This window comes from Homo sapiens, chromosome X (genome assembly GCF_000001405.40).
Source record: "Homo sapiens chromosome X, GRCh38.p14 Primary Assembly".
NCBI classification, from domain to species: Eukaryota; Metazoa; Chordata; class Mammalia; order Primates; family Hominidae; genus Homo; species Homo sapiens.
This window is the reverse complement of record NC_000023.11, coordinates 154,116,425-154,384,552: the sequence shown is the minus strand read 5'-3', so window position 1 is coordinate 154,384,552 and position 268,128 is coordinate 154,116,425. Positions and strand designations below refer to the sequence as shown.

Genomic DNA, 268,128 nt, shown 5'->3' with positions numbered 1-268,128 from the left:
GACACTCTCCCAGCCCCCTCAGGTGGTTCTCCTCCCTGGTCTGGCAGGGCCTGGTGGTAGCGGAGGAAAAAAATCCAGTATCTTCTTGGACAGTGCCCAGAGTGGCCTCTCGCTTGGACCTTGGGCAGCTGCTGCCCCCTGCTGTATGTCTGAGCATGGCTGGAGCCCTGCGGGGGGCCCCAGATTCTTTGGGAACTTTGGAAAGTGGGGCCACAGTGGTCTCTCAGAGCTCTGGAGAACATGTAAGTGGAGGCCTGGAGGCTCTTGAGGCCCATGGAACCTTCCTAATCCTCTGGTTCCGGCTGGGGCACCCAGTGCACTTCGGTGTGTCCAGAATAGTCAGGATCCTTCATGGGGTTCGAAGCCCTGGGGGTTGGACAGATCACAGGATGGGGTTGGCAGAACCCTGAGGAGCCCTGAAACGGTGGGGGGAGTACTCCAAGGCCCATGGAGCCCTGGGGATTGGTGACCAAGCCCAAGTGGGAGGCCTCAGGAATCCAGAGGGAGCTCAGGGAGGTGGTGGGAGCAGAGCCCTGGGGAACGCCATGAGCCCTCAGGAGCAGGGAGTCTCGCAGCCCTTTTCATTCCCTGGGGAACTGGGGTGGGGACTCCGGGAGCCCTCTTCCATCCAATCTTGGGAGCTCTTTTGGAATGAATGAAAAGGGGCAAGCTACGTCAGGGGTGGCCGCTGTTCCTTCCTTCCCTCTCTTCCCTCACGCCAGACACCACAGTGGTTGCCAAGTACACCCAGCTACCTCCTCTTTACTCCCCACCTGGAACAGATCCAGGACCTGACCTAAGGCCTAGAAAGCACCATTTCGTCCCGATATCTGGATATCTTTTCCCTCCTTGGGATGCCCCAAGCCCAGCTCCACATCCCCCATCTCCCTGACACCAGCTATTACTCCAGAGCTTTGGGATGTCAACCTTGCCACCACCCCAGGTCCCATGTAGGTTCCTGCTAGGCCCCATCTGCCTCTGTCCAGCCACACTGGGCTGCAGTCCAGCCCCAATCCCAGGTAGTGAGTGCTTCCTGGGGGAACTGGACTGAGGTGAGTTCGGTTCTTCCTGTCAGTGTACTTGGTTTTTATCAGCTGCTGAAACAGGAGGCTCTGTCACTGCGTCCTTCTAGGGTCCTGGCAGTAGCAACCTGTTTGTTCTGCCCCCCATGTACAGGCTCATTAATGGGACCATTGAATCCCTAAGGTGGACCTGTGAGGAGGTGGCATCCCCTGCCCATGCCTACCACCCGCCATGGACCATCCAGGTCTCGCCTGCTGCAGGGCCAGCCATCAGTCTTTGCATTGGGCTTGGGATGGTGAGGGGCAGAGGGCAGGGGCTTGGGGAATCCACACAGCAAGTGGCTGGGCACTGCGGGGTGAGCCAGGTAAGAGGAGCTCATAGCAATGAAACAAGAAAGGCTGAAACTGTGAGTGGTAAGAAAATTAGAAGTGATTCACTCTTTTCTGCATGTTTGCAACACACAAGGACCATGTACTATTTTAGGACCAAAAATATACGTGAGGAGAGACGAGGATGCAGCCAAGATAAATGGTCAGGAGTAGCCAGGGAGGGTCCCAGCCCCAGCCCTGCCTCCACAAATGCATGTGCAGGCACTACATGGGAGCTGTGCCAAGTGTGGGAGGCTGGGCTGTCCCACTACCTGCAGCAAGGAGCCAAAGGCTTGGGTGACTAATGCCAGCACCCCACCCCTTGCTGGGCCTCTGCTTCCCACCTGCCCGTGTGCAGTGGACGGCAGCCCCTCTGTGCTCTCCCGCCCTCTGCCAGCAGCATAGAGCCAGGCATGCACAGCAACACGTGGCATTGTCTTGGGTTTTAGTACCCACTTTCCACTTAAAAACATATATGTAGACTGGGCACGGTGGCTCACACATGTAATCCCAGCACTTTGGGAGGCCAAAGTGGGTGGATCATGAGGTCAGGAGATGGAGACCATCCTGGCCAACATGGTGAAACCCTGTCTCTACTAAAATACAAAGCAATAGCCGTGCACGGTGGTGCACACCTGTAGTCCCAGCTACTCGGGAGGCTGAGGGAGGGGAATCGCTTGGACTCAGGAGGCAGAGGTTGCGATGAGCTGAGATTGCGCCACTGCACTCCAGCCTGGCGACAGTGAGACTGCATCTCAAAAAAATAAATAAATATATAATATATATAGTAAACTTCGGCTGGGCACGGTGGCTCATACTTGTAATCCCAGCACTTTGGGAGGCCAAGATGGGTGGATCACCTGAGGTCAGGAGTTTGAGACCAGCCTGACCAATACGGTGAAACCTCGTCTCTACTAAAAATACAAAAATTAGCCAGGTATGGTGGTGCGCGACTGTAGTCCCAGCTACTAGGGAGGCTGAGACAGAAGAATTGCTTGAACCCGGAGGCAGAGGTTGCAGTGAGCCAAGATTGTGCCATTGCACTCCAGCCTGGGTGACAGAGCATGACTCCGTCTCAAAAAAAAAAATTATATATATATATACTTTGAAGATTATGAAATACATACCCAGGGCAGAAAACCTGGGAGCTAAGTGAGAATATAGGCAGGTGAATTCAATCACCCAGGGATGATGGGGCATTTCAGCCTTTGGAGCTTTTCTCCCATGTTAAACAAGCAGCAGTTCCAGGAGCTGAGAATGATGTGCCAGAGACGCCTCATTTTCTTTCCATCCCCATGCCATTGGACACCGAGGTGGACTTCAGCTTTTTCCAGTTAAAACACCCGCAGACTGCTGGTAGCGTGCATGCAGCTTTGCCTGAATTTCCAAGTGGGTTCTCTGTATATACCTTGTTGTACCACGATTATATGTATAAGCAGTTACACGTGCTTTGGGGAATGAGTTAGGGAATAAAACTCCCAAACAAAACACAAACATCTCTGGGTAACATTTGATTCCTATCCCCAGACTAAAGCAAAAATGCGGACCCAACAAAGCCGGATTGCAATCCTGGAGCCCCAAGACGCAGAGGCCCTTGCCATGGGAGCCCAACCCTCTCCTCCAGGAAGAGCCAACGCATTACAAATAAACGGGGCTTTTATTGTGTGTCCACAAAAACAAAGTCAGGGTGGCCTTTGGTTAATCCCCTCCCCCCAACAAGATGACAAAAGGAGGAATGCATGTCAACAAAATGACAAAGAGGACCATGGAGGGCCTGAGTCTGCTGCCTCCCTGGTGGGACAAGGCAGGGGGAGCAAGCACTACTCTGGGCTAGGCCCAGCGCCCCCCAAGCAAAAACACATAAAGCCCCTGCCCCTGCCCCCACCCCCACCCCCACTGCTAAGGCAGTCAGCCAGGACTTCCCCAAAGACCTAGCTCTGAAGCCCAGACCCTCATGGCTCCCTCTAGAAGGGGTTGCCTTCTTCAGCCTGCATGAAGTGGTAAATGAAGAAGAGGACGATCACAAAGACCAGGAAAAGCAGCAGCTGGCCCCAGAGCGGGACCTGGCGATCCTGGCCCAGCCCAGCCCCAGGAGCACGGTTTTCAGGCCGGATGGCACGGCGGGTGAGCCATGAAGAGGAAGATGATGAGGAGGACATAAAAGAGGTGGAGGAGGAAGTAGGATAATAGGACAGGTCCAGGGAGCTCCTGGAGGCTGAAACAGGGCGGTAGTGCGTGATGCTCTGGTAGGCACTGTCCCGGCCGTACATGGGGCGTTCCCTGAGGCAAAAGAGGGGAGCAAGTGGGCCAGGAGCCTGGACCCAGAACCAGCCCGTCCCTGGGCTCCCCCACTACGCACCTATCCTTGCACTCCTCTTCAGAAGAAGACAAAAGATCGTCATCATGCACCTGCAGAAGAGAGTCAGGGCGAGGGGACTGGCTGGCAGGGCCACCATGGCCCTGTCATGTCCCTCAGTCCAAACTTCCCCAGCCAGTCCCCTCTGACCTTTGGTTAGAGGCCAGGAACCCACACCCTCCTGAATGGCTCTGGGTGTTCAGCCCTTTATCCATGGGGCCTTGCCACTTGTGCTCATGCCCCAGCATCCCCTTTTGCCCCCAGGACTCTCAGGAAGAGTCTGAGCCTAGATCCCAGACCAGGGTGCTCTAGTCACACAGAGTCTCCCCGGAGGCCCAAGAGCCACCATTTGTACCCAGTGCCCCCCTGGATTTATCCAAACACAGCCGCGATCCCCTAGGTTGTACCCAAGTACAGGACGCCTGCCAGCCAGCTCACCTGGTGATGGAAAGCGTCAGCATCTGGGAATGAAGTCACTGACTGGCGGACAGCCCTGGACGGGCCGGCAGACTCGGGCTCCCCATAAGTCCTGGTGGTGAAGTAGCTCTCTTCATAGTAGTCGTCATTGTAGCCTTGGGAAGGGGGGCAGCGGTAGCAGAGGGGGCATCGGTGTGCCCCGCCTGGCCTGATGGCCCTAATCTGAATCCCATTTCGGGACCTGTAACAGTTTCTCCCTCCTAAGGCTGCTGGAGTGGTTGGGACTGAGGTCTCAGGTCCTCCCTGTGAGCGGGGTCCCTGACGAAGTCGGGTGAAGGTGCCAGCGTGCCCACCCAACCCCTGCCTTACCCTTGCTCTGGTAGAGTAAAGCGTCCTCTTTCTTGGGAAGATCATACATATCTGCATCCCCTCTAGTCGAATTCAAGTCTGGATTGAAAGGAGGAGACAGAACTGTTTGCCCCCCCAGACTTCCCTCCCCTTTCTCCAGTGCCGCTCTCGACCGGCCCCCCTGCCACACCCTCGCGACCCCATCCTCCCCGCGTCCCAGGCTGTCCCCACAGGCGAGGCTCTCACCAGAGAAGCTATAAGAGGAGGCGGCGGACGAGCTGGGGGGCGAGAGCCGCCGCCTCTGGGTCTCGTACTCGAAGATCTTCTTCTCGTAAAGCCTACGAGTTGATCCTGGCCGGACACGGGGCGGTCAGGGCCGCGGGCCGGGGAAGGCGCGCGGGGAGGGCAGCGGGGAGGTCGCGAGGCGGAGCACGAGGAGGGGGCCCGGAAGGGGTCCCGCCCGCCGCCGCGTACCTACTACAGGCCCGTGCGGGATGTTGTACCGGCGCAGCAAGGTGGTCAGCTCGGTATCCGAAAGATCTGCGTAGTTGTCCATGGCGGGTGCGGGCTCAGGCGGAGGCCTGGCGGCGGCCCGGGCCTACCAAAACCGGCCGAGCAACGGCTGCCGAGGAGCACGGCGGGGGCGGCACGAGCGCATCGGGAGCGGCCGCGCTCGCGTCACAGCCGAATCGTTGTCGCGTCACAGCCGAATCGTTGTCGCGTCACGGCCGCTGGCTCCGCAGGCTGCGCGCGCTGCGCGGGGCGGGACCTAACCGCGGGAGCAGCCGGCACAGACCGGCCGTGCCCTGAGAGCTGGGAGGCTGGGGCCGCGAGCCCAAACGTCATCAACGCGAGGATTGGCTAGCGGCGGAGAGGGCGGGGCCCGCCCGGGAGTCAGGGCGGTGGGAACCGGTCTCGCGATGGGAGCGGGCGGGGCCGCAAGCCCATATGTCACAAGCACGGGGATTGGCTAGTGATGGAGGGGGCGGGGCCCGCGCGGGCGCGGAGCAAAAGGTCTCGCGGTGGGAGCGAGCGGGGCCGCGAGCCCATACGTCACAAAACGGGGATTGGCTAGCGATGGAGGGGGAGGGGCCCGCGCGGGCGCGGAGCAGAAGGTCTCGCGGTGGGAGCGAGCGGTACTGCGAGCCCGGACGCCACTAATGCATGGATTGGCTAGCGGCGTAGGGGGCGGGGCCCGCGCGGGAGTCAGGGCAATGCAAACCGGTATCGCTGTGGGAGCAGGCGGGGCTGCGGGCCCAAAAGTCACAAACGCACAGATTGGCTAGCGGCAGGGGGCGGGGCCCGCGCGGGAGTCAGGGCGATGCGGCTGGGAGCCCAGACGTCACCCTGTGGCGTGCGGCGGGGTGAGAGGGGCGGGGCCTGCGCGCGAGGGACCCGGGACGTGCGAGCGGGCGAAGTCGGCGCTTGGGGTGGCTCTGGTCCCTAAGTCGCTTGGGCTTCGCCCGATCCCTGCACATCCCTACTCCCCGCCGTCGTCCCCCTTCCCAGGGCCCCAGAGCCTAGGGTTCCCCGGCCGCATCCCGGTCGGCCGCCCCAGCAGCGGCGGGAAGGGCCCGGACCCTAAGAGAGCGCGGGCCCCGGGCCAGGCGCTGCCGAGGGCGCTTTGTGTGCGCATCGCCCGGGAAGCGGCTGCAGGGCAAGGCCCGCGCCTACGCGATCCCCGCAGACCCCCTGCCATGGGCCCGCCTTCCCAGTCTGCGGGGCTCTCGCCCGCGCACATGTGCCTGCTGCTTACCACCGCCTACCCCTCTGCTTCCCTTCCTCCTCCCTCGCTCCACCCGGGAGGAAATGGGGCACTGGGCCAGGAGGCCGCTGGCACTCCAGAAGCAAGCAGTCTTCGAAGGGGCCCGGGCATGCCGACGGGCACGCCAGTGGGCGCGGGCAGAGGGCGCCGTGCGATGCGTGCAGAGACGACGTGTGCCCGCCTAACCCTTCATGCCGTTCATTCACCCGGGGCACTGGGGGGAGCTGAAGTGGGGCGTCCTCTCCTGTCGGAATGGTCCCTGAGCGCAGCGTGGCTAGGCAGGGGGCAGACGTGGGTGGCGAGCTATGGATTCCCATTCCCAGGGCCTTGATCAGATATTGGCTGTCTCATGGAGAAGAGAAAGGAGGTGACATTCATCATTCATATTCTTTTTTTTTTTTTTTTTTTTTTGAGACAGTCTCGCTCTGTCACCCAGGCTGGAGTGCAGTGGTGCAATCTTGGCTCTCTGTAGCCTCCACCTCCCGGGTTCAAGTGATTCTCCTGTCTCAGCCTCCCGAGTAGCTGGGAGTACAGTCACATGCCACCATGCCTGGCTTTGTATTTTTAGTATTTAGTATTTGTATTTTTAGTAGAAACAGGATTTCACCATGTTGGCCAGGCTGGTCTCGAACTCCTGACCTCAAGTGATCAGTCCGGCTCGGCCTCCCAAAGTGCTGGGATTACAGGCATAAGCCACCGCGCCTGGCTGTGACATTCACATTCTAAACAAAGCCAGCTGAGGGTGTATGGAATCAACTAGTGTGCCCCTCACTGGGTAGGCCCCAAACTGGGAGCATGAAGAGGTGACATGCCATCTGTAGTTTCACAGTTGAGGGCTGGTGACAAGGGAAGAAGAGGGGAGGGCTCTGGTCATGTCCAGAATGGCTGGCCTGGCTGGTGAGGGTCACAGACCAGTCATCCATGGAGGTTTGCCCATGGGGTGGGAAGAGGTAGACACCTGGGGGAGTAATGAGGAGATGGGGCCCTGTTTTGACTACACGCAAAGATCCTAACAAAGAGGAATCACTGTTGGCAAGGCCCCACTGTGTCCCCAGCAATATGGAAGGAAGTGTGGGTCCATGAAGACAGTGCCTGGCAGTGTGCAGCAGGAGAGCCTTGGGTAGGGCAGGGGTTTGCACCTCATCTTTCAGAGCTGAGGGGACAGATGGCAGTTTGGACTCTGGGCTGCTCAGAGGCTGCCTTGTGGATTTTTTAGTTTTGACAAAATCAGATTCCCCAGCACCTCTGCAAGCCTTCTGCAATCCTGGCCCCTCTCCCAGAGGCCTCTGTGTACTAAGTGCTGCTCCATCCTCCCCCATGCCACCCCTCCCCATACGGATCCAAGCTGTTTCCTTATGAGGTCAAGGAATTCTAGATTTGCCTTCTCCCTAAGGAGCACCCCCCACCCGTTCTGTACCTGCCTCGACACTCTGCCTTTTATGTCCCACCCCTTTGCCCCACAATCAGGTCCCACCACAGATGGCACCAGGAAGCTGAACTGTGATGGTCCCCCTGCACCCACCCTGTGGGTACCTGGAGCCTAAGTCCAGCCCCATTGCAGTGCAGCTCCACTCCAGACCACTGGAAGCCAGGCAGGCTCCTGAGCAGCAGAGCCTCCATCTTATACAGGGAGAGTCAGGACCCTGCGATCAGGGGAGACTTGTCCAAGAGCCCTGAGTACAGCAATTAATTCATGGAACATTCCCCCACCAGTACCTGGTCCCTGGGGGTGATGACCTGGACAGCCTCAGAGAGTTTCCCGTCAAGGGTAGGGTGGGATTTGCAGTCATCAGAGGGTCTGGGAAGGGCGTGTGCAGGAAAATCTGAGGGCCTCAGGGGGTTCTTCCTGGGAAGTGCAGGCAGAGGAGACATCGGGATGCAACCAATTCTAAGTCAAGAATAAGAAAACTGAGTTGCTCCTTAAGGATGGAATGGCTTGCAAGCAGTATATGCTGTATAACTTACAATCCCAACATGATTGAGTTACGAGGAAAAAATATCAACATGGAAACATTCCTCAGTGTCTATGACAAGTAGATGATTGTTCACTGAGCTGTTAACGTTATTTTTTTATTTGTATTTTTATTTTTATATTTATTATTTTTTTCCAAGACACAGTCTAGCTCTATCACCCAGGCTGGAGTGCAGTGGCGCAATCTCAGCTCACTGCAACCTCCGCCTCCCAGGTTCACGCGATTCTCCTGTCTCAGCCTCCCGAGTAGCTGGGATTACAGGCGCCTGCCACCACGCCCAGCTAATTTTTGTATTTTTAGTAGAGACCGGGTTTCACTGTGTTGACCAGGCTGGTCTCAAACTCCTGACCTCGTGATCCACCTGCCTCAGCCTCCCAAAGTGCTGGGATCCACCACGCCCGGCCTTTTTTTTTTTTTTTTTTTTTTTTTTTGAGACGGAGTCTCTATCACCCAGGTTGGAGTGCAGTGACGTGATCTCGGCTCACTGCAACCTCTGCCGCCCGGGTTCACGCGATTTTCCCGCCTCAGCCTCCCGAGTAGCTGGGATTACAGGCGCCTGCCACTGCGCCCGGCTAGTTTTTATATTTTTAGTAGAGACGGGGTTTCACCATCTTGGCCAGGCTGTTCTTGAACTCCTGACCTCGTGATCCACCCACTTCGGCCTCCCAAAGTGCTGGGATTACAGGCATGAACCACCGCACCTGGCCTTTTTTTTTATGTTTAGTGACAGGGTTTCACTGTGTGACCCAGGCTGGAGTGTAGTGGTGAAATTATAGCTCACTGCAGCCTCAAACTCCCGGGCTTAAACGATCCTCCCATCTGTCTCCTGAGCAGCTGAGACTACCGGTGCACGTCACCACGCCCAGCTAATTTTTATATTTTTGGTAGAGATAGTGTCTTGCTGTGTTGCCCAGGTTGGTCTCAAACTCCCGGGCTCAATTAATCCACCTGCCTCAGCTTCCCACAGTGCTAGGATTATAGGCATGAGCCACCATGCCCGGCCAATGTTTTCTTTAAGATCAGAATCTTCTTAATACTAAACAAACTTAACTTTCTCGTCCCCCTGAGCGATCCTGTTTCTGCTGCCCACCCCAGGCCAGACCTGGCAGCGCCTGATCCATGGCAGTCAGGTTCATCCCAGGGCTCGGAGCCCTGCAGTCCCGTCCCGGGGCCCTGCCTGACGTAGGCGCCCAGCCAACACCTGCAACGACCTGTTGCCCCCACCCCAGGAAACAATCCCGGCTTGGGACAGACACCAGGGGCTGTGACTGTGGGTGGCTCCTTGGAGAAGGTGGCCTTGGGCCTCGGCCTTTCCACCTGGGGTGCGCTTGGCTCCCCCAGACTCAGACACGCAGGATCCTTGTGATTGGGCCTAGACACGAGCCCTGCAGTCCCTGTGGGCGCTGGAGGCGACTCCCCCACGAAGCCCTCCCTCCCCCAGGGCCTGGCGGCCCTCGCCGGCGGTGAGCTCATCTCGGGGGGCGGCGTCGCCCGGCGGCGGGTCGCTGGAGCTCACGGCGTGCCCCCGCACCCCCGCCCCCCACGCACCCGTCCCGGGCTCCTGGGCAATTTTACCAATTAAGGCTTTCTCGCCGGGCCGGGCCGGGCGCGGGGCGGGCGCGGGGCGGGGGTGCGGCCAACAAGAAGGCGGGCGGCGGCGGCCCATTCGCGTGGAGGCGCGTCGCGCGCAGCGGACGCCGACAGAATCCCCGAGGCGCCTGGCGCGGGCGCGGGCGCGAAGGCGATCCGGGCGCCACCCCGCGGTCATCGGTCACCGGTCGCTCTCAGGAACAGCAGGTGAGGTCTCCGCGGCCCGGCTTCGCGCCGTAGGGTCGCCGCGCTCCTCGTCGGCCGGGGGCGGGGTTGGAGAAGGCGGGCAGAGAGGCCGGAAAACGCAGGCGCCAGCTCGCGCCCAGGTCCGGGCCAGGTTCAGCTGGGATGCGTGAGCCGATGGAGGCTCCCCTGGCATCTGGGAGTGAGTGTCCAGAGAATAGCTTCCCTAGTTGACCCACGAGCCATGTCTGTGCCCACGAATGTGGGAGCCTGAGGCCATGGGGGGTCCCCGAGAGAGAGAGGGTGTCTGGGCACTTGCCCATGAACGGACCACTGCATGCCTGAGAGAGAAGGGCCCTGACACCAGGAACTTGTGTGGACTCAGGGCGAGTGGCCACCTGGAAGGACACTTCTCAGCCAGTGTGCCCACTGGGAGGGGGACAGCGTGTCCCTTGCTGGCTCGAGTCCACAGGGCACCAGCTGCTTTGGGCACAGGGGAGCTGGTTCTGGGGCTGCTCTACTCCATGGGGGCCATGGTGAGGATGAGACCAGGCCAGGTTCCTTGGTTGGGCCCTGGGCCCTATGCCAGGTTGGCTCTGAGTTGGATGCGCACTGCCAGCCAGGATATAACCAACAATGTCCCCAGATTCCCGTGCCACCTGGGGCCAGGCAAAATAGGTTAAAATCCACTGGCAGACCCATTTGTAAGTGCTCCGAGTGCACCGTCAAGGTGGGAGCTTGGGAATGGGCGACCTCACCTGCCGCACCTGGACTTGCCAGCACAGGTCTCTTCTCACCTTGCCAGTCTGCGGCTTCCTTCCCTCCTGCGCCCCCTGGCTACGCAGGCCTGGAAACAGCTCCTTAGGGATCCCAGCTGAACAGCTCCTGGGCTTGGGCTATACCTCCCAGTGGGAGGGTCTGGCCTGGGGTCTGAGGGCCAGGGGTGGTGTGGTGGGCGGGGTGTGCCTAACATCCAAGAATCTACTCCAAATAAGGGAAAATATGAAAGAGCTGGATTTTGGCTTCCCAGGACTGCCCGATCTGGTGGCTTTGGGATCGGGCGACATCTGGCGGTTGATACTATGTTCTAGGGACAAGAACCCTCTACACGCCCATTCCTTGTTTCCTCTAAATAGGGAAAAGCTAGGGCTGGAAGACACGGCACCCACCTCCTGACACTCTTTCTGCTGGAATTGACCACTGGTCACTCTGACTCAGTTTCCCTGAGCTCTGAAGATTAAGGAATGAACCCAGACAACCCAGCTCAATGGCCCTTAGTGGAGAGAGAGTCAATTATTGATGGAATTCCGTGCCTGGGAACTTGCTTTCCAGTGGGGCAGGGGGACCAGAAGGACAACTTCAAGCCCGTCTTGAATGGGGCCCGTGCAGGGAGGGGTCTGTATGGGTTCCCCCTTCCCAGCCCTCCCTCCCACCTCCACCCCAGCTCCCAGACGCCCAGGCGCACTTGGTGCAGGTGTGTCTCAAAGTGGTCAGGAGAGGGGACAATATACAGGGGTTGGCCTCAGTACTGGAAAATGCCATTTGCACCCCCTAACACCACTACTAGTGGGAAAAACCAGTGGGGCCACAGGCTGCCCCGAAGTGAATGTGCTGGGCGGATCACAGCCCCACCACGTGTCATGTAGACACCCAGGGCTACAGGAGAGTCAACCATATTTGGGCATGACGTGCTGGCCAACCCAGGGCCTCCATCTCTCACTGGTCTTTAGCAGATAAATTAATTATTACTAGAATTGAACAGGAGGGACAGATACCTGCCTTCCTAGAAAAAAAAAAAAAACACTCAGAGGAGGAAACATTCTGGAGAGGGGAGGTACCGAGGACTGAGAGGGAGGGGAGTGCACAATGGGGAGGAAGCCATAGGCAGGCTGGCTTCTGACTGAAGATAGTAGCAGTGAGCGTCCCCAGCCGTCCCCTGGTCCCAGTCTACATCTCGGCACAGCAGCCACTGCACCATCTCCAGAGTTATCTACCAGAAAATTTTGAGTGAAGAGCCCCCACAGCTCTGGGGACACAACCCCCCAGGCCCCTGATCCCTGTCCTCAGGCCTCCTCTGCACCTGCCACCACACCTGAAGCCCACCCAGACCCAGGTGCTCAGAGCCTGACAAGTCTTATGGGAACCTCTGAGCAGGCCCCTCTGGGTCTGGAATGCCACTCCCGTGTTTGCCCCCTGCCCTGGCCACGCTGGGCTGAGGGGACTTTCCGACAGGAGAGGACCCCCCGCTTCAGCTCCCCCCAGTGCCCCGGGTGAACTGGCATGAAGGGTTAGGCGGGCACACGTCTCTGCATGCATCGCACGGCGCCCTCTGCCCGCGCCCACTGGCGTGCCCGTGGGCATGCCCGGACCCCTTCGAAGGCTGCTTGCTCCTGGAGTGCCGGCGGCCTCCTGGCCCAGTGCCCCATATCCTCCCGGGTGGAGGGAAGCAGAGAGGGAGGCGGTGGGAAGCAGCGGGCACAGGTGCGCGGGCGAGGGCCCTACGGACTGGGAAGGCGGGCCCGTGGCAGGGGGTCTGCGGGGACCGCGTAGGCGCAGGCCTTGCCCTGCAGCCGCTTCCCAGGTGATGAGCACACAAAGCGCCCTCGGCAGTGCCTGGTCCGGGGCTGCCGCTCTCCAGGGGTTCGCTCTTAGGGTTGGCCCCTTCCCGCCGCTGCCGGGCCGGCGGACGGGGATGCCGCCGGGGAACCCTAGGCCCTGGGGGCCCGGGGAAGGGGGATGACGGCGGGGGGTAGGGATGTGCAGGGACGGGGCAGAGCCCAAGTGACTTAGGGAAGAGAGCCACCCCACCCCCCGCAGGGGCCCTGGGGAAGGAAAGTCCCTTGTAAGGCGCGCCGGCTGCAGGCCAAGCAGTCCCGCGCCAGACACTGCTCAGCCTTTCCTCGCTCTAGGGCGCGTTTCCTGCAGCGCCAACGCGAGGCTGCGGGGCTGGGAGCATCCTTGCCCACCCCACTGCCCAGCGACCCACCCTGGAGCCCGGGTTTCGCGTCTGATCAGCCGAACCCGGGGGCCTAGTGGGGGCATTCCAACGGGCGGGGCGGGGTGGGGCAGGCGCGCCCTCGAAGCCCCACCCCACGGCCCCTCCCCGCAGGAGGCCCGCCCTCTGGCCCCGCCCTCCTCCCGCATTTAAAGGGCTCGCTCTCTCCGCAGCGCAACCTCTGCTCCCTGCCTCGCCTCCCGCGCGCCTAGGTGCCTGCGACTTTAATTAAAGGGCCGTCCCCTCGCCGAGGCTGCAGCACCGCCCCCCCGGCTTCTCGCGCCTCAAAATGAGTAGCTCCCACTCTCGGGCGGGCCAGAGCGCAGCAGGCGCGGCTCCGGGCGGCGGCGTCGACACGCGGGACGCCGAGATGCCGGCCACCGAGAAGGACCTGGCGGAGGACGCGCCGTGGAAGAAGATCCAGCAGAACACTTTCACGCGCTGGTGCAACGAGCACCTGAAGTGCGTGAGCAAGCGCATCGCCAACCTGCAGACGGACCTGAGCGACGGGCTGCGGCTTATCGCGCTGTTGGAGGTGCTCAGCCAGAAGAAGATGCACCGCAAGCACAACCAGCGGCCCACTTTCCGCCAAATGCAGCTTGAGAACGTGTCGGTGGCGCTCGAGTTCCTGGACCGCGAGAGCATCAAACTGGTGTCCATCGGTGAGGGACGCCCCGAAGCGCCGGGCGGGCGGGGGCGGGGACTCCGTGCGTCCTTCCATCTCCCCGGGCGGACCCCTCCAAACCACCCCCTTCCGGGCCGCAGCGCAACTCCCGAGGCCTCCGGCTGCTCTGCTCCACGCGGGCCTGCAGAACAAAGGCGCGCGGGCTGGCTGGCTGGCCGGCCGGGCGTGCGAACCGCTACGCGCCCCCGCCCGCTGCGCCCCGGCTGGCCGGCGCCCAGGCTGAACTCACATCCTCCGCAGGCCGCGCCTCCGCGGCTGTGCTCGCGGTGGGAGTGGGCCTGGGGGGTCGGGCACTGGGCAGGCTCCTGGCCCTGCGCCCCGTCCCCGAGGAGGAGGAGGCCCGGGCTCTCCCCCCACAGCTGTTTAGAGAGGGCCCTCTGGCCTTCAGAGGCCCGTTGGTTCTGAAGTGTGGGTTGGAGCTCGTGCGTCCCATTGTCTGGGGCTCTGGGCTCTTTGTGTCCCTGGAGGATGGGTCGCCCATCGGAGATGGCTCCAACCACCAGTTTAGATCTACCCCCCCACACACACACAGGCAACCTGGGGGCCAGAAAGAAGCATAGTTAGCAAAACTGCACCCGGGGTGAGTTGGGCGTGGTTGACTGAGAGACCTGGCTTGTAGACTACTTGGACGCCAACTTTTCTCTTCATCTTGGGCCAAACTCTTGCTTCCATGTAGGCCTTGCTTTTCTGCGTGTAGCACGCAGGAGTTGGTTGGTAGATGCTCCAGCGTGCATTGTGCCAGCCCAGTGTCTGTGTCACTGGACTGGAGAGGCTGGCATTGACCAGGCCTGCTGCAGCAGCCCAATTCGTTCTCAAGATAGGGGCTGCATGAGAGGGCAGGCCCCAGAATGGGTGACTCGGGGGTGATGTGGAACAGGGAGAGGAGAGGGATGATGAGTCTTCTCTTCTTCAGAATTGAGAGGCCTTCCAGTTACCCTGCAGCCCTGGAATGGCCCTTGCTGAACCCAAGAAAGTGAGGGACCAAGACTTGGGTTCCCCCAGCCACTCAGAGGGCAGATCCCAAGAACCAAAGTTCTTTCTTTGGAATGCCAGTTGAGGCGAGGGGCAGGCCCACCCCCACAAGTCCCAGCCTCAGTCTAGCCAAGCTGAGTCATCTCAGTCCTGGATGGTAGGGGGGGCGACCGGATGTGGGGAGGCGGGCCACACCCCAGCTCTTTAGGGGGGGTCTCCTCCCTCCTCCCAGCTCCCCTCCTCCTTGTGAGCTGGCTGGAGCAGGCCTAGTTCCCAGAGCTTTGCCATATAAGGCAAAAAAATGTTGGAAAGCAGCAGTGATTAGGGGAGGGAGGGGTTGGCTGGCCCAGGGGCTGGGGAAAGGGGGGTGGGATGGGGCGGGGCCATCCAGCCAGACAGTCTCCCAGCCCTGGGCCCTGGTCCTTCCCTCTCTCTTTTGGGAGGGGGATGGGGACGGAGTAGGCTGGCCTAACATGGACCTGGTGGGCCTGGTTGCTCCCCGTGTGGGGGTCGTTGAGGGGTCTGAGGCTGGACTGGGGTGGGGGCCTGATGGGAAGCCCTGGCTGGCCTTGTTCCCTGGCCCTGCACCCTTGGTCCTCTCCGAGTCCCCCTCCCTGCTGCCATTTGGGGAGAGTGAAAGGCAGCCTCGTGGGGCCAGGACCAACCTGGGAACTGGGGAGGCCACTCTGAGCGGCTCACCTGGCCCTCCAGGTGCTGCCTGCTGGGCTGGGAAGCAGCTGCCATGGACAGCCCAGCCCCTCCTCATAGGCCCGCCCCCTAGTTGACTCACCAGAGAAGTATTTTGTCTGATTATGGGGGAGGCTGACAGGGCTTCTAAAGATGAGCCATCCTGCCTTGAGCCTGAGACCCAGAAGTAGCCTTGGGTGGGGCCCAGAGCCCAGCAGGGTTGCCATGGTGATGGGGGGTGTCAGGGACCCGCCCTAACCACTTCCCCTGTGGCGAGCCTGCCGAGGCCCAGAGGCCCGTTAGGTGGCAAGTGGGTCAGGCAGTGGGTGGCAAGGGGGTTCCCAGTGTCTCCTGCTGCCACCCCGGCATCTCCCGATGGGCCCCAGTGAGTCAGGGCCATGTGGCCCAACTGCTGGTTCCTTTGGGCTCTGGGCCCCTCCCCTGGCTAGGCCTGTGGCCTCCCAACTCCAAGCTTGAGTCTTCGAGGTGGTAGAGGAAGTGGGGGTGGTGGCGGGGGTCACAATCCCTCACCCAAAGGGCGTTTGCCCAACTCCCCCACTTCCCCTGCCTCACCCCACCCACCCTGGAACAACAGTTGTATTTCCCAACCACCCAGGGCCACCCACCTTCCTCTTCCTCAGCCCCAGCCCCACTCCAGGTCATGGGCCCTGGATTCTGGGCCAGCTGGAGTCAGCCTCCTCCTCCTGGTTCCCCATAGGCCCCTGAGGTGTGTGGCGGACCCCTGCTCTGGCAGCTGTGGACACTGTCCAGCTGTTCTCCAGAGCTGCCCATCTGCAGGCTGGGTCTGCCCTCTGCCCTTCCTCTGGGCCCAGGGCTTCTGGCAGTAATCATACCCTGCTGGCATCGTGTGTGTGTGTCTGTGTGTATCTGCCCTCACCCCAAAGTCTCCTTCACCTCTGAACACCCCCTGGGACCCTGGGCAGAGAGGGCCTCATCCACATCCTACCACTGGCCAAGAGGGGGTGTCTACCTCCTCCTTGGCCCCTGCTACCCCGTGCTGCCAGACCCTGACCCCAAAGCCTGGGATCGGCCCCTCCCGCACAGCCGTGTGCCCAGCGTGGCCACTCTTCTACTCACAGACAGCAAGGCCATCGTGGACGGGAACCTGAAGCTGATCCTGGGCCTCATCTGGACCCTGATCCTGCACTACTCCATCTCCATGCCCATGTGGGACGAGGAGGAGGATGAGGAGGCCAAGAAGCAGACCCCCAAGCAGAGGCTCCTGGGCTGGATCCAGAACAAGCTGCCGCAGCTGCCCATCACCAACTTCAGCCGGGACTGGCAGAGCGGCCGGGCCCTGGGCGCCCTGGTGGACAGCTGTGCCCCGGGTGAGGGGGCGCAGAGGCAGGAGAGACTGGGCTGGGGTCACCCATGGGTGGCCCTTGAGGGGGTTCTGCGGCCCCCAGACTCACAGCCTCCCTTGCGCCACAGGCCTGTGTCCTGACTGGGACTCTTGGGACGCCAGCAAGCCCGTTACCAATGCGCGAGAGGCCATGCAGCAGGCGGATGACTGGCTGGGCATCCCCCAGGTACACCCGCCCGGCCTGGCTACAGCTGTAGGGGACCGGATCGGCAGTTGGGAGAGACTCGGAGGCCCGATGGCTCCTGTTTTCTGCCTGTGACAGGTGATCACCCCCGAGGAGATTGTGGACCCCAACGTGGACGAGCACTCTGTCATGACCTACCTGTCCCAGTTCCCCAAGGCCAAGCTGAAGCCAGGGGCTCCCTTGCGGCCCAAACTGAACCCGAAGAAAGCCCGTGCCTACGGGCCAGGTGAGGGAGCCCCACCAGGGGTGCACCCGTGTGCCAACGTCTTCCCCATAAGACAGTGTCCCATCTAAACGTGGCGGTCCCCAGGGGTCTTGGGTTACATGGCGGCTAGGTGATCAAGCCACCCAAGAGTCAGACAAGAGTGGGTTTTTGGGACTAGTGAAAACGACAAGAGAATGCTAATAGGTTCCTCCAGTCACAGAAGCCTGCTGCGTGGGGTCCTCGGGGAGGTAGCATCCAGCGGTCTTTATTATAAATGGAGATGAACCAGGTCTCAGTAACAGGGACCTAAAACCCAGTCAAGGCTCACACAGGAACAAGGGCCCAGTGCGGTGAGAATGAATGTTCCAGAAAACAGGCTGGGCCTGTCCCAGCAGCGAGAGCACAGCTGGGTCCCGAGGCCAGGCTCTGTGCCACAGCTCACACTGAATGAACTTGCCCAGTTTGGAATGTGCCTGACTTAGGGGCCAGCAGGGAGGGCTGAAGGGTGGAGGGGTGAGGCTGTGGCCTTAACAGCTGGCCCGTGGTTGGCTCGCCTTCCCCTGCCAGGCATCGAGCCCACAGGCAACATGGTGAAGAAGCGGGCAGAGTTCACTGTGGAGACCAGAAGTGCTGGCCAGGGAGAGGTGCTGGTGTACGTGGAGGACCCGGCCGGACACCAGGAGGAGGTAGGGCCAGCTGCTGGCAGCAGAGGCCCCGCAGCGCTCCCTTTCAGTGGGGCTGCTCTTAGCAAAGGCTCACAGGCTCCTTCCCACTGCAGGCAAAAGTGACCGCCAATAACGACAAGAACCGCACCTTCTCCGTCTGGTACGTCCCCGAGGTGACGGGGACTCATAAGGTGAGCCCTTGGCCAGGGGGGAGGCTTGTGACCTCAGGCAGTGGCTGGAGGCCCCCAGCCCTACCCTCACGGCCCACCCTTCTGGGGACAGGTTACTGTGCTCTTTGCTGGCCAGCACATCGCCAAGAGCCCCTTCGAGGTGTACGTGGATAAGTCACAGGGTGACGCCAGCAAAGTGACAGCCCAAGGTCCCGGCCTGGAGCCCAGTGGCAACATCGCCAACAAGACCACCTACTTTGAGATCTTTACGGCAGGTGAGGGGAGGCTGCCAAGGCCCAGCTGGTCTGTGGGGAGAGCCGCACTGGGGCCTGGGAGCTGAGCAGGTGCCTCGTGGCAGGAGCTGGCACGGGCGAGGTCGAGGTTGTGATCCAGGACCCCATGGGACAGAAGGGCACGGTAGAGCCTCAGCTGGAGGCCCGGGGCGACAGCACATACCGCTGCAGCTACCAGCCCACCATGGAGGGCGTCCACACCGTGCACGTCACGTTTGCCGGCGTGCCCATCCCTCGCAGCCCCTACACTGTCACTGTTGGCCAAGGTAGGCCCGGCCCTGACTGCCCTCTGCTGTGGCACTGCAGTCTGGGCCTCCCACAGGAGGGGGACCCCCTGGGCCAGTCCCGCTGCAGCCCGCCCCGGGGCCCCTACTCTTTGAGCTTCTACTGTCTGGGCACATGCTGTTTTTCCTCCCCTGCTGGGGCCCTTCCTCCTCTCCTCTCCTCGCCCCTCTCCATCTCTCTCCTCACGCTTTCACCTTCGGAAGAGCTCGCTCCAGCTGTCTAGAAACCTGCTGCTCTCTGCTCTGCCCACAGGGTCAACGGTACTTGGATCTGTCTTCTTCTTGGAAGGGGGAGGGTGGGGGGCTCTGGGCTGGTGTGGAGCAGGTGGGAGGAGGCCTGCCATGTCCTGGCCCAGGCCACAGTTCCTGGGGTCACAGTCCCTTCCAGTTCTGTCTTGCATGTCCCCCTCCAGCCAAGCTCTGAGGGACCCACCAATCCTGACAGCCCGGCCCTGTGGGAGGCAAGGGAGGGGTCGCCCAGCCGAGCTGCTGGTGCTCAGCTGGCCCCTCTGCCTGCAGCCTGTAACCCGAGTGCCTGCCGGGCGGTTGGCCGGGGCCTCCAGCCCAAGGGTGTGCGGGTGAAGGAGACAGCTGACTTCAAGGTGTACACAAAGGGCGCTGGCAGTGGGGAGCTGAAGGTCACCGTGAAGGGCCCCAGTAAGTTGGCCTGGAGCCAGGCCAGGATGGGTGGCGGCAGCCCCCGGGTTCACTGCTGGGCAGGCCTGAGGCCCTCCTTGTCTTGGCAGAGGGAGAGGAGCGCGTGAAGCAGAAGGACCTGGGGGATGGCGTGTATGGCTTCGAGTATTACCCCATGGTCCCTGGAACCTATATCGTCACCATCACGTGGGGTGGTCAGAACATCGGGCGCAGGTGAGGCCCCCAGGCATCCCTCTCCCAGCTCTGCACACTCTGCCTCTTCTCTTCCTTCTGCCTCCCCACCTGATGATGAGGGGCCACATGGGCTCTTCCTGCCTGGCCGCCACAGTGGGGCCCACGCTGGCTCATGTGGTGATCCTCGGTGTTCCCTGTGTGGCTCTCGCATTTGCAGTCCCTTCGAAGTGAAGGTGGGCACCGAGTGTGGCAATCAGAAGGTACGGGCCTGGGGCCCTGGGCTGGAGGGCGGCGTCGTTGGCAAGTCAGCAGACTTTGTGGTGGAGGCTATCGGGGACGACGTGGGCACGCTGGGTAAGTTGGAGGCTGCAGCATGGGCACCTGGGGACAGACGATGGCAAGGACGGCCCACCCTGAGGCTCCAGGGCACTGAGGGGACTGGTGGCTGTTGTCAGGCTTCTCGGTGGAAGGGCCATCGCAGGCTAAGATCGAATGTGACGACAAGGGCGACGGCTCCTGTGATGTGCGCTACTGGCCGCAGGAGGCTGGCGAGTATGCCGTTCACGTGCTGTGCAACAGCGAAGACATCCGCCTCAGCCCCTTCATGGCTGACATCCGTGACGCGCCCCAGGACTTCCACCCAGACAGGGTAAAGAGCAGGCTGTGATGGCCTAAGTCTCGCCCTGCTGCTCCTGCTTGGGGTCTGGTGGGGATGGCACTCTGTGTCCCTGGCCACCCTGCCTGGGTTGTAGCTCTGGCAGCCTGGACCTGGCCCCCTGACAGCTGGGTGGTCTCCCGCTAGGTGAAGGCACGTGGGCCTGGATTGGAGAAGACAGGTGTGGCCGTCAACAAGCCAGCAGAGTTCACAGTGGATGCCAAGCACGGTGGCAAGGCCCCACTTCGGGTCCAAGTCCAGGTAGAGCACCCACGGGTGTTGGGGGCAGGGCAGGTGTGGGCACCCAGGCCTGGGCACTGACCAGCAGGCCACCTGCTCCTATCTGCCTGACAGGACAATGAAGGCTGCCCTGTGGAGGCGTTGGTCAAGGACAACGGCAATGGCACTTACAGCTGCTCCTACGTGCCCAGGAAGCCGGTGAAGCACACAGCCATGGTGTCCTGGGGAGGCGTCAGCATCCCCAACAGCCCCTTCAGGGTGAGCCAACCTCCACCGGCCTTTAGTCCATCTCGATAGCATTCACGTAGCACACGATTCGTCCATTTCAAGTGGTTGTGGCACACCATCCTGACTCCCCTGTCCCACAGCTCCTGGTGACCACTAACCTGCTTTCTGCTGTGGCTTTGCCTATCCTGGACATGTTCTATAGATGGAACTGTGTGCCATGTGGCCTTTTGTGTCTGGCTTCTTTCGCTCACCACGAAGTTTTCCGTGTTTTCGTTCATGTTTGGCATGTCTTGGCACTTTGTTCCTTTATAATTATTTTGTTTATTTATTTATTTATTTGAGATGGAGTCTCACACTGTCGCCCAGGCTGGAGTGCAATGGCGCGATCTCGGCTCACTGCAGGCTCTTTCTCCCAGGTTCACACCATTGTCTTGCCTCAGCCTCCCGGGTAGCTGGGACTACAGGCGCCCGCCACCCCCCCGGCTAATTTTTTGTATTTTTAGTAGAGACAAGGTTTCACTGTGTTAGCCAGGATGGTGTCGATCTCCTGACCTTGTGATCTGCCCACCTCGGCCTCCCAAAGTGCTGGGATGACAGGCATGAGCCACCGCGCCCATCCTGGTTTTTTTTTTTTGAGCCGGAGTTTTGCTCTTATTGCCAGGCTGGAGTGCAATGACGTGATCTCAGCTCACTGCAACCTCTGCCTGCCAGATTCAAGCAATTCTCTCCTGCCTCAGCCTCCTGAGTAGCTGGGATTGCAGGCATACGCCACCATTCCCAGCTAATTTTGTATTTTTAGTAGAGACGGGGTTTCTCCATGTTGGTCAGACTGGTCTCAACCGCCTGACCCCAGGTGGTCCGCCCACCTTGGCCTTCCAAAGTGCTGGGATTACAGGCATGAGCCACCACGTCCGGCCGCTTCATTTATTTTTATGGCCGCATAATACTCCATTGTGTGGCCAGACCACATTCCATTTTTCCGTTCACTTGCTAACAGATATTGAGGATGAGCTTGCCTTTGGTGATCATGAACAGTGCTGTTAACAGTGAGTCCAGGTGTTTGCGTGGACATTTGCTTTCATTTCTCTTGGGTAGTTGCCTCGGAGTGAACCGGAGCATCACACAGTCCCTCTGTGGTCAACTGAGGAACTGCCAGACTCTTCCCAAGGCAGCTGGACCATTTTGTGTGCCTGCCAGTGTAGCTGAGGGAGCTTCTGAGTCTCCTCCAGGCTGCTCATGCCCTTGCCCTTGCCCCTGTGCCCTGCAGGTGAATGTGGGAGCTGGCAGCCACCCCAACAAGGTCAAAGTATACGGCCCCGGAGTAGCCAAGACAGGGCTCAAGGCCCACGAGCCCACCTACTTCACTGTGGACTGCGCCGAGGCTGGCCAGGGTAAGGCCTGGCTGTGGGTGGGAGGGCAGGTGGCTGGGGTGTCCCTGCGAGGTCTCAGCCTCCGCTCCTCTCCCCGCCGCAGGGGACGTCAGCATCGGCATCAAGTGTGCCCCTGGAGTGGTAGGCCCCGCCGAAGCTGACATCGACTTCGACATCATCCGCAATGACAATGACACCTTCACGGTCAAGTACACGCCCCGGGGGGCTGGCAGCTACACCATTATGGTCCTCTTTGCTGACCAGGTGGGTGCTGCGCTCCTGGCCGCTAAGATGTCATTGCGGATGACGTCTGCCCTCCTCTAAGGCCTTCTCCTCCCACTGCCTGCAGGCCACGCCCACCAGCCCCATCCGAGTCAAGGTGGAGCCCTCTCATGACGCCAGTAAGGTGAAGGCCGAGGGCCCTGGCCTCAGTCGCACTGGTGAGGACAGGTACCCCATGGCAGGTTGCGGGGCATCAAGGGTAGGAGGGCTTGGGGCAGGGTGCCCCTACATGGTCCCTGTGTGTTCCTCAGGTGTCGAGCTTGGCAAGCCCACCCACTTCACAGTAAATGCCAAAGCTGCTGGCAAAGGCAAGCTGGACGTCCAGTTCTCAGGACTCACCAAGGGGGATGCAGTGCGAGATGTGGACATCATCGACCACCATGACAACACCTACACAGTCAAGTACACGCCTGTCCAGCAGGTAGCCACACCCTCCACTACAGTCACCGAGTCCCCAGCCTCCTCATGCAGCAGCCTAGGGGACAGCTCCGAGGGACTTTCTGCCCACTCTCATTCCTTACCTGGGAGAGGACAGGCATGGAGGTCCAGGAGGGGGTTGGGGAGCAATTCTGGTGTCTCTAAATACCCCCTTCCCTTCTGCACCCTTCCCAGGGTCCAGTAGGCGTCAATGTCACTTATGGAGGGGATCCCATCCCTAAGAGCCCTTTCTCAGTGGCAGTATCTCCAAGCCTGGACCTCAGCAAGATCAAGGTGTCTGGCCTGGGAGAGAGTAAGTAGTTGGGGCCCTTGTCGCAAAGGCCTTTGTCACATCCAGGGATTGGCTGAGCTGGGTGTCATGTCTCTCTCCTTCCTTTCATCGTTTCCACAGAGGTGGACGTTGGCAAAGACCAGGAGTTCACAGTCAAATCAAAGGGTGCTGGTGGTCAAGGCAAAGTGGCATCCAAGATTGTGGGCCCCTCGGGTGCAGCGGTGCCCTGCAAGGTGGAGCCAGGCCTGGGGGCTGACAACAGTGTGGTGCGCTTCCTGCCCCGTGAGGAAGGGCCCTATGAGGTGGAGGTGACCTATGACGGCGTGCCCGTGCCTGGCAGCCCCTTTCCTCTGGAAGCTGTGGCCCCCACCAAGCCTAGCAAGGTAATTGGGGTATGGGAGGCCCTAAGGGTAGAACCCACTGTGCTCTCTGAGGGCCCCAAAGGTACCCCATCTTCTCCAGACCTGCCCTAAATCCTTTTTTTTTTTTTTTTTTCCTGAGACAGACTGTCAACCTTGACCCTGTTTAAGTGAGAGTAAAGGGGAGGAGGGAAATAGAAACCCACAAAAAGTCATCAGGGTTGAAGAATTTCTTTTTTTTTTTTTTCTTTCTTTTTTTTTTTTTTTTTTTTTTTTTTTTTTTTTGAGAAAGAGTCTCACTCTGTCGCCCAGGCTGGAGTGCAGTGGCGCGATATTGGCTCACGGCACCCTCCGCCTCCTGGCTTCAAGCAATACTCCTGCCTCAGCCTCCCAAGTAGCTGGGATTACAGGTGCCCGCCACCATGCCCAGCTAATTTTGGTAATTTTAGTAGAGACGAGATTTCACCATGTTGGCCAGGCTGTTCTCAAACTCCTGACCTCAGGTGATCCACCCACCTTGGCCTCCCAAAGGGCTGAGATTACAGGCGTGAGTGACCGCGCCCTGCCCTCCTTTTTGTCCTTATGACTGATGGATGGCCCATCTGGCAGGCAGCCTGGGCCCGCCCGTGTCCCTGTTTGGTGAGGGCAGGAAGCCAGGGCAAGGGGAGGCAGGTGGAAAGTCAAGCAGGAGGTCTGGGATCGGGGCATAGTGTGGCCTTGGCTCCTGACCCCTTCTTCCCTCAGGTGAAGGCGTTTGGGCCGGGGCTGCAGGGAGGCAGTGCGGGCTCCCCCGCCCGCTTCACCATCGACACCAAGGGCGCCGGCACAGGTGGCCTGGGCCTGACGGTGGAGGGCCCCTGTGAGGCGCAGCTCGAGTGCTTGGACAATGGGGATGGCACATGTTCCGTGTCCTACGTGCCCACCGAGCCCGGGGACTACAACATCAACATCCTCTTCGCTGACACCCACATCCCTGGCTCCCCATTCAAGGCCCACGTGGTTCCCTGCTTTGACGCATCCAAAGTCAAGTGCTCAGGCCCCGGGCTGGAGCGGGCCACCGCTGGGGAGGTGGGCCAATTCCAAGTGGACTGCTCGAGCGCGGGCAGCGCGGAGCTGACCATTGAGATCTGCTCGGAGGCGGGGCTTCCGGCCGAGGTGTACATCCAGGACCACGGTGATGGCACGCACACCATTACCTACATTCCCCTCTGCCCCGGGGCCTACACCGTCACCATCAAGTACGGCGGCCAGCCCGTGCCCAACTTCCCCAGCAAGCTGCAGGTGGAACCTGCGGTGGACACTTCCGGTGTCCAGTGCTATGGGCCTGGTATTGAGGGCCAGGGTGAGTTGCCCTGCCGTGGGGTATGTGACGGGGGACAGGGACCAGAACCCCCGAGCCCCAAGCCTCCTCTCTGTGCCTTTGCAGGTGTCTTCCGTGAGGCCACCACTGAGTTCAGTGTGGACGCCCGGGCTCTGACACAGACCGGAGGGCCGCACGTCAAGGCCCGTGTGGCCAACCCCTCAGGCAACCTGACGGAGACCTACGTTCAGGACCGTGGCGATGGCATGTACAAAGTGGAGTACACGCCTTACGAGGAGGGTGCGTGCTGGGGACTCCCACAGGCTGGCAGACGGGGTGGGTGGGGTGGCCCGGGCTCCTCCTGACCTGGCCTGCACTCCTCCAGGACTGCACTCCGTGGACGTGACCTATGACGGCAGTCCCGTGCCCAGCAGCCCCTTCCAGGTGCCCGTGACCGAGGGCTGCGACCCCTCCCGGGTGCGTGTCCACGGGCCAGGCATCCAAAGTGGCACCACCAACAAGCCCAACAAGTTCACTGTGGAGACCAGGTAAGGGAGCCCCCAGGAGCCCGTGTGGCTGGTGGGCCTGGGAACCCCAGGAATGACCGGCTGTCTGTTTGGACCAGGGGAGCTGGCACGGGCGGCCTGGGCCTGGCTGTAGAGGGCCCCTCCGAGGCCAAGATGTCCTGCATGGATAACAAGGACGGCAGCTGCTCGGTCGAGTACATCCCTTATGAGGCTGGCACCTACAGCCTCAACGTCACCTATGGTGGCCATCAAGTGCCAGGTGAGGAGGTGGCGGCCAGGGCAGGGCTGGGACTGTCTGCTCGTCCCCACCCTGTCTCATACAGCCGCCATCCCTTTGCCCCAACCCTCAGGCAGTCCTTTCAAGGTCCCTGTGCATGATGTGACAGATGCGTCCAAGGTCAAGTGCTCTGGGCCCGGCCTGAGCCCAGGCATGGTTCGTGCCAACCTCCCTCAGTCCTTCCAGGTGGACACAAGCAAGGCTGGTGTGGCCCCATTGCAGGTCAAAGTGCAAGGGCCCAAAGGTGAGTGTTTGCATGCCTGGAGCCAGGGGTCAGGAGGGCAGTGTCCTGTTTGAGGGCCGGGAAAGGAAACTGGAGGCCCAAAGTGAGGACCAGAGTGCAGAGGTGGTGCAAGTGTGTAGGTGTTTTTGGAAGAGCCTCAGGTGACAGTGCAGCCAGGTGGGGGACTTGGAGGAGGTAGAGCAGATGGGACTGGTCACTGAGCAGATGTGGCAGGAAGGCAGGCAGGCAAGGGTCCCAGCTGGCACCCAGATGGGTGTCTTTCGTGCCAGAGGGGGTCAAGGCCATTCCCAGGGTCGGGTGGATGAGGATAAAGCGAGGTCTAGGCCTGGGGCTGGGTCCTGGCCGTCCAGTGTGGTGGGGTAGGAATGGAGGCCCAGGAGACTAGCTGATGCTCTGTCCCTGGGGCTGGGGCCAGGCCTGGTGGAGCCAGTGGACGTGGTAGACAACGCTGATGGCACCCAGACCGTCAATTATGTGCCCAGCCGAGAAGGGCCCTACAGCATCTCAGTACTGTATGGAGATGAAGAGGTACCCCGGAGGTAAGAGGCAGGGCCTGCTGCCTGTGGGGAGTGGCCCAGGCTGGATGCTGAGAACCTGTCTGACTGCTCACAACACCAATCCCTCACAGCCCCTTCAAGGTCAAGGTGCTGCCTACTCATGATGCCAGCAAGGTGAAGGCCAGTGGCCCCGGGCTCAACACCACTGGCGTGCCTGCCAGCCTGCCCGTGGAGTTCACCATCGATGCAAAGGACGCCGGGGAGGGCCTGCTGGCTGTCCAGATCACGGTGAGCTCCGGGCACAGGCAGGGGAGGCAGGGGGGCCTGGGCGGCTGGAGTGTGGGCTGCGGGTGGCTGGTGTCTGATCTCCCTGCGGAGCTGCACCAAGGAGGGCAGGGAAGGACAGGGCCCCTGTCTTTGGTTTGCTAAGGTTGTGACTACCTTAGGATGGTGGTGACAGGCACAGGCTTCCCCAGACGTGCACTTGCTGCTAACTTTGAGCACGTCACCAAAGCCTTCTGTGCCTCAGTTTCCCCACCTGTAATATTCTCATGGGGCAGGTATAGGATAGAAGCTTGAGATCACCCCGGTGAGCTCCTCCTAGTGCTGGCCAGGCCCTGGGGCTGAGGATGGGTGCCAAGCTGGCTGGCCGCGCCTGTTGTCATGTGGGAAGTGTGGGATGTTTTAGTCTCCATTCTGGACTCTGCCAGGTGCAGGCAGCCCTTTTGGGCCATAGCAGTTAAGATGCCTGAGGCCCAGAGACTGTCCCTGTAGCAGCAGCGCTGGGCACTCTGGGAGCGCCTGAGGCAGGCCCGGGGCTACTCGGGCTTGGGCCAACTGCCTCCCCTGCCTCTGCCACACAGGATCCCGAAGGCAAGCCGAAGAAGACACACATCCAAGACAACCATGACGGCACGTATACAGTGGCCTACGTGCCAGACGTGACAGGTCGCTACACCATCCTCATCAAGTACGGTGGTGACGAGATCCCCTTCTCCCCGTACCGCGTGCGTGCCGTGCCCACCGGGGACGCCAGCAAGTGCACTGTCACAGGTGAGCCCGCCCGCTGTTGGCCGCTGCGGCGCTCGGCACGGGGCTTGGGTTGTGCCTGTGTGCAAGGGCTCGCTGCTTGGGGCGGCGTGTGGGAGTGGGGGCCGCCCCCTTGAGTGACTCACCTGACCTTTCTCCTTGCTCTCTGCCCTCTCACCTCAGTGTCAATCGGAGGTCACGGGCTAGGTAAGCTGCTTGCTGGGGCCACTCCCAATGCCCCTCCTGCCCAGAGGGGCAGCTTCCTTTCCTCTTGGGGCCGATTCCCAGGACAGTTCCAGCTGCAGCTCTAGGCAGGGACAGAGTTGGGTGGGGTGCAGAAGATGAGGCCGTGGGCTGGAGGGCGAGGGCCCAGGGAGGCTTCCGGAGCTGAGCATGACCGCTCCAGCTCTTCCCCTCTCTGGGCCTTTATTTCCCCATCTGAGAACTCGGGTTGCAGCTGAGAGCTTTGGGGTGAGGTGCATCCTGAGAGGCACCCCACTGGGGACTTTGGGGTCTCGGGATCTTGGCACCCAGGGAGGCACAAGGGCTCCTGCGTGGGCTGAGGGAACAAGGGGTCTCCCCAACTCAATGGGAGCCCCAGCCCTGGCCAGATCCACAGACCCCCATCCCCACCTTCCAGGGGCCTCTGCGTCCCGGGCCGGGGGAGGTGCATGAGCGGGTGGGGCTGGCTGGTAGTGCAGTAGCGCCAGTGTCGACTGCTTGGGCGGCCAGCATGGCGGGGCCCGGCCCAGCCTCAGAGCCCCAAAGTGCATTCTGTGGCCCGTCTCCCTCCTTCCCCCTTCCCCTATCCCCCAGCAGTGACGTTATTCAGACATTCCCCAACAGGCATGGAGGGTCACCTGCCCCAGCCAGGGACACCCAGGGATGCTGATGAGAGGCTACAGGCCTGGCACTTGGGCGAGGTGGCTAAGGAAAGGGTGAGAGGGTGGCTAGAGTTTTGCGGCAGGAGCGAGATGGCTTTATAGAGCAGGCCGTAGGATCCGATGTGTGTGTGACAGGCGTGTGTGCGCAGGGCGGGGGAGGCTGGGGAGTACTGATTGCAGGGCCTTGGGGGCTTTGAGGGTGGGAGCAAGACTCAGTAACCTCAGTTTCCCTGGCTACTGTTTGCAGAATGGAGACAGGGAGCCCGGGGTGGGGAAGGGGGCGCTGAAGTTGCTCTCTGGCAAGCTTGACGGCCACGGGGCTTCAGTGAGAGCCAAATTAGGAGGCATACTTTGAGGATGGAGTGGCTGAGACCTGCGGTTGGCTGGGAGCCGGGCAGGGAAAGTGGGGGCAGTCGGGTACCTGTGAGGTTGGGGCCCAAGCCACTAACTAGATGGCATGGGGTGCACATGAGTGAAGCCTCCCAGGGCAGCGTGGGCAGCCGGCAGCCAGGTCTGGAGCCTGGGAGAGCTGCCTGGCCGCGGCAGGCCAGCATGGAGCCTAGTGCAGCAGGAGCCCTCGGCCGATAGTGGGACTTGGTGGCAGGGCCCCTCGAGCTTGGCCTTCAAGTAGGTTTCGTGCTCCTGGCTGCTTCCCTGGCAGGAGGCCAGGCTGCAGGGGGCACTCTCACTGCCAGGCCTCACAGCCCACAGCCCCCCAAGCCTCCACGGCGGAGACCCAGATCATAACGTCACTGTCTCTCCCCTTTCCTCGGGCACTCTGGGGCCCTGGAGCCTGCTCAGCTGCTCTGCCCTCGCAACCCAGCAGTGGTGGCTGTAGCTTGGGCCTCCTGTTCCCTGTCTCCCTGGGTGCTATCCCCGCTCTGCCAAGCCTGCTGCGCTGCGCTACTCGGGTGCTAACCCCGCTGCCTCCCGCTTCCCCGCTCCCACTCCTGTCTGCACCGGGCTGCTTTTCACCGCGAGCCTTCTCAGTTGTCAGGAAACTCCGGTTTCACCATCAGGCCTGGGGGGTGGGGAGGCAAGTGTCACATCCCCCCACGCTGCAGCAGGACTCCGCCTCACCGCGTCCACACACAGCAATGGGGGCCGGGGCCAGGCCAGAAGGGCGCAGGCAGCCGTGTGCCCAGCCAGATGCTGGCGTTCAGCAGTGTGGGCCATGGTGCTGGACGAGGCTGAGTAGGCAAGGGAGTGGCTGTCAACACTTAGGCTGGAGTGGGCCCTTCCTTTTCCTCCCAGGCACCTGGGTGCTACTGTCGGGCCTCTCCCACATGGGCACTTGAGGTGGTCAGGAGAAACCTTCCTGCCTTCTGAGAAACCACTCGCCATCCCAGCTTGGAGGGGCAGGGCGGGGCAGGAGGCCTGGCGGCCTGGCTGTGCTTGGTGGTGGCAATGAGAGGCCTGTGTGGGCGGCAGGCGGACGGGAACAACCTGAACCCGAGCTCACACGCTGGCCCCCCTTTGGGGACCCACCCTGCCCCACCAGGTGCTGGCATCGGCCCCACCATTCAGATTGGGGAGGAGACGGTGATCACTGTGGACACTAAGGCGGCAGGCAAAGGCAAAGTGACGTGCACCGTGTGCACGCCTGATGGCTCAGAGGTGGATGTGGACGTGGTGGAGAATGAGGACGGCACTTTCGACATCTTCTACACGGCCCCCCAGCCGGGCAAATACGTCATCTGTGTGCGCTTTGGTGGCGAGCACGTGCCCAACAGCCCCTTCCAAGTGACGGTGAGGAGGGGTGGGGGGTAGGTCAGCAGGGGTGTCTGGCAGGTCCCGGCCTGTTCCCCTGGGGCCCCTCTGTGACAACAGACTCTCCAGCAGCTCTCTGCTTTGCCCTGCAGGCTCTGGCTGGGGACCAGCCCTCGGTGCAGCCCCCTCTACGGTCTCAGCAGCTGGCCCCACAGTACACCTACGCCCAGGGCGGCCAGCAGACTTGGGTACGGCCTGGCCAGCTAGGGACACTGGGGCTAGCCAGCTGGGTGTTCTGTGAGCCCCTAGTTTACCATGTGTGAGGAGGGACCCCAGATCCTCCCACTGTCCCTCACCCATGCCCTGTGTCTCCACTGCAGGCCCCGGAGAGGCCCCTGGTGGGTGTCAATGGGCTGGATGTGACCAGCCTGAGGCCCTTTGACCTTGTCATCCCCTTCACCATCAAGAAGGGCGAGATCACAGGTGAGTGGGGACTTGGGAAGGAGCTCGGGAGCCAAGGAGGCCAGACTGTGCCAATGAGCTGCCCTGACCTCAGCCCCACTGCCCCACAGGGGAGGTTCGGATGCCCTCAGGCAAGGTGGCGCAGCCCACCATCACTGACAACAAAGACGGCACCGTGACCGTGCGGTATGCACCCAGCGAGGCTGGCCTGCACGAGATGGACATCCGCTATGACAACATGCACATCCCAGGTGGGCCTGCCCTGCCTCTGCCCACTCCACCGCCACCACCTCACAGAGAGATGGGGCTGGGGGACACACGAGGCTGCCATTCCACAAGGCCCTTCTTCCTGCCTCAGGAAGCCCCTTGCAGTTCTATGTGGATTACGTCAACTGTGGCCATGTCACTGCCTATGGGCCTGGCCTCACCCATGGAGTAGTGAACAAGCCTGCCACCTTCACCGTCAACACCAAGGATGCAGGAGAGGGTGAGCAATAGCTCTGGTCTTGACCTGCTCTGTGCCCGGGATGCCCTCACCGGGGTAAGGGCTGGACTCAGGAGATACTCCTGAATGGGGCTCCCTGCCCTGCTGCCCTGGCCATCGGAGCTCCTCAGTGCAGGCCAACTGGAGTGTCCCCAGCATAGTTCCCATGCTCACCCACGGCTCTCTCCAGGGGGCCTGTCTCTGGCCATTGAGGGCCCGTCCAAAGCAGAAATCAGCTGCACTGACAACCAGGATGGGACATGCAGCGTGTCCTACCTGCCTGTGCTGCCGGGGGACTACAGCATTCTAGTCAAGTACAATGAACAGCACGTCCCAGGCAGCCCCTTCACTGCTCGGGTCACAGGTGGGTGGCACTGGGAGCAGTGACAGAAACGGGTGGCAGGGTGGGCATGGTCTCCCATGGCTGGACGCACACTGATGGCTGGCCTGTCCCCACCAGGTGACGACTCCATGCGTATGTCCCACCTAAAGGTCGGCTCTGCTGCCGACATCCCCATCAACATCTCAGAGACGGATCTCAGCCTGCTGACGGCCACTGTGGTCCCGCCCTCGGGCCGGGAGGAGCCCTGTTTGCTGAAGCGGCTGCGTAATGGCCACGTGGGTAAGCGGCTGAAGGGTCCAGGGGGTTCAGAAAGGAGGCAGCCTGTGGGGAGCCATGCCCTCCCTGACTGACAGCCATGCCCTGTGTCCAGGGATTTCATTCGTGCCCAAGGAGACGGGGGAGCACCTGGTGCATGTGAAGAAAAATGGCCAGCACGTGGCCAGCAGCCCCATCCCGGTGGTGATCAGCCAGTCGGAAATTGGGGATGCCAGTCGTGTTCGGGTCTCTGGTCAGGGCCTTCACGAAGGCCACACCTTTGAGCCTGCAGAGTTTATCATTGATACCCGCGATGCAGGTAGGCAGTGGCTGCCCACCAGCTGGGGCGGGAGCACTGTGCATAGCACCGAGGCTCAGGGGTATCCATCCCCTAGGCTATGGTGGGCTCAGCCTGTCCATTGAGGGCCCCAGCAAGGTGGACATCAACACAGAGGACCTGGAGGACGGGACGTGCAGGGTCACCTACTGCCCCACAGAGCCAGGCAACTACATCATCAACATCAAGTTTGCCGACCAGCACGTGCCTGGTGAGTGCAGCAGTGCCTCGGCAGCCCCCCTCACTACACCAGGGCCCACAGGCAGTATGTGACTGGAGGGGCGTGGGCCGTGCTTTCTTCCTGCAGGCAGCCCCTTCTCTGTGAAGGTGACAGGCGAGGGCCGGGTGAAAGAGAGCATCACCCGCAGGCGTCGGGCTCCTTCAGTGGCCAACGTTGGTAGTCATTGTGACCTCAGCCTGAAAATCCCTGGTAGGGGCTGTGGGAAGCCTGGGGAGGGGTCCTGGGGCTCAAGCAGCCCCAAGAGGAGGGGTGGAGCCCAGGGCTGCTGCTCACTAGCCCATCCCCACCCTGCAGAAATTAGCATCCAGGATATGACAGCCCAGGTGACCAGCCCATCGGGCAAGACCCATGAGGCCGAGATCGTGGAAGGGGAGAACCACACCTACTGCATCCGCTTTGTTCCCGCTGAGATGGGCACACACACAGTCAGCGTGAAGTACAAGGGCCAGCACGTGCCTGGGAGCCCCTTCCAGTTCACCGTGGGGCCCCTAGGGGAAGGGGGAGCCCACAAGGTCCGAGCTGGGGGCCCTGGCCTGGAGAGAGCTGAAGCTGGAGTGCCAGGTAGGCCTGCTCACACCCCGAGTGCTCGCTCTCCTGCGTTGGCCAGGGTGGGGTTGGGGGTGGAGGAAAGAGCCGGCAGGCATGTCTACCTTGGCTATGCCTGGAGGGGGCCGAGGCTGGTGAAGCAGCCTTCAGTGAGGACAAACTGTTCTCCCACAGCCGAATTCAGTATCTGGACCCGGGAAGCTGGTGCTGGAGGCCTGGCCATTGCTGTCGAGGGCCCCAGCAAGGCTGAGATCTCTTTTGAGGACCGCAAGGACGGCTCCTGTGGTGTGGCTTATGTGGTCCAGGAGCCAGGTACTGGGAACCCGGCTGGGGTTGGAGGAGGTGGGGCCTGAGTGTGGGTATTGGACCCAGGGCTGGCACAGATAGCCCTGCCTGGCACTCACTCTTCACTTTGAGGTCACAGGGCCACCCAGGCTGTTCGTGGGAGGTGGGAGGCCCAAAGGCTGATGAGCCGGTCTTACACTCTTTCCCTGCCCAGGTGACTACGAAGTCTCAGTCAAGTTCAACGAGGAACACATTCCCGACAGCCCCTTCGTGGTGCCTGTGGCTTCTCCGTCTGGCGACGCCCGCCGCCTCACTGTTTCTAGCCTTCAGGTGAGGCACCGAGAGAAACCGCCCACCTGGGGCTCCTGGGCCCGGACAGACCAGAGCCACCGCAGAGACCAGGCCTTGGCCCTGTGTTCAGTGACCCCCCTGGCCCAGCTCTGGGTTCCAGGCCTCTGCTCTGGCCGGGTGCAGCCCACGCTTGGGGTCGGCAGGAAATATCCTGCCCACCACGTGGAGTTTTTCTCGTGTCTCAGGTCTAAAGGCTTTGAACAGAAGCCTGTGCCCCTTGAGCACCAGGGCTGCGGTTTAAAGAGGGACAGCCTGCCAAGGCTGGGTGCTGCCCACAGGGTGGGGCAGCCCTCCCTTCCTGCCACCTGGGTGTGTGCGACGGCAGAGTGTGGGGGCAGGGGCGGGGATGTGCGCCTGTGGCTTGCTGCCCCTTGCAAATCAGTGGCTCTCCCTCTTTAAACCAAGTTGGACGCCAGATGGGTAAGTGCGACCCGCGGGCCTCTTGCTCCTGGGGCCTTTCCGTCCTCCCTTGCCCTGGCTCAAGCACCCCCATCTAACCATGTCTGCTGTGCTTCCAGGAGTCAGGGCTAAAGGTCAACCAGCCAGCCTCTTTTGCAGTCAGCCTGAACGGGGCCAAGGGGGCGATCGATGCCAAGGTGCACAGCCCCTCAGGAGCCCTGGAGGAGTGCTATGTCACAGAAATTGACCAAGGTGAGGCCCTGTCCCTGCCCGGCCGCCCTGCCCTGCTGGCTGGAAGCAGGCTGAGAGTACAAAAGGAAGGTACCGCTTCTGTAAGCAGCCAAGACGGGGCCCCAACTCCTGGGCCCCCTAAGCCAGGCAACCCTTTCCCAATTGGTGACCCAAGCCGCTGGGGATGTGGCTCGCCACCCACAGCTATTAGGAAGGCCTTCTACCCTGCAGTACCATGCCATCTCCACAGGGAAAGACTCAAAGTCCAGCCTCAGTGCTGCCCGGCCCTTCAGCCACGGCCATGGTACTTGTGCACAGGCCTGGGGCAGCCTTGTGGGTAGGAGGAGCCCAGTGGGCTTCATTTCACGGCCTAGTCCTGCCCTTCCCAGCTGCATGACCTGAAGCAAGTTCCTGCCCGTCTCTGAGCCTGTTAACATGCAGGGGATATGGTGTTCACGGTAACCTTTCTTAGGAGGCAGCAAGGCCTGGGTTTGGCTTGTAAAAGATTTCCGTCCCAATGCACCCTGACGGTGGGCAGCTTGAGTGTCTAAACCTTCGGCCCTCAGGAGGTCTGCTGCGGGGTGCAGGTGCCCAGCGTGGCTGGGCTCACACTGATGGACCGGCAAAATGGGGAGGGCCAGGGTTGAGGCTGTTCCTCACAGACACCATCTGCTGGTTTGAGGAGGGGCCCCAGGCCCACAGCATGACTCCCTGCTCCTCAGATAAGTATGCTGTGCGCTTCATCCCTCGGGAGAATGGCGTTTACCTGATTGACGTCAAGTTCAACGGCACCCACATCCCTGGAAGCCCCTTCAAGATCCGAGTTGGGGAGCCTGGGCATGGAGGGGACCCAGGCTTGGTGTCTGCTTACGGAGCAGGTCTGGAAGGCGGTGTCACAGGTAAGTCTGTCGGTGCGGCTGCACGTGTGCACACAGCTGCTAGGCCCTTGCCTCCAAGCTCTTGGTGACAACAGGAGGCACCTGGAGGTGACAAGCCTGTGCTGGGTGGCCGAGGACAGGGAGGCAGGCCAGTCTGGCTCTGCCTGACCTCCTGTGCTCCCAGGGAACCCAGCTGAGTTCGTCGTGAACACGAGCAATGCGGGAGCTGGTGCCCTGTCGGTGACCATTGACGGCCCCTCCAAGGTGAAGATGGATTGCCAGGAGTGCCCTGAGGGCTACCGCGTCACCTATACCCCCATGGCACCTGGCAGCTACCTCATCTCCATCAAGTACGGCGGCCCCTACCACATTGGGGGCAGCCCCTTCAAGGCCAAAGTCACAGGTGAGCCTGGGGCCAAGCTATTGGCATCTGCCCAACGCCCGGCACCACAGCCACCTCTTAGCCCCACCCACTCTGCCTTGCAGGCCCCCGTCTCGTCAGCAACCACAGCCTCCACGAGACATCATCAGTGTTTGTAGACTCTCTGACCAAGGCCACCTGTGCCCCCCAGCATGGGGCCCCGGGTCCTGGGCCTGCTGACGCCAGCAAGGTGGTGGCCAAGGGCCTGGGGCTGAGCAAGGCCTACGTAGGCCAGAAGAGCAGCTTCACAGTAGACTGCAGCAAAGCAGGTGGGCAACCTGGGCCCCCGGCCCACCTTCCCACCAAAATGAGGCCAGAAATCACAGGATGGCCAGTGTCTGGGAGAGCAGGGACCGCCTTTGGGGCGTGGCTTTCACTTCTAGAGCCACCTCCCTGCCACCTCCTGGACCCCTCAAACAAAGACCAGGGAGGAGCTGGAATCTGCTAAGCTGGCCTGGGTTGGGGAGGTGCTGGCAGCTCTTTAGGAAGAGAGAACTGTCACCCCAGAACTGGCTTAGGGACAGGAGAGGAGAGCAGGACACCAGCGGGAGGAAGGGGGCTGGGACCTGGGACTGAGGACCCCTCTTGCCTCAGGCAACAACATGCTGCTGGTGGGGGTTCATGGCCCAAGGACCCCCTGCGAGGAGATCCTGGTGAAGCACGTGGGCAGCCGGCTCTACAGCGTGTCCTACCTGCTCAAGGACAAGGGGGAGTACACACTGGTGGTCAAATGGGGGGACGAGCACATCCCAGGCAGCCCCTACCGCGTTGTGGTGCCCTGAGTCTGGGGCCCGTGCCAGCCGGCAGCCCCCAAGCCTGCCCCGCTACCCAAGCAGCCCCGCCCTCTTCCCCTCAACCCCGGCCCAGGCCGCCCTGGCCGCCCGCCTGTCACTGCAGCCGCCCCTGCCCTGTGCCGTGCTGCGCTCACCTGCCTCCCCAGCCAGCCGCTGACCTCTCGGCTTTCACTTGGGCAGAGGGAGCCATTTGGTGGCGCTGCTTGTCTTCTTTGGTTCTGGGAGGGGTGAGGGATGGGGGTCCTGTACACAACCACCCACTAGTTCTCTTCTCCAGCCAAGAGGAATAAAGTTTTGCTTCCATTCTCCTTTGCGTGGCTGTAGCTTTGTTGGGGTTGGGGGACCAGTCAAGGCCAACCTGACAGGGGTGCCAATGAGCAGATCAAAGCATGGGCTGAGCACAGGTCACCTCCCTCCAGGGCTCCTGCTTCACCCCACCCTGACTCCAGAAGGCACCATCTATCTTTGCTTCCTCTGCCTCCCTGAGTTCAAGCCAACGTAAGGAGAGGAACATGTAGCAACCTGGAATGGAGCCCAGGCAGCAAGGAGGCAAAGAGCTGGGCAGGAGAGCCCATTACTGGGTAGGGTGGTGTCAGGAAGGCTCCCTGGTGGAGGTGGCCAGATAATCAACAGCAGGCCCGGCCGGGTGTGGTGGCTCACGCCTGTAATCCCAGCACTTCGGGAGGCCGAGGCAGGCAGATCACAAGGTCAGGAGATCAAGACCATCCTGGCTAACACGGTGAAACCCCGTCTCTACTAAAAATACAAAAAATTAGCCAGGTGTGGTGGCGGGCGCCTGTAGTCCCAGCTACTCGGGAGGCTGAGGCAGGAGAATGGTGCGAACCCAGGAGACAGAGCTTGCAGTGAGCCGAGATCGCGCCACTGCCCTCCAGCCTGGGCGACAGAGCGAGACTCTGTCTCAAAAAAAAAAAAAAAAAAAAATCACAGCAGGCCCTGGCCATCTGCCAGGTAACTTGAACATGCCACCATGCCACCATTCCCCCAAACAAGGGACTGGGATGAGGCCCCCTCCCCCAGGCTCTGGGCCTCAGGGCCCTTTAGTTAACAGGTGGCAGGAGGTGGATGCATTCAAGGTGCCAATCCCAGGTACCCTGGGCCCCCTGCTGAATATCCCCTCATTGGTACCCCTGCCGTGGATTCCCACACCAACCTATGTGTCTCCCACTGTAAAGATTGCCCCCAAACACATAACATCCCAAGTCGTCCTGGCTCCTGGTGCTGCCTGCATGCTATCGGGACATCCCAACTGCAGCACCCAAAGCTGCCTGCTCCCTGGGCCAAAGGCTTTGGCCCTCGATCAAACCCCTGACAAGGACACCACCACCTCAGACATCTGCAGACAAGGGCCAGGAAGCAAGGCTCTCGGGGGCAACGCTCAGCTTTCTCGCCACATCCTCCCTCAGCTCCACAGCGTCTGACACGACCAGGCCGTAGCCTGCAGCCATGGCACACGTCAAACCCAGACCTTCTGAGACCTCAACACCACGCGTACCCTCCTTGACCCCTGTTGAGAGGGCAAAGTAGAAAAGGCAGCGGCAGTTCAGGCAGGATGGCTACTTTTATTTCTCACTGGGGCTGGGCTGCTGGCCCCAGGCTCAGGGCGGCCACTCACTGGGAGACACGGGGCAAGCAAGACACAGAAAGGGGAAGTCCCACCCCCAGCCGCAGCCACTCTACTGCTCCCCCTGGGCCCAATGGCATAGAGGTAAAGGGGCCAAGCACACTCTGGAAGCCTCTAAAAGCCACCAGCTGAACGGGGCTGTGAGGCAGCAGAGCCAGGCCCAGAAAGATGCAGTGCCAGTTGGGAGGACGGGAGGTCCCCCTGAGGCTGCGACTTGTCCGCTCAGCCCACTGTGTGCCCAGGATTCTGAACCTCTGGGGCACTCCCTCCTGTCCCGAGTCACCCAGGGTCTCCTGCCCCCTCCCTGTGTCTGCTCCATCACATCCCCTCTCAAGCCCCATGCCTGGCAGGGCCACCGCCCTAGGGCTGGGCTAGGTGAACCAAGGGCACCGGTCCCCCAAACCTGCCGATCGTCCCCAGGCTGCAGGGAGGGACACATGTGGGGCGGCAAGGGCAGAAGATAAACTAGGGGGATCCGGGCCCCTGAGGACAGCCCTGGCGGGAGGCCACAGGCCTCACAGGGTGGTGAGCTGGAGGCCACCCAGGCAGGCAGGCAGGCAGCAGGGAAAGAGACTGGCACGGTCCTGGCCAGGGCCCCCCCCGGGAAGGGCGGGCAAGTAGGAGCAAAAACAAGAGCAGAGCACGGGCCCCCACCCTGCCGGGTCCTATGGCCTGGGGACTCACACACACTGAGGAAGACCCAGGAGGACCCGCCAGGCTACTAGGAGGAGATAAAGGGTGCACAGGCCTCCAACCCGCAGGTTGTGTCTGGACTGAGTCCAGGGAGGGCAGGGAGGGGCGGTAGCCCAGTTGACCTTCCCTCCCCCAAGCCACACCTCTGCACCCCAACCCTCCCTTCCGCCTCCCAACAGCCCCATCCCCGCTCTCCGAGGAAACTGGGAGGGGACCTGGAGAGGAAAGGGAAGCAACGGCCCCTCAGAGCGGGGTTCCCCAAAATCCATGGCCAGGGACTGAGGCCAGCACTCAGACACTGTTGGGAACACTGGCCAGGAGTCCCTCGGGGTGGACCTGGGAACCTGCTGCAGAAGCTTAGGGGACCGGGCCAGCTCAGGAAAGGGCTCAGGCTGGAAACCGAGCAGACAGGGCACCGCTGGACCTGGGGCCGAGGAGGACAGGAAGTAGGTGACTATGGAAAGACCCCCGCCGCCACCCACGCCCAACTCGGCACACAAAGGCCCAGAGAGGCCCCCAGACATGCCTGTGGGGGCAGGGGTGTTTGCAAACATTTGCAGAGGGACCGGGTGTCCCAGGCACATGGACAGCTTGCAGGGCCCGGCTGAGGCTAGGACAGCAGCAGGTGGCTGGCAGGAGGTGCCCCGCCAGGGTCCCCAACTGTGTGGGGGGCAGGCCCGAGGCAGGCGGCACCAGTCCCGGGCAGGATCTCTCGGAAGAGGGGCCGTACCCAGCCAGGGTTCCCAGAGACACGGGTGGTGGGGCCGAGTGCCCCCTCACCCTGTGCCTGGCCCCCAACAAAGGGTGAGCATGTATCCTTCCTGGACACGGTGTCCAGGGCAGGGCACTCCCGAACCAGGATGCCCCCTAGGCCACAGGACCCCTCAGCCCCAGCTGACAGCAGCCGGGGGGGATCTGGGGAGGCCCCCAGGAGGCAGGGCGGCAGCCAAGCAGAACACCATCCCTGGACCCACTCTCCAACTGCAACCAGGGCCCGCTCCCCCGAAGGCACCAGCTCTCCCTAGGGGCAGGACCTTGATCCAGAGCAGGAGTGGAGGCCCCCAACAGGGGACGGCTGGAGAGGCCCTGGGCTCACGAGCCAGGGAGCGGCGCCTCTGTGCCCGGAAGCCCCTGGGTCCTGCCTGGGCTGCTGGTAGCTGCTGCGGGCCGAGGGGTCCGGACGCCCCTAGGGTGCTCTGGGGCAGCTCCTTTGGGACCCTCAATGGAGCCAGTAAGTCCAGGAGGGCGCCGATCCGTCCAGGTGGGTGCATGGGCCGGGACAGGGTCTGGCTGCTGTCGTGGCTGTGCCCATCTGCCGAACAGGTCGCTAGGAGAGCACTCCCTGAGCGAGGGCGCCGGGCAGCCCGGGGAGGGAGGACACAGTCCCCGTCCAGGCCCCCGAGGCCCCCATAGCAGGGAGAGCCGGCCCTCCTCGCTGTTCTTCCCGCGGGATCGGGCCGGCACCTCGGCTCAGGGGAGAGAGGGTCACAGAGGACAGCCAGCAGGCAGGTGGCCCAGGAGTGTGGGGGGTCGGTGGGCCTGACCGTGTCCTGAAGCACCCCAGGACCCTGTACCCGACACCCTGGGGGAGGGGCTGTCCCCACTTGCCAGGAACACATTCCTCAGGGAAGGCCCGGCAACCTGCTCTCGTCGGGTTCAAGAAGGGCCAGGCGGCTTTGGAAGGGGCCAGGAGCTGTCACCAAGGGCCCCCGCATTGCCCAGAGGCGGCGCGGGCCAACAGGAAAAGCACTCACCGCCCACGGAACCTCTGTGACAAACTCAGAGCCACGGAGAGCGTCATCAGCAAGTCACTTGCCAGTCCCAGTGGGAAGGATGGGGCACGTCTCCAGGGAAACGAGACACCAAGGTCTTCCTGGGGCCCCAGTGGAAAGCTCCTTCCAGGACCCACCTGGCCCTCCACATCCCACCCTCCAGGCCAGGGACCGGAGCCCAGTATCCGGCAACCTGACACATCACGGAGAAAAGGAGCTGCTCTGCCTTCACCATGACGACGCGGCACACCCCCTCCCTGCCCCGGCCCCTCCCCTTCAGGGCTGCATGCGGGGAGGAGAGGCCTCCCCTGTCTGCAGAGAGAGGCTGCCCCACCTGGGGCAGAGAGGGGACAGGGGCAGGAATGAGCCCCTGGGAGGGGGGCATTGGAGGTGGGGGGCACATCCTGCCACCCGGGCTGGCGTGGGGCACTCATGCCATGCAGACCAGAACGGGCTTCCCACCGGCTCCTGGGGATGTTGGACCGGGGCTCCCCGACCAGGGCTGGGAAAGGCTTCCATGAAGAGCCAGAGAGCACACGGCGCAGACCCTGCGGGGCACACGGGGTCTCGGTGGCAGAGTCTCCCTTCTTGGGGTTCTCTGTGATGGGTTTTGCAACCCTTTCAGGATGTCAAAGCACGCCCCGCCCTCAGAAATGCAGGCCCCGGCCAGTGTCAGCCCCAGGAGGTGGCCTGCTGCTCCCGCTGACACCAAGGACATGTTCCTGAGGCGGCCCGCTCGGGATCTCCAGCAGCCGACGCAGGTCTACACGTGCAAGGGTGCTTCTGACTCGCAGCACTCAGGAACAGCCTCCACCCTGAGCGTGGCGCCCTCTCCAGCACGCGCCAGGGTGGACCTGTGAGACCAATAAAAACCACAGCGGAGGCGAGGCGAGTCACTTAGGAGACCAGGCCATGAAGAGACTGTGGCCGGGTCTGGGGCGCCCTCTCCTGCTGGTTCGACTGGATTGCAGGTCCGGGGGAAGCCCAGCAGCCCTGGGGAGGAGGCCCGGTGGGGAGGAACTGAGGCCTCCTGCCACAGCCTCCAGAGGGAGAGTCATCACGAGGGCTCCCCACCCAGTCAGATAGGATGGCTGGGCCCCAGTGGACACCTGACCGCAGCCTGAGAGGGACCCTGAGCCACAGTCCTGGCTCCCCGAGAGCCCTCCCAGAGCCTGTCCCTCAGAACCCTTGGGGGGGTGACACGAGTGCTGGGGGGGTGAGACGAGTGCTAGGTGGGGAAGGACCGAAACGTGAAGTCGTCTGTTACCCAGTAGTCGGAACTGGTGCCCAGCGTCCAGGGGGCAAGACACGGCGTGAGCCAGAAGGAAACAAACCGACAAGAACCCCCAGAAGCCATCAGGAAAGCCTGGAGATTCTGATGACACGAAAACTAAAATCCCCTCTGTGACCAAGCACAACCCGCAAACCACACAGTCAAGAGACAAGTGATAATAAGGGGAGAAAATAGTAGCAAGAGGTGACTAAGGGCTCGCGTCAGTCACACACACACAGAGCCGGACACACGGACAAGGCAAAGTGCAAGGACAAGAGAGCAAAAGGGGGCGGAGGAGAGGAAGGGAGAGGGAAGGAAGCGTCTTCTCCACCGGGATGCAATTCCTTGGGAGCCCGTCTGACCCCAGGGCAAAGAGATGCTGGGTCGCCAGAGCCGCCGCGGAGAAGTCCCGCCGGGCCTCAGAGCCCAGCAAAGAGGAACCAGGGCGGACGGGCCAAACCCAGCGGCCGGCTCCCGGGGGGGTGGGTGGTGGCGCTGCGGGGAGTCGCCTGAGCAGCATCACCAGCAGCTGGGAACCCTCCCGGTGCGGGAAGGTTGGCGGGTAAGGCGGGGCTTCCCCGGAAACACTGGGCTGGACCCAGCGGTCCCATGGGTGCTGGAACCAGCCCTGCGGGTGTTCCCAGGCACCCTCCCGCGGGAAGACCGGCTGGAGGGATGGCTCCTGTTGGCACCCACGTCGAGGGAAGCCACCGCCTTCTCTGCGGGGCTCGCCTTTCCTACCTCCCCCAGGAGACAGTCAGGCCAGGAAGCGCCCCAGCCCACGACCGCCCGCAGCAGAGCAGGATTCCCTCCCCGGCGGCCGCCGCTGTCAAGGGACGGGGAAGACTTTGTTACCCCACCGCGCGCCACCGCGGAATGGTGCACAGACACCTCCAGACGCCACTTCCCCCAAGACGGCCGCCCGCCCCGCTCTGCCCACCTCTCCCTGGACGCTGCCGGGTGGGCGCGGCCCTGCTTCCCCACGACCCCCCAGACGCGCCCCGAGGCACTTTCGCAGCACAGTGGAGTGGGAAGGGCGGGGCGGCCCCTCGACGGCGCCGAGGCGAGAGCGGCTCACGGGGCTTCCCGGGCCCTGATCTCAGGCGACGCCTGTCCGCCTCGTCCCCGGGGGAAGACAGTGACCACCGGTCTGCAAAGGAAGGGGACTCGGCGCATGCCCCGCAGGGCCGGCCCAGGACTCGCAGGCGCGGAAGGCGGTGCCGAGGCGGGGGCGGGGCGTGGAGGGACAGCCCTAGTCTCCGCCCGCCGGGGCCCACAGCTGCCTCGCTCCCCGCCTCCGCTTCGGTCGCTCCTGGTAAGCTCCAGGCGCCCACGGGAAGCCCCGCCCAGCCCCGCCTATCCGTCCTCCTCTTCGCCTGTCCTCGCCAATGACCATGCTCAGATTGCACGGAATTCCCGCCCCTCGCCCTTGACTGACGCTCCTGCTGCCCAGTGGACGACACCCCGTCGCGTGCGCGCCGCTGCGGCCCTGCCGGGTGTGGCGCGGCGCTCTCAGGCTCCTAGGCGTTCCCGGGGCGAGACCCAGGGCGCTGGCCGCAGAGTCGCCGGTGCACACGCAACAGTGCCGCCTTGTGTTTTGGGTGTGGACCTGCGCTTCTCTAAGCGTTCCATTCCCGAGAAGGGGCGACAAACGTCCAGAGGTCGTGGCACCTGCCCGCCGCTGCCGGGGCGTCGGCCGTGGGCGCAAGTGAAGCGCCCCGGGAGCGCGGCGCGACGTCCGTGCCTTCCGAGGGCGGCCCGGGTGTCGCCGCGGTGCGCGCGGGAGGGCGCGGCCGTGGGCATTTCCGCGCTTGCGCGGGTTCCTGTCCCGCCCCGGCCCCGGCCCCGGCCCCGGCCCCGGCCCCGGCCCCTCCCTCTCGTGGCCCCGCAGTAGACGCAGCCCCTCCCTCCCGCGGTGCAGCGCAGCCAGGGCTCTGCTCCGGGAGTCATGGAGTCCATCACCGCGGAGCGTTATCTCAGCGGACCCACGCGGTGTCCTCCGCTGGGGTGGGCCGAGTACCCTCCGCCTCCCGCCCGCGAGATCCATCCCAGCCCCTGGCGGGGGCCCGTGGTTCTTCCCGCTCATGGCCACGGAACGGTCCACGCTCGCGGAGCCGCAGGCTGAGCTTTTGCTGGTGAGGGACAAGGTCGTGGTTTCCCGTGGCTGGTGGCCCTCACGGAGGAGCCTGCTGGGAGCACGCCCGTGTAGGGTTTCCTGTCATCGGGTTGCCACGCCCATCTTGAACGCTCGAGTCCACGCAGAAGTGTAGAAGTGGATGTGTAGCTTTATTTGTAATTCTCTTTCTTTCTTCCTTTCTTTCCTTCTTTCTTTCCTTTTCTTTCTTTTTGAGTCAGGGTCTCACTCTGCGCCCAGTCTGGAGTGCAGTGGCGCGATGAGGGCTCACTACAGCCTTGACCTCTCCACCCCAGCGAGGGCTTCAACCTCCAGCCTCAGCCTTCCGTGTAGCTGGGACTACAGGCGCACGCCACCACCATGTCCGGCTAATTTTTTACTTTTTGTAGAGATGGGGTCTCGCTTTTTCGCCCAGGTTGGTCTGGGATTCCTGGGCTCAGGTGATCCACCCCAGCCTCACAAAGTGCTGGGATTCTGGGCACCGCGCACCGGCCGCCGCGCCCGGCTTGATGTGTAGTTTCAATAGAAACCACCAAGGTCTTCAGGGTGGCCTGTGCATCACTTTACACATACTCAAGCGAATCATTGAGAGGTGTTTGAGGCCGGGCGCGGTGGCTCACGCCTGTGATCCCAGCACTTCGGGAGGCCGAGGCGGGTGGATCGTTTGAGGTCAGGAGTTTGAGACCAGCCTGACCAACATAGTGAAACTCTGTCTCTAATAAAAATATAAAATTAGCCGGGCGTGGTGGCGCCCTCGCCTATAATCCCAACTACTCAGGAGGCTGAGGCAGGAGAATCGCTTGAACCCAGGAGGCAGAGGTTGCACTGAGCCGAGATCGCACCACGGCACTCCAGCCTGGGTGACAGAGCAAGATTCTGTCTCAAAAAAAAAAAAAAAAAAAACGTTTTTGAAACAACTTGAAGCAAGTTATCCCATGTATAAAAAAGCATGAAGTTATTTATACTATTTTTCTGTGCAATCACCCACATAATTAGCCAAGTTAAGACCCATTATGCGGCCGGGCGCGGTGGCTCACGCCTGTAATCCCAGCACTTTGGGAGGCTGAGGCGCGTGGATCACGAGGTCAGGAGTTCGAGACCAGCCTGGCTAATATGGTGAAACCTCGTTTCTACTAAAAATACAAAAATTAGCTGGGCGTGGTGGCGTGTGCCTGTAGTCCCAGCTACTCGGGAGGCTGAGGCAGAAGAATCGCTTGAACCCGGGAGGTGAAGGTTGCAGCAAGCCGAGATCGCACCACTGCACTCCAGCCTGGGTGACACAGTGAGACTCCGTCTGAAAAACAAAAACAAAAAAAAACCGTTATGCTACACGTTTTGTAGTGATTTTGTTTTGTTTGTTTTAGCTTTTTTATAATTTCAACTTTTTTGTTTTTGAGATAGAGTCTCACTCTTGTCGCCCAGGCTGAGTGCAATGGCACCATCTCGGCTCATTGCAACCTTTGCCTCCCAGGCTGAAGGGATCCTCTCACCTCTCACCTGGGTTGGTCAGGCTGGTCTCAAATTCCTGACCTCAGTGATGCACCAGCCTCGGCCTCCCAAAGTGCTGGGATTACAGGCATGAGCCACCGCGCCCGGCCTGATGTACTTTAAACTTTTTTTTTTCTTTTTTTGAGACAGAGAGTTTCACTCATGTTGCCCAGGCTGGAGTGCAATGGCGTGATCTCAGCTCACCACAACCTCCACCTCCTGGGCTCAAGTGATTCTCCTGCCTCAGCCTCCCGAGTACCTGGGATTACAGGCATGTGCCACTGCACCGGGCCTCCATTTGATGTACTTTTAAAGCATTATTATTTCTACCTTGCATTTACTATGAACACAGCCTTGAACGTGCATCCATCTCTCTCTAGAATAATTACCTGTAAGTGGAATTGCTGGGTCGAGATATATGTACATTAAAAAAAAAAATTTTTTTTTTTTGAGACAGGATCTCAGTCTGTCGCTCAGGCTGGAGTGGAGTGGCTCGATCACAGCTCACCACCGCCTCAACCTCCTGGGCTCAAGTGATCTTCCTGTTTCAGCCTCCTGAGCTGCTGGGACCACAAGTGTGTGCCACCATCCCTGGCTTTTTTAGAAAACTTCTTTTTGTACAGACAGGGTCTCACTGTGTTGCCCAGGCTGGTCTTGAACCCCTGGGCTCAAGTCCTCCCTCCTTGGCCTCTCAAAGTGCTGGTTTTACAGATGTGTCCCACCTTGTGTGGCCTGCATTTAAAATTGTAAGAGACACTAGGGAATTGCCTCCCCTAAAGACCCTACCTTTGATACTGTCCGTCCCTCGCATTGTACCCTCAGCGTTTACCCACAGCCTCACCAGCACCTTTTGGGCTAACAGCTTTTTAGGTAGCTGAAAATTAGATGGGAGAACTGTAGCTTTTCGCTTTTTCCTTCTTCCCTGTTTCCTAGTCCTGTTCCCCTCCCTCCCAAAGGGGTCATTTAAAATGTGGTGTCATTTGGAATGTGTTTGTTCAATTGTATTTTAGTTTTCTGAGACAGGGCCTCGCTTTGTCACCCAGGCTGGAGTGCAGTGGTGTGATCATAGCTCACGGCAGCCTTGATGTCCCAGACTCAAGTGATCCTCCCACCTCAGCTTCTGGAGTAACTAGGACTACAGGCATGTGCCACCACGCCAGCTAATTTTATTTTTTTGTAGAGACGAGGTCTCACCCTGTTGCCCAGGTTGGTCTCCTATTTCTGGCTTCAAGCGATCTGCCCGTCTCGGCCTCCCAAAGTGCTTGGATGACAGGCGTGAGCCACTGCCCTGCACCTGTGGATTTTTTGTGTGTATGGTTTTGCCCACCGTAACTGTCCCTGTGCTGCATTCCTATTCTGCTGACTGCTTCCGTCATTCAACAGGGTTTCTCAGCTCTTTGTCTGTGGCCCTGGAGACGTACAGTTGACTCCTGTGCTCCTGCAGAGGATTTCAGAGCTTGGATGCAACACATTTGATCATTCCCACCCTGAGTGATGCAACCCCAGGGCTTCAGCTCCTGGTGTGCCACAAACCATGCCACGAAGGCCATGGCACGGAATGTGGCCTTAGCGAGAAGGGAGAATTGCTCTTGCTGAGGTTATCAAGGGGTAGGATTGCTGGGTTCAAGAACACTGATGTTTCATTTTCTTATGTTTGTTCTGTTCTTTTTTTTTTTTTTTTTTTGAAAGAGTCTCACTCTGTCACCCAGGCTGGAGTGTAGTGGCGCGATCTCGGCTCACTGCAACATTCACCTCCTGGGTTTAAGCAATTCTCCCACCTCAGCCTACCGAGTAGCTGGGACTAAAGGCGCACGCCAGCATGCCTGGCTACTTTTTGTATTTTTAGTGGAGACGGGGTTTCACCGTGTTGGCCAAGCTGGTCCTGAACTCCTGACCTCAAGTGATCCCCCCGCCTCGGCCTCCCACAGTGCTGGGATGACAGGCGTGAGCCACCGCGCCTGGCTCCTTTCCCATTTTCTAAGGGACAGTCAGTCTCCTCCATACCATTTGTCACACAGCCTTTCCCCCATGATGGCACTGCCATACTCCTGCTAAATGCGCAGGCATCTGTGGTCTCCTCTGCACTTGTCCTTCCAGGGAACGATGCAGTGGGCTCCTTGCTTTGCATCTCGCCATACCTGGTGCACCTGCCAGCTCCCTTAGCAGGACCTTGCAGACAGTTTCAGTCATTCTTGGGCATTTTCTTCTCCATGTGAAGTTTCCCATCATCTTGTCCCGGACCATTAGACACCCACATCCCTGGCTTCCTGGGACTCTGGTGGCGTGATGGGAAGAGCCCACTTCTTAACATTGTTTTTTTTCAAGAGGATCTCATTCTTAGTCCAGGTGGCAGGAATGGTTTCCCCTGCTGGCCTCAGCTCTGTTGGCAAGGGATACCTGCAGTCTGGGGCCTGGAGTTGGAGCGCTCCAGACACGGTCCCTTCCTTCCGGGAGTTTCTTTCTCGTGGGTGAGCCAGAAGCAAACACCTCATCCCACAGTTCTGAGGGCCTGGGTGGGGCCATCGTCCTGGTCCAGGTAAGAGACCATGGAGTCTGGCCAAGCACGTTGGCTCCTGCCTGTAATCCCAGCACTTTGGGTTAGGGTTAGGGCAGGAGGATCACTTGGCTCCAGCAGTTTAAGACCAGTCTGGGCAACCTAACAAGGCCCCATCTCTACAAAAGAAAAAAAAAGTTATCCAGGCATGGTGGCGTGTGCCTGTAGTCCCAGCTGATTGGGAAGCTGAGGCAAGAGCATCTCTGGAGCCCAGGAGTTCGAGGCTGCAGTGAGTGTTGATCATGCCACTGCATTCCAGTCTGGGCAACAGAGCAAGAACCTGTCTCAATTAAAAAAAAAAAAAAGCCGGGCGTGGTGGCTCACACCTGTAATTCCAGCACATTGGGAGGCTGAGGCGGGCAGATCACCTGAAGTCAGGAGTTTGAGACCAGCCTGACCCACATGGAGAAACCCTGTCTCTACTAAAAATACAAAATAAGCCAGGCATGGTGGCACATGCCTGTGATCCCAGCTACTCGGGAGGCTGAGGCAGGAGAATCGCTCAAACCCGGGAGGCAGAGGTTGCGGTGGGCCAAGATTGTGCCATTGCACTCCAGCCTCGGCAATAAGAGCGAAACTCCATCTCAGAAAAAAAAAAAAAAAAGGACAGTGGAGTCCTAGATGGCGAGGGTAGCAATGGAGAAACCCACTTCAATTTCTTTGAGCCAACGGTTGGAAGGATTCCCGTGGGAAGGTCAGGAGGGAGAGGAGCCAACAGGTGGAACTCCGACAGTTCCCCCGTCCTCACCTTGTAGGGCTGCAAGATTCCTTGGTGCCTGTCTGGGCTCCAGGGCCCCCACCCACCCCTGCAGGCTTATGTGCGGATCAGCAAGAGGCACTCTGCTCTCGGGGCAGGTACTCGGCTGGAGGCGAGGACACGGGAGGGATTTCAGCCCTCTGGCTCCCCAGGAAGGTGTCCTTGTGCCGAGAACAGCCTGCACGACCTTCTAGGGCACCCAGGATTAGGCTGTATCCTCCCTCTGCCCAAACTGGCTACAGAAAGTTCATTTTAATGCCCACTAGAGAGTGAGGAGACTGTAGGTGCAATTTCTTTGTTGTTTTTCTTTTTTCTGAGACAGAAGAGTCTTGCTCTGTGGTCCCAGGCTGGAGTGCAGTGGTGTGATCTTGGCTCACTCAAACCTCCACCTCCCAGGTTCAAGCCAGATTCTCCTGCCTCAGCCCCCTGGGTAGCTGAGATTACAGGCACGTTCCACCATGCCCGGCTAATTTCTGTATTTTTAGTAGACGTGGTTTCACCATGTTGGCCAGGCTGGTCTCGAACTCCTGACCTCGTGATCTGCCCACCTTGGCCTCCCAAAGTCTTGGGATTACAGGCGTGAGCCACCTCACCCAGCTGTAGGTGAGATTTCTGAGTGCCCGTTACAAATTCCTGATTGACCCAAGCTGGGCAGGTCGCCCCGCCACCCCTGTCCAGCTATGGCCTGTGGTCTAGGTTACATGAGCCAGTGCTAACTAGGCTGGGATGAGCATCACACCTGTTAGACCCCATCGCCTGTCCTCCATGCATCCTTAGTGGAGTTTGGGAGAAGGCAAGGAAAGGAGCAATGATACAACTTGTAGTTGTGTCATTTCAAGCATACCTGGGCCACAGGTGAGTGAGGGCCGTCCCTGGGTGGAAACAAAGAGCAAATGAAAACACAGAGGGGTCGGGACTCGGTGGATCACACCTGTAATCCCAGAATTTTTGGAGGCTGAGGCAGGAGGATCACTGGAGACCAGCCTGGGCAACGAGGTGAGACCCCATCTCTAAATACAGAGAAAAAAATAGAAACAACCAAAAAAAAACAGGCCTAAGCAGGACCTGACGCTGGGGCCGTGCAGAAGCAGCTTGCTGCACTTGGTCTTGATGGCCTCTGGGTCAGGAGGCCTTGTGCCTTCAGGTGAGTGTGCCGAACGGAACCCCTCAGCTCAACCCAGTGTTTTTGCAAGGTTACTTCCGGGATAAAGGAAAGATGAGGTGAGCGCTGCCTCAGCACAGGGAGCTCAGGGATAGCAGGTCCATGTCAGCCTGGGTCTGCGTGAGCAGGTGAGAAGGAATCTGCCTGCCTCCCAGCAGGTGCCCTGAGCACCCTCCAGCACGGCCTGCCTGCCCACAGGCACGGGGAAAAGGCTCAGGTCTCTGTGAGCCCTGGCTGATAGATCACCTTGCCTCCTTAGTGCGGTCATACTGCTGGGATCCTGGCAGAGACAACCTACCTTCCATAGAGGGGACACGTCACCCCAGGATTCTGCCACAGGACTTTTGGAGGTAAAGCTGAAGTGGGGCCCACAGCCTCACGATGACAGCACTGGCCACCGTCATGGAGAGTAGAGTCAGTGGGCAGGTCAAAGAGTAAGGCTGGACCTGTCAGGGTTCCGGGGTGGAATCCTCAAAGATCCCCAATCACATCATTGTCAGCAATGGCTGGGAGCATCCACCCCCTCCTCACAGCAGCCCTAGGATGTCGGTGCCAGTGTTACCCCCATTTTCAGACAAAAACAGGAGGGAAATGTGACTCATGAAGTTGGGCTCCAGAGCCTGAGCCCTTTCTCGGCTTTGCTGCACTCCCTCCCACTCCTGCCCTTTGGAGATTCCCCGTGGTGTGTGGTGTGTGGTGTGTGGAGTGTGATGCATGTGGAAGGAAGGAGTCGGAGGCAAGTCTGGCTCAGTATCTCCCAGGCCTCGGGTCATCACGCGAAAAACAGAGGAGGGTAAAATGAGAACCGCTGTTCTCCTCTCGGGCCTGATCGGCTGAACTCTGCAAGCACAGACTGACCAGCTTAGAATTCTCAGCAGATCACAGAGCAGTTCTCATAGATGTTTGCATTATTGTGATGTAAAGCTACTGACTTCTCAGATCTCTAATAGTCTCTCTGACACAACAACCTAAGGGTAGAAAGAAAGAGATACAAAAGAGAAGAGTTAGAAATCCAGGGAGATTTGAAAAGCAGCACGTACATAAGCCTAGTCATTGCAATGAAAATCTCATCCAATGGACTCAACAGCAAATTGATGCCCCTGAACACAGAATGAGTGACCTGGAAGACGATGCCAAAGACACTTCCTCCTGCCCCGTTCTTAGCAGATGATGTGGCTTCCTCCTTCTGTGACGCACTGCAGCAGCCCCTCCTCGAGGTCCAGAGCCCTAGGCCTTCCATGCTCCCAGGCTCAGTACTAGACTCCTGGTCACCCCAACATCTTTATTTTTGCCTCCCTGCTCTGGGGGTTGTAGCTTCTTCCTTCACCAACTCTGTTACTTCAGTATCCCTTTTGCACTTTCAGCCCTCAAACCCCAAGTAAATACGCTTTCACTTCCCTTTCTTGAGATACTAGGTATGTATTTTTGTCTCCTAACTGGTTCCTGACTAATCCAGAACTGGCCCTGGGTAAGGTTCTGGAAGAAAAGGCCTATGCACATGGAATCTGGCGATTGGTCTGGTCCTGCCTTTGGGCTGGAGTGCAGGGTTGAGCATTTTCCCAGTGGGAAGTGGGGCATGAGCCATCCATGGCCTGCAGTGGCTTCACAATTAATCTAGCTGTCACTTCGGTTGCTTGGGATGATGGGCCAACTGAAACAAGCACCAGGGAGCTCAAGTCCTTGCTGCACCTGACTTGTCATGGTGGTCACGGATGGCTATGAGGGCTGTGGTATGGGATGATCCTTAGTGGCCCTGACTATGTACCATGAAGACACAATGGGCTCAGGCTCCCTAACTCTCAGCTCAAGCCACAGTAACAGAACCAGGGTGCTTCCAGGAAAGGCCTCAAAGTTCCCTTACTCCTTGTACTTGCAGGGCTGACAGTTCTGACAATCAAACACATTTTATTGTGCCAGTTACAGATTCCCAAAGTGATGAATTTCCAGCCTCGCCACATTTCACACGTGAATCGTGGGCAGTGATGTGGGAAGAATGGGACCCTGAAACCCGGAATGGGGCCATCTGGTTGGCCTTGGTTGAAGCTGAGACTCGAGAAGCCCCCAGTCCCTCTGCACCTCCCTTGGTAGTGGCGGCGGCTCGACCTCCCGTGTCTGGGGGACTGGTGTTTCTTTGCTGGAGAACTCTGTCACAAGTTTACCTGGGGAGGAGCCTTGCCAGTGGACACTCACTTGTATCATCCAGGAGACCCTCTACAACTAGACCTAGAACTAGACCTAGAACTAGAATGTTGCCGTTAGACCCAGAACTAGCGTCAGGTACACACTTAGGGAGGGAGGGTATCTCTCACGTGGGCCCTGATACCAGGTGCAGCCCAGGTCCTGCCCTGAGCGGTAACTCTGCGTGCTCGGCTTCCTCACCCAAGTACGGAATGACACATCAGATCATTCCAGCTCTCCCGAATCTAACGACCCAGCTTCTCTAACCCTGACCTCGGCCTGGCAGGGCGAGGAGGCCTCGTGAAGTGGTAGAACCTCTCCCGGCTGCCCGGGGAAGGCCGGGCTCCAAGGGTGAAGGCGAGTGCCCACGGGTAGGAGCCATGCCCTCCAGGTAGCGCCTGAAGCGTGGGGCCGACGGGGCGGGAGGGTGCGCGGGGCCGGCACGAGGCGGTGTTTGATGGTGGGTAGCAGGCGTCCAGGGAGGGCGGTGGGACAGCGGGGACAGGGGAGCAGCTCGGGTTGCACAGGGCTGCCTGGCCCAGAAGCGGGCAGGCGGGTTGGTTGCTGCCAGCCCCAACATAATCCCAGCAAGGCGGGGAAGGATCGTGCTGAGGGGCCGATGGGGCTGGCCAGCCGAGGGCGTGCTGGGGGTGCTGGGGAGTAGGAAGCTGCCAGGTATGCAGGGTGGGCCTGCATGGGTGTTTCGAAAAGATGGCACTAACATCCTGACCACAGCTTTGTGGGATACATGCTGTCCCCGTCATCAGCACCATCATCCCCTTCTACAGCTACCCAAGGCCCCACAGTCAAGAAGCAGATTTGGGGATTCAAGCCAGGTTTTGGGACACATGGTTCCCGAGTCCCTGCTGGCTGGCTTCTCCATGGGAAGTAATCAGAGCAATAAGATGTTAGGAGGACTCAAGGGCGAGGGGACTGGCCAGAGGCCAGGGTCCATGGCATCTTCCAGGGAGTATTCATTACCAGGTTCTTAACAGTTAACAAACACACGTGTTTACTCAGAAGCCACAGCCAGGCCAAGCTGGCAACAGGGCTCACTCCCCTCGCTGGGTGATCATGGCTCCTATGCTCTCATTCCTTTGATCTGCCCTACTGTTTCTGCCTAGAACCTTCTAGGGGACTGAAGTGAGGCTTTGGGGGCTCTTTCCTGTGTTTAGAAATTGCACATTTTAATCATGGAATCTGTTGCTCCATTTGTTGCCACCGTGCGCTTATGTGTCCTGTGGTCTCACCAAACCTGACATTTTGCACCTGAATACAAGCAAGCGTGGCTTGTCTGTTAGAATGCCTTCCTCTAAAGTAATGCTTTACAGCCACCTTCAGTGTCACTGCATCTACTCCTCACAAAACGGTATTTAAACACCACCCCCCACCACACTCTTGAAAGGGTACACAGAATTATCCTACGACACAGCAATTCAATTCCACTCCTAGTATACATGTCCATAAGAAGGGAAAATCTACATCTACACAAAATCTTTCACATATTTTGTGAAACCTACATCTTCACAAAATATGTGAATTGTCAGAACGCTATTCACAAGAGACAAAAGTGGAACTAATCCACATTCATCAACTGAATGGAAGAATAAAATGTGTTATCTCCATACAATAGAATAGTATGTGGCCATAAAAAGAATGAAAACCACTGAATTGTATACCTTAAATGAGTAAAATTGTCTGGAGTGTGAGAAGCTGTGATTACCTCGAAGTAGTGAGATAAGTGAGGTAAAACATTTTTGCCTCTTTGCATTTTCTAAATTTTCTGCAATCACCCTATAGAAACTATTTTTACAAAATAAATTTTGAAATCTTATGAAATAAGCAGAGCCATCATCATGCTCATTTTACAGGCCAGGAAACCAGCTCAGTGACTTACAAGGGCAGGAGTAGGAGGAGGTCCTGAGGACTCCAAGCCCCAGGCCAGTGCTTCCATCTCTATCCCGCACATTCTAGAACAATTCCTCAGTCACACTGGTCATGACTCCAAAGATCTCTGACCACTTAATTTGGGCAATAAAAATAAGGAATGGGCTGGGTATAGTGGCTCACGCCTGTAATTCTAACCCCAGCACCTTGGAAGGTCCAGGCGTGAGGATCACTTGAGGCCAGGAGTTTGAGACCAGCCTGGGCAACATAGTGAGACCCTGTCTCAAAACAAAACCAAAGCCAAAACAGGAATGTGACACAGCAGACACATCTAGTAGAATTTTAAATCTAGTTTTGAAGCTCAGGTTCATCTTTTTCTGGTTGACACTTTGATTCTAGATACATACTTCTTAAATTTTTTTTTGGAGGTAGAGTCTCGCTCTGTCTCCTAGGCTGGCGTACAATGGCAGGATCTCGGCTCACTGCAACCTCCGCTTCCTGGGTTCAAACAATTCTCCTGCCTCAGCCTCCCGAGTAGCTGGGATTGTAAGTGTGCACCACCATGTCTGGCTAATTTTTGTCTTTTTTAGTAGAGAGGGGGTTTCACCATGTTGTCCAGGCTGGTCTTGAACTCCTGACCTCAGGTGATCCACCTGCCTTGGCCTCCCAAAGTGCTGGGATTACAAGCGTGAGCCACAACGCCTGGCCTCTAGCCACATACTTTATGTGCTTATAGCTGACAGGAAGGCGTCAGCTCAGGGACAGCTTTTCAGGCCAGGTGCTGTCCTCGAGCGAGTGCTTCCTCTGCAGCCCATTATTCTTTCCCAGGTTTACTGGTGGGGGCCATGGCTCACTCTTTCTGGTTTGGATAAAAGCTCTTTCCTTATTTAGGAACTGACCACTGAGAAACTGATTCACACAGAAGGCACGTGCTGAATAAAGCAGCTGGTTTTGAAATGCTTTATTAACATTGACTTGAACAGTACAGTGTGGAGGCTCTCATCACAAGCAGCACAGGACATCCTAACAAGCTTTCGCTGCTGCCTGACAGCCTCTCAAACGTGGAGGGAGATGAAGGCAAACAGCGAAGGGAATTCCAGGGCAGCTGCAGGTGGGATGGCAGCACACAGAATCCCAAGGTGGGAACAGCAGTAGGCGTCATGGTGTTATCGTGCTGTGGAAACTAGGCTACTGGAATCTATACTTCAATCCACATTTTCTTTACTCATGAAGGAAATACATTGAAAAAACTATTACCTCTACCAGTTATTCACGAAGGAAACACTTCGGAAGAATTGATTACCTCTACCACTTATCTATAGTCTTATCAGAAAACTTACTATCAGGTGGTTGTTTTGTTACCTATTTTTTTCACTTAAAAGTTGTGTAACTCCCTTTAATGATCCAAAAATTAGAGCGGTACTTGCATATGCAGTGACAGTTTAAAGGGTAAGTAGTTAGCTTGAATTTCCGAACTAGGGATGAATGAAGGTGTTAGCTGGCTTTGCTTTTAAGAAACAAAATGTGACAGTAGAGATTTAAATGATGGTTTTGGAACAAACATAAACACAGGGTAAAGAGGCCAAAAGACCAAAGCTAACAGCTATTTTAGTTCAGCAACATGCATTTCACGGCCACTATGATATGTCTGGCACTAATTCCATACATATCCAGCAATTCCTCGGACTTCCCACTCTGGGGCACTCCCGACACTGCCAGCGAATGAACCTGAATGTCAGGATCCATGGAGACGGCTGCGCAGACAGCTTCCCCGATGCCACCTGGGGAAACAAGGATGTTAGGCCCTTTTGTGAAAGCAGCTCGTCAGCCTTAAAGCCTCACCACATAGAGGCCTTTGAATCTGCAGCTTCCCAGGGGAAAATCTGATTCATGTGAACAGCCACTCCGATGGGCCTGCGGAGTTCTCATTCTAAACTGCCAGTTTCCAAACTGCTCTGCCTCAACCTACAGTAAGGGCTGCCTGAGTGTGGGGGTCTGTGGCACTCTGATTCTCAAAGCTGTTGGGGACCTGAAAATGGTTAGAACTAATGAATTAACAGTGCAGAAAAGTGACTAGCTGGCTTGAGGCTGTTGGTTGGCAAGGTTAGCTCTTGGCTCGTGAAGGTTCCCTTGCTACTCTAACACTTTCCCCACTAGACAGGGCGGTCATGCACCTGGACTGTCTGTAGGAACAATGTGGTTGACATGAGCACCTGCTTTCCTGCTGGGAGCCAGGGATTTGGGTACCTGCCTGGCAGAGGGTGCCAACAGGACCTGCCCCCAGTACACACTTGAGGTGCCAAGTCTCTAGCAGGCATCCCTTAGGCAGGAACACAGCCTGCGTGGGAGGCACTTCTCAGTATGCCCCTTGTGGGGCCAAGGGGAGGCTGGGGCAGGACTTCTTTCAACTCCACCTGGCCCATGGTTCCTGCCCTGGTGGATCCCCCCCTGCACCCTTTCCCTGTCATCAACCTCAGGTGTGAGAGCAACTGTGTGCTGGGTCCCAGGAGTCCTTCGAGAGATCAGGCACCGCTTGTGCAGGCTCAGAGGGCCCCTGCCGCATGAACACTCAATGCTCCTTGTATCACATCATCTGTCCCACCTAACCTTTCCAGGCGCAAACACTGCCCAGCCCATTCTCCCTGACACACTGTTTTCTGCATTTGCTGTGTTCTCTGCTATACCTGCTTTCGTCGGGGCACACTTTTTTTTTTTTTTTTTTTTTTTTTTTTTTTTTTTTTTTTTTTTTTTGAGGCAGAGTCTCACTCTGTTTCCCAAGCTGGAGTGCAATGGTATGATCCTGGCTCACTGCAACCTCCACCTCCTGGGTTCAAGTGATTCTCCTGCCTCAACCTCCCAAGTAGCTGGGACTACAGGCATGCACCACCACACCCAGCTAATTTTTGTATTTTTAGTAGAGATGGGGTTTCACCATGTTGACCAGGCTGGTCTTGAGCTTCTGGCCTCAAGTGATCTCTACCTGCCTCGGCCTCCCAAAGTGCTGGGATGACAGGTGTAAGCCACCACGCCTGGCCTGGGGCATACTATTCATCATTCCAAACCCAAAGAAACTGCGATGCTTTTCATGACACCTCGCTTGCCTGCAATAGCCACTCCTCTGTGTTGCCACTGACCCGCCCTGGTGACTGGGCACTGTGCACTCTGTTGGGGACACACAGATGTGTATGAGTATGGCCCCACGCTTAGTGAACATCAAATAACAAAGCCATGCTGGGTGAGAGGTAGACTATAGGTGATGCCTGAGAGCATGCCATGTGGCCAATCAAGGAAACAAAAACACCAAAACCTTCCAAAGCATTCTCAATGCCCACACACACCTTGCGGGTAGTGATCCTCCACTGTAATGATCCGGCCCTCTGTGGCTTTTGCACTGGAGACGATGGTGGCGACATCCAGAGGTTTAATGGTAAACAGGTCGATGACACGGATAAAAATATCTGCAGAACAGCAAAAACCAGCTTGGTACAAGAAAGAGACTCAGAATAACATGCAGGGATAAAAATAAAAAGAGCACTCAGGGCACAGGAGGTAGCTGAAGTCCTACCTCTTCCCAGCTTGAACTTCAATGCTCATACTCAACCAACTGACCTTGTTTCGAAAGCTCATCAGCAGCTGCTAAGGCTTCATACACAGTAATTCCAGCTCCAATAACTGTGACCTTGTCACTGACACAGTGGCGGAGGACCTGGTATAGTGCCAGCAAAACAGAATGCCGTGGTTACTACACACAGAATGCATGTCAAAGTGGAAGGCACTTTGCTATGCCGCTATCCCCCAATTCTAACAATTTCACTCCTTAATAACTCACTACTAAAAAAATCAGATGCATTTACAAGCCAGGACACATACTTTTTGATAGGAAATTACACTGCTCCAGCTGTCCTGGAGCATGGATACGCCACATACCCATCAGGAGTCTGGTTTGAGAGCTCACTATGGCATGCAAAGATTGGACTCCAGTGACTAACATGTTAATGAGAACATTCTGGGCATTGGCAACACGCTGAGTGCTAAGATCTTGTGTGCCTGAACTCTGAGAACCCTCACAGCCTCCCTGTAAGATCTGTTCAGTGGCACAACCGTTCTGCAGCTGAGGAAAGCAAATCTCAGAGCAGGAGGAAGTGGCCCAGGGCAGGGCTGGGACCCACAGCCAGGCGGGGCTGACATCAAAGCCCTCGCTCTCGACAACGTACTATTCTGCAAGCAAAGACAGAGTTCCTGGGCTTCTTTCATAGATTGTTGCCTCCAAAGCTACCCATCGGAGGCATCTGGAATTATTCTCCACTTCCCCTCTGTATAGGTTTCCCTGTAGCTTAAGAACCATTGCTGATAGTACAGAAAGGGTTTCTGAGCCACCCCATTCTTTAAGGATGTCCTGGCCTCTTAAAATACTTATACACGCATGCACACATATCCATGTCCTCTTTTCAAAGCCCAGCCCTTTAACGATCCATGCCATGCATGTTATCACACACATTTATCTCACATCCTTTACTATCAGTAAATTTACTTGCTTTTGTCAGGACAGGAAAATTATTAGAAAAGAGACGACAGAAATAAGCAAGCTCTGCAAACCATGTGAATGTCAAGAGACCCTCCCCATAGAAACAGAACCTGTAGTTAACACCAAAGGTGAACACTAACTTTTCCATTTGGTGGCGTTTTCCAGCTACGTTATGGCACACAGTGGACAGTTCTGGAAACACCTGCTTTATGGCAGCACTCTGGCCATTCTGAGTACTTGCAACTGTGAATTCTGGAGCAGCCTAGTCCTTAGCAACCAAATTGGATGTTACCTGCTGCTCTTTCAAGAGTGGCTATGGGCAAACCTTTCTATTCAGTATGATCTCAACTGTGTAAAATATACATGTATGCCTAGAACAAAGACAGGAAGGAAGCATGCCAAAATGTCTACAAGCCCCACTCCCTAGGTGATGAGCAGAGTCACTTATTTTCTCCATAGACGTTTCTGCTTTTCTCTATGCATGGCCCTGACAGGCAGGCTGAGCAGGGGATGGTCAGCGTGGTGGGCAGACCTGGGGAGACTGGGCTCACTACTCAGGCCTGGATTCTGGTCTTGGTACTCACAAGCTGTAAACCCTTAAGTAAGACACTTACTTTCTCCAATCCTCATCTACAGATAGGACTGATAATCTGAACTTCTCAGGGCTTTTGTGAGAATACCAGAGATCATGTTCCCTTTTATTCCTGGCCTTAGATCTGTAAAATCTGAACCTAACAGATTATTCATTTCAAGTGATTTCTATTATTTTTTGTCTTGTTTTTAGAGATAGGGTCTTACTCTTGTCACCCAGGCTGGAGTACAGTGGTGTGATCCATCATAGCTCACTGCTGCCTTGAATTCCTGCGCTCCTCTATCCTCCTTCCTCAGCCTCCTGAGTAGCTGAGACCACAGGTGGATGCCACCACACCCGGCTAGTTTAAAAAATTTTTGTAAAGATGGGAATCTCGCTATGTTTCCCAGGCTGCTCTGGAATTCCTGGCCTCAAGCAATCTTCCCGCCTTGGCCTCCCAAAGCGCTGGCTTCTGTTTTGTTTAGCTTGCGGCCAAGATAAATTATAGCCACGACCGCTCAAGTGGCTTCATGTTACTATCTTTGAACTCAACAACAACAAAAGACTCCATTTGGAAAGCAGAAAAGTTCAGGCTAAGCTGAAATTCATAGAATGTTCCTTCCCAAGGAAAAGCAGGTAAAGGTCACAACTGTTTTTTAAAAAAATGAGAGCAAAGAAAGGATGATGTCTCAACTCTGAAGATAGCTGGTGATAGATTCAGAAGTGTTCTTTTTACAGGAGATGATACTGAATAACGCAGGAGCGCGTAAGCCCTTACCTTGGCCTGTCCGATCTCAAAGCGTTCTTGTGGGGTGTAAATAACCATAGTTTCTGGTCGGGTGGTCCGAATGAAGCACATCCCCTAGGGCATAAATGGAGCCATGGTTTAGAAAAGCAAACAATGAATTTCCAACAACAGACGTTGAAAGAAGTGAAGGAGGGGTGTGAAGAGGACAGCTCTTTCTACTAAAAACACAGGCTTTGGAGAAAGGGGTGAGCATCTACAACCAGTGGACGACAGGTCCCAGCAGGACCTTGGGGCTGCCCTGAAGGACAAGCTCCCCCATGCCATCACACCAATCCCCTTGGAAGATTCCCCAATACTCACTGACTTGTTCTGTGCAGACAGAACATTAACTCACGGCAGGAGCACTGACTCACATTGACTAGAAAGCCCGAATAGAATGTTAAAACATTAACTTTTGCCACAATAACTTGTAATGCTTCATCCTTAGAAAGACCATAAACATCTATCTGAATACAAGACGACTGGCCCCTTTCCCAATAAAATGTAAATACATTTTTATGACCAATTTGAGCACATAAACATTTACCAGTATAAATGAACACTTGTATGTCTAAAGTATTTGTTAATTTACATACATATTAATGGATGCATTATAAACGAATATAGCAAGAAACGTCGCTACTGTTCGTTCATACGCTATGATCCATCTTTATTCAGTGTCTTCACCGAGGCATAACTCAGCTGCAGTGAAATGCATACATCCTAAGTTCAGCCCTTCCTGAATGCTGCATCCGCCGTGGAGCCCTCATCCAAGCCCAGCAGCGCTTCCGCCAGCAGAGTTCCCTTGTGCCTCCTTCCAGTCAGTCTCCCCCCACTATGAAGCAACCTCTACTCTAATTTCTATCACCTAATCTTGTTTTGCGCCTCTCTTGACCTTTCTAGAAATGAAACCCTATAACGTGTGAAATCACAGAACAATCTCCAAGATAAACTAATTTTAAAAGTACACAATTGGCCAGGTGCGGTGGCTCATGCCTATAATCCCTGCACTTTGGGAGGCCAAGGTGGGTGGATCACTTGAGGCCAGGAGTTTTGCGACTAGCCTGGCCAACATGGCGAAACCCTGTCTCTCCCCAAAAATACAAAAATTAGCCGGCCGTGGTGGAGTGCACCTCTAGTCGCAGCTACTCAGGAGGCTGAGGCAGGAGAATCTGGGAGGCGGAGGCTGCAGTGAGCCGAGATTGTGCCACTGCACTCCAGCCTGGGCGACAGAGTGAGACTCTGTCTCCAAAGAAAAAAAACCCAAAAAACAAAACACAAAAACCACACAAAAAAGTACCTAATAATATGTAAAGCGGGAGCCCACTTATAAAAAAAAAAATCAAAGAAACGCCCATGAGTGCTTGGAAAGGGAACATACAGTCCCCATCCCGACTGTGCCAGGGGTTACCTGTGTGGCGCATGGGCGAGGTCCAGGGTGGCAAGGGAAACCTGCTGAACGTTAGTGGGAAAGGCTGGAAAGATCAAGACCACACTGCCTCGTCTCCCGTGCAGCTAGGTTCTGAACAGGAATTTGATTCTGTCCATCTGATGCCCTTGCATGAGGTCCCACACACTCTTGGCGCCCTAAGCTGTTCCAAAGGCAAGCCAGGGCCAGGGAACCCGGGTTCGTTTGTAGTGGTAGCCTACCACCCGCTCTCCAGCTTCCTGGATGTCAGGACACAGCAGGAGCTTCTTGGCCTCTGGCTGCAGCCACTGGAGACTAACACTATAGTCTGGGACTCTGCCTGAAGCTTGCTCCTGCGGCTTCTTAAGCACCCTTTGTTAAACACCTTCTCCTGTTTACAACACCCAGAATGGTCCCTGTTTCTTCTGCTAAACCCTGACTGAGACAGGCTGTCAGGTTTTGTTCAGTATCCTGTACTGTTGGACTCTTTTACAAGGCAAATGTGTTTGTGTGCATAATCTCCTGTTTTTTTTGTAAAGAATTCTATCACCAAATTTTCTATAATGAATATCACTTTTATGTTGAGAAAAAAAAGTCCAATCATCAGTATGAAACTAGCAGAGTCCAGAAGCATTTTCTGTCTGAAACTAGTGTCCCCTTAAAAATACCTTGGCATTGGCTGCCAGAGCAACAGCATGCTCCGTGGAGACGGCATCAGTTGGGTAGAAGATCGTGCACTTGGGAATGGTTCGGAACATGGCTATATCCTCCAGGGCCATCTGGGAAGCACCATCGTCACCTGAGAGAACCAGAGCCCGATGAAAACAGGAGCATAACCCCATTAGGAACCTGCCCTCCACCCACTTCTAGCTCTGAAGAAGCAATTATTCCTATTGCCACGGGGTGTCCCGAGCTGTAGCAGAGCCCCATAAATGGTCCCGCTGCATCCTCACAACTCATTTACATTGTGTTCTTGCACGCCTGTCTCCCTTGAGATCACACTGTGACACCTCGGGTTAGTCAACTGAAAAGTCTCAGCTGACTTTTCAGATGGATCACTCCAAGTTACTGTCCACGATGGCTGAGCATTGGTGGCCTGAGTTTGGCCTGCTAAGTCTCTGAACCCGTTCTCTTTAGGAAGGTCCTCAGGCTTTGTTCTCCCTTTTCTGCTCTATCTTTTCTATATCCAGAGACCGGGTTTTGCATACCAAAGTGGTCTTTTTCATTTCTCCAGGCCTTCCAAGTAGTTAACACACCTTCAAAGCATGCTGAGGGTGCTACAGGGTACTTTAGGGTGTATCTGGGAACGTAGTTTCTCACCAGAAATGTGAAAGAGAAATCTTAATGTGCACTGGGCAGCTTAGCTTTTCTCAGCTAGGAAGGGGATTGTCACCATGCACACTGCCTTGCCTAGGACCACTGTCTAACCTCAACAGCCCAGCTCTTTTTTTAAAAAAATTAACTATTATTATTTTGAGACAGAGTCTCGCTCTGTTGCCCAGGCTTGAGCGCACTAGGTCATCTTGGCTCACCGCAGCCTCTACCTCCCAGGTTCAAGCAATTCTCCTGCCTCAGCCTCCCAAGTAGCTGGGATTACAGTCATGTGCCAACATGTCTGGCTAAGTTTTGTATTTTTAGTAGAGATGGGGTTTCACCATATTGGTCAGGCTGGTCTCAAACTCCTGACCACAGATGATCCACCTGCCTCGGCCTCCCAAAATGCTGGGATTACAGGTGTGAGCCACCGCTCTGGCTTTTTTTTTTTTTTTTTTTTTTGACAAAGCCTCTCTCTGTCGCCAGGCTGGAGTGCAGTGGTGTGATCTTGGCTCACTGCAGCCTCTGCCTCCTGGGTTCAAGCAATTCTCCTGTCTCAGCGTCCTGAGTAGCTGGAATACAGGTGCGTGCCACCACACCTGGCTAATTTTTCTATTTTCAGTAGAGATGGGGTTTCACCAAGTGCTGGGATTACAGGCATGAGCCACTGCGCCCAGCCTTCCAGTTCTTCTTTGGATGGAACCTAGAGTCACTTTCTCCATGTGACTATTTCAAAACTGAAACTGAGCACAGCCACAGGTGGGCTCAAGGACCCTTTCCTAGGCCCCTCTGCCCCTGCAACACTGCCGCGCCTCCTCTCTCTGGCCACCACCTGTGCCTCCAGCTTCACCCAGACAGCCGTGACTCTAGCTCCATCTAGAGCCATCTCGTCCAGCCTCATTCTCCCAGGGAGTCCCTGAGATGGCTTTCCAGCGTGCATCTCTGGCATTCTAGAAGCAAGTGTGTGCAGCCACATCTAGTAAGCCCATCTGCCTGCCACAGGCACGCCAGCTGGCTCATCTTTCCCATGTCATTTCTGTCATTCACGAAAATGACTCTCTGACGTTTCCCAAGTGAGGAATCCCGGAGACTCGTGTGTTTTGCTCTTCACGCCATTGCAGAGTGCTCCATCTGTTAGGCACACTCACCTCTTTCTTCACTCTCAGGTCCCCCCCCACCCCCCTGGTTTTCTCCCCCACCACCTTGCACACCTTGTTTCAATCCCCTCTCTGGCTTCCCGTTTCCTGTGGTTTCCTTCTAGCCCACCTGCCAGGTGACTACTACTCTGAGAAGGGTGTGTTTGTAAGAGTTCCTGCCTCGTGTCACGCTCCAGGGTTCTCGCTGCCCCAGGCAGGAAGGTGGTGATGGTGGTCCCAGCCCCCCTCCCACCTGAGCAGGCTGTGCAGCCAGCCAGAATGCTCCTCGTCCTCTGTGATGCTGTTCACCCTCAGTTAGACTGCAACCACAGCGAGGGCAGAAAAGGCTCCATGACTCTGCCAGTCCTGTCCATAACCTGCACGCAGCTCAACACACAAGGGGCACTCGGGATAAGCAACTGTTTCTCACTGTCTGAAACAACAGTACCACCGAGAGATGCACTTCAAAAGTTGCCCTGAGAGTCTGACACTTTTAAAGTACAATATGGCTTTTTCAAGAAAAAGGCTTGAATAATCAAACTTCATGGAACCATAAGGAAATTCGTGGTTTAACCAATCACATGCTAATCTTTCTCTGTGAAGGAGGAAGGCTACCAAGATGATGGCATTTAGAACCCTTACCAACAGATACCCCACAGTGGGAACCAATAATGTTGATGTTGCTCTCAGCGAGGCCTCCTATCCGGATGTGATCAAATGCTCGAGTCAGAAAGGCAGCAAAGGTGCTAGCAAAAGCAATGGTCCGTCCACGGGAGGCACAGCCCAGAGCCACGCTCACCTGCAGCACAGAGAACATGAATCAGAACATCCCTGGGCATTGCCCCCACCGCCCCTTCTCCCACAGTCCCCATGATAACTCCCATTCTGCACCTGCTGAACTGCTCTGAAGTTCTAGCATGCGTCCTTCCCACACCCCTCTTTCCTCAAACCCTGGGCACCCGTCCGTCCCTCCTGCTCAGACGGCGCCCTCAACTCATAGCTCCTAGGGAGCAAGAGATGAGACTCTCTTGCCTGCCCTCCTGGTGTCCGCAGCTTTCCAGGGTCCATGCCCCGACAGGACATCCTGAATCTGTCCTGTTCCTGCTTTCTCACAGGGGTCTCCAGCCATGCAGCTCCTCCTCCCCTCTTGTGCTACTTCCCTTTCTCTTGGATCATTCTATTTCCATTCAGGTGTGCGCCAGCACCTTTTATCTTCACAGCCCCATCTCCGCCTTGTCCTGCTTTTACATCTGTGTTCTCCTTCGCAGCAAACTTCTCAAAACTTGCCTATAGTCATTGCCCCTGCTTTCTCATTTTCCACGCTCTTCCCAGCCTACTTCATCTAGGCCACCATCCCCACAAGGGACCTCGAAGCCACAAAACCAAGAGGCTGCCTGACCTTGGGTGGCCTGTGACTTGACTTGGCCCCTGATCTCAAGGCATTTCCTCCTCTCGGTTTCTGCAGTGTGGCAGTGGCCCACTGCTGTCGCCTCATGGGCGCTGCTGGGGCAAGTCCTCAGGGCCCTGTGCACCCTCGGGAAGTCGCATCTGGCCCAATGCTCCCCTGATGTGCATTCTGGTAATGATCCCCACTTTACATTGCCATTCCTTACCCCCCTTCCCCAGAAGTCCGGGCTCAAATACCCCAGAAGGCTTCAAACTAGAATACAAACCTCTCTGCGGATACACACAGGCTTTCCAAAGGGGATGTGGCTGTGGGTGTTACACTCAAGATCCCAAACTCCAGATCAACTCTGTCTACATTCATCTGCCAAAAGGAGGGTCTGTGCTCCCCTCATGGTCTTTTTTTTTTTTTTTAGACAGGGTCTTGCTCTGTTGCCCAGGCTGGGGTGCACTGGTGCAATCTTGGCTCACTGCAACCTCCACCTCCTGGGTTCAAGCGATTCTCCTGTCTCTGCCTCCCGAGTAGCTGGGATTACAGGCACCCGCCACCACGTCTGGCTAATTTTTGTATTTTTAGTAGGGACGAGGTTTCACCATATTGGTCAGGCTGGTCTCGAACTGACAGGTGATCCACCCACCTCGGCCGGCCTCCCAAAGTTCTGGGATTACGGGCGTGAGCCACTGCCCCTGGGTCTCCCACTGTCTCTTTTAACAATCACCTTCTAGCAACCTGATCCCCAAAGGGCATGCTCTCAGCCACCTGACTCTTACAGGGGGATCATCCTGGAGTGCAGAACCTCCAGACCCAAGTAAAGAGGACAATTTGAAATAACTATGCTGGTGGAGAGAAAGTGAAGAACTTAATTAATGAAACTGTCAACTCTGTAAATAACTTTTATAAACAACTTTACATGAAAGATCACTATGTGATTTTTTGACTTACAACTGGGAAGGAATTCAAAGAACTGAGTGACATTCCTCTAACAAAACTTCCCTTCCCATCTACTTATTCATGTAAGTAAGGTTTCATAGCACATCATGAAGATGAAAAACAGGAATAGAATCTGTTCTCAATGCTATCACATTCAAACTACAAGTATACTCATCCACTAACATACCAGCTAATAATAATCAAAATTCTATCTCAGTCCAGAAAAAAAAACCTAATGCTCAGAAGCCTATATTATAATTTTTTAAAAACCTATCAATTTATATGCATATTTTTGTTGCAGAGAAAAATGATAGGACAATCAATAAAAGGCTTTCATGCATAAAGATATATTGGGGAAATGAATGGAATGGAAATTGGAAATCAAGTAGAAAAAGGGTTTTAATTTCTGACAAAGAAAAGTGGCTTGGCATGAATTTTTTTTTTTTAATTACAGACCAGGTCTCACTATGTTGTTCAGGCTGGTCTTGAACTTTTTTTTTTTTTTTTTTTTTTGAGACGGAGGCTCGCTCTGTCGCCCAGGCTGGACTGCAGTGGCGCAATCTCAGCTCACTGCAAGCTCTGCCTCCCGGGTTCACGCCATTCTCCTGCCTCAGCCTCCCGAGTAGCTGGGACTACAGGCACCCACCACCACGCCCGGCTAATTTTTTTTTTTTTTTGTATTTTTAGTAGAGAAGGGGTTTCACCATGTTAGCCAGGATGGTCTCCATCTCCTGACCTCGTGATCCGTCCGCCTCGGCCTCCCAAAGTGCTGGGATTACAGGCGTGAGCCACCGCACCCGGCCTGGTCTCGAACTCTTGAACTCCAGCAATCCTCCAGCTTCAGCCTCCCAAAGTGCCGGGATTACAGGTGTGAGCCACTATGCCCAGCCAGTGTCATCATTAATGGCATGATTTGAGTATTAAAGTATCAAAAATGTCAATATATGAACAACTACATCCTTTGCAACGACTTAAATTTATGATTAAAAATGTAGATGTGGCCAAGCATGGCGGCTCCCAGCTCCTCAAGAGGCCGAGGCCAGAGGACCCCTTGAGCCCAGGAGTTTGAGGCTGCAGGGAGCCATGATTGTGCCACTGCATTCCAGCCTGGGTGACAGAGCAAGACTCCATCTCTACAAAAAATAAAAATAAAAAAAAGATGTTAGCTTAAAACTAGGCCAACGAATATGTAGTTTAGAAAACTGCATTTAGTGGTGTGGAGCGGCCACATGTGAAAATGACTGACTGATCTACTGCCCAGCCATCTGATACCACTGTCTCCCCTCTGTACATCTAACAGGTGCCCCAACCCCCCAGGCCCACACAGAGCTCCTGATGGTGCCCTCCAGTCCACTTCTCCCCCAGTCTTGTCAATCTCAAGAGGTGACACCACCTTCCCCCAGGTGCTGCCACCCACACTCAAGCACCAGCCTTGGGTCCTGTCCTGACACCTGCCGTTGGCATCCTGCTGGCTCTCCTGCCAAGGCAATATGTGACAAGTCTGCTTCCCTCCGACTCCACAGCTACTGCCCTGGTCCAAGTCACCCTCTCCTTCTCCTCCCTTTCCTACGTGAAGCCATTCTCCAGTCTTCAGAGTTTTGGAAAACGCAGGCTGTTGCTTTCCTGCTTAAAGCCCTCCAGTGGCTTCCCAGCAAACTGCAAGAGAACCAGAGATACTGAAAAGGGCGCCTATAAGACCCCGTATGACCTGGGCCCTGGAGAGTTTTCTGCGTTCACCATGCTCCTACCACTTGGCCCTTCCTCTGCTCTCCAAACATTCCAAGCCTGGGCCTGCCTACAGTTGGCCATGCCCCTTGCTTGAAATGCTGTCTCCCACATCTGCACACGGCTGACCCCTCGTCACCTGAGACTCAGCTTAAGTATCACCTTTTCTGAGAGGTTGTCCCTGACTGCCCCTGGTCAAGCTCTACATTGTAGCCACCTCTTTCAACATGGCACTAAATACCACCTGCTCGCCTTTTCTTTACAACTTTTTTCCAACTGTGAGAACATATCAGCAGGGACGGAGTAGACTACATGGCTGCGTGCTGAGGCAATCAGTGAGGTGGGGAGCAAAATTTTTGACAGGAGCATTAATCCAGAAAATTACGGATCGCATTGTTTTCTATTCAAAATGAAAACAGCTTAATGAGCCAGGCTCGGGGGCTCACACCTGTAATCCCAGCACTTTGGGAGGCTGAGGCAGGCAGATCACCTGAGGTCAGGAGTTGGAGACCAGCCTGACCAACATGGTGAAACCCTGTCTCCACTAAAAACACAAAAATTAGCCAGGCATGGTGGCGCATGTCTGTAATCCCAGCTACCTGCGAGGCTGAGGCAAGGGAATCGCTTGAACCTGGGAGGCAGAGGTTGCAGTGAGCTGTGATCGTGCCACTGCACTCCAGCCTCGGTGAGAGAGAGAGAGAGACTCCATCTCAAAAAAAAAAAACCCCCAAAAAAAAACCAAAAACCACAAAACAACAAAAAACCCAAATGGCCCAGCAGAGCATGGGGAGCTGTGGGGACACCCATCTCAACAGGGGTGCTGTTTGGCTTCAGTCAACTGGCGTCAGGAGGGAATGCCACCCTATGGTAGTAGTTCTTCCCATTTTTCAAAAGAATCCAGAAATATGTATTCTATATAAGACCTCCTGATTCTTTTTCTTTTTTGAGATGGGGTCTCGCTGTTTCACAGGCTGGAATGCAGTGGTACATTGCAGCGTTTAAGTCCTGGGATCAAGCATCCTCCTGCCTTAGAGTCCCGAGTAGCTGGGACTGCAGGCTGGTGCCACTACACCTATAATCTGATTTTTAAATGCTGGCAACTAATTTTTAAAAAATTTAAAATACTGGCTGGGCGCGGTGGCTCATGTCTGTAATCCCAGCACTTTGGGAGGCCGAGGCGGACGGATCACGAGGTCAGGAGATTGAGACCACTCTGGCTAACACAGTGAAACCCCGTCTCTACTAAAAAATACAAAAAATTAGCCGGGTGTGGTGGTGGGCACCTGTAGTCCTAGCTACTTGGGAGGCTGAGGCAGGAGAATGTCGTGAACCCAGGAGGCGGAGCTTGCAGTGAGCTGAGCACTCCACTCCAGCCTGGGCGACAGAGCGAGACTTCGTCTAAAAAAATTTTTTTTAAAAATACTACTTGTTATAAATAAAGTCACTGGTGGTCACATAAGACCTGCTGGCCTGTGGTTTTCTGGCCTAATGACAGGAGCTGGGCATCATCTTCTATGACGCGCAGAGCTTTAGAGTTCAAAGGGTTTACTGGCCATAACTCCTTCCTCTCCAGAGGGGTGCGCTTGTGTGCATGTGCTTGAGATACTCCCTGCATTAATATCACTCTGGGGAGAGACTGAGGCATAGATAAGCAGAATGGCTTTGCCTAAGGCACCAGCTCTAAGCATTGATATTCTTGTGATTGAAGTAAGTGCAACATTTGCATTTCTGTGCTATATTAGGCCCCTCTACAGTGGAGAGAAGGAAACTCTGCATTCCCTGTGACTCCTCAGCCAGTGTGCCTCTGGGTGGTTGCAGAATTGGGCAGAAGGAGCTACTAGGGAGCCTGGGATGCTTCAGGCCCAGAGCCCTGGGTTCAGATGGTTCGAGGCTCAGAGGACCCACTGTCTGTGGCCTTGGGCCTGCTGCCCTCAGCCAACTTGGAGACTCCAAGTGCCGAGTAGTCTATTACGGCCCTCCTAGCAGACCTAGAAGCCACCTCTCAGACTCCACCTGGCTACTTGCCTCCTGCTTCCCAGGAAATTTTTTTCCAGTCCTTTTGCTTTCATAAATGGAAAGAAAAACTAGCACAGGCTGGGCCTCCTGTGTCCAGTGGGCCATTGATTCTAAGAAGCCCTGAGAGACACTACACACTCACCATGTTTTGTTCAGCCATAAAGCACTCGATGAAGCGCTCAGGGTACTCCTTGTTGAATATCTCAGAGAAAGTAGAGTACCTGGTGTCACCATCCAGCACAACGACTCTGTTGTTCGCGTAGCCCAGCTTAGCCAGAGCCAGACCGCATGCTTTCCGAGTAGCTATCTAGAAGACAGAGACAATCAGGTGGTAGAGTTTCTTCAAATGCATTTAGAAGGAACGACTACAGAAGGAAGGTACCATATTGTAGAATGACAAATTATCATCTATCTTGAAGAAAGTAAATTCGTGACTCACCAAAAATTTCCTTTAATGTCATAAACATGGACTGCTAGCCAATCTTAAATCCATACTAAATGGCTGATGTGGCACCCAAGTTTTTCTCAAATTGTGCTCTTTTTAGTTAACATCCCCCGCTCCCCCAACCCCCACTTCCTAAGCAGGTAAACACTCCACAGCTCAAGAGTGAGATTTCCGACATTAATGGTTCTCATTATATTTTTCAAATTACTTGGCCAGGTGTGCTGGCTCACATCTGTAATCCCAGCATTTTGGGAGGCTGAGGCAGGTGGACCACCTGAGGTCAGGAGTTCGAGACCAGCCTGGCTAACAAGGTGAAACCCCGTCTCTACTAAAAATACAAAAATTAGCTGGGCATGATGGCGGGAGCCTGTAATCCTAGCTACTTGGGAGGCTGAGGCAGGAGAATCGCTTGAATCCGGGGGCAGAGGTTGCAGTGAGCCGAGATTGCACCACTGCACTCCAGCCTGGGTGACTGAGCGAGACTCCATCTCAAAAAAAAAATGTTGAGTTTTATGAATTGCTTTTGTTTAGTGTGTATGATGATGATCACACTTCCCTCCTTCCTTTAACCTAACACTAGAACACTGAATTCTATTCCTACATCTCCTGGCATGAGTCATCTGCATTACTAATTTGAGCTCACTGATTCATTTAATTTTTTTAATGTACTAATGAAGTTGAGATGGGCTAATGTTCTATTTAGAATTTTTATATTGGTATTCATAAAGAAAGTTGCTCTGCAGTTTTCTTTAGGCTAGCTTTGTCACATTTTCGCTTCATAAGTAAATCGGGATGACATTTTCATCTTCCTCCGTATTTGGAAAAATTTGAAACAGTTTAGAAATTACTCTTTTCATAAAGGTTAAAAATGAGTCAGTCTTATATAACCTGGTGAGCCTGGTGCTTTGGGGGTATAGCACTTGGATAATTTTCTCCATTTTTTTCTAGGGCTATTGATCCATTTAAGGTTTTTATACCTCTTTTAGTCAATTTTGATATTTTATGTATTCCTAAAAATGGTCCCCCCGCTTTTTACACATTTTCATACCAATTATGCAACTATGGAGTTATATAGTTTTCTCAAACTTTTTTTTTTTTTTTGAGACAGAGTCTCGCTCCGTTGCCCAGGCTGGAGTGCAGTGGCCCAATCATAGCTCACTATCCCCTCAAACTCCTGGACTCAGGTGATTCTCCTGCCTCAGCCTCCAGAGTACCTGGAACCATATTATGGCACCATGCCTGGATAATTTTTAAATTCTATGTAGAGATGGGGTCTCACTACTTTGCCCAGGCTAGTGTTGAACTCCTGGGCTCAAGTGGTCTTCCTGTCTTGGCCTCCTGATAGTGCTGGGATTACAGGAGTGAGCCACTGTGCCTGGCCCACCCTTTGTTGATATACCGTCTCCTTTCTTCTGGTTTTTGTCTTTTGATTTCTCAAGTATTCAAAATTCATTTATTTTTAACCCTCATTACCAGGCTAAGAAAACATGAGCAACACTCAAAATTTCTCCAAATAAAGAAGGATCAGAAAGTGTGTCCTTCCTCCCTAGGCTCGCCGCCTTACTTCCTCTAGGCCATAAAGAACTTGCCTATGTCAGGTCTGCTATGATATACCAGAAGGCAGGATGTAAAGGTGCTAAAAACCAAAAGGACTTGATACTCAAGAGTTTTGTGCATCATTTGATTCCTTTTTGAGGTTTCTGATGAATTGGCCTGCTCCTCTGTGTAATTCAGAGAGTAAGTTCAAAAGGTCAGCCCGCCTGGGGCCAGTCTTCTTAGCGGAGACACAGAGTCGTGGCAGTTTCATGCACAAACCAAAGTTAGGAAGCTAGAAAAAGGCACACCACACCAGGAGCTAATAAATAGCAATTGACCAATCAGAAAATTCAGACACACATGTGAAAGCCAAAAATAAAAATCAGACCTAATAAAAGAGAAGGGGAGCCAGGAGTGGTGAAAGATCAAGTACCTACTGGGTGCAATGTCCACTACTCCGATGCTGGGTGCACTGAAAGCCCAGACCTCACCACTACACAGTATCTATCCACGTGACACAGCTGCACTTTGGACCCCTAAATGTATTTTTTAAAAATGGCAAACCTCTCTTTATTGCCTACGAACTGTTAGTTACATGTCACTCTAGTAATTGGTTCGTCCATGGAGACCAGAATAAATGAAGAATCCTGTGTACATACGAACAACATTAGAGAACAAAGCAGTTGACGTATCTGATTTATTCAATTATCCACCTTTCTGCCTACCTTGTCACCAACTCTGTAATCAGGTGGAGAGGTCATCCTTACATCTGTGATGTTGACTTCAGGTGAGTCCTCAATGGGGGGCTGTGGGTCAAGATTCCTGCTGGTCTGTATCTGGCTCTCAATTAATTTGATAATGGCATCTGCTCTTTCTCTCGGCATTGGCTTTGCATGCCAACTTTCTGCATCCTCAATACCTGTAATGAAACAAACAAAAGACATCCATTCCATAAATATTTAGTGAGTGCCTATGAGGTCACCTGAAAAACAGACCCCGATGAAAAAGATGTCACCCTAGGACTCACAGGAGGAACACCTGGCACAGAGGGCCTGGGACGCTGCTGCAGCCAGAGAGAACAGCTTGGACAAAGGCCCTGAGGCTTTTTGTTTTGAGACAGGGGTCTCACGCTATGACTCCTCCCCAAGCTGGAGTGCAGTGGGTGATCATAACTCACCACAGCTTCCAACTCCTCGGGCTCGAGTGATCCTCCCGCCTCCGCCTCCTAAGTAGCTGGGATTACAGGTGCAAGCCATTGCACCTAGCTATGCCCCTGAGGGCCACTGGTGAGTGGAAGGGAGAATGAGAATAAGGCTGGAGAGACAGGTAGGGCAGACCATGGAGGGTGGGTCTTGTGGGTATGAGAAGTTTGAGTTTTATCCAAAGCAAGATTGGAAACCATTGAAGGGTTTGGAGTGGGGAAAGTGACTGATCAGATCCACTGTAGAAAGATCACTGTGGCAGCAGTGTAGAGACTGGTGTGGAGGGAGGCCAGCTGGAACTTTGGGAGAGATGATGGGTGTGGCAACAGTCATGGTAGTAGAGATGGGGAGGAGTGAATGGGTCCAAGATGTAATCTAGGGGACTGGGTCTATGTGTGGGCATATGAGGGGGAGGCAGAGGCAAGGACAACACCCAGGGTCCTGCCAGGAGCACACTGGTAAAATAATTTACTGAACGGAGGGTACCAGAGTAAAACTATATTTTCGGTAGGAGTCACAGAACAGTTTTATTCTAAAATGTCTATAGTCTTTTAAAAAAATCCAGGAGCCGCACTCTTTGTGATGAGTTAAACCTGAGATAAACAATTTCAGCTGTCAGCCTTGAAATGTGATAGTTGGTGATTCCAAGCTCCCGTCTTCCCCAATTCCCAGGGTTCTTCCAGAAGAGTGTGGGCCTAGGCACGTGTGTAGGTATGCACTCTTATTTCTTGCACCTGCTCATACACACAGCACGCTTTCTGATTCTACTAACCGTAGAGATTGTTCCCTGTCAGTCCTCCGATGGGCTGTACTCCTAGCCACTCCCTTGTGCAGGCAGCACATCACTGTTCACCTGCTAGGGCTTTTGATATCTCCTATCCTAAGCAGACACTAGCTAGTGAAAATAAGAGAGCAGGAGCCTCCAACATATACTCCAGGCAGAACTGCTATTCACTAAATGAGTCATCTGCCTAGGCCCCTCTAAGCCTCTCCCGCCTCTGCTGCTGAGCGGACAGATGCTTTTAACAACCAGGAGCAGGAGGAAAGTGCTTGCTTACTTGGGGTGCCCCGGCCCTTGAAGGTCTTGGCCACCACAGCAGTGGGCTTGTGCTTCACCTGAGAAGCCTGCCAGAATACCTGGCACAGTGCCTCCACGTCCCGGCCGTCCACCACATAAGTGTTCCACCTGCCAACAGAGGAGCAGGCTGGGTTACAAGAGATGAAGGGGGCAGGACAGAATGGAAATCAAGCACAAGAGAATACAGTTACCCAAAGGCTTCGCAGCGCCTCTGATAGATGTTTATGCAGTGCTCGGCGGGCAATGCACCACTGTGTCCCAGGCGGTTCACATCAAAGATTGCCACAAGATTGTCCAGACTGTAGTAGGAAGCAAAGGCCATTGCCTCCCAGACAGAGCCTTCTGAGGACTCGCCATCACTCATGAGGCAGAACACCCGGTAGCTGGAGCAAGACAAGAGAGGTTTAGGACCCTGTGGGGGATCATCTGGGCCAACCAAACAAATGCATTTCAGGAGGAGAAACGGACGCAACTGGAGCTGCTGCTCCAGACCATTCGCTTCCCACAATCTCCCTCATCAACTCTGCCCCAGCCCAGCAGCTAAGAAAGCCGAGCTTGAAAAGCCTGGGGGCTCACAAGCAGGCTTTACCTCTGGCTAGTTTTCTGTTCTAGCTGTAAAGCAACTTTTAGGTTCTTCTGCCACATTTCCTTATCAATAAGCAAACAGGGCCAGAGGGGAAGGGGAAGAAAGCAGCATCCTTAAGTTCCCCAAACATTTACACATTCATTTTTCTGGTAAGTTCCCTTTTAAAGCATTGCCACCTTCTAATTTTTTTGTTTGTTTGTTTGAGGCAGAGTTTCCATCACCCAGGCTGGAGTGCAGTGGCGTGATCTTGGCTCACTGCAACCTCCACCTCCCGGGTTCAAGCAATTCTCCTGCCTACAGGCCCACGCCACCATGCCCAGCTAGTTTTTGTATTTTTTAGTAGAGAGGCGGTTTCGCCATGTTGGCCAGGCTGGTCTCGAACTCCTGACCTCAGGCGATCCGCCCACCTCGGCCTCCCAAAGTGCTGGGATTACAGGCGTGAGCCACCGCCTCCCGCCGCCACCTGCTAGTTCTGTTCTTACAACTTATTTACAATAATCACAACAATCAAAACACCCCACCTTGGAAACGTGTTCTGCTGTGAAGTAAATTCCTCCACAACCAACGACGTGAGTGTTCGCATCAAGAAAACACATCTGGCCAGGCACAGTGGCTCACATCTGTAATCCCAGCACTTTGGGAGGCCAAGGCAGGTGGATCACCTGAGGTCAGGAGTTTGAAACCAGCCTGGCCAACATGGCGAAACCCCATCTCTACCAAAAATACAAAAATTAGCTGGGCATGGTGGTGCATGCCTGTAATCCCAGCTACTCAGGAGGCTGAGGCAGGAGAATCACTTGAAACTGGGAGGCAGAGGTTGCAGTGAGCCGAGATCATGCCACTGCACTCCAGCCTGGCCACAGAGTGAGACTCAGTCTCAAAAACAAACCACACATCCCAGACCCCACTAAAGTGCTGGAAGTTTTAAAAAAGCTATCAACCCTAGGATAAGAATGGAAAGGCAACAGCAGCTGAAACCTTTCAACAGACCTGTGGGAGAGAAAGTGGGGCAGCCGCCCGAGGTGGGGAAAAGGCACAGGGAAGGCCTTCCAGAGGGGTCACCACGGGATGTGATGGGGACTGGCCCTTCAGGGCTCTCCACATCACGGAGATAGGTGGCTGCCCCCCGAGACTCTAGGAAGGGGATGTAGATGTAGGGCAGTTAAATGGCTTCTGGGGAAGAACCTCACCTGGCCCTGTCGAAGTACTTGCCAGTATATGCCATTCCACATGCAACTCCCAGTCCTTGTCCGAGCCATCCTGTTGCCACATCCACAAACGACAGTCTCTGTAAGAGAAGGGACCCAGTGAGCCCAGACGCAGCTGCAGGACATGGTATCAGGTGGACTCACGCACTGAGTGCAGGCTGCTCCTGTCAGCTCTGTAGCAGCGTCCCATCCGAACAGCCCCTCCCGCCCTGCTGGGTGAATTCCTCTTCCCCACACCCATATGCACCCCAAGCTTCCGATCAACGTTACAAGTGGAAAATGGGTCAAGCCCAGGGCTCAGCCTGGGCTGGAAACTCAGGTGACTAAGGTGACGAAGACATCCACTGTCCCTGCCCAGGGAGTCATAGGTAATCCATACAGTATGGCAAGGGTGGCTGGAGCTTTGGGAATAGAGACGGGGAGCCCAAGTACAAAGCAGAAAACGTAAAGTATGATTCTTGACATTTTCCCATGGCCCTTCCCGGTCATGCACAAATCACATGTTCAATCCTATGGAGGATATGGATTCTTAAAACAGAAACCAGAAAGAGAATACTCTGGTTCCCTGGTTTATAAAACTCAGGTCAACTGAGATCTTACACGTGCTCATCTAGAAGTGCCCACGCTAGAAATGAATCCCTTTCTACTAGCATCTACCCCACCCCCAACATCCTGTTTGCAGGCACAGGGTCATCACTATCCCAAGCAGAAAATGTGGCCCTCTGTGGGCCACAAGGTCATGCCAAAGAGCTGCTGCACTGACTGGAGAGGCCCAACTTGCAAGCATACTGAATTTACCCAACAGCTTCTGCAGCCACCATTTCGACCTGGTCTTAAACATCCCTTGCCTCTGTCACTGCAGTGGCCTCCCAGCCTCCCCCACAGCCATTCTCAATCTAGCCACAAGGGGGAGCCTGTTAAAACTGAAGTTGACTGATCACATCGCTCAACTTTCTAAGGTCTTCCGACCTCCCACCAAGTAGAGCTCAACTGTTTGCACCTGTCTGCCCACCCCAGCCCCCATCACCTCCATTTCTCCCTTCCACTGCTCTGGCACCCTGGCCTCCTTGCTGCTCCTTGAACACAGTGGGCATACACCTGCCTCAGGGCCTTAGCACTCATGGCACCCACTACCGGAGTGCTTGTGCGTGGATGTGGGCACAGCTCACTCTCCTGCCTCTTCCAAATCCCTGCTCAAGCGTCAGCACTGAGGTCTTTCTGGACCACTCTTTTTCAACCAGTGCCTCCTACCTCCTCCACTTTTACTTGATTCCAGATGCTTGGCCCCACCTGACACTCCATCTATTGACTTAAAAGTTTGTTTCCTGCCTGTCACCCTCCTCTGCTCAAACGTCAGCGCCATTCGAGCAGAGATGAGCGAGGTCATCACTACTGTAGATGGATGGATGGTATTTACGATTCTCTGATCTCCTGCTTCTTGCTTCCTACCCTCTGCTACTCTCTGGTTGCTCTTGACCTTCCCCGGAATTCTCTGCATGCTTTGTGCCCCCCAGAGACTCCCTTTTGGTTCTGCATTTCCAGCCCAGCAGAACTGCCCCACTCAACTCAAGTCTCTTTTGACTATGCCTCTAGCCACATCTCCCTCCCTATGGCACCCACCACACTCACGTAACAAGCTCTGGCTCCCAGTCGCCTTGCATGCCCTTGGAAGTCCTATAACATAATGGACCGAGCCTGGGCTCAGCAGTCAGACCAACTCTGCTTCCCTCTGGCTGTGAAGTGTGAGGCCAGTGGGCCCATCTCAAAGACTTTATGGGTGCAATGGAGACCAGAGCCCCCTTAGGTGACAGGAGGTCAAGGATAAAGTGAGGATAGATTGAGAAAATGGTGAGGCATCAGTATGATGCCCGTTATGGCAGAAGTGCTCCCACATGGGTGCTGTCTTTCTCAAGAACCCTTATGCTGCGGGGCAGACGATTCAGGGAGGTGAAAGGCTAGAATAAAGATCTGCTCTGCCTGGAGTATAGCTGTTTACCCCGTTCCCAGGCAAACCACAATGGACTATGCTTCATGTGTTTTCTCTTTTGTTCCAATTTCATCAGCCAGCTAAATCTGATGAACACACAAATTCTGGCAGCCGAACAGGGCCTGGTGTGCTGCTGCCCGATAGAAAGCCTCTTCATCCCCTAAGGCCAATGGCTCTGATAGCAGCTGTTATATGACAGTCTAGATTTTTCTTTTTTTTTGAGACAGGGTCTTGCTCTATCTCCCAAGGCTCAAGTGATCCTCCCACCTTAGCCTCCTGAGTAGCTGCAGGCACGCACCACCACGCCCAGCTAATTTTCGTATTTTTTGTAGACACTGGGGTCTTGCTATGTTGCCCAGGCTGGTCTCAAGAGATCCTCCTGCTGGAGCCCCCAAAGCACTGGTGTGAGCCACTGTACCCAGCCTTTCCTTATTTTAAACCAGAAATCTAAACACCCATATTGCGTTTATATATCTATTTTTTTTTCAATTTTCATTGTAAAGAGGGCTGGAAGCGGTGGCTTGTTGCCTGTAATCCCAGCACTTTGGGAGGCAGAGGTGGGCGCTTGGGCCCAGGAGTTTGAGGCCAGCCTGGGCAACATAGTGAGACCATGTCTCTACAAAAAATACAAAAATTAGCCGGTCGTAGTGGCACATGCCTGTAATGCCATCTACTCAAGAGGCTGAAATGGGAAGATCGCTTGAGGCCAGGAGGTCAGGGGTGCATTGAGCTGAGACCGAGCCACTGCACTCAAGCCTGGGCAAGAGCGAGACTCTACCTCCCCAAAAAAAGAACAAAAAAAGATGTAAAAAAAGTTCAAGTTTATAGACATGTTTAAAGCCTAGCACAATGATTTCCTTCCTGTATACTGCTTACCTCCAATAACCAACTGAAAGCAATGGAAGGCATTTACTTCATCCCTCTCTCCACACATGCGCGTACACATGTAAATTCTATTTATTTTTTGCCAAACCATTTGATGTTATGGTTCAGACACCAAGACAAGGGTCACAATTATGACCTTTAGGCACTTACTTCAGCTATGCCCAGTTTTTGTCTTCACTTCCCACTGTGCTAATCTGGCATTTCTATTTGGACACAGTACTCTACCCAGCCAGATTTTTCTTTTGAGATGGAGTCTTGCTCTATCGCCCAGGCTGGAGTGCAGTGGCACGATCTCGGCTCACTGTAACCTCTGCCTCCCAGCTTCAAACAATTCTTGTGCCTCAGCCTCCCGAAAAGCTGGGATTAGAGGCATGTGCTACCATGCCTAGCTAATTTTTTTTTTTTTTAAGTGGAGACGGAGTTTTGCTATGTTGACCAGGCTGGTCTCGGACTCCTGGCCTCCAGTGATCCACCCACCTCAGTCTCCCAAAGTGCTGGGAGTACAGGCGTGAGCCACTGCACCCGGCCCCTAGCCAGGTTTTAATTTGCTTCGGGACACAGTGTACTTTGAGATGGCATCAAACCAGCCACACATTCTCAAACTGACCTTGTTTTTAAGGTTCTTTTTCTTTCCTATCACCCATGATACTTCATGAAGTGGCTGGTATTTTGCCCAATCTCATGAGAAGTGCCCATCAGTTTCAGGTCAGATGTGCAGAAACATAGAAGAGGAAGCTAACTGACAGGGGTGGGATGTCCCTCCCGGTTACACTCAAGTTCCCCCAGGCTCAGTGAGTGGGATTCACTGAGGCTGCCTGCCTCTCCTCAGGCAGCACAGAGGGTGGGAGCAGCATAACCCTGCCATGGGGGAAGCGTTCGTGCTAAGTGGGGCGAGGCAGGGTGTGACCAAAGGAAAGGAAGGACAGTCAGCTCTCCCAAGCCACCCTTCCTACCATGCCATCACAGGGCTCCAAGTGGCCCTCACTAGAACACTCGAGCTTTAAGATGCAAAGAAAGAAGAACCAAAATAATAAACGAGGCCCATTTCAGGCCTTGTTCCCACACGGTGGCTGTTCAAACTGGGCTTAACCAGCAGGCGCCACAGCAGCCCTGGGCTCCCCACCGGCATACCTTTGCGAGGACAAATCGGTCGTTGTCCGGATTCTCTGGATCTGACTGCTTGTACCTCATGATGTAGAAGAACAGCACAGACATGATCTCAGAAGAACTGCTACATGATGTAGGGTGGCTGAAAGACAGACATGACACTGGTCATTTCTCACAGCAACTGGCTTCCTAGCACACGACCTCGGCACATGGTCTCCTCATAGAAGCGGTCATTTCTCCCAGCCCGGGAAGAATCCAACCAAGGGTAAGGAATGCAGGGCTCACAGGTTGGAAGGGCGCTTTAAAGCCCGGTAAGCTCACCACCCCTCCCCCTGTGCACAGTGAGGCCAGCTCCTAACCGCAGAGCACCGTGGACTCGGGGCAAGTTTCCTTTGTGCCTCTGACATGAGTATTCTTTCACATGCTTAAATTCATCTGTGGCCTTTCCACATGCCGAGGAACTTTCAGGAGCATTGTGAATCAGAAATGCCATGAAGATCCCATTCTACCTTCTACAATGAATTTCTTTTAGGAAGTGAACGGTGACAGACTGAGAAATTTGTCATGGTAGAGTAACTGAGGCCCTTTCTGAATGCTGCCAAAGTAACTGCTGCTCTTAGAAAGCGGCCTGCATGTGAGTCCAGCCAGGCCCTAATTAATTAAAAAGGGGGAGGGGACAAGACAGCAGGGGACAAAACCAACTCCCTGGAGCTCTGCCCCAACTGCAAGTAAAAAAAGATGTTAGGCCCAGCTCATATTAATAATCTCTCATTTCAAATTTCACTAAGAAAGTCCCCATTAAGAAAATGGGGACTGTCCCTCCCCCATTTTCTTAATGGGGACCCGCGAAGGGATGGGCCCTCACTCTGTCACCCAGGCTGGAGTGCAGTGGCATGATCATAGCTCATTGCAGCCTCGACCTCCTGGGCTCAAGTGATTCTCCCGCCTCGGCCTCCCAAGGTGCTGGGATTACAGGCATGAGCCACGCACCCAGCCTGATAAAAAAAAAGCTTCAAAGGACACAAAAAGAGGGCTTTTGCACGTGCAATTGTCGAAGGTGACTGATGAATGGTTTTGGGGTGCTGATGGCAGAGCCCACCAGGCTGCAGGGCTGGCGTGGACATTCTCCTGCAGGGCTGGCGTGCACATTCTCCAGGACCCCTCGTTCACACTCACTGTCCTGGACATCTTCCCTGCATTGCTGGGATACCTTGTTCTTTATTCACTAAGCTCTTTCCTGGCTCAGTGAGAGAAAACTCAAGAGGCCCCGGCAGCAGAGGAGTAACAGGCTTCAGTGGAGAAGGGACCGAGAAGGAAGTAATTGGAAATCTCTTCTTCCTCTCAGGTTCCATCTCCTCTGCTCTCTCCCCACTGCTGAGGGTCGGTAGAAAGGGGGGTGACACACTCCCACCCCATCCTTGTCACACTGTGATCTCCCCCAACGCATCAGTGTCTGCACCTTTGAGGCTCCAAAAAGACGATGTGCCCTTTCTACTTTGGAAAATCACAATTCTCAGAAGACCAACAGAAATGCATGTAGAAAATGATGGAAGTTACTGGGTATCAGAGAACACGATGACCTGAATGAGCAAGAAGATGGTGGGGGGCGGGGGGTAGGGTGGAAGCCAGCTAGGACTCGGTAGTGACAAATGCATAACTATTTGCTTATTTTCAGTGCCTTTTGCTTCAAGTGAGAGGTTTCTGCTCTCCCATGGTGAAGTGTGAGGCATAAATCCTGCTTCATTATGGGGGACTTCCAGGGGGGTGGCACGCAGCCCAGGAGTCCCCCTGGCATGATGAGGGGGAAGTTGGGAAAGAGAAGCAGAAAAGAAAATGGAAGGGGGCCAAACGCAGGAGGTGTGAGGAGGAAAGCCAAGGAAGACGAGGGAAGAGGGAATGATAAAAAGGAGGGAGAGGCCAGGCGTGGGGGCTCACACCTGTAATCCCGGCTCTTCTGGAGGATGATGCAGGAGGATTGCTTGAGCCCAGGAGTTTGAGACCAGCATGGGCAACATGGTGAAACCTCGTCTTTCCAAAAAAAAAAAAAAAAAAAAAAAAAAAAAAAATTAGCTGGGCAGGGTGGCATGCACCTGCAGTTCAAGCTACTTGGGAGGCTGAGGTGGGAGGGTTGCTTAAGCCCAGGAGGTCAAGGCTGTAGTGAGCCATGATCACGCCACTGCACCTCTAGGCTGAGCAACAGAGTGAAACCCTGCCTCAAAATAAATAAATAAATAAATAAATAAATAAATAAATAAATAAATAAATAAAAATTTTAAAAAATGGGGAATGAGAGGTAGGGTCTAATAAGTAGAAGGCAAGGTAGGAGGCTGGCGCAGGAAACGAGTCAGGGTGTTATTTTGTGCGCTAATGCAATGGGTTAACGCATTCGTTTCCTAAGCCTGCCAGGGTGAGTTGCCACAAACGTGATGGCTCAAAACAGAAATCCAGAATCCAGGTGGCAGCAGGGCCACGCTCTCTCCCTAGGTCCTAGGGGAGGATCGCCCTCGCCCCTGCCTCTCCAGCTACTGCTGGCCCTAGGTGTTCTTCGTCTTGCAGCTGGGTCACTCCCGTCCCTGCCTCTCTGCCTTCACAGGACCTTTTCTCCTGCGTTTCTCCACGGTGTCTGTGTGTCTCCAATCTCTCTTTTCTTTCTCTTATAAGGACACTAGTCACTGGATTTAGGGTCCACCCTAAGTCCAGGATGATCTTATCTCAAGATCCTTAACTTAATTTCACCTACAAAACCCTATTTCCAAATAAGATCACATTCACAGGTACGGGAGGCCATGGACTGAATGTGTCCCCCCAGAATTCCTATGCTGAAATCCTAATGCCAGTGTGACAGTATTTGGAGGCAGGGCCTTTGGGAGGTGATTACGCTGTGAGAGTGGAGCCCTCATGAATGGGATCAGCGCCTTTATGAGAAGAGGCTGGAGACCGACCATGTGAGGATACGGGGGGGAAGGTAGTGCTCTTGAGCCCAGTAGCAGGTCCTCGCCAGAACTGACCATGCTAGCACCTTGATCTTGGATTTGTAGCCTCCAGACAGTGAGAGACGAATATCTGCTGTTTAAGCCACCCAGTCTTGGCATTTCTTATAACAGCCCTAAGTGATAACTGATTTGGGTGCCCCTATTCAACCCTTGTTTTGACTTAGATGACATTCTCTACAGGGAAAATTTCTTAGGACTATTGGACAAAATGTAAAGTTCTCTTCTTGCTTTTTGCTTTGTTTTGCAAAAAAAAAAGAAAGAGGAATGGGTCAACCAGAACATCTGGAAAGTCTGGAGTATCACTGAGGAAACACAGGGCGATTGAGAACCCGAAAGTGAATGGAAACCTACGATAGAAGTGAGATATGCTTTTCTGTTGTCACCTCATCGGACTGTGTGTGATGACACAAATGCCAATAGCCGGCAAACAGCGAGGAAACCAACATGATCCTGACAGTTTCAGGAGTGCCCACGCTGAATGATTTTTAAGTTGACTATCTGCCTAAAATAAATAATTGTCTCATTTAAAAAAAAAAAAGAAAAAAGAAAATGGGGACTTAGGCCGGGCACAGTGGCTCATGCCTGTAATCCCAGCATCTTGGGAGGCCGAGGTGGGCGGATCACCTGAGGTCGGGAGTTCGAAACCAGCCTGACCAACATGGAGAAACCCCGTCTCTACTAAAAAAAAAAAAAAAAAGAAAGAAAATGGGGACTAAAACCTCTTGCTTTGCAAATGTCCTGTAAGTGGATGATTTAGATTTAAAAGCCACACAGATCCCTTGAGAAAATGCAGCCATCTGTTACTAATTTTGAAGGTGAAGGGAACAAAATGAACATGTACAAAAAATTCAGACATATATGGTTCTTAACTGCATCCACACTGTCCTCTTACTATCTAGCCCAGGCTCTGGAGCAAGATTTATTTATTTATTTTTTGAGACACAGTCTCACTCTGTTGCCCAGGCTGGAGTACAGTGGCACTCTCTCGGCTCACTGCAACCTCCACCTTCCGGGTTCAAGTGATTTTCCTGCCTCGGCCTCCCAAGTATCTGGGATTACAGAGGTGCACCACCACGCCCGGCTAATTTTTGCATTTTTAGTAGAGACAGGGTTTCACCATGTTGGCCAAGCTGGTCTCAAACTCCTGACCTCAGGTGATCCACCCCACCTCAGCCTCCCAAAGTGCTGGGATTACAGGCATGAGCCACCGCGCCTGGCCAACAAGATTTAAAAAAACATATTGCACTAAGTATTTTCTCTAACCACAATGGGATGAGGTTAGAAATCAATAATAGATGGAAAACTGGAAAATTCACAAATTTGTGAAAATTAAGCAACACACTCTTACACAACCAAAAGCCAATGGCGAAATAAATAAAGGGCATCCAAATTGGAGAAGAGGAAGTCAAACTAGTGCTGTAACACTGATGATACGATCATACAGCTAGAAAACCCTAGGCCAGGCGCGGTTGGCTCACATCTGTAATTCCAGCACTTTGGGAGGCCGAGATGGGCAGATCACCTGAGGTTAGGAGTTCAAGACCAGCCTGGCCATGGTCTGGTGAAACTTTGTCTCTACCAAAAATACAAAAATTTGCCGGGTGCGGTGGCACACACCTGTAGTCCCAGCTACTCGGGTAAGGCAGGAGAATCGCTTGAACCCGGGAGGTGGAGGTTGCAGCGAGCCGAGATCATGCCACTGCACTCCAGCCTGGGTGACAGAAACTCCATCAAAAACAAGCAAACAAACAAACACAAACAAACAAAATCCTAAAGACTCATCCAAAAGACTCTTAGATCTGATGAACAAATTCAGTAGTCTCAGGTTACAAAATAAATGCACACAAATCAGTAGCACTACACCAACAACGACCAAGCTTGAGAATCAAGAACTCAATCCCTTTTACAACAGCTGTAAACAGCAAAAACAACAAATAAAACCCACCCTAGGAATATACTTAACCAAGGAGGTGAAAGACAGCTACAAGAAAAACTACAAAACACTACTGAAAGACATCACAGATGACACAAACAAAGATATCTCATGCTCATGGATAGGAAGAATCAATATTGTGAAAATGGCCATACTGCCCAAAGCAATCTACAGATTCAATGCAATTCCCATCAAAATACACCATCGGGCTGGGCACGGTGGCTCACGCCTGTAATCCCAGCACTTTGGGAGGCCAAGGCAGGCGATCACCAGGTCAAGAGACCGAGATCAGCCTGGCCAACATGGTGAAACCCCGTCTCTACTAAAAATACAAAAATTAGCTGGCAGTGGTGGCGTGTGCCTGTAGTCCCAGCTACTCGGGAGGCTAAGGCACGAGAATCGCTTGAACCCGGACAGCAGAGGTTGCAGTGAGCCAACATTGCGCCACTGCCCTCCAGCCTGGGCGACAGAGCAAGACTCCGTCTCAAGACAAAAAAAAAAAAAAAAAATACTAAAAGTAGTAGATTACCATCTATCTACCATTCAATCCAGAAATTCCACTACTGGCTATCTACCCAAAGGAAAAAAAGTCATTATATGAAAAAGGTACATGCACACACATGTTTATAGGCAGCACAATTCACAATTGCAAAGATAAGGAACCAACCTAAGTGTCCATCAACCAATGAGTGGATAAAGAAGGTGGTGTATATACAACATGGAATACTGCTCAGCCATAAAAAACAATGTATTTTGCAGCAACTTGGGTGGAGCTGGAGGTCATTATTTTAAGCGAAGTAACTCAGGAATAGAAAACCAAATACTGTATGTTTTCACTTGTAAGTGGAGCTAAGTTTTGGAGTGATATAACGGACTTTGGGGAGGAGAATGAAGGGGGAAGGTAGGAAGGAGGTGAGGGATAAAAGACTACATATTGGGGACAATGTACACTGCTTGGGTGATGGGTACACTAAAATCTCAGAATTCACCAATATAGAATTTATTCACATAAGCAAAAACAACTTATACCCCTAACACTATTAAAATTAAAAAAAGAAAATGAGAGGCTGGGTGCGGTGGCTCATGCCTGTAATCCCAGCACTTTGGGAAGCCGAGGTGGGCGGATCACCTGAGGTCGGGAGTTTGAGACCAGCCTGACCAACATGGAGAAACACCGTCTCTACTAAAAACACAAAATTAGCTGGGCGTGGAGGTGCATGCGTGTAATCCCAGCTACTTGGGAGGCCGAGGCAGGAGAATTGCTTGAACCTGGGAGGCAGAGGTTGTGGTAAGCCTAGATTGTGCCACTGCACTCCAGCCTGGGCAACAAAAGCAAAACTCCGTCTCAAAAAAAAAAAAAAAAAAAAAAAGAAAGAAAAAGAAAATGAAAAATCCCTTAGAGACAAATGAAAACAGAAGTACAAAATACCAAAACCTATGTGATGTAGCAAAAGCAGTGCCAAGTGGGACATTTCTAGCTGTAAACACATTTTTTAAAACCCCTCACATCTGGCCGGGTGCGGTGGCTCACACTTGTAATCCCAGCACTTTGGGAGCCGAAGCGGGCAGATCACTTGAGGCCAGGGGTCTGAAACCAACCTGGCCAACAAGGAGAAACCCCATCTCTAGCCTGGGCGACACAGCAAGACTCTGTCTCAAAAAATAATAATAAATAAATAACCCTTCAAATCAACAACCTAACTTTACAACGTAAGGACTAAACCCAAAGCTAGCAGGAGAAAGGAAATAAAAAAGATCAAAGCACAAATAAAACAGAGACTAAGAAAATAGAAAAAATTTAATGAAACCAATTTTTTTTTCTTTTTGAGACAGGGTCTCAGTTTGTCACCCAGGCTGGAGTGTAGGGCACAAACATGGCTCACTGCAGCCTCAAGCAATCCTTCCGCCTCAGCCTTCCGAGTAGCTGAGACTACAGGTGCTCGCCATGTCTAGCTAATTGTTGTATTTTTGGCAGAGACGGGGTTTCCCCATGTTGCCCAGGCTTGTCCTGAACTCTTGAGCTCAAGTGATCCAGCTGCCTCGGCCTCCTAAAGTGCTGAGGTTACAGGCGTGAGCCACCTCCCCTAGCCAAAGCTGGTTCTTTATAAAAGGTCAACAAAACTAGCTATTAATAGATGGGCAGGGCATGGTGGTGTGCACCTGTAGTTCCAGCTACTCAAGAGGCTGAGAGGAAGGAGAGTCGCTTGAGCCCACGAGAGTTCGAGGCTGCAGTGAACTATGATTGCACCACTGCACTCCAGCCTGGGTGAAAGAGCAAGACCCTGCTTAAAAAAAAAAAGTACAATCAAGTTAAAGTGGAGTCATTAATACCGCTTCTACAGAAATAAAAAGAGTGACAGTGTACTATGAATAACTGCATGCCAACAAATGGACTAACCTACAAGAAATGGATAAATTCCTAGAAACAGAAAGCCTCACAAAACTTAATCAGGACAAGAAAATCTGAATAGACCTACAACTAACTAGTAAGGAGACTAAAGCAGTAATAAAAAAAACGCCCAATAAATAAAAGCCTCATTCGTAATTACTGCCAAACATTTAAAGAAAAATTAACAACAGTCTTCTTCAAACTCCTCAAAAAAAAATTTTTTTTTCTCTACAAGGTCTCGCTTCCTCTGTTCCCCAGGCCGTAGTGGCACAATCTTAGTTCACTGCAAACTCTGTCCCCCGCGTAGCTGGGACTACAGGCACGTGCCACCACGCCCAGCTAATTTTTGTAACATTCTGCACAGGGGATTGCCATCTTGCCCAGGCTGATCTCGAACTTTCTAGGCTCACACGATCCGCCTGCTTTGGCCTCTCAAAGTCCTGGGATTACAGGTTGGAGCCACCACGCCCGACCTCTCCAAAAAATTTAAGGTGGAACACTTTGAAACTCATCCTATGAAGCCAGCATTACACTTTTGATACCAAAAGCAAATACTACAACAAAACTATAGACCAGGCCAGGCGCGGTGGCTCACGCCTGTAATCCCAGCACTTTGGGAGGCCGAGGCGGGCGGATCACGAGGTCAGGAGATCGAGACCATCCTGGCTAACACGGGGAAACCCCGTCTCCACTAAAAAACAGAAAAAATTAGCCAGGCGTGGTGGCGGGCGCCTGCAGTCCCAGCTACTCCGGAGGCTGAGGCAGGAGAATGGCGTGAACCCAGGAGGCGGAGCTTGTAGTGAGCCAAAATCGTGCCACTGCACTCCAGCCTGGGCGACAGTGATACTTCGTCTCAAAACAAAAAAAGAAAAAAAAAACAAAAAAAACCTGTAGACCAATATCCCTTATACTGATGCAAAAACCATCAACCGCATACTAGCAAATTCAACAGCTCATTTTTGTTCCAATTCGTACTCAATTCCCGGTTTCTTTTACTTTATTTTTTTAGAGACAGGGTCTCACTGTTTGCCAAGCTGAATGCGAACTCCTGGGCTCAAGCGATCCTCCCTCCTCAGGCCCCACGTACTGAGACTGCAGGCGTGAGCCACCGCCCTCAGCTGGGTTTAACTTTTTTTTCTTTGAGGCACGGTCTCGCTCTTGCCCAGGCTGGAGTGCGGTGGCGCAATCTCAGTTCACTGTAACCTGAGCCTCTCAGCCTCCCGCGTAGCTGGGACTACAGGCACGTGCCACCACGCCCAGCTAATTTTTGTAACATTTTGTACAGAGGTTCGCCATCTTGCCCAGGCTGATCTCGAACTAGTTTCTAGGCTCACACGATCCGTCTGCCTCGGCCTCCCAAAGTGCTTGGGATTACAGGTGGCAGCCACTACACCCAGCCACTCCAAAAAATTTAAGATGGAACACTTTGAAACATCCTATGAAGCCAGCATTACACTTTGATACCAAAACCAAATACTACAATACAACTAGAGACCAATATCCCTCAAACTGATGCAAAAACCATCAACTGCATACCAGCAAACCCAACAGCACAAGCAAGCCTCCCGAATAGCTGGGAGTGCAGGTGTGCGCCCCCATGCCCGACTCATTTTTTATTTTTATTTTTTGGTAAGAGACGGGGTTTCGCCATGTTGCCCAGGCTGGAATTTTAATTGCTTTTTATCCTCACATCCTGGGTTAGAGTCGCTCATTCACCCTCGGGGATCCAGTACAACTGCTTACCAGGGAAGCCCTGCTCCCCGCTAAAATGAAAACCACAGCTAGCCCAATCTGATCCCAGTGACATTCTCCCGCCACCTCAGTCCAGTCTGGATCCTTTGTCTCCCAACTGGAGATCTTGGCGACCTCCAGAACTTTGGCCGTGGGTAAATTGAGGGGCGGGCTCCAGAACCCGCGGCTGACCAACCAACCGACCGACCCTTGGGTTGGCGGGAATAGTGCCTCGCTGCCATCTAGGGTGCTCGACCGGGCCCCAACAGCCCAAGACAGGGCATTACGACACAGCCCATTGTGCCTCTGAAGGCTCTCCCTTCACCACACGGCCTCATGGCCACCAGGCCTGAAGCCACCGGGCCCGTGGCCCTGCATGACCCAGACTTCAATGAGGAGAACTTACCCGGAGCTCGTGGAGCATGTGGCCCTGATGGAATGGATTCGCAAGCGGCTGGCCATATCTTGCAACACCTGCAAGGTGCCCCTGTCAGGTCTGGCCTCCTCCGGGAACTCAGCCCTCGCCTCAGCATCCGCCATTAGTCCAACCCCTTTGGAGTCTGAAGACCCACTCCTACGTCTCCGGCGTCTGAAGAGCGAATGGCGCCTGCGAGCTGCCCAGTGCGTTTATGTGATGTCGGTGCAGCTCCCTCCGCATGCCTCGTGCCACTCCCTCCACCTGCCGCTCCCTCCGCCGGCCGCTCCCTCCGCAAGCAAGTCAAGGGATCTGGAATGTTTGTGACTTGCATGTGCACAGTTATTGAAAATAGTCCCATTCTCATCTTCTCTCCTGCAATCTCAAAAGGGCTCCCTCCGCGCGGGTGCAGGGTCTTCTTTCTCTGCACAAAAAGTTCCGGCACTAGCTGTGTGGTGCCGCACGTGTCAGGGGGTGGTGCCGCACGTGTCAGGGGGTGGTGCCGCACGTGTCAGGGGGTGGTGCCGCACGTGTCAGGGGGTGGTGCCGCACGTGTCAGGGGGTGGTGCTGCACGTGGGACGTGCAGCTGCAACCGTAAAGGTGGGGGAGGGAGGGAGCTGCTGTGGCGCAATTTTTTGTTTCGTGATAAATGGTCACCCCTCCCCCACAACAGCCCAGGCTATGGCGGGCAGGGTGGGGGTGGGGCAGTGCTCAGGGTTCTGAGACGGTTGGCGCCTGCGCCAGCCTCCTTTCCTTTTTTAAAACATTCTATGAGGCAAGCCCCGTGTGATTGTTGAGGAGGAGTTAGCCCATTGCCAGCCTGTGACGTGACTGACTCGAATGAACCCTGGTAACTAGGGAATGTGCTCGCCCTGTGTCTGAAATGCCCCATGTCCGGTGGTGCCAGCACTAGCCCCCATGTCGGTCTCAGAGAACCTTCTCCCCACCTCTGAGGTGACCTACCGACCCAGAACTCGCATGGCTCCCAACGGCGCCAGCTCCACAGCGCCGTGCCCAAGTCCAGACATTCCGGATCCCAAGTGCTGTCTCTTGGTTCAAAAATGCCGAATTTCTACGTGAGCTCAAGTCAGGCCGCCTGGTCGCGCCACAGGCTGAATGCCCTTGGGTTCCCATGTTCTGCTGGGTTAAAGGGAATGTGTGTTTACATTTTTTTTTTTTTTGAGACGGAGTCTCGCCCTGTCGCCCAAGCTGGAGTGCAGTGGCTCGAACTTAGCTCGTTGCAACCTCTGCCTCCTGGCTTCAAGCGATTCTCCTGCCTCAGCCTCCTGAATAGCTGGGATTACAGGCATCCGCCACCACACCTGGCTAATTTTTTGTATTTTTAGTAGAGACGGGTTTTCACCATGTTGGCCAGGTTGGTCTCGAACTCCTGACCTCAGGTGATCTGCCCACCTCGGCCTCCCAAAGTGTTGGGATTACAGGTGTGAGCCACCATGCCAGGCGGTGGTGGGCACCTGTAATCCCAGCTAATGGGAATCTGAGGCAGGAGAATCACTTGAATCCGGGAAGCGGAGGTTGCAGTGAGCTGAGATGGCGCCACTGTACTCCAGCCTGGGCGACAGAGCAAGACTCCGTCTAAAAAAAAAAAAAAAGTGGCTGGGCACAGTGGCACACGCTCCTGTAATCCCAGCACTTTGGGAGGCCAAGGTGGGTGGATCACCTGAGGTCAGGAGTTCCTGACCAGCCTAACATGGAGACACCCCGTTTCTACTAAATACAAAAAAATTAGCTGGGTGTAGTGGCACATACCTGTACTCCCAGCTACTTGGGAGGCTGAGACAGGAGAATCGCTTGTACCTGGGAGGTCGAGGTTGCGGTGAGCCAAGATCGAGCCATTGCACTCCAGCCTGGGCAACAAGAGCAAAACTCTGTCTCAAGAAAAAAAATTTAACAGGCCACCTAATTGCGATTAAAAAAAAACCAAAACCCTGAATCTGTTTAGATTCCCACTTGCAGGGTATGTGACATCACCTTCTGCCACATTCTCGCCAGCCCTGGACATTGTTAGGCTTTTTAATTTTTGGCGTTCTGGTGGATGAGAAAATAGTATTTAATTGTTGCTTTTCGCTTACTATTCCCGGATCACCTTGCAATTACATGTTTTATTATACGTTTACTGTCTTTTGTTTTTCGTCGTCTGAGATGTCCGTGGCTACCCTTTAATGTCTTTATATTGGGTTATTTGCTCTTAGTTTACTGATTTGCAGTTCTTTATATATTGTGTTGATTAGCCCTTTATCTATCAGATATGTTTCAAGCCTTTTTTTTTCTTGTTTGCTTTTATTTATTTATTTTTTGAGATGGGGTCTCAGTCTGCCACCCTGGCTGGAGGGCAGTGGTGCGATCATGGCAGCCTCGACATCCCCGGGATCAAGCGATCCTCCCGTCTCAGCGTCCTGGGTAGCTGGGACTACAGGTGTGCACCACCACTCCAGGATAATTGTTGTATTAATTTTTTTTTTAATAGAGACGGGGTTTCGCCATGTTGCCCAGGCTGGTCTTGACCTCCTGAGCTCAAGAGATCCACCCACCTTGGCTTCCAAAGTGCTGGGATTACAGGCATGAGCCAGCACACCCAGCCCTTGTTTTTTTTTCTCCCCCTTTCTTTCTTTCTTTTTTGTTTTTGTTTTGATTAATCAAGTCCCATTTTTTTCTCCTCTTGGTTATTTGGATGTTATGTACATATGTAGCTTCTTTTCTAGTGATTACTTTTTTTTTTTTTTTTGAGACAATCTCACTCTTGTCAGTCAGGCTGGAGTGCAGTGGCGCAGTCTCGGCTCACTGCAACCTCCGTCTCCCCGGCTCAAGCAATTCTCCTGCCTCAGCCTCCCCAGTAGCTGGGATTACAGGTGTGTGCCACCATGCCCGGCTAATTTTTGTATTTTTAGTAGGGACAGTGTTTCGCAGTGTTGACCATGATGGTCTCAAACTCCTGACCTCAAGTGATCCACCCGCCTTGGCTTCCCAAAGTGCTGGGATTACAGCTGTGAGCCACCACGCCCGGCCCGGCCCCCCCCCCCCGCTCTTTTTTTTTTGAGACAAGGTCTCACTCTGTCACCCAGGTTGGAGGGCAGTAGCACAGTCACAGGTCACTGCAGCCTCTACTTGCTGGGCACAAGTAATCCTCCTGCCTCAGCATCCTGAGTAGCTGGGACCACAGGTGCACACCACTGCCCTGGCAAGACTTGCTTTTTAAACAGTTGTTGAATTCTTACATTTGTCAGTGGTGTACTGAACTCCTTCATGTCTAAAAATGTCTTTAGTCTAACCCCACAGTTGACAGTTGGGGTGTAGAATTTTAGGCTGGGAAATCATTTTTCCCTCAGAATTTCGAAAGCAGCACTTCATTGTCTTTTTTTTTTTTTTTTTTTTTTTTTTTTTGGGACAGAGTCTTGCTCTGTCGCCCAGGCTGGAGTACAGGGGAGTGATCCTCGGCTCACTGCAACCTCTTGGGTTCAAGCGATTCTCTTGCCTCAGCCTCCCGAGTAGCTGGGATTACAGGCGCCCACCACAATGCTGGCTAATTTTTGTATTTTTAGTAGAGACAGAGTTTCCTCATGTTGGCCAGCCTGGTCTCAAACTCTTGACTTCAAGTGATCCGCCTGCCTGGGCTTCCCAGAGTGCTGAGATTACAGGTGTGAGCCACCGTGCCCGGCCAGCACTTCATTGTCTTCTAGTTCCCCATGCTGTTGCTGAAGTCTGAAGCCATTCTGACTTCTGATTCTTTGAATGTGACCTATTTTTTTCTCTCTGACAGTTATTCTCTCAGTGTATCGAAGATATCAGTCAACTATCTTCTGGATTGCATTGATGCTATTGAGAAGGCAGCCTGCAGTCTAAAAGTCATGGTTTTAAAGGTAATCAGCTTTTTTTCCTCTGGCTGCTTTTAACATCTTGTGTCGGCCGCGGGCGGTGGCTCATGCTTGTAATCCCAGCACTTTGGGAGGCCGAGGTGGGCGGATCATTTGAGGTCAGGAGTTCCAGACCAGCCTGGCCAACATGGTGAAACACTGTCTCTACTAAAAATACAAAAATTAGCTGGGCATGGTGGCGGGCGCCTGTAGTACCAGCTACTTGGGAGGCTGACGCAGGAGAATCGCTTGAACCCGGGAGGCAGAGGTTGCAGTGAGCCGAGATCACGCCACTGTACTCCAGCCTGGGCGACAAGAGCGAAACACTGTTTCAAAAAAAAAAAAAAAAAAAAAAATCTCGTGTCTAGGTGTGGACCTATTTCTGTCTTCCCTGCTTAGGATTTATTGGGCTTCTTGAATTTGTGAATTTGTGTCTTTCTTCAGTTCTGGAAAGTTCTTAGGGAGTTATCTCTTAAAATGTTGCTGCTGTGGCCGGTCGTAGTGGCTCATGCCTGTAATCCCAGCACTTTGGGAGGCCGAGGTGGGTGGGTCACCTGATGTTGAGAGTTCGAGAACAGTCTTGCCAACATGATGAAACCCCATCTCTACTAAAAATACAAAAGAATTAGCTAGCTGTGATGGCACGCGCCTGTAGTCCCAGCTACTCGGGAGGCTGAGGCACGAGAAGTGCTTGAACCCGGGCAGCAGAGGTCGGCCGTGAGCCGAGATTGTGCCACGGCACTCCGCCTAGGCAACAGAGTGTGACTCCATTTCAATTTAAAAAAAAAAGAAGAAAAATATGTATATATTGCTGCTGCTTCATTCTGTCTGTCTTCTCTCTCTGGTGTGACAATTGGATTTTTGTTAGACCTACTCATGCTACCTTCCATGTCTTCTATTTTTCAAGTTTTCTATTTTTTTGTGCCTCTGTGCTGCATTCTGGATACTTTTTTTTCTTTCTTTCTTTTCTCTTTCTCTCTCTCTCTCTCTCTCTCTCTCTCTCTTTCTTTCTTGGGATGGAGTTTTGCTCTTGTTGCCCAGGTTGGAGTGCAGTGGCGTGATCTCGGCTCACTGCAACCTCTGCCTCCTGGGTTCAAGCCATTCTCCTGCCTCAGCCTCCCAAGTAGCTGGGATTACAGGTGCCCACCACCATGCCCAGTTAATTTTTTGTATTTTTTAGTAGAGACAGGGTTTCACCATGTTGGTCAGGTTAGCCTCAAACTCCTGACGTCAGGTGATCCACCCGCCTTGGCCTCCCAAAATGCTGGGATTACAGGCGTGTGAGCCACCGCGCCCGGCCTGGATACTTTCTTTAGCTCCTCTGTACAATTTACCAACAGTCTCTCCAGCCATATCAAATCTGCCATTAAATCCATCAATTGAACATATTATTATTTATTATTTATTTATTTTTTGAGACGGAGTCTCACTCTACCACCCAGGCTGGAGTGCAGTGGCACGATCTCAGCTCACTGCAACTTCTGCACCCCGGGTTCAAGCGGTTCTCCTGCCTCAGCCTCCCGAGTAGCTGGGACTACAGGCGTGTGCCACCACGCCTGGCTAATTTTGTATTTCTAGTAGAGATGGGGTTTCTCTGTGTTGGTCAGGCTGGTCTTGAACTCCCGACCTCAGGTGATCCGCCCGCCTCGGCCTCCCAAAGTGCTGGAAGTACAGGTGTGAACCACTGTGCCAGGCATTTTTTTTTTTTTTTTTGTATTTTGTATAGACGGGGTTTCACCATGTTGGCCAGACTGGTCTTGACCTCCTGACCTCCGCCCGCCTCGGCCTCCCAAAGTGCTGGGATTACAGGCATGAGCCACCACACCTGGCCTATATTGAACATTTAAATAGTTTGAAAACTGTGAAATCTGGCATATGTATATAAAGGTGCAGAAAACATTGATGTATGTTTTAAGAAGTAACGATAAGGTGAACACACATTTAACCACTACTCAGGCCAGGCACCCCAGCCTCCACAGTCACCCCAGTCATAATCCCCTTCTCCCGCTCTAGTGGGAACCACCATCCTGGGGTTTCTGTTGCCAACATCCATGCTGCTCTTTAGCTTTCCTGCCTGTGTAGTCATCCCTACACAATATTGTTTAGTTTTGCCTGCTCTTGGAATTTATGTAAATGGAACCATATATAGTATGGATTTTCTGTCTGGTTTCTTTTGTTCAACATTATGCTTGTGAAATGCATTCATGTTTTTCAAGGCTGTAGTTCATTCTCATTGCTGTACAGTAGTATGTTGTTGCATATATTACAGTTTACTTACACTTTCTGGGCAGGTGGTTTGTTGCTAGTTGTTGGATATTGAGAACATCAGTGTACTTGCCTCCTGGGAATATCGCCTATGAATGCAGTTGCTGGATCATTTGGTAGGTATATCTTCAACTTTGTGATACTGTCAAGTGGTTTTCTAAGGTGGCTGTAGTACAAATTTGCTTCCCGCCAGTAATGATTGAGAGTTCCTGTTGCGCTATATCCTTGCCAACTCTTATTGTTGTTAGTCTGTCTGAGTTTGACCAATCTACTGGGTACATAGTGGTATCACTTTGCATTTTAAAAATTGAGGTATAGGCCAGATGCAGTGGCTCACACCGGTAATCCCAGCACTCTTTGGGAGGCCGAGGCGGGAGGATCACTTGAGGTCAGGAGTTGGAAACCAGCCTGGTCAACATGGTGAAACCCTGTCTCTACTAATAATACACGAATTAGCTGGGTGTGGTGATGCACACCTGTAATCCCAGCTACTCGGGAGGCTGAGCCATGAGAATTGCTTAAACCCGGGAGGCGAAGGTTGTAGTGAGCCGAGATTGCACCACTGCACTCCAGCCTGGGTGACAGAGTGAGACTCCGTCTCAAAAAACAAAAAAGTAGAAACGGAACAGAGGCTGCACCTGAGCTGCCCCCCACCTCCCTCTCCTAGCTCCTTGCTCTGGTGGGCTGGGTTCCAGCTATGCTGCTCTTGCCATCTTTATTTTAGAGGTAAGAAAACTGAGCCTCAGAGCAGTTTATTAACTTGCTCAAGGTCTCAGAGTGGTAGAGCCAGGATTTGAACTGGGCTCTTCGTCAAAGGCAATGTTAATCCCCTCACCATGTGAGAGACTCATTCTTTTGTGTTACAGTAGAATTTTCTGCCGTAGACTGTCAGCTGTATGAGATCAAGGAATGTATCTGGCTTCTGTACCACGTGGTAGGCACTCAGAGAAAGTATGTGTTGAATGAATGATTGGATGAATGAATGAACCTGTTAGGAGGCAAATCTCTCTGCCTAACCCTTCCTGTCTCCCTGGGAGTAGCAATACAGCAAGCTGTAAGAGTTGACGGAAATAAGCTTATTCCATACTTTACAAGAACAGTTCTTTATAAATGAGACCCACAATTGGTAATTTTTGGAAGAGAAAATAGGAGTGCAGTGCAAAAACAGGCAGATGTAGAAGGGAGTCTGGCCACCTGTGGGTCTTAGTGAGGCACACATGTAGAGCAAGGAGTCAGACGCTGAAAAGGAGGGGAGAGGGGCCCTGAAGATGAGCATCACCTCCTCAGTCTGTGTCGGGCCCATCTTGAATGCACAAATCTTGCGTGTGTAAGTATCCATGCATATGTGGAAGTGTTTTATGGAGTCATAACGTGTCCAATTCTCCCACACTTTGCGGCTCACAGAGCACCGTATTGTGATTTCTTGTTTCCCAACGTAGGCGGAACACACCAGGAGCCCCAGCGCAACCCTCCCCTCCAATGTGCCTTCATGCCGGTCCCTGTCATCCAGCGAAGACGGCCCCAGTGGCCCTTCCAGCCTCGCAGATGGAGGCCTAGCCCACAACTTACAGGATAGTGTCAGGCACCGCATCCTCTACCTCTCAGAGCAGCTGAGAGTGGAGAAGGCCAGTCGGGATGGCAACACTGTGAGCTACCTCAAGCTGGTATCCAAAGCAGACCGGCACCAGGTGCCGCACATCCAGCAGGCCTTTGAGAAGGTGAACCAGCGCGCCTCTGCCACCATCGCCCAGATCGAGCACAGGCTCCACCAGTGTCACCAGCAGCTCCAGGAGCTGGAGGAAGGCTGCAGGCCCGAGGGCTTACTGCTGATGGCAGAAAGCGACCCAGCCAACTGCGAGCCACCCAGTGAGAAGGCCCTGCTTTCAGAGCCCCCCGAGCCAGGTGGGGAAGACGGGCCGGTCAACCTGCCTCATGCCAGCAGGCCCTTCATCTTGGAGAGTCGCTTCCAGAGCTTACAGCAGGGGACGTGCTTAGAGACAGAGGATGTGGCCCAGCAACAAAACCTGCTGTTGCAGAAGGTAAAGGCAGAGCTGGAAGAAGCCAAGAGGTTCCACATCAGCCTCCAGGAGTCCTATCACAGCCTAAAGGAGAGGTCTCTGACTGACCTGCAGCTGTTGCTGGAGTCCCTTCAGGAGGAGAAGTGTAGGTGAGGCCTTGGCTCTGGGGACTGGAAGCAGAGGAGGAACCGCTCCCAGGAGCCACCTATGGGAGGGTGAAAGGGAGCCAGGACAGGAGCCTGGAGAGCCAGGGTGAGGGGCCAGTTGGAAGAGCAGGTCCATGCTTCTTTTAGCGACTGGGCCCTGCAGTGGGGCGAGCCAGCCCTCTCCCTGCAGTCCCACACCTGCCTTGACCCTTGCTAGCGAAAATGCTCCAGCTTGGCAGCCCCTGCCGGGTGGTTGCAGCGGCATAGCGGCTGGCCCTGACCCTGTGGTGGCAGGGGACAACATGGGGGTGGCAAGAGTCCGGTAGACACCTGGCACTAGTTAGGGAGGTGGCGTCCTTTGGTCCCAGTCGGCTGGGAAGGTGGGAGTCAGGACCGGAGTCGCCTCGCCAGCTCTGGTCTCTTCACATGTGCTCCTAGCTGAGCTGGGGCACAGGCCGGGTCTCAGATACTTATTTCAAAAATGACTGCCTTCTGGTGAATGCTTTCTCCGCACCGTGCAGTAGCTCGATTTTCTTTTTCTTTTTTTTCTTTTGAGATGGAGTCTCACTCTGTCGCCAGACTGGAGTGCAGTGGCACGATCTCGGCCCACTGCAACCTCCACCTCCCGGGTTCAAGCGATTCTCCTGCCTCAGCCTCCCGAGTAGCTGGGAATACAGGCGTGCACCAGCACATCCGGCTATTTTTTGTATTTTTAGTACAGGCGGGGTTTCACCATGTTGACCAGGATGGTCTCAATCTATTGACCTCGTGATCCGCCTGCCTCAGCCTCCCAGAGTGCCGGGATTACTGGTGTGAGCCACCTCACCCTGCCCTAGCTCGATTTTCTTTCCCTCTAAGATAAGGCTAGGGCCTACCAATTGGAGGAAAAAAAAAAAAAAAAAAAAAAAGGCAAACCCAATCTCTCAACGGATTCTCTCCATTCCTATTGGGACCGTTCTCTGGGTTTCCATGGGCCCTCAGGGGGTGCCACATTCTGTCCCCCTCGCTGCAGTCTGTGGCTAATTAACGCCAGTCCCTCCAGCGTCCTGGCTAGGGAGGCAGCGATTCCCTTAGGTGAGCCAAGATTCTCAGCATTTGCATGAAAAGAAGAACTCCGCAGTCCTTTTAGTGCCTGATGCAGGGGAAGCGGCGTGTGGGAATCATCCTCTTTAGTTTCCCCAGGGAAATCTTGCCAGCGTTTACATGGCCTAAGAATCTGTTAAAGGACAATCAAAGAATATTACAGGGCAACCACTGTCAATGAGATGACTAGTCAGAGTCACAGGCGTCTCTTGCAGATTATTTTCATAGGACATGGCAACCAAATCTAAAATCTTGGGAGCATCAAAGACCCTTTTGTGAAAATCACACTTACCCGGTCAGCTTTCTATTAAGCAACAGCAGAACTTGGTGGCAGTTACAAACTTCCCCGTATGTTTCCAAGCCACAGGGGCCAATGAGAATGCTGTGCTCAGGTAAACTCTTAACCCCTCTCAAATCCGAGTCTTTCGCCCGCTCTTGATACAGCGGTGACTACCGGGGAGCAGGGCAATACCTCTGTCTCTCCCCCTCTCAGACTTTTGCTGCAAATTCTAGAAGCCTGCACTTCTGACCCGGTACCCCCCATTGGACTGTGACATGGGATGTCTGGTTGTTTGCTGCAGCAGCGAGCCTACCCTTACTAATGTTCATCGTGAGCAGAAAAGCAGGTCTACAGGGCCCAAGCAGGTCTACAGGAGGAGAAAGGGCTGCTGATGATTTTTCACTGTTGTCACGGGCTCGTAACTGAGCTGGGGCACCAGGTTAAGCAGCCTTGTTCTTTGGCCCTCAGACGCCTACTTTATGGTTGGGGAAGCAGAGTCTCACGGAGGCACAAGCAGGCTACGTGGCTGCTAAGTGCGGACCTGAGAGCATTTCACCACACCCTGGCTGTGTGGCTAAGTTAGATGCAGGGGACACAGGAGTTCATGGCATTTTAAAAACATATACTTCCGTAAAATCTTCTTCAAAACTTTTACATGATCTGGACACAGAAGTGTTTCAACCAGCCAGGCTCCCTGTGACTGTTGCGTCCCCTCTGGTGCATCACAAACTGAGAATCCATACTGCAAGTCCTGTGCTGTTTATCACAGTTAAATCCGTTTGCTTTCAGGAGGGCTGTTGTGGTTTTTATCATTATGGTTTCTTTTTAATTTGGTCTCGGCATGTCTCTACTGAGAGTGGCCATAGCCGAGATACCCAGTTTCTAGGAGATCCCTGACCCGTGGGAAAGTTAGGTTCGGATGTGTGTGTCAGGGGAGCCACAGTGAGGAGGCAGACGAAAATGCATGAAACAGCAGAAATGGGCTGGGCGTGGGGGCTCACGCCTGTAATCCTAGCACTTTGGGAGGTTGAGGTGGGCAGACTGCTTGAGCTCAGGAGTTTGAGACCAGCCTGGGCAACATAGTGAGACCCGGTATCTACAAAAACATCAAAAAATTAGCTGGGCGTGATGGCGCGTGCCTGTAGTCACAGCTACTCAGGAGGCTGAGCGGGAGCGGGGATCCCTTGAGCCCGGGAGGTTGAGGCTGCAGTGAGTCATGATTGCACCACTGCACTCCATTCTGGGTGACAGAGCAAGACCCTGTGTCAAAAAAAAAAAAAAAAAAAAAGAAATGTATGACTCAGATCGAAGAGATGTTAGGTGTGCTGATGGGAGGCAGAGGGGAAGTCTGGAGGCAGCAGGGAGCTGATTGAGCTCATCAGCTGTGCAACAGCGAAGCCCAGAACGGAAGGGCGGGGAAGCTTCCGGGGCTGTGCCTGTATTAAGGTCACAGGGTGTGAAGTGATCCCACAGGCTTTCCTGCGGGGGTTGTGGATTGGCTGGTTTAAAGAAAACATGCACGAGGAGGAAACTGATTTACATGACTCTGGTGTTGAGCATTAGGTCTTATCGTGGTCAGCAGCCGTGGGATGTGTTGGGTTTTGGGTCAGTGAGGCGAGGACCACGTGGGCTATGTCGCAAACAATCACATGACAGGGAGGGAGGGGTGTTATCTAGGGCAAAGGTGACAGGGTACAACTGCTAAAGTTGGATGCTGAGGCAGCAACTGTATTAAACGCATTTATGACAAGGGCTTACTTAAAAAAATTGATGTAGAATTCACATAATTTCACGTAATGTGAAATTAACCATTTGGAAGCATGTAATTCAGTGCATTAAGTACATCTGCAGTGTGGTTCAACCATCACCTCTGTCCGGTTGTCTAACATTCTCATCACCCCAGAAGGAGACCTCCAGACTCACTACACGGTCACTCCTAGCCTCGGCTCCAGGCGTTCCCTAATCTGCTTTCTGTCTCCGTGGGTTTGCCTCTTCTGGACTTTTCATATAAATGGGACCATACGATATGTGGGCTTTTGTGTCTAGCTCCTTTCACTGTTTTCAAGGTTCACTAATGTTGTAGCACGTATCAGTACTTCATTCTCTTGACGGCTGACTAATATTCCAGTGCATGGGTAGACCACATTTTGTTTATCTGTCCATCAGTGGATGGAGATTTGAGTTGTTTCCACCTTTTGGCTATTGTGAGAAGCCCTGCGCTGAACACTCAGATACATGCCAGTTGTTTGAACACCAGTTTTCAATTCTTTGGGGTCTATAATCAGGAGTAGAATTGCTGGACCCCGTGGTGACTCCAGGTGTAGCGTTTAGAGGAGTCTTCCCACAGCAGCCGCGCAGCTCCATCTTCCCACCAGCAATGCAGAAGGCTTCCAGTTGCCTCACATCCTTGCCAACATTTGTTGTTATCCTTTTTTTTTTTTTCCAACAGATGTAACTGTGAAGTGGTATCTCATTATGAGGGCTGGCTTTCTTTTTTATTTTTCCTGAGTCTTTGGATAGGCAAAAGTTCTTTCTTTCTTTCTTTCTTTCTTCTTTTTCTTTTTCTCTCTTTCTTTCCATCTCTCTCTCTCTTTCTTTCTTTTTCTTTCTCTCTTTCTCTTTCTTCCTTTCTCTCTGTCTCTCTCTCTCTCTCTCTATCTCTCTTTCTTTCTTTCTTTTTCTTCAGGGTCTCTGTTGCCCAGGCTGCATGCAGTCATAGTTCACTACAGCCTTGAACTCCCGGGCTCAAGCGATCTTCCTGCCTCAGCCTCCCGAGTAGCTGGGAGTACAAAGCATGTGCCACCATGCCTGGCTAACTTTTTAAAAATTATTATTATTTGTAGAGATGGGATCTTGCTATGTTGCCCAGGCTGGTCTTGAACACCTGGCCACGGCCTCCCCAAGTACTGGGGTTACAGATGTGAGCCACTGTGCCTGGACAGTTCTTACTTTTTAATGCATTTTTTAATTGATTGTGGTAAAAAAAAAAAAACCCACAATATATTCTTTTTGATTCTGCGACGTGCAGGGTCTCTATCACAGCAACAATTAGACTCAGGAGGCTTGGGGCTGGCCCTGGGGTCTCCTCCTTCATGAGGTCTGGGTTTGTAGGTCCTTGCAGAGGACGTTCCTGGGTCCTGGAAGGACTGTGACTGCTTCCGCTGGAGTTGCTTGAGGCCCCTGGTAACTCTCCTCTCTGTGTGCTGAGGAGAAGCACGGGCGTCGCGAACTTGATGATTCTGGATGGAAGGGTCTTTGCCAAGCTTCCCTTTCTTTCTTGTGGAAATAGGAGGAGCTTCAGATCTCCGAGAAGATGCACAGTGAGCGGCCTACCTCCTCAGCACAAGCCAGTCTCCTGGGGGACCAGAAGGCCCCGGTCCCTCAGTTTCTTCGTGGGTCAGGAGGAAAGAAGGCTTGAGAAACTCAGAAAATGTTCATTGGTAGAAGAGATGGCACCCCAGGAAGGCATGGGGAGCCTTCAAGTAAAAGTCTCGACTGGCCAGGTCTCATCTGGGCACCTTGCATGCAGAGTTGCAGGAGGCCCCCTCTAGCCTCCTAATGAGCCAGGGGGCTCTGGGAGGGTCTTGGGGGTCCTTCCCCATCTCTTACAGGATGCGCAGCTGACTTCTGCTTGATGGTGAAAGGCAGTCAGGTTTCAGTCTTGGCCCCGTAGACAGGGCATGGACAAGTCCTGGAGTTGGGGGTATGGTGCCAGCAAAACCATCTTTACTCTCTGGGGTCCATAGCCAGTCCCAGCCTGCCCAGCCCCACCCTCCTCCTTCACCTTTGTAGCCCGAGTGGTCAATGCCTGGGGTAGATGGGTTGCTGGGACATCTTTGTTCTTTGTTGGATGAGTAAAATGGTCCTGGGAGAAAACCCGACTGTGAGGAGCACATTGCTTCTTTTTTTTGTCTTTTTTATGAGATGGAGTCTCACTCTGTCCCCCAGGCTGGAGTGCAGTGGCACGATCTCGGCCCACTGCAACCTCCACCTCCCGGGTTCAAGCGATTCTCCTGCCTCAGCCTCCCGAGTAGCTGGGATTACAGGCACACGCCAGCATGCCTGGCTACTTTTTGTATTTTTCAGTAGAGATGGGGTTTCGCCATGTTGACCAGGGGTCTCGAACTCCTGACCTGAAGCGATCCACCCGCCTCGGCCTCCCAAAGTGCTGGAGTTACAGGTGTGAGCCACCACACCTGGCTGGAGGACATTGCTTCTTGCCCCATTTCTAGTTCCCTAGACCTGCCTTGGCATCAACTCATTGAAGGCTCCACTTGGTGACAAGGAACCGGCTTATTTGGAAACAGGGTCGTTGCGGACGTGATGAGTTAGATCTGGATGAGGTCATTCTGCAGAGGGGTGGGCCCTAATGCAGTGTGACCTGTGTCCTGACAGAAAGGGGAGACGGAGACACGGACACACCCAGAGGGAGAGCGCCGTGTGGAGACAGAGGCTGAGGCCGACCTGCCGTGGCAGAAGCCAAGGAAGCCCGCAGGTGGGCAGCAGAGCAGAAGCTGGGACAGAGGCCCCGAGTGGAGGCGCCTTCTCGGTCCTCGGCAGGAGCCCGCCCAGCCTGGGCCTTCCTCTCGGACTGCTGGACCCCCAGCCAGGAGAGAGGCCATCTCTGCTGGGAAAGCCACTCAAAGTTTGTAACGCTTTGTGATGGCAGCCAGAGGAAACTCCCACACTCAGCTTGTCCTTTAGGCTCTGCTCTGATGTCCTCTCCTCAAAGGGACTTCCCAGGCTACCACGTTCAAATGGCCTCTTCTTTTATTCTTTTGGAAGCGGGGTTTTTTGAAGTAAAGTTTTTGTTTTTTTGTTTTTTTTAGATGGAGTTTTGCTCTTGTTGCCCAGACCGGAGTGCAATGGCGCAATCTCGGCTCACTGCAACCTCCGCCTCCTGAGTTCAAGCGATTCTCCTGCGTCAGCCTCCCGAGTAGCTGGGATTACAGGCAGGCACCACCACGCCTGGCTAATTTTGTAATTTTAGTAGAGATGGGGTTTCTCCATGTTGGTCAGGCTGGTCTCGAACTCCTGTCCTCAGGCGATCCACCTGCCTCGGCCTCCCAAAGTGCTGGGATTACAGGAGTGAGCCACCGCGCCTGGCCTTTTTGAGGTAAATTTTATGCAGTGAAATTGCATTTAAGTTTAGGCATACAGTTTAACGAGTTTTGACAAAGGTTTACACCTGGGCAGCTAAAATCCCAATAAAGAGCTTTGCCACCACCCCAGAAAGTACCCTCATACCCTCTTCCAGTGAATGCCCGTCTCCCATAATTGGCCACTGTTCCGGTTTCTGTCACTCTAGCTTCATCTCCTTTTGAACTTCACGTAAGTGGAATCGCACGGCACGCAGTGCTTTGTGTCTGGCGGCTTTCGCTCCGTGGAATTGTTTTGAGATCCACCCAAGCTGTGTGAAGTGAGTAGCTCATGGCTTCGTATTGCTTGGCAGCCTTCCATTGCATGGAGACGCCGCAGGTTGCTTATGCCCTGGTCCGCTGCCAGTTGGGGCGACTGAATAAAGCTGCTATGAACGTTCTCGCACAAGTCTTTCTGTGAACATATGCTTTCATATATGGAATTGCTAGATAACAGGGAAGTGTTATGTGTCTTAGTCCCACTTTCTGTTGCTGTAACAGAGTACCGCAGGCTGGGTGGTTTATAAAGAAAGGAAGTTCAATGTCAAGGCGCTGGCAGCTGGTGAGGACCTTTGTACGGCATCATCCTATGGCGGAAGGCAGAAGGGCAAGAGGGCGTGAGAGAGCGAGCGGGGGCCAAACTTTCATGATAACAATATTAATATTAATCGCCTCTTACCAGTCCCACCCCTTAACACCATCACATGGCCATTAAATTTCAACACGAGTTTTGGGGGGGACATGTACCCCATAGCAGTATGCTTAACTTTTTAAGAAAGAGGAAGGCCGGGCGCGGTGGCTCACCCCTGTAATCCCAGCACTTTGGGAGGCTGAGGCAGGCGGATCACCTGAGGTCGGGAGTTCGAGACCAGCCTGAACAACATGGAGTAAACCCTGTCTCTACTAAAAATACAAAATTAGCCCGGCGTGGTGGCACATGCCTGTAATCCCAGCTACTCGGGAGGCTGACGCAGGAGAATCGCTTGAACTCAGGAGGCGGAGGTTGCGGTGAGCCGAGATCGTGCCATTGCACTCCAGCCTGGGCAACGAGTGAAACTCCATCTCAAAAAAAAAAAAAAGAGGAACTGTTTTCCGACATGGCTATACCATTTTACAGTCCCGCTAGGAGTGTATAAGAGTTCCAGTTGCCAACGTTTGGCAAGATCAGTCTTTTAAATGTCAGCCTCTTAAGTTCAGCCACAACTTGGTGAAATTAGACTCCAAAATTTCATCACCCTAGCCCATGTTCTCTCGACCTTGGCACTGTCGACATTTTGGACCGAATGATTCTCTGTTGTGCGGGGCTGTCCTGTACATTCTAGGATGATGAGCAGCATCCCTGGTCTCCACTTACTTGATGCCAGTGGTGCCGTGAATTAATTGATGCTGCCGTGACAAATTGCCCCCAACTTCATGGCTTAAAATAATAGAAAGTTATTCTCTCGCAGTCCTGGAGGCTAGAAGGCCGAAATCCGTTTCACTGGGCTGAAATCAGGCGAGGAGGACACACACTCATTGGAGGCTCTAGGGGACAAACTGATCTTTGCCTCTTCCAGTTTCTGGTGGCTGCCAAATTCCTTAATTTTGTGGCCACATCATTCCTGTCCTGAAGGCCAGCATCTTCAAACCTGTGTTCTGTCTTCACATGACATTCTCGTCTGTGTGTGTCTAATGTCCTTCTGCCTCTCTCTCATACATGTGATTGCATTTAGGGCCACCAGGATAATCTAGGATAATCTTTGCATCTCAATACCCTTAAACTCACCACTTCTGGAAAGCCCCCTTTTTTGGTCATAGAAGGTAACATTCACAGTTTCCAAGGATTATGACACAGATATCTTTTGCGGAGGGGCTTTTTGTTTTTTTCTTTTTTAGACAGAGTCTCTCTCTGTCACCCAGGCTGGAGTGCAGTGGCACGATCTTGGCTCACTGCAACCTCCGCCTCCTGGGTTCAAGCAATTCTCCTGCCTCAGCCTCCCAAGTAGCTGGGACTACAAGCGCGTGCCACCACACCCAGCTAATTTTTTTGTATTTTTCATAGAGACGGGGTTTCACCCTGTTGCTCAGGGTGTTCTTGAACTCCTGAGCCCAGGTAATCTGCCCACCACAGCCTCACAAAGTGCTGGGGTTACAGATGTGAGCCACCGTGCCCAGCCTAGGGGGGCAATTTTAGCCTACCGTGCCCCACCTATTTGTAACAACCAGAAATGTCTGTCCAGAGATTGCCAAATGTCCCTTGTTTGGGGAGGGGGGGGCCGGCAAATTGCCCCTGGTTGAGAACCAGTATCCTAGCCCATGAGACTAGTGGGTGTGTGACCCTGCCTCTGACGATTAATGATGCTGAACCCCTTTTCATGTGCTTATCAGCCAATAAGTCTTTGGCTTGTTTTCAACTTGGATTGTCTTTTTATTGTTGAGTTGTCAGAGCTCTTTATATACTCCGGACCAGTCTTTGTCACTCCCCTACTTTTTCCTTTCTCGCAGCACTCACCGCCTAAACTGCTCTCCCTTGTGTAGGTATTCATTTGTGTTGTATTGTTCTCGTCAAAATATCAGCACATTCAGGTCGGCCACTGTGTCTGAGTGACTGCCCAAAGACATGTTGGCACATGATGGCTGTTCTGTGAGTACCTGTTTCATGGATCAGTCTGGATGCTGCTTTTCCTCCCTTCCTGAAGGGACCCAGCTCGCCCTCTGGGCTGCCTCCCTCCTCCATGTATGTCAGAACTCTATCTGCTGTGTCTTGGGAACATCAGGGCAGGGCCAGGAGGGCTGATTCTGGATTTAGGCCTGGCCCAGCCTCCTCTCTGCAAGGTATTTACTGAATGACCTTGGACGAGGTGCTTCAAGTTTGCAATCCTCAGTTTCCACATCTGTAACATGGAGGTAAAAATGATCCCACTATTGTTGGAACTGTTGTGAGAATTAATTAATACTTGTGTGTAAGCCCCAAGTAGATGCTGATGGAACTGAATTTACAATTCCTTTCTGCTTCCTATGTGCAAACTAAGTCCTTGAAAGATCGTAAAGAAAAATGGGGCCAGATGTGGTGGCTTATGGCTGTAATCCCAGTGCTTTGGGAGGTCGAGGCAGGAGGATTGCTTCAGCCCAGGAGTCTGAGACCAGCTTGGGTAACAAAGTGAGACCATATCTCTGCAAAAAATTTTAAAAGTGTTAACCGGACTTGGTGGCACATGCCTGTAGTCCCTGCTACATGGGAGGCTGAGACAGGAGGATCGCTTGAGCCCGAGAGTTTTATGTTGCAGTGAACTATGATTGTGCCACTGTGCTCCAGCCTGGGTGATAGAGGACAGAGTGAGAACTTGTCTCAAAAAAAAAAACAGAAAGAGAGAGAGAGAGAGAGGAGAGAGAGAGAGAGGAGAGAGAGAGAGAGAGAGAGAGAGAGAGGGAGAGAGAGAGAGAGAGAGAGAGAGAGAGAGAGAGAGAGAGAAAGAAAAAGAGAAAGAAAGAAAGAAAGAAAGAAAGAAAGAAAGAAAGTTGTTAATGGCTTTTTTTTTTTTTTGAGGTGGTGTCTTGCTCTGCTGCCCAGGCTGGAGGGAGTGCAGTGGCTTGATCTCAGCTCACTGCAACCTCTGCGTCCCGGATTCAAGTGATTCTCCTGTCTCAGCCTCCTGAGTAGCTGAGATTACAGGCATGCACCACCACGCCCAGCTAATTTTTGCATATTTTAGTAGAGACGGGGTTTCACCGTGTTGGCCAGGATGGTCTCGATCTCCTGACCTCGTGATCCGCCCGCCTCGGCCTCCCAAAGTGCTGGGATTACAGGCATGACTGCAGCCGGCCAATGTCTTGGAACTATTAATAGCCATGGTGGTTGCACAACACCACATGTGCTAAATGCCGCTGAATTGTTCACCTTAAAATAATTCATTTTATGTTACATGAAATTTACCTCAATAAAAATTGAATAAAAAAGAAGCTACTCAGGTGCCGAGTAGGCAAAACTTTCACTCTTGCTTTGTATTTCTGGCTGTATCCACAAGTGGGCAGTCGTGAAATTTTCTTATAGCCTCCTGTCATATTGAAAACGCCCGGAAGTGAATATGCCAGGTCTCCATGTTTTTCTTTCCCTCCTGGACACGAGGTCCTTGGGGGCATCCAGACCCTAGCTCCTCTGTCCCAAGACTGTTCTGGTATGTTTCGCTTTCAGACGAGGCTTGGAGATAACAGGCTATGGTTCCTAGAGGCTTCAGTGTTGCTCTGTGACCTCTCAGCCCCAGGGATCCAGCCTCGGGCTGACTTTCCTCAAGGTATCTGCTTAGGGCTTTGTTGCAGGCTGGGGTCGTGTTAACTTCCATTTTTTCCCCGACTTCTCCTCCATGTCACAGCATCCTGCATCTTGGGATCTCTGAGGAGGTCTGACCTAAGGTCTGATCTGCTCTCTGAACTGGTTCCTCTCATCCCTATTGCGTTGAAGCAAAGCACAGACATTATATCAGTTCATCTGTAAATATTTCAGTGTGAACCTGAAATATGGATCATTTTGTTAACATAGCCTAAATACCATACCAAAAATGTTTTAAAACAAGTCCACAATGTTAAATATGCAGTCACTGTCACCTTATTGCCTCACACATGCCATCATTCCTTTTTATTTCTGAAGGAATTCTTTTTTTTTTTTTTGTGAGACAGAGCCTCACCCTGTCACCCAGGTTGGAGTGCAATGGTGAGATCTCGGCTCGCTGCAACCTCTGCCTCCCAGGTTCAAGCGATTCCCCTGCCTCAGCCTCCTCAGTAGCTGGGATTACAGGCATGTGCCACCACGCCCGGCTAGTTTTTGTATTTTTAGTAGAGACGGGGTTTCACCATGTTGGCCAGGCTGGTCTTGAACTCCTGACCTCGTGATCTGCCTGCCTCGGCCTCCCAAAGTGCTGGGATTACAGGCGTGAGCCACCACACCCGGCCCTGAAGGATATTTTTTGCTGGACATAGAATTCTAAGTTGGCACTTAATTTTTGGAAATAATAAGCATTTTGAACAAATCATTCCCTTCTGACTTCCATGGTTTCTGTTGAAAAGGCAGCTGCCAGTCTTCTTGTTGCTCCTCGGATCACAGTTTTGTTTTCCTCAGGCTCCTTTTAAGATCTTTTGTTTTTCTTTGTTGTTTAGTGGTTTTGCTATGATGATGTTTGGCGTGATTTTCTTTCTCTCTTCTTTTTTGTGCCGCTGACTCTCCCCTTGGTGTGATTTTCTTTGCATTCATCCTGCTTGGGCTTCGCATTGCTACTTGGGTTTATGGCTTGATGTCTTTTGTCAGTTTTGGACGTTTTCAGCCATTATATTTTCAAATAGTGACTCTGCCCTAGTCTCTCATTTTTCCCCTTCTAAGGCCCCAGTTACATGTATGTTCAACCTTTCCACTGTATCCCTACATCCTCTGGGTTCCTGTGTGAGCCGTCCTGGCGAATTTCCTCCTGCTTTCGCTTCTGTTTTGTTGGCTCTTCCCCCAGCTCCCCAGGGCCCCTTGCTTTGGCACATTTGCTCAGAGTGAGCTCATCCATCCTGGCCACATGCACCGATTGCACCTGGGCTATTGACCCCTCCTACAGCTGTTTCTCCGTCTCAGACTTTTCCTCCAAGTTGTGGGCCATGATTAGGCTCTAGCTCAATTTGCCAAAAGCAAATTCTCAGAAATGACCAAGAATATACTCTTTCTGGCTGGGCCCAATGGCTCACACCTGTAATCCCAGCACTTTGGGAGGCCGAGGCAGGCGGGTCACCTGAGGTCAGGAGTTGGAGACCAGCCTGGCCAACATGGTGAAACCCTGTCTCTACTAAAAATACAAAAAATTAGCCCGGCATGATGGCGCATACCTGTAGTCCCAGCTACTCAGGAGGCCGAGGCAGGAAAATCACTTGAACCCGGGAGGCGGAGGTTGCAGCAAGCCAAGATCGTGCCACTGCACTCCAGCCTGGGCAAATAGAAGGAGATCCGTCTCAAAAAAAAAAAACAACAACACTATTTTGAAAAAAACAATAAAGTTTAGAACACTTTGTGTTGGAGAGGGTGGTCTTAACACCTTCGGTCTGTCTTGAGGGTGTCTGGGTTGACTGGTCATCGTTTTGTGTTCATAAGAGCATTCTCCAGAGTTGTCCATTTGCTTCTGTGACTGTAGGAGGTGGAGAGAGGGGGGTCCTTGACCAAGGAAGAGAAGGGAGCGCGGCTGCCAGAGGGCCAGGAGATGGGGGCCAGAGAGAAGGGGAGACTGAGAGAATATCCTTATGAAAATATTGTTTACTGACATCTGAAGAGACTCTTCAAGAATGCACTGAAGAATATCTTCATGTATCTTTACCAATACATTGATGAAGATTGACTTCATATTCCTGAGGACAGTTAAAATCTTGAATGTTCTCACAGCTAGATCATTCATGTAAATGGAAAGACAGTAATGAGGAATCTATTTTCGGGGTGACCATCCTGCCGACCCACTCCCCCTCTCTGTGAGCAGTGGCCTAGTCCATGTTGTCCACCGACTCTCTTCTTAACAGGGACCTGGGGCAGAGACAAATGGAATATTCCTTGAAATGCTGCGAGGAACCAGCTTTTGACAAATTGGCTTTCAACAAATGAGCTGTCAGCTTATTCAGTGCCCGGGGGATTTCTCCGTGTGGGTGTTGGTCAAGTCCTTGGAGTGGGACCGAATAGAAGTCGTCACTGTTTTCCCCGTCTCTGTCAGCACCACCGTTTAGACCTCCTGCACCTGAGGCCTGCCGCCACCCTCCTGGGCCTCCTGGGGCGGCAGCCCTGCCAGTCTATGGGTTCCATCACGCTCTGGTGCCTTCTCTCTTCTACGTAAGCGGTGGTGCCAGAGCCCCCTCACTGGCCCCCTGGCCTCTGTCCTTCTGGCCCGTTCTTTGTGGTGCCAAAAGGGGAACTTCATAGAAGTTTTTAAATTATGAAGTATTTCAAGCAAAGGGAAAATGTAAGGATAACATAATTAACAGCCCCAGCTTTCTGAAATCTTAACATTTGCCATATTCACTTCAAATCTTATTTTTTTAGGAAATAAAACTTTAAAATATTCTGTTGAAGCCCTCATTACCCCTTTCCAGCACCATCTCCCTTCCTTGCTATTCTGGCCTTGCTATACTGGCCTCACCATTCTCATTTGGGTGCTTATCTTTTCCATGCATGGTTTTATACTTTTACTACTTATATAATTATATACACAACAGGTAGTGATTGTTTTCTTTTAGAGATAGGGTCTCACTCTGCTGCCCAGGCTGGAGTGCAGTGGCGTGATGGCAGCTCACTGCAGCCTCGAACTCCCGGACTCAAGAGGTCCTCCTGCCTCAGCCTCCAGAGTAGCTGAGACTACAGGCACGTGCCACCACACCCAGATAATTAAAAATTTTTTTTGTAGAGACAGGGTCTCACTGTGTTGCCCAGGCTGGTGTTGAATTCCTCCTGGCCTCAAACAATCCCCTTGCCTTGGCCTCCCAAAGCGCTGGGATTGCAACTGTGAACCACTGCGCCTGGCCTGCTTGTGGTTTTTTAACAGCTCTATTGAGATATAATTTACATATTATAAAATGCACCATTTTAACTACATTTCAATGGTTTTTAGTAAATTTACTGAGTTGCGCAACTATTGCCATGATTCACTTTTCTCTTTTTGTTTAAATAACGGCTCTATTGAGATATAATTCACATCCCATAAAATTCACCAATTTAAAGTGTACAATTCACTGGTTTTTCGTATAGTCACAGAGTTGTTCAACCATCACCACTATCTAATTCCACAATATTCTCTTTTTTTTTTTTTTGAGACGGAGTCTCGCTCTGTCGCCCAGGCTGGAGTGCAGTGGTGTGAACTCTGCTCACCGCAAGCTCCGCCTCCCGGGTTCACGCCATTCTCCTGCCTCCGCCTCCCGAGTAGCTGGGACTACAGGCGTCCGCCACCACGCCCGGCTAATTTTTTTTGTATTTTTAGTACAGACGGGGTTTCACCGTGTCAGCCAGGATGGTCTCGATCTCCTGACCTCATGATCCGCCCGCCTTGGCCTCCCAAAGTGCTGGGATTACAGGCGTGAGCCACCGTGCCCGGTCCTACAATATTTTCACCAGCCCCAAAGCAACCCTGTACTCATTAGCAGCCACTGCCCATCCCCCACCCCCAGCCCCTGGCACCCACTAATCTGCTTTCTGTCTCTATGGATTTGCCTATTCTGGACATTTCGTAACTAATGGAATTGTACTGGAATCTGTGGTCTTTTGTGGCTTTTCAATCCTTATAGTCACCATGTTTCTATAGAGTAACTGCAGGCTAAACTGCAGGCTAGACTTCGTGCTCAACACTGGTCCTGGGGGATTTGCGGAACTGAAGAGCACACACAGATAGTTCACACTGTCATTTCTACAACTTCTAGTCTGTGGCTATTTTTGTAAAGCTGTTACAAAAGAGTAACTACATATAAAATATATATGAATATTGGTGTGCGTGTGGCTGGTGTGTGTTTGGGGTGTTCCCAGGCAGACCTGGAGTGGGAGGCAGGCTTTCCCTAGAGCCTGGGGAGCGGGGAGGAAGGCAGAAGCTGAACCCGAATCTAGTCTAGGTCAGGACCGCTCGCTGTTGGCATGAGCTCTGGATGAGGTACTGAAGGAATCTCACTTTCTCTTTTGCTCCCAAGGCAAGCATTGATGGAAGAACAGGTGAATGGTCGCCTGCAGGGACAGCTGAATGAGATTTACAACCTCAAACACAATCTGGCCTGCAGCGAAGAGAGAATGGCCTATCTATCCTATGAGAGAGCCAAGGAAATATGGGTGAGAACCTCCTGGGGGAGCCTTGCAAGAAGACTGGAGGGATGAGCGAATCTATTCTGATACCCCCAAACCAAAGCAAGACACGGGTCCTCGAGCTGCCCCCTCCTGAGGGTTCGATGGCCACACACATTTGTTTCAGAGCTAGCAGCATCTGATCTTTACACTCACGCTCCGCTTCCCACCATCTGGCTTAGCTGCTTTTGCCACTCTGGTGCTGCAGTGCTCACCCGTGAGCCTCTGACTCGGGAGATCTGGGGTGGAGCTGCTTCTGCTGCGGCTGCAGGTGTAGGGAGCGCCCTCTCAGAACCCCTCCTTAGACCTGGCTTCCCTCTCCTCACTTTTCCATTCCCATAGCGCCCACCCCCGTCCCTGGGTAGCTGTGTCTTGACCAGGTCCTCAGCTTCGGGAGACAGTGGATGGGGGAGTGCAGCCGGGTCAGATGAAGCTTTCCCTGTTGCTGGAGAGCCTGCGCCCTCCCCTCTGCCCTGAATGTGCTCTAGGCTCTCTGCTTCCCTCCTCGAATACCCACTCCACAGTGCTTTCTGCTCACCCCTAAGAACTCAATAAACGACCACAACTCTGTGCTGACTTCTGGTGCGTGCATTTTCGTCTCCTGCAGGAGATCACGGAGACCTTCAAGAGCCGAATATCCAAGCTGGAGATGCTACAGCAAGTCACCCAACTGGAGGCAGCGGAGCACCTCCAAAGCCGTCCCCCGCAGATGTTGTTCAAGTTCCTGAGTCCGCGCCTCTCACTGGCAACCGTCCTCTTGGTCTTTGTCTCCACCTTGTGTGCCTGCCCCTCGTCACTGATCAGCTCACGCCTGTGCACCTGCACCATGCTGATGCTGATCGGGCTTGGGGTCCTGGCCTGGCAGAGGTGGCGCGCCATCCCTGCCACAGACTGGCAGGAATGGGTCCCCTCCAGGTGTAGACTGTACTCCAAGGACTCTGGGCCTCCAGCAGATGGACCTTAAGGGGCCAGGAGGGCCACCTGCCTTAGCTTGCTAGCTCCCTCCCTCCTCCTGGGTGCTGAGGGCATCCAGCAAGCCCCTCCACAGCTCTTGCTTGCCGATTATGTAACCACCAGCCTGGTGAAATGGATATAGACGCCCACCTGCCTCACACTTCTGTTTTGCCAGGATCCTTTCACGCCATCGGTAGACATGAGGCTCGGGAAAACTTAAAGTCTATGAAGCGCTCTCTCCTCTTTATCCCCCTTGCACCCTCTCGAGACCCAGTGCCTGCACACGCAGAGGCTCAGGTGGTCCCACACTGCAGTGAAAGCCTCTGTGACTTTGTTGGTTTTGGCAAAGATAAATTACATTTATTTTACAGGGATGGAGAAGGAGGGGGAAAGGAGAGGTGGCCAAAGCCCCGGTGGGCGGGATGGGTAGGAGGCAGACCTCATGCAGGCGATACCGAGGACACAGATGAGACCTCCGTTTTGGAGGCGCTGGAGAGTTCAGAGCCATCGTCAACCTTCTTCCCGAAAAGCTGCAAGATGCAGTTTCGAAACTGGAAGGACAGAAAGCGTTATTGAGCAGAGCAGGGAAGGGTGGAGCACTGTGCTGAATGTACGTGCCCGAGCCTTCCCTTCACCCATTCCGAATCCCATGGGGGATGGAGGAAGGCTTGGATTATTTCTCCCTCACACGCGGGGATGTCATCTGACTTAGCAGTTGATGGTGACTACACTGGGTTGAAGTGGGTCCCCCAAAAGATGTGTTCAGGTTAAGATGAGGTCACACTGGAGCAGGGTGGGCCCTAATCGAATGACTGGTGTCCTGATAAGAAAAGGAACGCTTGGACACGGACACGCAGACAGAGGGAAGAAGGCCACGTGAAGATGAAGGCAGAGACTGGGGTGACACACCTTGGAGTCAAGGAACGCCAAAGACTGCCGGCAGCCCTGCAGCTGCTTCTCCCTCCCGGCCTCCATAGGGAACCTTTCCATTTGCCAACACCCTGATTTCAGACTCAAGATTTCCAGAACCCTGAGAGAATCCATTTCTGTGGTTTGAAGCCACTGAGTTTGTGGTAGTTTGTGACGGCAGCCCCATGACACTCATCCACAGTGACAGCTAAGGGGCAGTGGTGACCTGTCCCCAGACTGTCTGGTGAGCGGCTCGGAGGAATATTAATGAAAAGGCATGTGGTTGTCATGTTTTTTCCAGTCCATGGATCTGGGGCAAGGTGAGGCCTAGGTAATGACAATCTAGCCCCTACCTCATCTCTCCAGCCAAGCGTCTTCCGGTACCAGGAGGGGTCTGTCTTTGCTGCTTCACCCCAAAGAGATCTGGGCCATATGAATGTCTCAAATCATGTCCTGTGTCATCCCTGAAGTAACCACAATGCTTTGAGGACCCAGACCAAAGGCATTTTCTAAATATTTCAGGCCTACTCTTGACTAGCTCTAACTCCCTCTATCATCAAAACTCTCAAAAATAAAAAATATAATGGTTGAAATTAATAACATAAGAAACGGGACAAACAGCAGAATCAGCTCGGCTGAAGAGCTGGGAGATAGGGCTGAGGAATCCATTCAGCAGCTGCTGCTTGAGCACCCACTGTGTGCCAGACTCTGTCCTGAGCAAAATTTGCTGTCTTCATGGAACTGCGTTCCAGAAAATTCTCTCAGAATGTGGCAGGACAGGATAATTATGTGGAAAGGGTAAAAGCAAAGTTCGAGGCCTGGTGAGGTCCAGAAGTGCAGACATCTGTCTCCCCCTGTCCAGGGGGAGTTCTGGAAAGGAGAATGGAAATAATCCAGTAAAGACAGTACTTGGCAAGATAGTTTAGGATTCCAGAAACCTAAAAAAGATCCTCATGAAAGTCAGGAAACAGGGGTCAGGGATAGAACTACACTCTGGGCATCAGTGTGCTACAGCGAGTTCCCGGAAATCCACTGCAGGCCTGGTCCTACTTACTATTTAAAAGTTACCAGAGAGAATGAACCCTTAATGAACTCTGCAGACTTGGCTTGTGTGAGTCAAAGCTGAGCCAAAGGGGCTGGAGCCATTGAGTGGCTCTAAGATGGAGAAGCAAGGAAGAGCCCAGTGGAAGGGATGGACTGGGCCTGGTGAAATGGGAGGCCTCTGCACACCTTTCTGGCCACCATCAAGTCACATCACAGCTGCGCTTTAATGAAGCCTGTAACCTGCAGGAGGTGGGGGGATTTAGGTGTGTGAGCAGCTTGCTGCTGAGGCCCAATATGCCAGCTAAGGAGGCTGCCTCTGGGCAGGACCACAGCACGTCCCCCCTGAACTAACCCACAAACTCGTGAAAGCTCTTGAACTCTTGGTCAGTGTAGCCAAGGAGGGCCGGCTTTTGTTCTTATAGGAAGACAAATTCCAGAGGTTACGGTTTGAAAATGGAGAGATGAAGGTTGAGAAGGGTCGAGTCTGAACAGAAGAGGGGCACACCTAGGGTGGATGTACCTAGGGCTCACCAACTCCTAGAGCGTCTGAACGCCAGGAGAGCCCCTGAAGCTCGGCAGCCATAGTTCTAGGGCCACCGGAAGGGAAGAGCGCACGGCACACAGACGCTTTGGGAAATGCCACCCTCAGGCCGAGACTATAAAGGATTCCAGAGGGCACACCTAAGCCTTCTGCTAAGGGCCAGCCGGAGCTCTGGCTGGGGCTGGGTCACACGCTGAGCCTTTCCCGGTCATTTCCCTGGAGGGTCCCCCAGATGCTCCGCGGGCTTCTTATCAGAGACATGATTCCAGGTGGGGCCATCGCTGCACCCTTCTAGGGCACACGGTATTTTGAGTGGGATCTGCTGATGGTGTTGCTTACCTGCCGGTTCATAAAGACATAGATAACGGGGTTGTAGATAGTGGCACTTTTGGCAAAGAAGGCCGGCAGGGCAGCCATCAAAGGGTGGAAGGGGTAGCCAGGGTTGGCAGCAGCAAAGCATGCGAAGAAGGCGTAGGGTCCCCAGCAGAAGCAGAATGCCAGGACCATCACCACCACCATGCGCGTCACTTCCTTCTCTGCCTTCTGGGTGGATTCAGACTCTTTCTGCTGCTTTGCCACCTAAGGGAGACAGGGATAGTGAGTCGGGGGTTGGAGGGCAGCAAGAGGCAGGTGACCCAGGCATAGGGAGTTGTGGGGAGGAGGAGAGGAGCCCAGCAGCCATCTTCCAGCCCTGAGTGGAGCACAGCCGGCCCCAGGCAGACATGGCTGCCTCAGGCTGGCCCTGGGGGAGTTCTAGAATTGGAGGTGGCATGCAGCTAGGTGTGGCCTAAGATGACCCCAGAGCTGGATCTAACAAGCTCCTTTGCTTCACCTGATCCCTTAACAGACTGTCCTGTCCTGCGCTCAGGCCTGAGCATGGAGGCCTGATTTGATTGATGACTGGGCGTGGAGAATGAAGGAGTTAACAAGGTGGAGATGGCGGGGGAGGCAAAAGCAGTGGCTGGCGGGGTGCGCGATGGGAGTGTCAGAGCAATGCATACACTTCCCTCAGGCTTCCTAGGCTAGGTTGGCCACTCTGTGGACTAAATCCTGCCCTGGACTCACGGTGAGGCAGCTGAGGGCAGCTTTGGTGGGGTGGCTCCTTCATGCCTGCTGGGAGGAAGGAGACGAATGGCCTCCAGGCAGAGGCACTGTGGGGGAGGCCAGAGGCCAGCCACCACCTGCCAGGGATGAGGGACTGGCGGCAGGCAGATGAGTGGGGATGAGAGAGGGAGTGTGAGGGCTGGAATGCAGGGATGGCTGAGACAGCAGAGCCGGGGCCACATTGTGGAGCTGGGGCTCTACCATCCCAGACTAATACAGCCGAAGCCATGGTTGGGTACCTGTGGGAGCCTTCACCCCAAGGTGACGGGGTGAGGGGGCCTTTCACAGGCTCACAGACTCCTCTAGAGAGAGCTTGGCAGGCATGCCCATCCAATTGTGGGCACAGGCAGCTTCATATAGGAAAGCCAGCACCCTGAAAGGGCTCCCACTGCTAACAGAAAAGAACCAGCCTGGCTCTCCTCCCTTGCTCTGACTTCCTGAAGGGCTCCCAGTGGTAGCCTAGTCTAGGGGTGGGGGGTGACGGCTGTGGACAGGATCAGCTTCCCAGGGCAGAGGGCCAGACATGGAGGTGGAGAGTGGGTCAGGGGGGCAAATGGCACTCTCGGGTCCACTCCTTGGTCGGCCCCACAGCCTATGAAAAGGACAAGGGTACTCCGGTGGCAGCCTCATAAAAACACGCCTTGATTTGCAGGTGTCATTTGCTGATGTGGCTGCTCCACTCTACTCTGTGGGAAAGGCAGCCTTTCCACCCCGGGGAGAACTGTCCAGGGTCGGGGCAAGGCACACCTCTGTTCCCTTAGTGGACTCCTCCAGGGAGGGAGTGGCAGTGCTTTCCCGTCTCACAGAGCTGAGGACAACGGGGCTGGGGCTGAACCTGCAGCCACTGGTACAGTCCCAAAGGAATCACCTGATTCTCATCGCTGGATCTTAATATTTTCTTATAGGGGTAAAATCCTCTTCTCTAAGGATTTTTGGAAAAATAGTTTAGGAGTCTCAGTGGACTCATTTGAGGGCAGAGCAGCTTAGGGGCAGGAGGCGGGTGAGGCCAGGAGGAATCGGGGGGCTTACCGCTCGGATGGCCAGCCACACTTGGAGGTAGCAGAGCACGATGATGCTGAGTGGGGTGATGCAGCAGGTGACCATGAGGACAATCATGTAAGACTGCACCCCGGGGTACGAGCTGCCGCTGAACACGTCTGGGCCGCATGAAGTCTTCAGGCCGTGGGGCCAGTACCTGGAGAGAAGGGCCGGCAGCCAGTCCTGATGCAGGGTGGGGTGACCCAGGACCCCCGGCCCAGGCACGGTGCTAACTCGGGTGGGGTTTGTTTTTTTAAATTGAGGTGAAATTCATGTTGCATGAGATTACCCAATTTGAAGTGATCAATTCTGTGGCAGTCACCACCTCTGCTTCCAGAACATTTTCATCAACCCAAAACAAAACCGTTGGGTAGGATTTTGGTTAATCCTTGTCCATTTTTAGATGTCATGCCTTTCTTCTTTTTGAATTGTGGTAAAATACACATCACATAAAATGTACCATTATAGGCCAGGCACAATGGCTCACGCCTATAGTCCCAGCACATTTGGAGGCAGAGGTAGGAGGATTGCTCGAGCCCAGGAGTTCAAGACTAGCCTGGATCACATAGTGAGATCTTGTCTCTACAAAAAATAAAAAAAATTAGCTGGGTGAAGTGGTGCACCTGTAGGCCCAGCTCCTCAGGAGGCTGAGGTAGGAGGATCACTTGAGCCCAGGAGGTGGAGGCTGCAGTGAGCCATAATTACACCACTGCACTGTGCCAGCCTGAGTGACAGAGTGAGACCCTGTCTCAAAAAAAGAAAAAAGTACCATTGTGACCTTTGGTACATTCACAATGCTGTGCAACCATCTCCACTATCTGCTTCCAGGACATTTTCATCTTCCCAATCACTCCCCTTCTTTACAAAGGGATTGTGAGGTTCCTTCTTGCCCTGACCTTCTGAGAACACCCATGAAGAGCTGAGTCTTTTATCTGAGGTCAGCTAGGCCATGACTGAAATAAAGGGCCCTGCTCACTTAGTGGCCTGGAGGATTAAATGAGATAACCCGCGGGAGAGCCTCCACCAGGGTCAGCTCACCACACATGTTTGATAACGGGCAGCTGTGTGGGGCATGGCGGCATGAGGAGGGCGGGAGACAGAGACAGGCTTCCACAAGGTTTGTTTCCTAGAATTGTGGAACGTTCTCGAGGAAAGAACATTCCCTCTCCAAACACCACGAGAACTTATTCACGAGCTTGTCGATAAAACAGTGAAATGCTGTCCCACCCAGTCCACTCCAATCAAACATTTGAGCCACTTGCTTGGCCTGGCCAGGACATGTGCTCTGTAGGCCCAGGTGGATCTATGACCCAAGCAGCCTCTGAAAGGTGGGGGGCGTGGTGCGGCAGCGTGTGCAAGAAAGAGACCTGGAATGCAAACACGCTATGCGTTCACTGACAGCTGTGCTGATGGCCTGAGCTCCGTGTGCGCCTGTGACCTGATCGTGCTTGGGATAAATATGTTTCCAGAGGTTCGGGGACCACAGAGCCTTTCCTATGTTGCAGCCACATTCATACATTGATAGACATTGCACGCTCAGAGGGGCCCAGAGAAAGGAAGTGATTTGCCTTAAGGTCACAGAGTCTGACCCTGCCCACTCCATCTTGCGTCCTCGCACCCTTACCTGCTCCAACCAAAGATGGGCGGGGCTGTCCACACAGCAGCCCAGATCCAGGAGAAGGCAATGCCCACGATGGCCAGCTTGGCATCAAATCTCACATTGCCAAAGGGCTTGCAGACCACCATCCATCTCTCCCAGGAAATGATGGCCAGAGACCAGAGACCTGTGATCCCTATGGGGAGAGCAGACAGATGAGGGCTTTGAGCCAAAGCAAAGGTGGGAAGCAAAGCTTCCCACTGTCCTGCTTAGACCCCAAACGTCTGCACACAGAATTCAGGGCTCCACGGACTGAGGTGGAAAAAACGACATCTTTCTTTCCACCAACCTCGAACAGACACTGGAAATTTCCTTCCATTATGAACGTGGCAGTATTAGCAGTACCCGTGACTCGGTCAGCAAGAGAGGTCACAGATGTTTTCCTGTCAATTCATAGAGGTGGCAGAGAGTTCGAATACCACTTATGTTCATCACTACTCTGAAATAACAGTGGTTGTCAGGCGGGATCCTGTTACTTAATACCTTAATACTGAGTGGTGTCACTAATACGTTTAACACATGCTTTTATTTTTATTTACTTTTTGAGACAGAATCTCACTCTGTTGCCCAGGCTGAGTGCAGTGGTGCCATCATAGCTCACTGCAGCCTTGACCTCCAGAGCTCAAGCGATCCTCCCGCCTGAGCCTCCTGAGTAGCTGGGACTACTGGTGTGCCACCACGCCCAGCTGTTTTTATTTGTTGTAGAGAAGAGGTCTCACTATGTTGCCCAGGCTGGTCTCAAACTCTTGGAGGCAAGCAGTCCTCCCACCTCAGCCTCCCAAAGTGCTGGGATTACAGGTATGAGCCTGGCCAGTAAATGCTTTTAACTAAAGACTATGTTACTGATGAATGTTTAATACTTTGATAACTGTATTTCAGTATAATTTGCTGCCTTTGTAATCCTATGGGTCTCATTTTATGCGTTTGCAAAAATTCTCCTGAGATGGGGTCCACAGGCTTCCCAGATGGCCAAGGGCATCCGTGGACCAAAAGTGGTGGGGAAGTGCTGGCTGCTTGGCACCTGACTGACCCAAGAACAGACCATGAGCAGAGGCAAGGGTGAGCGGGAGACCATGGCAGAAACGGAGACAGACGTGGGCGGAGATGCAGGGGGGCACTCGGGAAGGGTCGTGTGACCACCGAGGCCATGCCTGCTGCAGAGAGCACTCGGACCTGGGGATGGACCTTCTCTGCCTGACCTTCCCTTGGCTCCCCTTCTACACTATCGGGGTAGTGCCGGGACTTGGACAAGCACCCTCTCTGGTCTGGGCCATCGTGGGTACAATTTGAGGCAGTTAACGGGGTGGGGTTGGGGAGGCTGCTAAGAGTGGTGGGGAGGCAAGAGCAGGAGCTGCTGCTGCTGGATGTGGGGTCTCCTCCTCCTGAAAGAAAGTCCCAGCTCCTGGGCATGACGTCTGAGGCCTCTGAGACCTGGGCCTGCCCACCTCGTGTCCAGCAGCCACGGCTGCTTGGTGGTACTCTATCCACTCGAACCACAAACTGCTCCCAGCCGCTCCTCCACCACCTGCCCCAGGCCCCTTCTTGTCTGAGAGGACTGATGATGGTACTGTGTGGTTGCCGTCTGGCTATAGGGCCCCCTCCTTAGCACAGAGCCTGGCACGCTAGTACCTCTCGGCCACTGTCTCCTGACCTGAGCGGAATAGTGGCCCACAGAGATATTAGTGATGGGGATGGGGAGAGGATCTGGGAATTGTGTCTCCTCCGGGAAAAGCAGATGCTGGCGAGCTGAAAGAGCAGGCATCCCTAATTGCAGGGGAGTTCTGTCCAGGGTGCCCAGAGTCCCCGCCCCCCTACTGTTCTGGGGTTGTCTAGCTCTGTATCTGTCTCCTCCCACACCAGCCCCACAGCTCCAAACTGGCTGTCCCCGGGCAGAGCCTGACTCAAGAGTAGGAACTCAGGGTATGTTTGACTCAAGGGAGCTGAATTTAATGTGAGTGTTCAGATGGAAGCCTCCAGAACCCTTCAGTATATGGATGTGAGGCGCAGATGTGGAGGGAGACAGGCCTACAGGAGCAGCTGGGCCCCGATCATCATGAGGTGGCCGGAGGGGCTTGCAGGGTGAATGAGTGGTTTCCGCTGAGCCTGGGCCCCGACTGGCTTACCACACAGGGAGACGGTGTAGCCCTCCAGGACACACATAGGGTGGCCCAGCACGAAGTAGCCATAGACCTGGTTCACAACGCTGATAGTGCTGGCGATGACGGTCTCTGCCAGGTCAGCGACCGCCAGGTTCACCAGGATCCAGTTCAGCGGGTGGCGCAGCTTCTTGAACTTCATGGTGGCCGCCAGCACAAGCCCATTTGTGAAGACGGATGCAATGACCACAAAGATCATCCAGACACTGGTGAGGTGGTACACCCATCTGGGAGCGATGTGGTAATTCGGGCCTTCGAAGGGGCCTGAGGGCAGGAGGCAGAGGAGAGAGAGGAGCTGGGCTGCAGCACCGCCTGTCTATACCAGTGCTGATCCCACCTCTCCCCTCCCCCTTCCGCCCTCCTGCCTTTGCAATTGGCTGTTTCCCTCCAGCTTTGTCCATCCTCAGACAGTCTCCCCTCCATCCTGTCCCTCAAGCCAGAGACCATCGCCCGCTGGTCACTGGCACTGGCATCTTGAACTTAACAGAACTCCTCATCGTCTCCTCCATCTGATTCCCCACTCCCAGTGTGCAGTCACCCCACTTCCCTGCTCCCCTCTTCCCTTTGCCCCAGCCCCACCTCCTACCTCCCACAGTCCTCTGCCCTTCCATAGAGAAACGCTTGCCTCCTGTAAAGCCCAGCTCATATGCATTTGCCTTCCAGAAGATTCCCCAGCTAGTGGCAACTCACCCCCTTGAGGGGAAGACCACTACCCACCTCTGTCACCTTCTGTCACACATAGGAGTTACTGTTCATGATGATCTGAATGTACGTGCCCCCCATAAATTTCTGTGTTGAAATCCCAACCCCCAAGGTGATGGTATTAGGAGGTGGGGCCTTTGGCAGGTCATTTAGGTCATGTGTGCAGAGTGAGTGGGGCCCTCATGAATGGGATTAGTGCCCTTATAAAAGAGGTCCTAGAAGCTGGGCATGGTGGCTCACGCCTGTAGCCCCAGCTACTCAGGAGGCCAACGTGGGAGGATCACTTGAGCCTTTGGGAACAGCCCAAATTAGCTGGGAATGGTGGCTCATGCCTGTAATCCCAGCACTTTGGGAGGCTGAGGCTGGAGGGTTGCTTGAGCCCAGGAGTTCAAATCCAACCTGGGCAACATGGCATGCCCATGTAAAAAAAATTTTTTTTTAATTAAAACAAACAAGAAAAAGAGTCCCTAGAGTGCTCTCTAGCTCTCTTTCTTCCATGTGAGGATACAATGAGTTGTTGGCAATCTGCAGTCAGGAAGAGGGTCCTCGCCAGAGCCCACCACGCTAGCACCCTGACTTCCAGCCTCCAGAGCTGTGAGAAATACATTTATCATTTAAAAGCCACCCAATCTATGGTAATTTCTCTTTTATTCTTTTCCTTTCTTTCTTTTCTTTTTTTTTTTTTTTTGGGACAAAGTCTTGCTCTGTCACCCAGGCTGGAGTATAGTGGCACAATCATAGCTCACTGCAACGTGGAACTCCTGGGCTCAAGCGATCCTCCTGGGCTCAAGCGATCCTCCTGCCTCAGCCTCTCGAGTACCTGGGACTACAAGCCGTGCATTACCACAATGGCAATTTTTTTTATTTCTGTAGAGATGGGGTCTGGCTATGTTGCCTAGGCTGGTCTCGAACTCCTGACTTCAAGTGATCCTCCCACCTTGGCCTCCCAAGTAGCTGGGACTACAAACGAATTATTTCTCCTTTTTCTTCTGTAGGAGTTTGCTAGGGCTCTACACCTTTTGTGTTGGAAGGACCTTCGTCATAACATTGTTTTTGGCAGATTACTTGAAGGGATTGCAAGCCACAGACCTGCTGCCATATAAGGCCTCATGGAGAGTCCCAAGGTTTATCAAGAGATTCTTTAGCTGTGTGTTAGAAAAGCCCAACTCAAGCTAGCTTAAGAAAAATGGGGATTTCCTGGCTATGGCCAGGAGAGACAGATAAATCTCACCCCTAGCACAGCTGGATCCCACAAGGCCTCTGCTGCCCTCTGTGCACGGGCCCCATATGTTCCTAACACAAGGAGCTTCTGGAAACCCACAGACAATGTCTGCAATCCCGATACCTGGCACTGGCTCCCCAGGAACCCCCAGTATGAGCAGCAGGGACAGACCATTGACAATTGAAGACCTGCATGGCGTCAGTCTCCGTGCAGAAGGAAGCAGAGGGGAGCAATGGGGTTGCTGATGGACCTAAGAACAGAGAACCCCCAAACTGTCGGCAGCTCTTCCCTGGGAAGTACCTTGGGTGAACTGGGGAAGAGCAGCTGAGACTGGGAGGGTTTGGGACACTCTGGCCTGCAGGCAAGTGCAAGGGGCTGGAGCAATCTAGGTGCTACGACCTCTGAAAACAAGGCAGCCAGTGCCCTTCCCTGGCAACCCTTGCGGTCCAAATTGGGCAGTGCAGGGACAAGGGGGCAAAGGAGAGAACAGGTCCCAGCAGCAGTGGGGGAGGGGACAGGAGCTGCCACCAGTGTAACTAGAGCTGGTGTCATGGCCTACCCCTCCCTCCTGAAAGTTCTGGAACTGAATTTCATGAAGCAATGAGCAAGAGAATCAAAGTCAGCTCCCAGGCAAAGTGATTCGAGGAAATACAGGCAGGTAGGGAAGGGGCGGTCGGTGGTGGCGCAGAGAAGCCAGACTTCTTCAAATACACCTTCTTTTCTAGATTTTAATTTGAGACTTTTAACTGTTTTATTACATAATTATAAAACAAAATTTAAGTGGCCGGGGGCGGTGGCTCACACCTGTAATCCCAGCACTTTGGGAAGCCGAGGTGGGCGGACGACTTGAGGTCAGCAGTTGGAGACCAGCCTGGCCAACATGGTGAAACCCTGTCTCTACTAAAAATAAAAAAAATTAGCTGGGCGTGGTGGCGGGCACCTGTAGTCCCAGCTCCTCGGGAGGCTGAGGCAGGAGAATCGCTCGAACCGAGGAGGCGGAAGTTGCAGTGAGCTGAGATCGCGCCACTGCACTCCAGCCTGGGCGACAGAGTAAGACTGTCTCGAAAAAATAAAATAAAGTAAAATAAAAGTTTAAATTTACAGAGCAATCTCTGAAAATCAGCAACAAAAGAAATGAAGCTAAATGCATATCCACTGAGTGGCATATCACTTAGAGAGGGACTATTCTAAGGGACTGGAAACACACCGGTTTACTACACAACCTAGTGGCATATACCCTCAGGGTAAGAAGACCTGTGAAGATGTTAAGGTTTTGGTCACCAATAGGTGAAGGCAGGGTAAGGTGTCCGAATGCCGTCATTTTCCATCCCCAGTGGTTTAATTGGTCTGGGCATTGAGTTTCAGTAGCTGCCAACACCCCAGAAAAGAGACACTCTCCTTGCCAAAACACACCAACAAATCCAACCTGCCTCTGGCCAGATCCTCAGATCAACTACCAATTTACAGAAAAATCATAATGAACAACGTCAGAGGGGCCTGTTAGGCTACGTCATGAACGACTTGCTTGCTTCCACAAATAAATTGCAGGGAGATAGAAAGGGAACCTCTAGATTCAAAGGTAGTCAAAAGGCATATCAGTCAATCTGAATGTGTGGACCTTATTTGAGCCCTGATTCAAGCAGACTGAAAATACGTATGACATTTTTTGAACACTACTAGGATATTTGAAGCTATTCAGGAAATATTGTTACACTTGTCGGTGTGATGATGACTTGTGGTTATGTATTGAGAAGAGCCCTTTTCTCCTAGAGGAACATAGTAAAGATTTACAGAGGGAAGGGTGTGATGTCTTGGATTTGCTTCCAAGAATCAGGAAGAAAGGGTAGTGGAGGGGTCACAGATGAAATGAGATGAAACCGTGGAAGCTGAGTGATGGGTACCGGAGTTCATTACACTCCTCCCTCTACTTTAGTAGATGCTTGAAGTTTTGTGGAAAAAAAAAAAAACCCACCCCGACATTTGAAAAGAGTGCACTGAAGCATCATGCATTGATGAAGTCTGGGGGCATCTAGGAAGAGACTGTTGACATTGCCACCAAGGAAATTCTGGGCACAGTCATGTTGAGGTCAACTGCAAGATCCTCATCCGGTTTGGTCTGGGCACTCTGTCACTAATTGGCACTCGGTCCTGGCCACCCCACAGCGGGATGTTTATTGGCAATCAAGGAGCTGGCGTGGCTTCTGGAAACCACAGCCTGCACGATGTTGTTGTTTTTTGTTTTGTTTTGTTTTGAGACAAGAGTCTCACTCTGTGGCCAGGCTGGAGCATAGTGGCGTGATCTCGGCTCACTGCAACCTCCACCTCCCGGGTTCAAGCGATTCTCCTGCCTCAGCCTCCTGAGTAGCTGGGACTACAGGCATGCGCCACCAAGCCCAGCTAATTTTTGCATTTTTAGTAGACATGAGGTTTCAGTATGTTGGCCAGGATGATCTCTATCTGTTGACCTCGTCATCTGCCCGCCTCTGCCTCCCAAAGTGCTGGGATTACAGGCGTGAGCCACTGTGCCCGGCCTGCACGATGTTCTTGAAGGCACCAAAGGAATTTGGTTTGGAGGAGGGACCTGGGGAGAGGGCCAGGAGTGGGGCGGTCACTGGTGTCCTCAGCTTCTTTGAGGGCCTGCGTGCAAAACTTTCGGATTGGGCAACTCCCAATGGCAGGACTCGGGCTGCCCTGATGAGAGCTTTCAGCTTTCTGTTGGGCCTGAGCCCTCTCTCCCAGGACGGCTCCGAATGGAAAGATGGCCCTGGGCGCCAATGCAGCCTCTTCCCCCAGAGGTGTGCAGCCAAAAGCCAAGTGGCCCCATCATGGAGTTTGACAAAATGACTGCTACAGGCTTTGCCGACCCTGAAGTTCTAGAAGTTTCTTGCCCTCTGCTGCTGTCTTCCCCACCCTCCCGCCTCCCTTGGGTGTGTCAGTATGTTGCCTCCTTTCGGCTTCAAATGTAAAGACAGACCCAGCTCTTCCCCAGGAAGCTGAGGGACTCCGTGGAATGAGAGGTCATTCGCTAGCAGTGAACACACTCATCTACGGGCCACAAAGAAAGAGCACATAAACTCTTCCCCGGCCTCGGATTCTCAAAGGGGCTGGGAAGCCTGTGTGGCTTGAGAATGCATATTCGATATTATGGTGTCCTTCTAGATTTGGAGAGGACCCCCCAATTCATGTCATCAGAAAAGCTATGGGAGAAAGCCTTCTCTGCTGGTGGGGACGTGCAGAAGAGAGATTCCCTTGGGCGGGGCAGGTGGGTGGCCGGTGGCCCCCAGTGCAGCCACCCAGCCTCCACGGGCCTGCTGGCTCACCTCTGGTGGAGTTGCTGTTGGTGTAGGTGAAGATGCTGGACTGGGTGCTGTCCTCATAGCTGTCCTGCGGATGGCGGCCTGCGAGCCTTTGGAGGCTCCACTGCTGGGCCATGGCTATGGAAAGCCCTGTCCCCGACGGCAGCCGGCCCTGGTGCGTCACCTGAGGGTCACGGTGCTTTATACCGGCCAGTGGGATCAGCCCGGGCCTCTTCACCTTAAAAGCTCCCAAATCCTACACCATCTGATCTCTTAATTGGGCCTGGGACTTAGACCTCCTCCTCCCACCCCTTGCTTCCTTGCTCCTGAGGCGAGCCCCCGGGGGCGGCTCAGAGGGATTTGCTGGAAACCTGTAATCCCAGCTACTGGGAGGTCGAGGCAGGAGAATCGCTTGAATCTGGGAGGCGGAGGTTGCAGTGAGCTGAGATGGCGCCACTGAACTCTAGCCTGGGCAACAGACCAAGACTCTGTCTAAAAAAAAGTGGCTGGGCACAGTGGCACACGCCTGTAATCCCAGCACTTTGGGAGGCCAAGGCGGGTAGATCTCCTGAGGTCAGGAGTTCCCGACCAGCCTGACTAACATGGTGAAACCCCGTTTCTACTAAATAAAAAACAATTAGCTGGGCTTAGTGGCAAATACCTGTACTCCCAGCTACTTGGGAGGCTGAGACAGGAGAATCGCTTGTACCTGGGAGGTCGAGGTTGCGGTGAGCCAAGATCGAGCCATTGCACTCCAGCCTGGGCAACAAGAGCAAAACTCTGTCTCAAGAAAAAAAATTTAACAGGCCACCTAATTGCGATTAAAAAAAAACAAAACCCTGAATCTGTTTAGATTCCCACTTGCAGGGTATGTGACATCACCTTCTGCCACATTCTCGCCAGCCCTGGACATTGTTAGGCTTTTTAATTTTTGGCGTTCTGGTGGATGAGAAAATAGTATTTAATTGTTGCTTTTCGCTTACTATTCCCGGATCACCTTGCAATTACATGTTTTATTATACGTTACTGTCTTTTGTTTTTAGTCGTCTGAGATGTCCGTGGCTACCCTTTAATGTCTTTATATTGGGTTATTTGCTCTTAGTTTACTGATTTGCAGTTCTTTATATATTGTGTTGATTAGCCCTTTATCTATCAGATATGTTTCAAGCCTTTTTTTTTCTTGTTTGCTTTTATTTATTTATTTTTTGAGATGGGGTCTCAGTCTGCCACCCTGGCTGGAGGGCAGTGGTGCGATCACGGCAGCCTCGACATCCCCGGGATCAAGCGATCCTCCCGTCTCAGCGTCCTGGGTAGCTGGGACTACAGGTGTGCACCACCACTCCAGGATAATTGTTGTATTAATTTTTTTTTAATAGAGACGGGGTTTCGCCATGTTGCCCAGGCTGGTCTTGACCTCCTGGGCTCAAGAGATCCACCCACCTTGGCTTCCAAAGTGCTGGGATTACAGGCATGAGCCAGCACACCCAGCCCTTGTTTTTTTTTTTTTCTCCCCCTTTCTTTCTTTCTTTTTTGTTTTTGTTTTGATTAATCAAGTCCCATTTTTTTCTCCTCTTGGTTATTTGGATGTTATGTACATATGTAGCTTCTTTTCTAGTGATTACTTTTTTTTTTTTTTTTGAGACAATCTCACTCTTGTCAGTCAGGCTGGAGTGCAGTGGCGCAGTCTCGGCTCACTGCAACCTCCGTCTCCCCGGCTCAAGCAATTCTCCTGCCTCAGCCTCCCCAGTAGCTGGGATTACAGGTGTGTGCCACCATGCCCGGCTAATTTTTGTATTTTTAGTAGGGACAGTGTTTCGCAGTGTTGACCATGATGGTCTCAAACTCCTGACCTCAAGTGATCCACCCGCCTTGGCTTCCCAAAGTGCTGGGATTACAGCTGTGAGCCACCACGCCCGGCCCCCCCACCCCCCGCTCTTTTTTTTTTGAGACAAGGTCTCACTCTGTCACCCAGGTTGGAGGGCAGTAGCACAGTCACAGGTCACTGCAGCCTCTACTTGCTGGGCACAAGTAATCCTCCTGCCTCAGCATCCTGAGTAGCTGGGACCACAGGTGCACACCACTGCCCTGGCAAGACTTGCTTTTTAAACAGTTGTTGAATTCTTACATTTGTCAGTGGTGTACTGAACTCCTTCATGTCTAAAAATGTCTTTAGTCTAACCCCACAGTTGACAGTTGGGGTGTAGAATTTTAGGCTGGGAAATCATTTTTCCCTCAGAATTTCGAAAGCAGCACTTCATTGTCTTTTTTTTTTTTTTTTTTTTTTTTTTTTTGGGACAGAGTCTTGCTCTGTCGCCCCAGGCTGGAGTACAGGGGAGTGATCCTCGGCTCACTGCAACCTCTTGGGTTCAAGCGATTCTCTTGCCTCAGCCTCCCGAGTAGCTGGGATTACAGGCGCCCACCACAATGCTGGCTAATTTTTGTATTTTTAGTAGAGACAGAGTTTCCTCATGTTGGCCAGCCTGGTCTCAAACTCTTGACTTCAAGTGATCCGCCTGCCTGGGCTTCCCAGAGTGCTGAGATTACAGGTGTGAGCCACCGTGCCCGGGCAGCACTTCATTGGCTTCTAGTTCCCCATGCTGTTGCTGAAGTCTGAAGCCATTCTGACTTCTGATTCTTTGAATGTGACCTATTTTTTTCTCTCTGACAGTTATTCTCTCAGTGTATCGAAAATATCAGTCAACTATCTTCTGGATTGCATTGATGCTATTGAGAAGGCAGCCTGCAGTCTAAAAGTCATGGTTTTAAAGGTAATCAGCTTTTTTTCCTCTGGCTGCTTTTAACATCTTGTGTCGGCCGCGGGCGGTGGCTCATGCTTGTAATCCCAGCACTTTGGGAGGCCCAGGTGGGCGGATCATTTGAGGTCAGGAGTTCCAGACCAGCCTGGCCAACATGGTGAAACACTGTCTCTACTAAAAATACAAAAATTAGCTGGGCTTGGTGGCGGGCGCCTGTAGTACCAGCTACTTGGGGGGCTGACGCAGGAGAATCGCTTGAACCCGGGAGGCAGAGGTTGCAGTGAGCCGAGATCACGCCACTGTACTCCAGCCTGGGCGACAAGAGCGAAACACTGTTTCAAAAAAAAAAAAAAAAAAAAAAATCTCGTGTCTAGGTGTGGACCTATTTCTGTCTTCCCTGCTTAGGATTTATTGGGCTTCTTGAATTTGTGAATTTGTGTCTTTCTTCAGTTCTGGAAAGTTCTTAGGGAGTTATCTCTTAAAATGTTGCTGCTGTGGCCGGTCGTAGTGGCTCATGCCTGTAATCCCAGCACTTTGGGAGGCCGAGGTGGGTGGGTCACCTGATGTTGAGAGTTCGAGAACAGTCTTGCCAACATGATGAAACCCCATCTCTACTAAAAATACAAAAGAATTAGCTAGCTGTGATGGCACGCGCCTGTAGTCCCAGCTACTCGGGAGGCTGAGGCACGAGAAGTGCTTGAACCCGGGCAGCAGAGGTCGGCCGTGAGCCGAGATTGTGCCACGGCACTCCGCCTAGGCAACAGAGTGTGACTCCATTTCAATTTAAAAAAAAAAGAAGAAAAATATGTATATATTGCTGCTGCTTCATTCTGTCTGTCTTCTCTCTCTGGTGTGACAATTGGATTTTTGTTAGACCTACTCATGCTACCTTCCATGTCTTCTATTTTTCAAGTTTTCTATTTTTTTGTGCCTCTGTGCTGCATTCTGGATACTTTTTTTTCTTTCTTTCTTTTCTCTTTCTCTCTCTCTCTCTCTCTCTCTCTCTCTCTTTCTTTCTTGGGATGGAGTTTTGCTCTTGTTGCCCAGGTTGGAGTGCAGTGGCGTGATCTCGGCTCACTGCAACCTCTGCCTCCTGGGTTCAAGCCATTCTCCTGCCTCAGCCTCCCAAGTAGCTGGGATTACAGGTGCCCACCACCATGCCCAGTTAATTTTTTGTATTTTTTAGTAGAGACAGGGTTTCACCATGTTGGTCAGGTTAGCCTCAAACTCCTGACGTCAGGTGATCCACCCGCCTTGGCCTCCCAAAATGCTGGGATTACAGGCGTGTGAGCCACCGCGCCCGGCCTGGATACTTTCTTTAGCTCCTCTGTACAATTTACCAACAGTCTCTCCAGCCATATCAAATCTGCCATTAAATCCATCAATTGAACATATTATTATTTATTATTTATTTATTTTTTGAGACGGAGTCTCACTCTACCACCCAGGCTGGAGTGCAGTGGCACGATCTCAGCTCACTGCAACTTCTGCACCCCGGGTTCAAGCGGTTCTCCTGCCTCAGCCTCCCGAGTAGCTGGGACTACAGGCGTGTGCCACCACGCCTGGCTAATTTTGTATTTCTAGTAGAGATGGGGTTTCTCTGTGTTGGTCAGGCTGGTCTTGAACTCCCGACCTCAGGTGATCCGCCCGCCTCGGCCTCCCAAAGTGCTGGAAGTACAGGTGTGAACCACTGTGCCAGGCATTTTTTTTTTTTTTTTTGTATTTTGTATAGACGGGGTTTCACCATGTTGGCCAGACTGGTCTTGACCTCCTGACCTCCGCCCGCCTCGGCCTCCCAAAGTGCTGGGATTACAGGCATGAGCCACCACACCTGGCCTATATTGAACATTTAAATAGTTTGAAAACTGTGAAATCTGGCATATGTATATAAAGGTGCAGAAAACATTGATGTATGTTTTAAGAAGTAACGATAAGGTGAACACACATTTAACCACTACTCAGGCCAGGCACCCCAGCCTCCACAGTCACCCCAGTCATAATCCCCTTCTCCCGCTCTAGTGGGAACCACCATCCTGGGGTTTCTGTTGCCAACATCCATGCTGCTCTTTAGCTTTCCTGCCTGTGTAGTCATCCCTACACAATATTGTTTAGTTTTGCCTGCTCTTGGAATTTATGTAAATGGAACCATATATAGTATGGATTTTCTGTCTGGTTTCTTTTGTTCAACATTATGCTTGTGAAATGCATTCATGTTTTTCAAGGCTGTAGTTCATTCTCATTGCTGTACAGTAGTATGTTGTTGCATATATTACAGTTTACTTACACTTTCTGGGCAGGTGGTTTGTTGCTAGTTGTTGGATATTGAGAACATCAGTGTACTTGCCTCCTGGGAATATCGCCTATGAATGCAGTTGCTGGATCATTTGGTAGGTATATCTTCAACTTTGTGATACTGTCAAGTGGTTTTCTAAGGTGGCTGTAGTACAAATTTGCTTCCCGCCAGTAATGATTGAGAGTTCCTGTTGCGCTATATCCTTGCCAACTCTTATTGTTGTTAGTCTGTCTGAGTTTGACCAATCTACTGGGTACATAGTGGTATCACTTTGCATTTTAAAAATTGAGGTATAGGCCAGATGCAGTGGCTCACACCGGTAATCCCAGCACTCTTTGGGAGGCCGAGGCGGGAGGATCACTTGAGGTCAGGAGTTGGAAACCAGCCTGGTCAACATGGTGAAACCCTGTCTCTACTAATAATACACGAATTAGCTGGGTGTGGTGATGCACACCTGTAATCCCAGCTACTCGGGAGGCTGAGCCATGAGAATTGCTTAAACCCGGGAGGCGAAGGTTGTAGTGAGCCGAGATTGCACCACTGCACTCCAGCCTGGGTGACAGAGTGAGACTCCGTCTCAAAAAACAAAAAAGTAGAAACGGAACAGAGGCTGCACCTGAGCTGCCCCCCACCTCCCTCTCCTAGCTCCTTGCTCTGGTGGGCTGGGTTCCAGCTATGCTGCTCTTGCCATCTTTATTTTAGAGGTAAGAAAACTGAGCCTCAGAGCAGTTTATTAACTTGCTCAAGGTCTCAGAGTGGTAGAGCCAGGATTTGAACTGGGCTCTTCGTCAAAGGCAATGTTAATCCCCTCACCATGTGAGAGACTCATTCTTTTGTGTTACAGTAGAATTTTCTGCCGTAGACTGTCAGCTGTATGAGATCAAGGAATGTATCTGGCTTCTGTACCACGTGGTAGGCACTCAGAGAAAGTATGTGTTGAATGAATGATTGGATGAATGAATGAACCTGTTAGGAGGCAAATCTCTCTGCCTAACCCTTCCTGTCTCCCTGGGAGTAGCAATACAGCAAGCTGTAAGAGTTGACGGAAATAAGCTTATTCCATACTTTACAAGAACAGTTCTTTATAAATGAGACCCACAATTGGTAATTTTTGGAAGAGAAAATAGGAGTGCAGTGCAAAAACAGGCAGATGTAGAAGGGAGTCTGGCCACCTGTGGGTCTTAGTGAGGCACACATGTAGAGCAAGGAGTCAGACGCTGAAAAGGAGGGGAGAGGGGCCCTGAAGATGAGCATCACCTCCTCAGTCTGTGTCGGGCCCATCTTGAATGCACAAATCTTGCGTGTGTAAGTATCCATGCATATGTGGAAGTGTTTTATGGAGTCATAACGTGTCCAATTCTCCCACACTTTGCGGCTCACAGAGCACCGTATTGTGATTTCTTGTTTCCCAACGTAGGCGGAACACACCAGGAGCCCCAGCGCAACCCTCCCCTCCAATGTGCCTTCATGCCGGTCCCTGTCATCCAGCGAAGACGGCCCCAGTGGCCCTTCCAGCCTCGCAGATGGAGGCCTAGCCCACAACTTACAGGATAGTGTCAGGCACCGCATCCTCTACCTCTCAGAGCAGCTGAGAGTGGAGAAGGCCAGTCGGGATGGCAACACTGTGAGCTACCTCAAGCTGGTATCCAAAGCAGACCGGCACCAGGTGCCGCACATCCAGCAGGCCTTTGAGAAGGTGAACCAGCGCGCCTCTGCCACCATCGCCCAGATCGAGCACAGGCTCCACCAGTGTCACCAGCAGCTCCAGGAGCTGGAGGAAGGCTGCAGGCCCGAGGGCTTACTGCTGATGGCAGAAAGCGACCCAGCCAACTGCGAGCCACCCAGTGAGAAGGCCCTGCTTTCAGAGCCCCCCGAGCCAGGTGGGGAAGACGGGCCGGTCAACCTGCCTCATGCCAGCAGGCCCTTCATCTTGGAGAGTCGCTTCCAGAGCTTACAGCAGGGGACGTGCTTAGAGACAGAGGATGTGGCCCAGCAACAAAACCTGCTGTTGCAGAAGGTAAAGGCAGAGCTGGAAGAAGCCAAGAGGTTCCACATCAGCCTCCAGGAGTCCTATCACAGCCTAAAGGAGAGGTCTCTGACTGACCTGCAGCTGTTGCTGGAGTCCCTTCAGGAGGAGAAGTGTAGGTGAGGCCTTGGCTCTGGGGACTGGAAGCAGAGGAGGAACCGCTCCCAGGAGCCACCTATGGGAGGGTGAAAGGGAGCCAGGACAGGAGCCTGGAGAGCCAGGGTGAGGGGCCAGTTGGAAGAGCAGGTCCATGCTTCTTTTAGCGACTGGGCCCTGCAGTGGGGCGAGCCAGCCCTCTCCCTGCAGTCCCACACCTGCCTTGACCCTTGCTAGCGAAAATGCTCCAGCTTGGCAGCCCCTGCCGGGTGGTTGCAGCGGCATAGCGGCTGGCCCTGACCCTGTGGTGGCAGGGGACAACATGGGGGTGGCAAGAGTCCGGTAGACACCTGGCACTAGTTAGGGAGGTGGCGTCCTTTGGTCCCAGTCGGCTGGGAAGGTGGGAGTCAGGACCGGAGTCGCCTCGCCAGCTCTGGTCTCTTCACATGTGCTCCTAGCTGAGCTGGGGCACAGGCCGGGTCTCAGATACTTATTTCAAAAATGACTGCCTTCTGGTGAATGCTTTCTCCGCACCGTGCAGTAGCTCGATTTTCTTTTTCTTTTTTTTCTTTTGAGATGGAGTCTCACTCTGTCGCCAGACTGGAGTGCAGTGGCACGATCTCGGCCCACTGCAACCTCCACCTCCCGGGTTCAAGCGATTCTCCTGCCTCAGCCTCCCGAGTAGCTGGGAATACAGGCGTGCACCAGCACATCCGGCTATTTTTTGTATTTTTAGTACAGGCGGGGTTTCACCATGTTGACCAGGATGGTCTCAATCTATTGACCTCGTGATCCGCCTGCCTCAGCCTCCCAGAGTGCCGGGATTACTGGTGTGAGCCACCTCACCCTGCCCTAGCTCGATTTTCTTTCCCTCTAAGATAAGGCTAGGGCCTACCAATTGGAGGAAAAAAAAAAAAAAAAAAAAAAAGGCAAACCCAATCTCTCAACGGATTCTCTCCATTCCTATTGGGACCGTTCTCTGGGTTTCCATGGGCCCTCAGGGGGTGCCACATTCTGTCCCCCTCGCTGCAGTCTGTGGCTAATTAACGCCAGTCCCTCCAGCGTCCTGGCTAGGGAGGCAGCGATTCCCTTAGGTGAGCCAAGATTCTCAGCATTTGCATGAAAAGAAGAACTCCGCAGTCCTTTTAGTGCCTGATGCAGGGGAAGCGGCGTGTGGGAATCATCCTCTTTAGTTTCCCCAGGGAAATCTTGCCAGCGTTTACATGGCCTAAGAATCTGTTAAAGGACAATCAAAGAATATTACAGGGCAACCACTGTCAATGAGATGACTAGTCAGAGTCACAGGCGTCTCTTGCAGATTATTTTCATAGGACATGGCAACCAAATCTAAAATCTTGGGAGCATCAAAGACCCTTTTGTGAAAATCACACTTACCCGGTCAGCTTTCTATTAAGCAACAGCAGAACTTGGTGGCAGTTACAAACTTCCCCGTATGTTTCCAAGCCACAGGGGCCAATGAGAATGCTGTGCTCAGGTAAACTCTTAACCCCTCTCAAATCCGAGTCTTTCGCCCGCTCTTGATACAGCGGTGACTACCGGGGAGCAGGGCAATACCTCTGTCTCTCCCCCTCTCAGACTTTTGCTGCAAATTCTAGAAGCCTGCACTTCTGACCCGGTACCCCCCATTGGACTGTGACATGGGATGTCTGGTTGTTTGCTGCAGCAGCGAGCCTACCCTTACTAATGTTCATCGTGAGCAGAAAAGCAGGTCTACAGGGCCCAAGCAGGTCTACAGGAGGAGAAAGGGCTGCTGATGATTTTTCACTGTTGTCACGGGCTCGTAACTGAGCTGGGGCACCAGGTTAAGCAGCCTTGTTCTTTGGCCCTCAGACGCCTACTTTATGGTTGGGGAAGCAGAGTCTCACAGAGGCACAAGCAGGCTACGTGGCTGCTAAGTGCGGACCTGAGAGCATTTCACCACACCCTGGCTGTGTGGCTAAGTTAGATGCAGGGGACACAGGAGTTCATGGCATTTTAAAAACATATACTTCCGTAAAATCTTCTTCAAAACTTTTACATGATCTGGACACAGAAGTGTTTCAACCAGCCAGGCTCCCTGTGACTGTTGCGTCCCCTCTGGTGCATCACAAACTGAGAATCCATACTGCAAGTCCTGTGCTGTTTATCACAGTTAAATCCGTTTGCTTTCAGGAGGGCTGTTGTGGTTTTTATCATTATGGTTTCTTTTTAATTTGGTCTCGGCATGTCTCTACTGAGAGTGGCCATAGCCGAGATACCCAGTTTCTAGGAGATCCCTGACCCGTGGGAAAGTTAGGTTCGGATGTGTGTGTCAGGGGAGCCACAGTGAGGAGGCAGACGAAAATGCATGAAACAGCAGAAATGGGCTGGGCGTGGGGGCTCACGCCTGTAATCCTAGCACTTTGGGAGGTTGAGGTGGGCAGACTGCTTGAGCTCAGGAGTTTGAGACCAGCCTGGGCAACATAGTGAGACCCGGTATCTACAAAAACATCAAAAAATTAGCTGGGCGTGATGGCGCGTGCCTGTAGTCACAGCTACTCAGGAGGCTGAGCGGGAGCGGGGATCCCTTGAGCCCGGGAGGTTGAGGCTGCAGTGAGTCATGATTGCACCACTGCACTCCATTCTGGGTGACAGAGCAAGACCCTGTGTCAAAAAAAAAAAAAAAAAAAGAAATGTATGACTCAGATCGAAGAGATGTTAGGTGTGCTGATGGGAGGCAGAGGGGAAGTCTGGAGGCAGCAGGGAGCTGATTGAGCTCATCAGCTGTGCAACAGCGAAGCCCAGAACGGAAGGGCGGGGAAGCTTCCGGGGCTGTGCCTGTATTAAGGTCACAGGGTGTGAAGTGATCCCACAGGCTTTCCTGCGGGGGTTGTGGATTGGCTGGTTTAAAGAAAACATGCACGAGGAGGAAACTGATTTACATGACTCTGGTGTTGAGCATTAGGTCTTATCGTGGTCAGCAGCCGTGGGATGTGTTGGGTTTTGGGTCAGTGAGGCGAGGACCACGTGGGCTATGTCGCAAACAATCACATGACAGGGAGGGAGGGGTGTTATCTAGGGCAAAGGTGACAGGGTACAACTGCTAAAGTTGGATGCTGAGGCAGCAACTGTATTAAACGCATTTATGACAAGGGCTTACTTAAAAAAATTGATGTAGAATTCACATAATTTCACGTAATGTGAAATTAACCATTTGGAAGCATGTAATTCAGTGCATTAAGTACATCTGCAGTGTGGTTCAACCATCACCTCTGTCCGGTTGTCTAACATTCTCATCACCCCAGAAGGAGACCTCCAGACTCACTACACGGTCACTCCTAGCCTCGGCTCCAGGCGTTCCCTAATCTGCTTTCTGTCTCCGTGGGTTTGCCTCTTCTGGACTTTTCATATAAATGGGACCATACGATATGTGGGCTTTTGTGTCTAGCTCCTTTCACTGTTTTCAAGGTTCACTAATGTTGTAGCACGTATCAGTACTTCATTCTCTTGACGGCTGACTAATATTCCAGTGCATGGGTAGACCACATTTTGTTTATCTGTCCATCAGTGGATGGAGATTTGAGTTGTTTCCACCTTTTGGCTATTGTGAGAAGCCCTGCGCTGAACACTCAGATACATGCCAGTTGTTTGAACACCAGTTTTCAATTCTTTGGGGTCTATAATCAGGAGTAGAATTGCTGGACCCCGTGGTGACTCCAGGTGTAGCGTTTAGAGGAGTCTTCCCACAGCAGCCGCGCAGCTCCATCTTCCCACCAGCAATGCAGAAGGCTTCCAGTTGCCTCACATCCTTGCCAACATTTGTTGTTATCCTTTTTTTTTTTTTCCAACAGATGTAACTGTGAAGTGGTATCTCATTATGAGGGCTGGCTTTCTTTTTTATTTTTCCTGAGTCTTTGGATAGGCAAAAGTTCTTTCTTTCTTTCTTTCTTTCTTTCTTCTTTTTCTTTTTCTCTCTTTCTTTCCATCTCTCTCTCTCTCTTTCTTTCTTTTTCTTTCTCTCTTTCTCTTTCTTCCTTTCTCTCTGTCTCTCTCTCTCTCTCTCTATCTCTCTTTCTTTCTTTCTTTTTCTTCAGGGTCTCTGTTGCCCAGGCTGCATGCAGTCATAGTTCACTACAGCCTTGAACTCCTGGGCTCAAGCGATCTTCCTGCCTCAGCCTCCCGAGTAGCTGGGAGTACAAAGCATGTGCCACCATGCCTGGCTAACTTTTTAAAAATTATTATTATTTGTAGAGATGGGATCTTGCTATGTTGCCCAGGCTGGTCTTGAACACCTGGCCACGGCCTCCCCAAGTACTGGGGTTACAGATGTGAGCCACTGTGCCTGGACAGTTCTTACTTTTTAATGCATTTTTTAATTGATTGTGGTAAAAACAAAAAACCCACAATATATTCTTTTTGATTCTGCGAAGTGCAGGGTCTCTATCACAGCAACAATTAGACTCAGGAGGCTTGGGGCTGGCCCTGGGGTCTCCTCCTTCATGAGGTCTGGGTTTGTAGGTCCTTGCAGAGGACGTTCCTGGGTCCTGGAAGGACTGTGACTGCTTCCGCTGGAGTTGCTTGAGGCCCCTGGTAACTCTCCTCTCTGTGTGCTGAGGAGAAGCACGGGCGTCGCGAACTTGATGATTCTGGATGGAAGGGTCTTTGCCAAGCTTCCCTTTCTTTCTTGTGGAAATAGGAGGAGCTTCAGATCTCCGAGAAGATGCACAGTGAGCGGCCGACCTCCTCAGCACAAGCCAGTCTCCTGGGGGACCAGAAGGCCCCGGTCCCTCAGTTTCTTCGTGGGTCAGGAGGAAAGAAGGCTTGAGAAACTCAGAAAACGTTCATTGGTAGAAGAGATGGCACCCAAGGAAGGCATGGGGAGCCTTCAAGTAAAAGTCTCGACTGGCCAGGTCTCATCTGGGCACCTTGCATGCAGAGTTGCAGGAGGCCCCCTCTAGCCTCCTAATGAGCCAGGGGGCTCTGGGAGGGTCTTGGGGGTCCTTCCCCATCTCTTACAGGATGCGCAGCTGACTTCTGCTTGATGGTGAAAGGCAGTCAGGTTTCAGTCTTGGCCCCGTAGACAGGGCATGGACAAGTCCTGGAGTTGGGGGTATGGTGCCAGCAAAACCATCTTTACTCTCTGGGGTCCATAGCCAGTCCCAGCCTGCCCAGCCCCACCCTCCTCCTTCACCTTTGTAGCCCGAGTGGTCAATGCCTGGGGTAGATGGGTTGCTGGGACATCTTTGTTCTTTGTTGGATGAGTAAAATGGTCCTGGGAGAAAACCCGACTGTGAGGAGCACATTGCTTCTTTTTTTTGTCTTTTTTATGAGATGGAGTCTCACTCTGTCCCCCAGGCTGGAGTGCAGTGGCACGATCTCGGCCCACTGCAACCTCCACCTCCCCGGTTCAAGCGATTCTCCTGCCTCAGCCTCCCGAGTAGCTGGGATTACAGGCACACGCCAGCATGCCTGGCTACTTTTTGTATTTTTCAGTAGAGATGGGGTTTCGCCATGTTGACCAGGGGTCTCGAACTCCTGACCTGAAGCGATCCACCCGCCTCGGCCTCCCAAAGTGCTGGAGTTACAGGTGTGAGCCACCACACCTGGCTGGAGGACATTGCTTCTTGCCCCATTTCTAGTTCCCTAGACCTGCCTTGGCATCAACTCATTGAAGGCTCCACTTGGTGACAAGGAACCGGCTTATTTGGAAACAGGGTCGTTGCGGACGTGATGAGTTAGATCTGGATGAGGTCATTCTGCAGAGGGGTGGGCCCTAATGCAGTGTGACCTGTGTCCTGACAGAAAGGGGAGACGGAGACACGGACACACCCAGAGGGAGAGCGCCGTGTGGAGACAGAGGCTGAGGCCGACCTGCCGTGGCAGAAGCCAAGGAAGCCCGCAGGTGGGCAGCAGAGCAGAAGCTGGGACAGAGGCCCCGAGTGGAGGCGCCTTCTCGGTCCTCGGCAGGAGCCCGCCCAGCCTGGGCCTTCCTCTCGGACTGCTGGACCCCCAGCCAGGAGAGAGGCCATCTCTGCTGGGAAAGCCACTCAAAGTTTGTAACGCTTTGTGATGGCAGCCAGAGGAAACTCCCACACTCAGCTTGTCCTTTAGGCTCTGCTCTGATGTCCTCTCCTCAAAGGGACTTCCCAGGCTACCACGTTCAAATGGCCTCTTCTTTTATTCTTTTGGAAGCGGGGTTTTTTGAAGTAAAGTTTTTGTTTTTTTGTTTTTTTTAGATGGAGTTTTGCTCTTGTTGCCCAGACCGGAGTGCAATGGCGCAATCTCGGCTCACTGCAACCTCCGCCTCCTGAGTTCAAGCGATTCTCCTGCGTCAGCCTCCCGAGTAGCTGGGATTACAGGCAGGCACCACCACGCCTGGCTAATTTTGTAATTTTAGTAGAGATGGGGTTTCTCCATGTTGGTCAGGCTGGTCTCGAACTCCTGTCCTCAGGCGATCCACCTGCCTCGGCCTCCCAAAGTGCTGGGATTACAGGAGTGAGCCACCGCGCCTGGCCTTTTTGAGGTAAATTTTATGCAGTGAAATTGCATTTAAGTTTAGGCATACAGTTTAACGAGTTTTGACAAAGGTTTACACCTGGGCAGCTAAAATCCCAATAAAGAGCTTTGCCACCACCCCAGAAAGTACCCTCATACCCTCTTCCAGTGAATGCCCGTCTCCCATAATTGGCCACTGTTCCGGTTTCTGTCACTCTAGCTTCATCTCCTTTTGAACTTCACGTAAGTGGAATCGCACGGCACGCAGTGCTTTGTGTCTGGCGGCTTTCGCTCCGTGGAATTGTTTTGAGATCCACCCAAGCTGTGTGAAGTGAGTAGCTCATGGCTTCGTATTGCTTGGCAGCCTTCCATTGCATGGAGACGCCGCAGGTTGCTTATGCCCTGGTCCGCTGCCAGTTGGGGCGACTGAATAAAGCTGCTATGAACGTTCTCGCACAAGTCTTTCTGTGAACATATGCTTTCATATATGGAATTGCTAGATAACAGGGAAGTGTTATGTGTCTTAGTCCCACTTTCTGTTGCTGTAACAGAGTACCGCAGGCTGGGTGGTTTATAAAGAAAGGAAGTTCAATGTCAAGGCGCTGGCAGCTGGTGAGGACCTTTGTACGGCATCATCCTATGGCGGAAGGCAGAAGGGCAAGAGGGCGTGAGAGAGCGAGCGGGGGCCAAACTTTCATGATAACAATATTAATATTAATCGCCTCTTACCAGTCCCACCCCTTAACACCATCACATGGCCATTAAATTTCAACACGAGTTTTGGGGGGGACATGTACACCATAGCAGTATGCTTAACTTTTTAAGAAAGAGGAAGGCCGGGCGCGGTGGCTCACCCCTGTAATCCCAGCACTTTGGGAGGCTGAGGCAGGCGGATCACCTGAGGTCGGGAGTTCGAGACCAGCCTGAACAACATGGAGTAAACCCTGTCTCTACTAAAAATACAAAATTAGCCCGGCGTGGTGGCACATGCCTGTAATCCCAGCTACTCGGGAGGCTGACGCAGGAGAATCGCTTGAACTCAGGAGGCGGAGGTTGCGGTGAGCCGAGATCGTGCCATTGCACTCCAGCCTGGGCAACGAGTGAAACTCCATCTCAAAAAAAAAAAAAAGAGGAACTGTTTTCCGACATGGCTATACCATTTTACAGTCCCGCTAGGAGTGTATAAGAGTTCCAGTTGCCAACGTTTGGCAAGATCAGTCTTTTAAATGTCAGCCTCTTAAGTTCAGCCACAACTTGGTGAAATTAGACTCCAAAATTTCATCACCCTAGCCCATGTTCTCTCGACCTTGGCACTGTCGACATTTTGGACCAAATGATTCTCTGTTGTGCGGGGCTGTCCTGTACATTCTAGGATGATGAGCAGCATCCCTGGTCTCCACTTACTTGATGCCAGTGGTGCCGTGAATTAATTGATGCTGCCGTGACAAATTGCCCCCAACTTCATGGCTTAAAATAATAGAAAGTTATTCTCTCGCAGTCCTGGAGGCTAGAAGGCCGAAATCCGTTTCACTGGGCTGAAATCAGGCGAGGAGGACACACACTCATTGGAGGCTCTAGGGGACAAACTGATCTTTGCCTCTTCCAGTTTCTGGTGGCTGCCAAATTCCTTAATTTTGTGGCCACATCATTCCTGTCCTGAAGGCCAGCATCTTCAAACCTGTGTTCTGTCTTCACATGACATTCTCGTCTGTGTGTGTCTAATGTCCTTCTGCCTCTCTCTCATACATGTGATTGCATTTAGGGCCACCAGGATAATCTAGGATAATCTTTGCATCTCAATACCCTTAAACTCACCACTTCTGGAAAGCCCCCTTTTTTGGTCATAGAAGGTAACATTCACAGTTTCCAAGGATTATGACACAGATATCTTTTGCGGAGGGGCTTTTTGTTTTTTTCTTTTTTAGACAGAGTCTCTCTCTGTCACCCAGGCTGGAGTGCAGTGGCACGATCTTGGCTCACTGCAACCTCCGCCTCCTGGGTTCAAGCAATTCTCCTGCCTCAGCCTCCCAAGTAGCTGGGACTACAAGCGCGTGCCACCACACCCAGCTAATTTTTTTGTATTTTTCATAGAGACGGGGTTTCACCCTGTTGCTCAGGGTGTTCTTGAACTCCTGAGCCCAGGTAATCTGCCCACCACAGCCTCACAAAGTGCTGGGGTTACAGATGTGAGCCACCGTGCCCAGCCTAGGGGGGCAATTTTAGCCTACCGTGCCCCACCTATTTGTAACAACCAGAAATGTCTGTCCAGAGATTGCCAAATGTCCCTTGTTTGGGGAGGGGGGGGCCGGCAAATTGCCCCTGGTTGAGAACCAGTATCCTAGCCCATGAGACTAGTGGGTGTGTGACCCTGCCTCTGACAATTAATGATGCTGAACCCCTTTTCATGTGCTTATCAGCCAATAAGTCTTTGGCTTGTTTTCAACTTGGATTGTCTTTTTATTGTTGAGTTGTCAGAGCTCTTTATATACTCCGGACCAGTCTTTGTCACTCCCCTACTTTTTCCTTTCTCGCAGCACTCACCGCCTAAACTGCTCTCCCTTGTGTAGGTATTCATTTGTGTTGTATTGTTCTCGTCAAAATATCAGCACATTCAGGTCGGCCACTGTGTCTGAGTGACTGCCCAAAGACATGTTGGCACATGATGGCTGTTCTGTGAGTACCTGTTTCATGGATCAGTCTGGATGCTGCTTTTCCTCCCTTCCTGAAGGGACCCAGCTCGCCCTCTGGGCTGCCTCCCTCCTCCATGTATGTCAGAACTCTATCTGCTGTGTCTTGGGAACATCAGGGCAGGGCCAGGAGGGCTGATTCTGGATTTAGGCCTGGCCCAGCCTCCTCTCTGCAAGGTATTTACTGAATGACCTTGGACGAGGTGCTTCAAGTTTGCAATCCTCAGTTTCCACATCTGTAACATGGAGGTAAAAATGATCCCACTATTGTTGGAACTGTTGTGAGAATTAATTAATACTTGTGTGTAAGCCCCAAGTAGATGCTGATGGAACTGAATTTACAATTCCTTTCTGCTTCCTATGTGCAAACTAAGTCCTTGAAAGATCGTAAAGAAAAATGGGGCCAGATGTGGTGGCTTATGGCTGTAATCCCAGTGCTTTGGGAGGTCGAGGCAGGAGGATTGCTTCAGCCCAGGAGTCTGAGACCAGCTTGGGTAACAAAGTGAGACCATATCTCTGCAAAAAATTTTAAAAGTATTAACCGGACTTGGTGGCACATGCCTGTAGTCCCTGCTACATGGGAGGCTGAGACAGGAGGATCGCTTGAGCCCGAGAGTTTTATGTTGCAGTGAACTATGATTGTGCCACTGTGCTCCAGCCTGGGTGATAGAGGACAGAGTGAGAACTTGTCTCAAAAAAAAAACAGAAAGAGAGAGAGAGAGAGAGGAGAGAGAGAGAGAGGAGAGAGAGAGAGAGAGAGAGGGAGAGAGAGAGAGAGAGAGAGAGAGAAAGAAAGAGAAAGAAAGAAAGAAAGAAAGAAAGAAAGTTGTTAATGGCTTTTTTTTTTTTTTGAGGTGGTGTCTTGCTCTGCTGCCCAGGCTGGAGGGAGTGCAGTGGCTTGATCTCAGCTCACTGCAACCTCTGCGTCCCGGATTCAAGTGATTCTCCTGTCTCAGCCTCCTGAGTAGCTGAGATTACAGGCATGCACCACCACGCCCAGCTAATTTTTGCATATTTTAGTAGAGACGGGGTTTCATCATGTTGGCCAGGCTGGTCTCCAACTCCTAATCTCAAATGATCCACCTGCCTTGGCCTCCCAAAGTGCTGTGATTACAGGCGTGAGCCACCACTCCCGGCCAATGACTCTTGATAAATTCATCAATGGAGCACCCTAGGTTGATGAGCTCAGGGATTTGGCCAAGATCTCGACCTGACCCTGCCTTCCTCTTCTTTCCCTGAGTCAATGCCTCCTGGGTTTGTCATTCCTGCTGCCCTCTCCTCTCCACAGCATTACAGTGCTCCACTACCCCTTACTCTGGTTGTCTGTCACTTTCTAGCAGCTTCTCTAGGACCGTCTCCACATACCTGATGGTCTTGTCCATCTCTCATTCATAAATTGCTGGTAGAGGTTCAGAGATAAGAAGCTACTCAAGTCAGAAAGCAGATTGGTGGTTACCAGGGACTGGGGTGATGGGGAATGGGGAGTGACTGCTAAATAGTATTTTTTCGAGGCAGTGATGAAAATGTTTTGGAACAATTTTTTTTTTTTTTTTGAGACGGAGTCTCGTTCTGTCACCCAGGCTGGAGTGCAGTGGCGTGATCTCGGCTCACTGCAAGCTCCGCCTCCCGGGTTCACGCCATTCTCCTGCCTCAGCCTCCCGAGTAGCTGGGACTACAGGCGCGCACCACCACGCCCGGCTAATTTTTGTATTTTTAGTAGAGACGGGGTTTCACCGTGTTGGCCAGGATGGTCTCGATCTCCTGACCTCGTGATCCGCCCGCCTCGGCCTCCCAAAGTGCTGGGATTACAGGCATGACTGCAGCCGGCCAATGTCTTGGAACTATTAATAGCCATGGTGGTTGCACAACACCACATGTGCTAAATGCCACTGAATTGTTCACCTTAAAATAATTCATTTTATGTTACATGAAATTTACCTCAATAAAAATTGAATAAAAAAGAAGCTACTCAGGTGCCGAGTAGGCAAAACTTTCACTCTTGCTTTGTATTTCTGGCTGTATCCACAAGTGGGCAGTCGTGAAATTTTCTTATAGCCTCCTGTCATATTGAAAACGCCCGGAAGTGAATATGCCAGGTCTCCATGTTTTTCTTTCCCTTCTGGACACGAGGTCCTTGGGGGCATCCAGACCCTAGCTCCTCTGTCCCAAGACTGTTCTGGTATGTTTCGCTTTCAGACGAGGCTTGGAGATAACAGGCTATGGTTCCTAGAGGCTTCAGTGTTGCTCTGTGACCTCTCAGCCCCAGGGATCCAGTCTCGGGCTGACTTTCCTCAAGGTATCTGCTTAGGGCTTTGTTGCAGGCTGGGGTCGTGTTAACTTGAAGGCACAAGAACTTCCATTTTTTCCCCGACTTCTCCTCCATGTCACAGCATCCTGCATCTTGGGATCTCTGAGGAGGTCTGACCTAAGGTCTGATCTGCTCTCTGAACTGGTTCCTCTCATCCCTATTGCGTTGAAGCAAAGCACAGACATTATATCAGTTCATCTGTAAATATTTCAGTGTGAACCTGAAATATGGATCATTTTGTTAACATAGCCTAAATACCATACCAAAAATGTTTTAAAACAAGTCCACAATGTTAAATATGCAGTCACTGTCACCTTATTGCCTCACACATGCCATCATTCCTTTTTATTTCTGAAGGAATTCTTTTTTTTTTTTTTTTTTGTGAGACAGAGCCTCACCCTGTCACCCAGGTTGGAGTGCAATGGTGAGATCTCGGCTCGCTGCAACCTCTGCCTCCCAGGTTCAAGCGATTCCCCTGCCTCAGCCTCCTCAGTAGCTGGGATTACAGGCATGTGCCACCACGCCCGGCTAGTTTTTGTATTTTTAGTAGAGACGGGGTTTCACCATGTTGGCCAGGCCGGTCTTGAACTCCTGACCTCGTGATCCGCCTGCCTCGGCCTCCCAAAGTGCTGGGATTACAGGCGTGAGCCACCACACCCGGCCCTGAAGGATATTTTTTGCTGGACATAGAATTCTAAGTTGGCACTTAATTTTTGGAAATAATAAGCATTTTGAACAAATCATTCCCTTCTGACTTCCATGGTTTCTGTTGAAAAGGCAGCTGCCAGTCTTCTTGTTGCTCCTCGGATCACAGTTTTGTTTTCCTCAGGCTCCTTTTAAGATCTTTTGTTTTTCTTTGTTGTTTAGTGGTTTTGCTATGATGATGTTTGGCGTGATTTTCTTTCTCTCTTCTTTTTTGTGCCGCTGACTCTCCCCTTGGTGTGATTTTCTTTGCATTCATCCTGCTTGGGCTTCGCATTGCTACTTGGGGTTATGGCTTGATGTCTTTTGTCAGTTTTGGACGTTTTCAGCCATTATATTTTCAAATAGTGACTCTGCCCTAGTCTCTCATTTTTCCCCTTCTAAGGCCCCAGTTACATGTATGTTCAACCTTTCCACTGTATCCCTACATCCTCTGGGTTCCTGTGTGAGCCGTCCTGGCGAATTTCCTCCTGCTTTCGCTTCTGTTTTGTTGGCTCTTCCCCCAGCTCCCCAGGGCCCCTTGCTTTGGCACATTTGCTCAGAGTGAGCTCATCCATCCTGGCCACATGCACCGATTGCACCTGGGCTATTGACCCCTCCTACAGCTGTTTCTCCGTCTCAGACTTTTCCTCCAAGTTGTGGGCCATGATTAGGCTCTAGCTCAATTTGCCAAAAGCAAATTCTCAGAAATGACCAAGAATATACTCTTTCCGGCTGGGCCCAATGGCTCACACCTGTAATCCCAGCACTTTGGGAGGCCGAGGCAGGCGGGTCACCTGAGGTCAGGAGTTGGAGACCAGCCTGGCCAACATGGTGAAACCCTGTCTCTACTAAAAATACAAAAAATTAGCCCGGCATGATGGCGCATACCTGTAGTCCCAGCTACTCAGGAGGCCGAGGCAGGAAAATCACTTGAACCCGGGAGGCGGAGGTTGCAGCAAGCCAAGATCGTGCCACTGCACTCCAGCCTGGGCAAACAGAAGGAGATCCGTCTCAAAAAAAAAAAACAACAACACTATTTTGAAAAAAACAATAAAGTTTAGAACACTTTGTGTTGGAGAGGGTGGTCTTAACACCTTCGGTCTGTCTTGAGGGTGTCTGGGTTGACTGGTCATCGTTTTGTGTTCATAAGAGCATTCTCCAGAGTTGTCCATTTGCTTTTGTGACTGTAGGAGGTGGAGAGAGGGGGGTCCTTGACCAAGGAAGAGAAGGGAGCGCGGCTGCCAGAGGGCCAGGAGATGGGGGCCAGAGAGAAGGGGAGACTGAGAGAATATCCTTATGAAAATATTGTTTACTGACATCTGAATAGACTCTTCAAGAATGCACTGAAGAATATCTTCATGTATCTTTACCAATACATTGATGAAGATTGACTTCATATTCCTGAGGACAGTTAAAATCTTGAATGTTCTCACAGCTAGATCATTCATGTAAATGGAAAGACAGTAATGAGGAATCTATTTTCGGGGTGACCATCCTGCCGACCCACTCCCCCTCTCTGTGAGCAGTGGCCTAGTCCATGTTGTCCACCGACTCTCTTCTTAACAGGGACCTGGGGCAGAGACAAATGGAATATTCCTTGAAATGCTGCGAGGAACCAGCTTTTGACAAATTGGCTTTCAACAAATGAGCTGTCAGCTTATTCAGTGCCCGGGGGATTTCTCCGTGTGGGTGTTGGTCAAGTCCTTGGAGTGGGACCGAATAGAAGTCGTCACTGTTTTCCCCGTCTCTGTCAGCACCACCGTTTAGACCTCCTGCACCTGAGGCCTGCCGCCACCCTCCTGGGCCTCCTGGGGCGGCAGCCCTGCCAGTCTATGGGTTCCATCACGCTCTGGTGCCTTCTCTCTTCTACGTAAGCGGTGGTGCCAGAGCCCCCTCACTGGCCCCCTGGCCTCTGTCCTTCTGGCCCGTTCTTTGTGGTGCCAAAAGGGGAACTTCATAGAAGTTTTTAAATTATGAAGTATTTCAAGCAAAGGGAAAATGTAAGGATAACATAATTAACAGCCCCAGCTTTCTGAAATCTTAACATTTGCCATATTCACTTCAAATCTTATTTTTTTAGGAAATAAAACTTTAAAATATTCTGTTGAAGCCCTCATTACCCCTTTCCAGCACCATCTCCCTTCCTTGCTATTCTGGCCTTGCTATACTGGCCTCACCATTCTCATTTGGGTGCTTATCTTTTCCATGCATGGTTTTATACTTTTACTACTTATATAATTATATACACAACAGGTAGTGATTGTTTTCTTTTAGAGATAGGGTCTCACTCTGCTGCCCAGGCTGGAGTGCAGTGGCGTGATGGCAGCTCACTGCAGCCTCGAACTCCCGGACTCAAGAGGTCCTCCTGCCTCAGCCTCCAGAGTAGCTGAGACTACAGGCGCGTGCCACCACACCCAGATAATTAAAAATTTTTTTTGTAGAGACAGGGTCTCACTGTGTTGCCCAGGCTGGTGTTGAATTCCTCCTGGCCTCAAACAATCCCCTTGCCTTGGCCTCCCAAAGCGCTGGGATTGCAACTGTGAACCACTGCGCCTGGCCTGCTTGTGGTTTTTTAACAGCTCTATTGAGATATAATTTACATATTATAAAATGCACCATTTTAACTACATTTCAATGGTTTTTAGTAAATTTACTGAGTTGCGCAACTATTGCCATGATTCACTTTTCTCTTTTTGTTTAAATAACGGCTCTATTGAGATATAATTCACATCCCATAAAATTCACCAATTTAAAGTGTACAATTCACTGGTTTTTCGTATAGTCACAGAGTTGTTCAACCATCACCACTATCTAATTCCACAATATTCTCTTTTTTTTTTTTTTGAGACGGAGTCTCGCTCTGTCGCCCAGGCTGGAGTGCAGTGGTGTGAACTCTGCTCACCGCAAGCTCCGCCTCCCGGGTTCACGCCATTCTCCTGCCTCAGCCTCCCGAGTAGCTGGGACTACAGGCGTCCGCCACCACGCCCGGCTAATTTTTTTTTGTATTTTTAGTACAGACGGGGTTTCACCGTGTCAGCCAGGATGGTCTCGATCTCCTGACCTCATGATCCGCCCGCCTTGGCCTCCCAAAGTGCTGGGATTACAGGCGTGAGCCACCGTGCCCGGTCCTACAATATTTTCACCAGCCCCAAAGCAACCCTGTACTCATTAGCAGCCACTGCCCATCCCCCACCCCCAGCCCCTGGCACCCACTAATCTGCTTTCTGTCTCTATGGATTTGCCTATTCTGGACATTTCGTAACTAATGGAATTGTACTGGAATCTGTGGTCTTTTGTGGCTTTTCAATCCTTATAGTCACCATGTTTCTATAGAGTAACTGCAGGCTAAACTGCAGGCTAGACTTCGTGCTCAACACTGGTCCTGGGGGATTTGCGGAACTGAAGAGCACACACAGATAGTTCACACTGTCATTTCTACAACTTCTAGTCTGTGGCTATTTTTGTAAAGCTGTTACAAAAGAGTAACTACATATAAAATATATATGAATATTGGTGTGCGTGTGGCTGGTGTGTGTTTGGGGTGTTCCCAGGCAGACCTGGAGTGGGAGGCAGGCTTTCCCTAGAGCCTGGGGAGCGGGGAGGAAGGCAGAAGCTGAACCCGAATCTAGTCTAGGTCAGGACCGCTCGCTGTTGGCATGAGCTCTGGATGAGGTACTGAAGGAATCTCACTTTCTCTTTTGCTCCCAAGGCAAGCATTGATGGAAGAACAGGTGAATGGTCGCCTGCAGGGACAGCTGAATGAGATTTACAACCTCAAACACAATCTGGCCTGCAGCGAAGAGAGAATGGCCTATCTATCCTATGAGAGAGCCAAGGAAATATGGGTGAGAACCTCCTGGGGGAGCCTTGCAAGAAGACTGGAGGGATGAGCGAATCTATTCTGATACCCCCAAACCAAAGCAAGACACGGGTCCTCGAGCTGCCCCCTCCTGAGGGTTCGATGGCCACACACATTTGTTTCAGAGCTAGCAGCATCTGATCTTTACACTCACGCTCCGCTTCCCACCATCTGGCTTAGCTGCTTTTGCCACTCTGGTGCTGCAGTGCTCACCCGTGAGCCTCTGACTCGGGAGATCTGGGGTGGAGCTGCTTCTGCTGCGGCTGCAGGTGTAGGGAGCGCCCTCTCAGAACCCCTCCTTAGACCTGGCTTCCCTCTCCTCACTTTTCCATTCCCATAGCGCCCACCCCCGTCCCTGGGTAGCTGTGTCTTGACCAGGTCCTCAGCTTCGGGAGACAGTGGATGGGGGAGTGCAGCCGGGTCAGATGAAGCTTTCCCTGTTGCTGGAGAGCCTGCGCCCTCCCCTCTGCCCTGAATGTGCTCTAGGCTCTCTGCTTCCCTCCTCGAATACCCACTCCACAGTGCTTTCTGCTCACCCCTAAGAACTCAATAAACGACCACAACTCTGTGCTGACTTCTGGTGCGTGCATTTTCGTCTCCTGCAGGAGATCACGGAGACCTTCAAGAGCCGAATATCCAAGCTGGAGATGCTACAGCAAGTCACCCAACTGGAGGCAGCGGAGCACCTCCAAAGCCGTCCCCCGCAGATGTTGTTCAAGTTCCTGAGTCCGCGCCTCTCACTGGCAACCGTCCTCTTGGTCTTTGTCTCCACCTTGTGTGCCTGCCCCTCGTCACTGATCAGCTCACGCCTGTGCACCTGCACCATGCTGATGCTGATCGGGCTTGGGGTCCTGGCCTGGCAGAGGTGGCGCGCCATCCCTGCCACAGACTGGCAGGAATGGGTCCCCTCCAGGTGTAGACTGTACTCCAAGGACTCTGGGCCTCCAGCAGATGGACCTTAAGGGGCCAGGAGGGCCACCTGCCTTAGCTTGCTAGCTCCCTCCCTCCTCCTGGGTGCTGAGGGCATCCAGCAAGCCCCTCCACAGCTCTTGCTTGCCGATTATGTAACCACCAGCCTGGTGAAATGGATATAGACGCCCACCTGCCTCACACTTCTGTTTTGCCAGGATCCTTTCACGCCATCGGTAGACATGAGGCTCGGGAAAACTTAAAGTCTATGAAGCGCTCTCTCCTCTTTATCCCCCTTGCACCCTCTCGAGACCCAGTGCCTGCACACGCAGAGGCTCAGGTGGTCCCACACTGCAGTGAAAGCCTCTGTGACTTTGTTGGTTTTGGCAAAGATAAATTACATTTATTTTACAGGGATGGAGAAGGAGGGGGAAAGGAGAGGTGGCCAAAGCCCCGGTGGGCGGGATGGGTAGGAGGCAGACCTCATGCAGGCGATACCGAGGACACAGATGAGACCTCCGTTTTGGAGGCGCTGGAGAGTTCAGAGCCATCGTCAACCTTCTTCCCGAAAAGCTGCAAGATGCAGTTTCGAAACTGGAAGGACAGAAAGCGTTATTGAGCAGAGCAGGGAAGGGTGGAGCACTGTGCTGAATGTACGTGCCCGAGCCTTCCCTTCACCCATTCCGAATCCCATGGGGGATGGAGGAAGGCTTGGATTATTTCTCCCTCACACGCGGGGATGTCATCTGACTTAGCAGTTGATGGTGACTACACTGGGTTGAAGTGGGTCCCCCAAAAGATGTGTTCAGGTTAAGATGAGGTCACACTGGAGCAGGGTGGGCCCTAATCGAATGACTGGTGTCCTGATAAGAAAAGGAACGCTTGGACACGGACACGCAGACAGAGGGAAGAAGGCCACGTGAAGATGAAGGCAGAGACTGGGGTGACACACCTTGGAGTCAAGGAACGCCAAAGACTGCCGGCAGCCCTGCAGCTGCTTCTCCCTCCCGGCCTCCATAGGGAACCTTTCCATTTGCCAACACCCTGATTTCAGACTCAAGATTTCCAGAACCCTGAGAGAATCCATTTCTGTGGTTTGAAGCCACTGAGTTTGTGGTAGTTTGTGACGGCAGCCCCATGACACTCATCCACAGTGACAGCTAAGGGGCAGTGGTGACCTGTCCCCAGACTGTCTGGTGAGCGGCTCGGAGGAATATTAATGAAAAGGCATGTGGTTGTCATGTTTTTTCCAGTCCATGGATCTGGGGCAAGGTGAGGCCTAGGTAATGACAATCTAGCCCCTACCTCATCTCTCCAGCCAAGCGTCTTCCGGTACCAGGAGGGGTCTGTCTTTGCTGCTTCACCCCAAAGAGATCTGGGCCATATGAATGTCTCAAATCATGTCCTGTGTCATCCCTGAAGTAACCACAATGCTTTGAGGACCCAGACCAAAGGCATTTTCTAAATATTTCAGGCCTACTCTTGACTAGCTCTAACTCCCTCTATCATCAAAACTCTCAAAAATAAAAAATATAATGGTTGAAATTAATAACATAAGAAACGGGACAAACAGCAGAATCAGCTCGGCTGAAGAGCTGGGAGATAGGGCTGAGGAATCCATTCAGCAGCTGCTGCTTGAGCACCCACTGTGTGCCAGACTCTGTCCTGAGCAAAATTTGCTGTCTTCATGGAACTGCGTTCCAGAAAATTCTCTCAGAATGTGGCAGGACAGGATAATTATGTGGAAAGGGTAAAAGCAAAGTTCGAGGCCTGGTGAGGTCCAGAAGTGCAGACATCTGTCTCCCCCTGTCCAGGGGGAGTTCTGGAAAGGAGAATGGAAATAATCCAGTAAAGACAGTACTTGGCAAGATAGTTTAGGATTCCAGAAACCTAAAAAAGATCCTCATGAAAGTCAGGAAACAGGGGTCAGGGATAGAACTACACTCTGGGCATCAGTGTGCTACAGCGAGTTCCCGGAAATCCACTGCAGGCCTGGTCCTACTTACTATTTAAAAGTTACCAGAGAGAATGAACCCTTAATGAACTCTGCAGACTTGGCTTGTGTGAGTCAAAGCTGAGCCAAAGGGGCTGGAGCCATTGAGTGGCTCTAAGATGGAGAAGCAAGGAAGAGCCCAGTGGAAGGGATGGACTGGGCCTGGTGAAATGGGAGGCCTCTGCACACCTTTCTGGCCACCATCAAGTCACATCACAGCTGCGCTTTAATGAAGCCTGTAACCTGCAGGAGGTGGGGGGATTTAGGTGTGTGAGCAGCTTGCTGCTGAGGCCCAATATGCCAGCTAAGGAGGCTGCCTCTGGGCAGGACCACAGCACGTCCCCCCTGAACTAACCCACAAACTCGTGAAAGCTCTTGAACTCTTGGTCAGTGTAGCCAAGGAGGGCCGGCTTTTGTTCTTATAGGAAGACAAATTCCAGAGGTTACGGTTTGAAAATGGAGAGATGAAGGTTGAGAAGGGTCGAGTCTGAACAGAAGAGGGGCACACCTAGGGTGGATGTACCTAGGGCTCACCAACTCCTAGAGCGTCTGAACGCCAGGAGAGCCCCTGAAGCTCGGCAGCCATAGTTCTAGGGCCACCGGAAGGGAAGAGCGCACGGCACACAGACGCTTTGGGAAATGCCACCCTCAGGCCGAGACTATAAAGGATTCCAGAGGGCACACCTAAGCCTTCTGCTAAGGGCCAGCCGGAGCTCTGGCTGGGGCTGGGTCACACGCTGAGCCTTTCCCGGTCATTTCCCTGGAGGGTCCCCCAGATGCTCCGCGGGCTTCTTATCAGAGACATGATTCCAGGTGGGGCCATCGCTGCACCCTTCTAGGGCACACGGTATTTTGAGTGGGATCTGCTGATGGTGTTGCTTACCTGCCGGTTCATAAAGACATAGATAACGGGGTTGTAGATAGTGGCACTTTTGGCAAAGAAGGCCGGCAGGGCAGCCATCAAAGGGTGGAAGGGGTAGCCAGGGTTGGCAGCAGCAAAGCATGCGAAGAAGGCGTAGGGTCCCCAGCAGAAGCAGAATGCCAGGACCATCACCACCACCATGCGCGTCACTTCCTTCTCTGCCTTCTGGGTGGATTCAGACTCTTTCTGCTGCTTTGCCACCTAAGGGAGACAGGGATAGTGAGTCGGGGGTTGGAGGGCAGCAAGAGGCAGGTGACCCAGGCATAGGGAGTTGTGGGGAGGAGGAGAGGAGCCCAGCAGCCATCTTCCAGCCCTGAGTGGAGCACAGCCGGCCCCAGGCAGACATGGCTGCCTCAGGCTGGCCCTGGGGGAGTTCTAGAATTGGAGGTGGCATGCAGCTAGGTGTGGCCTAAGATGACCCCAGAGCTGGATCTAACAAGCTCCTTTGCTTCACCTGATCCCTTAACAGACTGTCCTGTCCTGCGCTCAGGCCTGAGCATGGAGGCCTGATTTGATTGATGACTGGGCGTGGAGAATGAAGGAGTTAACAAGGTGGAGATGGCGGGGGAGGCAAAAGCAGTGGCTGGCGGGGTGCGCGATGGGAGTGTCAGAGCAATGCATACACTTCCCTCAGGCTTCCTAGGCTAGGTTGGCCACTCTGTGGACTAAATCCTGCCCTGGACTCACGGTGAGGCAGCTGAGGGCAGCTTTGGTGGGGTGGCTCCTTCATGCCTGCTGGGAGGAAGGAGACGAATGGCCTCCAGGCAGAGGCACTGTGGGGGAGGCCAGAGGCCAGCCACCACCTGCCAGGGATGAGGGACTGGCGGCAGGCAGATGAGTGGGGATGAGAGAGGGAGTGTGAGGGCTGGAATGCAGGGATGGCTGAGACAGCAGAGCCGGGGCCACATTGTGGAGCTGGGGCTCTACCATCCCAGACTAATACAGCCGAAGCCATGGTTGGGTACCTGTGGGAGCCTTCACCCCAAGGTGACGGGGTGAGGGGGCCTTTCACAGGCTCACAGACTCCTCTAGAGAGAGCTTGGCAGGCATGCCCATCCAATTGTGGGCACAGGCAGCTTCATATAGGAAAGCCAGCACCCTGAAAGGGCTCCCACTGCTAACAGAAAAGAACCAGCCTGGCTCTCCTCCCTTGCTCTGACTTCCTGAAGGGCTCCCAGTGGTAGCCTAGTCTAGGGGTGGGGGGTGACGGCTGTGGACAGGATCAGCTTCCCAGGGCAGAGGGCCAGACATGGAGGTGGAGAGTGGGTCAGGGGGGCAAATGGCACTCTCGGGTCCACTCCTTGGTCGGCCCCACAGCCTATGAAAAGGACAAGGGTACTCCGGTGGCAGCCTCATAAAAACACGCCTTGATTTGCAGGTGTCATTTGCTGATGTGGCTGCTCCACTCTACTCTGTGGGAAAGGCAGCCTTTCCACCCCGGGGAGAACTGTCCAGGGTCGGGGCAAGGCACACCTCTGTTCCCTTAGTGGACTCCTCCAGGGAGGGAGTGGCAGTGCTTTCCCGTCTCACAGAGCTGAGGACAACGGGGCTGGGGCTGAACCTGCAGCCACTGGTACAGTCCCAAAGGAATCACCTGATTCTCATCGCTGGATCTTAATATTTTCTTATAGGGGTAAAATCCTCTTCTCTAAGGATTTTTGGAAAAATAGTTTAGGAGTCTCAGTGGACTCATTTGAGGGCAGAGCAGCTTAGGGGCAGGAGGCGGGTGAGGCCAGGAGGAATCGGGGGGCTTACCGCTCGGATGGCCAGCCACACTTGGAGGTAGCAGAGCACGATGATGCTGAGTGGGGTGATGCAGCAGGTGACCATGAGGACAATCATGTAAGACTGCACCCCGGGGTACGAGCTGCCGCTGAACACGTCTGGGCCGCATGAAGTCTTCAGGCCGTGGGGCCAGTACCTGGAGAGAAGGGCCGGCAGCCAGTCCTGATGCAGGGTGGGGTGACCCAGGACCCCCGGCCCAGGCACGGTGCTAACTCGGGTGGGGTTTGTTTTTTTAAATTGAGGTGAAATTCATGTTGCATGAGATTACCCAATTTGAAGTGATCAATTCTGTGGCAGTCACCACCTCTGCTTCCAGAACATTTTCATCAACCCAAAACAAAACCGTTGGGTAGGATTTTGGTTAATCCTTGTCCATTTTTAGATGTCATGCCTTTCTTCTTTTTGAATTGTGGTAAAATACACATCACATAAAATGTACCATTATAGGCCAGGCACAATGGCTCACGCCTATAGTCCCAGCACATTTGGAGGCAGAGGTAGGAGGATTGCTCGAGCCCAGGAGTTCAAGACTAGCCTGGATCACATAGTGAGATCTTGTCTCTACAAAAAATAAAAAAAATTAGCTGGGTGAAGTGGTGCACCTGTAGGCCCAGCTCCTCAGGAGGCTGAGGTAGGAGGATCACTTGAGCCCAGGAGGTGGAGGCTGCAGTGAGCCATAATTACACCACTGCACTGTGCCAGCCTGAGTGACAGAGTGAGACCCTGTCTCAAAAAAAGAAAAAAGTACCATTGTGACCTTTGGTACATTCACAATGCTGTGCAACCATCTCCACTATCTGCTTCCAGGACATTTTCATCTTCCCAATCACTCCCCTTCTTTACAAAGGGATTGTGAGGTTCCTTCTTGCCCTGACCTTCTGAGAACACCCATGAAGAGCTGAGTCTTTTATCTGAGGTCAGCTAGGCCATGACTGAAATAAAGGGCCCTGCTCACTTAGTGGCCTGGAGGATTAAATGAGATAACCCGCGGGAGAGCCTCCACCAGGGTCAGCTCACCACACATGTTTGATAACGGGCAGCTGTGTGGGGCATGGCGGCATGAGGAGGGCGGGAGACAGAGACAGGCTTCCACAAGGTTTGTTTCCTAGAATTGTGGAACGTTCTCGAGGAAAGAACATTCCCTCTCCAAACACCACGAGAACTTATTCACGAGCTTGTCGATAAAACAGTGAAATGCTGTCCCACCCAGTCCACTCCAATCAAACATTTGAGCCACTTGCTTGGCCTGGCCAGGACATGTGCTCTGTAGGCCCAGGTGGATCTATGACCCAAGCAGCCTCTGAAAGGTGGGGGGCGTGGTGCGGCAGCGTGTGCAAGAAAGAGACCTGGAATGCAAACACGCTATGCGTTCACTGACAGCTGTGCTGATGGCCTGAGCTCCGTGTGCGCCTGTGACCTGATCGTGCTTGGGATAAATATGTTTCCAGAGGTTCGGGGACCACAGAGCCTTTCCTATGTTGCAGCCACATTCATACATTGATAGACATTGCACGCTCAGAGGGGCCCAGAGAAAGGAAGTGATTTGCCTTAAGGTCACAGAGTCTGACCCTGCCCACTCCATCTTGCGTCCTCGCACCCTTACCTGCTCCAACCAAAGATGGGCGGGGCTGTCCACACAGCAGCCCAGATCCAGGAGAAGGCAATGCCCACGATGGCCAGCTTGGCATCAAATCTCACATTGCCAAAGGGCTTGCAGACCACCATCCATCTCTCCCAGGAAATGATGGCCAGAGACCAGAGACCTGTGATCCCTATGGGGAGAGCAGACAGATGAGGGCTTTGAGCCAAAGCAAAGGTGGGAAGCAAAGCTTCCCACTGTCCTGCTTAGACCCCAAACGTCTGCACACAGAATTCAGGGCTCCACGGACTGAGGTGGAAAAAACGACATCTTTCTTTCCACCAACCTCGAACAGACACTGGAAATTTCCTTCCATTATGAACGTGGCAGTATTAGCAGTACCCGTGACTCGGTCAGCAAGAGAGGTCACAGATGTTTTCCTGTCAATTCATAGAGGTGGCAGAGAGTTCGAATACCACTTATGTTCATCACTACTCTGAAATAACAGTGGTTGTCAGGCGGGATCCTGTTACTTAATACCTTAATACTGAGTGGTGTCACTAATACGTTTAACACATGCTTTTATTTTTATTTACTTTTTGAGACAGAATCTCACTCTGTTGCCCAGGCTGAGTGCAGTGGTGCCATCATAGCTCACTGCAGCCTTGACCTCCAGAGCTCAAGCGATCCTCCCGCCTGAGCCTCCTGAGTAGCTGGGACTACTGGTGTGCCACCACGCCCAGCTGTTTTTATTTGTTGTAGAGAAGAGGTCTCACTATGTTGCCCAGGCTGGTCTCAAACTCTTGGAGGCAAGCAGTCCTCCCACCTCAGCCTCCCAAAGTGCTGGGATTACAGGTATGAGCCTGGCCAGTAAATGCTTTTAACTAAAGACTATGTTACTGATGAATGTTTAATACTTTGATAACTGTATTTCAGTATAATTTGCTGCCTTTGTAATCCTATGGGTCTCATTTTATGCGTTTGCAAAAATTCTCCTGAGATGGGGTCCACAGGCTTCCCAGATGGCCAAGGGCATCCGTGGACCAAAAGTGGTGGGGAAGTGCTGGCTGCTTGGCACCTGACTGACCCAAGAACAGACCATGAGCAGAGGCAAGGGTGAGCGGGAGACCATGGCAGAAACGGAGACAGACGTGGGCGGAGATGCAGGGGGGCACTCGGGAAGGGTCGTGTGACCACCGAGGCCATGCCTGCTGCAGAGAGCACTCGGACCTGGGGATGGACCTTCTCTGCCTGACCTTCCCTTGGCTCCCCTTCTACACTATCGGGGTAGTGCCGGGACTTGGACAAGCACCCTCTCTGGTCTGGGCCATCGTGGGTACAATTTGAGGCAGTTAACGGGGTGGGGTTGGGGAGGCTGCTAAGAGTGGTGGGGAGGCAAGAGCAGGAGCTGCTGCTGCTGGATGTGGGGTCTCCTCCTCCTGAAAGAAAGTCCCAGCTCCTGGGCATGACGTCTGAGGCCTCTGAGACCTGGGCCTGCCCACCTCGTGTCCAGCAGCCACGGCTGCTTGGTGGTACTCTATCCACTCGAACCACAAACTGCTCCCAGCCGCTCCTCCACCACCTGCCCCAGGCCCCTTCTTGTCTGAGAGGACTGATGATGGTACTGTGTGGTTGCCGTCTGGCTATAGGGCCCCCTCCTTAGCACAGAGCCTGGCACGCTAGTACCTCTCGGCCACTGTCTCCTGACCTGAGCGGAATAGTGGCCCACAGAGATATTAGTGATGGGGATGGGGAGAGGATCTGGGAATTGTGTCTCCTCCGGGAAAAGCAGATGCTGGCGAGCTGAAAGAGCAGGCATCCCTAATTGCAGGGGAGTTCTGTCCAGGGTGCCCAGAGTCCCCGCCCCCCTACTGTTCTGGGGTTGTCTAGCTCTGTATCTGTCTCCTCCCACACCAGCCCCACAGCTCCAAACTGGCTGTCCCCGGGCAGAGCCTGACTCAAGAGTAGGAACTCAGGGTATGTTTGACTCAAGGGAGCTGAATTTAATGTGAGTGTTCAGATGGAAGCCTCCAGAACCCTTCAGTATATGGATGTGAGGCGCAGATGTGGAGGGAGACAGGCCTACAGGAGCAGCTGGGCCCCGATCATCATGAGGTGGCCGGAGGGGCTTGCAGGGTGAATGAGTGGTTTCCGCTGAGCCTGGGCCCCGACTGGCTTACCACACAGGGAGACGGTGTAGCCCTCCAGGACACACATAGGGTGGCCCAGCACGAAGTAGCCATAGACCTGGTTCACAACGCTGATAGTGCTGGCGATGACGGTCTCTGCCAGGTCAGCGACCGCCAGGTTCACCAGGATCCAGTTCAGCGGGTGGCGCAGCTTCTTGAACTTCATGGTGGCCGCCAGCACAAGCCCATTTGTGAAGACGGATGCAATGACCACAAAGATCATCCAGACACTGGTGAGGTGGTACACCCATCTGGGAGCGATGTGGTAATTCGGGCCTTCGAAGGGGCCTGAGGGCAGGAGGCAGAGGAGAGAGAGGAGCTGGGCTGCAGCACCGCCTGTCTATACCAGTGCTGATCCCACCTCTCCCCTCCCCCTTCCGCCCTCCTGCCTTTGCAATTGGCTGTTTCCCTCCAGCTTTGTCCATCCTCAGACAGTCTCCCCTCCATCCTGTCCCTCAAGCCAGAGACCATCGCCCGCTGGTCACTGGCACTGGCATCTTGAACTTAACAGAACTCCTCATCGTCTCCTCCATCTGATTCCCCACTCCCAGTGTGCAGTCACCCCACTTCCCTGCTCCCCTCTTCCCTTTGCCCCAGCCCCACCTCCTACCTCCCACAGTCCTCTGCCCTTCCATAGAGAAACGCTTGCCTCCTGTAAAGCCCAGCTCATATGCATTTGCCTTCCAGAAGATTCCCCAGCTAGTGGCAACTCACCCCCTTGAGGGGAAGACCACTACCCACCTCTGTCACCTTCTGTCACACATAGGAGTTACTGTTCATGATGATCTGAATGTACGTGCCCCCCATAAATTTCTGTGTTGAAATCCCAACCCCCAAGGTGATGGTATTAGGAGGTGGGGCCTTTGGCAGGTCATTTAGGTCATGTGTGCAGAGTGAGTGGGGCCCTCATGAATGGGATTAGTGCCCTTATAAAAGAGGTCCTAGAAGCTGGGCATGGTGGCTCACGCCTGTAGCCCCAGCTACTCAGGAGGCCAACGTGGGAGGATCACTTGAGCCTTTGGGAACAGCCCAAATTAGCTGGGAATGGTGGCTCATGCCTGTAATCCCAGCACTTTGGGAGGCTGAGGCTGGAGGGTTGCTTGAGCCCAGGAGTTCAAATCCAACCTGGGCAACATGGCATGCCCATGTAAAAAAAATTTTTTTTTAATTAAAACAAACAAGAAAAAGAGTCCCTAGAGTGCTCTCTAGCTCTCTTTCTTCCATGTGAGGATACAATGAGTTGTTGGCAATCTGCAGTCAGGAAGAGGGTCCTCGCCAGAGCCCACCACGCTAGCACCCTGACTTCCAGCCTCCAGAGCTGTGAGAAATACATTTATCATTTAAAAGCCACCCAATCTATGGTAATTTCTCTTTTATTCTTTTCCTTTCTTTCTTTTCTTTTTTTTTTTTTTTTGGGACAAAGTCTTGCTCTGTCACCCAGGCTGGAGTATAGTGGCACAATCATAGCTCACTGCAACGTGGAACTCCTGGGCTCAAGCGATCCTCCTGGGCTCAAGCGATCCTCCTGCCTCAGCCTCTCGAGTACCTGGGACTACAAGCCGTGCATTACCACAATGGCAATTTTTTTTATTTCTGTAGAGATGGGGTCTGGCTATGTTGCCTAGGCTGGTCTCGAACTCCTGACTTCAAGTGATCCTCCCACCTTGGCCTCCCAAGTAGCTGGGACTACAAACGAATTATTTCTCCTTTTTCTTCTGTAGGAGTTTGCTAGGGCTCTACACCTTTTGTGTTGGAAGGACCTTCGTCATAACATTGTTTTTGGCAGATTACTTGAAGGGATTGCAAGCCACAGACCTGCTGCCATATAAGGCCTCATGGAGAGTCCCAAGGTTTATCAAGAGATTCTTTAGCTGTGTGTTAGAAAAGCCCAACTCAAGCTAGCTTAAGAAAAATGGGGATTTCCTGGCTATGGCCAGGAGAGACAGATAAATCTCACCCCTAGCACAGCTGGATCCCACAAGGCCTCTGCTGCCCTCTGTGCACGGGCCCCATATGTTCCTAACACAAGGAGCTTCTGGAAACCCACAGACAATGTCTGCAATCCCGATACCTGGCACTGGCTCCCCAGGAACCCCCAGTATGAGCAGCAGGGACAGACCATTGACAATTGAAGACCTGCATGGCGTCAGTCTCCGTGCAGAAGGAAGCAGAGGGGAGCAATGGGGTTGCTGATGGACCTAAGAACAGAGAACCCCCAAACTGTCGGCAGCTCTTCCCTGGGAAGTACCTTGGGTGAACTGGGGAAGAGCAGCTGAGACTGGGAGGGTTTGGGACACTCTGGCCTGCAGGCAAGTGCAAGGGGCTGGAGCAATCTAGGTGCTACGACCTCTGAAAACAAGGCAGCCAGTGCCCTTCCCTGGCAACCCTTGCGGTCCAAATTGGGCAGTGCAGGGACAAGGGGGCAAAGGAGAGAACAGGTCCCAGCAGCAGTGGGGGAGGGGACAGGAGCTGCCACCAGTGTAACTAGAGCTGGTGTCATGGCCTACCCCTCCCTCCTGAAAGTTCTGGAACTGAATTTCATGAAGCAATGAGCAAGAGAATCAAAGTCAGCTCCCAGGCAAAGTGATTCGAGGAAATACAGGCAGGTAGGGAAGGGGCGGTCGGTGGTGGCGCAGAGAAGCCAGACTTCTTCAAATACACCTTCTTTTCTAGATTTTAATTTGAGACTTTTAACTGTTTTATTACATAATTATAAAACAAAATTTAAGTGGCCGGGGGCGGTGGCTCACACCTGTAATCCCAGCACTTTGGGAAGCCGAGGTGGGCGGACGACTTGAGGTCAGCAGTTGGAGACCAGCCTGGCCAACATGGTGAAACCCTGTCTCTACTAAAAATAAAAAAAATTAGCTGGGCGTGGTGGCGGGCACCTGTAGTCCCAGCTCCTCGGGAGGCTGAGGCAGGAGAATCGCTCGAACCGAGGAGGCGGAAGTTGCAGTGAGCTGAGATCGCGCCACTGCACTCCAGCCTGGGCGACAGAGTAAGACTGTCTCGAAAAAATAAAATAAAGTAAAATAAAAGTTTAAATTTACAGAGCAATCTCTGAAAATCAGCAACAAAAGAAATGAAGCTAAATGCATATCCACTGAGTGGCATATCACTTAGAGAGGGACTATTCTAAGGGACTGGAAACACACCGGTTTACTACACAACCTAGTGGCATATACCCTCAGGGTAAGAAGACCTGTGAAGATGTTAAGGTTTTGGTCACCAATAGGTGAAGGCAGGGTAAGGTGTCCGAATGCCGTCATTTTCCATCCCCAGTGGTTTAATTGGTCTGGGCATTGAGTTTCAGTAGCTGCCAACACCCCAGAAAAGAGACACTCTCCTTGCCAAAACACACCAACAAATCCAACCTGCCTCTGGCCAGATCCTCAGATCAACTACCAATTTACAGAAAAATCATAATGAACAACGTCAGAGGGGCCTGTTAGGCTACGTCATGAACGACTTGCTTGCTTCCACAAATAAATTGCAGGGAGATAGAAAGGGAACCTCTAGATTCAAAGGTAGTCAAAAGGCATATCAGTCAATCTGAATGTGTGGACCTTATTTGAGCCCTGATTCAAGCAGACTGAAAATACGTATGACATTTTTTGAACACTACTAGGATATTTGAAGCTATTCAGGAAATATTGTTACACTTGTCGGTGTGATGATGACTTGTGGTTATGTATTGAGAAGAGCCCTTTTCTCCTAGAGGAACATAGTAAAGATTTACAGAGGGAAGGGTGTGATGTCTTGGATTTGCTTCCAAGAATCAGGAAGAAAGGGTAGTGGAGGGGTCACAGATGAAATGAGATGAAACCGTGGAAGCTGAGTGATGGGTACCGGAGTTCATTACACTCCTCCCTCTACTTTAGTAGATGCTTGAAGTTTTGTGGAAAAAAAAAAAAACCCACCCCGACATTTGAAAAGAGTGCACTGAAGCATCATGCATTGATGAAGTCTGGGGGCATCTAGGAAGAGACTGTTGACATTGCCACCAAGGAAATTCTGGGCACAGTCATGTTGAGGTCAACTGCAAGATCCTCATCCGGTTTGGTCTGGGCACTCTGTCACTAATTGGCACTCGGTCCTGGCCACCCCACAGCGGGATGTTTATTGGCAATCAAGGAGCTGGCGTGGCTTCTGGAAACCACAGCCTGCACGATGTTGTTGTTTTTTGTTTTGTTTTGTTTTGAGACAAGAGTCTCACTCTGTGGCCAGGCTGGAGCATAGTGGCGTGATCTCGGCTCACTGCAACCTCCACCTCCCGGGTTCAAGCGATTCTCCTGCCTCAGCCTCCTGAGTAGCTGGGACTACAGGCATGCGCCACCAAGCCCAGCTAATTTTTGCATTTTTAGTAGACATGAGGTTTCAGTATGTTGGCCAGGATGATCTCTATCTGTTGACCTCGTCATCTGCCCGCCTCTGCCTCCCAAAGTGCTGGGATTACAGGCGTGAGCCACTGTGCCCGGCCTGCACGATGTTCTTGAAGGCACCAAAGGAATTTGGTTTGGAGGAGGGACCTGGGGAGAGGGCCAGGAGTGGGGCGGTCACTGGTGTCCTCAGCTTCTTTGAGGGCCTGCGTGCAAAACTTTCGGATTGGGCAACTCCCAATGGCAGGACTCGGGCTGCCCTGATGAGAGCTTTCAGCTTTCTGTTGGGCCTGAGCCCTCTCTCCCAGGACGGCTCCGAATGGAAAGATGGCCCTGGGCGCCAATGCAGCCTCTTCCCCCAGAGGTGTGCAGCCAAAAGCCAAGTGGCCCCATCATGGAGTTTGACAAAATGACTGCTACAGGCTTTGCCGACCCTGAAGTTCTAGAAGTTTCTTGCCCTCTGCTGCTGTCTTCCCCACCCTCCCGCCTCCCTTGGGTGTGTCAGTATGTTGCCTCCTTTCGGCTTCAAATGTAAAGACAGACCCAGCTCTTCCCCAGGAAGCTGAGGGACTCCGTGGAATGAGAGGTCATTCGCTAGCAGTGAACACACTCATCTACGGGCCACAAAGAAAGAGCACATAAACTCTTCCCCGGCCTCGGATTCTCAAAGGGGCTGGGAAGCCTGTGTGGCTTGAGAATGCATATTCGATATTATGGTGTCCTTCTAGATTTGGAGAGGACCCCCCAATTCATGTCATCAGAAAAGCTATGGGAGAAAGCCTTCTCTGCTGGTGGGGACGTGCAGAAGAGAGATTCCCTTGGGCGGGGCAGGTGGGTGGCCGGTGGCCCCCAGTGCAGCCACCCAGCCTCCACGGGCCTGCTGGCTCACCTCTGGTGGAGTTGCTGTTGGTGTAGGTGAAGATGCTGGACTGGGTGCTGTCCTCATAGCTGTCCTGCGGATGGCGGCCTGCGAGCCTTTGGAGGCTCCACTGCTGGGCCATGGCTATGGAAAGCCCTGTCCCCGACGGCAGCCGGCCCTGGTGCGTCACCTGAGGGTCACGGTGCTTTATACCGGCCAGTGGGATCAGCCCGGGCCTCTTCACCTTAAAAGCTCCCAAATCCTACACCATCTGATCTCTTAATTGGGCCTGGGACTTAGACCTCCTCCTCCCACCCCTTGCTTCCTTGCTCCTGAGGCGAGCCCCCGGGGGCGGCTCAGAGGGATTTGCTGGAAACCTGTAATCCCAGCTACTGGGAGGTCGAGGCAGGAGAATCGCTTGAATCTGGGAGGCGGAGGTTGCAGTGAGCTGAGATGGCGCCACTGAACTCTAGCCTGGGCAACAGACCAAGACTCTGTCTAAAAAAAAGTGGCTGGGCACAGTGGCACACGCCTGTAATCCCAGCACTTTGGGAGGCCAAGGCGGGTAGATCTCCTGAGGTCAGGAGTTCCCGACCAGCCTGACTAACATGGTGAAACCCCGTTTCTACTAAATAAAAAACAATTAGCTGGGCTTAGTGGCAAATACCTGTACTCCCAGCTACTTGGGAGGCTGAGACAGGAGAATCGCTTGTACCTGGGAGGTCGAGGTTGCGGTGAGCCAAGATCGAGCCATTGCACTCCAGCCTGGGCAACAAGAGCAAAACTCTGTCTCAAGAAAAAAAATTTAACAGGCCACCTAATTGCGATTAAAAAAAAACAAAACCCTGAATCTGTTTAGATTCCCACTTGCAGGGTATGTGACATCACCTTCTGCCACATTCTCGCCAGCCCTGGACATTGTTAGGCTTTTTAATTTTTGGCGTTCTGGTGGATGAGAAAATAGTATTTAATTGTTGCTTTTCGCTTACTATTCCCGGATCACCTTGCAATTACATGTTTTATTATACGTTACTGTCTTTTGTTTTTAGTCGTCTGAGATGTCCGTGGCTACCCTTTAATGTCTTTATATTGGGTTATTTGCTCTTAGTTTACTGATTTGCAGTTCTTTATATATTGTGTTGATTAGCCCTTTATCTATCAGATATGTTTCAAGCCTTTTTTTTTCTTGTTTGCTTTTATTTATTTATTTTTTGAGATGGGGTCTCAGTCTGCCACCCTGGCTGGAGGGCAGTGGTGCGATCACGGCAGCCTCGACATCCCCGGGATCAAGCGATCCTCCCGTCTCAGCGTCCTGGGTAGCTGGGACTACAGGTGTGCACCACCACTCCAGGATAATTGTTGTATTAATTTTTTTTTAATAGAGACGGGGTTTCGCCATGTTGCCCAGGCTGGTCTTGACCTCCTGGGCTCAAGAGATCCACCCACCTTGGCTTCCAAAGTGCTGGGATTACAGGCATGAGCCAGCACACCCAGCCCTTGTTTTTTTTTTTTTCTCCCCCTTTCTTTCTTTCTTTTTTGTTTTTGTTTTGATTAATCAAGTCCCATTTTTTTCTCCTCTTGGTTATTTGGATGTTATGTACATATGTAGCTTCTTTTCTAGTGATTACTTTTTTTTTTTTTTTTGAGACAATCTCACTCTTGTCAGTCAGGCTGGAGTGCAGTGGCGCAGTCTCGGCTCACTGCAACCTCCGTCTCCCCGGCTCAAGCAATTCTCCTGCCTCAGCCTCCCCAGTAGCTGGGATTACAGGTGTGTGCCACCATGCCCGGCTAATTTTTGTATTTTTAGTAGGGACAGTGTTTCGCAGTGTTGACCATGATGGTCTCAAACTCCTGACCTCAAGTGATCCACCCGCCTTGGCTTCCCAAAGTGCTGGGATTACAGCTGTGAGCCACCACGCCCGGCCCCCCCACCCCCCGCTCTTTTTTTTTTGAGACAAGGTCTCACTCTGTCACCCAGGTTGGAGGGCAGTAGCACAGTCACAGGTCACTGCAGCCTCTACTTGCTGGGCACAAGTAATCCTCCTGCCTCAGCATCCTGAGTAGCTGGGACCACAGGTGCACACCACTGCCCTGGCAAGACTTGCTTTTTAAACAGTTGTTGAATTCTTACATTTGTCAGTGGTGTACTGAACTCCTTCATGTCTAAAAATGTCTTTAGTCTAACCCCACAGTTGACAGTTGGGGTGTAGAATTTTAGGCTGGGAAATCATTTTTCCCTCAGAATTTCGAAAGCAGCACTTCATTGTCTTTTTTTTTTTTTTTTTTTTTTTTTTTGGGACAGAGTCTTGCTCTGTCGCCCAGGCTGGAGTACAGGGGAGTGATCCTCGGCTCACTGCAACCTCTTGGGTTCAAGCGATTCTCTTGCCTCAGCCTCCCGAGTAGCTGGGATTACAGGCGCCCACCACAATGCTGGCTAATTTTTGTATTTTTAGTAGAGACAGAGTTTCCTCATGTTGGCCAGCCTGGTCTCAAACTCTTGACTTCAAGTGATCCGCCTGCCTGGGCTTCCCAGAGTGCTGAGATTACAGGTGTGAGCCACCGTGCCCGGCCAGCACTTCATTGTCTTCTAGTTCCCCATGCTGTTGCTGAAGTCTGAAGCCATTCTGACTTCTGATTCTTTGAATGTGACCTATTTTTTTCTCTCTGACAGTTATTCTCTCAGTGTATCGAAGATATCAGTCAACTATCTTCTGGATTGCATTGATGCTATTGAGAAGGCAGCCTGCAGTCTAAAAGTCATGGTTTTAAAGGTAATCAGCTTTTTTTCCTCTGGCTGCTTTTAACATCTTGTGTCGGCCGCGGGCGGTGGCTCATGCTTGTAATCCCAGCACTTTGGGAGGCCCAGGTGGGCGGATCATTTGAGGTCAGGAGTTCCAGACCAGCCTGGCCAACATGGTGAAACACTGTCTCTACTAAAAATACAAAAATTAGCTGGGCATGGTGGCGGGCGCCTGTAGTACCAGCTACTTGGGAGGCTGACGCAGGAGAATCGCTTGAACCCGGGAGGCAGAGGTTGCAGTGAGCCGAGATCACGCCACTGTACTCCAGCCTGGGCGACAAGAGCGAAACACTGTTTCAAAAAAAAAAAAAAAAAAAAAAAATCTCGTGTCTAGGTGTGGACCTATTTCTGTCTTCCCTGCTTAGGATTTATTGGGCTTCTTGAATTTGTGAATTTGTGTCTTTCTTCAGTTCTGGAAAGTTCTTAGGGAGTTATCTCTTAAAATGTTGCTGCTGTGGCCGGTCGTAGTGGCTCATGCCTGTAATCCCAGCACTTTGGGAGGCCGAGGTGGGTGGGTCACCTGATGTTGAGAGTTCGAGAACAGTCTTGCCAACATGATGAAACCCCATCTCTACTAAAAATACAAAAGAATTAGCTAGCTGTGATGGCACGCGCCTGTAGTCCCAGCTACTCGGGAGGCTGAGGCACGAGAAGTGCTTGAACCCGGGCAGCAGAGGTCGGCCGTGAGCCGAGATTGTGCCACGGCACTCCGCCTAGGCAACAGAGTGTGACTCCATTTCAATTTAAAAAAAAAAGAAGAAAAATATGTATATATTGCTGCTGCTTCATTCTGTCTGTCTTCTCTCTCTGGTGTGACAATTGGATTTTTGTTAGACCTACTCATGCTACCTTCCATGTCTTCTATTTTTCAAGTTTTCTATTTTTTTGTGCCTCTGTGCTGCATTCTGGATACTTTTTTTTCTTTCTTTCTTTTCTCTTTCTCTCTCTCTCTCTCTCTCTCTCTCTCTCTTTCTTTCTTGGGATGGAGTTTTGCTCTTGTTGCCCAGGTTGGAGTGCAGTGGCGTGATCTCGGCTCACTGCAACCTCTGCCTCCTGGGTTCAAGCCATTCTCCTGCCTCAGCCTCCCAAGTAGCTGGGATTACAGGTGCCCACCACCATGCCCAGTTAATTTTTTGTATTTTTTAGTAGAGACAGGGTTTCACCATGTTGGTCAGGTTAGCCTCAAACTCCTGACGTCAGGTGATCCACCCGCCTTGGCCTCCCAAAATGCTGGGATTACAGGCGTGTGAGCCACCGCGCCCGGCCTGGATACTTTCTTTAGCTCCTCTGTACAATTTACCAACAGTCTCTCCAGCCATATCAAATCTGCCATTAAATCCATCAATTGAACATATTATTATTTATTATTTATTTATTTTTTGAGACGGAGTCTCACTCTACCACCCAGGCTGGAGTGCAGTGGCACGATCTCAGCTCACTGCAACTTCTGCACCCCGGGTTCAAGCGGTTCTCCTGCCTCAGCCTCCCGAGTAGCTGGGACTACAGGCGTGTGCCACCACGCCTGGCTAATTTTGTATTTCTAGTAGAGATGGGGTTTCTCTGTGTTGGTCAGGCTGGTCTTGAACTCCCGACCTCAGGTGATCCGCCCGCCTCGGCCTCCCAAAGTGCTGGAAGTACAGGTGTGAACCACTGTGCCAGGCATTTTTTTTTTTTTTTTTGTATTTTGTATAGACGGGGTTTCACCATGTTGGCCAGACTGGTCTTGACCTCCTGACCTCCGCCCGCCTCGGCCTCCCAAAGTGCTGGGATTACAGGCATGAGCCACCACACCTGGCCTATATTGAACATTTAAATAGTTTGAAAACTGTGAAATCTGGCATATGTATATAAAGGTGCAGAAAACATTGATGTATGTTTTAAGAAGTAACGATAAGGTGAACACACATTTAACCACTACTCAGGCCAGGCACCCCAGCCTCCACAGTCACCCCAGTCATAATCCCCTTCTCCCGCTCTAGTGGGAACCACCATCCTGGGGTTTCTGTTGCCAACATCCATGCTGCTCTTTAGCTTTCCTGCCTGTGTAGTCATCCCTACACAATATTGTTTAGTTTTGCCTGCTCTTGGAATTTATGTAAATGGAACCATATATAGTATGGATTTTCTGTCTGGTTTCTTTTGTTCAACATTATGCTTGTGAAATGCATTCATGTTTTTCAAGGCTGTAGTTCATTCTCATTGCTGTACAGTAGTATGTTGTTGCATATATTACAGTTTACTTACACTTTCTGGGCAGGTGGTTTGTTGCTAGTTGTTGGATATTGAGAACATCAGTGTACTTGCCTCCTGGGAATATCGCCTATGAATGCAGTTGCTGGATCATTTGGTAGGTATATCTTCAACTTTGTGATACTGTCAAGTGGTTTTCTAAGGTGGCTGTAGTACAAATTTGCTTCCCGCCAGTAATGATTGAGAGTTCCTGTTGCGCTATATCCTTGCCAACTCTTATTGTTGTTAGTCTGTCTGAGTTTGACCAATCTACTGGGTACATAGTGGTATCACTTTGCATTTTAAAAATTGAGGTATAGGCCAGATGCAGTGGCTCACACCGGTAATCCCAGCACTCTTTGGGAGGCCGAGGCGGGAGGATCACTTGAGGTCAGGAGTTGGAAACCAGCCTGGTCAACATGGTGAAACCCTGTCTCTACTAATAATACACGAATTAGCTGGGTGTGGTGATGCACACCTGTAATCCCAGCTACTCGGGAGGCTGAGCCATGAGAATTGCTTAAACCCGGGAGGCGAAGGTTGTAGTGAGCCGAGATTGCACCACTGCACTCCAGCCTGGGTGACAGAGTGAGACTCCGTCTCAAAAAACAAAAAAGTAGAAACGGAACAGAGGCTGCACCTGAGCTGCCCCCCACCTCCCTCTCCTAGCTCCTTGCTCTGGTGGGCTGGGTTCCAGCTATGCTGCTCTTGCCATCTTTATTTTAGAGGTAAGAAAACTGAGCCTCAGAGCAGTTTATTAACTTGCTCAAGGTCTCAGAGTGGTAGAGCCAGGATTTGAACTGGGCTCTTCGTCAAAGGCAATGTTAATCCCCTCACCATGTGAGAGACTCATTCTTTTGTGTTACAGTAGAATTTTCTGCCGTAGACTGTCAGCTGTATGAGATCAAGGAATGTATCTGGCTTCTGTACCACGTGGTAGGCACTCAGAGAAAGTATGTGTTGAATGAATGATTGGATGAATGAATGAACCTGTTAGGAGGCAAATCTCTCTGCCTAACCCTTCCTGTCTCCCTGGGAGTAGCAATACAGCAAGCTGTAAGAGTTGACGGAAATAAGCTTATTCCATACTTTACAAGAACAGTTCTTTATAAATGAGACCCACAATTGGTAATTTTTGGAAGAGAAAATAGGAGTGCAGTGCAAAAACAGGCAGATGTAGAAGGGAGTCTGGCCACCTGTGGGTCTTAGTGAGGCACACATGTAGAGCAAGGAGTCAGACGCTGAAAAGGAGGGGAGAGGGGCCCTGAAGATGAGCATCACCTCCTCAGTCTGTGTCGGGCCCATCTTGAATGCACAAATCTTGCGTGTGTAAGTATCCATGCATATGTGGAAGTGTTTTATGGAGTCATAACGTGTCCAATTCTCCCACACTTTGCGGCTCACAGAGCACCGTATTGTGATTTCTTGTTTCCCAACGTAGGCGGAACACACCAGGAGCCCCAGCGCAACCCTCCCCTCCAATGTGCCTTCATGCCGGTCCCTGTCATCCAGCGAAGACGGCCCCAGTGGCCCTTCCAGCCTCGCAGATGGAGGCCTAGCCCACAACTTACAGGATAGTGTCAGGCACCGCATCCTCTACCTCTCAGAGCAGCTGAGAGTGGAGAAGGCCAGTCGGGATGGCAACACTGTGAGCTACCTCAAGCTGGTATCCAAAGCAGACCGGCACCAGGTGCCGCACATCCAGCAGGCCTTTGAGAAGGTGAACCAGCGCGCCTCTGCCACCATCGCCCAGATCGAGCACAGGCTCCACCAGTGTCACCAGCAGCTCCAGGAGCTGGAGGAAGGCTGCAGGCCCGAGGGCTTACTGCTGATGGCAGAAAGCGACCCAGCCAACTGCGAGCCACCCAGTGAGAAGGCCCTGCTTTCAGAGCCCCCCGAGCCAGGTGGGGAAGACGGGCCGGTCAACCTGCCTCATGCCAGCAGGCCCTTCATCTTGGAGAGTCGCTTCCAGAGCTTACAGCAGGGGACGTGCTTAGAGACAGAGGATGTGGCCCAGCAACAAAACCTGCTGTTGCAGAAGGTAAAGGCAGAGCTGGAAGAAGCCAAGAGGTTCCACATCAGCCTCCAGGAGTCCTATCACAGCCTAAAGGAGAGGTCTCTGACTGACCTGCAGCTGTTGCTGGAGTCCCTTCAGGAGGAGAAGTGTAGGTGAGGCCTTGGCTCTGGGGACTGGAAGCAGAGGAGGAACCGCTCCCAGGAGCCACCTATGGGAGGGTGAAAGGGAGCCAGGACAGGAGCCTGGAGAGCCAGGGTGAGGGGCCAGTTGGAAGAGCAGGTCCATGCTTCTTTTAGCGACTGGGCCCTGCAGTGGGGCGAGCCAGCCCTCTCCCTGCAGTCCCACACCTGCCTTGACCCTTGCTAGCGAAAATGCTCCAGCTTGGCAGCCCCTGCCGGGTGGTTGCAGCGGCATAGCGGCTGGCCCTGACCCTGTGGTGGCAGGGGACAACATGGGGGTGGCAAGAGTCCGGTAGACACCTGGCACTAGTTAGGGAGGTGGCGTCCTTTGGTCCCAGTCGGCTGGGAAGGTGGGAGTCAGGACCGGAGTCGCCTCGCCAGCTCTGGTCTCTTCACATGTGCTCCTAGCTGAGCTGGGGCACAGGCCGGGTCTCAGATACTTATTTCAAAAATGACTGCCTTCTGGTGAATGCTTTCTCCGCACCGTGCAGTAGCTCGATTTTCTTTTTCTTTTTTTTCTTTTGAGATGGAGTCTCACTCTGTCGCCAGACTGGAGTGCAGTGGCACGATCTCGGCCCACTGCAACCTCCACCTCCCGGGTTCAAGCGATTCTCCTGCCTCAGCCTCCCGAGTAGCTGGGAATACAGGCGTGCACCAGCACATCCGGCTATTTTTTGTATTTTTAGTACAGGCGGGGTTTCACCATGTTGACCAGGATGGTCTCAATCTATTGACCTCGTGATCCGCCTGCCTCAGCCTCCCAGAGTGCCGGGATTACTGGTGTGAGCCACCTCACCCTGCCCTAGCTCGATTTTCTTTCCCTCTAAGATAAGGCTAGGGCCTACCAATTGGAGGAAAAAAAAAAAAAAAAAAAAAAAGGCAAACCCAATCTCTCAACGGATTCTCTCCATTCCTATTGGGACCGTTCTCTGGGTTTCCATGGGCCCTCAGGGGGTGCCACATTCTGTCCCCCTCGCTGCAGTCTGTGGCTAATTAACGCCAGTCCCTCCAGCGTCCTGGCTAGGGAGGCAGCGATTCCCTTAGGTGAGCCAAGATTCTCAGCATTTGCATGAAAAGAAGAACTCCGCAGTCCTTTTAGTGCCTGATGCAGGGGAAGCGGCGTGTGGGAATCATCCTCTTTAGTTTCCCCAGGGAAATCTTGCCAGCGTTTACATGGCCTAAGAATCTGTTAAAGGACAATCAAAGAATATTACAGGGCAACCACTGTCAATGAGATGACTAGTCAGAGTCACAGGCGTCTCTTGCAGATTATTTTCATAGGACATGGCAACCAAATCTAAAATCTTGGGAGCATCAAAGACCCTTTTGTGAAAATCACACTTACCCGGTCAGCTTTCTATTAAGCAACAGCAGAACTTGGTGGCAGTTACAAACTTCCCCGTATGTTTCCAAGCCACAGGGGCCAATGAGAATGCTGTGCTCAGGTAAACTCTTAACCCCTGTCAAATCCGAGTCTTTCGCCCCCTCTTGATACAGCGGTGACTACCGGGGAGCAGGGCAATACCTCTGTCTCTCCCCCTCTCAGACTTTTGCTGCAAATTCTAGAAGCCTGCACTTCTGACCCGGTACCCCCCATTGGACTGTGACATGGGATGTCTGGTTGTTTGCTGCAGCAGCGAGCCTACCCTTACTAATGTTCATCGTGAGCAGAAAAGCAGGTCTACAGGGCCCAAGCAGGTCTACAGGAGGAGAAAGGGCTGCTGATGATTTTTCACTGTTGTCACGGGCTCGTAACTGAGCTGGGGCACCAGGTTAAGCAGCCTTGTTCTTTGGCCCTCAGACGCCTACTTTATGGTTGGGGAAGCAGAGTCTCACAGAGGCACAAGCAGGCTACGTGGCTGCTAAGTGCGGACCTGAGAGCATTTCACCACACCCTGGCTGTGTGGCTAAGTTAGATGCAGGGGACACAGGAGTTCATGGCATTTTAAAAACATATACTTCCGTAAAATCTTCTTCAAAACTTTTACATGATCTGGACACAGAAGTGTTTCAACCAGCCAGGCTCCCTGTGACTGTTGCGTCCCCTCTGGTGCATCACAAACTGAGAATCCATACTGCAAGTCCTGTGCTGTTTATCACAGTTAAATCCGTTTGCTTTCAGGAGGGCTGTTGTGGTTTTTATCATTATGGTTTCTTTTTAATTTGGTCTCGGCATGTCTCTACTGAGAGTGGCCATAGCCGAGATACCCAGTTTCTAGGAGATCCCTGACCCGTGGGAAAGTTAGGTTCGGATGTGTGTGTCAGGGGAGCCACAGTGAGGAGGCAGACGAAAATGCATGAAACAGCAGAAATGGGCTGGGCGTGGGGGCTCACGCCTGTAATCCTAGCACTTTGGGAGGTTGAGGTGGGCAGACTGCTTGAGCTCAGGAGTTTGAGACCAGCCTGGGCAACATAGTGAGACCCGGTATCTACAAAAACATCAAAAAATTAGCTGGGCGTGATGGCGCGTGCCTGTAGTCACAGCTACTCAGGAGGCTGAGCGGGAGCGGGGATCCCTTGAGCCCGGGAGGTTGAGGCTGCAGTGAGTCATGATTGCACCACTGCACTCCATTCTGGGTGACAGAGCAAGACCCTGTGTCAAAAAAAAAAAAAAAAAAAAAAAAAAGAAATGTATGACTCAGATCGAAGAGATGTTAGGTGTGCTGATGGGAGGCAGAGGGGAAGTCTGGAGGCAGCAGGGAGCTGATTGAGCTCATCAGCTGTGCAACAGCGAAGCCCAGAACGGAAGGGCGGGGAAGCTTCCGGGGCTGTGCCTGTATTAAGGTCACAGGGTGTGAAGTGATCCCACAGGCTTTCCTGCGGGGGTTGTGGATTGGCTGGTTTAAAGAAAACATGCACGAGGAGGAAACTGATTTACATGACTCTGGTGTTGAGCATTAGGTCTTATCGTGGTCAGCAGCCGTGGGATGTGTTGGGTTTTGGGTCAGTGAGGCGAGGACCACGTGGGCTATGTCGCAAACAATCACATGACAGGGAGGGAGGGGTGTTATCTAGGGCAAAGGTGACAGGGTACAACTGCTAAAGTTGGATGCTGAGGCAGCAACTGTATTAAACGCATTTATGACAAGGGCTTACTTAAAAAAATTGATGTAGAATTCACATAATTTCACGTAATGTGAAATTAACCATTTGGAAGCATGTAATTCAGTGCATTAAGTACATCTGCAGTGTGGTTCAACCATCACCTCTGTCCGGTTGTCTAACATTCTCATCACCCCAGAAGGAGACCTCCAGACTCACTACACGGTCACTCCTAGCCTCGGCTCCAGGCGTTCCCTAATCTGCTTTCTGTCTCCGTGGGTTTGCCTCTTCTGGACTTTTCATATAAATGGGACCATACGATATGTGGGCTTTTGTGTCTAGCTCCTTTCACTGTTTTCAAGGTTCACTAATGTTGTAGCACGTATCAGTACTTCATTCTCTTGACGGCTGACTAATATTCCAGTGCATGGGTAGACCACATTTTGTTTATCTGTCCATCAGCGGATGGAGATTTGAGTTGTTTCCACCTTTTGGCTATTGTGAGAAGCCCTGCGCTGAACACTCAGATACATGCCAGTTGTTTGAACACCAGTTTTCAATTCTTTGGGGTCTATAATCAGGAGTAGAATTGCTGGACCCCGTGGTGACTCCAGGTGTAGCGTTTAGAGGAGTCTTCCCACAGCAGCCGCGCAGCTCCATCTTCCCACCAGCAATGCAGAAGGCTTCCAGTTGCCTCACATCCTTGCCAACATTTGTTGTTATCCTTTTTTTTTTTTTCCAACAGATGTAACTGTGAAGTGGTATCTCATTATGAGGGCTGGCTTTCTTTTTTATTTTTCCTGAGTCTTTGGATAGGCAAAAGTTCTTTCTTTCTTTCTTTCTTTCTTTCTTCTTTTTCTTTTTCTCTCTTTCTTTCCATCTCTCTCTCTCTCTTTCTTTCTTTTTCTTTCTCTCTTTCTCTTTCTTCCTTTCTCTCTGTCTCTCTCTCTCTCTCTCTATCTCTCTTTCTTTCTTTCTTTTTCTTCAGGGTCTCTGTTGCCCAGGCTGCATGCAGTCATAGTTCACTACAGCCTTGAACTCCTGGGCTCAAGCGATCTTCCTGCCTCAGCCTCCCGAGTAGCTGGGAGTACAAAGCATGTGCCACCATGCCTGGCTAACTTTTTAAAAATTATTATTATTTGTAGAGATGGGATCTTGCTATGTTGCCCAGGCTGGTCTTGAACACCTGGCCACGGCCTCCCCAAGTACTGGGGTTACAGATGTGAGCCACTGTGCCTGGACAGTTCTTACTTTTTAATGCATTTTTTAATTGATTGTGGTAAAAACAAAAAACCCACAATATATTCTTTTTGATTCTGCGAAGTGCAGGGTCTCTATCACAGCAACAATTAGACTCAGGAGGCTTGGGGCTGGCCCTGGGGTCTCCTCCTTCATGAGGTCTGGGTTTGTAGGTCCTTGCAGAGGACGTTCCTGGGTCCTGGAAGGACTGTGACTGCTTCCGCTGGAGTTGCTTGAGGCCCCTGGTAACTCTCCTCTCTGTGTGCTGAGGAGAAGCACGGGCGTCGCGAACTTGATGATTCTGGATGGAAGGGTCTTTGCCAAGCTTCCCTTTCTTTCTTGTGGAAATAGGAGGAGCTTCAGATCTCCGAGAAGATGCACAGTGAGCGGCCGACCTCCTCAGCACAAGCCAGTCTCCTGGGGGACCAGAAGGCCCCGGTCCCTCAGTTTCTTCGTGGGTCAGGAGGAAAGAAGGCTTGAGAAACTCAGAAAACGTTCATTGGTAGAAGAGATGGCACCCAAGGAAGGCATGGGGAGCCTTCAAGTAAAAGTCTCGACTGGCCAGGTCTCATCTGGGCACCTTGCATGCAGAGTTGCAGGAGGCCCCCTCTAGCCTCCTAATGAGCCAGGGGGCTCTGGGAGGGTCTTGGGGGTCCTTCCCCATCTCTTACAGGATGCGCAGCTGACTTCTGCTTGATGGTGAAAGGCAGTCAGGTTTCAGTCTTGGCCCCGTAGACAGGGCATGGACAAGTCCTGGAGTTGGGGGTATGGTGCCAGCAAAACCATCTTTACTCTCTGGGGTCCATAGCCAGTCCCAGCCTGCCCAGCCCCACCCTCCTCCTTCACCTTTGTAGCCCGAGTGGTCAATGCCTGGGGTAGATGGGTTGCTGGGACATCTTTGTTCTTTGTTGGATGAGTAAAATGGTCCTGGGAGAAAACCCGACTGTGAGGAGCACATTGCTTCTTTTTTTTGTCTTTTTTATGAGATGGAGTCTCACTCTGTCCCCCAGGCTGGAGTGCAGTGGCACGATCTCGGCCCACTGCAACCTCCACCTCCCCGGTTCAAGCGATTCTCCTGCCTCAGCCTCCCGAGTAGCTGGGATTACAGGCACACGCCAGCATGCCTGGCTACTTTTTGTATTTTTCAGTAGAGATGGGGTTTCGCCATGTTGACCAGGGGTCTCGAACTCCTGACCTGAAGCGATCCACCCACCTCGGCCTCCCAAAGTGCTGGAGTTACAGGTGTGAGCCACCACACCTGGCTGGAGGACATTGCTTCTTGCCCCATTTCTAGTTCCCTAGACCTGCCTTGGCATCAACTCATTGAAGGCTCCACTTGGTGACAAGGAACCGGCTTATTTGGAAACAGGGTCGTTGCGGACGTGATGAGTTAGATCTGGATGAGGTCATTCTGCAGAGGGGTGGGCCCTAATGCAGTGTGACCTGTGTCCTGACAGAAAGGGGAGACGGAGACACGGACACACCCAGAGGGAGAGCGCCGTGTGGAGACAGAGGCTGAGGCCGACCTGCCGTGGCAGAAGCCAAGGAAGCCCGCAGGTGGGCAGCAGAGCAGAAGCTGGGACAGAGGCCCCGAGTGGAGGCGCCTTCTCGGTCCTCGGCAGGAGCCCGCCCAGCCTGGGCCTTCCTCTCGGACTGCTGGACCCCCAGCCAGGAGAGAGGCCATCTCTGCTGGGAAAGCCACTCAAAGTTTGTAACGCTTTGTGATGGCAGCCAGAGGAAACTCCCACACTCAGCTTGTCCTTTAGGCTCTGCTCTGATGTCCTCTCCTCAAAGGGACTTCCCAGGCTACCACGTTCAAATGGCCTCTTCTTTTATTCTTTTGGAAGCGGGGTTTTTTGAAGTAAAGTTTTTGTTTTTTTGTTTTTTTTAGATGGAGTTTTGCTCTTGTTGCCCAGACCGGAGTGCAATGGCGCAATCTCGGCTCACTGCAACCTCCGCCTCCTGAGTTCAAGCGATTCTCCTGCGTCAGCCTCCCGAGTAGCTGGGATTACAGGCAGGCACCACCACGCCTGGCTAATTTTGTAATTTTAGTAGAGATGGGGTTTCTCCATGTTGGTCAGGCTGGTCTCGAACTCCTGTCCTCAGGCGATCCACCTGCCTCGGCCTCCCAAAGTGCTGGGATTACAGGAGTGAGCCACCGCGCCTGGCCTTTTTGAGGTAAATTTTATGCAGTGAAATTGCATTTAAGTTTAGGCATACAGTTTAACGAGTTTTGACAAAGGTTTACACCTGGGCAGCTAAAATCCCAATAAAGAGCTTTGCCACCACCCCAGAAAGTACCCTCATACCCTCTTCCAGTGAATGCCCGTCTCCCATAATTGGCCACTGTTCCGGTTTCTGTCACTCTAGCTTCATCTCCTTTTGAACTTCACGTAAGTGGAATCGCACGGCACGCAGTGCTTTGTGTCTGGCGGCTTTCGCTCCGTGGAATTGTTTTGAGATCCACCCAAGCTGTGTGAAGTGAGTAGCTCATGGCTTCGTATTGCTTGGCAGCCTTCCATTGCATGGAGACGCCGCAGGTTGCTTATGCCCTGGTCCGCTGCCAGTTGGGGCGACTGAATAAAGCTGCTATGAACGTTCTCGCACAAGTCTTTCTGTGAACATATGCTTTCATATATGGAATTGCTAGATAACAGGGAAGTGTTATGTGTCTTAGTCCCACTTTCTGTTGCTGTAACAGAGTACCGCAGGCTGGGTGGTTTATAAAGAAAGGAAGTTCAATGTCAAGGCGCTGGCAGCTGGTGAGGACCTTTGTACGGCATCATCCTATGGCGGAAGGCAGAAGGGCAAGAGGGCGTGAGAGAGCGAGCGGGGGCCAAACTTTCATGATAACAATATTAATATTAATCGCCTCTTACCAGTCCCACCCCTTAACACCATCACATGGCCATTAAATTTCAACACGAGTTTTGGGGGGGACATGTACCCCATAGCAGTATGCTTAACTTTTTAAGAAAGAGGAAGGCCGGGCGCGGTGGCTCACCCCTGTAATCCCAGCACTTTGGGAGGCTGAGGCAGGCGGATCACCTGAGGTCGGGAGTTCGAGACCAGCCTGAACAACATGGAGTAAACCCTGTCTCTACTAAAAATACAAAATTAGCCCGGCGTGGTGGCACATGCCTGTAATCCCAGCTACTCGGGAGGCTGACGCAGGAGAATCGCTTGAACTCAGGAGGCGGAGGTTGCGGTGAGCCGAGATCGTGCCATTGCACTCCAGCCTGGGCAACGAGTGAAACTCCATCTCAAAAAAAAAAAAAAGAGGAACTGTTTTCCGACATGGCTATACCATTTTACAGTCCCGCTAGGAGTGTATAAGAGTTCCAGTTGCCAACGTTTGGCAAGATCAGTCTTTTAAATGTCAGCCTCTTAAGTTCAGCCACAACTTGGTGAAATTAGACTCCAAAATTTCATCACCCTAGCCCATGTTCTCTCGACCTTGGCACTGTCGACATTTTGGACCAAATGATTCTCTGTTGTGCGGGGCTGTCCTGTACATTCTAGGATGATGAGCAGCATCCCTGGTCTCCACTTACTTGATGCCAGTGGTGCCGTGAATTAATTGATGCTGCCGTGACAAATTGCCCCCAACTTCATGGCTTAAAATAATAGAAAGTTATTCTCTCGCAGTCCTGGAGGCTAGAAGGCCGAAATCCGTTTCACTGGGCTGAAATCAGGCGAGGAGGACACACACTCATTGGAGGCTCTAGGGGACAAACTGATCTTTGCCTCTTCCAGTTTCTGGTGGCTGCCAAATTCCTTAATTTTGTGGCCACATCATTCCTGTCCTGAAGGCCAGCATCTTCAAACCTGTGTTCTGTCTTCACATGACATTCTCGTCTGTGTGTGTCTAATGTCCTTCTGCCTCTCTCTCATACATGTGATTGCATTTAGGGCCACCAGGATAATCTAGGATAATCTTTGCATCTCAATACCCTTAAACTCACCACTTCTGGAAAGCCCCCTTTTTTGGTCATAGAAGGTAACATTCACAGTTTCCAAGGATTATGACACAGATATCTTTTGCGGAGGGGCTTTTTGTTTTTTTCTTTTTTAGACAGAGTCTCTCTCTGTCACCCAGGCTGGAGTGCAGTGGCACGATCTTGGCTCACTGCAACCTCCGCCTCCTGGGTTCAAGCAATTCTCCTGCCTCAGCCTCCCAAGTAGCTGGGACTACAAGCGCGTGCCACCACACCCAGCTAATTTTTTTGTATTTTTCATAGAGACGGGGTTTCACCCTGTTGCTCAGGGTGTTCTTGAACTCCTGAGCCCAGGTAATCTGCCCACCACAGCCTCACAAAGTGCTGGGGTTACAGATGTGAGCCACCGTGCCCAGCCTAGGGGGGCAATTTTAGCCTACCGTGCCCCACCTATTTGTAACAACCAGAAATGTCTGTCCAGAGATTGCCAAATGTCCCTTGTTTGGGGAGGGGGGGGCCGGCAAATTGCCCCTGGTTGAGAACCAGTATCCTAGCCCATGAGACTAGTGGGTGTGTGACCCTGCCTCTGACGATTAATGATGCTGAACCCCTTTTCATGTGCTTATCAGCCAATAAGTCTTTGGCTTGTTTTCAACTTGGATTGTCTTTTTATTGTTGAGTTGTCAGAGCTCTTTATATACTCCGGACCAGTCTTTGTCACTCCCCTACTTTTTCCTTTCTCGCAGCACTCACCGCCTAAACTGCTCTCCCTTGTGTAGGTATTCATTTGTGTTGTATTGTTCTCGTCAAAATATCAGCACATTCAGGTCGGCCACTGTGTCTGAGTGACTGCCCAAAGACATGTTGGCACATGATGGCTGTTCTGTGAGTACCTGTTTCATGGATCAGTCTGGATGCTGCTTTTCCTCCCTTCCTGAAGGGACCCAGCTCGCCCTCTGGGCTGCCTCCCTCCTCCATGTATGTCAGAACTCTATCTGCTGTGTCTTGGGAACATCAGGGCAGGGCCAGGAGGGCTGATTCTGGATTTAGGCCTGGCCCAGCCTCCTCTCTGCAAGGTATTTACTGAATGACCTTGGACGAGGTGCTTCAAGTTTGCAATCCTCAGTTTCCACATCTGTAACATGGAGGTAAAAATGATCCCACTATTGTTGGAACTGTTGTGAGAATTAATTAATACTTGTGTGTAAGCCCCAAGTAGATGCTGATGGAACTGAATTTACAATTCCTTTCTGCTTCCTATGTGCAAACTAAGTCCTTGAAAGATCGTAAAGAAAAATGGGGCCAGATGTGGTGGCTTATGGCTGTAATCCCAGTGCTTTGGGAGGTCGAGGCAGGAGGATTGCTTCAGCCCAGGAGTCTGAGACCAGCTTGGGTAACAAAGTGAGACCATATCTCTGCAAAAAATTTTAAAAGTGTTAACCGGACTTGGTGGCACATGCCTGTAGTCCCTGCTACATGGGAGGCTGAGACAGGAGGATCGCTTGAGCCCGAGAGTTTTATGTTGCAGTGAACTATGATTGTGCCACTGTGCTCCAGCCTGGGTGATAGAGGACAGAGTGAGAACTTGTCTCAAAAAAAAAAACAGAAAGAGAGAGAGAGAGAGAGGAGAGAGAGAGAGAGGAGAGAGAGAGAGAGAGAGAGAGAGAGAGGGAGAGAGAGAGAGAGAGAGAGAGAGAGAGAGAGAGAGAGAGAGAGAGAAAGAAAAAGAGAAAGAAAGAAAGAAAGAAAGAAAGAAAGAAAGAAAGAAAGAAAGTTGTTAATGGCTTTTTTTTTTTTTTGAGGTGGTGTCTTGCTCTGCTGCCCAGGCTGGAGGGAGTGCAGTGGCTTGATCTCAGCTCACTGCAACCTCTGCGTCCCGGATTCAAGTGATTCTCCTGTCTCAGCCTCCTGAGTAGCTGAGATTACAGGCATGCACCACCACGCCCAGCTAATTTTTGCATATTTTAGTAGAGACGGGGTTTCACCATGTTGGCCAGGATGGTCTCGATCTCCTGACCTCGTGATCCGCCCGCCTCGGCCTCCCAAAGTGCTGGGATTACAGGCATGACTGCAGCCGGCCAATGTCTTGGAACTATTAATAGCCATGGTGGTTGCACAACACCACATGTGCTAAATGCCGCTGAATTGTTCACCTTAAAATAATTCATTTTATGTTACATGAAATTTACCTCAATAAAAATTGAATAAAAAAGAAGCTACTCAGGTGCCGAGTAGGCAAAACTTTCACTCTTGCTTTGTATTTCTGGCTGTATCCACAAGTGGGCAGTCGTGAAATTTTCTTATAGCCTCCTGTCATATTGAAAACGCCCGGAAGTGAATATGCCAGGTCTCCATGTTTTTCTTTCCCTCCTGGACACGAGGTCCTTGGGGGCATCCAGACCCTAGCTCCTCTGTCCCAAGACTGTTCTGGTATGTTTCGCTTTCAGACGAGGCTTGGAGATAACAGGCTATGGTTCCTAGAGGCTTCAGTGTTGCTCTGTGACCTCTCAGCCCCAGGGATCCAGCCTCGGGCTGACTTTCCTCAAGGTATCTGCTTAGGGCTTTGTTGCAGGCTGGGGTCGTGTTAACTTCCATTTTTTCCCCGACTTCTCCTCCATGTCACAGCATCCTGCATCTTGGGATCTCTGAGGAGGTCTGACCTAAGGTCTGATCTGCTCTCTGAACTGGTTCCTCTCATCCCTATTGCGTTGAAGCAAAGCACAGACATTATATCAGTTCATCTGTAAATATTTCAGTGTGAACCTGAAATATGGATCATTTTGTTAACATAGCCTAAATACCATACCAAAAATGTTTTAAAACAAGTCCACAATGTTAAATATGCAGTCACTGTCACCTTATTGCCTCACACATGCCATCATTCCTTTTTATTTCTGAAGGAATTCTTTTTTTTTTTTTTGTGAGACAGAGCCTCACCCTGTCACCCAGGTTGGAGTGCAATGGTGAGATCTCGGCTCGCTGCAACCTCTGCCTCCCAGGTTCAAGCGATTCCCCTGCCTCAGCCTCCTCAGTAGCTGGGATTACAGGCATGTGCCACCACGCCCGGCTAGTTTTTGTATTTTTAGTAGAGACGGGGTTTCACCATGTTGGCCAGGCTGGTCTTGAACTCCTGACCTCGTGATCTGCCTGCCTCGGCCTCCCAAAGTGCTGGGATTACAGGCGTGAGCCACCACACCCGGCCCTGAAGGATATTTTTTGCTGGACATAGAATTCTAAGTTGGCACTTAATTTTTGGAAATAATAAGCATTTTGAACAAATCATTCCCTTCTGACTTCCATGGTTTCTGTTGAAAAGGCAGCTGCCAGTCTTCTTGTTGCTCCTCGGATCACAGTTTTGTTTTCCTCAGGCTCCTTTTAAGATCTTTTGTTTTTCTTTGTTGTTTAGTGGTTTTGCTATGATGATGTTTGGCGTGATTTTCTTTCTCTCTTCTTTTTTGTGCCGCTGACTCTCCCCTTGGTGTGATTTTCTTTGCATTCATCCTGCTTGGGCTTCGCATTGCTACTTGGGTTTATGGCTTGATGTCTTTTGTCAGTTTTGGACGTTTTCAGCCATTATATTTTCAAATAGTGACTCTGCCCTAGTCTCTCATTTTTCCCCTTCTAAGGCCCCAGTTACATGTATGTTCAACCTTTCCACTGTATCCCTACATCCTCTGGGTTCCTGTGTGAGCCGTCCTGGCGAATTTCCTCCTGCTTTCGCTTCTGTTTTGTTGGCTCTTCCCCCAGCTCCCCAGGGCCCCTTGCTTTGGCACATTTGCTCAGAGTGAGCTCATCCATCCTGGCCACATGCACCGATTGCACCTGGGCTATTGACCCCTCCTACAGCTGTTTCTCCGTCTCAGACTTTTCCTCCAAGTTGTGGGCCATGATTAGGCTCTAGCTCAATTTGCCAAAAGCAAATTCTCAGAAATGACCAAGAATATACTCTTTCTGGCTGGGCCCAATGGCTCACACCTGTAATCCCAGCACTTTGGGAGGCCGAGGCAGGCGGGTCACCTGAGGTCAGGAGTTGGAGACCAGCCTGGCCAACATGGTGAAACCCTGTCTCTACTAAAAATACAAAAAATTAGCCCGGCATGATGGCGCATACCTGTAGTCCCAGCTACTCAGGAGGCCGAGGCAGGAAAATCACTTGAACCCGGGAGGCGGAGGTTGCAGCAAGCCAAGATCGTGCCACTGCACTCCAGCCTGGGCAAATAGAAGGAGATCCGTCTCAAAAAAAAAAAACAACAACACTATTTTGAAAAAAACAATAAAGTTTAGAACACTTTGTGTTGGAGAGGGTGGTCTTAACACCTTCGGTCTGTCTTGAGGGTGTCTGGGTTGACTGGTCATCGTTTTGTGTTCATAAGAGCATTCTCCAGAGTTGTCCATTTGCTTCTGTGACTGTAGGAGGTGGAGAGAGGGGGGTCCTTGACCAAGGAAGAGAAGGGAGCGCGGCTGCCAGAGGGCCAGGAGATGGGGGCCAGAGAGAAGGGGAGACTGAGAGAATATCCTTATGAAAATATTGTTTACTGACATCTGAAGAGACTCTTCAAGAATGCACTGAAGAATATCTTCATGTATCTTTACCAATACATTGATGAAGATTGACTTCATATTCCTGAGGACAGTTAAAATCTTGAATGTTCTCACAGCTAGATCATTCATGTAAATGGAAAGACAGTAATGAGGAATCTATTTTCGGGGTGACCATCCTGCCGACCCACTCCCCCTCTCTGTGAGCAGTGGCCTAGTCCATGTTGTCCACCGACTCTCTTCTTAACAGGGACCTGGGGCAGAGACAAATGGAATATTCCTTGAAATGCTGCGAGGAACCAGCTTTTGACAAATTGGCTTTCAACAAATGAGCTGTCAGCTTATTCAGTGCCCGGGGGATTTCTCCGTGTGGGTGTTGGTCAAGTCCTTGGAGTGGGACCGAATAGAAGTCGTCACTGTTTTCCCCGTCTCTGTCAGCACCACCGTTTAGACCTCCTGCACCTGAGGCCTGCCGCCACCCTCCTGGGCCTCCTGGGGCGGCAGCCCTGCCAGTCTATGGGTTCCATCACGCTCTGGTGCCTTCTCTCTTCTACGTAAGCGGTGGTGCCAGAGCCCCCTCACTGGCCCCCTGGCCTCTGTCCTTCTGGCCCGTTCTTTGTGGTGCCAAAAGGGGAACTTCATAGAAGTTTTTAAATTATGAAGTATTTCAAGCAAAGGGAAAATGTAAGGATAACATAATTAACAGCCCCAGCTTTCTGAAATCTTAACATTTGCCATATTCACTTCAAATCTTATTTTTTTAGGAAATAAAACTTTAAAATATTCTGTTGAAGCCCTCATTACCCCTTTCCAGCACCATCTCCCTTCCTTGCTATTCTGGCCTTGCTATACTGGCCTCACCATTCTCATTTGGGTGCTTATCTTTTCCATGCATGGTTTTATACTTTTACTACTTATATAATTATATACACAACAGGTAGTGATTGTTTTCTTTTAGAGATAGGGTCTCACTCTGCTGCCCAGGCTGGAGTGCAGTGGCGTGATGGCAGCTCACTGCAGCCTCGAACTCCCGGACTCAAGAGGTCCTCCTGCCTCAGCCTCCAGAGTAGCTGAGACTACAGGCGCGTGCCACCACACCCAGATAATTAAAAATTTTTTTTGTAGAGACAGGGTCTCACTGTGTTGCCCAGGCTGGTGTTGAATTCCTCCTGGCCTCAAACAATCCCCTTGCCTTGGCCTCCCAAAGCGCTGGGATTGCAACTGTGAACCACTGCGCCTGGCCTGCTTGTGGTTTTTTAACAGCTCTATTGAGATATAATTTACATATTATAAAATGCACCATTTTAACTACATTTCAATGGTTTTTAGTAAATTTACTGAGTTGCGCAACTATTGCCATGATTCACTTTTCTCTTTTTGTTTAAATAACGGCTCTATTGAGATATAATTCACATCCCATAAAATTCACCAATTTAAAGTGTACAATTCACTGGTTTTTCGTATAGTCACAGAGTTGTTCAACCATCACCACTATCTAATTCCACAATATTCTCTTTTTTTTTTTTTTGAGACGGAGTCTCGCTCTGTCGCCCAGGCTGGAGTGCAGTGGTGTGAACTCTGCTCACCGCAAGCTCCGCCTCCCGGGTTCACGCCATTCTCCTGCCTCCGCCTCCCGAGTAGCTGGGACTACAGGCGTCCGCCACCACGCCCGGCTAATTTTTTTTGTATTTTTAGTACAGACGGGGTTTCACCGTGTCAGCCAGGATGGTCTCGATCTCCTGACCTCATGATCCGCCCGCCTTGGCCTCCCAAAGTGCTGGGATTACAGGCGTGAGCCACCGTGCCCGGTCCTACAATATTTTCACCAGCCCCAAAGCAACCCTGTACTCATTAGCAGCCACTGCCCATCCCCCACCCCCAGCCCCTGGCACCCACTAATCTGCTTTCTGTCTCTATGGATTTGCCTATTCTGGACATTTCGTAACTAATGGAATTGTACTGGAATCTGTGGTCTTTTGTGGCTTTTCAATCCTTATAGTCACCATGTTTCTATAGAGTAACTGCAGGCTAAACTGCAGGCTAGACTTCGTGCTCAACACTGGTCCTGGGGGATTTGCGGAACTGAAGAGCACACACAGATAGTTCACACTGTCATTTCTACAACTTCTAGTCTGTGGCTATTTTTGTAAAGCTGTTACAAAAGAGTAACTACATATAAAATATATATGAATATTGGTGTGCGTGTGGCTGGTGTGTGTTTGGGGTGTTCCCAGGCAGACCTGGAGTGGGAGGCAGGCTTTCCCTAGAGCCTGGGGAGCGGGGAGGAAGGCAGAAGCTGAACCCGAATCTAGTCTAGGTCAGGACCGCTCGCTGTTGGCATGAGCTCTGGATGAGGTACTGAAGGAATCTCACTTTCTCTTTTGCTCCCAAGGCAAGCATTGATGGAAGAACAGGTGAATGGTCGCCTGCAGGGACAGCTGAATGAGATTTACAACCTCAAACACAATCTGGCCTGCAGCGAAGAGAGAATGGCCTATCTATCCTATGAGAGAGCCAAGGAAATATGGGTGAGAACCTCCTGGGGGAGCCTTGCAAGAAGACTGGAGGGATGAGCGAATCTATTCTGATACCCCCAAACCAAAGCAAGACACGGGTCCTCGAGCTGCCCCCTCCTGAGGGTTCGATGGCCACACACATTTGTTTCAGAGCTAGCAGCATCTGATCTTTACACTCACGCTCCGCTTCCCACCATCTGGCTTAGCTGCTTTTGCCACTCTGGTGCTGCAGTGCTCACCCGTGAGCCTCTGACTCGGGAGATCTGGGGTGGAGCTGCTTCTGCTGCGGCTGCAGGTGTAGGGAGCGCCCTCTCAGAACCCCTCCTTAGACCTGGCTTCCCTCTCCTCACTTTTCCATTCCCATAGCGCCCACCCCCGTCCCTGGGTAGCTGTGTCTTGACCAGGTCCTCAGCTTCGGGAGACAGTGGATGGGGGAGTGCAGCCGGGTCAGATGAAGCTTTCCCTGTTGCTGGAGAGCCTGCGCCCTCCCCTCTGCCCTGAATGTGCTCTAGGCTCTCTGCTTCCCTCCTCGAATACCCACTCCACAGTGCTTTCTGCTCACCCCTAAGAACTCAATAAACGACCACAACTCTGTGCTGACTTCTGGTGCGTGCATTTTCGTCTCCTGCAGGAGATCACGGAGACCTTCAAGAGCCGAATATCCAAGCTGGAGATGCTACAGCAAGTCACCCAACTGGAGGCAGCGGAGCACCTCCAAAGCCGTCCCCCGCAGATGTTGTTCAAGTTCCTGAGTCCGCGCCTCTCACTGGCAACCGTCCTCTTGGTCTTTGTCTCCACCTTGTGTGCCTGCCCCTCGTCACTGATCAGCTCACGCCTGTGCACCTGCACCATGCTGATGCTGATCGGGCTTGGGGTCCTGGCCTGGCAGAGGTGGCGCGCCATCCCTGCCACAGACTGGCAGGAATGGGTCCCCTCCAGGTGTAGACTGTACTCCAAGGACTCTGGGCCTCCAGCAGATGGACCTTAAGGGGCCAGGAGGGCCACCTGCCTTAGCTTGCTAGCTCCCTCCCTCCTCCTGGGTGCTGAGGGCATCCAGCAAGCCCCTCCACAGCTCTTGCTTGCCGATTATGTAACCACCAGCCTGGTGAAATGGATATAGACGCCCACCTGCCTCACACTTCTGTTTTGCCAGGATCCTTTCACGCCATCGGTAGACATGAGGCTCGGGAAAACTTAAAGTCTATGAAGCGCTCTCTCCTCTTTATCCCCCTTGCACCCTCTCGAGACCCAGTGCCTGCACACGCAGAGGCTCAGGTGGTCCCACACTGCAGTGAAAGCCTCTGTGACTTTGTTGGTTTTGGCAAAGATAAATTACATTTATTTTACAGGGATGGAGAAGGAGGGGGAAAGGAGAGGTGGCCAAAGCCCCGGTGGGCGGGATGGGTAGGAGGCAGACCTCATGCAGGCGATACCGAGGACACAGATGAGACCTCCGTTTTGGAGGCGCTGGAGAGTTCAGAGCCATCGTCAACCTTCTTCCCGAAAAGCTGCAAGATGCAGTTTCGAAACTGGAAGGACAGAAAGCGTTATTGAGCAGAGCAGGGAAGGGTGGAGCACTGTGCTGAATGTACGTGCCCGAGCCTTCCCTTCACCCATTCCGAATCCCATGGGGGATGGAGGAAGGCTTGGATTATTTCTCCCTCACACGCGGGGATGTCATCTGACTTAGCAGTTGATGGTGACTACACTGGGTTGAAGTGGGTCCCCCAAAAGATGTGTTCAGGTTAAGATGAGGTCACACTGGAGCAGGGTGGGCCCTAATCGAATGACTGGTGTCCTGATAAGAAAAGGAACGCTTGGACACGGACACGCAGACAGAGGGAAGAAGGCCACGTGAAGATGAAGGCAGAGACTGGGGTGACACACCTTGGAGTCAAGGAACGCCAAAGACTGCCGGCAGCCCTGCAGCTGCTTCTCCCTCCCGGCCTCCATAGGGAACCTTTCCATTTGCCAACACCCTGATTTCAGACTCAAGATTTCCAGAACCCTGAGAGAATCCATTTCTGTGGTTTGAAGCCACTGAGTTTGTGGTAGTTTGTGACGGCAGCCCCATGACACTCATCCACAGTGACAGCTAAGGGGCAGTGGTGACCTGTCCCCAGACTGTCTGGTGAGCGGCTCGGAGGAATATTAATGAAAAGGCATGTGGTTGTCATGTTTTTTCCAGTCCATGGATCTGGGGCAAGGTGAGGCCTAGGTAATGACAATCTAGCCCCTACCTCATCTCTCCAGCCAAGCGTCTTCCGGTACCAGGAGGGGTCTGTCTTTGCTGCTTCACCCCAAAGAGATCTGGGCCATATGAATGTCTCAAATCATGTCCTGTGTCATCCCTGAAGTAACCACAATGCTTTGAGGACCCAGACCAAAGGCATTTTCTAAATATTTCAGGCCTACTCTTGACTAGCTCTAACTCCCTCTATCATCAAAACTCTCAAAAATAAAAAATATAATGGTTGAAATTAATAACATAAGAAACGGGACAAACAGCAGAATCAGCTCGGCTGAAGAGCTGGGAGATAGGGCTGAGGAATCCATTCAGCAGCTGCTGCTTGAGCACCCACTGTGTGCCAGACTCTGTCCTGAGCAAAATTTGCTGTCTTCATGGAACTGCGTTCCAGAAAATTCTCTCAGAATGTGGCAGGACAGGATAATTATGTGGAAAGGGTAAAAGCAAAGTTCGAGGCCTGGTGAGGTCCAGAAGTGCAGACATCTGTCTCCCCCTGTCCAGGGGGAGTTCTGGAAAGGAGAATGGAAATAATCCAGTAAAGACAGTACTTGGCAAGATAGTTTAGGATTCCAGAAACCTAAAAAAGATCCTCATGAAAGTCAGGAAACAGGGGTCAGGGATAGAACTACACTCTGGGCATCAGTGTGCTACAGCGAGTTCCCGGAAATCCACTGCAGGCCTGGTCCTACTTACTGTTTAAAAGTTACCAGAGAGAATGAACCCTTAATGAACTCTGCAGACTTGGCTTGTGTGAGTCAAAGCTGAGCCAAAGGGGCTGGAGCCATTGAGTGGCTCTAAGATGGAGAAGCAAGGAAGAGCCCAGTGGAAGGGATGGACTGGGCCTGGTGAAATGGGAGGCCTCTGCACACCTTTCTGGCCACCATCAAGTCACATCACAGCTGCGCTTTAATGAAGCCTGTAACCTGCAGGAGGTGGGGGGATTTAGGTGTGTGAGCAGCTTGCTGCTGAGGCCCAATATGCCAGCTAAGGAGGCTGCCTCTGGGCAGGACCACAGCACGTCCCCCCTGAACTAACCCACGAACTCGTGAAAGCTCTTGAACTCTTGGTCAGTGTAGCCAAGGAGGGCCGGCTTTTGTTCTTATAGGAAGACAAATTCCAGAGGTTACGGTTTGAAAATGGAGAGATGAAGGTTGAGAAGGGTCGAGTCTGAACAGAAGAGGGGCACACCTAGGGTGGATGTACCTAGGGCTCACCAACTCCTAGAGCGTCTGAACGCCAGGAGAGCCCCTGAAGCTCGGCAGCCATAGTTCTAGGGCCACCGGAAGGGAAGAGCACACGGCACACAGACGCTTTGGGAAATGCCACCCTCAGGCCGAGACTATAAAGGATTCCAGAGGGCACACCTAAGCCTTCTGCTAAGGGCCAGCCGGAGCTCTGGCTGGGGCTGGGTCACACGCTGAGCCTTTCCCGGTCATTTCCCTGGAGGGTCCCCCAGATGCTCCGCGGGCTTCTTATCAGAGACATGATTCCAGGTGGGGCCATCACTGCACCCTTCTAGGGCACACGGTATTTTGAGTGGGATCTGCTGATGGTGTTGCTTACCTGCCGGTTCATAAAGACATAGATAACGGGGTTGTAGATAGTGGCACTTTTGGCAAAGAAGGCCGGCAGGGCAGCCATCAAAGGGTGGAAGGGGTAGCCAGGGTTGGCAGCAGCAAAGCATGCGAAGAAGGCGTATGGTCCCCAGCAGAAGCAGAATGCCAGGACCATCACCACCACCATGCGCGTCACTTCCTTCTCTGCCTTCTGGGTGGATTCAGACTCTTTCTGCTGCTTTGCCACCTAAGGGAGACAGGGATAGTGAGTCGGGGGTTGGAGGGCAGCAAGAGGCAGGTGACCCAGGCATAGGGAGTTGTGGGGAGGAGGAGAGGAGCCCAGCAGCCATCTTCCAGCCCTGAGTGGAGCACAGCCGGCCCCAGGCAGACATGGCTGCCTCAGGCTGGCCCTGGGGGAGTTCTAGAATTGGAGGTGGCATGCAGCTAGGTGTGGCCTAAGATGACCCCAGAGCTGGATCTAACAAGCTCCTTTGCTTCACCTGATCCCTTAACAGACTGTCCTGTCCTGCGCTCAGGCCTGAGCATGGAGGCCTGATTTGATTGATGACTGGGCGTGGAGAATGAAGGAGTTAACAAGGTGGAGATGGCGGGGGAGGCAAAAGCAGTGGCTGGCGGGGTGCGCGATGGGAGTGTCAGAGCAATGCATACACTTCCCTCAGGCTTCCTAGGCCAGGTTGGCCACTCTGTGGACTAAATCCTGCCCTGGACTCACGGTGAGGCAGCTGAGGGCAGCTTTGGTGGGGTGGCTCCTTCATGCCTGCTGGGAGGAAGGAGACGAATGGCCTCCAGGCAGAGGCACTGTGGGGGAGGCCAGAGGCCAGCCACCACCTGCCAGGGATGAGGGACTGGCGGCAGGCAGATGAGTGGGGATGAGAGAGGGAGTGTGAGGGCTGGAATGCAGGGATGGCTGAGACAGCAGAGCTGGGGCCACATTGTGGAGCTGGGGCTCTACCATCCCAGACTAATACAGCCGAAGCCATGGTTGGGTACCTGTGGGAGCCTTCACCCCAAGGTGACGGGGTGAGGGGGCCTTTCACAGGCTCACAGACTCCTCTAGAGAGAGCTTGGCAGGCATGCCCATCCAATTGTGGGCACAGGCAGCTTCATATAGGAAAGCCAGCACCCTGAAAGGGCTCCCACTGCTAACAGAAAAGAACCAGCCTGGCTCTCCTCCCTTGCTCTGACTTCCTGAAGGGCTCCCAGTGGTAGCCTAGTCTAGGGGTGGGGGGTGACGGCTGTGGACAGGATCAGCTTCCCAGGGCAGAGGGCCAGACATGGAGGTGGAGAGTGGGTCAGGGGGGCAAATGGCACTCTCGGGTCCACTCCTTGGTCGGCCCCACAGCCTATGAAAAGGACAAGGGTACTCCGGTGGCAGCCTCATAAAAACACGCCTTGATTTGCAGGTGTCATTTGCTGATGTGGCTGCTCCACTCTACTCTGTGGGAAAGGCAGCCTTTCCACCCCGGGGAGAACTGTCCAGGGTCGGGGCAAGGCACACCTCTGTTCCCTTAGTGGACTCCTCCAGGGAGGGAGTGGCAGTGCTTTCCCGTCTCACAGAGCTGAGGACAACGGGGCTGGGGCTGAACCTGCAGCCACTGGTACAGTCCCAAAGGAATCACCTGATTCTCATCGCTGGATCTTAATATTTTCTTATAGGGGTAAAATCCTCTTCTCTAAGGATTTTTGGAAAAATAGTTTAGGAGTCTCAGTGGACTCATTTGAGGGCAGAGCAGCTTAGGGGCAGGAGGCGGGTGAGGCCAGGAGGAATCGGGGGGCTTACCGCTCGGATGGCCAGCCACACTTGGAGGTAGCAGAGCACGATGATGCTGAGTGGGGTGATGCAGCAGGTGACCATGAGGACAATCATGTAAGACTGCACCCCGGGGTACGAGCTGCCGCTGAACACGTCTGGGCCGCATGAAGTCTTCAGGCCGTGGGGCCAGTACCTGGAGAGAAGGGCCGGCAGCCAGTCCTGATGCAGGGTGGGGTGACCCAGGACCCCCGGCCCAGGCACGGTGCTAACTCGGGTGGGGTTTGTTTTTTTAAATTGAGGTGAAATTCATGTTGCATGAGATTACCCAATTTGAAGTGATCAATTCTGTGGCAGTCACCACCTCTGCTTCCAGAACATTTTCATCAACCCAAAACAAAACCGTTGGGTAGGATTTTGGTTAATCCTTGTCCATTTTTAGATGTCATGCCTTTCTTCTTTTTGAATTGTGGTAAAATACACATCACATAAAATGTACCATTATAGGCCAGGCACAATGGCTCACGCCTATAGTCCCAGCACATTTGGAGGCAGAGGTAGGAGGATTGCTCGAGCCCAGGAGTTCAAGACTAGCCTGGAACACAGTGAGATCTTGTCTCTACAAAAAATAAAAAAAATTAGCTGGGTGAAGTGGTGCACCTGTAGGCCCAGCTCCTCAGGAGGCTGAGGTAGGAGGATCACTTGAGCCCAGGAGGTGGAGGCTGCAGTGAGCCATAATTACACCACTGCACTGTGCCAGCCTGAGTGACAGAGTGAGACCCTGTCTCAAAAAAAGAAAAAAGTACCATTGTGACCTTTGGTACATTCACAATGCTGTGCAACCATCTCCACTATCTGCTTCCAGGACATTTTCATCTTCCCAATCACTCCCCTTCTTTACAAAGGGATTGTGAGGTTCCTTCTTGCCCTGACCTTCTGAGAACACCCATGAAGAGCTGAGTCTTTTATCTGAGGTCAGCTAGGCCATGACTGAAATAAAGGGCCCTGCTCACTTAGTGGCCTGGAGGATTAAATGAGATAACCCGCGGGAGAGCCTCCACCAGGGTCAGCTCACCACACATGTTTGATAACGGGCAGCTGTGTGGGGCATGGCGGCATGAGGAGGGCGGGAGACAGAGACAGGCTTCCACAAGGTTTGTTTCCTAGAATTGTGGAACGTTCTCGAGGAAAGAACATTCCCTCTCCAAACACCACGAGAACTTATTCACGAGCTTGTCGATAAAACAGTGAAATGCTGTCCCACCCAGTCCACTCCAATCAAACATTTGAGCCACTTGCTTGGCCTGGCCAGGACATGTGCTCTGTAGGCCCAGGTGGATCTATGACCCAAGCAGCCTCTGAAAGGTGGGGGGCGTGGTGCGGCAGCGTGTGCAAGAAAGAGACCTGGAATGCAAACACGCTATGCGTTCACTGACAGCTGTGCTGATGGCCTGAGCTCCGTGTGCGCCTGTGACCTGATCGTGCTTGGGATAAATATGTTTCCAGAGGTTCGGGGACCACAGAGCCTTTCCTATGTTGCAGCCACATTCATACATTGATAGACATTGCACGCTCAGAGGGGCCCAGAGAAAGGAAGTGATTTGCCTTAAGGTCACAGAGTCTGACCCTGCCCACTCCATCTTGCGTCCTCGCACCCTTACCTGCTCCAACCAAAGATGGGCGGGGCTGTCCACACAGCAGCCCAGATCCAGGAGAAGGCAATGCCCACGATGGCCAGCTTGGCATCAAATCTCACATTGCCAAAGGGCTTGCAGACCACCATCCATCTCTCCCAGGAAATGATGGCCAGAGACCAGAGACCTGTGATCCCTATGGGGAGAGCAGACAGATGAGGGCTTTGAGCCAAAGCAAAGGTGGGAAGCAAAGCTTCCCACTGTCCTGCTTAGACCCCAAACGTCTGCACACAGAATTCAGGGCTCCACGGACTGAGGTGGAAAAAACGACATCTTTCTTTCCACCAACCTCGAACAGACACTGGGCATTTCCTTCCATTATGAACGTGGCAGTATTAGCAGTACCCGTGACTCGGTCAGCAAGAGAGGTCACAGATGTTTTCCTGTCAATTCATAGAGGTGGCAGAGAGTTCGAATACCACTTATGTTCATCACTACTCTGAAATAACAGTGGTTGTCAGGCGGGATCCTGTTATTTAATACCTTAATACTGAGTGGTGTCACTAATACGTTTAACACATGCTTTTATTTTTATTTACTTTTTGAGACAGAATCTCACTCTGTTGCCCAGGCTGAGTGCAGTGGTGCCATCATAGCTCACTGCAGCCTTGACCTCCAGAGCTCAAGCGATCCTCCCGCCTGAGCCTCCTGAGTAGCTGGGACTACTGGTGTGCCACCACGCCCAGCTGTTTTTATTTGTTGTAGAGAAGAGGTCTCACTATGTTGCCCAGGCTGGTCTCAAACTCTTGGAGGCAAGCAGTCCTCCCACCTCAGCCTCCCAAAGTGCTGGGATTACAGGTATGAGCCTGGCCAGTAAATGCTTTTAACTAAAGACTATGTTACTGATGAATGTTTAATACTTTGATAACTGTATTTCAGTATAATTTGCTGCCTTTGTAATCCTATGGGTCTCATTTTATGCGTTTGCAAAAATTCTCCTGAGATGGGGTCCACAGGCTTCCCAGATGGCCAAGGGCATCCGTGGACCAAAAGTGGTGGGGAAGTGCTGGCTGCTTGGCACCTGACTGACCCAAGAACAGACCATGAGCAGAGGCAAGGGTGAGCGGGAGACCATGGCAGAAACGGAGACAGACGTGGGCGGAGATGCAGGGGGGCACTCGGGAAGGGTCGTGTGACCACCGAGGCCATGCCTGCTGCAGAGAGCACTCGGACCCGGGGATGGACCTTCTCTGCCTGACCTTCCCTTGGCTCCCCTTCTACACTATCGGGGTAGTGCCGGGACTTGGACAAGCACCCTCTCTGGTCTGGGCCATCGTGGGTACAATTTGAGGCAGTTAACGGGGTGGGGTTGGGGAGGCTGCTAAGAGTGGTGGGGAGGCAAGAGCAGGAGCTGCTGCTGCTGGATGTGGGGTCTCCTCCTCCTGAAAGAAAGTCCCAGCTCCTGGGCATGACGTCTGAGGCCTCTGAGACCTGGGCCTGCCCACCTCGTGTCCAGCAGCCACGGCTGCTTGGTGGTACTCTATCCACTCGAACCACAAACTGCTCCCAGCCGCTCCTCCACCACCTGCCCCAGGCCCCTTCTTGTCTGAGAGGACTGATGATGGTACTGTGTGGTTGCCGTCTGGCTATAGGGCCCCCTCCTTAGCACAGAGCCTGGCACGCTAGTACCTCTCCGCCACTGTCTCCTGACCTGAGCGGAATAGTGGCCCACAGAGATATTAGTGATGGGGATGGGGAGAGGATCTGGGAATTGTGTCTCCTCCGGGAAAAGCAGATGCTGGCGAGCTGAAAGAGCAGGCATCCCTAATTGCAGGGGAGTTCTGTCCAGGGTGCCCAGAGTCCCCGCCCCCCTACTGTTCTGGGGTTGTCTAGCTCTGTATCTGTCTCCTCCCACACCAGCCCCACAGCTCCAAACTGGCTGTCCCCGGGCAGAGCCTGACTCAAGAGTAGGAACTCAGGGTATGTTTGACTCAAGGGAGCTGAATTTAATGTGAGTGTTCAGATGGAAGCCTCCAGAACCCTTCAGTATATGGATGTGAGGCGCAGATGTGGAGGGAGACAGGCCTACAGGAGCAGCTGGGCCCCGATCATCATGAGGTGGCCGGAGGGGCTTGCAGGGTGAATGAGTGGTTTCCGCCGAGCCTGGGCCCCGACTGGCTTACCACACAGGGAGACGGTGTAGCCCTCCAGGACACACATAGGGTGGCCCAGCACGAAGTAGCCATAGACCTGGTTCACAACGCTGATAGTGCTGGCGATGACGGTCTCTGCCAGGTCAGCGACCGCCAGGTTCACCAGGATCCAGTTCAGCGGGTGGCGCAGCTTCTTGAACTTCATGGTGGCCGCCAGCACAAGCCCATTTGTGAAGACGGATGCAATGACCACAAAGATCATCCAGACACTGGTGAGGTGGTACACCCATCTGGGAGCGATGTGGTAATTCGGGCCTTCGAAGGGGCCTGAGGGCAGGAGGCAGAGGAGAGAGAGGAGCTGGGCTGCAGCACCGCCTGTCTATACCAGTGCTGATCCCACCTCTCCCCTCCCCCTTCCGCCCTCCTGCCTTTGCAATTGGCTGTTTCCCTCCAGCTTTGTCCATCCTCAGACAGTCTCCCCTCCATCCTGTCCCTCAAGCCAGAGACCATCGCCCGCTGGTCACTGGCACTGGCATCTTGAACTTAACAGAACTCCTCATCGTCTCCTCCATCTGATTCCCCACTCCCAGTGTGCAGTCACCCCACTTCCCTGCTCCCCTCTTCCCTTTGCCCCAGCCCCACCTCCTACCTCCCACAGTCCTCTGCCCTTCCATAGAGAAACGCTTGCCTCCTGTAAAGCCCAGCTCATATGCATTTGCCTTCCAGAAGATTCCCCAGCTAGTGGCAACTCACCCCCTTGAGGGGAAGACCACTACCCACCTCTGTCACCTTCTGTCACACATAGGAGTTACTGTTCATGATGATCTGAATGTACGTGCCCCCCATAAATTTCTGTGTTGAAATCCCAACCCCCAAGGTGATGGTATTAGGAGGTGGGGCCTTTGGCAGGTCATTTAGGTCATGTGTGCAGAGTGAGTGGGGCCCTCATGAATGGGATTAGTGCCCTTATAAAAGAGGTCCTAGAAGCTGGGCATGGTGGCTCACGCCTGTAGCCCCAGCTACTCAGGAGGCCAACGTGGGAGGATCACTTGAGCCTTTGGGAACAGCCCAAATTAGCTGGGAATGGTGGCTCATGCCTGTAATCCCAGCACTTTGGGAGGCTGAGGCTGGAGGGTTGCTTGAGCCCAGGAGTTCAAATCCAACCTGGGCAACATGGCATGCCCATGTAAAAAAAATTTTTTTTTAATTAAAACAAACAAGAAAAAGAGTCCCTAGAGTGCTCTCTAGCTCTCTTTCTTCCATGTGAGGATACAATGAGTTGTTGGCAATCTGCAGTCAGGAAGAGGGTCCTCGCCAGAGCCCACCACGCTAGCACCCTGACTTCCAGCCTCCAGAGCTGTGAGAAATAAATTTATCATTTAAAAGCCACCCAATCTATGGTAATTTCTCTTTTATTCTTTTCCTTTCTTTCTTTTCTTTTTTTTTTTTTTTTGGGACAAAGTCTTGCTCTGTCACCCAGGCTGGAGTACAGTGGCACAATCATAGCTCACTGCAACGTGGAACTCCTGGGCTCAAGCGATCCTCCTGGGCTCAAGCGATCCTCCTGCCTCAGCCTCTCGAGTACCTGGGACTACAAGCCGTGCATTACCACAATGGCAATTTTTTTTATTTCTGTAGAGATGGGGTCTGGCTATCTTGCCTAGGCTGGTCTCGAACTCCTGACTTCAAGTGATCCTCCCACCTTGGCCTCCCAAGTAGCTGGGACTACAAACGAATTATTTCTCCTTTTTCTTCTGTAGGAGTTTGCTAGGGCTCTACACCTTTTGTGTTGGAAGGACCTTCGTCATAACATTGTTTTTGGCAGATTACTTGAAGGGATTGCAAGCCACAGACCTGCTGCCATATAAGGCCTCATGGAGAGTCCCAAGGTTTATCAAGAGATTCTTTAGCTGTGTGTTAGAAAAGCCCAACTCAAGCTAGCTTAAGAAAAATGGGGATTTCCTGGCTATGGCCAGGAGAGACAGATAAATCTCACCCCTAGCACAGCTGGATCCCACAAGGCCTCTGCTGCCCTCTGTGCACGGGCCCCATATGTTCCTAACACAAGGAGCTTCTGGAAACCCACAGACAATGTCTGCAATCCCGATACCTGGCACTGGCTCCCCAGGAACCCCCAGTATGAGCAGCAGGGACAGACCATTGACAATTGAAGACCTGCATGGCGTCAGTCTCCGTGCAGAAGGAAGCAGAGGGGAGCAATGGGGTTGCTGATGGACCTAAGAACAGAGAACCCCCAAACTGTCGGCAGCTCTTCCCTGGGAAGTACCTTGGGTGAACTGGGGAAGAGCAGCTGAGACTGGGAGGGTTTGGGACACTCTGGCCTGCAGGCAAGTGCAAGGGGCTGGAGCAATCTAGGTGCTACGACCTCTGAAAACAAGGCAGCCAGTGCCCTTCCCTGGCAACCCTTGCGGTCCAAATTGGGCAGTGCAGGGACAAGGGGGCAAAGGAGAGAACAGGTCCCAGCAGCAGTGGGGGAGGGGACAGGAGCTGCCACCAGTGTAACTAGAGCTGGTGTCATGGCCTACCCCTCCCTCCTGAAAGTTCTGGAACTGAATTTCATGAAGCAATGAGCAAGAGAATCAAAGTCAGCTCCCAGGCAAAGTGATTCGAGGAAATACAGGCAGGTAGGGAAGGGGCGGTCGGTGGTGGCGCAGAGAAGCCAGACTTCTTCAAATACACCTTCTTTTCTAGATTTTAATTTGAGACTTTTAACTGTTTTATTACATAATTATAAAACAAAATTTAAGTGGCCGGGGGCGGTGGCTCACACCTGTAATCCCAGCACTTTGGGAAGCCGAGGTGGGCGGACGACTTGAGGTCAGCAGTTGGAGACCAGCCTGGCCAACATGGTGAAACCCTGTCTCTACTAAAAATAAAAAAAATTAGCTGGGCGTGGTGGCGGGCACCTGTAGTCCCAGCTCCTCGGGAGGCTGAGGCAGGAGAATCGCTCGAACCGAGGAGGCGGAAGTTGCAGTGAGCTGAGATCGCGCCACTGCACTCCAGCCTGGGCGACAGAGTAAGACTGTCTCGAAAAAATAAAATAAAGTAAAATAAAAGTTTAAATTTACAGAGCAATCTCTGAAAATCAGCAACAAAAGAAATGAAGCTAAATGCATATCCACTGAGTGGCATATCACTTAGAGAGGGACTATTCTAAGGGACTGGAAACACACCGGTTTACTACACAACCTAGTGGCATATACCCTCAGGGTAAGAAGACCTGTGAAGATGTTAAGGTTTTGGTCACCAATAGGTGAAGGCAGGGTAAGGTGTCCGAATGCCGTCATTTTCCATCCCCAGTGGTTTAATTGGTCTGGGCATTGAGTTTCAGTAGCTGCCAACACCCCAGAAAAGAGACACTCTCCTTGCCAAAACACACCAACAAATCCAACCTGCCTCTGGCCAGATCCTCAGATCAACTACCAATTTACAGAAAAATCATAATGAACAACGTCAGAGGGGCCTGTTAGGCTACGTCATGAACGACTTGCTTGCTTCCACAAATAAATTGCAGGGAGATAGAAAGGGAACCTCTAGATTCAAAGGTAGTCAAAAGGCATATCAGTCAATCTGAATGTGTGGACCTTATTTGAGCCCTGATTCAAGCAGACTGAAAATACGTATGACATTTTTTGAACACTACTAGGATATTTGAAGCTATTCAGGAAATACTGTTACACTTGTCGGTGTGATGATGACTTGTGGTTATGTATTGAGAAGAGCCCTTTTCTCCTAGAGGAACATAGTAAAGATTTACAGAGGGAAGGGTGTGATGTCTTGGATTTGCTTCCAAGAATCAGGAAGAAAGGGTAGTGGAGGGGTCACAGATGAAATGAGATGAAACCGTGGAAGCTGAGTGATGGGTACCGGAGTTCATTACACTCCTCCCTCTACTTTAGTAGATGCTTGAAGTTTTGTGGAAAAAAAAAAAAACCCACCCCGACATTTGAAAAGAGTGCACTGAAGCATCATGCATTGATGAAGTCTGGGGGCATCTAGGAAGAGACTGTTGACATTGCCACCAAGGAAATTCTGGGCACAGTCATGTTGAGGTCAACTGCAAGATCCTCATCCGGTTTGGTCTGGGCACTCTGTCACTAATTGGCACTCGGTCCTGGCCACCCCACAGCGGGATGTTTATTGGCAATCAAGGAGCTGGCGTGGCTTCTGGAAACCACAGCCTGCACGATGTTGTTGTTTTTTGTTTTGTTTTGTTTTGAGACAAGAGTCTCACTCTGTGGCCAGGCTGGAGCATAGTGGCGTGATCTCGGCTCACTGCAACCTCCACCTCCCGGGTTCAAGCGATTCTCCTGCCTCAGCCTCCTGAGTAGCTGGGACTACAGGCATGCGCCACCAAGCCCAGCTAATTTTTGCATTTTTAGTAGACATGAGGTTTCAGTATGTTGGCCAGGATGATCTCTATCTGTTGACCTCGTCATCTGCCCGCCTCTGCCTCCCAAAGTGCTGGGATTACAGGCGTGAGCCACTGTGCCCGGCCTGCACGATGTTCTTGAAGGCACCAAAGGAATTTGGTTTGGAGGAGGGACCTGGGGAGAGGGCCAGGAGTGGGGCGGTCACTGGTGTCCTCAGCTTCTTTGAGGGCCTGCGTGCAAAACTTTCGGATTGGGCAACTCCCAATGGCAGGACTCGGGCTGCCCTGATGAGAGCTTTCAGCTTTCTGTTGGGCCTGAGCCCTCTCTCCCAGGACGGCTCCGAATGGAAAGATGGCCCTGGGCGCCAATGCAGCCTCTTCCCCCAGAGGTGTGCAGCCAAAAGCCAAGTGGCCCCATCATGGAGTTTGACAAAATGACTGCTACAGGCTTTGCCGACCCTGAAGTTCTAGAAGTTTCTTGCCCTCTGCTGCTGTCTTCCCCACCCTCCCGCCTCCCTTGGGTGTGTCAGTATGTTGCCTCCTTTCGGCTTCAAATGTAAAGACAGACCCAGCTCTTCCCCAGGAAGCTGAGGGACTCCGTGGAATGAGAGGTCATTCGCTAGCAGTGAACACACTCATCTACGGGCCACAAAGAAAGAGCACATAAACTCTTCCCCGGCCTCGGATTCTCAAAGGGGCTGGGAAGCCTGTGTGGCTTGAGAATGCATATTCGATATTATGGTGTCCTTCTAGATTTGGAGAGGACCCCCCAATTCATGTCATCAGAAAAGCTATGGGAGAAAGCCTTCTCTGCTGGTGGGGACGTGCAGAAGAGAGATTCCCTTGGGCGGGGCAGGTGGGTGGCCGGTGGCCCCCAGTGCAGCCACCCAGCCTCCACGGGCCTGCTGGCTCACCTCTGGTGGAGTTGCTGTTGGTGTAGGTGAAGATGCTGGACTGGGTGCTGTCCTCATAGCTGTCCTGCGGATGGCGGCCTGCGAGCCTTTGGAGGCTCCACTGCTGGGCCATGGCTATGGAAAGCCCTGTCCCCGACGGCAGCCGGCCCTGGTGCGTCACCTGAGGGTCACGGTGCTTTATACCGGCCAGTGGGATCAGCCCGGGCCTCTTCACCTTAAAAGCTCCCAAATCCTACACCATCTGATCTCTTAATTGGGCCTGGGACTTAGACCTCCTCCTCCCACCCCTTGCTTCCTTGCTCCTGAGGCGAGCCCCCGGGGGCGGCTCAGAGGGATTTGCTGGAAACCTGTAATCCCAGCTACTGGGAGGTCGAGGCAGGAGAATCGCTTGAATCTGGGAGGCGGAGGTTGCAGTGAGCTGAGATGGCGCCACTGAACTCTAGCCTGGGCAACAGACCAAGACTCTGTCTAAAAAAAAGTGGCTGGGCACAGTGGCACACGCCTGTAATCCCAGCACTTTGGGAGGCCAAGGCGGGTAGATCTCCTGAGGTCAGGAGTTCCCGACCAGCCTGACTAACATGGTGAAACCCCGTTTCTACTAAATAAAAAACAATTAGCTGGGCTTAGTGGCAAATACCTGTACTCCCAGCTACTTGGGAGGCTGAGACAGGAGAATCGCTTGTACCTGGGAGGTCGAGGTTGCGGTGAGCCAAGATCGAGCCATTGCACTCCAGCCTGGGCAACAAGAGCAAAACTCTGTCTCAAGAAAAAAAATTTAACAGGCCACCTAATTGCGATTAAAAAAAAACCAAAACCCTGAATCTGTTTAGATTCCCACTTGCAGGGTATGTGACATCACCTTCTGCCACATTCTCGCCAGCCCTGGACATTGTTAGGCTTTTTAATTTTTGGCGTTCTGGTGGATGAGAAAATAGTATTTAATTGTTGCTTTTCGCTTACTATTCCCGGATCACCTTGCAATTACATGTTTTATTATACGTTTACTGTCTTTTGTTTTTCGTCGTCTGAGATGTCCGTGGCTACCCTTTAATGTCTTTATATTGGGTTATTTGCTCTTAGTTTACTGATTTGCAGTTCTTTATATATTGTGTTGATTAGCCCTTTATCTATCAGATATGTTTCAAGCCTTTTTTTTTCTTGTTTGCTTTTATTTATTTATTTTTTGAGATGGGGTCTCAGTCTGCCACCCTGGCTGGAGGGCAGTGGTGCGATCACGGCAGCCTCGACATCCCCGGGATCAAGCGATCCTCCCGTCTCAGCGTCCTGGGTAGCTGGGACTACAGGTGTGCACCACCACTCCAGGATAATTGTTGTATTAATTTTTTTTTTAATAGAGACGGGGTTTCGCCATGTTGCCCAGGCTGGTCTTGACCTCCTGAGCTCAAGAGATCCACCCACCTTGGCTTCCAAAGTGCTGGGATTACAGGCATGAGCCAGCACACCCAGCCCTTGTTTTATTTTCTCCCCCTTTCTTTCTTTCTTTTTTGTTTTTGTTTTGATTAATCAAGTCCCATTTTTTTCTCCTCTTGGTTATTTGGATGTTATGTACATATGTAGCTTCTTTTCTAGTGATTACTTTTTTTTTTTTTTTGAGACAATCTCACTCTTGTCAGTCAGGCTGGAGTGCAGTGGCGCAGTCTCGGCTCACTGCAACCTCCGTCTCCCCGGCTCAAGCAATTCTCCTGCCTCAGCCTCCCCAGTAGCTGGGATTACAGGTGTGTGCCACCATGCCCGGCTAATTTTTGTATTTTTAGTAGGGACAGTGTTTCGCAGTGTTGACCATGATGGTCTCAAACTCCTGACCTCAAGTGATCCACCCGCCTTGGCTTCCCAAAGTGCTGGGATTACAGCTGTGAGCCACCACGCCCGGCCCGGCCCCCCCCCCCCGCTCTTTTTTTTTTGAGACAAGGTCTCACTCTGTCACCCAGGTTGGAGGGCAGTAGCACAGTCACAGGTCACTGCAGCCTCTACTTGCTGGGCACAAGTAATCCTCCTGCCTCAGCATCCTGAGTAGCTGGGACCACAGGTGCACACCACTGCCCTGGCAAGACTTGCTTTTTAAACAGTTGTTGAATTCTTACATTTGTCAGTGGTGTACTGAACTCCTTCATGTCTAAAAATGTCTTTAGTCTAACCCCACAGTTGACAGTTGGGGTGTAGAATTTTAGGCTGGGAAATCATTTTTCCCTCAGAATTTCGAAAGCAGCACTTCATTGTCTTTTTTTTTTTTTTTTTTTTTTTTTTTTGGGACAGAGTCTTGCTCTGTCGCCCAGGCTGGAGTACAGGGGAGTGATCCTCGGCTCACTGCAACCTCTTGGGTTCAAGCGATTCTCTTGCCTCAGCCTCCCGAGTAGCTGGGATTACAGGCGCCCACCACAATGCTGGCTAATTTTTGTATTTTTAGTAGAGACAGAGTTTCCTCATGTTGGCCAGCCTGGTCTCAAACTCTTGACTTCAAGTGATCCGCCTGCCTGGGCTTCCCAGAGTGCTGAGATTACAGGTGTGAGCCACCGTGCCCGGCCAGCACTTCATTGTCTTCTAGTTCCCCATGCTGTTGCTGAAGTCTGAAGCCATTCTGACTTCTGATTCTTTGAATGTGACCTATTTTTTTCTCTCTGACAGTTATTCTCTCAGTGTATCGAAGATATCAGTCAACTATCTTCTGGATTGCATTGATGCTATTGAGAAGGCAGCCTGCAGTCTAAAAGTCATGGTTTTAAAGGTAATCAGCTTTTTTTCCTCTGGCTGCTTTTAACATCTTGTGTCGGCCGCGGGCGGTGGCTCATGCTTGTAATCCCAGCACTTTGGGAGGCCGAGGTGGGCGGATCATTTGAGGTCAGGAGTTCCAGACCAGCCTGGCCAACATGGTGAAACACTGTCTCTACTAAAAATACAAAAATTAGCTGGGCATGGTGGCGGGCGCCTGTAGTACCAGCTACTTGGGAGGCTGACGCAGGAGAATCGCTTGAACCCGGGAGGCAGAGGTTGCAGTGAGCCGAGATCACGCCACTGTACTCCAGCCTGGGCGACAAGAGCGAAACACTGTTTCAAAAAAAAAAAAAAAAAAAAAATCTCGTGTCTAGGTGTGGACCTATTTCTGTCTTCCCTGCTTAGGATTTATTGGGCTTCTTGAATTTGTGAATTTGTGTCTTTCTTCAGTTCTGGAAAGTTCTTAGGGAGTTATCTCTTAAAATGTTGCTGCTGTGGCCGGTCGTAGTGGCTCATGCCTGTAATCCCAGCACTTTGGGAGGCCGAGGTGGGTGGGTCACCTGATGTTGAGAGTTCGAGAACAGTCTTGCCAACATGATGAAACCCCATCTCTACTAAAAATACAAAAGAATTAGCTAGCTGTGATGGCACGCGCCTGTAGTCCCAGCTACTCGGGAGGCTGAGGCACGAGAAGTGCTTGAACCCGGGCAGCAGAGGTCGGCCGTGAGCCGAGATTGTGCCACGGCACTCCGCCTAGGCAACAGAGTGTGACTCCATTTCAATTTAAAAAAAAAAGAAGAAAAATATGTATATATTGCTGCTGCTTCATTCTGTCTGTCTTCTCTCTCTGGTGTGACAATTGGATTTTTGTTAGACCTACTCATGCTACCTTCCATGTCTTCTATTTTTCAAGTTTTCTATTTTTTTGTGCCTCTGTGCTGCATTCTGGATACTTTTTTTTCTTTCTTTCTTTTCTCTTTCTCTCTCTCTCTCTCTCTCTCTCTCTCTCTTTCTTTCTTGGGATGGAGTTTTGCTCTTGTTGCCCAGGTTGGAGTGCAGTGGCGTGATCTCGGCTCACTGCAACCTCTGCCTCCTGGGTTCAAGCCATTCTCCTGCCTCAGCCTCCCAAGTAGCTGGGATTACAGGTGCCCACCACCATGCCCAGTTAATTTTTTGTATTTTTTAGTAGAGACAGGGTTTCACCATGTTGGTCAGGTTAGCCTCAAACTCCTGACGTCAGGTGATCCACCCGCCTTGGCCTCCCAAAATGCTGGGATTACAGGCGTGTGAGCCACCGCGCCCGGCCTGGATACTTTCTTTAGCTCCTCTGTACAATTTACCAACAGTCTCTCCAGCCATATCAAATCTGCCATTAAATCCATCAATTGAACATATTATTATTTATTATTTATTTATTTTTTGAGACGGAGTCTCACTCTACCACCCAGGCTGGAGTGCAGTGGCACGATCTCAGCTCACTGCAACTTCTGCACCCCGGGTTCAAGCGGTTCTCCTGCCTCAGCCTCCCGAGTAGCTGGGACTACAGGCGTGTGCCACCACGCCTGGCTAATTTTGTATTTCTAGTAGAGATGGGGTTTCTCTGTGTTGGTCAGGCTGGTCTTGAACTCCCGACCTCAGGTGATCCGCCCGCCTCGGCCTCCCAAAGTGCTGGAAGTACAGGTGTGAACCACTGTGCCAGGCATTTTTTTTTTTTTTTTTGTATTTTGTATAGACGGGGTTTCACCATGTTGGCCAGACTGGTCTTGACCTCCTGACCTCCGCCCGCCTCGGCCTCCCAAAGTGCTGGGATTACAGGCATGAGCCACCACACCTGGCCTATATTGAACATTTAAATAGTTTGAAAACTGTGAAATCTGGCATATGTATATAAAGGTGCAGAAAACATTGATGTATGTTTTAAGAAGTAACGATAAGGTGAACACACATTTAACCACTACTCAGGCCAGGCACCCCAGCCTCCACAGTCACCCCAGTCATAATCCCCTTCTCCCGCTCTAGTGGGAACCACCATCCTGGGGTTTCTGTTGCCAACATCCATGCTGCTCTTTAGCTTTCCTGCCTGTGTAGTCATCCCTACACAATATTGTTTAGTTTTGCCTGCTCTTGGAATTTATGTAAATGGAACCATATATAGTATGGATTTTCTGTCTGGTTTCTTTTGTTCAACATTATGCTTGTGAAATGCATTCATGTTTTTCAAGGCTGTAGTTCATTCTCATTGCTGTACAGTAGTATGTTGTTGCATATATTACAGTTTACTTACACTTTCTGGGCAGGTGGTTTGTTGCTAGTTGTTGGATATTGAGAACATCAGTGTACTTGCCTCCTGGGAATATCGCCTATGAATGCAGTTGCTGGATCATTTGGTAGGTATATCTTCAACTTTGTGATACTGTCAAGTGGTTTTCTAAGGTGGCTGTAGTACAAATTTGCTTCCCGCCAGTAATGATTGAGAGTTCCTGTTGCGCTATATCCTTGCCAACTCTTATTGTTGTTAGTCTGTCTGAGTTTGACCAATCTACTGGGTACATAGTGGTATCACTTTGCATTTTAAAAATTGAGGTATAGGCCAGATGCAGTGGCTCACACCGGTAATCCCAGCACTCTTTGGGAGGCCGAGGCGGGAGGATCACTTGAGGTCAGGAGTTGGAAACCAGCCTGGTCAACATGGTGAAACCCTGTCTCTACTAATAATACACGAATTAGCTGGGTGTGGTGATGCACACCTGTAATCCCAGCTACTCGGGAGGCTGAGCCATGAGAATTGCTTAAACCCGGGAGGCGAAGGTTGTAGTGAGCCGAGATTGCACCACTGCACTCCAGCCTGGGTGACAGAGTGAGACTCCGTCTCAAAAAACAAAAAAGTAGAAACGGAACAGAGGCTGCACCTGAGCTGCCCCCCACCTCCCTCTCCTAGCTCCTTGCTCTGGTGGGCTGGGTTCCAGCTATGCTGCTCTTGCCATCTTTATTTTAGAGGTAAGAAAACTGAGCCTCAGAGCAGTTTATTAACTTGCTCAAGGTCTCAGAGTGGTAGAGCCAGGATTTGAACTGGGCTCTTCGTCAAAGGCAATGTTAATCCCCTCACCATGTGAGAGACTCATTCTTTTGTGTTACAGTAGAATTTTCTGCCGTAGACTGTCAGCTGTATGAGATCAAGGAATGTATCTGGCTTCTGTACCACGTGGTAGGCACTCAGAGAAAGTATGTGTTGAATGAATGATTGGATGAATGAATGAACCTGTTAGGAGGCAAATCTCTCTGCCTAACCCTTCCTGTCTCCCTGGGAGTAGCAATACAGCAAGCTGTAAGAGTTGACGGAAATAAGCTTATTCCATACTTTACAAGAACAGTTCTTTATAAATGAGACCCACAATTGGTAATTTTTGGAAGAGAAAATAGGAGTGCAGTGCAAAAACAGGCAGATGTAGAAGGGAGTCTGGCCACCTGTGGGTCTTAGTGAGGCACACATGTAGAGCAAGGAGTCAGACGCTGAAAAGGAGGGGAGAGGGGCCCTGAAGATGAGCATCACCTCCTCAGTCTGTGTCGGGCCCATCTTGAATGCACAAATCTTGCGTGTGTAAGTATCCATGCATATGTGGAAGTGTTTTATGGAGTCATAACGTGTCCAATTCTCCCACACTTTGCGGCTCACAGAGCACCGTATTGTGATTTCTTGTTTCCCAACGTAGGCGGAACACACCAGGAGCCCCAGCGCAACCCTCCCCTCCAATGTGCCTTCATGCCGGTCCCTGTCATCCAGCGAAGACGGCCCCAGTGGCCCTTCCAGCCTCGCAGATGGAGGCCTAGCCCACAACTTACAGGATAGTGTCAGGCACCGCATCCTCTACCTCTCAGAGCAGCTGAGAGTGGAGAAGGCCAGTCGGGATGGCAACACTGTGAGCTACCTCAAGCTGGTATCCAAAGCAGACCGGCACCAGGTGCCGCACATCCAGCAGGCCTTTGAGAAGGTGAACCAGCGCGCCTCTGCCACCATCGCCCAGATCGAGCACAGGCTCCACCAGTGTCACCAGCAGCTCCAGGAGCTGGAGGAAGGCTGCAGGCCCGAGGGCTTACTGCTGATGGCAGAAAGCGACCCAGCCAACTGCGAGCCACCCAGTGAGAAGGCCCTGCTTTCAGAGCCCCCCGAGCCAGGTGGGGAAGACGGGCCGGTCAACCTGCCTCATGCCAGCAGGCCCTTCATCTTGGAGAGTCGCTTCCAGAGCTTACAGCAGGGGACGTGCTTAGAGACAGAGGATGTGGCCCAGCAACAAAACCTGCTGTTGCAGAAGGTAAAGGCAGAGCTGGAAGAAGCCAAGAGGTTCCACATCAGCCTCCAGGAGTCCTATCACAGCCTAAAGGAGAGGTCTCTGACTGACCTGCAGCTGTTGCTGGAGTCCCTTCAGGAGGAGAAGTGTAGGTGAGGCCTTGGCTCTGGGGACTGGAAGCAGAGGAGGAACCGCTCCCAGGAGCCACCTATGGGAGGGTGAAAGGGAGCCAGGACAGGAGCCTGGAGAGCCAGGGTGAGGGGCCAGTTGGAAGAGCAGGTCCATGCTTCTTTTAGCGACTGGGCCCTGCAGTGGGGCGAGCCAGCCCTCTCCCTGCAGTCCCACACCTGCCTTGACCCTTGCTAGCGAAAATGCTCCAGCTTGGCAGCCCCTGCCGGGTGGTTGCAGCGGCATAGCGGCTGGCCCTGACCCTGTGGTGGCAGGGGACAACATGGGGGTGGCAAGAGTCCGGTAGACACCTGGCACTAGTTAGGGAGGTGGCGTCCTTTGGTCCCAGTCGGCTGGGAAGGTGGGAGTCAGGACCGGAGTCGCCTCGCCAGCTCTGGTCTCTTCACATGTGCTCCTAGCTGAGCTGGGGCACAGGCCGGGTCTCAGATACTTATTTCAAAAATGACTGCCTTCTGGTGAATGCTTTCTCCGCACCGTGCAGTAGCTCGATTTTCTTTTTCTTTTTTTTCTTTTGAGATGGAGTCTCACTCTGTCGCCAGACTGGAGTGCAGTGGCACGATCTCGGCCCACTGCAACCTCCACCTCCCGGGTTCAAGCGATTCTCCTGCCTCAGCCTCCCGAGTAGCTGGGAATACAGGCGTGCACCAGCACATCCGGCTATTTTTTGTATTTTTAGTACAGGCGGGGTTTCACCATGTTGACCAGGATGGTCTCAATCTATTGACCTCGTGATCCGCCTGCCTCAGCCTCCCAGAGTGCCGGGATTACTGGTGTGAGCCACCTCACCCTGCCCTAGCTCGATTTTCTTTCCCTCTAAGATAAGGCTAGGGCCTACCAATTGGAGGAAAAAAAAAAAAAAAAAAAAAAAGGCAAACCCAATCTCTCAACGGATTCTCTCCATTCCTATTGGGACCGTTCTCTGGGTTTCCATGGGCCCTCAGGGGGTGCCACATTCTGTCCCCCTCGCTGCAGTCTGTGGCTAATTAACGCCAGTCCCTCCAGCGTCCTGGCTAGGGAGGCAGCGATTCCCTTAGGTGAGCCAAGATTCTCAGCATTTGCATGAAAAGAAGAACTCCGCAGTCCTTTTAGTGCCTGATGCAGGGGAAGCGGCGTGTGGGAATCATCCTCTTTAGTTTCCCCAGGGAAATCTTGCCAGCGTTTACATGGCCTAAGAATCTGTTAAAGGACAATCAAAGAATATTACAGGGCAACCACTGTCAATGAGATGACTAGTCAGAGTCACAGGCGTCTCTTGCAGATTATTTTCATAGGACATGGCAACCAAATCTAAAATCTTGGGAGCATCAAAGACCCTTTTGTGAAAATCACACTTACCCGGTCAGCTTTCTATTAAGCAACAGCAGAACTTGGTGGCAGTTACAAACTTCCCCGTATGTTTCCAAGCCACAGGGGCCAATGAGAATGCTGTGCTCAGGTAAACTCTTAACCCCTCTCAAATCCGAGTCTTTCGCCCGCTCTTGATACAGCGGTGACTACCGGGGAGCAGGGCAATACCTCTGTCTCTCCCCCTCTCAGACTTTTGCTGCAAATTCTAGAAGCCTGCACTTCTGACCCGGTACCCCCCATTGGACTGTGACATGGGATGTCTGGTTGTTTGCTGCAGCAGCGAGCCTACCCTTACTAATGTTCATCGTGAGCAGAAAAGCAGGTCTACAGGGCCCAAGCAGGTCTACAGGAGGAGAAAGGGCTGCTGATGATTTTTCACTGTTGTCACGGGCTCGTAACTGAGCTGGGGCACCAGGTTAAGCAGCCTTGTTCTTTGGCCCTCAGACGCCTACTTTATGGTTGGGGAAGCAGAGTCTCACGGAGGCACAAGCAGGCTACGTGGCTGCTAAGTGCGGACCTGAGAGCATTTCACCACACCCTGGCTGTGTGGCTAAGTTAGATGCAGGGGACACAGGAGTTCATGGCATTTTAAAAACATATACTTCCGTAAAATCTTCTTCAAAACTTTTACATGATCTGGACACAGAAGTGTTTCAACCAGCCAGGCTCCCTGTGACTGTTGCGTCCCCTCTGGTGCATCACAAACTGAGAATCCATACTGCAAGTCCTGTGCTGTTTATCACAGTTAAATCCGTTTGCTTTCAGGAGGGCTGTTGTGGTTTTTATCATTATGGTTTCTTTTTAATTTGGTCTCGGCATGTCTCTACTGAGAGTGGCCATAGCCGAGATACCCAGTTTCTAGGAGATCCCTGACCCGTGGGAAAGTTAGGTTCGGATGTGTGTGTCAGGGGAGCCACAGTGAGGAGGCAGACGAAAATGCATGAAACAGCAGAAATGGGCTGGGCGTGGGGGCTCACGCCTGTAATCCTAGCACTTTGGGAGGTTGAGGTGGGCAGACTGCTTGAGCTCAGGAGTTTGAGACCAGCCTGGGCAACATAGTGAGACCCGGTATCTACAAAAACATCAAAAAATTAGCTGGGCGTGATGGCGCGTGCCTGTAGTCACAGCTACTCAGGAGGCTGAGCGGGAGCGGGGATCCCTTGAGCCCGGGAGGTTGAGGCTGCAGTGAGTCATGATTGCACCACTGCACTCCATTCTGGGTGACAGAGCAAGACCCTGTGTCAAAAAAAAAAAAAAAAAAAAAGAAATGTATGACTCAGATCGAAGAGATGTTAGGTGTGCTGATGGGAGGCAGAGGGGAAGTCTGGAGGCAGCAGGGAGCTGATTGAGCTCATCAGCTGTGCAACAGCGAAGCCCAGAACGGAAGGGCGGGGAAGCTTCCGGGGCTGTGCCTGTATTAAGGTCACAGGGTGTGAAGTGATCCCACAGGCTTTCCTGCGGGGGTTGTGGATTGGCTGGTTTAAAGAAAACATGCACGAGGAGGAAACTGATTTACATGACTCTGGTGTTGAGCATTAGGTCTTATCGTGGTCAGCAGCCGTGGGATGTGTTGGGTTTTGGGTCAGTGAGGCGAGGACCACGTGGGCTATGTCGCAAACAATCACATGACAGGGAGGGAGGGGTGTTATCTAGGGCAAAGGTGACAGGGTACAACTGCTAAAGTTGGATGCTGAGGCAGCAACTGTATTAAACGCATTTATGACAAGGGCTTACTTAAAAAAATTGATGTAGAATTCACATAATTTCACGTAATGTGAAATTAACCATTTGGAAGCATGTAATTCAGTGCATTAAGTACATCTGCAGTGTGGTTCAACCATCACCTCTGTCCGGTTGTCTAACATTCTCATCACCCCAGAAGGAGACCTCCAGACTCACTACACGGTCACTCCTAGCCTCGGCTCCAGGCGTTCCCTAATCTGCTTTCTGTCTCCGTGGGTTTGCCTCTTCTGGACTTTTCATATAAATGGGACCATACGATATGTGGGCTTTTGTGTCTAGCTCCTTTCACTGTTTTCAAGGTTCACTAATGTTGTAGCACGTATCAGTACTTCATTCTCTTGACGGCTGACTAATATTCCAGTGCATGGGTAGACCACATTTTGTTTATCTGTCCATCAGTGGATGGAGATTTGAGTTGTTTCCACCTTTTGGCTATTGTGAGAAGCCCTGCGCTGAACACTCAGATACATGCCAGTTGTTTGAACACCAGTTTTCAATTCTTTGGGGTCTATAATCAGGAGTAGAATTGCTGGACCCCGTGGTGACTCCAGGTGTAGCGTTTAGAGGAGTCTTCCCACAGCAGCCGCGCAGCTCCATCTTCCCACCAGCAATGCAGAAGGCTTCCAGTTGCCTCACATCCTTGCCAACATTTGTTGTTATCCTTTTTTTTTTTTTCCAACAGATGTAACTGTGAAGTGGTATCTCATTATGAGGGCTGGCTTTCTTTTTTATTTTTCCTGAGTCTTTGGATAGGCAAAAGTTCTTTCTTTCTTTCTTTCTTTCTTCTTTTTCTTTTTCTCTCTTTCTTTCCATCTCTCTCTCTCTTTCTTTCTTTTTCTTTCTCTCTTTCTCTTTCTTCCTTTCTCTCTGTCTCTCTCTCTCTCTCTCTATCTCTCTTTCTTTCTTTCTTTTTCTTCAGGGTCTCTGTTGCCCAGGCTGCATGCAGTCATAGTTCACTACAGCCTTGAACTCCCGGGCTCAAGCGATCTTCCTGCCTCAGCCTCCCGAGTAGCTGGGAGTACAAAGCATGTGCCACCATGCCTGGCTAACTTTTTAAAAATTATTATTATTTGTAGAGATGGGATCTTGCTATGTTGCCCAGGCTGGTCTTGAACACCTGGCCACGGCCTCCCCAAGTACTGGGGTTACAGATGTGAGCCACTGTGCCTGGACAGTTCTTACTTTTTAATGCATTTTTTAATTGATTGTGGTAAAAAAAAAAAAACCCACAATATATTCTTTTTGATTCTGCGACGTGCAGGGTCTCTATCACAGCAACAATTAGACTCAGGAGGCTTGGGGCTGGCCCTGGGGTCTCCTCCTTCATGAGGTCTGGGTTTGTAGGTCCTTGCAGAGGACGTTCCTGGGTCCTGGAAGGACTGTGACTGCTTCCGCTGGAGTTGCTTGAGGCCCCTGGTAACTCTCCTCTCTGTGTGCTGAGGAGAAGCACGGGCGTCGCGAACTTGATGATTCTGGATGGAAGGGTCTTTGCCAAGCTTCCCTTTCTTTCTTGTGGAAATAGGAGGAGCTTCAGATCTCCGAGAAGATGCACAGTGAGCGGCCTACCTCCTCAGCACAAGCCAGTCTCCTGGGGGACCAGAAGGCCCCGGTCCCTCAGTTTCTTCGTGGGTCAGGAGGAAAGAAGGCTTGAGAAACTCAGAAAATGTTCATTGGTAGAAGAGATGGCACCCCAGGAAGGCATGGGGAGCCTTCAAGTAAAAGTCTCGACTGGCCAGGTCTCATCTGGGCACCTTGCATGCAGAGTTGCAGGAGGCCCCCTCTAGCCTCCTAATGAGCCAGGGGGCTCTGGGAGGGTCTTGGGGGTCCTTCCCCATCTCTTACAGGATGCGCAGCTGACTTCTGCTTGATGGTGAAAGGCAGTCAGGTTTCAGTCTTGGCCCCGTAGACAGGGCATGGACAAGTCCTGGAGTTGGGGGTATGGTGCCAGCAAAACCATCTTTACTCTCTGGGGTCCATAGCCAGTCCCAGCCTGCCCAGCCCCACCCTCCTCCTTCACCTTTGTAGCCCGAGTGGTCAATGCCTGGGGTAGATGGGTTGCTGGGACATCTTTGTTCTTTGTTGGATGAGTAAAATGGTCCTGGGAGAAAACCCGACTGTGAGGAGCACATTGCTTCTTTTTTTTGTCTTTTTTATGAGATGGAGTCTCACTCTGTCCCCCAGGCTGGAGTGCAGTGGCACGATCTCGGCCCACTGCAACCTCCACCTCCCGGGTTCAAGCGATTCTCCTGCCTCAGCCTCCCGAGTAGCTGGGATTACAGGCACACGCCAGCATGCCTGGCTACTTTTTGTATTTTTCAGTAGAGATGGGGTTTCGCCATGTTGACCAGGGGTCTCGAACTCCTGACCTGAAGCGATCCACCCGCCTCGGCCTCCCAAAGTGCTGGAGTTACAGGTGTGAGCCACCACACCTGGCTGGAGGACATTGCTTCTTGCCCCATTTCTAGTTCCCTAGACCTGCCTTGGCATCAACTCATTGAAGGCTCCACTTGGTGACAAGGAACCGGCTTATTTGGAAACAGGGTCGTTGCGGACGTGATGAGTTAGATCTGGATGAGGTCATTCTGCAGAGGGGTGGGCCCTAATGCAGTGTGACCTGTGTCCTGACAGAAAGGGGAGACGGAGACACGGACACACCCAGAGGGAGAGCGCCGTGTGGAGACAGAGGCTGAGGCCGACCTGCCGTGGCAGAAGCCAAGGAAGCCCGCAGGTGGGCAGCAGAGCAGAAGCTGGGACAGAGGCCCCGAGTGGAGGCGCCTTCTCGGTCCTCGGCAGGAGCCCGCCCAGCCTGGGCCTTCCTCTCGGACTGCTGGACCCCCAGCCAGGAGAGAGGCCATCTCTGCTGGGAAAGCCACTCAAAGTTTGTAACGCTTTGTGATGGCAGCCAGAGGAAACTCCCACACTCAGCTTGTCCTTTAGGCTCTGCTCTGATGTCCTCTCCTCAAAGGGACTTCCCAGGCTACCACGTTCAAATGGCCTCTTCTTTTATTCTTTTGGAAGCGGGGTTTTTTGAAGTAAAGTTTTTGTTTTTTTGTTTTTTTTAGATGGAGTTTTGCTCTTGTTGCCCAGACCGGAGTGCAATGGCGCAATCTCGGCTCACTGCAACCTCCGCCTCCTGAGTTCAAGCGATTCTCCTGCGTCAGCCTCCCGAGTAGCTGGGATTACAGGCAGGCACCACCACGCCTGGCTAATTTTGTAATTTTAGTAGAGATGGGGTTTCTCCATGTTGGTCAGGCTGGTCTCGAACTCCTGTCCTCAGGCGATCCACCTGCCTCGGCCTCCCAAAGTGCTGGGATTACAGGAGTGAGCCACCGCGCCTGGCCTTTTTGAGGTAAATTTTATGCAGTGAAATTGCATTTAAGTTTAGGCATACAGTTTAACGAGTTTTGACAAAGGTTTACACCTGGGCAGCTAAAATCCCAATAAAGAGCTTTGCCACCACCCCAGAAAGTACCCTCATACCCTCTTCCAGTGAATGCCCGTCTCCCATAATTGGCCACTGTTCCGGTTTCTGTCACTCTAGCTTCATCTCCTTTTGAACTTCACGTAAGTGGAATCGCACGGCACGCAGTGCTTTGTGTCTGGCGGCTTTCGCTCCGTGGAATTGTTTTGAGATCCACCCAAGCTGTGTGAAGTGAGTAGCTCATGGCTTCGTATTGCTTGGCAGCCTTCCATTGCATGGAGACGCCGCAGGTTGCTTATGCCCTGGTCCGCTGCCAGTTGGGGCGACTGAATAAAGCTGCTATGAACGTTCTCGCACAAGTCTTTCTGTGAACATATGCTTTCATATATGGAATTGCTAGATAACAGGGAAGTGTTATGTGTCTTAGTCCCACTTTCTGTTGCTGTAACAGAGTACCGCAGGCTGGGTGGTTTATAAAGAAAGGAAGTTCAATGTCAAGGCGCTGGCAGCTGGTGAGGACCTTTGTACGGCATCATCCTATGGCGGAAGGCAGAAGGGCAAGAGGGCGTGAGAGAGCGAGCGGGGGCCAAACTTTCATGATAACAATATTAATATTAATCGCCTCTTACCAGTCCCACCCCTTAACACCATCACATGGCCATTAAATTTCAACACGAGTTTTGGGGGGGACATGTACCCCATAGCAGTATGCTTAACTTTTTAAGAAAGAGGAAGGCCGGGCGCGGTGGCTCACCCCTGTAATCCCAGCACTTTGGGAGGCTGAGGCAGGCGGATCACCTGAGGTCGGGAGTTCGAGACCAGCCTGAACAACATGGAGTAAACCCTGTCTCTACTAAAAATACAAAATTAGCCCGGCGTGGTGGCACATGCCTGTAATCCCAGCTACTCGGGAGGCTGACGCAGGAGAATCGCTTGAACTCAGGAGGCGGAGGTTGCGGTGAGCCGAGATCGTGCCATTGCACTCCAGCCTGGGCAACGAGTGAAACTCCATCTCAAAAAAAAAAAAAAGAGGAACTGTTTTCCGACATGGCTATACCATTTTACAGTCCCGCTAGGAGTGTATAAGAGTTCCAGTTGCCAACGTTTGGCAAGATCAGTCTTTTAAATGTCAGCCTCTTAAGTTCAGCCACAACTTGGTGAAATTAGACTCCAAAATTTCATCACCCTAGCCCATGTTCTCTCGACCTTGGCACTGTCGACATTTTGGACCGAATGATTCTCTGTTGTGCGGGGCTGTCCTGTACATTCTAGGATGATGAGCAGCATCCCTGGTCTCCACTTACTTGATGCCAGTGGTGCCGTGAATTAATTGATGCTGCCGTGACAAATTGCCCCCAACTTCATGGCTTAAAATAATAGAAAGTTATTCTCTCGCAGTCCTGGAGGCTAGAAGGCCGAAATCCGTTTCACTGGGCTGAAATCAGGCGAGGAGGACACACACTCATTGGAGGCTCTAGGGGACAAACTGATCTTTGCCTCTTCCAGTTTCTGGTGGCTGCCAAATTCCTTAATTTTGTGGCCACATCATTCCTGTCCTGAAGGCCAGCATCTTCAAACCTGTGTTCTGTCTTCACATGACATTCTCGTCTGTGTGTGTCTAATGTCCTTCTGCCTCTCTCTCATACATGTGATTGCATTTAGGGCCACCAGGATAATCTAGGATAATCTTTGCATCTCAATACCCTTAAACTCACCACTTCTGGAAAGCCCCCTTTTTTGGTCATAGAAGGTAACATTCACAGTTTCCAAGGATTATGACACAGATATCTTTTGCGGAGGGGCTTTTTGTTTTTTTCTTTTTTAGACAGAGTCTCTCTCTGTCACCCAGGCTGGAGTGCAGTGGCACGATCTTGGCTCACTGCAACCTCCGCCTCCTGGGTTCAAGCAATTCTCCTGCCTCAGCCTCCCAAGTAGCTGGGACTACAAGCGCGTGCCACCACACCCAGCTAATTTTTTTGTATTTTTCATAGAGACGGGGTTTCACCCTGTTGCTCAGGGTGTTCTTGAACTCCTGAGCCCAGGTAATCTGCCCACCACAGCCTCACAAAGTGCTGGGGTTACAGATGTGAGCCACCGTGCCCAGCCTAGGGGGGCAATTTTAGCCTACCGTGCCCCACCTATTTGTAACAACCAGAAATGTCTGTCCAGAGATTGCCAAATGTCCCTTGTTTGGGGAGGGGGGGGCCGGCAAATTGCCCCTGGTTGAGAACCAGTATCCTAGCCCATGAGACTAGTGGGTGTGTGACCCTGCCTCTGACGATTAATGATGCTGAACCCCTTTTCATGTGCTTATCAGCCAATAAGTCTTTGGCTTGTTTTCAACTTGGATTGTCTTTTTATTGTTGAGTTGTCAGAGCTCTTTATATACTCCGGACCAGTCTTTGTCACTCCCCTACTTTTTCCTTTCTCGCAGCACTCACCGCCTAAACTGCTCTCCCTTGTGTAGGTATTCATTTGTGTTGTATTGTTCTCGTCAAAATATCAGCACATTCAGGTCGGCCACTGTGTCTGAGTGACTGCCCAAAGACATGTTGGCACATGATGGCTGTTCTGTGAGTACCTGTTTCATGGATCAGTCTGGATGCTGCTTTTCCTCCCTTCCTGAAGGGACCCAGCTCGCCCTCTGGGCTGCCTCCCTCCTCCATGTATGTCAGAACTCTATCTGCTGTGTCTTGGGAACATCAGGGCAGGGCCAGGAGGGCTGATTCTGGATTTAGGCCTGGCCCAGCCTCCTCTCTGCAAGGTATTTACTGAATGACCTTGGACGAGGTGCTTCAAGTTTGCAATCCTCAGTTTCCACATCTGTAACATGGAGGTAAAAATGATCCCACTATTGTTGGAACTGTTGTGAGAATTAATTAATACTTGTGTGTAAGCCCCAAGTAGATGCTGATGGAACTGAATTTACAATTCCTTTCTGCTTCCTATGTGCAAACTAAGTCCTTGAAAGATCGTAAAGAAAAATGGGGCCAGATGTGGTGGCTTATGGCTGTAATCCCAGTGCTTTGGGAGGTCGAGGCAGGAGGATTGCTTCAGCCCAGGAGTCTGAGACCAGCTTGGGTAACAAAGTGAGACCATATCTCTGCAAAAAATTTTAAAAGTGTTAACCGGACTTGGTGGCACATGCCTGTAGTCCCTGCTACATGGGAGGCTGAGACAGGAGGATCGCTTGAGCCCGAGAGTTTTATGTTGCAGTGAACTATGATTGTGCCACTGTGCTCCAGCCTGGGTGATAGAGGACAGAGTGAGAACTTGTCTCAAAAAAAAAAACAGAAAGAGAGAGAGAGAGAGAGGAGAGAGAGAGAGAGGAGAGAGAGAGAGAGAGAGAGAGAGAGAGGGAGAGAGAGAGAGAGAGAGAGAGAGAGAGAGAGAGAGAGAGAAAGAAAAAGAGAAAGAAAGAAAGAAAGAAAGAAAGAAAGAAAGAAAGTTGTTAATGGCTTTTTTTTTTTTTTGAGGTGGTGTCTTGCTCTGCTGCCCAGGCTGGAGGGAGTGCAGTGGCTTGATCTCAGCTCACTGCAACCTCTGCGTCCCGGATTCAAGTGATTCTCCTGTCTCAGCCTCCTGAGTAGCTGAGATTACAGGCATGCACCACCACGCCCAGCTAATTTTTGCATATTTTAGTAGAGACGGGGTTTCACCGTGTTGGCCAGGATGGTCTCGATCTCCTGACCTCGTGATCCGCCCGCCTCGGCCTCCCAAAGTGCTGGGATTACAGGCATGACTGCAGCCGGCCAATGTCTTGGAACTATTAATAGCCATGGTGGTTGCACAACACCACATGTGCTAAATGCCGCTGAATTGTTCACCTTAAAATAATTCATTTTATGTTACATGAAATTTACCTCAATAAAAATTGAATAAAAAAGAAGCTACTCAGGTGCCGAGTAGGCAAAACTTTCACTCTTGCTTTGTATTTCTGGCTGTATCCACAAGTGGGCAGTCGTGAAATTTTCTTATAGCCTCCTGTCATATTGAAAACGCCCGGAAGTGAATATGCCAGGTCTCCATGTTTTTCTTTCCCTCCTGGACACGAGGTCCTTGGGGGCATCCAGACCCTAGCTCCTCTGTCCCAAGACTGTTCTGGTATGTTTCGCTTTCAGACGAGGCTTGGAGATAACAGGCTATGGTTCCTAGAGGCTTCAGTGTTGCTCTGTGACCTCTCAGCCCCAGGGATCCAGCCTCGGGCTGACTTTCCTCAAGGTATCTGCTTAGGGCTTTGTTGCAGGCTGGGGTCGTGTTAACTTCCATTTTTTCCCCGACTTCTCCTCCATGTCACAGCATCCTGCATCTTGGGATCTCTGAGGAGGTCTGACCTAAGGTCTGATCTGCTCTCTGAACTGGTTCCTCTCATCCCTATTGCGTTGAAGCAAAGCACAGACATTATATCAGTTCATCTGTAAATATTTCAGTGTGAACCTGAAATATGGATCATTTTGTTAACATAGCCTAAATACCATACCAAAAATGTTTTAAAACAAGTCCACAATGTTAAATATGCAGTCACTGTCACCTTATTGCCTCACACATGCCATCATTCCTTTTTATTTCTGAAGGAATTCTTTTTTTTTTTTTTGTGAGACAGAGCCTCACCCTGTCACCCAGGTTGGAGTGCAATGGTGAGATCTCGGCTCGCTGCAACCTCTGCCTCCCAGGTTCAAGCGATTCCCCTGCCTCAGCCTCCTCAGTAGCTGGGATTACAGGCATGTGCCACCACGCCCGGCTAGTTTTTGTATTTTTAGTAGAGACGGGGTTTCACCATGTTGGCCAGGCTGGTCTTGAACTCCTGACCTCGTGATCTGCCTGCCTCGGCCTCCCAAAGTGCTGGGATTACAGGCGTGAGCCACCACACCCGGCCCTGAAGGATATTTTTTGCTGGACATAGAATTCTAAGTTGGCACTTAATTTTTGGAAATAATAAGCATTTTGAACAAATCATTCCCTTCTGACTTCCATGGTTTCTGTTGAAAAGGCAGCTGCCAGTCTTCTTGTTGCTCCTCGGATCACAGTTTTGTTTTCCTCAGGCTCCTTTTAAGATCTTTTGTTTTTCTTTGTTGTTTAGTGGTTTTGCTATGATGATGTTTGGCGTGATTTTCTTTCTCTCTTCTTTTTTGTGCCGCTGACTCTCCCCTTGGTGTGATTTTCTTTGCATTCATCCTGCTTGGGCTTCGCATTGCTACTTGGGTTTATGGCTTGATGTCTTTTGTCAGTTTTGGACGTTTTCAGCCATTATATTTTCAAATAGTGACTCTGCCCTAGTCTCTCATTTTTCCCCTTCTAAGGCCCCAGTTACATGTATGTTCAACCTTTCCACTGTATCCCTACATCCTCTGGGTTCCTGTGTGAGCCGTCCTGGCGAATTTCCTCCTGCTTTCGCTTCTGTTTTGTTGGCTCTTCCCCCAGCTCCCCAGGGCCCCTTGCTTTGGCACATTTGCTCAGAGTGAGCTCATCCATCCTGGCCACATGCACCGATTGCACCTGGGCTATTGACCCCTCCTACAGCTGTTTCTCCGTCTCAGACTTTTCCTCCAAGTTGTGGGCCATGATTAGGCTCTAGCTCAATTTGCCAAAAGCAAATTCTCAGAAATGACCAAGAATATACTCTTTCTGGCTGGGCCCAATGGCTCACACCTGTAATCCCAGCACTTTGGGAGGCCGAGGCAGGCGGGTCACCTGAGGTCAGGAGTTGGAGACCAGCCTGGCCAACATGGTGAAACCCTGTCTCTACTAAAAATACAAAAAATTAGCCCGGCATGATGGCGCATACCTGTAGTCCCAGCTACTCAGGAGGCCGAGGCAGGAAAATCACTTGAACCCGGGAGGCGGAGGTTGCAGCAAGCCAAGATCGTGCCACTGCACTCCAGCCTGGGCAAATAGAAGGAGATCCGTCTCAAAAAAAAAAAACAACAACACTATTTTGAAAAAAACAATAAAGTTTAGAACACTTTGTGTTGGAGAGGGTGGTCTTAACACCTTCGGTCTGTCTTGAGGGTGTCTGGGTTGACTGGTCATCGTTTTGTGTTCATAAGAGCATTCTCCAGAGTTGTCCATTTGCTTCTGTGACTGTAGGAGGTGGAGAGAGGGGGGTCCTTGACCAAGGAAGAGAAGGGAGCGCGGCTGCCAGAGGGCCAGGAGATGGGGGCCAGAGAGAAGGGGAGACTGAGAGAATATCCTTATGAAAATATTGTTTACTGACATCTGAAGAGACTCTTCAAGAATGCACTGAAGAATATCTTCATGTATCTTTACCAATACATTGATGAAGATTGACTTCATATTCCTGAGGACAGTTAAAATCTTGAATGTTCTCACAGCTAGATCATTCATGTAAATGGAAAGACAGTAATGAGGAATCTATTTTCGGGGTGACCATCCTGCCGACCCACTCCCCCTCTCTGTGAGCAGTGGCCTAGTCCATGTTGTCCACCGACTCTCTTCTTAACAGGGACCTGGGGCAGAGACAAATGGAATATTCCTTGAAATGCTGCGAGGAACCAGCTTTTGACAAATTGGCTTTCAACAAATGAGCTGTCAGCTTATTCAGTGCCCGGGGGATTTCTCCGTGTGGGTGTTGGTCAAGTCCTTGGAGTGGGACCGAATAGAAGTCGTCACTGTTTTCCCCGTCTCTGTCAGCACCACCGTTTAGACCTCCTGCACCTGAGGCCTGCCGCCACCCTCCTGGGCCTCCTGGGGCGGCAGCCCTGCCAGTCTATGGGTTCCATCACGCTCTGGTGCCTTCTCTCTTCTACGTAAGCGGTGGTGCCAGAGCCCCCTCACTGGCCCCCTGGCCTCTGTCCTTCTGGCCCGTTCTTTGTGGTGCCAAAAGGGGAACTTCATAGAAGTTTTTAAATTATGAAGTATTTCAAGCAAAGGGAAAATGTAAGGATAACATAATTAACAGCCCCAGCTTTCTGAAATCTTAACATTTGCCATATTCACTTCAAATCTTATTTTTTTAGGAAATAAAACTTTAAAATATTCTGTTGAAGCCCTCATTACCCCTTTCCAGCACCATCTCCCTTCCTTGCTATTCTGGCCTTGCTATACTGGCCTCACCATTCTCATTTGGGTGCTTATCTTTTCCATGCATGGTTTTATACTTTTACTACTTATATAATTATATACACAACAGGTAGTGATTGTTTTCTTTTAGAGATAGGGTCTCACTCTGCTGCCCAGGCTGGAGTGCAGTGGCGTGATGGCAGCTCACTGCAGCCTCGAACTCCCGGACTCAAGAGGTCCTCCTGCCTCAGCCTCCAGAGTAGCTGAGACTACAGGCACGTGCCACCACACCCAGATAATTAAAAATTTTTTTTGTAGAGACAGGGTCTCACTGTGTTGCCCAGGCTGGTGTTGAATTCCTCCTGGCCTCAAACAATCCCCTTGCCTTGGCCTCCCAAAGCGCTGGGATTGCAACTGTGAACCACTGCGCCTGGCCTGCTTGTGGTTTTTTAACAGCTCTATTGAGATATAATTTACATATTATAAAATGCACCATTTTAACTACATTTCAATGGTTTTTAGTAAATTTACTGAGTTGCGCAACTATTGCCATGATTCACTTTTCTCTTTTTGTTTAAATAACGGCTCTATTGAGATATAATTCACATCCCATAAAATTCACCAATTTAAAGTGTACAATTCACTGGTTTTTCGTATAGTCACAGAGTTGTTCAACCATCACCACTATCTAATTCCACAATATTCTCTTTTTTTTTTTTTTGAGACGGAGTCTCGCTCTGTCGCCCAGGCTGGAGTGCAGTGGTGTGAACTCTGCTCACCGCAAGCTCCGCCTCCCGGGTTCACGCCATTCTCCTGCCTCCGCCTCCCGAGTAGCTGGGACTACAGGCGTCCGCCACCACGCCCGGCTAATTTTTTTTGTATTTTTAGTACAGACGGGGTTTCACCGTGTCAGCCAGGATGGTCTCGATCTCCTGACCTCATGATCCGCCCGCCTTGGCCTCCCAAAGTGCTGGGATTACAGGCGTGAGCCACCGTGCCCGGTCCTACAATATTTTCACCAGCCCCAAAGCAACCCTGTACTCATTAGCAGCCACTGCCCATCCCCCACCCCCAGCCCCTGGCACCCACTAATCTGCTTTCTGTCTCTATGGATTTGCCTATTCTGGACATTTCGTAACTAATGGAATTGTACTGGAATCTGTGGTCTTTTGTGGCTTTTCAATCCTTATAGTCACCATGTTTCTATAGAGTAACTGCAGGCTAAACTGCAGGCTAGACTTCGTGCTCAACACTGGTCCTGGGGGATTTGCGGAACTGAAGAGCACACACAGATAGTTCACACTGTCATTTCTACAACTTCTAGTCTGTGGCTATTTTTGTAAAGCTGTTACAAAAGAGTAACTACATATAAAATATATATGAATATTGGTGTGCGTGTGGCTGGTGTGTGTTTGGGGTGTTCCCAGGCAGACCTGGAGTGGGAGGCAGGCTTTCCCTAGAGCCTGGGGAGCGGGGAGGAAGGCAGAAGCTGAACCCGAATCTAGTCTAGGTCAGGACCGCTCGCTGTTGGCATGAGCTCTGGATGAGGTACTGAAGGAATCTCACTTTCTCTTTTGCTCCCAAGGCAAGCATTGATGGAAGAACAGGTGAATGGTCGCCTGCAGGGACAGCTGAATGAGATTTACAACCTCAAACACAATCTGGCCTGCAGCGAAGAGAGAATGGCCTATCTATCCTATGAGAGAGCCAAGGAAATATGGGTGAGAACCTCCTGGGGGAGCCTTGCAAGAAGACTGGAGGGATGAGCGAATCTATTCTGATACCCCCAAACCAAAGCAAGACACGGGTCCTCGAGCTGCCCCCTCCTGAGGGTTCGATGGCCACACACATTTGTTTCAGAGCTAGCAGCATCTGATCTTTACACTCACGCTCCGCTTCCCACCATCTGGCTTAGCTGCTTTTGCCACTCTGGTGCTGCAGTGCTCACCCGTGAGCCTCTGACTCGGGAGATCTGGGGTGGAGCTGCTTCTGCTGCGGCTGCAGGTGTAGGGAGCGCCCTCTCAGAACCCCTCCTTAGACCTGGCTTCCCTCTCCTCACTTTTCCATTCCCATAGCGCCCACCCCCGTCCCTGGGTAGCTGTGTCTTGACCAGGTCCTCAGCTTCGGGAGACAGTGGATGGGGGAGTGCAGCCGGGTCAGATGAAGCTTTCCCTGTTGCTGGAGAGCCTGCGCCCTCCCCTCTGCCCTGAATGTGCTCTAGGCTCTCTGCTTCCCTCCTCGAATACCCACTCCACAGTGCTTTCTGCTCACCCCTAAGAACTCAATAAACGACCACAACTCTGTGCTGACTTCTGGTGCGTGCATTTTCGTCTCCTGCAGGAGATCACGGAGACCTTCAAGAGCCGAATATCCAAGCTGGAGATGCTACAGCAAGTCACCCAACTGGAGGCAGCGGAGCACCTCCAAAGCCGTCCCCCGCAGATGTTGTTCAAGTTCCTGAGTCCGCGCCTCTCACTGGCAACCGTCCTCTTGGTCTTTGTCTCCACCTTGTGTGCCTGCCCCTCGTCACTGATCAGCTCACGCCTGTGCACCTGCACCATGCTGATGCTGATCGGGCTTGGGGTCCTGGCCTGGCAGAGGTGGCGCGCCATCCCTGCCACAGACTGGCAGGAATGGGTCCCCTCCAGGTGTAGACTGTACTCCAAGGACTCTGGGCCTCCAGCAGATGGACCTTAAGGGGCCAGGAGGGCCACCTGCCTTAGCTTGCTAGCTCCCTCCCTCCTCCTGGGTGCTGAGGGCATCCAGCAAGCCCCTCCACAGCTCTTGCTTGCCGATTATGTAACCACCAGCCTGGTGAAATGGATATAGACGCCCACCTGCCTCACACTTCTGTTTTGCCAGGATCCTTTCACGCCATCGGTAGACATGAGGCTCGGGAAAACTTAAAGTCTATGAAGCGCTCTCTCCTCTTTATCCCCCTTGCACCCTCTCGAGACCCAGTGCCTGCACACGCAGAGGCTCAGGTGGTCCCACACTGCAGTGAAAGCCTCTGTGACTTTGTTGGTTTTGGCAAAGATAAATTACATTTATTTTACAGGGATGGAGAAGGAGGGGGAAAGGAGAGGTGGCCAAAGCCCCGGTGGGCGGGATGGGTAGGAGGCAGACCTCATGCAGGCGATACCGAGGACACAGATGAGACCTCCGTTTTGGAGGCGCTGGAGAGTTCAGAGCCATCGTCAACCTTCTTCCCGAAAAGCTGCAAGATGCAGTTTCGAAACTGGAAGGACAGAAAGCGTTATTGAGCAGAGCAGGGAAGGGTGGAGCACTGTGCTGAATGTACGTGCCCGAGCCTTCCCTTCACCCATTCCGAATCCCATGGGGGATGGAGGAAGGCTTGGATTATTTCTCCCTCACACGCGGGGATGTCATCTGACTTAGCAGTTGATGGTGACTACACTGGGTTGAAGTGGGTCCCCCAAAAGATGTGTTCAGGTTAAGATGAGGTCACACTGGAGCAGGGTGGGCCCTAATCGAATGACTGGTGTCCTGATAAGAAAAGGAACGCTTGGACACGGACACGCAGACAGAGGGAAGAAGGCCACGTGAAGATGAAGGCAGAGACTGGGGTGACACACCTTGGAGTCAAGGAACGCCAAAGACTGCCGGCAGCCCTGCAGCTGCTTCTCCCTCCCGGCCTCCATAGGGAACCTTTCCATTTGCCAACACCCTGATTTCAGACTCAAGATTTCCAGAACCCTGAGAGAATCCATTTCTGTGGTTTGAAGCCACTGAGTTTGTGGTAGTTTGTGACGGCAGCCCCATGACACTCATCCACAGTGACAGCTAAGGGGCAGTGGTGACCTGTCCCCAGACTGTCTGGTGAGCGGCTCGGAGGAATATTAATGAAAAGGCATGTGGTTGTCATGTTTTTTCCAGTCCATGGATCTGGGGCAAGGTGAGGCCTAGGTAATGACAATCTAGCCCCTACCTCATCTCTCCAGCCAAGCGTCTTCCGGTACCAGGAGGGGTCTGTCTTTGCTGCTTCACCCCAAAGAGATCTGGGCCATATGAATGTCTCAAATCATGTCCTGTGTCATCCCTGAAGTAACCACAATGCTTTGAGGACCCAGACCAAAGGCATTTTCTAAATATTTCAGGCCTACTCTTGACTAGCTCTAACTCCCTCTATCATCAAAACTCTCAAAAATAAAAAATATAATGGTTGAAATTAATAACATAAGAAACGGGACAAACAGCAGAATCAGCTCGGCTGAAGAGCTGGGAGATAGGGCTGAGGAATCCATTCAGCAGCTGCTGCTTGAGCACCCACTGTGTGCCAGACTCTGTCCTGAGCAAAATTTGCTGTCTTCATGGAACTGCGTTCCAGAAAATTCTCTCAGAATGTGGCAGGACAGGATAATTATGTGGAAAGGGTAAAAGCAAAGTTCGAGGCCTGGTGAGGTCCAGAAGTGCAGACATCTGTCTCCCCCTGTCCAGGGGGAGTTCTGGAAAGGAGAATGGAAATAATCCAGTAAAGACAGTACTTGGCAAGATAGTTTAGGATTCCAGAAACCTAAAAAAGATCCTCATGAAAGTCAGGAAACAGGGGTCAGGGATAGAACTACACTCTGGGCATCAGTGTGCTACAGCGAGTTCCCGGAAATCCACTGCAGGCCTGGTCCTACTTACTGTTTAAAAGTTACCAGAGAGAATGAACCCTTAATGAACTCTGCAGACTTGGCTTGTGTGAGTCAAAGCTGAGCCAAAGGGGCTGGAGCCATTGAGTGGCTCTAAGATGGAGAAGCAAGGAAGAGCCCAGTGGAAGGGATGGACTGGGCCTGGTGAAATGGGAGGCCTCTGCACACCTTTCTGGCCACCATCAAGTCACATCACAGCTGCGCTTTAATGAAGCCTGTAACCTGCAGGAGGTGGGGGGATTTAGGTGTGTGAGCAGCTTGCTGCTGAGGCCCAATATGCCAGCTAAGGAGGCTGCCTCTGGGCAGGACCACAGCACGTCCCCCCTGAACTAACCCACGAACTCGTGAAAGCTCTTGAACTCTTGGTCAGTGTAGCCAAGGAGGGCCGGCTTTTGTTCTTATAGGAAGACAAATTCCAGAGGTTACGGTTTGAAAATGGAGAGATGAAGGTTGAGAAGGGTCGAGTCTGAACAGAAGAGGGGCACACCTAGGGTGGATGTACCTAGGGCTCACCAACTCCTAGAGCGTCTGAACGCCAGGAGAGCCCCTGAAGCTCGGCAGCCATAGTTCTAGGGCCACCGGAAGGGAAGAGCGCACGGCACACAGACGCTTTGGGAAATGCCACCCTCAGGCCGAGACTATAAAGGATTCCAGAGGGCACACCTAAGCCTTCTGCTAAGGGCCAGCTGGAGCTCTGGCTGGGGCTGGGTCACACGCTGAGCCTTTCCCGGTCATTTCCCTGGAGGGTCCCCCAGATGCTCCGCGGGCTTCTTATCAGAGACATGATTCCAGGTGGGGCCATCACTGCACCCTTCTAGGGCACACGGTATTTTGAGTGGGATCTGCTGATGGTGTTGCTTACCTGCCGGTTCATAAAGACATAGATAACGGGGTTGTAGATAGTGGCACTTTTGGCAAAGTAGGCCGGCAGGGCAGCCATCAAAGGGTGGAAGGCGTAACCAGGGTTGGCAGCAGCAAAGCATGCGAAGAAGGTGTAGGGTCCCCAGCAGACGCAGTACGCAAAGATCATCACCACCACCATGCGCGTCACTTCCTTCTCTGCCTTCTGGGTGGATTCAGACTCTTTCTGCTGCTTTGCCACCTAAGGGAGACAGGGATAGTGAGTCGGGGGTTGGAGGGCAGCAAGAGGCAGGTGACCCAGGCATAGGGAGTTGTGGGGAGGAGGAGAGGAGCCCAGCAGCCATCTTCCAGCCCTGAGTGGAGCACAGCCGGCCCCAGGCAGACATGGCTGCCTCAGGCTGGCCCTGGGGGAGTTCTAGAATTGGAGGTGGCATGCAGCTAGGTGTGGCCTAAGATGACCCCAGAGCTGGATCTAACAAGCTCCTTTGCTTCACCTGATCCCTTAACAGACTGTCCTGTCCTGCGCTCAGGCCTGAGCATGGAGGCCTGATTTGATTGATGACTGGGCGTGGAGAATGAAGGAGTTAACAAGGTGGAGATGGCGGGGGAGGCAAAAGCAGTGGCTGGCGGGGTGCGCGATGGGAGTGTCAGAGCAATGCATACACTTCCCTCAGGCTTCCTAGGCCAGGTTGGCCACTCTGTGGACTAAATCCTGCCCTGGACTCACGGTGAGGCAGCTGAGGGCAGCTTTGGTGGGGTGGCTCCTTCATGCCTGCTGGGAGGAAGGAGACGAATGGCCTCCAGGCAGAGGCACTGTGGGGGAGGCCAGAGGCCAGCCACCACCTGCCAGGGATGAGGGACTGGCGGCAGGCAGATGAGTGGGGATGAGAGAGGGAGTGTGAGGGCTGGAATGCAGGGATGGCTGAGACAGCAGAGCTGGGGCCACATTGTGGAGCTGGGGCTCTACCATCCCAGACTAATACAGCCGAAGCCATGGTTGGGTACCTGTGGGAGCCTTCACCCCAAGGTGACGGGGTGAGGGGGCCTTTCACAGGCTCACAGACTCCTCTAGAGAGAGCTTGGCAGGCATGCCCATCCAATTGTGGGCACAGGCAGCTTCATATAGGAAAGCCAGCACCCTGAAAGGGCTCCCACTGCTAACAGAAAAGAACCAGCCTGGCTCTCCTCCCTTGCTCTGACTTCCTGAAGGGCTCCCAGTGGTAGCCTAGTCTAGGGGTGGGGGGTGACGGCTGTGGACAGGATCAGCTTCCCAGGGCAGAGGGCCAGACATGGAGGTGGAGAGTGGGTCAGGGGGGCAAATGGCACTCTCGGGTCCACTCCTTGGTCGGCCCCACAGCCTATGAAAAGGACAAGGGTACTCCGGTGGCAGCCTCATAAAAACACGCCTTGATTTGCAGGTGTCATTTGCTGATGTGGCTGCTCCACTCTACTCTGTGGGAAAGGCAGCCTTTCCACCCCGGGGAGAACTGTCCAGGGTCGGGGCAAGGCACACCTCTGTTCCCTTAGTGGACTCCTCCAGGGAGGGAGTGGCAGTGCTTTCCCGTCTCACAGAGCTGAGGACAACGGGGCTGGGGCTGAACCTGCAGCCACTGGTACAGTCCCAAAGGAATCACCTGATTCTCATCGCTGGATCTTAATATTTTCTTATAGGGGTAAAATCCTCTTCTCTAAGGATTTTTGGAAAAATAGTTTAGGAGTCTCAGTGGACTCATTTGAGGGCAGAGCAGCTTAGGGGCAGGAGGCGGGTGAGGCCAGGAGGAATCGGGGGGCTTACCGCTCGGATGGCCAGCCACACTTGGAGGTAGCAGAGCATGATGATAGCGAGTGGGATGATGCAGCAGGTGACCATGAGGACAATCATGTAAGACTGCACCCCGGGGTACGAGCTGCCGCTGAACACGTCTGGGCCGCATGAAGTCTTCAGGCCGTGGGGCCAGTACCTGGAGAGAAGGGCCGGCAGCCAGTCCTGATGCAGGGTGGGGTGACCCAGGACCCCCGGCCCAGGCACGGTGCTAACTCGGGTGGGGTTTGTTTTTTTAAATTGAGGTGAAATTCATGTTGCATGAGATTACCCAATTTGAAGTGATCAATTCTGTGGCAGTCACCACCTCTGCTTCCAGAACATTTTCATCAACCCAAAACAAAACCGTTGGGTAGGATTTTGGTTAATCCTTGTCCATTTTTAGATGTCATGCCTTTCTTCTTTTTGAATTGTGGTAAAATACACATAACATAAAATGTACCATTATAGGCCAGGCACAATGGCTCACGCCTATAGTCCCAGCACATTTGGAGGCAGAGGTAGGAGGATTGCTCGAGCCCAGGAGTTCAAGACTAGCCTGGAACACAGTGAGATCTTGTCTCTACAAAAAATAAAAAAAATTAGCTAGGTGAAGTGGTGCATCTGTAGGCCCAGCTCCTCAGGAGGCTGAGGTAGGAGGATCACTTGAGCCCAGGAGGTGGAGGCTGCAGTGAGCCATAATTACACCACTGCACTGTGCCAGCCTGAGTGACAGAGTGAGACCCTGTCTCAAAAAAAGAAAAAAGTACCATTGTGACCTTTGGTACATTCACAATGCTGTGCAACCATCTCCACTATCTGCTTCCAGGACATTTTCATCTTCCCAATCACTCCCCTTCTTTACAAAGGGATTGTGAGGTTCCTTCTTGCCCTGACCTTCTGAGAACACCCATGAAGAGCTGAGTCTTTTATCTGAGGTCAGCTAGGCCATGACTGAAATAAAGGGCCCTGCTCACTTAGTGGCCTGGAGGATTAAATGAGATAACCCGCGGGAGAGCCTCCACCAGGGTCAGCTCACCACACATGTTTGATAACGGGCAGCTGTGTGGGGCATGGCGGCATGAGGAGGGCGGGAGACAGAGACAGGCTTCCACAAGGTTTGTTTCCTAGAATTGTGGAACGTTCTCGAGGAAAGAACATTCCCTCTCCAAACACCACGAGAACTTATTCACGAGCTTGTCGATAAAACAGTGAAATGCTGTCCCACCCAGTCCACTCCAATCAAACATTTGAGCCACTTGCTTGGCCTGGCCAGGACATGTGCTCTGTAGGCCCAGGTGGATCTATGACCCAAGCAGCCTCTGAAAGGTGGGGGGCGTGGTGCGGCAGCGTGTGCAAGAAAGAGACCTGGAATGCAAACACGCTATGCGTTCACTGACAGCTGTGCTGATGGCCTGAGCTCCGTGTGCGCCTGTGACCTGATCGTGCTTGGGATAAATATGTTTCCAGAGGTTCGGGGACCACAGAGCCTTTCCTATGTTGCAGCCACATTCATACATTGATAGACATTGCACGCTCAGAGGGGCCCAGAGAAAGGAAGTGATTTGCCTTAAGGTCACAGAGTCTGACCCTGCCCACTCCATCTTGCGTCCTCGCACCCTTACCTGCTCCAACCAAAGATGGGCGGGGCTGTCCACACAGCAGCCCAGATCCAGGAGAAGGCAATGCCCACGATGGCCAGCTTGGCATCAAATCTCACATTGCCAAAGGGCTTGCAGACCACCATCCATCTCTCCCAGGAAATGATGGCCAGAGACCAGAGACCTGTGATCCCTATGGGGAGAGCAGACAGATGAGGGCTTTGAGCCAAAGCAAAGGTGGGAAGCAAAGCTTCCCACTGTCCTGCTTAGACCCCAAACGTCTGCACACAGAATTCAGGGCTCCACGGACTGAGGTGGAAAAAACGACATCTTTCTTTCCACCAACCTCGAACAGACACTGGGCATTTCCTTCCATTATGAACGTGGCAGTATTAGCAGTACCCGTGACTCGGTCAGCAAGAGAGGTCACAGATGTTTTCCTGTCAATTCATAGAGGTGGCAGAGAGTTCGAATACCACTTATGTTCATCACTACTCTGAAATAACAGTGGTTGTCAGGCGGGATCCTGTTATTTAATACCTTAATACTGAGTGGTGTCACTAATACGTTTAACACATGCTTTTATTTTTATTTACTTTTTGAGACAGAATCTCACTCTGTTGCCCAGGCTGAGTGCAGTGGTGCCATCATAGCTCACTGCAGCCTTGACCTCCAGAGCTCAAGCGATCCTCCCGCCTGAGCCTCCTGAGTAGCTGGGACTACTGGTGTGCCACCACGCCCAGCTGTTTTTATTTGTTGTAGAGAAGAGGTCTCACTATGTTGCCCAGGCTGGTCTCAAACTCTTGGAGGCAAGCAGTCCTCCCACCTCAGCCTCCCAAAGTGCTGGGATTACAGGTATGAGCCTGGCCAGTAAATGCTTTTAACTAAAGACTATGTTACTGATGAATGTTTAATACTTTGATAACTGTATTTCAGTATAATTTGCTGCCTTTGTAATCCTATGGGTCTCATTTTATGCGTTTGCAAAAATTCTCCTGAGATGGGGTCCACAGGCTTCCCAGATGGCCAAGGGCATCCGTGGACCAAAAGTGGTGGGGAAGTGCTGGCTGCTTGGCACCTGACTGACCCAAGAACAGACCATGAGCAGAGGCAAGGGTGAGCGGGAGACCATGGCAGAAACGGAGACAGACGTGGGCGGAGATGCAGGGGGGCACTCGGGAAGGGTCGTGTGACCACCGAGGCCATGCCTGCTGCAGAGAGCACTCGGACCTGGGGATGGACCTTCTCTGCCTGACCTTCCCTTGGCTCCCCTTCTACACTATCGGGGTAGTGCCGGGACTTGGACAAGCACCCTCTCTGGTCTGGGCCATCGTGGGTACAATTTGAGGCAGTTAACGGGGTGGGGTTGGGGAGGCTGCTAAGAGTGGTGGGGAGGCAAGAGCAGGAGCTGCTGCTGCTGGATGTGGGGTCTCCTCCTCCTGAAAGAAAGTCCCAGCTCCTGGGCATGACGTCTGAGGCCTCTGAGACCTGGGCCTGCCCACCTCGTGTCCAGCAGCCACGGCTGCTTGGTGGTACTCTATCCACTCGAACCACAAACTGCTCCCAGCCGCTCCTCCACCACCTGCCCCAGGCCCCTTCTTGTCTGAGAGGACTGATGATGGTACTGTGTGGTTGCCGTCTGGCTATAGGGCCCCCTCCTTAGCACAGAGCCTGGCACGCTAGTACCTCTCGGCCACTGTCTCCTGACCTGAGCGGAATAGTGGCCCACAGAGATATTAGTGATGGGGATGGGGAGAGGATCTGGGAATTGTGTCTCCTCCGGGAAAAGCAGATGCTGGCGAGCTGAAAGAGCAGGCATCCCTAATTGCAGGGGAGTTCTGTCCAGGGTGCCCAGAGTCCCCGCCCCCCTACTGTTCTGGGGTTGTCTAGCTCTGTATCTGTCTCCTCCCACACCAGCCCCACAGCTCCAAACTGGCTGTCCCCGGGCAGAGCCTGACTCAAGAGTAGGAACTCAGGGTATGTTTGACTCAAGGGAGCTGAATTTAATGTGAGTGTTCAGATGGAAGCCTCCAGAACCCTTCAGTATATGGATGTGAGGCGCAGATGGGGAGGGAGACAGGCCTACAGGAGCAGCTGGGCCCCGATCATCATGAGGTGGCTGGAGGAGCTTGCAGGGTGAATGAGTGGTTTCCGCCGAGCCTGGGCCCCGACTGGCTTACCACACAGGGAGACGGTGTAGCCCTCCAGGACACACATAGGGTGGCCCAGCACGAAGTAGCCAGAGACCTGGTTCACAATGCTGATAGTGCTGGCGATGACGGTCTCTGCTAGGTCAGCGACCGCCAGGTTCACCAGGATCCAGTTCAGCGGGTGGCGCAGCTTCTTGAACTTCATGGTGGCCGCCAGCACAAGCCCATTTGTGAAGACGGATGCAGTGACCACAAAGATCATCCAGACACTGGTGAGGTGGTACACCCATCTGGGAGCGATGTGGTAATTCGGGCCTTCGAAGGGGCCTGAGGGCAGGAGGCAGAGGAGAGAGAGGAGCTGGGCTGCAGCACCGCCTGTCTATACCAGTGCTGATCCCACCTCTCCCCTCCCCCTTCCGCCCTCCTGCCTTTGCAATTGGCTGTTTCCCTCCAGCTTTGTCCATCCTCAGACAGTCTCCCCTCCATCCTGTCCCTCAAGCCAGAGACCATCGCCCGCTGGTCACTGGCACTGGCATCTTGAACTTAACAGAACTCCTCATCGTCTCCTCCATCTGATTCCCCACTCCCAGTGTGCAGTCACCCCACTTCCCTGCTCCCCTCTTCCCTTTGCCCCAGCCCCACCTCCTACCTCCCACAGTCCTCTGCCCTTCCATAGAGAAACGCTTGCCTCCTGTAAAGCCCAGCTCATATGCATTTGCCTTCCAGAAGATTCCCCAGCTAGTGGCAACTCACCCCCTTGAGGGGAAGACCACTACCCACCTCTGTCACCTTCTGTCACACATAGGAGTTACTGTTCATGATGATCTGAATGTACGTGCCCCCCATAAATTTCTGTGTTGAAATCCCAACCCCCAAGGTGATGGTATTAGGAGGTGGGGCCTTTGGCAGGTCATTTAGGTCATGTGTGCAGAGTGAGTGGGGCCCTCATGAATGGGATTAGTGCCCTTATAAAAGAGGTCCTAGAAGCTGGGCATGGTGGCTCACGCCTGTAGCCCCAGCTACTCAGGAGGCCAACGTGGGAGGATCACTTGAGCCTTTGGGAACAGCCCAAATTAGCTGGGAATGGTGGCTCATGCCTGTAATCCCAGCACTTTGGGAGGCTGAGGCTGGAGGGTTGCTTGAGCCCAGGAGTTCAAATCCAACCTGGGCAACATGGCATGCCCATGTAAAAAAAATTTTTTTTTAATTAAAACAAACAAGAAAAAGAGTCCCTAGAGTGCTCTCTAGCTCTCTTTCTTCCATGTGAGGATACAATGAGTTGTTGGCAATCTGCAGTCAGGAAGAGGGTCCTCGCCAGAGCCCACCACGCTAGCACCCTGACTTCCAGCCTCCAGAGCTGTGAGAAATAAATTTATCATTTAAAAGCCACCCAATCTATGGTAATTTCTCTTTTATTCTTTTCCTTTCTTTCTTTTCTTTTTTTTTTTTTTGGGACAAAGTCTTGCTCTGTCACCCAGGCTGGAGTGCAGTGATGTGATCTCGGGTCACTGCAACCTCCGCCTCCTGGGTTCAAGCAATTCTCCTGCCTCAGCCTCCGGAGTAGTAGCTGGGATTTACAGGCACCCACCACCACACCCAGCTAATTTTTGTGCTTTTAGTAGACATGGGGTTTCACCATGTTGACCAGGCTGGTCTCAAACTCCTGACCTCAAGAGATCCTCCTGCCTTGTCCTCCCAAAGTACTGGGATTGCAGGCATGAGCCACCATGCACAGCCTGGTAATTTATTTTTCTTTTCTTTTTTTTTTCTTTTTTTTTGAGACGGAGTCTTGCTCTGTCACCCAGGCTGGAGTGCAGTGGCACGATCTCGGCTCACTGCAAGCTCCGCCTCCCAGGTTCACGCCATTCTCCCGCTTCAGCCTCCTGAGTAGCTGGGACTACAGGCGCCCGCCACCACGCCTGGCTAATTTTTTCTATTTTTAGTAGAGACGGGGCTTCACCATGTTAGCTAGGATGATCTCAATCTCCTGACCTCGTGATCCGCCTGCCTCGGCCTCCCAAAGTGCTGGGATTACAGGCGTGAGCCACTGCGCCCGGCCACAGCCTGGTAATTTCTTATAGCAGCCAGTACTGAGACACAAGTACAAGTCTTGTCTTTCTCACCAGAGACTTTGACTCATTCATCCTCACAGAGTGTCCAGCACACAATAGATGCTCAGAAAATAAATGAATGAGGAAATTAATCAATGAATGTGTTATGAGTTGAATTGTGTCCCCACCCAAATTCATATGTTGGAGTCCTAACCCCAATACCTCAGAATGTGACCGTTTTCGGAGATAGGGTCTTTACAGAAATGACCAAGTTTAAATGAGGTCATTAGGGTGGGCCCTAATCCAATATGACGGCTGTCCTGATTATGATTATGATTATTATATATTTAGAGATACAGTCGGCTGGGAGCGGTGGCTCACGCCTGTAATCCCAGCACTTTGGGAGGCCGAGGGGGTGGATCACTTGAGGTCAGGAGTTCAAAACCAGCCTGGCCATGGTGAAACCCCGTCTCTACTAAAAATACAAAAGAAAAAAAAATTAGCTAGGTATGGTGGTGGGCGCCTGTAGTCCCAGCTACTCAGGAGGCTGAGGCGGGAGAATCACTTGAACCCAGGAGGCAGAGGTTGCGGTGAGCTGAGATCACGCCACTGCACTCCAGCCGGGGTGACAGAACAAGACTCCGTCTCAAAAACAACAACAGCAACAACAACAACACCAAATAGAGATAGAGCCTGGCTCTGGCACCCAGGCTGGAGTACAGTGGCACAATCATAGCTCACTGCAACGTGGAACTCCTGGGCTCAAGCGATCCTCCTGGGCTCAAGCGATCCTCCTGCCTCAGCCTCTCGAGTATCTGGGACTACAAGCCGTGCATTACCACAATGGCAATTTTTTTTATTTCTGTAGAGATGGGGTCTGGCTATGTTGCCTAGGCTGGTCTCGAACTCCTGACTTCAAGTGATCCTCCCACCTTGGCCTCCCAAGTAGCTGGGACTACAAACGAATTATTTCTCCTTTTTCTTCTGTAGGAGTTTGCTAGGGCTCTACACCTTTTGTGTTGGAAGGACCTTCGTCATAACATTGTTTTTGGCAGATTACTTGAAGGGATTGCAAGCCACAGACCTGCTGCCATATAAGGCCTCATGGAGAGTCCCAAGGTTTATCAAGAGATTCTTTAGCTGTGTGTTAGAAAAGCCCAACTCAAGCTAGCTTAAGAAAAATGGGGATTTCCTGGCTATGGCCAGGAGAGACAGATAAATCTCACCCCTAGCACAGCTGGATCCCACAAGGCCTCTGCTGCCCTCTGTGCACGGGCCCCATATGTTCCTAACACAAGGAGCTTCTGGAAACCCACAGACAATGTCTGCAATCCCGATACCTGGCACTGGCTCCCCAGGAACCCCCAGTATGAGCAGCAGGGACAGACCATTGACAATTGAAGACCTGCATGGCGTCAGTCTCCGTGCAGAAGGAAGCAGAGGGGAGCAATGGGGTTGCTGATGGACCTAAGAACAGAGAACCCCCAAACTGTCGGCAGCTCTTCCCTGGGAAGTACCTTGGGTGAACTGGGGAAGAGCAGCTGAGACTGGGAGGGTTTGGGACACTCTGGCCTGCAGGCAAGTGCAAGGGGCTGGAGCAATCTAGGTGCTACGACCTCTGAAAACAAGGCAGCCAGTGCCCTTCCCTGGCAACCCTTGCGGTCCAAATTGGGCAGTGCAGGGACAAGGGGGCAAAGGAGAGAACAGGTCCCAGCAGCAGTGGGGGAGGGGACAGGAGCTGCCACCAGTGTAACTAGAGCTGGTGTCATGGCCTACCCCTCCCTCCTGAAAGTTCTGGAACTGAATTTCATGAAGCAATGAGCAAGAGAATCAAAGTCAACTCCCAGGCAAAGTGATTCGAGGAAATACAGGCAGGTAGGGAAGGGGCGGTCGGTGGTGGCGCAGAGAAGCCAGACTTCTTCAAATACACCTTCTTTTCTAGATTTTAATTTGAGACTTTTAACTGTTTTATTACATAATTATAAAACAAAATTTAAGTGGCCGGGGGCGGTGGCTCACACCTGTAATCCCAGCACTTTGGGAAGCCGAGGTGGGCGGACGACTTGAGGTCAGCAGTTGGAGACCAGCCTGGCCAACATGGTGAAACCCTGTCTCTACTAAAAATAAAAAAAATTAGCTGGGCGTGGTGGCGGGCACCTGTAGTCCCAGCTCCTCGGGAGGCTGAGGCAGGAGAATCGCTCGAACCGAGGAGGCGGAAGTTGCAGTGAGCTGAGATCGCGCCACTGCACTCCAGCCTGGGCGACAGAGTAAGACTGTCTCGAAAAAATAAAATAAAGTAAAATAAAAGTTTAAATTTACAGAGCAATCTCTGAAAATCAGCAACAAAAGAAATGAAGCTAAATGCATATCCACTGAGTGGCATATCACTTAGAGAGGGACTATTCTAAGGGACTGGAAACACACCGGTTTACTACACAACCTAGTGGCATATACCCTCAGGGTAAGAAGACCTGTGAAGATGTTAAGGTTTTGGTCACCAATAGGTGAAGGCAGGGTAAGGTGTCCGAATGCCGTCATTTTCCATCCCCAGTGGTTTAATTGGTCTGGGCATTGAGTTTCAGTAGCTGCCAACACCCCAGAAAAGAGACACTCTCCTTGCCAAAACACACCAACAAATCCAACCTACCTCTGGCCAGATCCTCAGATCAACTACCAATTTACAGAAAAATCATAATGAACAACGTCAGAGGGGCCTGTTAGGCTACGTCATGAACGACTTGCTTGCTTCCACAAATAAATTGCAGGGAGATAGAAAGGGAACCTCTAGATTCAAAGGTAGTCAAAAGGCATATCAGTCAATCTGAATGTGTGGACCTTATTTGAGCCCTGATTCAAGCAGACTGAAAATACGTATGACATTTTTTGAACACTACTAGGATATTTGAAGCTATTCAGGAAATACTGTTACACTTGTCGGTGTGATGATGACTTGTGGTTATGTATTGAGAAGAGCCCTTTTCTCCTAGAGGAACATAGTAAAGATTTACAGAGGGAAGGGTGTGATGTCTTGGATTTGCTTCCAAGAATCAGGAAGAAAGGGTAGTGGAGGGGTCACAGATGAAATGAGATGAAACCGTGGAAGCTGAGTGATGGGTACCGGAGTTCATTACACTCCTCCCTCTACTTTAGTAGATGCTTGAAGTTTTGTGGAAAAAAAAAAAACCCACCCCGACATTTGAAAAGAGTGCACTGAAGCATCATGCATTGATGAAGTCTGGGGGCATCTAGGAAGAGACTGTTGACATTGCCACCAAGGAAATTCTGGGCACAGTCATGTTGAGGTCAACTGCAAGATCCTCATCCGGTTTGGTCTGGGCACTCTGTCACTAATTGGCACTCGGTCCTGGCCACCCCACAGCGGGATGTTTATTGGCAATCAAGGAGCTGGCGTGGCTTCTGGAAACCACAGCCTGCACGATGTTGTTGTTTTTTGTTTTGTTTTGTTTTGAGACAAGAGTCTCACTCTGTGGCCAGGCTGGAGCATAGTGGCGTGATCTCGGCTCACTGCAACCTCCACCTCCCGGGTTCAAGCGATTCTCCTGCCTCAGCCTCCTGAGTAGCTGGGACTACAGGCATGCGCCACCAAGCCCAGCTAATTTTTGCATTTTTAGTAGACATGAGGTTTCAGTATGTTGGCCAGGATGATCTCTATCTGTTGACCTCGTCATCTGCCCGCCTCTGCCTCCCAAAGTGCTGGGATTACAGGCGTGAGCCACTGTGCCCGGCCTGCACGATGTTCTTGAAGGCACCAAAGGAATTTGGTTTGGAGGAGGGACCTGGGGAGAGGGCCAGGAGTGGGGCGGTCACTGGTGTCCTCAGCTTCTTTGAGGGCCTGCGTGCAAAACTTTCGGATTGGGCAACTCCCAATGGCAGGACTCGGGCTGCCCTGATGAGAGCTTTCAGCTTTCTGTTGGGCCTGAGCCCTCTCTCCCAGGACGGCTCCGAATGGAAAGATGGCCCTGGGCGCCAATGCAGCCTCTTCCCCCAGAGGTGTGCAGCCAAAAGCCAAGTGGCCCCATCATGGAGTTTGACAAAATGACTGCTACAGGCTTTGCCGACCCTGAAGTTCTAGAAGTTTCTTGCCCTCTGCTGCTGTCTTCCCCACCCTCCCGCCTCCCTTGGGTGTGTCAGTATGTTGCCTCCTTTCGGCTTCAAATGTAAAGACAGACCCAGCTCTTCCCCAGGAAGCTGAGGGACTCCGTGGAATGAGAGGTCATTCGCTAGCAGTGAACACACTCATCTACGGGCCACAAAGAAAGAGCACATAAACTCTTCCCCGGCCTCGGATTCTCAAAGGGGCTGGGAAGCCTGTGTGGCTTGAGAATGCATATTCGATATTATGGTGTCCTTCTAGATTTGGAGAGGACCCCCCAATTCATGTCATCAGAAAAGCTATGGGAGAAAGCCTTCTCTGCTGGTGGGGACGTGCAGAAGAGAGATTCCCTTGGGCGGGGCAGGTGGGTGGCCGGTGGCCCCCAGTGCAGCCACCCAGCCTCCACGGGCCTGCTGGCTCACCTCTGGTGGAGTTGCTGTTGGTGTAGGTGAAGATGCTGGACTGGGTGCTGTCCTCATAGCTGTCCTGCGGATGGCGGCCTGCGAGCCTTTGGAGGCTCCACTGCTGGGCCATGGCTATGGAAAGCCCTGTCCCCGACGGCAGCCGGCCCTGGCGCATCACCTGAGGGTCACGGCGCTTTATACTGGCCTGTGGGATCAGCCCGGGCCTCTTCACCTTAAAAGCTCCCAAACCCTACACTACCTGATCTCTTAATTGGGCCTGGGACTTAGACCTCCTCCTCCCACCTCTTGCTCCCCTGCTCCTGAGGCGAGCCCGCAAGGGCGGCTCAGAGGGATTTGCTGGGAACCAAACTCAGACGCCCCACCCATCCCCGCCAGGAAGGTGGCGGTGACTGTGGGAGCCGCTGTGGCCCTCTCTGTGTTTATGTGTTCTCTGTTCCCTTCTACTGTCCTGCGTCCGCCTTTGGGGCAGGTGGACCCACGGGTCAGGATTTGCAGACTGGGGGGTGGGTGGTGAAACTGCTCAGAGCCCGAATCCTCCTTTCTCATGTGGTTCTCTTGAAAGCCCAGGGAGACTATTTAGGGCCGAGGCCTGGAACCGGATCCTCCTTGCGAGGCCAGCCATGTCCGTGGGCCCAAACGGGCGAGATTTGTGCCGGGGGGCTCCTCCTCCAGTGTAGGGGGGGCAGACTGACTGCGCACATCCTGCTGTTGGCTTCCCTCCTCCCCCTTGCCCCCCATGAGCTGTAGGTCCTTTGGCCGCCAGGGTGCACATGCAGTGCCCACATCAGCCCACGGCAGCGCCTGCTCACGTCTCCCTTGCCCTGAGTTCACAGCCTTGCCTTGGGCTTCACCAACCACAGGCCCCCCGTCGACAGAGTGTCCAGACAGGCCATCTCTGCTGTCCCTGTGTCCCCACGCTTCGCAGGGGCACGGATGACCTGTTAGTGCCCAACTCCGTAGCCTCGCCTCAGTTTCCAACCAACGGGCCCTGTCCCCTCCACGGCCCACCCGCCCCAGCGCCTCCCCAGGAGCACATCCCCTTTCACGGCTTCCATCAGCTCCCAGCTCCTCAGTCCCCAAATCCAGCTCCTTCCAGGTACCTCCTTTTGGGTTTATTCCTTAAGCTTAGGAAAGCCAAGGCGTGAGCTTGTGGCCTCTTGTCCCTGTTCTCAGAGCCACGATTCTCCAGCATTCCTGGCTCACACTTACACTCCTGGCAGCATGGCTTCTGCTGCAGGCACAAGGGGGCCCTGGCTGCCAAGCTGAAGGCCAGGGCTGCATGGAGCCCCAGCCTGGCTACCCATAGCAAGAATGGCTTTTAACATCTGTCGCTGCCTGCCACGTGCTAGGTGCCAAGCTAGGGGCCCCATGTGGAAGAGAAGACGAGTCCTGGCCACAGACTTGCCAGGGCCCATTCACAGCCTAGAAAGGTGAGCTTTTTCCCCAACTCTGGCACTTCTACACCTGTGTACCCAAGAGACTTGAAAATGTGTGTCCACACAAAAACCCGTACATGAATACAAACAGAGCACTGTTCCCAACAGGCCACATGGTAGAAGCAACCCAAAAGTCCAGAAGCAGATGAGTGGGTAAAAAGTGGCCTGTCTGTACAATGGAGTATCATTTGGCCATAACAGGGAATGAAGGGCTGACCTACGCTACAACGTGGATGGACCTGGAGAACAGCATGCTCAGTGAGCGAAGCCAGACACAAAAGACCACGGAGCGCATGGCTCCATCTCTGTGAAATGCTTAGATAGGGCAATCCAGAGACACACAAAGCAGAGGAATGGGTGCCAGGACAGGGGAGGGAGGGAAATGGAGGATGACTTCTTAATGGGTACAGGGAGTGCTTTATGGGTGATAAAAATGTCCTAAAATTGGATTGTGATGGCGCAGCCACTGTGGAAAACAGTTTGGCAGCTCCTCCAAAAGTTAAACGTAGAATTCCCATAGGACCCAGCAACCGCACTGCTGGGTATAGGCCCAGAGGAATGGAAGGCAGGGTCTGGAAGGGCTGTTTGCACACGCATGTTCACAGCAGCGTGATTCACAACAGCTGAAACATGGAAGCAACCCGTGCCCATCAATGGGCAATTGGGCTGGACATGGTAGCTCATGCCTGTAATCCCAGTTCTTTGGGAGGCCGAGGTGAGAGGATCACTTGAGCCCAGGAGTTCGAGACTAGCCTGGGCAACATAGTGAGACCCTGTCTCTACAAAAAATACAAAAATTAGCAGGGCACAGTCGCAGGTGCCTGTAGTCACAGCTACTTGGGAGGTAGAGAGGCGGGAGGATTTCTTGAGCCTGGGAGGTTGAGCCTGCAGTGAGCTCTGATGGCAAGACTGTCTCAAAACAAACAAACAAATCAACAAACATCAACGGATGATTAGCTACACAAATTGTGGTCTATACAGACGATGGAATATGATTCACCCTTAAAAAGAAATGAAGTTTGACACATGCTCCAACATGGATGACCCTTGAGGACATTGCTCAGTGAAATGAGCCAGTCACAGGAGGGTAAATACTGTAAAATTCCACTTATATGAAGGGCCTAGAGTGGTCAAATCCATAGAGACAGACAGTGGAAGGGTGGGTGCCAGGGGCTGGGGGGTGGGGAGTTGGGGTTGAACGGGGCCAGAGCTTCAGTTTGGGAAGATGAACAAGTTCTGCGGCTGGATGGTGGTGATGGCTGCACAGCACCGTGAATAGACTAAAAACCACCAAGTGCCTTTCTTCCTCTTATTTGTTTTTAGGGCCTAACTCCTAAAGAGGTCCCTCCTGCAGAAAGACCTCCCTGATGGCCTTGGCCTTGGGCCCCTGCTCTGAAGTCCCCTCTCGGACTGCATCCTGCCTCTGTGGCAGTGCTTCAGCTGGGACCCCTTGACTTTCCACCCTGGCTGCCAGCAGCATGGTGTGTGCCCCGCACTCCTTGGCAAGATGGAATGGTCACTGTCCCTGTTCTGTGGATGAGATGCCTGAGGTGGGTTCAAAGTATAGATCTGCTGAAACAGTGTCAAGACTCTAGAACTCAATCCCAAGTGACTTCCAAGGGTCCCTCTTCCCGGGTCCAAGAGAGCTTGGTCTGCCTGTCCCCACCAGAGTCAGAGGATCCGAGGATCCAAGAATGTGAGACCCAGAAGTGAGCCTCCTCTGAGATCACCTGCCCCACCGGGTCCCTTCTGAGGGTGGGATGGCTGGCCAGCCTTGTCCCATTACCGCCATGAGCTGGCTGGGTGGCCTTGAACAGGGCGACCTCTCCCTCTTGACCGAGATTCCCCTTCTGTCTAGAGGGAGATAAGCAACTCTGAGGCTTCCCTGGGCATCCAAGGCCACCATGCTATTTGGAAGCCCTTTGAGAACACGAAGTGCCCTATGAAGTGGGGGTCCAGCAGAGGAGGAGTGGGGTGTCTGGGGGAAGCCCCCAGCCTTGCCTGAGCCCCGGAGCTGGCCCTCCGCTCGCCCTGTCTGCCCTTGTCCAGGATTACGCTAATGACCCAGCTCAGTGCAATCCCACCAATGCCCTGGGCCACACGTGTGCCAGCCCCCACATCCCAGGAAGGAGAGTGGAGGTGGCAGAGGTGGGAGGAGGCCTGGAAAGGCGGTAGGTTCTGCACCTTCACCGGCTCTGCTAATTGATGATTAGGGCTAACAGAAGATCAAGTCCCATTTTAGCCTAAAGCAGATTACTGTCCTAGAAAGTCACTCAGCACCTGTGGGGGCACGTGTGTCCCCAGGCCAGGTGAAAACTCATTTGTGGTCCCACACTCTTGCAGAAGGGTGGATGAAAGTGGAGGGAGCACTAGAGAAGGATATGAAGAACGAGGGGGTGAGGGGGTGGGATGGGGGGAGAGGAGCGGGAGCAGTGGCGGCCCAAGAAAGCCCCAAGGAAAGAGGGCCCCTGGGGAAAGGCCAGAGGGACCCAAGCCAGGCCGGGCCCCAATGTCAGCGCCCTCTGCTCTGCCCGGAGTCTCCCACCCTCGCTGCCAGCTGGGGCCCTGGCCAGGGTGGAAGATTAGATGTTGGACTTGTCTCTAATGCGACTACTCCTAAATGACTCCACGCGGGAGAGCCGATTAGGAGTTATGGGGGCTGCTGTCATCTTGACTCAGGGGCTTTGTCACTAACAGCCGATGGCTGCTACAGCTATAGGACAAGGAACCATTTGGCCATTTGCCTTTGACACTTTAAAAAGATCGTGGTAAAATATACATAATACAAAGTGTACCATCGCTACCGTGTGTAAGTGTATAGTCCAGTCACCACCATCCGTCTCCAAACTCTTTTCATTGCATGAAACGGAAGCTCTGTCCTCATGAAACACCCATGCCCTTTCCCCACCCCTCAGCCTCCTGCACCCACCCTTCTATTCCTATGCATTTGGGAGCTCTGAGTGCAATCCTACGGGTGCATGGCCTTCTGTGCCTGGCCCGGATCACTTATCCGTTGCCTTTGTGTATTTGGAATGGATATCCAACCATTGGATTTTCATTTTTGTGTGGTTAAACATCATTTGTTCCCTTTTTGACTTCTGACCTTCCTACCTCGTTTGAAGAGGTCCGTAAACGCACACCGTACTCCGCCCTCTGCCCCAGCTGCCGGGCTCTCCACACTTGCCAAGGCCCCCTACTCGGTACAGTCTTGATATTCTCAGCTCAGCCTCATAATCTCACCCTGGCTGCTGTAGGCCTCCTAAGTCCCTGCCCGTCCAGCCGCTCTAAGTCACAGAGTGTGAATGTGGCACGTCCACCCTCTGTGTCCTTGAGCGTGGTGGTCACTGTGTCCTCATCAGGAAGATGGGGATAACATTTACTTGCTGTAAGGCTTAAATAAGATCATCCTTTTAAAGAGTCTTAGCTCAGTCTTTGGTACAGAAAACTCAGCCAATTATTCATTCAGTGGGTACTTATTAGGTACTTTTGTACCTGTTCTAGGTCCCGGGATGCAGCTGCAGATGGAGATCCCGTGCTCCGCAGCTGCAGCTGCCTTTCTAGTTGGGGGAGATGAGTAGGATGGAGAACAGAAAAAGGAAGACAGGAGGGTGCGGGTGCCAGGGTGGGAAGGGAGTGGATGCCCACTTTCGAAGGGCACCAGGGTGAGCCCCTCTGAGAAGGGGACATGTGAGCAAAGACTCGAGGGAGGGAGGGCAGGAGGGAGCCATGCAGAGATCCAGGAGGGCATCACAGGAGAGGGGCAGCAAGTGCAAAGGCCCTGGGGCAAGAGCGTGGCTGGCCTGCTCCAGGACCAGCAAGGATATCAAGATGGCTGGAGCGAGAGTGGGGTTGGTGAATAGGAGGAGGAAAGGCTGCATGGCGGGGCCCTTCTCACTCTGAATGGAATGAGGAGCTTTGTCGGATTTTGAAAGAAAAAGTGACGCAATCTGAAGTTGATTCGGATGGACTCCTCTGGCAGCTGTCTGCGAGCTGTAGGGGCCAGGGCAGAAGCGGGGAGACCAGGTCTGGGAGGCGACAGTAGGGTGGTAAGAGGTAGCAGACTCTGGAGAGCTTTTGTAAGTGGAGTCAACAGGATTTCCTGGTGGCTTAGGTGGAAGCAGCGAGAGGACAGGAGGAGTTGCCCTCAGCTGAGAAGTCGAGGTTGTGGGCATCAGGCATCCATAAATAACGAACATGGGGACTGGCAAGGGGCCCTCGCCTCACAGCCATTGACATCCTTCACAGATCCTGACTAATGTGAACATTTGGATGGAATGGACAAACTTTTAGGAAAACACAACTTACCAAAATGGGCTCAAGAAGAAAGAATCAGAAGAGTTGAAGTCGCTGAACCTTTCATGTCAAACCTGCCCACAAAGAAAGGGTCCCTGTTCCGTTTCTGACCTTTGCCCAGGTTGACATTGATTCTGAGCCTGTCATGTCTTTCTTTCTTTGTTTCTGACATGTCTTTTTTTTTTTTTTTTTTTGACGTGGAGTCTCACTCTGTTGCCCAGGCTGGAGTGCAGTGGCGCGATCTTTGCTCACTACAACCTCTGCCTCCCGGGTTCAAGCAATTCTCCTCAGCCTCAGTGTCCTGAGTAGCTGGGACTACAGGCATGCACCACCATGCCCGGCTAATTTTTTCTTTGTATTTTTAGTAGAGACAGGGTTTCACCATGATGGCTAGGCTGGTCTCGAATTCCTGACCTCAGCTGATCCACCTGCCTTGGCCTCCCAAGGTGCTGGGATTACAGGCGTGAGCCACCGCACCCGGCCATTGCCTTGTATTTTTAAATTGGTTTTTCTTCTTTGACTTGAAAAAAGTCTTATTTCCAAATCTGATCCACCTTTACAATCTAGTCCAGAGAATTTCCACTGTAATTAAACTATTTACTGTTTAGTTATAAAGAGCCTTCAAAAAGATATATCCCCCAAAGCCTGTCATAAAAAAAAATAACTATCTGATTCCATTTATATGAGGTTCCTACAGCAGTGAAATTCAGTGAATAGAAAATCAAAAAGTGTGAGCTAAACTCCAAGCAGGCCCACCAAGTATTTGTTTGGCTTTGAGCCAGTGCCAGTCACGTCTTCTCAACCTAATGGAATTTTTTGTCGTTGCCCACCGGAGGCCCAGATGGACTCTCAGCTGGGAGCAGGTGGGTGGGAGGGGGACTCGCCTTGAACCTCCCATTGAGAGCCTGCCTGCTGGGTCTGTGCTCCCCTCCCCATGGCAGGCTTCTCTTCTCACGTCGTATTATGTTCCAACTGGGTTGTTCATATCGTAGGACAAAGAAAATAAGGAATTTGTGACTGGGCCCAATGGCTCACGACTGTAATCCCAGCACTTTGGGAGGCTAAAGTGGGAGAATCGATTGAGCCCAGGTATTGGAGACCAGCCTGGGTAACATAGTGACACCCCATCTCTACCAAAAATTTAAAAACTTAGCTGGGCGTGGTGGTGCACACCTGTGGTCCCAGCTACTCAGGAGGCTGAGGCAGGAGGATTGCTGGAGGCCAGGAGGTGGAGGCTGCAGTGAGCCATGATCCTCCAGCCTGGGCCATACAGCAAGACCCTGTCTTGAAAAGAAAAGAAAAGAAAAGAAAAAAAGAAAAGAAATTCAAATTCACTTCATGGTCCTGATCTTCACTGTAAGCGGAAGGAGAGAGACATAATGGGCCATGTTAATTGAAAACTGCATGCCTAGATTTCTTTATTAAACGCATGTTTCCTAGCACTGTCCAAAAAAAAAAAAAGTGCGAGGCGAATCCGGAGCAAGGCTGCGGCTTCGGAAACGGCTGGGCAAACGGCCGTGGGACCCGGAGCCCCAGAACAGCTCCCAGCGGTGAGCTGAACGCCTCTGCGAAGCCCCTGCCTCGGGCCCTGTGCAACGCTTTTTCCGGTGAGCGGCGGCGGCGGCTCGGTCCTCTTGCTCTGTGGGTCGCTTTGCTTTGTCTCAGTGCCTTCCGCACTTTGGCCTTTGTGGATTCTGGTTCTCACTGTTGACAGGTGGGCGCCTTCTGTCTGCCTTAGCACGGGGACCCCCGGGAACGCGGGAAGGCCCGGGGTTTGGCCTCCTGTTCGGCTCCCGGGCGCCCTCTTCTGGCGCCGCCTCGCCGCTCGCGCGTCAGGAAGCCCCCGGCGGCCGCCGCGGGTCCTCGGGAGTTCTCCTGGGGCTCGCATCTGCCCCCATGCGATCCTGAGCGGGCCTGGGCCATGTCCTGAAAGGGTGGATCCTGGTCGGGACCGCTGGGGCCCTTTGTAGTCCCCTCCCTGCTTTGTCACATCCTAGCGCTTTCTGATGGCACAGGTTCTGGTTTCCTCCAGTATATCAAGGAGGGGGGCTCATTCATTCTTCCTGTGTTTGGACTTCTTTTAGGAGAAGTGGGGGAATTCGGGTTTTCGCTGCCTTCCTACTCCTGCCTGAACCCAGAAATCTTATTAGCCTTTTTTCTTAAAAACTTTTTTTTAATAGTGGTAAAATACCCATAACATACAACTTACCATCTTAACCGTTTTTAAGTACACACAGTTCGGTGGCATTAGTGCATTCACATTCTCTTCAGTATCATTTTTGTGTTAAAATCATTAATTCAGTGTGTGGTCCAGCCAAGTGTTTATTTTTTTAATTTTAACTCTTACAGACAGTGGAAATCAGACAAAAGCTTAATTTATACGATACATATGCAATTAAAATACCAAGATTTGCACATACAATGACATGATTCCCTTTAACTGTCTTTCATTGCTAGGGAAGAAATTTCTAACAGAATCTTAGTGCACTATTAGACAGCACTATTTCCTGTCATTCAGGGACCCAGGTGTTTTTCTTGCACGCATTTCCTGTGTATTTCCTTTATCTGTTATTGTGTGTATTCCATTGATCTGTCTCACATTTTGTACACAATGCAACAAGAGATATTATTTGCTTCCATTGTTCTAAAAAGCTTTCTACTGCCTTTGAACAGAAAACTTGTCCCCACTCTGACGGCAGCCCCTGTACATCTGGGTAAGGCTGTGACCCTCCAGGTCATCAGTGTAAGCTCTAGCACATTCTCTCCCCTCTCAAGTTCCATCCTTGTTCTGCAAGGCTGGGTGTCTTAGAGTCTTGGATCTGATGATTTGAGCTTTGCATTTACAAGTGACATTTCTGGTGACATTGTACTTACAAACTCGGTGTTTCCAATTATAGCATGGGAGGCAAGAGGACCAACTTGGATTCACTGATGCAAATAACCGCTTTGTTCTGAAGCCAAGCAGCCCGTGGGCAGTGGCATGGCACAGACTTTAGATGTTGGTCACATTCCCTGCCCAGTCATAAACTCACTTGAGGTTAGTCATTGATGTAATCATTTGAACGAATAAAAGTCAAGATGAATATGATCTCAACCCATACTCCTCTATCAAAGATAGCTGTGGTTTTCTAAAGCGTAACCTATTTGCTATACAAGCATTTTCTTTTGTTTTTCTTTTCTTTTCTTTTTTTTTTGAGATGGAGCTTCACTCTGTCCCCCAGGCTGGAGTGCAGTGGTGTGATCTCAGCTCACTGCAACCTCCACCTCCTGGGTTCAAGCCATTCTCCTGCCTCAGTCTCCCGAGTAGCTGGACTACAGGCAAGCACCACCATGCCCAGCTAATTTTTGTATTTTTAGTAGAGACGGGGTTTTGTCATGTTGGCCAGGCTGGTCTCGAACTCCTGACCTCAAGTGATCTGCTCGCCTCAGCCTCCCAAAGTGCTGGGATTACAGGCGTGAGCCACCTCGCCCAGCCTATACAAGCATTTTTTACATTGTGATACTATCTCTTGCCTTGGAGGCATCTAGGATCTAATGTGGTCCTAGATGTCCCAGCTGCACTATCCAGCCTGCACAGACCTAACCTGTTAAATGGAGAAATAGAGAAAGGGCAAGAGGACAAGACGTCATTGTATGACTATTAGAAATAGTACACTAAGGATGATGCCAAAAAATATTCCTGGACAGATAGAGAACAAGAACTGTCTCTTCCTCATCCATTTCCCTTGTTCCCTGCAAATCCTTTGTAATTATTACTTATTCTGCTGGGGGAATAAGTAGGGGCCAGCAGTCTTCCTCCATGAGTCGAGTCTGCCAGGCTTTTCAGGTTGCGACCTGCTCCCCAGAGCTTACCATACTCTCTCCATTTGGTCTGGATCTCAAGTGTAGAGCTGCCTAACAAGCCCCCCCAAAATTTAGTGGCATAAAATAACAATTGATGAGTTCTTATGAGTTTATGTATCGACTGATCTGTAAGGCACAGTTCTTCTGCTCCACCTCGTGTTGGTTGGGGTCACTCATGCCATGTCTGGCAGTTGGTGCTGGCTGTTAGCTGGCTTGTATTACTCTCCTCCACATGGCATCTCATCCTGCAGGGCCTCTCTCTCCATGCGGCCTCTCAAGCAGGATAGCCCAGACTTCTTCCTATGGTGCTGGCTTCCAAGAGGGCAACGACAGAAACTGCAATGCCTGTTATGGCCTAGGCCTGGAAGTCACCTAATGTTCCATCTGCCACATCCTAGTAGTCAAAACAAGTCACAAGGCCAGCTCTGATTCCAGAGAAGGGGAAAAAGCCTCCGCCTCTTGTTGGGCGGAGTGCCAAGTAATGCTATAGAAGGACATGCAGAATGGGAGCCATGGGAGCAGCCATCTTTGGAAACAATCTACCTCATCCAGTGAGAGGTGTTCCATCCATTCCCATGTTTAAGAGAAAACCCTAGGCTGGGCACTGTGGCTCACGCCTGTAATCCCAGCACTTTGGGAGGCCGAGGTGGGTGGATCACCTGAGGTCAAGTGTTCGAGACCAGCCTGGCCAACATGGTGAAACCCCGTCTCTACTAAAAATACAAAAATTAGCCGGGTGTGGTGGTGGGTGCCTGTAATCCTAGCTACTCTGGAGGATGAGGCAGGAGAATCACTTCAACCTGGGAGGCAGAGGTTGCACTGAGCTGAGTTCGTGCCATTGCACTCCAGCCTGGGTGACAAAAGCGAGACCCTGTCTCCCCAAAAAAAAGAAAGAAAAAAAGAGAAAACCCAAGGAACAGAAAGAAGTTGGTACAGCCTTGGCACTGGGATCTCTGATGGGAAAGTGGGGGTCTATGACAGTGGCGCTGCCACTTTCCAAGTATTGGTGTCCACATTGTCACCACTTGATAAACCTTGGTGTTGATGCGTTCTAGCCCCTGCATTCACACCAAGGTACAGCTTGGCTGTACACCATGACCCTGTCCTGCTAGGCCACTTGTTTCTAGCTATCTTGGGTCTGGAAATCTCCATTTTGTGAGTCACTAAAACTATTAATGGACAAAGAGATTTTAAAGCTCACAATACAATCTTTCAGAAGGTAAAAAGTCATCGTGCTGAGAGCACTTGTGTTAGCTCTTGCATAAAAAAATAAACATTTAAAATTCATCCCAAGAAGTTATGCATTACCAAAATATTTTGTGTTTTTGTTGTTGTTTGAGACAGAGTCTCACTCTGTCACCCACGCTGGAGTGCAGTGGCACGATCTCCAATCACTGCAGCCTCTGCCTCCTGGTCTCAAGCGATCCACCTCAGCCTCCCAAGTAGCTGGGACTACAGGTGTATGCCACCATACATGGCTAATTTTTTGTGTATTTTTTGTAGAGATGGGGGTTTCACCATGTTGGCCAGGCTGGTCTCGAACTCCTGGGCTCAAATGATACTCCTGCCTTGGCCTCCCAAAGTGCTGGGATTATAGTTGTGAGCCACCACGCCTGGCCAATATGGTGGTTTTTAATTAAAGTGAAAATCACATAACATAAAATTAGTCATCTGAAAGTGTACAGTGTAGTGACATTTAGTGCATTTACTAATGCACGTTGTGCCACCATCACCACTATGTACTTTCAGAATATTTCATCATGCCGTACAGAAACCCCGTGTCCATTACGTGGCCACTCCCCATCCCCTAATCCCTCAGCCCCTGGCACCCGCTAATCTGCTGTCTGTGTCTATGAATTCCTCTATTCTGGATATTTCACATAAAGTGGCTCATCTGATATGTGACTTTTCATGTGTGGCTTCTTTCACTGAGCAAAATGCTTTTGAGGATCTATCTGAATTTCAGCATGTATCGGTACTTCATTCCTTTTTACCGAAACACATTGAAATTAGTGACATTTTTATACATTTACAGGATAGTTTTTGTTTGTTTGTTTGTTTGTTTGTTTGTTTTGAGACAGGATCTTGCTCTGTGACCCAGGCTGCAGTAGTGGCACGATCACAACTCACTGCAGTCTCGACCTCCTGGGCTCCAGCGATCCTCCTGCCTCAGCCTCTCGAGGTACCTGGGACTACAGCCACACACCACCATGCCCAGCTAATTTTTGTATTTTTTCTGTAGAGACAGGGTCTCGCTATATAGCCCAGGCTGGTCTCCAACTCCTAGCTTCAAGCGACTCTCCTGCCTTGGCCTCCCAAAGCACTGGGATTACAGGTGTGAACCACTGCTCCCAGGCTGCAGGGTAGATTTTTTAATTCCATTGAGTCACTTTTCGTAACTACAAGCCTCATTCTTCTCGGCATCAGCCTTTATTCGTGTGCACCATACAGTGGGTTACCCAAGCCAGGCAAAGGGGCAAACCTGGATGGTCCCAAGCAGCCAGGTACCAAACACGGTGGTCCGAAGACCCTTGTCAGTGTTGTTATTAATTTGAGGACTGATCTTGGAGAAGTCCAGTACCAAAGAGAGTTGCCAGGAGACACGGGTCAGTTGCTTAAGAGAGGAGCACAGCTGCCCTAGAACAAGAAAGGCCCATGGCCTTGACAGTGTAACCAGAGTCCCAATATTTGATAACAACACACAGGAGAAGGTAACATGGTAAGCAGTGGGAATTTTAGCTCCTCCACAAAGGAAGAGCCTTTGCTCTTTGTTCTGTTCGATTGCTTGTTCTCTTATAATTGGCTGCAGTTATGAAATAACCATGCCAAGGGGCAGCATAAAAGCACCTCTGTTAACAGATTTGCAGTGCTGTGAGCTCCTAGTAGGGTGAGAAAAAAAACCTCTGGCTCTAGATAGGATACTTGAGGTTGAAAATATATTGATTACTTAAAGACCCTTTACTCCCTTGCGCCCAGGCCTCTGCACTCCATCATACAGAAACTTTAAAAAACATTCATTGATGTAATACACCTCTATGTATGTTTATGTAAACATACACTTATATGCAGTCACAGTAAAAGATGTTCACGGCCAGGCATGGTGGCTCATGCCTATAATCCCAGCACTTTGGGAGGCTGAGGCAGACAGATCACCTGAGGTCAGAAGTTTGAGGCCAGCCTGGTCAACATGGTGAAACCCCATCTCTACTAAAAATACAGAAATTAGCCAGGCATGGTGGTGTGTGCCTGTAATCCCAGCTACTTGGGAGCCTGAGGCAGGAGAACTGCTTGAACCTGAGAGACAGAGGTTGCAGGGAGCCGAGATCACGCCGCTGCACTCCAGCCTGGGCAACAGAGTGAGACTCCATCTCACACACACACACACACACACACACACACACACAGATGTTCAGGTAGTGGTATTATTTACTGCTTTAAAAGTTTAGGTTTTATAGTAAAAATTTAAAAATCAGGCATAGGTTGGGCGTGGGGGCTCATGCCTGTAATCCCAGCACTTTGGGAGGCCAAGATGGGAGGATTGCTTGGAGGCCAGGTGTTCGAGAGTAGGCTGGGCAACACAGCAAGGCCCCATCTCTACAAAAAGTAAAAATGCAAAAATTAGCAGGGTGTAGTGGCACCCGCATGTGATCCCAGCTACTTGGGAGGCTGAGGTGGGAGGATCACTTGAGCTCAGGAGTTTGAGGCCACAGTGAGCTAGGATTGCACCAGTGCACTCCAGCCTGGGTGACAGAGTGAGACTCGGTCTCTAAAAAAAAAATAAGTAAAAATTCAGGCATAGCACAAAACAATGTTTAGACTACAGTGATTTTCTGATTTATGAGTGTTGTGTGGCACCATTGTGTTTATGCATAGACTAGAATACATATATGTCAGAAATAACTGTGTGTGTTTGCATTTTGTCTTTATGAATTTTCATTCCTTTGGAGATTATCCAGGTAAATATACTTGCTAATTACCTCAATTTATTGTCTACCCCAGGTATCAAAGTCAGTAGATGAGGGAATCTTAGAAATTATACTAGGCTGCCTGGGCGTGTTGGCTCACACCTGTAATCCCAGCACTTTGGGAGGCCAGGTGAGCGGATCACGAGGTCAGGAGTTCAAGACCAGCCTGGCCAACATGGTGAAACCCTGTCTCTACTAAAAATACAAAAATTAGCTGGGTGTGGTGGCGCACGCCTGTAATCTCACCTACTCGACAGGCTGAGGCAGGAGAATCGCTTGAACCCAGGAGGCGGAGGTTACAGTTGGCCAAGATCATGCCACTGCACTCCAGCCTGGCAACAGAGCAAGACTCCATCTCAAAAAAAAAAAAAAAGAAAAAAAAAGAAAAAAAGAAATGATAGTAGCACAATATGATCACACTTCATGAATAAAATTTGACAAATATGACACTACAATTTATTCCGTTTACAAGGTGGAGTAACTTTGTAGGGCTACACAATTACTGCTATTGTTGGAAGTTTAAAAGGTTGATTTTAAAAATACAGATATTCATTATTATAACTCAGTTTAGCTCAACTCGTGTTTACATTTACAAAACCTTAGATATTTAGTGTAAGAAATGCTGACGTACGTGATCTGCAAGGTAAGTATTATGGGTTTAGAAAGGTCAACATAATAAAATTTCTCATGAGAAAATCATAATGGATACATCTCAAATCTTGCAAAAACCAAAGCACAGTGTTCCCATTGTCACTTTTACATACTTCGTACTGTGATAAAACTGGAGAGAAGACAAAGACATACAGCTATTTCTTAAATGAAGAATAAAACAATTTAATCTATTCAAGGATTTTTCTTATAAAGAAATATTGAGGAAACCTGGAGTTTTAGATTATTTTCTTGGCTTTATTTGTTTTTTCTTGATACATTGTAATCATGCATATTTATGGTGCCAATTCATATCACGTTGCACAATGACCCAATCACGGTAGTTAGTGTACCTATCACCTCATGCAAGTATCATTTCTTGACAATGCGAACATGCAAATACCTCTCTTCTAGCTATTTTATTTTATTTTTTATTTTTTATTTTTTGAGATGGAGTCTTGCTCTCTTGCCCCCAGGCTGGAGTGTAGTGGTGCGATCTCAGCTCACTGCAACCTCCGTCTCCTGGGTTCAAGCGATTCTCCTGCCTTGGCCTCCAGAGTAGCTGGGACTACAGGTGCCCGCCACCACACCCGGCTAATTTTGTATTTTTAGTAGAGATGGGGTTTCATTATGTTTGCCAGGCTGGTCTTGAACTCCTGACTTCAGGTGATCCGCCCACCTCGGCCTCCCAAAGTGCTGGGATGACAGGCCTCTTCTAGCTATTTTAACAGTAATATGCAATATCTTACTGTTAACCATCATCATCCCACTGTGCACAGAACACCAGAACTTATTCCTCCCATCTAATTGTTATTTTGTACTGTCGACGAACCTCTCCCTGTGCTCCCTTCTCCAGTCTCTGTGCTTCTAAGATATCAGCCTTTTTTGTTTTGTATACAGACAGGGTCTCACTCTGTCACTCAGGCTGGAGGGCAGTGGCATGATCCTAGCTCACTGCAGCCTTGAAGTCCTGAGCTCAAATGATCCTCCCACCTCAGCCTCCTGAGTAGCTGGGACTACAGGCTCACACCACCATGCCCAGCTAATTAAAAAAATATATGTATATATATATATATATATATATATATATATGTGTGTGTGTGTGTGTGTGTGTGTGTGTGTGTATATATATATTGTAGAGACAGGGTCTCTCTAGGTTACCCAGGCTGGTTTCAAACTCCAGGCCTCAAGGGATCTTCCTGCCTTGGCCTCCTAAATCACTGGGATTACACTTGTGAGCCACTGCACCTACCCTCAACTCTTTAAAAAAAATTCCACATATAAGATCACACAGTATTTGTCTTTCTGTGTCTGGCTAATTTCACTTAACATGATGTATTCCAGGTTTATTCATGTTGTTGCAAATGACAGGATTTCATTCTTTTTATGGTTGAATGGGATTCCGTTGTGTATAGATACCACATTTTCTTTATCCATTCATCCATCGATGGACACTTGGGTTAATTCCATATCTGGCTACTGTGAATAATGCTGCAATAAACATGAGGGTGCAGATCTCCTTGACACACCATTTCATGTCCTATGGATATATACCCAGCAGTGGGATTGCTAGATCAGATGGTAGTTAGCTCTATTTTTAATTTCTTTTTTCTTTTTCTTTCTTTTTTTTTTTTTTGAGACAGGGTCTCACTGTGTCACCCAGGCTGGAGTGCAGTGGCACTATCACGGCTCATGCAGCCTCAACCTTCTGGGCTCAAGCAATCCTCCCACCTCAGCCTCCTGAGTAGTTGGGACTAAATGTGTGCACCACCACGCCTGGCTAAATTTTTTAATTTTTTTTTTTTTTTTTTTGAGATGGAGTTTCACTCTTGTTGCCCAGGGTGGAGTGAAATGGCGTGATCTTGGCTCACCACAACCTCCGCCCCTGGGTTCAAGCAATTCTCCTGCCTCAGCCTCCCTAGTAATTGGGATTACAGGCATGTGCCACCACGCCCGGCTAATTTTGTATTTTTAGTAGAGACGGGATTTCTCCATGTTGATCAGGCTGGTCTTGAACTACCAACTTAAGGTGATCCGCCCACCTCGGCCTCCCAAAGTGCTGGGATTACAGGTGTGAGCCACCGCGCCCGGCCTTAATTTTTTTTTTTTTAATTTTTTGTAGAGATCGGGTCTTGTTATGTTGTCCAGGCTGCTCTCAAACTCCTGGGCTCAAGTGATCCTCCCTCCTGGCCTCCCAAAGTGCTGGGATCACAGGTGTGAGCCACCGTGCCTGGCCGATTTTAAATTTCTTGTGCCTCATATTGTTTTCCACCAACACCAAGTGTTCCCTTTTCTCCACATCCTCATCAACACTTGTTTTCTTTTGTCTTTTAAAAAATAGCTGTTCTAATTAGAGTAAAATGGTATCTCATGGTGGTTTTAATGTGCGTCTTCCTGATGATTAGTGATGTTGAGCATTTTTTCATGTATCTGTTGCCCATTTCTGTGCCTTCTTTTAAGAAATGTCTATTAAGGTCTTTTGCTTTTTTTCTGAGACAGAGTCTCGCTCTTGTCACCCAGGCTGGAGTGCAGTGACGCGATCTTGGCTCACTACAACCTCGGCCTCCCGGGTTCAAGCAATTCTCCTGCCTCAGCCTCTGGGAGGCAGGATTACAGGCGCCTGGGATTACAGGCACCTGCCACCACGCCAGGCTAATATTTGTATTTTTGGTAGAGATGGGGTTTCACCATGTTGGTCAAGCTGCTCTCGAAATCCTGACCTCAGATGATCCTCCTGACTCGGCCTCCCAAAGTCCTGGGATTACAGGCGTGAACCACTGCGCCAGGCCCCATTTTGTTTTGTTTTGTTTTTGAGACAGAATCCCATTCCATCACCCAGGCTGGAGCACAGTGGTACACACATGGCTTACTGCAGCCTCAAACTCTTGGGCTTGACTGATCCTCCCACTTCAGCCTCCCAAGTAGCTGGGACTTAACATGCCATAGTTACAGTGTTATAGCGTTTTGTGTTTTTTATGTACTTACTATTACCACTGAATTTTATACCTTCAAGTGATTTCTTATTGCTCATTAACATCCTTTTCTTTTAGATTGAACTGCTCCCATTAGCATTTCTTGTAGGACAGGTTTGGGACCGATGAAATCCATCAGCTTTTGTTTGTCTGGCAAAGTCTTTATTTCTCTTTTGTGTTTGAAGAATATTTTTGCCAGTTATACTATTCTAGGGTAAGCTTTTTTTCCTTCAGCACTTTAAATATGTCATGCCACTCTCTCCTGGCCTGTCAGGTTTCCACTGAGAAGTCAGCGGCCTCCATTGCATGTTATTTGTTTCTTTTCTCTTGCTGCTTTTGGGATCCTTTCTTTATCCTTAACCTTTGGGATCTAAGTGTTTGGTCACTGCAGCTGTATCTGCTTTAGGGGGCACCCCAAGCCGAGTAACCCTGTGGTTCTTGCAGGTGGCAAAGGCAGCCAGGCCAGTGTCGTCCCCTCCAGGGTGGCGAGTTCCCCCCAGTCCTGGGCGGATACAGAGATGCCATTTGGGAGCCAGTGCCTGTAGTTGGGAGTCTTAGGAATCTAGTTGGTGCTGTATTCTACTGTGGCTAAGCTGGCACCCAAGCTGCGAGACACAGGCCTTCCCACTCTTGCCTCCCTTTTCCACAGGCAGAGAACCCTCACCCCACAGCCACCACTGCCCCAGGCCCACGGGGAGTACTGCCAGACTATCGCTCGTGTTCACTCGAGGACCAACGGCCCTCAGTCAGCTTGTGGTGAATATGCTGCCATGCCTGAGCCTCTCTCTTCAGGGCAGTGGGATCCCCTCTAGCCCTAGGGCAGGTCAGGAGCCCAGGCCTGGAACTGGAACTGGGGACCCCAGGAGCCCACTTGGTGCACTACTCCGCTGTGGTCGAGCTGGTACCCAAGCTGCGAGACAAAGTCCCCTTTACTCTTCCCTCCCTTTTCCTCAAACCGAAGGGGTCTCTGCCTGTGGCCACCGCAGCTGGGAGTGTGCTGGGCCCGCACGGCTCTGAGTGTCAGCCGAGGCCTGCAGCAAGTACGGCCTGGGTATGGCTGCTGGTTCCTCAGTGCCCAAGAGCCCTTCAGTCAGCAGGTGATGAGTCCCGCTAGGACTGGGTCCTTCTCTTCCCTTCCGGCCGAGGGTGTCTAGAAATGTCGTCTGGGAGCTAGGGCCTGGAATGGGGGCCTCACGACTCTGACCAGTGCCCCATCTTACTGTGGTTGAGCTGGTATCCAAGACACAAGACAATGTCCTCCCCACTTTTCCGTGTCCTCTCCTCAAGCAAGAGGAAGGAGGGGCTCCTGGAGCTGTGAGCGGCACTGCCTGGCCTTGGGGGAGGGGAGGTGTAAGCATGGCCCGAGCTACCCCGGCTGCTATCTCACTAAGTCGCTTGTACCCCAAGTCCGCTGGCTCCGAGCCCAGTCCAGCAGCAGGACTTGCCCGGGACTTGCCGTCCTTGTTGCCTAGACTGCCTTTCAAGTATATTTCAGGCCCCTGAATACTTTAGGCCGCAGTGGTGAGGCTTTGCTGGAGCTCAGGCTCCATCCGCTGAAGATGGGCGATTCCTCTCCGGCTAGGGCTGATGTAAATCCTCCCTTCGTGGGCGCCCGCTAACTTCTGCCCCGTGTTGCTTTCTGCTGGGACACGGCAGCAGCGCTGAGTTCCGACGCAAAGCCCCACAGTCACCGTGCCCTCCCTCCCCCAAGTGTACAGCTTCTCTCTCTGCACCACGAGGCTGCTGCGGAGCGGGGGCTGGGGGTGGGGGGTGCCGGGGCTGAGGCTGGGGCGCGGGGCGGGGAGTGATTCAAGACTGTCCTTCCTACCCTTGTCACGGCCTCTTTCAGTGATGTGAAGTTCAACCAGGTCCTGTGATCGCTCACCTGATTTTTGGATATTAGGAAAGTGCTTTTTTGTGTGGCTAGTTGTTCAATTTGGTGTTCCCGCAGTGGGGATGATCACTGGAGGCTTCTATTTGGCCATGCTGTTCTGCCTCTCTCTCTATCTTCTGTGTTGATAAAGCCCTTTCAATATTAGTAAGTGTATTTAACACAGTAGAGATTCCTGAAGCTTCTTCATGACTGTTCAATTTGGGCCTGATAGCAATATGCGTTTCCTTGTTTCTTATCCTGTGACTGAGCAAGCAGGACATTGTAACAGTGGAGGAAAAATCCCCAGTTTTCCATGTTCTCTCATCCAAAAACTTTTTGAGAGAAAGAGTACATTTAGGAAGCAGGACGACCATTTAGATTTTTACTAATAGCCTGGTTTTATATGGTTGGTTTTATATGGCTATTTATAAATGTTTTGATTTAACTTGTTAAAGTGTAATATCCCAAAATTCTATGATTTATTTTTCTCTTTTCCCATTGCAATATTTATTTATTTATTTATTTATTTTGAGACAGAGTCTTTCTCTGTTGCCCAGGCTTGGGTGCACTGGTGCAATCTCGGCTCACTGCAACCTCCGCCTCCCGGGTTCAAGCGATTCTCTTGCCTCAGCCTCCTGAGTAGCTGGGACTACAGGTGCACCCCACCATGCCCGGATAATTTTTGTATCTTTGGTAGAGACCCAGTTTTGCCATGTTGGCCAGGCTAGTCTCAAACTCCCAACCTCAGATGATCCACCTGCCTCAGCTTCCCAAAGTGCTGGGGTTACAGGCATGAGGCACCACACCCCGCCCCATTCCAGTATTTAAAAACGACTTTTGTGCACAGAAAAGAGATAACATGATGATTTGTTCCCCACAACTTCAACTTATTTAATTTAATTAAAATTTCTAAACAGGTTACCATGTATATAGGAAGGAAAACCCACATTGTATAGAGACCAAAATTTATATAATTTAGGGTTCCTCTTTAAGAATACTAAATCACTTGCAAATGTGTCCATTCATTTAGAAAAAGATAAGAAATCACAACAAATTACAAATTTTAAAAAGCTGACAAATACAACAAAAGGCAGCAAAGTACAATGTTTTTGTTCCTATTATATTTTGTACTGAAGCTACCTGTGTTATCTTTTTTCCCCACATTTTGGCTGCATAGTGTTAGATCGCATCTTCATCTGACAATGATATTGTGACATAATTCTCACTAGAGGGAACAGAAAGATAAAGCAGTCTTCCTTCCACTCTGCTTGACTGAAATGTTTTCTGATTGCTATCACACAGTCTTTGTTTGTTTCCTTATCAGTAAAGCTGCACCAGAAACTTCCTCTGTCATTTCCTGCTCAGAGGCGCTCCCTGCCCCAGGACTAGCTCTCTGGGTGTGGCCTGTGGTCCGTGGTGTGGCCTGTGGTGTGGCCCATCAGTCCGCCCAGGGGTCACTCGCCCTCTGTGTGGCCAGTTGCTGGGTTGCTGTTCCTGCAGCAGCTGCCCTACCCTGGCCAGGCCCTTACTGTCCCTGGTTCTCTCCATCCCAGGACCATCCTAATAACCGTTTCTCCTTTTTTCTTTTTCTTTTTTTTTTTTTGGAGACGGAGTCTCTCTCTGTTGCCCAGGTTGGAGTGCAGTGGCATGATCTCAGCTCACTGCAAGCTCCGCCTCCCAGGTTCAAGCGATTGTCTTGCCTCAGCCTCCTCAGCCTCCCGAGTAGCTGGGATTACAGGTGCTCACCACCACGCCCGGCTAATGTTTGTATTTTTAGTAGAGAAGCAGTTTCACCATGTTGGCCGGGCTGGTCTCGAACTCCCGACCTCAAGTGATCCGCGCACCTTGGCCTCCCAAAGTGCTGGGATAACAGGCGTGAGCCACCGCGCCCGGCCCATCCTAATAACCTTGAAGCCTGATTGTAGCCTCCCCTCTCCCACCTGTCCTCAACCATGCAGGGAGTGGAGCAGTGCCTCACAGGGTTCCTCCTCCTGGAAGTCAAAGAAAAGTCAAGCTTTTGATGAGGTCTGGCAGCCCCCGTGCTACCACTGACCAGGGTGTGAGGGTGGCCCAGGCCTCTAGTGCCCAGCTGGGGTAGCTGCCCAGTCCCCAACTGTGTGGAGAGATTCTCACCGTGGGGAAACTCTAACTTTGAGAGTTTGTCTTAAAAGGCCAGCACTTTTATAGTATCAGAGGTTTGGCCCTACATTTTAAAATGTTTTTCTCTGGTGAGTCTTTGAAGCCAATCAATCAGAATAGTGGTTCCATCAGCTGGGAGAGCCTCAGCATCTTCATTCATTCATTTCCTTTGCAAATGGGCAAAAGTATCCTTTGGGGGAAACTCCTCCCCTTTACTCTAGTTCTAGCTGTACAGAAAAAAAGCCACCATCACCCAGCAGGATCGTCTTTTTTTTTTTAATTTAAAAAAAAATTTAGGGACAAGGTCTTGCTCCGTCACGCAGGCTGGAGTGTAGTGGCATGATTATAGCTGACTCCAGCCTCAAACTCCTGGGTTTAAGTGATCCTCCCACTTCAGCCTCCCAAAGGGTTGGGGTTTACAGGCATGAGCCACCACGCCCAGCCACCCAGCAGAAGAATCTCATCAAACCCTCCAGCATGCTGGAGAGTGTCAAGGAGGCCTCCCCTGAGGACATGAGTCCCTCCCCTGTGACTGTGCCCGGACTGAGGGTCTTTGATGGCTACAGAGTTTCACGGTGTCCCTACAGAGTTGGTCAGCTCAGGAACCCCCAGGTAAGGACTGGCAGGCAGAGGGGCTGCTCCCTACTGTGCACAGCACTACAGAAAGTGTGGATGGAGGATGAGCTGCTATTCAGTGCTGAAGCTTGAAGCTCACACTGGCTCCCACAGCTTCTTCTGCCATCCCATCACCTTATTCCATGCAATCCAATGTATGTATTTTCCTGGGATTTCTCTAGTTATTCAGAGCAGAAGGACCAGCCTCAAGGAGTTCAAGTAGAGGTCAGTCTCATGGGGGCCAGACAGGCCGAGCTGGCCACCACTCACTCGCTTCCCTCCCAGTACAAGACTCAGACCCGCATGACCATGATTGAGATGTCTCGGGTGCCCTCGAGCCACCCCCCCCAGGAGCCAAATTCTTCCCAAGAGTCCATTATCCCGGGGACAGCTGTCTTGTGATCCTGTTCCCTGGAGAACACAGGCACGGAACAAGCCCTGATCCCCTTCGGTGACGACTCAGTAGTGTGCACAGCCAGGAAACCACAGAAGACAGGCAGAACCAGTTCTCCAGCTGTAGCTACAAGTTAACTATAAAAAGACCCCTGGGTCCACAGGGCAGGGCTACTCGGCTGGCTCTGGCCCAGGCTCTTGGGCACAATTCTGGCCACAGACGGGAAGCACAGAGAAGATAACCAATGGTGTCACAAACAGGTTTTCCAAGATTTCAATCTGGGAGACAGGACACTTCATCCAGGCTTCCGGTTTCAAAATTGGAAGACAAATGTCCTAAGGGGTCTTGTCAGTTTTGTATACTGGCACACAGCCATGATTTACAGAAACAGGACTTTTGGTCTCTCACCCTGGAAGACAAGAGGAACTAATCAAAATGGGCCAAAGGACCAGAAACTTCCAGTGGACATCACACTTGGACAGATGAGAGCTTAGAAAGCAGCTCAATTGCTGTGACCAAAGTTCGGCTCCCCCCTCAGTGACAGTCCTCCTGGGAAGGAAGGTAAGAGACTCAAGGAGCCTCTGGGGTCCTGCTGGGACTTCCCAGGCCAGGGCTGTGCTCCAGTGGCAGCTATCCTGAGGCCAGGGACATTGAGGGGAACCTCTAAACAATGGAAACAGCCAAAGAGATGATGAGCGTAGGTCCAAGTGCAGCCAGGCAGCCTGAAAAGAGAAAGGGAAGGTGGAGTTCTCAGGGACAGGCTTCAGAGGAAGAGGAGGGTTTAAATGAGTCTCTTCAGTAGGGCCAAAGCAAGTTCATTTCCCAAGGGCTAAAAGTCTGCCATGTTTTTATGAGTTGTTTGGGTTAAACCTGGGTCATGTTGACCTAGATACATCTCCAAGAAACACCAGATATGGGAATCTTAATAAGAAAGAATGAGCAACATGGTTGTGATCTTCCAACAGAAATACAGTGCAAGAGGCCGGGTGCGGTGGCTCACGCTTGTAATCCCAGCACTTTGGGAGGCCGAGGCGGGTGGATCATGAGGTCAGGAGTTCAAGACCAGCTTGGCCAACATGGTGAAACCCTGTCTCTACTAAAAATACAAAAATTAGCCGGGCGTGATGGTGGGCGCCTGTAATCCTAGCTACTTGGGAGGCTGAGGCAGAGAACTGCTTGAACCCAGGAGGCGGAGGTTGCAGTGAGCCAAGATCGCACCACTGCTCTCCAGCCTGGGCGACAGAGCGAGACTCCATCTCCCCTTCCCCCCTCCCCCTAAAAAAGAAATACAGTGCAAGAAAGTCCAGTTTTTTTCTCATAACAATGTTCTGCTTAAGTTTGGAGAAAATATGCATTTTCTTAAGCTTGAAATAAAGTTTGGCTACTTTTGGATGGGGTCTTTGTGTCATTCCTACGTCAGACACCAATCTATACTGTTGCCAGGAGGATGGCGACATGATTGATGGGAAAAGGAAAAACTTCACACAGGTGACTCCTTAGAGCAGGGAGCAAAGCAGTGACGCCTGTCAGAGGCAGAAGCTTCCCTGGCAGGACTAATGACATTTACAGTCCTCATTGAGAGAAACAAGAGAAAAGGCACATGGAAACTATACTATGAATGGAAAATGGCTATAACCACAGATGCAGACAGGATTTTAAAGTAATGGCTATTGTGAATAACTTTGTGCCAATACATTTGAAAATACAGTTGAAATGAACAAAGTCCTAGAAAAAGAAATTACCAGTATTGACTCAAGAAAAAGCAAAGACCCTAAATAGTCATATAATTATAAATTTTTTGTTAGTAATAAAATATCTTCCGTTCAAACCAAACTCTAGGCCTAGATGACTTCATCAGCAAGATCTATCAAATATTCAAGAAGCAATAGTTCTAATTTTACACAAACTCTTTCAGAGAATTAAGAAAAAGAGGCTCCACTCTTGTTAGAAGGCAAACATAACCTTGAAACCAAAACCTGTCAAGGACATTATGAGAAAGAAAATTATAAGCCAACTTCACTTGTAGGCAGAGATTCAGAAATCCCAAACAGAATACTAGCAATATGTAAAAAAGATAATACATGGTGACTGGACTGGGCACGGTGGCTCACGCCTGTAATCCCAGCACTTTGGGAGGCTGAGGCGGGTGGATCACCTGAGGTCAGGAGTTCAAGACCAGCCTGGCCAACATGGCGAAATCCAGTCTCTACTAAAAATACAAAAAATTAGCTGGGCCTGGTGGCGTGCACCTATAATCCCAGCTACTCGGGAGGGTCAGGCAGGAGAATCGTTTGAACCCAGGAGGTGGAGGTTGCAGTGAGCCGAGATTGTGCCACTGCACTCCAGCCTGGGAGACAGAGCGAGATGCTGTCTCAAAAAAAACCAAACAAAAGGAAAAAAAAAGATAATACATGGTGACCAAGATGTGTTTATCTCAGGAGTGCAAAGTTAGTTTAATAATATAAAATCATTTATTGTAATTAACCAAATTAATGTTAAAGAAGAAAAATTACATGATCAGCAGGGCATGGTGGCTCATGTCAGTAAGCCTAGCACTTTGGGAGGCTAAGGCAGGCAGATTGCTTGAACTCAGGAGTTTGAGACCAGCCTGGTTAACATGGTGAAACCTCATCTCTACAAATAATAGACACACACACACACACACACACACACACACACACACACACACACAAATTGCCGGTGGTGGCACATGCCTGTCATCCCAGCTACTTGGGGAGCTGAGGCAAGAGGATCGCTTGAGCCCAGGAGGTTGAGGCTGCAGTGAGCTGAGATCATGCCACTGCACTCCAGCCTGGGTGATAAAGCGAGACCCTGTCTCAAAAAAAATTAAAAAAAATACCAATTACATGATCACCACAATAAGCACAGAAAAAGCACTGGATAAAATTCAATATCCATTCATGATTACAAAGAAAAGTCAGGAGCCTAGGAATTAAAATGAACTTCCTTAGCAAAGGATTTATTAAAATAGTTATAGCATCATCATATTTAATGACAAAAAGTTGAAAGCATCCCCTGGAGATCATAAACAAGAAAAGGCCAGCGCAGTGGCTCACGCCTGTAATCCCAGCACTTTGGGAGGCTGAGGCGGGTGGATCAGTTGAGGCCAGGTGTTCGAGACCAGCCTGGCCAACATGGTGAAACCCCGCCTCTACTAAAAATACAAAAGTTAGCTGGACGTGGTGGCACACGCCTGTAATCCCAGCTACTTGGGAGGCTGAGGCAGGAGAATCACTTGAACCCGGGGGGTGGAGGTTGCAGTGAGCCGAGATCTCGCCACTGCACTCCAGCCTAGGTGACAGATTGAGACTGTCTGAAAAAAAAAAAAAAAGAGAAAGAAAGAGAAACTGTAAAAAAAGGAAAAGGAAGGAAGCTGTACCTCTACTTCACACCATTACAAAAATCAATTTTACACAGATTGAAAACCTAAATATGAAGGGCAAAACGATGAATCTTTAAGAATAAAATGAGAATAGCTCCATTACTAGGGGTAAGCAAATGGTTGCATGGGTGTTCAATTTAGAATTGTTCTTTAAACTGCGCAATATATTTGATGCACTCTATTTCAAACAGCCTTATCAAGGTATAGCCTACATAAAACAAAGTGTGTGTTGCTTAAAGTATACAGAGGCTGGGTGTGGTGGCTCACACCTGCAATCTCAGCACTTTGGGAGGCTGAGGCAGGAGGATTGCTTGAGGCCAGGAGTTTGAGACCAGCCTGGGCAACAAACATAGGGAAGCCTAGTTGCTACAAAAAATTTAAAAACTAGCCAGGCATTGTGGCATGCACTTGTGGCCCCAGCAACTTGGAAGGCCAAGGCAGGAGGATCACTTGAGCCCAGGAGTTCAAGGTTACGGTAAACTATGATTGCCACTGTACTCCAGCCTGGGAGACAGAGTGAGACCTATCTCTAAAATAATGATAATAATAAAGTATATAATTTTGCTGGGCACCGTGGCATGCGCCTGTAATCCCAGCTACTCCGGAGGCTAAGGCAGGAGGATTGCTTGAGCCCAGGAGTTTAAGACCAGCCTGGGCAACAAACATAGGGAAGCCTGGGCAACATAGTGAGACCCCCATCTCTAATTTTAAAAAATAAATAACATAAAGTATACCATTTGGTCCATTTTGACACAGGTATGCACCCTTAAAACCACCACAATCAAGGTAATGAACATAGCTATCAACCCTAAGAGCTTCCTCCTGCATCTCTGTAAATCCTCCCTCCCAACACTCCCCGTATCCCAATCTCCGGGCAACCCCGATCAGCTTTCTGTCACTATAGATTAGTTTGTATGTTCTAGAGTTCCATATAATCATACAGTATATCCTCTCAATGTGGCCTCTTTCAGTGTAATTATTTTGACATGCATTTAGGTAGTTGCCTGCTTGAATATCATATTCCTTTTGGTTGCTGAATAGTATTCCTTTGCATGGATGTACCACAATTTATCATTCACCCTCTGAAGGACGTTTGAGTTGTTTCCAGTCAGAACTACTACAAATAAAGCTGCTATGAATATAAAAATTCACAGAGAGGTTAATTCTGGGTCGAGAATGCAGATTGAACAGTAAAGCTGTAGTAAAGCAGCTTTGGGGAGAAAAAAAGGGGCATAACTCGACATGAATGGGAAGGGCAGGGGATGACACAACAGGAACAAGGTTTGGAGAGCCGGACAAACAGCTCTCCGAATGTCAGAGGGCAAGCTGCAGAGAGGGAGCCCAGGGCCCAGGAACTGGAGCTGGGGGCGGAGGGGGCACTAAAATAAAGAGGACTGGGTGAAGGTTGGCCGCAGTGACTCACACCTGTAATCTCAGCACTTTGGGAAGCTGAGGCAGGTGGATCACTTGACCCCAGGAGTTCCAGACCAGCTTGGGCAACATGGCAAAACCCCTTCTCTATCAAAAATACACAAATTAGCCAGGCGTGGTGGCACATGCCTGTAATCCCAGCTACTTTGGAGGCTGAGGCACAATAATTGCTTGAACCCGGGAGGCGGAGGTTGTAATGAGCTGAGATTACGCCACTGCACTTCAGCCTGGGAGACAGAGCAAGACCCTGTCAAAAAAAAAAAAAGGAAAAGAAAAGAAAAGAAAAAGGACTGGGTGAAAGCTGGTTACTAATGGTTACTAAGCACTCTGAGCTCCGGGTGCTAGGGTAACCTATTGTCCCAGCCACTTTCAGTGCTGCCAGCCCCATGTCCTCTGAACGCCCTCAGTCCCAGGCAAACCTCTCTGCCCGTGTGCCCCTGGGCAACTGTGCCTCCTCCATCCTGACAGAAATGGGGGACTTTATTCTCTGGAGAGGGCAAAGGAGTCAGTGAACTGTGGGACACCAGGTCCAATTGAAGGCAGTGAAATTGTACCCGGAGCAGAGCGACGCTGTGAGCCGGCACTGCCTGCAAGCACTGAGCGACGTCCCCTCCCCTGCTCTGCTCCCAGATCTCTGCAACCAGGTCCCGGCCCTCCAGGCAGCTTGTTACAAGTGTCTTCTCTAGGGAATCTGATGTCCCCAGAGCTTCTTGTCGTTCTCCCAGACTGAAAGGCAGGAGCTGCCAAATGGAAAAGGCCCACAGTATGCCCTGCGTGTGGCTGACAACAGAGCCTCCCCCAGGCACATCACCATGACATCTCAGAGCACGGAGGACATGAGGAAGGTTCAACGAGCTTCCAAGGAGAGTTCAGTGTAGAGGCAGGAAGCAGAATGGCCGGCTTATATTTTTGTAATGAAACGGTCAGTCAAGTGAGAAACAGCACAGGCTCAGGAA

At 52.1% G+C, this 268,128-nt stretch overlaps 8 protein-coding genes, 1 long non-coding RNA gene and 3 pseudogenes across 16 annotated transcripts, besides 55 other annotated features; 6 read left to right on the top strand and 6 right to left on the bottom strand.

The window, feature by feature from the left end:
* Window positions 1–1,235: part of a biological region, named in NCBI's record as "Xq28 distal FLNA-EMD recombination region", that runs on past the window's edge. NCBI's record gives its function as "recombination_partner: LOC107988032".
* Window positions 1–1,235: part of a meiotic recombination region, noted in NCBI's record as "meiotic double-strand break mapped by DNA meiotic recombinase 1 chromatin immunoprecipitation followed by single-stranded DNA enrichment and sequencing in the germ cells of some male individuals with the PRDM9 A/A, PRDM9 A/B and PRDM9 A/C genotypes", that runs on past the window's edge. NCBI's record gives the evidence for it as "EXISTENCE:chromatin immunoprecipitation-seq evidence [ECO:0000229][PMID:25395542]".
* Window positions 878–893: a nucleotide motif, noted in NCBI's record as "nucleotide motif; similarity to the predicted 13-mer PRDM9 C binding motif, CCNCNNTNNNCNTNNC".
* EMD (emerin) lies at window positions 3,030–5,258 on the bottom strand. Its single transcript, NM_000117.3, has 6 exons — window positions 4,987–5,258; window positions 4,759–4,863; window positions 4,534–4,611; window positions 4,186–4,319; window positions 3,751–3,800; window positions 3,030–3,671 (listed from the first exon to the last, which is right to left on the bottom strand). The coding sequence occupies exons 1-6, from the start codon at window positions 5,066–5,068 to the stop codon at window positions 3,356–3,358; spliced, it is 765 nt and encodes a 254-aa protein (NP_000108.1). The 5' UTR covers window positions 5,069–5,258; the 3' UTR covers window positions 3,030–3,355.
* Window positions 4,301–4,880: an enhancer, noted in NCBI's record as "H3K27ac-H3K4me1 hESC enhancer chrX:153608033-153608612 (GRCh37/hg19 assembly coordinates)". NCBI's record gives its function as "activates a minimal SCP1, AML or CMV promoter by ChIP-STARR-seq in naive H9 embryonic stem cells {active_cell/tissue: H9 hESC(naive)}" and the evidence as "EXISTENCE:reporter gene assay evidence [ECO:0000049][PMID:30033119]".
* Window positions 5,288–5,587: a silencer, noted in NCBI's record as "silent region_21098". NCBI's record gives its function as "represses an Ori minimal core promoter by ATAC-STARR-seq in GM12878 lymphoblastoid cells {active_cell/tissue: GM12878}" and the evidence as "EXISTENCE:reporter gene assay evidence [ECO:0000049][PMID:35858748]".
* Window positions 5,598–6,017: a silencer, noted in NCBI's record as "silent region_21097". NCBI's record gives its function as "represses an Ori minimal core promoter by ATAC-STARR-seq in GM12878 lymphoblastoid cells {active_cell/tissue: GM12878}" and the evidence as "EXISTENCE:reporter gene assay evidence [ECO:0000049][PMID:35858748]".
* Window positions 6,038–6,167: a silencer, noted in NCBI's record as "silent region_21096". NCBI's record gives its function as "represses an Ori minimal core promoter by ATAC-STARR-seq in GM12878 lymphoblastoid cells {active_cell/tissue: GM12878}" and the evidence as "EXISTENCE:reporter gene assay evidence [ECO:0000049][PMID:35858748]".
* Window positions 9,833–9,972: a silencer, noted in NCBI's record as "silent region_21095". NCBI's record gives its function as "represses an Ori minimal core promoter by ATAC-STARR-seq in GM12878 lymphoblastoid cells {active_cell/tissue: GM12878}" and the evidence as "EXISTENCE:reporter gene assay evidence [ECO:0000049][PMID:35858748]".
* Window positions 9,919–36,022, top strand: FLNA (filamin A). Of its 2 annotated transcripts, NM_001110556.2 has the most exons (48): window positions 9,919–10,047; window positions 13,192–13,680; window positions 16,463–16,711; window positions 16,815–16,912; window positions 17,009–17,156; window positions 17,703–17,821; window positions 17,914–17,991; window positions 18,083–18,245; window positions 18,329–18,529; window positions 19,067–19,204; window positions 19,294–19,417; window positions 19,596–19,732; window positions 19,834–20,027; window positions 20,181–20,294; window positions 20,388–20,531; window positions 21,769–21,892; window positions 21,975–22,135; window positions 22,221–22,311; window positions 22,405–22,574; window positions 22,766–22,883; window positions 22,983–23,245; window positions 23,966–24,563; window positions 24,648–24,821; window positions 24,907–25,069; window positions 25,147–25,307; window positions 25,399–25,569; window positions 25,985–26,108; window positions 26,198–26,354; window positions 26,930–27,119; window positions 27,279–27,302; window positions 29,481–29,728; window positions 29,842–29,937; window positions 30,070–30,172; window positions 30,262–30,402; window positions 30,510–30,638; window positions 30,826–30,999; window positions 31,096–31,257; window positions 31,349–31,552; window positions 31,629–31,781; window positions 31,878–32,000; window positions 32,106–32,372; window positions 32,532–32,669; window positions 32,857–32,972; window positions 33,512–33,644; window positions 34,346–34,522; window positions 34,686–34,904; window positions 34,988–35,191; window positions 35,517–36,022. In NM_001110556.2, the coding sequence occupies exons 2-48, from the start codon at window positions 13,308–13,310 to the stop codon at window positions 35,702–35,704; spliced, it is 7,944 nt and encodes a 2,647-aa protein (NP_001104026.1). In that variant the 5' UTR covers window positions 9,919–10,047; window positions 13,192–13,307; the 3' UTR covers window positions 35,705–36,022. The 2 variants fall into 2 exon arrangements, with proteins under 2 accessions (NP_001104026.1, NP_001447.2); NM_001456.4 differs by lacking the exon at window positions 27,279–27,302.
* Window positions 9,983–10,042: a silencer, noted in NCBI's record as "silent region_21094". NCBI's record gives its function as "represses an Ori minimal core promoter by ATAC-STARR-seq in GM12878 lymphoblastoid cells {active_cell/tissue: GM12878}" and the evidence as "EXISTENCE:reporter gene assay evidence [ECO:0000049][PMID:35858748]".
* Window positions 11,132–11,181: an enhancer, noted in NCBI's record as "active region_30059". NCBI's record gives its function as "activates an Ori minimal core promoter by ATAC-STARR-seq in GM12878 lymphoblastoid cells {active_cell/tissue: GM12878}" and the evidence as "EXISTENCE:reporter gene assay evidence [ECO:0000049][PMID:35858748]".
* Window positions 11,585–11,644: a silencer, noted in NCBI's record as "silent region_21093". NCBI's record gives its function as "represses an Ori minimal core promoter by ATAC-STARR-seq in GM12878 lymphoblastoid cells {active_cell/tissue: GM12878}" and the evidence as "EXISTENCE:reporter gene assay evidence [ECO:0000049][PMID:35858748]".
* Window positions 12,366–13,007: an enhancer, noted in NCBI's record as "H3K27ac-H3K4me1 hESC enhancer chrX:153599914-153600555 (GRCh37/hg19 assembly coordinates)". NCBI's record gives its function as "activates a minimal SCP1, AML or CMV promoter by ChIP-STARR-seq in naive H9 embryonic stem cells {active_cell/tissue: H9 hESC(naive)}" and the evidence as "EXISTENCE:reporter gene assay evidence [ECO:0000049][PMID:30033119]".
* Window positions 12,588–12,807: a silencer, noted in NCBI's record as "silent region_21092". NCBI's record gives its function as "represses an Ori minimal core promoter by ATAC-STARR-seq in GM12878 lymphoblastoid cells {active_cell/tissue: GM12878}" and the evidence as "EXISTENCE:reporter gene assay evidence [ECO:0000049][PMID:35858748]".
* Window positions 12,818–12,947: a silencer, noted in NCBI's record as "silent region_21091". NCBI's record gives its function as "represses an Ori minimal core promoter by ATAC-STARR-seq in GM12878 lymphoblastoid cells {active_cell/tissue: GM12878}" and the evidence as "EXISTENCE:reporter gene assay evidence [ECO:0000049][PMID:35858748]".
* Window positions 13,013–13,538: an enhancer, noted in NCBI's record as "H3K27ac hESC enhancer chrX:153599383-153599908 (GRCh37/hg19 assembly coordinates)". NCBI's record gives its function as "activates a minimal SCP1, AML or CMV promoter by ChIP-STARR-seq in naive H9 embryonic stem cells {active_cell/tissue: H9 hESC(naive)}" and the evidence as "EXISTENCE:reporter gene assay evidence [ECO:0000049][PMID:30033119]".
* Window positions 13,038–13,137: a silencer, noted in NCBI's record as "silent region_21090". NCBI's record gives its function as "represses an Ori minimal core promoter by ATAC-STARR-seq in GM12878 lymphoblastoid cells {active_cell/tissue: GM12878}" and the evidence as "EXISTENCE:reporter gene assay evidence [ECO:0000049][PMID:35858748]".
* Window positions 13,188–13,237: a silencer, noted in NCBI's record as "silent region_21089". NCBI's record gives its function as "represses an Ori minimal core promoter by ATAC-STARR-seq in GM12878 lymphoblastoid cells {active_cell/tissue: GM12878}" and the evidence as "EXISTENCE:reporter gene assay evidence [ECO:0000049][PMID:35858748]".
* Window positions 13,328–13,387: a silencer, noted in NCBI's record as "silent region_21088". NCBI's record gives its function as "represses an Ori minimal core promoter by ATAC-STARR-seq in GM12878 lymphoblastoid cells {active_cell/tissue: GM12878}" and the evidence as "EXISTENCE:reporter gene assay evidence [ECO:0000049][PMID:35858748]".
* Window positions 13,808–14,107: a silencer, noted in NCBI's record as "silent region_21087". NCBI's record gives its function as "represses an Ori minimal core promoter by ATAC-STARR-seq in GM12878 lymphoblastoid cells {active_cell/tissue: GM12878}" and the evidence as "EXISTENCE:reporter gene assay evidence [ECO:0000049][PMID:35858748]".
* Window positions 15,048–15,127: a silencer, noted in NCBI's record as "silent region_21086". NCBI's record gives its function as "represses an Ori minimal core promoter by ATAC-STARR-seq in GM12878 lymphoblastoid cells {active_cell/tissue: GM12878}" and the evidence as "EXISTENCE:reporter gene assay evidence [ECO:0000049][PMID:35858748]".
* Window positions 15,121–15,646: an enhancer, noted in NCBI's record as "H3K27ac hESC enhancer chrX:153597275-153597800 (GRCh37/hg19 assembly coordinates)". NCBI's record gives its function as "activates a minimal SCP1, AML or CMV promoter by ChIP-STARR-seq in primed H9 embryonic stem cells {active_cell/tissue: H9 hESC(primed)}" and the evidence as "EXISTENCE:reporter gene assay evidence [ECO:0000049][PMID:30033119]".
* Window positions 15,121–15,707: a biological region, named in NCBI's record as "H3K27ac hESC enhancer GRCh37_chrX:153597275-153597800".
* Window positions 15,568–15,707: an enhancer, noted in NCBI's record as "active region_30058". NCBI's record gives its function as "activates an Ori minimal core promoter by ATAC-STARR-seq in GM12878 lymphoblastoid cells {active_cell/tissue: GM12878}" and the evidence as "EXISTENCE:reporter gene assay evidence [ECO:0000049][PMID:35858748]".
* Window positions 15,647–16,174: an enhancer, noted in NCBI's record as "H3K27ac-H3K4me1 hESC enhancer chrX:153596747-153597274 (GRCh37/hg19 assembly coordinates)". NCBI's record gives its function as "activates a minimal SCP1, AML or CMV promoter by ChIP-STARR-seq in primed H9 embryonic stem cells {active_cell/tissue: H9 hESC(primed)}" and the evidence as "EXISTENCE:reporter gene assay evidence [ECO:0000049][PMID:30033119]".
* Window positions 34,981–39,202: a meiotic recombination region, noted in NCBI's record as "meiotic double-strand break mapped by DNA meiotic recombinase 1 chromatin immunoprecipitation followed by single-stranded DNA enrichment and sequencing in the germ cells of some male individuals with the PRDM9 A/A and PRDM9 A/B genotypes". NCBI's record gives the evidence for it as "EXISTENCE:chromatin immunoprecipitation-seq evidence [ECO:0000229][PMID:25395542]".
* Window positions 34,981–48,641: a biological region, named in NCBI's record as "Xq28 proximal FLNA-EMD recombination region". NCBI's record gives its function as "recombination_partner: LOC107988033".
* Window positions 35,791–35,803: a nucleotide motif, noted in NCBI's record as "nucleotide motif; similarity to the predicted 13-mer PRDM9 A binding motif (LD hotspot motif), CCNCCNTNNCCNC".
* Window positions 36,708–36,720: a nucleotide motif, noted in NCBI's record as "nucleotide motif; similarity to the predicted 13-mer PRDM9 A binding motif (LD hotspot motif), CCNCCNTNNCCNC".
* Window positions 36,800–36,889: an enhancer, noted in NCBI's record as "active region_30057". NCBI's record gives its function as "activates an Ori minimal core promoter by ATAC-STARR-seq in GM12878 lymphoblastoid cells {active_cell/tissue: GM12878}" and the evidence as "EXISTENCE:reporter gene assay evidence [ECO:0000049][PMID:35858748]".
* Window positions 36,920–37,059: an enhancer, noted in NCBI's record as "active region_30056". NCBI's record gives its function as "activates an Ori minimal core promoter by ATAC-STARR-seq in GM12878 lymphoblastoid cells {active_cell/tissue: GM12878}" and the evidence as "EXISTENCE:reporter gene assay evidence [ECO:0000049][PMID:35858748]".
* Window positions 37,230–37,242: a nucleotide motif, noted in NCBI's record as "nucleotide motif; similarity to the predicted 13-mer PRDM9 A binding motif (LD hotspot motif), CCNCCNTNNCCNC".
* Window positions 37,307–48,641: a non allelic homologous recombination region, noted in NCBI's record as "proximal repeat sub-region recombines with the distal repeat sub-region within the Xq28 distal FLNA-EMD recombination region, resulting in an inversion". NCBI's record gives the evidence for it as "EXISTENCE:Southern hybridization evidence [ECO:0000078][PMID:9140403, PMID:9384614]".
* Window positions 38,143–38,155: a nucleotide motif, noted in NCBI's record as "nucleotide motif; similarity to the predicted 13-mer PRDM9 A binding motif (LD hotspot motif), CCNCCNTNNCCNC".
* LOC105373386 (uncharacterized) lies at window positions 49,025–50,598 on the top strand. Its single transcript, XR_001755979.2, has 2 exons — window positions 49,025–49,541; window positions 50,279–50,598. It is a non-coding gene; the product is annotated as an uncharacterized LOC105373386 (long non-coding RNA).
* Window positions 50,261–50,480: an enhancer, noted in NCBI's record as "active region_30055". NCBI's record gives its function as "activates an Ori minimal core promoter by ATAC-STARR-seq in GM12878 lymphoblastoid cells {active_cell/tissue: GM12878}" and the evidence as "EXISTENCE:reporter gene assay evidence [ECO:0000049][PMID:35858748]".
* On the bottom strand, window positions 54,203–88,758 carry TKTL1 (transketolase like 1). 3 transcript variants are annotated; one of them, NM_012253.4, is made up of 13 exons: window positions 88,560–88,758; window positions 79,132–79,249; window positions 75,111–75,208; window positions 73,526–73,717; window positions 73,315–73,442; window positions 71,780–71,973; window positions 69,216–69,380; window positions 63,640–63,796; window positions 61,216–61,346; window positions 59,131–59,214; window positions 56,866–56,962; window positions 56,595–56,714; window positions 54,203–55,037 (listed from the first exon to the last, which is right to left on the bottom strand). In NM_012253.4, the coding sequence occupies exons 1-13, from the start codon at window positions 88,691–88,693 to the stop codon at window positions 54,865–54,867; spliced, it is 1,791 nt and encodes a 596-aa protein (NP_036385.3). In that variant the 5' UTR covers window positions 88,694–88,758; the 3' UTR covers window positions 54,203–54,864. The 3 variants fall into 3 exon arrangements, with proteins under 3 accessions (NP_036385.3, NP_001139405.1, NP_001139406.1); NM_001145933.2 differs by having other exon boundaries at window positions 79,132–79,231; NM_001145934.2 differs by lacking the exon at window positions 88,560–88,758 and having other exon boundaries at window positions 79,132–79,383.
* Window positions 89,066–89,567: an enhancer, noted in NCBI's record as "H3K4me1 hESC enhancer chrX:153523339-153523840 (GRCh37/hg19 assembly coordinates)". NCBI's record gives its function as "activates a minimal SCP1, AML or CMV promoter by ChIP-STARR-seq in primed H9 embryonic stem cells {active_cell/tissue: H9 hESC(primed)}" and the evidence as "EXISTENCE:reporter gene assay evidence [ECO:0000049][PMID:30033119]".
* On the top strand, window positions 89,342–113,288 carry TEX28 (testis expressed 28). Of its 5 annotated transcripts, none has more exons than XM_011531118.3 (6): window positions 89,342–89,419; window positions 92,348–92,447; window positions 94,733–94,822; window positions 96,146–96,873; window positions 112,027–112,162; window positions 112,782–113,288. In XM_011531118.3, the coding sequence occupies exons 3-6, from the start codon at window positions 94,802–94,804 to the stop codon at window positions 113,136–113,138; spliced, it is 1,242 nt and encodes a 413-aa protein (XP_011529420.1). In that variant the 5' UTR covers window positions 89,342–89,419; window positions 92,348–92,447; window positions 94,733–94,801; the 3' UTR covers window positions 113,139–113,288. The 5 variants fall into 5 exon arrangements, with proteins under 5 accessions (XP_011529420.1, NP_001192130.1, XP_011529419.1 ...); XM_011531117.1 differs by lacking the exon at window positions 89,342–89,419 and adding an exon at window positions 89,429–89,523; NM_001205201.2 differs by lacking the exon at window positions 94,733–94,822.
* Window positions 113,289–113,462: 174 nt separating this feature from the next.
* OPN1MW3 (opsin 1, medium wave sensitive 3) lies at window positions 113,463–126,971 on the bottom strand. The gene is made up of 6 exons (NM_001330067.2): window positions 126,822–126,971; window positions 121,545–121,841; window positions 119,389–119,557; window positions 117,756–117,921; window positions 115,962–116,201; window positions 113,463–113,679 (listed from the first exon to the last, which is right to left on the bottom strand). Exons 1-6 carry the CDS (start codon window positions 126,931–126,933, stop codon window positions 113,569–113,571), a joined length of 1,095 nt encoding a protein of 364 aa, NP_001316996.1. The 5' UTR covers window positions 126,934–126,971; the 3' UTR covers window positions 113,463–113,568.
* On the top strand, window positions 129,457–151,092 carry TEX28P3 (TEX28 pseudogene 3; annotated as a pseudogene).
* OPN1MW2 (opsin 1, medium wave sensitive 2) lies at window positions 151,267–164,797 on the bottom strand. Its single transcript, NM_001048181.3, has 6 exons — window positions 164,626–164,797; window positions 159,349–159,645; window positions 157,193–157,361; window positions 155,560–155,725; window positions 153,766–154,005; window positions 151,267–151,483 (listed from the first exon to the last, which is right to left on the bottom strand). Exons 1-6 carry the CDS (start codon window positions 164,735–164,737, stop codon window positions 151,373–151,375), a joined length of 1,095 nt encoding a protein of 364 aa, NP_001041646.1. The 5' UTR covers window positions 164,738–164,797; the 3' UTR covers window positions 151,267–151,372.
* Window positions 154,332–154,832: an enhancer, noted in NCBI's record as "H3K4me1 hESC enhancer chrX:153495190-153495690 (GRCh37/hg19 assembly coordinates)". NCBI's record gives its function as "activates a minimal SCP1, AML or CMV promoter by ChIP-STARR-seq in naive H9 embryonic stem cells {active_cell/tissue: H9 hESC(naive)}" and the evidence as "EXISTENCE:reporter gene assay evidence [ECO:0000049][PMID:30033119]".
* Window positions 158,910–159,409: an enhancer, noted in NCBI's record as "H3K4me1 hESC enhancer chrX:153490613-153491112 (GRCh37/hg19 assembly coordinates)". NCBI's record gives its function as "activates a minimal SCP1, AML or CMV promoter by ChIP-STARR-seq in primed H9 embryonic stem cells {active_cell/tissue: H9 hESC(primed)}" and the evidence as "EXISTENCE:reporter gene assay evidence [ECO:0000049][PMID:30033119]".
* Window positions 159,410–159,911: an enhancer, noted in NCBI's record as "H3K4me1 hESC enhancer chrX:153490111-153490612 (GRCh37/hg19 assembly coordinates)". NCBI's record gives its function as "activates a minimal SCP1, AML or CMV promoter by ChIP-STARR-seq in primed H9 embryonic stem cells {active_cell/tissue: H9 hESC(primed)}" and the evidence as "EXISTENCE:reporter gene assay evidence [ECO:0000049][PMID:30033119]".
* Window positions 167,258–188,232, top strand: TEX28P1 (TEX28 pseudogene 1; annotated as a pseudogene).
* On the bottom strand, window positions 187,692–201,957 carry OPN1MW (opsin 1, medium wave sensitive). The gene is made up of 6 exons (NM_000513.2): window positions 201,764–201,957; window positions 196,487–196,783; window positions 194,331–194,499; window positions 192,700–192,865; window positions 190,906–191,145; window positions 187,692–188,623 (listed from the first exon to the last, which is right to left on the bottom strand). Exons 1-6 carry the CDS (start codon window positions 201,873–201,875, stop codon window positions 188,513–188,515), a joined length of 1,095 nt encoding a protein of 364 aa, NP_000504.1. The 5' UTR covers window positions 201,876–201,957; the 3' UTR covers window positions 187,692–188,512.
* Window positions 204,398–225,346, top strand: TEX28P2 (TEX28 pseudogene 2; annotated as a pseudogene).
* On the bottom strand, window positions 225,521–240,310 carry OPN1LW (opsin 1, long wave sensitive). The gene is made up of 6 exons (NM_020061.6): window positions 240,158–240,310; window positions 233,601–233,897; window positions 231,445–231,613; window positions 229,814–229,979; window positions 228,020–228,259; window positions 225,521–225,737 (listed from the first exon to the last, which is right to left on the bottom strand). The coding sequence occupies exons 1-6, from the start codon at window positions 240,267–240,269 to the stop codon at window positions 225,627–225,629; spliced, it is 1,095 nt and encodes a 364-aa protein (NP_064445.2). The 5' UTR covers window positions 240,270–240,310; the 3' UTR covers window positions 225,521–225,626.
* Window positions 240,267–240,500: a promoter, noted in NCBI's record as "-190 to +41 proximal promoter fragment". NCBI's record gives its function as "promoter for OPN1LW cone pigment gene" and the evidence as "EXISTENCE:reporter gene assay evidence [ECO:0000049][PMID:9579468]".
* Window positions 240,267–246,826: a locus control region, noted in NCBI's record as "6.5 kb full-length fragment from pR6.5lacZ construct". NCBI's record gives its function as "cone cell-specific and mutually exclusive expression of the red and green cone pigment genes" and the evidence as "EXISTENCE:transgenic organism evidence [ECO:0001131][PMID:1524826]".
* Window positions 240,333–240,406: a transcriptional cis regulatory region, noted in NCBI's record as "-96 to -23 positive regulatory region". NCBI's record gives its function as "positive regulatory element in OPN1LW proximal promoter" and the evidence as "EXISTENCE:reporter gene assay evidence [ECO:0000049][PMID:9579468]".
* Window positions 240,334–240,339: a TATA box, noted in NCBI's record as "OPN1LW promoter putative TATA box". NCBI's record gives the evidence for it as "EXISTENCE:motif similarity evidence [ECO:0000028][PMID:9579468]".
* Window positions 240,406–240,423: a transcriptional cis regulatory region, noted in NCBI's record as "-113 to -96 negative regulatory region". NCBI's record gives its function as "negative regulatory element in OPN1LW proximal promoter" and the evidence as "EXISTENCE:reporter gene assay evidence [ECO:0000049][PMID:9579468]".
* Window positions 240,423–240,440: a transcriptional cis regulatory region, noted in NCBI's record as "-130 to -113 positive regulatory region". NCBI's record gives its function as "positive regulatory element in OPN1LW proximal promoter" and the evidence as "EXISTENCE:reporter gene assay evidence [ECO:0000049][PMID:9579468]".
* Window positions 240,440–240,500: a transcriptional cis regulatory region, noted in NCBI's record as "-190 to -130 negative regulatory region". NCBI's record gives its function as "negative regulatory element in OPN1LW proximal promoter" and the evidence as "EXISTENCE:reporter gene assay evidence [ECO:0000049][PMID:9579468]".
* Window positions 243,278–244,842: a locus control region, noted in NCBI's record as "1.6 kb fragment from pR2.1lacZ construct". NCBI's record gives its function as "cone cell-specific and mutually exclusive expression of the red and green cone pigment genes" and the evidence as "EXISTENCE:transgenic organism evidence [ECO:0001131][PMID:1524826, PMID:11773636, PMID:10220452]".
* Window positions 243,397–245,849: a transcriptional cis regulatory region, noted in NCBI's record as "HS106 blue cone monochromat deletion". NCBI's record gives its function as "necessary for expression of the red and green cone pigment genes" and the evidence as "EXISTENCE:mutant phenotype evidence [ECO:0000015][PMID:2788922]".
* Window positions 243,401–243,991: a transcriptional cis regulatory region, noted in NCBI's record as "0.6 kb core LCR region deleted in the pR5.9lacZ construct; identical to the HS102 blue cone monochromat deletion". NCBI's record gives its function as "necessary for expression of the red and green cone pigment genes" and the evidence as "EXISTENCE:mutant phenotype evidence [ECO:0000015][PMID:2788922]" and "EXISTENCE:transgenic organism evidence [ECO:0001131][PMID:1524826]".
* Window positions 243,794–243,829: a protein binding site, noted in NCBI's record as "PAX6 binding to 37 bp LCR core fragment". NCBI's record gives the evidence for it as "EXISTENCE:yeast one-hybrid evidence [ECO:0000066][PMID:10903837]".
* Window positions 243,794–243,829: a protein binding site, noted in NCBI's record as "RX/RAX binding to 37 bp LCR core fragment". NCBI's record gives the evidence for it as "EXISTENCE:yeast one-hybrid evidence [ECO:0000066][PMID:10903837]".
* Window positions 243,794–243,829: a protein binding site, noted in NCBI's record as "RINX binding to 37 bp LCR core fragment". NCBI's record gives the evidence for it as "EXISTENCE:yeast one-hybrid evidence [ECO:0000066][PMID:10903837]".
* Window positions 243,794–243,829: a protein binding site, noted in NCBI's record as "CHX10 binding to 37 bp LCR core fragment". NCBI's record gives the evidence for it as "EXISTENCE:yeast one-hybrid evidence [ECO:0000066][PMID:10903837]".
* Window positions 243,795–243,869: a conserved region, noted in NCBI's record as "conserved region; LCR region that is highly conserved among mammalian species; includes putative binding sites for CRX and GTF2IRD1". NCBI's record gives the evidence for it as "EXISTENCE:sequence alignment evidence [ECO:0000200][PMID:25392503]".
* Window positions 247,585–247,879: a silencer, noted in NCBI's record as "tiled region #3572; HepG2 Repressive DNase matched - State 12:CtcfO". NCBI's record gives its function as "represses a minimal TATA promoter and a strong SV40 promoter by Sharpr-MPRA in HepG2 cells {active_cell/tissue: HepG2}" and the evidence as "EXISTENCE:reporter gene assay evidence [ECO:0000049][PMID:27701403]".
* Window positions 247,812–247,861: an enhancer, noted in NCBI's record as "active region_30054". NCBI's record gives its function as "activates an Ori minimal core promoter by ATAC-STARR-seq in GM12878 lymphoblastoid cells {active_cell/tissue: GM12878}" and the evidence as "EXISTENCE:reporter gene assay evidence [ECO:0000049][PMID:35858748]".

Coding starts and splice junctions, on each gene's coding strand:
- EMD (NM_000117.3), bottom strand. CDS start 5,068: ATGGACAACTACGCAGATCTTTCGGATACCGAGCTGACCACCTTGCTG. Junction 4,612..4,758: donor CTCCTCTTATAGCTTCTCTG/GTGAGAGCCTCG, acceptor CTTTCAATCCAG/ACTTGAATTCGACTAGAGGG. Junction 4,320..4,533: donor TTTACTCTACCAGAGCAAGG/GTAAGGCAGGGG, acceptor CCCCTTCCCAAG/GCTACAATGACGACTACTAT.
- FLNA (NM_001110556.2), top strand. CDS start 13,308: ATGAGTAGCTCCCACTCTCGGGCGGGCCAGAGCGCAGCAGGCGCGGCT. Junction 24,564..24,647: donor GCCTGGTATTGAGGGCCAGG/GTGAGTTGCCCT, acceptor GTGCCTTTGCAG/GTGTCTTCCGTGAGGCCACC. Junction 32,670..32,856: donor TTATGTGGTCCAGGAGCCAG/GTACTGGGAACC, acceptor TTCCCTGCCCAG/GTGACTACGAAGTCTCAGTC.
- TKTL1 (NM_012253.4), bottom strand. CDS start 88,693: ATGGCGGATGCTGAGGCGAGGGCTGAGTTCCCGGAGGAGGCCAGACCT. Junction 73,443..73,525: donor AGGCGCTGCGAAGCCTTTGG/GTAACTGTATTC, acceptor CTCTGTTGGCAG/GTGGAACACTTATGTGGTGG. Junction 59,215..61,215: donor CTCTGGCAGCCAATGCCAAG/GTATTTTTAAGG, acceptor TTTATGCCCTAG/GGGATGTGCTTCATTCGGAC.
- TEX28 (XM_011531116.1), top strand. CDS start 89,548: ATGGCTCCCAACGGCGCCAGCTCCACAGCGCCGTGCCCAAGTCCAGAC. Junction 89,646..92,347: donor CAAAAATGCCGAATTTCTAC/GTGAGCTCAAGT, acceptor TCTCTCTGACAG/TTATTCTCTCAGTGTATCGA. Junction 92,448..96,145: donor TAAAAGTCATGGTTTTAAAG/GTAATCAGCTTT, acceptor TTCCCAACGTAG/GCGGAACACACCAGGAGCCC.
- OPN1MW3 (NM_001330067.2), bottom strand. CDS start 126,933: ATGGCCCAGCAGTGGAGCCTCCAAAGGCTCGCAGGCCGCCATCCGCAG. Junction 117,922..119,388: donor CCCATCTTTGGTTGGAGCAG/GTAAGGGTGCGA, acceptor CCTTCTCTCCAG/GTACTGGCCCCACGGCCTGA. Junction 113,680..115,961: donor ATGTCTTTATGAACCGGCAG/GTAAGCAACACC, acceptor CTGTCCTTCCAG/TTTCGAAACTGCATCTTGCA.
- OPN1MW2 (NM_001048181.3), bottom strand. CDS start 164,737: ATGGCCCAGCAGTGGAGCCTCCAAAGGCTCGCAGGCCGCCATCCGCAG. Junction 159,646..164,625: donor CAACAGCAACTCCACCAGAG/GTGAGCCAGCAG, acceptor TCCTGCCCTCAG/GCCCCTTCGAAGGCCCGAAT. Junction 155,726..157,192: donor CCCATCTTTGGTTGGAGCAG/GTAAGGGTGCGA, acceptor CCTTCTCTCCAG/GTACTGGCCCCACGGCCTGA.
- OPN1MW (NM_000513.2), bottom strand. CDS start 201,875: ATGGCCCAGCAGTGGAGCCTCCAAAGGCTCGCAGGCCGCCATCCGCAG. Junction 196,784..201,763: donor CAACAGCAACTCCACCAGAG/GTGAGCCAGCAG, acceptor TCCTGCCCTCAG/GCCCCTTCGAAGGCCCGAAT. Junction 194,500..196,486: donor CTACACCGTCTCCCTGTGTG/GTAAGCCAGTCG, acceptor CTCTCCCCATAG/GGATCACAGGTCTCTGGTCT.
- OPN1LW (NM_020061.6), bottom strand. CDS start 240,269: ATGGCCCAGCAGTGGAGCCTCCAAAGGCTCGCAGGCCGCCATCCGCAG. Junction 233,898..240,157: donor CAACAGCAACTCCACCAGAG/GTGAGCCAGCAG, acceptor TCCTGCCCTCAG/GCCCCTTCGAAGGCCCGAAT. Junction 225,738..228,019: donor ATGTCTTTATGAACCGGCAG/GTAAGCAACACC, acceptor CTGTCCTTCCAG/TTTCGAAACTGCATCTTGCA.